Below are 243,793 nucleotides of genomic sequence, written 5' to 3'. Positions count from 1 at the left end.
CAGACATGTCTTCTGCTTCAATAGTTTGGGACAAGCGAGCTGGTGTTTCTCTTAGTAGGATAGAGGTTTCCTTGTTAATACCTACCACAGTACTGAGATGTATACAAAAATAAATGTTGTACTTGTATAATGCCTTAATACTCTCTTAGATCCCTTTTTAGTGGTATGTATTAAAGCCTTAATCTTACCTAGATATTAACTATAACTTGATGAGTTACAATAACTTGTTATTCTTAGATTGTACCGTCATAAGGGATGGTTACTTTTAAAAAATATTAGCTAATGAATATTGTGAATGTAGAGGGGTGTATGTATATGTATGCGTGTAGAGTTTGGATTGTGCTTACATTTCAGTATACCATGACTTTCGATACAGCAAATTTTTTCAGGGAAGATAAAAGGAGGTCAGAGTTTACTAAGTATGGTCTATAACATGTTTTTCGTCCCACATGCTTAACTTTCTCTGCCAAGCCGAAGATAAAAGTCGTGTGAGAGGTCACATATATACATCCCAGGCCTCAATAAATCTGCCTACAAGTACCAGCTGGAGAGTGTCAAGGCCAATATTTCTTAACCAGCAACAGTGCTGAAATTTGAATGCTTGACTCCTCTGACTTTCGTGACTTGTGTTTTGCAAGTTGGCACTCTAGCCCTAATCCTCACTGTATATAATTGGCTTCAGATACAACCTTTTAGGTGAGAATGTTAGTGAGTCATTTATATTATCTCTATTTGTATACTTTACTACTTTTTTTGTTGGTAATATTTACTGCTGACTGATTTAGCACTATTTGATAAATATTTAATATATCCTATCATCCAGACACTGTCAGGACACTGGGATACTGGCAGATGTTTAAAACATTATGACAACAAAAATTAAAAGTTTGCAAGTAAGATTGGTGAACATATGTTGATCCTCAGACACACTTGTTGCACCTGCCTTTGAAAAAGTGACCTTTTGCATCCAATGAAGTGGGCTGTAGCTCACGAAAGCTTATGCTCAAATAAATTTGTTAGTCTCTAAGGTGCCACAAGTATGCCTTTTCCTTTTGGTAGGGTGACCATCTTTCCCTAAACTGAAAACAGGATACAGGGTAAGAGATGGTCGGTGCTCAGGGGAGTTCACTTACAGTATGCAAAAAAGACATGGCAGTTTAATATATCTTATATTATGGTTTTATATGGTTTACTTACAATTCAGTTGTTACTGGCATTGTTCCTTGTGTTGCTGCTGTTCTTCAGAGTGTGAAGCTGCTTGATACCAGTTCTATTTCTCTGACAATGCTGTTTTTCTGAGGGTTTGTTTGTCTTTCAGCAGCTTGTCATAGAATGCAGTACAGTCCAGAGAACAATTAACTCAAAATGCACAAAACAGCCTGATAATCTGGCTTGTTATTGAGGAAGAGCAAAGTCATCCTGCACTGTACCAAGATACATGGATACTGTGCGTGCCAAACTGATCCCCATGGCTGGAATTTAGAGGGCATAGTAGAGAGCTTCTATACATATTCAAATGTGATTTTTTTAGGAGACCACACATAATTGAAAAGACACATTCAACAGGCTCTGTAGTACTAGGTAGACACAGCACAAATTCCACAGCCTTAGCTAGATCTGCATATTGGACTGCATTATGGTCCATCTCTCAAAATCATCTGCTGTCTTTTGGTGACAGGCATTCTCTGATGGGTCCAGTCTGAAAGACAACTGGAGACCATTGATTTTGCACTGGACTGTTTCTCAAAGAGATGATTCTCATCCAACATATTTAAGGTAGGTGTTCTGGTGCGGCATGCAGCGAGACTGTCGTGCATTTGATCCCACTGTGGCATATTTCTCAGCAGAGTCTGCTCAAACTTTTTGGTGCTCAAAGGCAGGTCACCAGTGCTCTAAGTAGGATAGGCATGTTGTGCAAAAATTGCTGACTCCATCATAAAACTCCTTTTCTTTCGTTTGCTCACATTCCACAAGAGTGTGCAGTAGCTTCTTCACTTCTGTTGTGATAAATCTTTCTCCAAGCCTCTCGAATAAGTTAACAGGCAGGGAACATATTTGCAGTGCAACTTCTGTCACTGACAAATTGTTTTTCTCTGTTGTCTCCATGGGCAATGGGTGAACTGCCCGTTCGGGGAAACCCTTCTGCTTGAGGCCCCTCCCTTTCCTCACCCCTTTTGCCCCTTCTGCCCACTCCAGCACCCTGGAGCACAGGGTTGCGTGGCCCCAGAGTGCCAGGCAGCGCGGCCCCAGCACCCCAAGCCCCAGAGGGGCCTGAGCACCAGCCCCAGCTGCCCAGAGTCCCGGGCCACAGGCTGGCCTGCCCTAGCCCCAGTCCAGTTCAGGGAAGAGAAGCAGCCTGGTCTTTTGGAACGTGGCAGTTTGCTGGCAAAGAGAAGCCACAGTTGAGTGGCAGGATCATCACAGAGCTTCTTTAGCAGCGTCAGGCATTTATCTTGAGAAAGAAAATATGCTTTAAGTCCATCAAAAATCAACAAAATCCTGTGTATTGCTTGTCCCAATGAGAGGAATCACATGCTGCCATGCTCTAATAATTTGATATACTTGATTATTGACAAATTGACAGAAGTCTTTCAGCTCTTCAACATTCACCATGTAGATATGAAAATATTTGTAAACCTTTACAGCGAAGCTCTCCTTGTCTAAAGGAAGACAATTGACTGAAGTTTGGAGGCAGTTATGCACAGTATGTGCACCATATCCAGTACCGAAGATCTCTTTTCCTAAGTTGGCCTGGAGCTTTTGCCACAAATTGTTTTTTCCACAATGTCTGGCACCACCAAAGTTAGTGTTGGTGTTGTCTGCACAAATTCCAAAAATCTTATTACTAAGAGAGCTTTTCTCAATCACTTGCTGGATGAATGCACACTGCAAATCAGATGTTTCTCTGGGTAGAGACAAACACTTGGTAATTTTTTTGCAAACTCCACTCAGTGGGAGAAAATTCTGTACAAGAACAGGACATAGTTTTTTCTTCTTTTTGGTTGACACTTCCAGCCTAAGCATAATAAAGGAACACTTGTCCAGCTCAAGCTTCACTTCTTCAGTGGATAAAGGGTCTAAGACGTTGCAAATGATTGCCTCAGATTTTGTGCAAACAGATGAAAACTTAGGTCGGTATAGTTTCTTAATTGTGATATACAGTCACTAGACCAGAAACTGTGTCTGTGCTGCGCTGAGTGGTAAGCAAACACTTCCTGACTGGCAAAAACTTTTTCAGTTTCTGTGTCTAGCCTCAGAAAAAATCCTGAAACACTTGGTGTTGAATACTTACTTTTATCAGCATTTCTGTGTTTCCTGTTTTGAAGGTGCAGGGTAATGTCATTTCTGTTGCCATAGGCAATGGAGAAATGTGCTCCATACGTCTTGCACAGGGGTCGGCACCACCATGTTGCATGACGGACACTTAACCACCCCCCCCCACTGAGTATGGTAATTTTGTTATGTCATTCAGTCATTCAACCAGTAAAATAGCACACAATTTTCCACACTGAAAAAAACCCAGTAACCTAGCTAGCCAATAATAATAATAATAAATAATAATAAAATCAACTCACTTTCATGTTTTTGAATGTACCTTGCTGCCGAAGCTACATCAAAGTCCTTTGTGCTCATTGTTGAAGTTGCTATACGTAGATCGGCATCAACCCAACAGTTCTCAAGGCAGTTCCTTGTGGATGTTTTTAATTGAGTTGATGTGGCTGAAGCCTCCTTTGCAGCAACATGTGTCAGGGCTCAGTGTCAGTAAAAGAAGTGAAAAGTCTTGCCAGATCATTGTATTCACTCACACTTGACTTAAACAAAAGATACCATCATCTGATAACGTTACTGCCACAGTGGTCTGAGTTGAAAAGTGTCTTGACCGCATCATCCTCGCAGTACAATGTATGCTGCATTTCAATCTTGCTGGAGTCAATGTGCTCTGTAAATTTTGCTCAAAGTTTTTGAATTTCTGAGAATGGTGGCTTTTGGTTGCAGAGGTCCAAGTAAAGCATGCATTTCACCAAGTCTTTTTCAGGAAATCTGGCCTTGAATGTCTGTTCAAGTTTCTTTGCATATTCAATTAATATTGCTTTTACCTGAGCAATCTCCATTTCTGGCAAGTAGTGCTTCTCCTTATACTCCCTGATCATTTCTGTGACCTTGGCACTAGGGATAGACAGGTTGCTTGGAGATATGAAAGATTCCAGAGTAGAATCCTCATTTGAAGGCTGCTTAAATGGCTTCAAAATGATCTTCATAGAATATCAGGGTTGGAAGGGACCTGAGGAGGTCAGCTAGTCCAGCTGCCTGCTCAAAGCAAGACCAATCCCCAACTAAATCATCCCAGCCAGGGCTTTGTCAAGCCAGGCCTTAAAAACCACTAAGGGTGGAGATTCCACCTCCCTAGGTAACCCATTTCAGTGCTTCACCACCCTCCTAGTGAAAAAGTTTTTCCTAATATCCAGCCTAAACCTCCCGCACTGCAACTTGAGACCACTACTCCTTGTTCTGTCATCTGTTACCAGTGAGAACAGTCTAGATCCATCCTCTTTGGAACCCCCTTTCAGGTAGTTGAAAGCAGCTATCAAATCCCCCCTCATTCTTCTCTTCCGCAGACTAAACAATCCCAGTTCCCTCAACCTCTCCTCATAAATCATGTGTTCCAGTCCCCTAATCATTTTTGTTGCCCTCCGCTGGACTCTTTCCAGTTTTCCCACATCCTTCTCGTAGTGTGGGGCCCACAACTAGACATGGTACTCCAGATGAGGTCTCACCAATGCCAAATAGAGGGGAATGATCATGTCCCTTAATCTGCTAACAGTGCTCCCAATTATACAGCCCAAAATGCCATTAGCTTTCTTGGTAACAAGGGCACACTGTTGACTCATATCCAGCTTTTCATCTACTGTAACCCCTAGGTCCTTTTCTGCAGAATTGTTGCCTAGCCACTCGGTCCCTAGTCTGTAGCAGTGCATGGGATTCTTCCGTCCTAAGTGCAGGACTCTGCACTTGTCCTTGTTGAACCTCATTAGATTTCTTTTGGACCAATCCTCTAATTTGTTTAGGTCCCTCTGTATCCTATCACTACCGTCCAGCATATCTACTACTCCTCCCAGTTTAGTGTCATCTGCAAATTTACTGAGCGTGCAATCCACGTCATCCTCCAGATCATTAATGAAGATATTGAACAAAACTGGCCCCAGAATCGACCCTTGGAGCACTCTGCTTGATACCAGCTGCCAACTAGACATGGAAACATTGATCACTACCCATTGAGCCCGATGATCTAGCCAGCTTTCTATCCACCTTATAGTCTATTCATTCAGCCCCTACTTCTTTAACTTGCTGGCAAGAATACTGTGGGAGACGGTATCAAAAGCTTTGCTAAAGTCAGGGAATAGCGTGTCCACTGCTTTCCCCTCATCCACAGAGCCACTTATCTCATCATAGAAGGCAGTTAGGTTAGTCAGGCATGACTTGCCCTTGGTGAATCCATGCTGACTGTTCCTGATCATTTCCTCTCATGTAAGTGCTTCAAAATGGATTCCTTGAGGACCTGCTCCATGATTTTTCCAGGGACTGAGGTGAGGCTGACCAGCCTGTAGTTCCCTGGATCTTCCTCCTTCCCTTTTTTAAAGATGGGCACTACATTAGCCCTTTTCCAGTCATCCGGTACCTCCCCCGATCACCATGAGTTTTCAAAGATAATGGCCAATGGCTCTGCAATCACATCTGCCAACACCTTTAGCACCCTCAGATGCAGTGCATCCGGCCCCATGGACTTGTGCTCGTCCAGCTTTTCTAAATAGTCCTGAACCACTTCTTTCTCCACAGAGGGCTGGTCATCTCCTCCCCATACTATGCTGCCCAGTGCAGTAGTCTGGGAGCTGACTTTGTTCATGAAGACAGAGGCAAAAAAAGCGTTGAGTACATTAGCTTTTTCCACATCCTCTGTCACTAGGTTGCTTCCCCCATTCAGTAAGGGGCCCACACTTTCCTTGACCACCTTCTTGTTGCTAACATACCTGTAGAAACCATGCTTGTTACTCTTAACATCCCTTGCTAGCTGCAACTCCAAGTGTGATTTGGCCTTCCTGATTTCACTCCTGCATGCCTGAGTAATATTTTTATACTCCTCCCTGGTCATTTATCCAAGGTTCTACTTCTTGTAAGCTTCTTTTTTTGTGTTTAAGATCAGCAAGAATTTCACTGTTAAGCCAAGCTGGTCGCCTGCCATATTTACTATTCTTTCTACATTTTGGGATGGTTTGTTCCTGTAACCTCAATAAGGATTTTTTAAAATTCAGCCAGCTCTCCTGGATGCTTTCCCCCGCTCATCTTATTCTCCCAGGGGATCCTGCCCATCAGTTCCCTGAGGGAGTCAAAGTCTGCTTTTCTGAAGTCCAGGGTCCATATTTTGCTGCTCTCCTTTCTTCCTTGTATCAGGATCCTGAACTCAGCCATCTCATGGTTACTGCCTCCCAGGTTCCCATCCACTTTTGCTTCCCCTACTAATTCTTCCCTGTTTCTGAACAGCAAGAAGAACTCTGCCCCCAGTTGGTTCCTCCAGCACTTGCACCAGGAAATTGTCCCCTACACTTTCCAAAAACTTCCTGGATTGTCTTTGAACTGCTGTATTGTTCTCCCAGCAGATATTGGTATTCCTCCAGAGAGTACTTCTCCAGAGAGCAGTATGTGTTGTAAAGATCAGTGTTCTATTTCTGCAGTGCCAAATTAATTACTGCAAGAAGTAGAAAAACCCAATTCAGGAAGCTGAGATACAGAATGAAATTAGGAGACTGTAGCATGTCATAGATATTCTGGCAACTTGTTCTATAATTTGGCGACCTATTCCCAAATGACTGTCTCTCAAAGTATTGCACTAGAGATTCCCGCAGTAGCTCGAACCTTTCACTGCAGGCAACCAAACTTGACCAATGAATTTTTTTGTAGCTAACCCAATTTGAATATTCCTCTTCAGTCAGCTCACAGATCTGTCTAAACTCCTTTTTTCTCGCAGCCCTACTGAAATGTCTAAGTGTTGCTTTGATCATATCTTCCACAAAGTCAGGTATGACTGATTCAGCAACTCTAGCCATGAAGGCTTGGTGATGGGTCATACAGTGCTGGATGAATAAATCACCATAACGATCTTTCTGTCATTTTGAAATGCTTTCACGTTTGGCTAGCATTACAGATGTCCCATCCGATGTAAATCCCACAATTTTCTCCACAGGGTACTTGTTTTGATCATTTTCCAAATAACCAACGATGGCTGCATTCAGATTTTCAGCATTACAGCATTCAGTTAAGCTCAAAAACTCAGAGCAAATTTCACTTGTGTCACCATTCACAAAGCGATGGAAAATGATAAGCTGACTCTTGTCACTGTGGTTGGTACTCTTGTCACACATTAAGTTAACAGACAGAACATTTACTGCTGCTTTAACAGTTTCACTCTGAAGGTAGCCACCTAAATCCTCTGTGTTTCTTGCCACAGTTCTGGCACTGCAGTGCAGTCTTTGAAAAGGAGCAGATTTGGGGTCAATTTTTTTGGCAATTTGTCTAGACCAGACACACACTGGACTCCCAGAATCTGAGAGGCAGCCACAAGCCAAGAGCGCTGCCTAGCATCTGTAGAGGGGGCAAATCAGAGTGGAGGGATGGGCAGAATATGTGTGTTTGGTGGCCTAAACTATGCCTGGAGATGGGTCAAACAGGTGGAAGCAGGGGAAGGAGAGGGGCAGATAAGCAAAATCAGGGACTTGGGGGGAGGGCTAGGAGTCAGGGTTAAGAACTGTGGCAATACAGTGCTAGACAGTGGCAGAAAGGAGAGAAAACTTTAGGATAGGAAGGGGCAGATGGTATAAAGTTTCCATAAATAGGAAAAAAGATGTTAATGATGTGCATAGTTGTGATGTTCAATTTTAATGTACATTTGAGTGAACAATAAAAAAGTTAATAATTGCATTTCTAGAAATATATTTAGATGCTTGTTTTTGAAGCAATGTTGAAATGTACCCAGAAATATTCCTTTTCTTACACCTTGTTACAATAACATTTTCTAAATTAGAAAAACTTGTTTTATTTATGTCCATTGTTTGTTTATGTCATCTCCATTGTTATCCCTGGACCAGGAGATGGAGAAGTGTAGGTGCAGCAAATTGTGATAGGTTAGCAAAAAACTACCTAGATGTCAGTAACTGATGCGGGTTTGAAATTGTGATGGGAAGCAGTTTGTAACCCTATGCCCTAACCCTGCCCCTTGCCTTGTCATCAAAATCTGCTTCTAGGTAATAAGTGGAGGAAGTGGGGACTTAGGGTGAAAATCAAAGGGGAGGTATGGGCAGAATTTGTGTAGGAGGCCAAAATGGCTCCACGAAGATAAAATAGGTAGAGGGAGGGGAAGGAAAGGGGTAGATATCTAATACGGGGCAGGGGATTCCAGAACAGCAGCAGAGGGAGAGAAAAAAAATCCCCAGACTTGATAGGAGCAGTGGGGCTAAAAATTATCAAACATACAGTGAGAAATCTGCAACAGCTGACACAATAGGGTGCGGGTGGCAGAGGGGCTTGTGTTCCTCATTGGATGACGTGTCTCAATGCCTTCTCTTAAGGGTTATGGAGCTGAAGCTCCTCTGTATCTGAAGTGATGTACTGAGCTGCCCATGAAGACTTGTGAGATCTTCAGGGTTTGCTATAAATTAGGGGATGAGACTCTTCAGGGATCTAACATGGACCCAAAGAATTGACTCTGAAACAGGTTTATTAGAATTTCCTTTCAGGTGTCAGGTTGGGAATAAACTTTAACACTTTTTACAAATCTTTGGCTCTTAGTCTTTATTTTTTGTTTGCATTTGTTCATTACTTTAATGTTTTCCATATTTGCTTGAGTCTGTGTTTGCCCAGATTAAATTTAGTTACTTTTAAAAAGGTTGGCCCACACTCTCCAACTTGAGAGTACAGTTGGGAATCATTTTTCTGTAGTTTACACTTAGGGTAAAACATTCATTATGTATTTGCTGTTATGTTTTCAGGCCTTTTAGAAATTAATAGTGATATATCCAAACCAAAGCCCTACATCCAAACACCCCTAATCTATGATGAAGTCTGCACCTAGGTCCAAATATCTCAGTTGAATCAGGACCATGGAACTGGTCTCCTGAACTTTTGCAAACTGTGGATCTGAACTCAGACTTTATCATGTGGCTCCATCTCTAAAAATAAATACTTGTAAGGTGTTTGTAGCAACATCTTCAGCCTTTCATTTAGTGGCCTTTCAGCTTTCTCCCATATGACGGTGTCATTATCTTATCACTCTGTTTTGAAAAATTGCTGATATTCCCTCTTGTAGTACTTCTGACACATATTATGTTCAATTTGTGCCATCCAAATAATGTATTAAAATTAGCTTTCAGAGCTGGATTCTACAAATGTGACATACTAGCATCTAGTTTTATATAATATGGTAATTTGGCTCTTCATAGGGTCTTTTTACTCACTGTTAGTAGTTGTATACATATATGGTCAGCTGTTGGTCACACTGTGTGAAATAGAATGTCTTCCTAGAAATAGTGCAGGAACAAGGAAATGCAATAGCAGTGTGTGTGCATATTTTATAGTTCTATCCACTAGTCTAGCATGTTGGTAGATTCTCTACAGCTACTGTTTTTCTGAAACTTGTGATGCTGTATGATTGTGCAATAGTAATGATAAAATGGTCATATTCAATTTCCATAAATCTTGTACAAAGTGTGTCATGTAAGGTGTCAATGGAAAAGTTATGATTTTCTAAGTATGATTATCATGTTTATATGCACGTATCATCTTTGTATCTGAAGATATGAATATTGACTATGTATTGGTATCTTATTCATGTGTGGTATTCCTGGGTAATGCTCCGCAGGTAGCTGTCTGGCCCTAAAGTAAATTCTATGTGTTGATATCCCTTTAAGAACACTCAGCTCACAATGAGCCACTGACAAAATTTATCCTGCCTAGTAAGCCTTTCCTTTGGATGCCTCAGAAAGAATATGGGCAATGGTTGCCTCTGTGAGTCATCAAAGCACATAAGGGCATGTGATATGCTCATGTGCCCATGGACTTCATCTTAGCCCAGTAATTTTCCAGGCACCTGAGCTGTGGACTTTGTTTGGGACAGTAAAATTCCATGCACATGGCAGAAGATATAAAAGGACCACTAGGATATCTCCATTTTGTCTTCATTTCCTGCTTCATTTCTCTGGACTGGATTTTTAAAAAGGAAGTTTTGAACAAGGACTGATGACCCTTAATACCATTTATAACTTTCTTCCTTTTTTTGTTATAAAACCTTTAGTTTGTACATACTAAAGGATTGGCATCAGCATGATTATTGGGTAAGATCTAAGTGGCTGATCTCTTGGGATTGGAAGGACCCTAGATCTGATTAATTTGGTTTTTAGTAACCACTCATCATAAAGTCTAGTGTCTGGGGGGGGGGGTGAGCCAAGGCCTAGAATGTCTAAAGGCACTGCATTTTTGACTTCTTCTTAATCAGTGTGGTGATATAGAAGTTCACTTTTGTTACTGGCTTGGTATAATAGAATAACCACCAGTTTGGGGTGTCTGCCCTGAATTTGGTATTCTTAGCTGTGACCCACTGAGGCACGGTGAAAGAACTACAGTCTCTTTTTATGTCTTTAGGTTATTTTGATCTGAACAGATTCTTTTTTTTTCCTAATAAAACTGAACTGAGGCCAATGGACAACAAACAGCCCACAGGTTTGGGGTTCAAAGGAGTTAATTAGAGAGGGCTTCCTGCAGCAAGAGTCCACTAAATTAAAGCATAAGAATTGCATAGCAGGTTTCTCCTCATCACAGGGTGGATCTATGTCTCAGAACTATGGTTCAAGGACCATAGATAGGTTGCTGGTACTCCCCTGGTACCAGCTGTCCTTGTTTCCAGCTGCTATATCACACTAAAGAGAGGTAAAAGCACATTACTTTTACTTTTCCACACAAGCAATTACAGTAGCTGCCACAGAGAGGTGAGGGAAAGTGATGAGGCAATATTTATTGAAATGTGATCAACATCATGAAAAAGTTTGAGAACCCAAGTCTAGCTTGTAACTCAGTCCAAGAACCCAGAGAAATGAACTGCAGTTCACTAATTTGTTGTGCCAACACTACAAACTGGGCCAGCTTTAAGAAATTATTTTCAAGAATCAATTTTGACAGTGGTTTCTGGTAAGATGGAGGTATCTGGTCAGTGTGGGCAGGACATTAAAATTGTGCTTGAAATTGAATTTAAGTCCTTAAAGTTTTCTGGGATACTATAATTCCTTCCAGCTGGTCTCAGCCACATTTTCCTCATGAATCCTCATGGGTTCCCTGGCCATCCCTGTAATGAAACAAAACTCTGGCAGCTTTTCTACTAAGGGGAAGAATGTTAACTTGTCGATCAGGGTAAGAGGTCTAGGATTCCTGTAAAAGTTTTGGCTTTTCTTTCAGTACTATAGGAACTAAATTGTCTACAATTTTTTTGGGGGGGATGATGATTCCATGTTCTTCCATACAATCTAGTTCAACCTTTACTTAAAAAATAAACAAAAAACACCCCAGTCTCTATTTTTAAGTGTAAGTATATTTGCCCTTCATGGGGGGATGAAGGGAGAGGAGGAAGACTGGAAGAGCAGATTCACACCTGAACACATGCCCTGAGAAACTATTCCAGATTCTGAGTCTGGGATGATAGAGGAGGTTCATTTTCCAACTGGGAGCCATGGAAAGACTCTCGGTATTTCCTTGTTACCAGTTTTATTCATCATACGTAAACAAGTCCTGTCCACCTTGGACAAGAGAGGTCAAGAACAATGGCAAATCTCCGCACAGGTAGTTCCACTAGCAGAACCCCAGATGAGATACCAGTGTGTTGACCTCCTTTTTATCAGGAGTCTTATGTCCCATTTTTCTTGTGCATTGTCCTTGTACTCTGGCCTGGAAGTTCCTCCACCCAATGACACCACCACCACATGGTCCCCTTGGTTCTAAGTAATGAACATGGTTAAGCCCTGTGTCCAGTTCCTTTCCAACACAAAGCAGCTCTTCAGTCAGGCCCAACCAATCCCTATCTCTAAGGCTATGTCTACACTACACAGCTTTTAGTGACACGGCTGTGCCGCTACAGTCGTGCTGCTAAAAGGTGCATAGTGTAGCTGCTGTTTGTCGGCAGGAGAGAGCTCTCCTGCCGACAAAAACGTTCCAACCCTAACGAGCAGCAGCTTAGTTGGCAGGCAAGCACTCCTGCCGACAAAGCACTGTTCACACTGGTGCTTTTTGTCAGTAAAACTTTTGTCGCTCGGGGTGTGTGTTTTAACACCCTTGAACGACACAAGTTTTGCCAATGAAGTTACAGTGTAGACAAAGCTTTAGAAATGGGATTCTCCAGCCAACTAAAAGAGAGTATCTTTTAAGGGTTGTGATTGGATGAACCTGCAGAAGCCAGCTCATATATGTTAAAATTTATTTTGCCTGGGTCCTCTGTTTTTATAGTGTTTCATGTAAAATACTCATTTCTGAGTTTAGCAACATGCATTTCGCTACCACCTTCACCACAGCAATAAAGTAAATTTGACACTTTTGGGTTGTGGCAGGGGGAAGAGGGAGGTGCACGTGTGGTGGAAAGGGATTTGATATAATGGTAAAATTTGAACAAACTTTGCAGAGAGTTCCAAAATTGACACTAGCAGCTAATGGGAAATAAGAGCTCACTCAACATTGTAGTATGCCAAAGACCAGTGGCCTTTGTAGTGGGATGGACACCCGCTTGGGCCCAGAGGCATTTAAGATAGCCCTGGGAGAGGGCTGGGGCAGGGGAAGAGCTGGGCTGATTGGCAGAGCAGTCGCAGCTGGGGGTCATGCCACAAACAGCCCCGGGGGGCTTATAAAAAGCCAGGGAAGCCAGGAGCAGAAGAGCACTCTCTCTCTCTCTCTCTCTCTCGCTCTGAGAAGGTGGGACCTGGCTGCAGGCTGAACAGAGGACCTAGTTTGGAGCAGGGCTGGGGAAAGGCTAAGAGAACCGGGGAGCTCTGAGCTAGGAAAGCCCCAGTCTGCAGGCCTGGGAAGACCTGTTAGGTACCGGGGTTGCAGGGGCAGCCATGGGTAGGCAGGGGCAGCAGGTCCAAACCCAACCTTACCTGTGATGAGTGGCTCATACTGCAGTTTGCCGCAGGGCATGGGGCTAGCTGGTGACTGGCAGGAGCGTAGTCTATGACAGAGATGACGTAGGGATAGTGGGTTGGGGTTCCCCTGGGAGGGGGAGACCCAGTACTGTGGGGTACTGCCAGGGGGCAGCACCCAGTGAAAGGGGCACTGAGGTCCTGGGAGGGACATGGGAGCCAGCAGCAAGGCGAGACACCGGCCTGAAGAGAGAGCTCTGGAGGCTGGAATGCTAATTCCCTGAGACGACCAGCAGGAGACGCTTCCAGTCAGTCATTGCCTGGTTACACCTTTCAATGAAAATGTGAATTCTCCAAAGGAACATAAAAACTTTTGGCTCCTAAGTGAAAAAAGACTCTCTGTGTGTAAATAAACTGGGGGAGATAGGAAGAGTTTATCAAGGAAGGCTCTTATCAAAATTTAGTGGATGAGCTCAAAGGTTCCTGGTCATTAATGAATATCCATATATTCATGGGTTTTACAGCTGTCGGGACTGCATGCTCACATTGCTGTTCTCCAGTGCATAATAGACTGATTACTTAATTGGCTCCAAACATTCTTTCAGAGTCTGAGACAGATCTGGTAAAAATTGGGTACTTTTTCCTATTATACCAGCCTCAGAATGGTACTGAATGGTTCTGGCATTCATCACTTTGACAGCTATTCCTTTGTTAGAGTAAGTAAGTATCAGTTGCACCTCCAGGCTCTTCACACAAAATAGTATTTGTATTCTGTGACATGCTTATTTCTTCCTCTGTTATTCAGTCTAAATAGATTTTCCATTTTTGAATCTCCTGGTAATTCAATTTTTTCTGCTCCTACCAGTTAGATTTACTGTGGAGTTACTTCAACGTGCATGCATTGCTTGACTTTTCTTATGGTTTCTACCTTTTTGTTAATGTGTCAGTATGTTTTTCTTTTGATACTTCTCTGTTCCCTCTGGCCCTGCTCCAAATTCTTAGTTTCAATTTTTGTAATTATTTTTTGTTGATTTTCATGAAGTAGCAGACAATGAAAAGTATAAAAAGGTAAAGGATTGTATATGTTTCCAAATACTGCATGCTTCACAGGATTTCCACTAGAACTATGTAAATATCCAATATTACAACTTTTCAAATCTGGAAGATCAGAAAATTTTAAAAAAAGCCCACCCTATATAAATGTAGAACATTACTTGTCTTGTCTGGCAGTATCCTAGAGAACAGTTCCACTGAGTGTCAAGATACCTGTATGGAACATCATTTCCATGTGAGTTAAACCGAAGCTGCATGATTTTTCTGGATAACTGATGCAAAATTTAGGATATCTGTGGCATAAACAGTTCATGAATGTGACCATTTCTTGTTCTCTAATTTTAAGTAAAATGAGCCATTGCTCCTACTTCACTTCATGAATAGCTCATTATTGTTTATTTTAAGTTTCAAAAATATCCTCAGTGCCCACAGTTTATTGCAAGCCCAAAATTGTTCCCTCTGGATGGAAGATTCACTAATAAATACCAATAACCTTCAATTAAAAAAAAAAAACCCTTGAAAGTGAAGGGGCAAAATACAGTAGAACCCCATTTATCCGATCTAATTGGGACCAGGACCAGATCGGATAATCAAAAATTTGGATAATCAGGAGAATGGGCAAAGAGCTTTCTATCCGTTATCTTAAGACATGGAGTTGCTTTTAAACTAACTGAACCTCCCTGCCCTCCCCAAAAGCTTTTAAACTAACTGACCCCTCCCTCCCTTTCTTATCTAATAACAGAATATACAAACCATTAGTTCTTGCAAACAATGTTTTGTTCATTATTAACAGAAAAACAGATGTGAATTTTTAACAAGTATTATCATTTTTACACTCTTTACTGTTTAACCCTGAACATTATAGGGACCATCTACCAAGTCTGTTTAATGTTATACAAGGCACCATCTCTATTCAGCTTGTTTACACATACCATCACAAACAGTACATTTTTGCATTTAAAAAAATGCAAAAATGATAATCCTTACAAAGCATTAAAACAGCTCCCTTCTTTATTTACAGCACATACAAACCATTACTAGTAAACAGTACTAGTTTTTAAAAATGCAGAAATGGTCATTTTAAGTTGCAACAACAGCAATACTAATGGTAACAACAATAACAATACATAATATGCATAAAGTATCAAATTAAAATCAGTCCTGTATACAGAACAGCGGTAGGTACAGCAACACTCACGTTTATCATGGCTGGAAAAAAATCTGACAGTTTGTGTTGTTTTTAGATGAGAAGTTCTCTTCTTCACTGCGCGATCATAGAATGGCTTGAACAACTGTTTAGTGAGGTCGTTATCAGCCTGTTGCTCCAAGTACTGAAGGAAGATGTTTCTTGCTGTTGCAGCATCACAGTAAGAAATTTTTTCCATCCCTTCTTCTTTGGCAGAATCTTCACCTTCTTCATTGCTGTCAGCATGTAGTACCATCTATGTGATTTCAGCATCCTCCAGTAACTGATGGCCAGGGACAGTTTTCACTTTGTAGTCACAGTCATTTTACAAGGCTGAAAAGACACAGTGGTTACAGTAGTGCTGCCGTGGAGGTGATGTCAATTTCCCATATTTCTATGTGTGCGCTGGTTGTTCGGTTAATACGGAGAGCCGGATAATGGAGGCTCAGATAAACGAGGTTCTGCTCTATGAGAAAATGTCTAATTTTGCTGTTTCTTTTCAGTTTGCCAAATTAAAATTGAAATGTGTAATTTCTGTGCTTAAAATGTGAACTGTTGATGATTCAAGTTGGGAGAGTGATTTAAAACCATATCTCTTGAGATCTTACTGCGATTTATTCTGTAGTCTTGTTTTATCTTTAGTTTTTGTTTGTGACCTTTGGGCCAAACTTGGTTGTGTCAGTTTTGAAAAGCAGTCATTCTTACCATGACTTGCTACACTCTCCTGGCTCTGCTATATTGATTTAGAAACTACACAACAATTTTTCCCCTGTACTAAAGCGTTCCTCCTTAGTCTTCAGTAATTTGTGTGAAACCATTTTTAAAAAGATCAGGGCAGTGTCCTTGTATTCAGATACTGAGCCACTTGGCTTTTATCTCCAGTATCTTTTATGCTCTTCCTGTTGGGTTCTTTGTCCTGTTGTTCAGAGATTCATCATTAAACTGCATATCCTAAAATCATAGAAGTAAGAAATGGAAAAGACCCAGTCATTCATGTAGGTCTTCTTTCATATCAGTGCAGGATTGTTCCCTAAACTATGTTCTTCAGTATTTTGTTCAGTCTATTTTTAAATGTCTGAACAGATGAGGGTCTCACCCATTTCCCTTTAGAAGATTATTCAACAGCTTTATAGATCCCACTGTTATGATTTCTTCCTGATACTCAACCTTTAATGTTCTTAATTTTATCTCATTAATGCTATTTATATGCAATACTTCCAAAAATGTCCTTCTTTTCTAGTGAGCTTAAGTGTTGCCTCTTCAAACCTTAGCCTATATTCAAGATTTTAGTTTTCCTTTTAGTATTCATTTTCTTTTAATCTTGTATGTTTTCTCATCTAATATTTGTCTGTCTTTCAGCCTGTCTGTTTAGGGCACTGTCTCTGTTAATTATGATTGATTTGAACAATCGTTTTACCTCAGCAAACTTAATTGTTGTCTCTAATGCCTTTATCTTCATTGTACCAAAGACAAATGCAGCCTACTTAGCAATCCAGCTGGTCTCTTATCTGTATTAGTATTTGTAGTTGAAACTACTGTCTGTTCCTTCTATGTCAGCTAGGAAAATATTTGGAAAAAAATATTTCCCCCTTCCTAATCAGTATCATTTAAGCATGTTGTAATTTTACATTCTCTCATAGGATGGACACACCATTCAAAAAAACCAAACCCCAGCACAATATGGTGGTGAGGAGGGGGGAATTGGAATAATTCTTTCCTAGATCTTTTTGCTGCAGCCTCTGAATCCCCCTGTGGTGGTATCGCTCACAAGCTATGCTGTGTTGGACAGGGTCAGTACTTGGACAAAGGAATGTAGGTTCAGAAGGATGTGGTGTTGATGATTCACTAGTAGGTGGAACTCTTACTTTTCAATCAGTAGTTGAGCCATTGCCCAGAGTGGTGCTGAGGATCAGTGTGCTACTGGAAGGGGTCCTCTTTCAAAATGGGTTGCTGAATTTTTATTGAGATGTGAAACCGAGTTCCTGGTTACTTGTCATCAGTGGAAATCCTGCCCAAATTCCAACATAGGTAATTATGTTATGCCCATATAACTTCCCCTTGCAGTTTCAGTTGTATTTGGTATTCTTCTTTACTTCCTTCTCCAAATTAGTGGTATTGTTTAGTGAGATTAAACAATTGCTGTATTCCACTATAGCGGAGGCTGGATTTCAGTGGCACAGAAAACAGATCCCCAAATATTCTTAACCTATGTTGCAGGAATGTGGATGGAGCTTCATTAGTAAATATTCATATCATGCTTTGAGATCCTTGGATGAAAGGGGCTATGAAAGTGTAAAGTAGGTGGATTGCCTACCCCTGTGTGGGGAGAATAACCCTCCTCCCCAACCTAACAACAACACAGGAGGGAGAAAACTCTTTGATGTTCCCCTCTGTATGGCATTTCCTCTACATTCTTCTGTTATAGGGTCAGGAGTTCAGTCCTCAGATTCCATGGATCCTGCAAGATCTAGCTTCCTGCTGACAGAGCTTCGTCTGCCAGCAGCTGACTCTGGATTCCCCAGTGTAACAGGATTTTACTGTGTAAAGGTGGCTCCACACCATAATTCATACATCTTTGGGCTTTGTGAACCCTTGAGGAGATTCCTCATGGGATTAGTTATAGCTTTCTCCACAAGCTGAGCCTTTCCACTCCTGAATAGAGCTTGTTGAAAAACATTTTAATTTTTTTTTCATAAAAGCAAAACCCCAAATTTCGGAGAAGAGAGGCCTCTGTCATAGATTATGAACTCTACAGAGAATCCTCTGTAGGATCTGGAGAAGGGGAAAAGGCAGTGTTCTGGGGGCTGCTGACCCTCCCCTTCCACAGAGACCAGAAATACATCCATGTGCAATGGGTCCCCTTCCAGGTGCTGATCTGGAGGAACACCTGGGCCTATATTTTAGTACGATCTTTGCTGAAATTTGTATTTCTCTATAAGTCTGTCAAACTTTGCGGAACTGGCTAAAGCCTCTAAATTTCACATGAACTAGAGCTTCAAAGAGAAGGCAATGAATTCTAGGTTCTGTATATCCTGGGAGAGCACAACATTTAATGAGACTTAGATAGAACAGCTTGCTAGAGCCCAGAATATATTGCAAGATGTGAGAACATGCCCTCATCATGAAGGCAAGTCATTAAGATAGAGTTGAGTGCCAGGGGGCATGTTGTTGAAGGTGAAGGAGAAAGCTGAGTGTAGTATAAATACCTAGAGATATATTGATTAGATTGAGCTGGGGAATCTGGTGAGCCTTTTTGGAAATAGAAATAGAAACTCATCAACAGTTTGGCTGAGGGGCAAGGAGGTATAAGTTATTCATTGGCAAATGGGTGAGTCCAAGGGAACATATCCTTTGTTGGTAGCACACATGTTGATGGGACAGGAAATAGGCGTAAGCCATACCAACTTAGACTCCCTCTATATCTTAGAATCACAGAATACCAGGGTTGGAAGGGACCTCAGGAGGTCATCTAGTCCAACCCCCTGGTCAAAGCAGGACCAATCCCCAATTTTTGCCCCAGATCCCAAATGGCCCCCTCAAGGATTGAACTCACAACCCTGGGTTTAGCAGGCCAGTGCACTGAGAGTAGCTTCAGATACTTTCTGAGTCAGAATTTGTGGGTCAGTCTGAAAAGAATGTGTGATCAGATCTGGTTGAGCCAGAATGATAGAAGGTAGAGACAAGTAGAAAGGGAGACCTTTCAGTGTTCGGATTGGCATTTGGATGTGTTCAAAGATTTTTTCATCATTCGTAGTTTCCCTGTTTTTTTTTTTTAAACATTTCCTGCATTTTAAACAACAGCAGGAGCTGCCTGATTTTTCTCTGTTTCATGTTGTGTACAGCTGGTACATTTTAGTTTGATCACTTGTTTGATCTCCCTGACTCACCACCTTTCTCTCTGCATATGTCTACGCTGCAATAAAAAACCCTTAGCATTGACTCTCAAAGCTCAGGTCAGCTGACTAAGGTTCATTACGCTCTGGTTGCGGTGCTATAAAACTGCCATGGAGCCCAGCCTCTGAGACCTTCCCACCTTGCGGGAACTCAGAGCCCAGGCTCCACTGGAGTCTGAATGTCTACACTGCTGTTTTATAGCCCTGCAGCCTGAGCCTCATGAGCCAGAGTCTGCTAAACCAGGCCAGCCTTGGCCATGCTGCGGGTCTTTTATTGCAGTGTAGACACAGGCTCAATGACAATCATCGGTATGGCTTTTCCCCCACCCCCTTCAAATAACAGAGAATAGAAGATGGCTTTCAGCCAACTCTAACTTCACACTCTTCACTCATCAGCTTTTCCACCTAGTGCATGCTCTCTGCATAGTCCTTGTACTCCTGTGAAGCTGTAATTTGAACACAGATTCTCTGGCTTTTCACTTCAGAAGCAATGATGTGCTGTTAACTAGCAGACAGTCTGTCACCTCTGAAGTGCTCATTTCACCCTGAGACCAGGAGCGGTGGAAGTTTCTTAAAAGTGGGGGGGATCACTGATGCCCAAACCGTGGTCCTGCCCTTGCACTGCCCCTTCTCCCTGAGGCCCCACTCCTGGCTGCCTCTTCCCCCCCCCGACCCTGCCCCCACTTGCTCCTCTCTGCCCCTTCTCCCCCTTCGCTTGCCCTTAAGGCCAGTAAAAAGAGGGAGGGCATAGCCCTCCCACTTTTAAAAGTGGTGGGGCCATGGCCTCCTGGCCCCTGCATGAGACTATGCCCTTTCTGGAAACTGATTTCCTGCAAGAGAAAATAAATCCAGCTTCCCCATCCCCATGCTTAATTTATTTGCCCCCCAGTACAGTGTTTGTTACTTTTGAAAGAAAAGTACATGAGATGCTCCTTTGTGATCTGGGATACCACTGCAATACTACAAAAGCAACCTGCTGAATCACCTGAGGGTTAGTGCCCTTGCGAATTTGTATTGCGAATAAAATACAGATTATTCCACTCTGGAACCAATGTTATGAGACTGTGTGCAGTAATATCGCAAGCATGAAGAGGAGTGCCATTGCCCTACCAGGACAGGGATGGGTTAAAGATGTGGCTTGCATGAAACAGGAACCAGTCTCCATTTTTTTTTTACCCCAACTTAAACTTTTTTTTTTTTTTTTTGTAGAATTGAGATATTTTGGTTACTTCTAAAGTACAGTTTTGCTCCAAGAAATGATGGTGGAAATGGCCCTGTAGGATTCTGCTTCCATGGTTTTTAGATTAAATGTAATCAAATGACGACTGATTTTTTCTAATGGCTCTGCCAGTGACCTGCCGTGTGATCTTGTGCCAGTCACTTCACATCTCTGTTCCCTGTTCCTCTCCTTTGTTTTGACTGTTTAGGACTTTAAGCATTTCAGGGTAGGGATTGTTTCTTACTGTAGGAACTGAGATTCAAGCTGAGGTTTTATTTCTCATTGGTTATCCCCAATAAGATATTCTATAGGCCCAAGTATACCCTTGATTTTTATATTTTGCCCTTACCAGAGCCTCTTACCCCTTACTGATGGGAACCTAGTTAACAATTTTAATGCCCAAAGAGGGGCTGCTCTCATAGTATTTCAGACCTAAATGGAAGGCGCAAGCAACTGAAATCTCACAACAGCCTGTTTTTGTGAGAGTTCAGGCCCAGTTTTACAGGTTTGAATAGGCATCCTTACTTCTGAGTGTTCATTCTAGCTGAACCTCCAAACTATTCAAGGGTCACTCATTCTTGTTCAGTAATTGCATCTTGCTTTGGCCCACTTCATCTTTAATGGGTTGTATGACATTTTTCCACTATAGAGGAGATGAAGAACTAACTTCATTTGCCCTTGACATAACGAACCCTCCAAATAAAATGAGATGCATGCATCTGATGAAGTGGGTATTCACTCACGAAAGCTTATGCTCCAATACGTCTGTTAGTCTATAAGGTGCCACAGGACTCATTGCTGCTTTTACAGATCCAGACTAACACGGCTACCCCTTTGATACTTGACAAGATGATCATGTAGAGATTGTGTGTAATATCTGTTTAAATGCTGAAATACTTAGGATTTTGTTTCAATATTGTGACTACCTTTTGTATTCTTTTTCATGAACACATTTTAGTGAAGTTTAAACACATTCAATATCAGTGCCTGCCATTCACATTTTCGGTATAGATTTGACCTGAGGTAAGTAAAATGAATGGGGTGTAGGCAGGGCCAGCTCCAGGCACCAGCGTTCCAAGCAGGGGCTTGGGGCGGCAGTTAGAAAGGGGCGGCAGTGTTTCCGTGGCGCCGGCAATTCGGCGGCAGCTCCTTTGTTCCGCTGCCCGCAGCGGCAAATTGGCGGCAGCTTCTCCCTTTTGCCGTCCGCGGCAGCAGTTTTTTTTCACTGCTTGGGGTGGCAAAAACTGTAGAGCTGGCCCTGGGTGTAGGCTCTAGTATCAGTGATGGAGGTCATCACAGTCTGAGTCTGACCAATTCTGGTATAGTTTTTAAAGTCCTATGCCATTGCTCTTGTGCAGGTTTAAAAAAATAAATAACCTGAGAGCAGCTGAACTCTGCAGAGTGGGTAGACAGCCTGATGATTCTGGTCAGTGTTTGATCAAAACCCACTGATGATTACACACTTTGGGGAGTGTCCCCTTCATTGATGTTGAGATCTGCAGAAGTCAAAGATTCTGTTTACTACCCAGCTATTTTGACTTCCTGCTGCTGCGTATCCAACTCCCTTAGGCTGCTGAAAAGGAGGCAGTTTCTCCTATGTCTGGTCTTCCCTACAGCACATGTCCTAACCTGAACAGCCTCATACTTTAGGGAGTTTTAAATACAGAGCTGAATTTTGCAGTTTGGAGCCAGTAAAACCCTGGATCCAAACATGAACTTCAGCGAAAGTTTGTATCTGTATCTTTGTAATTGAGTTCCATCTCTGCTGTATAGGGCATGTGACATTGTTTCTGGTCCAAGATCATGGCCCCCAACTCTGTGCACACAGTGGAGAGAGTGACATTGAACCAAGAAAAGGGAGGCCTAGGAAGCAGCTTGTGAGACTGTGTATGTGGAGGTGGGTGATAGACAATTCTGTGATATATTGTGGCTGAGTCACAGATTTTAGTAATCTGATTTTTTTTTTGCAAAATTTCCCATCACTAACTTCGCTGAATTAAAAAAGCAACATGAATCAAAATCATTGCACACCAAAAGGACTCACTTTCCAAATTTTTACAACCATTTCTAATAAAATTTATTAAGCATCATTAGCTCATTTAAAAAAAAAAAGTAAAATGTTTAGATGTTCAAGAGTGGGTTTGAAAGACAAATGAGAAGGATACCTGAAAGAAACTGGAACAAAGGACAGTAACTATAGGGGGTATAAGTGATTGCTGGACCCAGACTAGAAGGAGACTAGTCTCTAAAAGAAGCTTACTGAAACATCTCTGAGTGTGATATTTTATCTTATTCAGTTTCTTCCTGTATTAGGCATAGACTTGCATGTTTTATTTTATTGTTTGGTAATTTACTTTGTTCTGTCTGTTACTACTTGGAACCACTTAAATCCTACTTTCTGTATTTAATAAAATAACTTTTTACTTATTATTTAATCCAGAATATGTATTAATACTTTGGGGGGGGGGGAACAGCTGTGCATCTCTCTCTGTTACAGAGGGCGAGCAATTTGAGTTTACCCTGTATAAGCTTTATACAGGGTAAAATGGATTTATTTGGGGTTTGGACTTCGTTGGGAGTTGGGCATCTGAGTGTTAAAGACAGGAACACTTCTTAAACTGCTTTCAGTTAAGCCTGCAGTTTGTGGGATGTGGTTCAGACCTGGGTCTGGGTTTGCAGCAGGCTACGGTGTCTGGCTCAAACCAGGAAGGGCACTGAAGTCCCAAGCTGCCAGGGCAAGAAAGCAGGGGCAGAAGTAGTCTCAACACATCAGTTGGCAGTTCCCAAGGGGTTTTCTGTGATATAACCCGTGACAACCATATCACATTAACAATGGGGAGAAAAATCAACCATCCCCCTACAGTTGAAGGAGTGAGTCAGCTTCCCAAGTTGATTTTTTTGGGGGGGGAAGGGGGTGTCAAATATTTATACCGCCACTGGCATTTAGCTACATCTTAAAGGTTATACCATGACCTTTGCATATATGGTATTTAACTCAGATTTTCAAGTATTTTATGATTGAGCCAGATACTTTTCTGTCTGTATTAAAGATAATTTGCAAAGGAAAAATGAGCTTTGACTCCTTTTGTTACTTTATGATGCATAAAAAAGTCATAAAAATGTTGACTTTTTAAAAAGTGTGCATAATGTTTACCTTAAATACTTGTCTTGTCTACTCTGAAGATTTTATGGATGGTGACGAACTGGTAGGATTTCCTTTCTGGCTTTGAAGGAAGTTAAACATAATTGAGAGGACCACAGATTAGTGCTCAGAGCTCTTTAAAACTTTTTTGTTGACACTTATTTGACTAAAACACTTTGGAGAAAAGCTCTGTCTTTTTTTAAAGATTAAAAGCTCTCCTACCCCTGTAATCAGGACTGAGAAAGCTGCTAATCTGTATTACTGAGGCCTCTGTCCTCTTGAAACATCAGAGATGGCCAGACTTTGACAATAAATTAATCATGAAGTAGGAACATCTTTTCCCCCCTTCTATCCTCTAGGAAAAGAAAAAGCCCTTCTGAGTCATCTGTCCATCATAAAGAAACAAGAGGGACACAAAGCTATTTTTTTCCTCCTTATTTGAAAATCTGGTGCCATCCACTCGGCCACACTGTGCATTATGGACACCCCATTATGGACTCATCCCAAGAAGGGGAAGGCATTGGATGAGGTGGCAGTAGGTGGGTGGCAATGATTCTCCATCTGGCAGGTGGGGGGAACATTCTCACCTTTTCATGAGCTCCAGGGGATGATGGGTGGTAACCACACCTAAGTAGGGCAACAGTGCCTTTCCACTGGCTGCCATACTACAACCTCCTAAGCTCTGCCCCCACACCTGTATAAGCCCCTGTAGACACTGGTATAGCAGTGGGAGGTCCCTACCAGGTGAAAACATGGATCCATTTGGCTGTGTGAGCCACCCCACCAATATGGGCCATTAACTGACAGGTAGTTGTGCATCCTGTGCAAAGCGAGGTGAAATGCAGCAGTTGATGCTTCCCCTTCTGTGCCATTCCCCGTCCTGTCTGGGCATAGGTCCGTCTTGGTGTCACACTGCATCCCATATTCTTCAGAGTTGTATGATTATAACACTTATGCATCTGGTACCAGATGCATCTTGCGAGGTGTCATTGGAAAAGTTATGATTAGCTGAATATGATTATCCTATTTGTGTGCATGTATTTTTGTATCTAAATTTATGAATATTGATTATGTATCTGTATTTCAAATGTGGTGACACCCACTAGGCAAAATGCTGGTTGAGAAGGGCCTATTCAAGTTAATGGGCCATTAGGGGAAACAAAAAGCCTTAACAGAAGCTTATTCCCCCACCTGGTGAGCCTTCCTGAGAATGCTCCAGACAGCCTATGGATAATGGTTGCTGTGACTTGGCAAGGCATGCAAGGGCATGTGACCAGACCACATGACAATGAACTTCATTTTGGTACCCGTATTTTTCCACAAGCTGGTCTGGGAACTGAGTTTGGAACAAAGGGATCCCACCATATGGAAAAGCTATATGAGGCGGGGAGTGACTTCTGGGCTCACTCCCCACACAACAGAACTCCTGGAAACACCTGAGGAACAAAGACTGAACCGGGGGAAGTGCTGGTCCCAGGCTAAGGGGATTTCTAACCTGTGCATGGAAACTTGGTGGACTGCCTGTATCATCAGTCAGTGTGAGAAACTGCTAATTCAAACCCTATCAATCTAGTATGAAAGACTTAGTTTGCATTTTTGCTTATTTGCTAGGTAATCCACTTTGATCTGTTTGCTGTCACTTATAATCACTTAAAATCTATCTTTTTGTTTTATGTTTTATCTAAACCAGTGTGCTCTTAAGTGAAGTGTCTAGGGAAAATCTCAGCTTGGTTAACACAAGCTTGTTGTGCATATCTTTCCCACATCAATGAGAAAGTGAACTATATTAATGAGCCCACTTTGTACAGATCCCTGTGTAGGGTAAGATGGTATAATTCTGGGTTTATACTCCAGCAGGACAGCTGGGAAATTGGCTGTATGTCCTTGAGTGGCTTAGGTAAAGCACTCAGGTAACTCAGTTGGGCATGTAGCGCCACCTGCTGTCATATTGGATGATAACAGGGCCTGATGAGGCTGGCTGAATCTCCAACAAAGCAGTGTGAGAGCGGCCTGCCCAGGTAGGGGGTTAGAGCCCACAGTGGTTCCCACGGCTCCCTGACTGTACCCTGGGGTGACAACCCATCACACTTGCTCATGCTTCTGTGGAGGACATTACGTTGGTGGCCTTCCCTAGTGGACAACTTCCTCAGTGGATGCCACTACAAACACACAGCTATGGCAACACTGATCATCCCCACCACCACCCAAAAGCTGTCACCCTATGACTGCACAATACCTCTGATTTTGGGTGTTATGGGGATAGATGAGGCAATATGGCATGCTTGCTGAAGTCTCTAAGAGCCCTGGAATGCTAATGATGGTCTTGATGCCACACACTTCTTCACTGCTGGCAGCTGCAAAGTGGTCAAGGCCCACAGCTAGTCTGCAAGGCATCTCATGAAACTTTGTCCCTGACCAGATCCTGCCACTTGTGCTTACACCTTGGTAGCATGGCTATCCACCCCAAAGATGACACATTGTTGGCACTACTTCTTCAGACCATTTGCCTTCTGGTGATCTCTTGTCTTCTGCCCCTGGATAACCTTGATGTTTATGATGACCATGCCAACCAACATATCTGCCTTTGCAGTGGACCAATTTATTGGCAGCCTGCTGTGGGCATTGCCCTTGCTATGTGGCTGCCCCTCACTGTCTTTGTCACTCCCCTGGGGAATGTGGCTACTATGGCATCTTTTCACTTGATGTCTCTCATTTGCAGCTACTTGTCTAGCATAACCTACTGCACCGGGTACAGTGTTTCAACTGATGTATGGGTGTGGCTTGTCCCAGCCCTCATGCTGTGTTTGGAGAGGGATGCCTGTCTTGTTGGTGTGATTCCGCATGCCTGTCATGCTGTCTGCAAACCCTCTCAATTGTTACCAGGGATTGCTGTGATTTGCTGGCTGGCCATATGGGCTTTGGTATGTCCTAGCTGTAGTGCTTTTCCATTAATGCTTGTGGTCAGTGCAGACTTGGCCTCTGCCCTACCTGCCACCGCTGGGGCATTGCTTGTGGGTACCTGTGTAGTGGGGACTGGCAACTGAGTAAGCCAACCTCGGGGAATAGCTATGGGTTCCTGCTGTGGTTCTCTCTATGATCCATAACTCTGTCAGCATCAGTGCGTGCATTTGTGGTCATTTTGGGTGTGTGCAGGTCAGTGGGAATGACTCCAGGATCAAGACTGGTTTGCCTCTGTGGTACAAGATGCTACTGTATTTCTTCTGGAGCAAGCCATGGCCACTGTGGTGGCCTTTCCACCAGCCACAATCTGAATGTGATCCCTGACAGCTGTGAGTGTACTCACCAAGTTACCAAGTTACAGCTGTGAGTGTACTCACCAAGTTACAGAGGTTTGCTTTGTTGCTCAATCTATACTGTATGTTGCATGTGCAGGTCCTTGATTTGACTCTCTGTGACAGCGTGTACAGTAGCTGTCGTGAGCAGTCTGATTTTTCTCCATCTCAGTGTGTTGACCTTGTGGCTGTGCAGAAGGGTTGGGATCCAGGAACGTTGGGATTTTCATGGAGAAAGGTTATGTGTGCAGTTTGCTGAGAGGGTGGTGGGGAGCTGCACTGTGGGATTGCACAGGTGATGACATGGGTCTTAGTGATCACACATCTGGTACTGTGCATCCACAGCTCTATTGAGGTGTACACCGTGCTCTGGGGTTGCTTGACCAACACCTGTGGTGAGCTAAATCTCATAAAGGGACCGAGGGGGCAAATCTGGAGCTTGAGGGAGAGAGCCCAGGCATTGAGGGCTCATAGATTCGTAGAGTCCAAGGTCAGAAGGGACCATTGTGATCATCTAGTCTTACCTCCTATAGAACACAGGCCACAGAACTTTCCTAACATAATTCCTAGAGAATTTCTGTTTTAGAAAAACATCCAATCTTGATTTTAAAATTGTCAGTGATGGAGAATCCACCAAGACCCTTGGTAAATTGTTCCAATGGTTATTTACCATCACTGGTAAAAATTTACACCTTATTTCCGGTCTGAATTTGTCTAGCTTCAACTTCCAGCCATTCGATCGTTTTATACCTTTCTCTTCTGTTAGATTTAATAGACAATTGTAACATATGGACTGTAATCAAGTCACTCCTTAACCTTCTCTTTGTTAAGCTAAATAGATTGATTTCTTTCAATCTATCGGTATAAGGCATGTTTTCTAATCCTTTAATCATTCTTGTGGCTCTTCTCTGAATCCTCTCCAATTTATCAACATCTTTCTTGAATTATGGACACCAAAAATGGACACAATTCCAGCAGCAGTCGCACCAGTGCCAAATACAAAGGTAATATAACCTCTCTACTCCTATTTGAGAGTCCCCTGTTTATGCATCCAAGGATCATATTAGCCCTTTGGGGCCACAACATTGCTCTGGGAGCTCACATTCAGCTGATTATCCACCAGGATCCTCAAATCTTTTTCAGAGTCACTGCTTCCCAGGATAGTGTCACCCATCCTGTAAGTGTGGCCTACATTCTTTGCTTCCAGATATATACATTCACATTTAGCCATATTAGAATGCATATTTTTTGCTTGGACCCAGCTTACCAAGTGATCCAGATCACTCTGTCTTAGTGACTTGTCCTCTTCATTATTTACTAATCTCCAATTTTCATATTTCTGTCAACTTTATCAGACTTTGTTTTTTTCCACATCATTGATAAAAATGTTAAATAGTGTAAGGTTCAGAACCAATCCCTGTGGGACCCCACTAGAAACACAAGATGATGATTCCCCATTAATAATTACATTTTGATACCTATTAGTGAGTCAGTTTTTAATCCATTTAATGTGTGCCATGTTAATTTTATATCATTCCAGGTTTTTAGTCAAATGTCACGCTGTATTGAATCAAACACCTTACAGAACTCTATTACATCTACATTATTACCTTTAGCTATCAAACTTGTAATCTTATCAAAAAAGATACCAAGTTAGTTTGACAGGATCTGTTTTCCATAAAACCATGTTGACTGGCATGAATTATGTTGCCCTCCCTTAATTCTTTATGAATTGTATCCTGAGTCAGCTGCTCCATTATCTTTCCTGGGATTGATGTCAGACTGACAGGCCTACAATTACCTTGGTCATTCCATTGATCCTTTTTAAATATTGGCACCACCTAAGCTTTCTTTGAGTCTTCTGGAACTTCCACAGTGTTCCAAGAGCTATTGAAAATTAGCATAAATGGTCTTGGGGCTGTGGCATTTTTTTCTCTTTTGCAATGTATGTACCAGTTCTCTATTTGGGGGACGAGACACTCTCCCCTGTCACATGGATGAATCATTATGCCTGGTTTCACACTGTCTGCAGGGCACTAGGGTAGCCCTGAGCCGTACTCTGTAGTACCGGTTGATGTGAACAGTATGAAGAGGAAAGTAGTAGGAGACATTTGGGCATTTCCTTATGCTGTCACGTGGACTTTGGTCTCCAAGTCTGTCAGGTCAATGAACTTCTGCATTCAGTTCACTCGTAAATTGTTTTAAAAATGAAACACAAAAACTCTATCTTTAAACTCTTTGCACAGCAGAGGGAGCTGAAAGTTAAAGAATGTATTCATTCTGTGCTAGTCTGAAAAAGTTCAGGACGGGGGTGGAATAATGCATGAGGCTTTTTCATTCCCGCTCTGGGAGATGATGGACATTTATTCCAAACTGTGAAGTGAGTCAGAGGATGTAAAGCCTCAGGTGCTAATGCAGTGTAAGTTATAATATGTAAGACAGCAGTGTTGAGTCAATATAGCGCTTGATTGTATTACTTTCAACTAATATTAAAATACCTCTCATCCTTGTGTAATCATATTCACAAATATAACTTAAAAGGACAATTTAAATCAGAGGTTTTTGTATGTATTGAGTGACTTTTTCAATTAAATGTAAAAGTGTTTATAAAGCATCTTGTGAATGTTTCAAAACTCCTTTTTTTGTGTTTTTTCCTGTGTTGGCTTTTTAAATCTTGGTCTAATACAGTCAACTGTTTGTGCATGTTTTACACATGCAGTTTAGAAGTGTTTTTGAAAATGGGGTAATTCTTGTCTTTTTCGCTAATCAAACAGAGTCTGAAATTCCAGAAACATAAGCAGTAGTTTAATTTGTAATTGCAATTAGACTTTCCCTGGATGAAGAGGAAGATGACATGATCTCTGTAGAAATTCAGGTTGTACCTTGTACCCATTTAGAATTAATTGATTTAGTGTAGACCTGTAATCATCTGTCTGGCTTTCCATTTGGGCCTGATCTTGCAGGCTTCAAGATCGGGCCTAGTAGTTACACAATTAAGTTCTATGAAACATCTTCTCCCTACTAGTATGGTGATCAACTTTCCAATTGTGACTTCATATTTTTAATTCATTTAATTTATTGGGCTTTATTTCATTTCAGACCATCCAGTTACTCTACCTAGTAGGCTGTAGTTTGCTACATTTGTAGCTATTGGACTACAACCAATTAATCAGCCAATATCTCTGAAGGAGACAGAGTCATCAGTACAACACCTGCTTGGCCTGTCTTACTCTTGTCTGTATTATTCATATCCTTGCTCTGTTTTAGAAATCTCAAGAGAATATGATAAAGATAGCTCTGGTGAGTTGGAATTTTTTTACATCTGAAGTTAAAATAGCTGCTTATCTCATCTAATTGAGCTATTCAGAGTTTCTGCTCATTTGTAGGTTATTCACTTCCTTTCCATGTAGAGTTGGATAGTTTTAATGGCTGTAAATTTAACTTGTCATGATCACCCTAGTGACTATAACACATCAAAAAAGATACTACTATATTATCTACTATTGTGGTGTGGATTCACACCCCTGATCAACAGAGTTATATCCATGTTCATTTATTATAGTGTAGACCTGGCCTCAGGAGTATGAAAAATCCACACTCCTGAACACCGTAACAGAAGTATAATCTAGGTAGCATTCATCACTATGTCTTTTTTACAGGTTCCCATGTCCCATTTAGGGCTTATGTCCTGCCCTCCGTTCCCATAGGTGTCAAGGCTTGGTGCTGTCAGCCATTTTGAATTTTTTTTTTGAATTATTTTTATGTTTGACTAGGGGGAATGTTGCGTGCTTGTGTTTTGATACATTTGGTTGATTGTTTAGAGAAAAAGCTTGAAAGAAAAAAGTGAGAGAGCTTAAAGATAAAAAAAAAAAGAAAGCTTTGGTAAGGTTTAGAGGGGAAAAAAGGAAAGAGGTTAATAAAGAGAAGAAAGATTGTTTGGTTAGGTTTAGTAAGGAGAGATGATTTTAAAGGCTTAGTTTAGCATGTTATTAAAGAATAAAAAATTGAAATAAATTTAAAACACTTTTAAAATATCAAGTTAGGTTAAAAAAGAACACATGGCAAAAAAAAGGGAATTTTATAAAGTGGAGACTGTTTAGTAAGCAGATGGTAAAAAGTATAAAGGAGGTTAATAGAAAAGCATTTAAAATATTAAATATAAGGGTAGGTTAAAAGAGCATTTAAAAAGAGTTAAATAAAAGAGAAACATATAAAGATAGGTTAAAAGAGAACACGGCAAGAAAAGGGAAAAGAAAGCCCCTTTGCAAAGGGCAAAGATAGACAGCACGTGGTTGACTCAGAGAGAGAGAGATTACTTACCCTTGCGGCCCCTCCTGGGGAAAGAGGGTGCTTCCAAGGGTCAGAACCCCCTCAGACTAATTATCGCCGCCTTTGGATCGGACCAATCAGATGATGTTCTACAGCTGCGTCATAGAATACATTTCCCTGAACCAATCCTACAGTCCCTCTTCTTCCCCTCCCTACCCCCTCCTTTAATTGCCTTTTTCTTATCTAAAAGAACAGACCCCAAGCATCTTTCCCGCCAGGTAGCACTTTTACATAGGTGCTTTAATAAAGATTAAAGATTAAAACCATCGCTTTGTGACTACATGAAGCTCAGAGATAGATTATGTGAGAGCACCCCCACTCCTAGACTTTCCCCCCATACTTTAGCACTTTCTAAACATGCCATGTTTCATTATATACAGGGTTTTTTTACATTTAACATGAAAATACAACATTGAGATGTAACATAACATGACCTTTTTTGAGGATATTCTTTATGCAGTAAGGCCTATTTGAAGCATGATGTTTGTTTTTTTTTAAAGTTTTTTAACATGAAAAAGCAGTATTGACTGAGCTGTAACAAAACAAGGCCCCTCTTACGGATATTTTGTAGAAGTTTAGTGAACTAAAAAGGCTTAAAATACTAGCCTATCCTTTAAAAAATAGTGTTTTTAAAGTACCAAAACAGCAGCTAGGTAAGAATATGAAAACTGACAATTGAGGGGAGTTTACATATGTGTTTTAATGACCTCCACCCCAAAATTAACAAAAAAATAAACAAGATTGCTTTTTAAAGTTGGGTTTTATACCAAAAAAAAACCAAGAAAAAATTAGCTTAACTGTTTTTCTCCAGAGATAAGGAGTCTGCTCCCCGCCGAGACTTTTCAACCCCCCCCCCCGTCTAATTTTTTAAAAATCTAAACCAAGGACAAACAAATTTTTAAAAAAGCCACAGCCACAGGAATCAGGCCATGGGGGTAAGAAAGTTGTCCTGAGTTTTAGGGGGAATGTTGATAACTCTTTTTAGTGAAACAGTTTTGTAGGCAGCCATTCTGTGTTCGTTGTTATGCTTTAGCAAGGGCAAGCATTTGTCATTCGGAAGCACTTTCCCACTTTATGAGGTATTATCTCCCCCATCCTATGGCCTATCAGAAATATTAACAAAAACAAACTTAAGGGTACTTTGTGGCAGTGCCTGCAAAGCAACAATTACAATTTTGTTGATCATTATCTTGCCTAGAGAATATATTTTTGTTTTTATAAAACACTTTTTTATGCAAACTGTAACCCTAGATGCCGTACAGCATTCAACAAAATGAAACAGTAGAGGAGAGACCTGAGACATTGTTGAAATCAGAGGGTTATGATTAAGTCCTAATGCAGAGGGCCTAGGGTGGAAAATGAAAAGGTACAGCTGAAGTGGAAGATGGTATGATTTTAAGAGGGGTTCTGGGGCTGCTTTGCAGTGGTCCAGATGCCCCAACAGCCTATATCCCTCATGCACAAGCACCAGGACTGGATGGGGTGGGTGGGCCTTTGTTAGAGGAACAGGCCGCTCATATACCTCTTCTTGTTGTTGACAAACTGTAACCCAACTGCACGCATACCATGGGGGCAACCTACTTCTTTTTTGACGAACCCCACACCCCTTGAACTCCATAAAAACATGCTTCACACAGTTATTTTCAACTATTTTATTTTATAACACGCCCTGTTTTGTTCCCAAAACATGTTCTAACTGTTAGTGTTTTTTCTTAGCGAGGTTTTATAATTTGCTGAACGAAGAAGACGTTCAACATTTCGCATTAAACATTTATCTGTCGGTTTGATTTCATTTAAAATGCTATTTGGGTCCTCGGCCTCTGTCACTTTGTCCACCAATTCTGCCCCTAGAGCTAACTGTTCCTGGGTTAAACAGAGGCACTGCAGCGCATCCCAATGTGGTGATGATGATATTTAACACACTCTTCATACACAAACTACTGCTAATTTCTTTAATTTTACAGTTCACATCATCTAAAGACCAGTACATACAGTCATCATGCCTCTGACTGAGGGCATCTATAGCACACCCAGGAAAATCCTCATTTTGTTTCTCTCTCAGGCAGCTCTTGATGATTTCATGCACAGCCTCTCGTACAATTGGATGTATCACGGTTTTACGGTTATGAACTTGCACAGGCTTAATACTGAATTTCTCCCTCAACTTTAGATAGTACAGGCCTATAGAATAAGCATCCTCCTCTGTTACAGCATTCCATTGAGCATCTGGTTTTGGGTCTGGGCAAAAACAGATCGGGCCCAATCCACTCGGCGTCGGTGTCCAGAACCTCCAAGCCCTCTGAAGAACCATCGCTCAGCTGCTGAAAAAATGTACAGTAAGACATACGTGTAAGGCTTCTTTGTACTTTTTCATAACATGATTTTAAAACCTTTTACACCATGTATCAAGAGACCCCTTCCATATGCAGCTTTTAAAAACAACAAACACAATATGTCTCTGGGCAGGCTTGATCCAAAAGGCTCTAGCTAACTGAGCACCAGTGACCGGGTCCCTGCCAAGCCATCCCTTGAACGTTCTTACATAGAACATTCCTGTGCCTCGTCTCCATACAACCCTTTGTTTGAATTGTTTAGGTTCTCCCACCCTGGGTCCGGAGTCTCAAATAAATCTTGGCCCAGTGGTCTGGCCTCTTGTTTCTCCACTGTGTCGTTCTTGTGGGTACAGACATCATTAGCTATCCCTGTTTCCCCACTCCCATGACCCATCTCAAACACTGTTTGCCACAACTGTATGTTTGTTTCTTCAGGTCCCATAGCAGCAACCGTATAACGTCTCTTCATGAGAGGCTTGACTGCCGATGTTGGTCAGAGCCTTCTAGGTGCAGCCATCTTTAATCATCAGACCCATTTAAATAGAAGCTCCTCCTTACTTAGGGAGGGAAAGCAACAGCAGTCCTAAACTATTGGCTAAGAGTACCATAAGAGTACTCAAAATTTCAAAATGGCCGACGGTGCCAAACCTCGACACTAATGGAAATGGGAATGGAGGGCAGGATATAAGCCCTAAATGGGGCGTGGAAACCTGTCAAAAATACATGGTGATAAATGCTATCGAGGTTATGCTACTCACAGGTATGCTGACCAAACTCCCAGCGTGAATGTAACTAGGTCAATACAAGAATGTTAATGTTTCTGTTACTGTTACCATTGCTCGGGGAGGTATACTTACACCAACAGAAACTCCTCCTCCTAGCACACACAAGTTTTTCAAACAGGAAAAAGAAAAAAGGAATTTTATGTGTGATTTGTGTAGCAGTAATGCATGGTGTTGAGAACAGTCTCTTTAGATTATTGTCTGCAAATAAGCTGAAATATTTAGAACTTTGCATAATGTACTGTAAAGGGATTTTATTTTTGTTTAAATATGTCAGGGTAATCTTGTGGCAAATGCTGTGGGAATTGCGACTGTTTTCATCAGTTTGAGTAAAGAGGCATAAATTGTGCACAAATTGTTGTTGCTTTGGGGCGGTAAAGATTTAGTGATTAAAAAAGAGGATTATTTGTTACAACAGAGTCACAACTGTGTGAATATAATAGCTAGTTGAAATCACTTTAATGCAGACATGCATCTTTTTTTCTATTTCTTATTTTAAAAGGAGAAATTTTTTATATAGATCTGAAAACATTTAAATACACTATGTTGCAGTCCACATTGTGTACCCGAATCACTTTATTTGCACTGGTAATGCCCTTATATTTGCATAGTACTACTTCTTTCTGACCTTTTTTTATGGAAGGTTCTCATGAAAGTACTGAACCAGCTTTATCCTGCTTAGTTCACAGCCTAAGACTGTGTCTTTCATGTGTCTAAGAAGGCTAATTTGTCCATTTTCATACAAGTAAATACAGGAACTGATACAAGATCACAGCACAAGGTGGTTTAGTAAAATCTTAGAAGTAGAATGATTCAGAAGCAAGAATGGTTTTATATCAGGCTGGAAGTCAGAACTCCTGAGTTCACATTAAATTTGGGTAGCCTTTATTTTCTATTCTAGGCTGCTGTGTAGTGTTTGTTTCACCGCAGAGCCAGCTGCATTACAGAAGTCAATAAAATGATCCTTTTATATCCCTTACTGATAGTGCCAAGATGGTGTAATTGAATTGTTAGTAGCTTTTATCCAAAAGTCCTTATATGTAATTACAGAGTATTTTTATTGTTAAAACATTTCCCATCCCACCTCTCCCATTTTCCTCATTGACTTACTTCCTTTTATTCTAACAGACTTCAATGACTTGTGGAACAGTCTGCAAATTTCTCACTGGCATTCTGAAAGGCACTCCAGCAGCCTATCATAACAGCTTTCAATGCATTTTCTGTGTAAAAAGCCCAATGGCTACAGCACATGTGACAGTGAATAAACTCTTTACTATCTTAAACAATTATGAATGAATTTTAGCTTTATTTGGTTGAAGATGAAATATAATTCTGTGTATTTCATTAGGCTATCACTTTGAAAATTAAAACAAGATTTATTTTCTGTGCCTGAGCCAAGTTGTTTTTTTTTTTTAAGTTAAAGCTTCTGCCTGATGTAGAAAGAGAAGAATAGTCATGTACAACGGAAGGAAAGGATCACGGTGCTTATGACACAAACGAGAACAATTTTAGGATGTTTCTTGCTATAGGATGTTTCTTGCTGCAGGAGGAAAAGCAGTGGGAAAGAACTGCAAATCTTAACTGATATGGTCTAGATCTCAGGTGCGTTGTAAATATCCTCTTTATAGCACATAAATAACTCAGATCAGTTGAGTTAAGACTTGTAATAATTAGTATTTCCAGTACACTGTTCATCTGCAAAGCTCTTCACAGTGTTGGTTGGTGTTCCCATTATAGAGTTGAGAAAAGCAAGGCACGGGGAAGATAAGTGATTTGTCCAAAGCCATACAGTGGTTCAGTAGCAGAGCTGGGGATAGAATCCTGTCTGACTCCCAGTCCCATTCTCTTCTAGATTGTGCTGCCACGCTCAAGCACTCAGTTAACTAGATGAGTACGTCTGGGGGAAATCAGAAGACATTTTCCATGGACGGCCCTTGACTCTGGAATTCACTCCCCCACCCAGTAAAACAAAGATTGCATGTGTTGACTTTCAGGAATGTTGTTTGACTTCTCTGTTTGCCTGGACTCTTCCTCTGAGGTGATTTGAAGAGGAGTAGATGAGGAAGGGGTCAGAGTGGCTGTTTTTAGAGTCTTTACTATCACTGGTGGTTGACCTTTTGTGTGAAAGGATTAATGCATTTGTTTGGTTTGAAAGATTCTTTTTTTCATGTGCCTAGAATGGGATCATTTTTATACACTGGAAAAATTAATATATGACAACTCCTTCCCCTCTTGTTATAGCAACCAAGCTAAGACCTGACCAGTCTCCCAAGTTATTTATTTGTTACAGGAACCTCCAATTGAGATATCCCCTCTCTTGCCCACACATCTGTTCTGTTTTCCTTTGCTGTCAGAACTAAGAAGTTACAGTTGTGAATCCATTTTTACTATCCACAGTTGCTGGCTTTATGATGCTGAGTATCTAAATGTCTCTAACGTTGTTTGCCTCAATCAGTGCTTAATTTGTAATGAAAGAGGTGCTGGGGCTCAAGCAATTTTTTTACATTCATAACTGATGCAGCAAGCCCTGGAGTGAAGGGGCTATGAACTGCCAAGCCTAGAGGTGATGGGGCTCAGCCCTGGCAAAAATTAAGCACTGGTCTCAATACACTTCAAAATATCAAAAATAATAAAAATATTTGAGGGGTCGGGTGTGGGTTTTTGTTTTTTTTGTTTTTGTTTTTTTTCCAATTTAAGGCCAACATTTTCTGCCTACAGTTAGGCAGCCAGATCATATTTTATCACCTTTGGTAAACTGGCCTATTTTTTCAGAGGTGCCAAGAGTTCACAATCTAACACCACTGAAAATCAGGTCACTTTTATATTTAGATACTTACATTTTGGATTTAGGTGTCAACTTTAGGCATCAAGAATCCACTGAAGTGAGTGAGGCTTTGCACAGGTGCAGGGATCTTCTCATATGTTTCTTCTTTCAAGAAAGGAGTCCAAGTTGATTTGAGTGTTTGTGGGTGTTTTCCCAGTCTGTGTCTGTTTCCGTCTGGGAATCAAGATATTTACATACAAATCTATCTTCATTTTCTCTCTGCTCAGACCAGATCATAGAGGAGAAAAGAATTTAAGACCATAGAATTTGTTTTGCTTAAAATTCACATAATCTTTAAATGCATACAAAGTCTTTGAAGAATATTTCTCTTTGGTCATAGTAGTAGTCCATTTATCATTGTGTTTGATATTTTCTCTGGTGAAAAAGACTTGGATAAAACATTTGTATGAAATTATGCAAACAGAGTTCAGAGGAAAACACAGTTTTAATTACCTGTTTATGTCTCGTTTTTTTTTTAAACTTGTAGAACAAAAAAGGCATGCTTTCAGAAGCATGAAATGGGAACCGAAAGTTTAAAAAGTTCTGTGCAAATTGACCTATTTTAGCTAAAAATAGAGATGAGCTGAACTTAGGCCCAGTCGTCCAGCCCTCACTCCAATGAGTGGTCCAATTAAAATCTATCTTGAAAATGTTAATGTACCTTTGGATACAAAGAAAATGATTTATTGGCCCTAGGGTATAGGGAAGTAAAATTTACCCTTCAGTACCAGATGAGACCATCAGTCCATCTAGACTAGAATACTGCTCTGTCAGAGGCAAATAGCAACCCAGCAGCTTCCACAACATGCTAGATATAATCAGTTTCTCCCTGACATCCACAGTGGATCAGCTTAACCCTGGGCCCTGAAGCATGATATTTCATTACCTTAGCTGGCATAAAAACGAGGAGTCCGGTGGCACCTTAAAGACTAACAGATTTATTTGGGTATAAGCTTTTGTGGGCAAAAAACTCACTTCTTCAGATGCTTATGCCCAAATAAATGTGTTAGTCTTTAAGGTGCCACCGGACTCCTCATTGTTTTTGTGGATTCAGACTAACACAGCTACCCCTCTGATACTTGTCATGAAGTAAATAAATAAATCCCGCTATTTATTTGACTCGATCTTGTGTTATGTCACAATAGGTCCTTGGAAGTTTTGTATTGGAACTACTACCAAGCTGCTATTACCATTATTTTATTGAGAAGTAGGACTAAAAGTCAGACTTCCAGAAATGGGATTGGAGCATTTGAAAATGCTGGATGGCTCACACTATGGTGATGTTCTGTCAAGGCAGTACTTCAGGGAACTATAACAAATTGTAGTTTTGGGAGTACTGCTATCACATATTGTAGGTGGAGGGGTATGGAGTTATACATGGATAATTGGTATTTGCAAGATCTCTCATATCCTAGTGTAATAGCTTTTTACTGTCATGTTGTTGTTACTGAACCGTAACTGCACAATATAAACTTCAGTTTTCCTGAAGAGGTAAATTTCATAGAGCTGTTGATGGGCGTGAAACATTATTAGTGAGTGTCAAGGTTCCCTCCCCACTCTGAACTCTGGGGTACAGATGTGGGGACCCGCATGAAAGCCCCCCTAAGCTTATTTCTACCAGCTTAGGTTAAAAACTTCCCCAAGGCACAAATCCTTTGTCCTTGGAGGGTACGCTGCCATCACCAAGTGATTTAGACAAAGAATCAGGGAAAGGACCTGATTTGGAGTTCCTATTCCCCCAAAATATCCCCCCAAACCCTTACATCTGCTTTCCTGGGGAGGCTTGAGAATAATATCCTAACCAATTGGTTACAAAGTGAGCACAGATCAACCCCCCTGGGTTTTAGGACGCTGAAAAAATCAATCTGGTTCTTAAAAGAAGAATTTTATTTTAAAAAAAGGTAAAAGAATCACCTCTGTAAAATCAGGATGGAAGATAATTTTACAGGGTAACAAAAGATTAAAAAACACAGCAGAACTCCCTCTAGGCTTAGTTTCAAAGTTACAAAATACAGAAATAAACCTCCCTCTAGCAAGATAATCTAATGAGCCTTGCCTTACTTTCTTTCTCTTTTTGCAATATTGAGACTCATTTTAGGATGGTTTGTAGGAGGAGTTGTCTGACCTGATGCGTCTCTGCTTCCCAAGAGAACACACAAACAAAGCCTTTCCTCTTGCGCCCCCGCCCCCCAGATTTGAAAGTATCTTCTTTCCCATTGGTCCTTTTGGTCAGGTGCTAACCAGGTTATTTGAGTTTCTTAACCCCTTACAGGTAAGGAGGAATTCTAGGCTACAGAGCTGTATGGTTATGACAGTAAGTGTCAGGATGGTAACTGAAAGCCCATCTATAACTAGTTACATCACATCGAAGGTGCTAATCCTAAAGCCTTTTTGCTCACAAGGTGTTCACAAATACATCTGCTTCTAAGAATTATTCATTTTTGTTCAGTTTGCTGAAAATGTCAGTTTAAGCAGTTAGCCGATGAATTTAAAATAGCTTCACTATCTCCAAGTTAGTGCACCTTCCTCTAAATTTCAGCTATTATTCTGCCATAGGGTTTTATTTGCATTATGGTATTTCAGAAGTAAGCTTAAAATGGGTGGGACCGGGGGAAAGATCCGCTGAATTTTACAAGTTGAAAACAATTACTTTCATAGAAGATATTTGCTATGTGTTTTGTGCAGTGACTTTTCCACTCTGAAGCAGATAAAGGGAATGAACATGTGACCAGAAACACTGGCCACATTATATAAAAACAAAACTTGATTCTTTATTTGAAATGTTTCTTATGTGTTGGCCACATCTTTGTATCCTGTGTCAAAAACTTTGATAACCAGTATAGTAAGCAGAACATATCTTAAATGCTAGTGTAGATCATGTCCCCTCTAAGTCCCTGGACTGTTAAATATTTATGATTTATAAGGGAAAATTGACATCTGCCAAAATCCTAATTTTTTAAAAAAGAAACAATCAATAAACATCATAGGGTAGCAAGCCTGTGCCTATATAGAATTTCATGGTTATCATTAAGCATACAGTGGTCACTCAAAACTTCATGTGGATAGTGGGAATAGAACTCAGCTCCTCCTTTAGAAGCAGAAGTGCTAATCACTGCAGCTAAAGCATGATCTCCAATAGCTATTAGTTGTCTAGGGCCTTTGATATTTCACCAGATATGCTTCCATCCAGGAGAAAATAGTGGCATGCACACACTAGCAAGTTCAATACAATATCTTTACAGACTTAATTCCCATAGCTATATTATAGTACTGAAGACTTAAAACCTTTAATGTGATTTGTTTACATTTTCCATTTCTCTCAGCTTGGACAATAAAAATTGGCGAGTCAATTTCACTTTGCCTTACATCTGCAATAAATAGCACCATGCTGCAATGTTTGGACTCTCCAAACCCTGCTTTGGCCTCTCCAAATTGCTTTGAAAGGCTGTTTCCCTGGCAGAGTTTCCAATCAATTGAAACATTACACACACATAGTATTCATAAAAATAAACGTATACACAGGCACACACATAAAATGCAATATATTATAACATTCGGTTTTATAAAAGTTTATTTTTTAAAAATTCTAAATGGTGTGCTTAATCTGACTTTATCAGTGACAGCGACTTCATGTACTATTGAAATGTAATTCCCTAGGTGCAATCTTTCTGCTTATCTAGAAATACTTTCCTGCTGTGTATGAAACTGAACAGCATACATGGTTTTTAGTTGTCTTGCTAGGTCTCCAGGAAGGTTCTCCTTGTTGCTTTGCCTCCTGGCATTTTTAAATCAGGAAGCTAACTTCAAATGCTTATGGATCGAGGAAAATAGGGTTTAAATATTGATGAAAATGAGCAATGTATGGTTCCCCCCCTGGACACGGTCATGCAGAGGTGAAATGGCAGCATTAAAACACATCCAGCACTTGCTTAAGGCTACTGGCTGTTCTGTCCTGGACTACATATTTTGTAAAAGTGTAGCGGCTGCCGATCTATAGGTATTAAATTTTAAATAACACACTGGCATTTGAGATAACTCATGTTGTCCATGAGAAAAGGTATCGAGGAACATATCTCAGCCGAAGTTTAGCTCACGCCAACTATGCGCCGAACAAGATGGTACCTGCCCTATGGGAGAGTCAGCCTATGGGTGAGAGTTGCCAAAGAGAAGAGAGAAAATGCCAAAACTTCCCACTTTAAAGGAGAGGTTTGCGACTACAATTTTACTGATCAATGGGCAACCGGGGCCCGCCCCTTTTCTGTGTGGAAGGAGGGACCGACGAGAATACGATTACTGCAGGCAGACAGATGGACACACAAGCCGACGGAGAGAGACCCACAGACACAAAGGCACGCTGCAGATGGTCACCCAAGGAGCCACACAAAGAGAGCGAGGGGCTCAAGAGGCTCAGATAACAGGCAGAGAGACAAGCGCGCACCCACCCCCGCCCCAGCTCCCTGCTGGTCAGTTTCACTCTCGCCCCAGACAGCTGTGCAGGCAAACGCCTCCGTTGTGGGCCTCCCCCTTTCTCCTCCTTCTCAGAAACCTCCAGCTGCGCGAAACTTCCCATCGGCTGCCCTGGAGGATCCCAGAATAGCCACAACGACATCCTCCTCCTCCTTCCTCCCAGTCCAAAGGCGAGCCGGAGAAAGGGGGAGGACGAAACAAGGCGGGGGAGCGGGGGTGGGCAAAAATGAGAAATGGAAGTTGGAGTTGATTGGTGCTGCTGAGAGGCTGATGATCGCATCTCAGGGTAGGGAGAGGGAGGAGGAGCGGAGCTGGGGGAAAGCTTGCGGGCGCCCACCCACCCCCAGTTGCTGCTGCTGCTTATGCTTTGATGCAAAGGAATGAAGAGGGGTTTCCTGACAGGAAAGCGTGTGGTTGATCCGAGGTGTGTGTGTGCTGGTGGCTGCAGACCTGCCGCCCTCTTTCCTCCCCATGCGGGCGCTTTCCCCCCTAGGCTCTGAGTCCTGGTCGCTCCTACTGCGGGATGGAGACGCATGCTTTCTGGCTAGTGCAACTTTTCCTTTTTGCGCTGTGCGGTAAGTAGCTGGCTTGCAAGCTGATGCTCAGACCATCTCGGGCAAATGATCAGTAAAAGCACCTGGAGAAGTTATTAGCACTCCTAACTTACTAGCATTTATGAGTCTTTGCTGTTCTAGGAAGGAGTTTTGTCTTAAATAACTTAAAGCATTTATTATATTACCCTAGCAACAAAAGTGTTTAACGTACTGGTTTGTGGGTTTCCCTTACAAGATAAAAGGAATCGATTTTTGCCAGGCATCTTTAGCTGAATGTAAATGTGGAAATGTAAACCCTTTCTACTAGTCCTGATTCTGCTGGAGAAGCAGAGCCCTTCCAGACAGGTGATTTCAATAAGGGTGTTTTCTCTCTGGCATGTAATAAAATCATACACAACCTCTCCCTCCCTAACTCCCACCTCACTTAAATTATTCAGTAACAGTTTGAGTAAGGGAGCCTGAAAAGAAGCCCTTCCCTAAGGCATTAATGAGTTTGTGGCTGTCCTCAAGGAAGATGTGCAGGGTTGTATTTTGTAAGGTTAGTGGCTTTTTAGTGTCATAGGCATTTTTGTGAGACTATATTAGCTGAAGTCTATTTTTAATATACAGCCCCAGCAAATGAGGTGAAAATAAAAAACTAGGGAAAGGCGACTGGGTTATAAAAGAACAGATCCTCTGTTTGGGGAGAGGGTTTTTCTAAGAGCAGAAGGAATCTCTTCCTGTGATATCAAGCACTGGGAACAGACCTCTAATAGTATCCCGGTGAGAAAGGAGAAGCTCTCTCCAGTCCTTTCCTTGTTTCCCCACACACGCCTTATCAATTAGTTACAGCGTGAGAGATGTGTACATTTCGCCCAGGGTGTTGGTGATGCCGTGACAGGCACGGAACCACCTCCTTCTCAGCCATGCCGCAGATGGCTGCTGTAAGAACTAGAGAACAAGAGTGAATAAATGTAAAAATAAGATACCAAAATCCTGAAAAGTGTTGAGAACTGAATTGGGGTTAGCTTGATTGTGCACCCTGGAACTGTATGGCTTTCTCCCCCTTTCTTCTCGCACTGATATTAACTAAGGGAGCACATTTTTCTGTAAAATAATCATCTTTGCCATGGTAGCTGGCTTCTTGTAGATTTGGCCAATTCCCAAAGTCCTCACTCAGGCACAGGGCTCATTTTCCTTGAATGAGAGCTGCAAGATTGGTAACTTAGGTGTTGACCACCAGCCCAACATCCCGTAAGCCAATTTTGCCAGGAGATGAGTCAAGAAATACATTACTATATATGCTCACTTTCCAGGAAGAATGAATTAATTAACTTCTGAATTATATTCATCCTTTTGACACTAGCTTCAGTGTGGGCTCCCTCTCCTCTCTTTGGGAAGCAGGGAATTTTCATGGTCCGGAGGCTGGATGATTCTATTTAGGATTTGCTCAAACAGCTACTTGTAATTGTGCAGATACCTTTCAGATTTTTCTCATTCTTTAACTTCAGTTTACACTATGTTGTTAATCACTGAGATTTCATTTTTTCCCCTTGTAGCTGTCTTTACGAATTCAAGATTTAAAACCTTACAGTCAAATCCAAAGTTACTGACCGAGTCTTATTCTGATCTTATTTACACCAGTATGACTCAGGTGATCACAGTGGAGTTACTCTTGATTTACACAGATGTAAGTGAGAGGAGAATCAGGCCCAGAGTATTTAAAAGGGTATTCCAAGTACTTTATAGGGGATAAAACCTTGCAAGACCAGAAGTTAGAGATCTTTACATGAAAAGGCCTCTAAATAAGAGGAACATCTGGTTCTGACAATTTTCAGAAATGACAGCCCTCTCATAACATTTTTTGCTTTTAAAAAAAGTAAAGTGTTCATTTTGGTGGCTTTTTCTCTCAACACTGTTTGAAACCTACCTTATGCAGTCAAATGTTTTGTACATTTCCATTTAAAATGCATTTCAGAATACAAACTTTCCTGACACCTAATGGTTGATTTCTTCCCGGCTGAACACAGAAAAAGAATCAGTTATTTCTGAGTATGAGAAACTTTCAGCATTAGACTTTGCGATGACTCTCACAAGTGAAACATGTTTCTTAAGGATTTATTCCCAGACTGAGGACTACTCTTCCTGTACCTCCAACAATTACACACAGTTCTCACCAGAGACACTAATAGGTATAGTCCCAGACTAGAGTTTCTTGCCTAGGCCAGTTGCTCACCTAACTGAATGTCACTGAAGAACTGATTTTCATGGTGGTCTACAATGGATTGCTTTTGGTCAGAAGCGAAGGGATGGATTTTGCATGAACAATAAAGATCTAAATGGAACCAAACTAATTCCCTGATTTAAAACAAACTTTTTATGATTACTAAAAAATTCACAATGTGGAATCTGACTATTTAAAATATTACTCAATAATTGTCGTAAGTGTAAGCCAACTACAGTTTGCACTGATTCTTCTGACGGCAAGTAATACAAACATGGTTCCTAGAATCAGTGATTCCCTAGGGATATTGACTTTAATTGAACACTTTGAATGATGGTTGTTCCTCCTTGTTTTTATTTCTATATGATCCAGTTTAAACACTGAAAGAAAAGGAGTACTTGTGGCACCTTAGAGACTAACCAATTTATTTGAGCATAAGCTTTCGTTGTAGCTCACGAAAGCTTATGCTCAAATAAATTGGTTAGTCTCTAAGGTGCCACAAGTACTCCTTTTCTTTTTGCGAATACAGACTAACACGGCTGTTACTCTGAAACCTTTAAACACTGACTGACCCTTATGCCCTTTCTCTTTCAGTCAAATGTTGTTATGGTTGATCAGTCAATGCTCCTGTTGAATTACTCAAAGTGTATATTTTGAGAGCCTGTTCTGCACATCTATTTATCTTATTTAATTTACATGGCACCCATTACCTTAGTATATGAGTGCCTCACAGTCTTTTAATGTATTTTCATCACAACATCCCTGTGAGGCAGGGAAATGCTATTATCTCCATTTTTTTTTACAGATGGGGAACAGAGAAGCTAAGTGACTTGCCCAATGTCACACATGGAGTCAGTGGTGGAGCAGGGATTTGAGTGAACAGTGATTTAACAGTCCAGTAGCATATTTTACAAGAGTAATTGTTCTGGCATCCTTTTCCAAACATTTCCCCCTCCATCCTGTAAAGATGGTTGCTTATTAGTAGTGCTGTGTCTATAGGTAAGGATGAAAGGTGCTATATAAGTGTAAGAAGTTATCATTTAAAGTGAAACTTCATATTTTTTTAATTGTACAGGCATCTGTCTCAGCAAAACATGTTAAAGTAGAAACGTGATAACTATCATGATTTTTAGCACTTTAATGCCCAGATCTCTAAACATTCTACAAAGTTGTAAAGTATCATTACCACTATATTTTACAGCTGGGGAACTGTAGCACAGAGAAGCTAAGTATTTTGCCAGAGTTGCCCAGCAAATCAGTGTCAGATCTGAAAACTGAATATGGCTCCCTGCTCCCACTCTTGTATCTCATGCTCTGGACTACAAATCCACACTGCTGATTTTCACTAGAGATTTATAAGAAGGACCCAATCCTGCAAGGTACTTGCGTGCCTTTTGTAAATACAGAGTCCCCTCAAGTTCAACTCCATGTAAGATTGGATCCTAGTGAGAAAGAGAAACAGATGAATGATTTTTAAAAAAATTGATTAAATTGGAAAAAAAGTTCCATATCATCTTACTGATGAATCTGGTCTACTGTTTTGTGGCTGAAAGGGTTGGGATGAAGGAAGTGTAAATCAGCGTGGGAATGACATTGAATACAATAGATCAGGTGTCAGTTAGTTAGACATAAGTATGAGTCTGTGTGTACTCTTAAAATGAGAACATCTCATTTTGAAACAGACCAGACCAGCTTAGCAATACACTACTCTGCCAAAGCGCTGCTTTTGTTTGTTAGGCATCCTGCATGTTTTCAAACAGCAATCAACAGGAAATATAATTAACGGACGCTATTGCCATCACTTTTGAAGCAAAGCAGACAAATGCTGATGCAGCCTTTGCTTCCAAGTTGCTGTTAGATCCTGGCACAGCTCCACCATACTTCACTGTTTCCATCGTCCTTTCTCCCCCTCTTCCCCTCCCCCTGTAACCTGAAGATTTCTGAGGTCTACCCAGACCCCAGTGTACCAACTCAGACTCGGTACAGTTAAGGTTTCTGGAAAAAATGTACTGTGTTCATGAGAGAATGTACATGGATGTGCTGTGGGTGGCAGCAGAGAGCATCAAATATTGGAGCAAAACCATGCTGGTCCCAGAAGTCAAGAAGAATGACACCTACAAGATTAGAGATACATTCTAGATTAAAGATAGGAAATAGAGGGACACACACAAATACTTGGCTCTTACTCTTTTTTTTTTTTACATGGGAATGAAACGGTCTCATAGTGTGTGATTTAAAAAAAATATATATACGTTGTGTATACACACACACACACACACAATTGTGGATGAGTTCCTGGTGTAGGATGGCATGTCCTCAGTAAAAAGTGCACTATCTGTGGTGGTTCTGCTTTTTAAGCCATATTTCTTTCTTGTACCGTCAAATTGTTATTTGTTTGAGATGCTGTTTCTTTCCACCACCTCAGTGCTGATTACACAGTTTATTCACTGGTTGCCCTAATTGCAAGTAAATCAAATTCCACCTACTTTCACCAAAAATAAGAAAGGAAAAAAAAAAAAGAAATTGTGCAAAGGGGTCAGTGAAAAACTTTGCTTGCTAAATACCATTTGTGATCATTCTGCGGCTTTGTTTACTTCTCACATCTCTCTCTCTCGTAGCAGACTACCTTCCCCCATAGTGCTTGTCCATGTGCACATTTCCACTGTAATAATGACACAAGTCTTAATTCACACTTTTGGTGGAAGTCTGTGTGTGGACACTTTCTGATTTAAAAATAAGAGTCCTATTTCAATAAAAAACAAAATTGAAATAGGATACTTATTCCAAAATACAATTTAATTTTGAAATAAGAGTGTCCATACAGACTGGCACTGAAATAAAAAGGTTGTTATTTTGGCGCAAATTTATATGTAGGTCAGCCCTAAGAAAGCTATATAACTAGCCCCAGAAAAGAGATGGGAATGAAGGAGAGAGGGAATGAGGGAGAGATCTTGATTTTAGCATGACTTTTGACATACTCCTCACATTCTCATAAACAAACTAGGAAAATGTGGTCTAGATGAAATTAATAAAAGGTGATTGCAAATCTGGTTGAAAAGCCATATTCAAAGTGTAGTTATCAATGGATCACTGTCAGACTGAGGGATGAGTCTAGTGGGGTCCTGTAGGGGTCTGTCCGGGGTCTGGTGATCTTCAATATTTTCATTAATGACTTGGATAATGGAATGGAGTGTATGCTTATAAAATTTGCAGATGACACCAAGCTGGGAGGAGTTGCAAGCACTTTGGAGGACAGGATTAGAATTCAAAATGACCTTGACAAGTTGGAGAATTGATCTGAAATCAACAAGATGCAATTCAATAAAGACAAGTGCAAAGTACCACACTTTGGAAGGAAAAATCAAATGCACAGCTACAAAATGGGGGATAACTGGGTAGTTGGTAGTACTGTTGGAAAGGCTCTGGGGTTACAGTGAACCACACACTGAGTATGAGTCAACAGTGTGATGCAGTTGTGAAAGGCTTATATCATTCTGGGGTGTATTAACAGGAATGTTGTTTGTAAGACACAGGAGGTAATTGTCCCTCTCCACTCAGCACTGGTGAAGCCTCAGCTGGAGTACTGTGTCCAGTTCGAGCACCACAATTTAGGAAGGATGTGGACAAATTGGAGAGAGTCCAGAGGAGAGCAACAAAAATGATAAAAGTTTCAGAAAACCCGATCTATGAGGAAAGGTTGAAAAACCTGGGCATGCTTAGTCTTGAGAAAAGAAGACTGAAGGTTTGTCTACACTGCAATTAGACACCCATGGCTGGCCTATGCCAGCTGGCTCAGGTTGTGGGACTGTTTCACTGCAGTGTAGATTTCCAGGCTTGGCCTGCAGCCTGAGATCTGGGATCCTCCCACCTCACAGTGTCCTAGAGCCTGACTGTAGCCCAAGCCTACAAATCTACACTGCAGTTAAAATGCCCCTCAGCCTGAGCCTCCTGAGCCCAAGTCAGCTGGCATGGGTCAACTGCGGGCTTTTAATTGCAGATATACCCTCAGGGAAACCTGATAACAGTTTTCAAATATGTTAAGTGCTGTTACAAAGAGAATGGTGATCAGTTGTTCTCTACGTCCACTGAATGTAGGACAAGAAGTAATTGGCTTAATGTGCAGCAAGGGAGATTGAGGTTAGATATTAGGAAAAACTTTCTAACTACAAGGGTAGTTAAGCTCTGGAATAGGCTTCTAAGGGAAGCTGTGGAATCCCCATCACTGGAGGTTGTTAAGAGCAAGTTGGACAAACGCCTCTCACGGATGGTCTAAATATACTTGGTCCTGCCTCAGCAGAGGGGGCTGGACTAGATGACCTCTTGAGGTCCCTTCCAGCTCTACATTTCTATGAGTCAATAGGAAAAGTTAATGTGAGCCAACAAAAGGTTTCCTAAAACTTTACAGGACTGCTCTAAGATAATATCTTGACTTAATGTCTTCTCTGAAACTAATCCAGAAAGTACCAGGGAGAAGTTTGTTCTTCCCTGAAGTGAATTTCAAATGTGTGAGAGCTGTTACAAATGGTTCAACGGCCAGAGAGGAAGACAGCCTCTGTCTTGAGAACAACTTGACCTGATCTCATTGGTGTCCCTTAGTAATGGCCTTCATTTCTGATGGGAATTCAGAGCTATGTTTGCCAAATTTTCTGTGACATTTTTTTTGCATCCTCTTGTCTGTTGAAGGCTACATGTTTAAGGATCTATCCTTTTATTTTCTGTATTTTCTCTACTTTATCTTAAAGTAAAGGGTATCATGTTCTCAGTGTGTTGCCCACCTGTTTTTAGTTCTGGAGAAGCGGTGACTGGGAAAAGGGGATTAATTGCCAAGTTGCTGGTCTGAGCATATTGAGAACTGCTGGATTAGTTGACGAGCAGTGATGCTGGAACAGTTTTTATAGGGGGAGTGCTGAAGGAGGAAACCATGGATTGTTGTTACTACTTCAAGCCACAGGGTGTGGCAGCAGCCCTAGTTCCAGCATCCATGCAGACAAGCCCTCCAGAAATTCTCCTGGCATGGTCTAAGGGCAAGCAAGGCACCAAAAGGACCATGGACAAAGTCCCTGATCCTTCAGCCTTTAAAGTCTTTGGCTAAGTCTTTATGGGACTGGGCACAAGAGAGCAAGAACAGAGAAGTTGTTGACATGCATGCACATACACAGCCCCAATTCTGTCTTTTGCTGAGTGGCAGAGTTGTGCACTAGGGAATTTTCTGAAGGCTGGGAGGAAGAAATTCCCCTGAGCGGGCAGTGCAGCAGCAGGAGTTTGCTGCTTCACGGCCAGTCCTACATTGTGAGGGCTGAAGTAGTATTTGCAGCATCTGCCTGCCCTGCGCTGGGGCAGGGGGATGGCCTTTTGTTCTGGTCGTCTCTCAGCCCTATCACCAAATCTCTGCTGCTTGGCAGTGCACAGGGAGCTTCTGTGGAGCAGGGGTCTGGTTAGCACACAGGGAGAGCAACCCCAGCGTGGGCCCCTGCCCCACTCCCTGAGCAGTAGAACCACTCCACTTTTGCTGCTAACAGAGCTCTTCATGTCACAGGAGAGATGTGGCCAGATGTTCCCTATATTGTATTATTAGATTACTGGATTTAATAGCATAAATGTGCACATTCATATAACTGCATCCTTAATATTAATACAGTATTAGGCTTGCACAGTTATAAAAAACAAACTGGGAAATAGAAGTTAAAATTCTTACAGCAACATTAACTCTGTCACATGGCACATGCGTAACCTCACCTATTCCTGTTTTACTGTTAAATGAGCAGCCTAATATAGTGTTGTTAAATATATACCATAAAACAGGAATGCTCAAACTCCCATTTATGCCATAGACTTTGTGTGACCTTGGGCAAGTCACTTAGGTCCAGATCCACAAAGGTATTTAGGCTCCTAACTTTGACTGATTGCAATGGGAGTTAGGAGTCTGAACATTTTTCAGGATCTGGGTCTTAGTCTCTCTGTGTCTCAGTTTCCCATCTGTAAAATGGGAACAGTAGTACTTTATCTACCTCACAGGGTGGTGCGAGGATAAAGACATTAAAGACTGTGAAGAGCTTTGAGATCTACTGATGGAAAGTGTGGGATAAGAGTTAGGTATTATTATTGTTAAACTTAAGAAGTAGTGTACCACACTGAATATTCAAACCCACCTGGCATTCCAACTTCATTTTGATCAGCAGACCTAGAAGGGTTTTTTATTCTGATAAATCAACTTGCATCCCATCTGACTGGCGTGCATCTCACCAATGCTACATGTTCCCACAGTGTGAAAACTGCTGCCACAGAATACACACTAATGAGCAATGGGGCAGAGTGAATATTGCTGGAGGAACCTTGGGCCTGATTCTCCTTCATCCATGTCAGAGTAAATCAGAAATAGTTCTATCAAAGCCAATGCAGTTATACCCACATGTAAGTGATGTGAGAGGAGAATCAGGCCCCTTAAAACATTTGAATTTCCTGGCTTTTTTTATTTTAGTTCAGTGATTTGAATGTCATATGAATGTAGTTTTTTGTTGTTTGCATTTGATTTTAAGAGTGGAAGAACATTCCTGTGCTTAATCAATAACATTACCTTTTCAAGGCTGGGATTTCCAAAGTGGTCTAAGGGCATCAGGTGCCCAATTCCCGTTGTGCGGTGCCCTTATGGCTCTGACGCAGGACTGGGATGTTGTAAAAGAGTTTGGGTCTTCTGCTTAAGATCTTAGCTGTTGCCTACTGAGCAAGCTTAGATGTGGGATTGTTTTTCCACCCAACCGCTTTGTACTTTATCACCAAACCAATTTGTTTTAAAAACTTGTTTGTAGACATAGGCCCAGATTTGTAGGTGTGGCTCCACTCAGTCTTTCAGTGCATAACTGACTTAGGAAACTAGTGCCCAGAGTTTCAAAGCTATTTAGGTGTCTAGGTCCTATTGAAATAAATGGGAGTTAGGTGCCTAAATACCTTTAAAGTTGGGCCCTAGGTTTCACTTTCAAAAGTGACTTAAGTACTGAGGAGTCCTTAAGTCTCATTGAAAGTCAATTAGATTTATGCTCCTAAGTGTTTAAGATGCCTTTGAAAAAAAGACTTAGGCTCCAAGTCAATTAGGCAATGCAATGCAGAGCAGAGCAACACCTAAATACCTTTAAAACTCGGGGGCATGCTCCAGAATGGACACTTCCCCGGGGATGGCGTGGTTATTCCACCACTTGCAGTTTTTAAGTCAAGACTGGATGTTTTCCTAAAAGTTCTGCTCTAGCTCAGACAGCTGTAATGGCCTTGATGCAGGAATTACTGGGTGAAGTTCTATGGCAGAGGTGGGCAAACTACAGCCCGCGGGCCGCGTCTGTCCTGTCCAGCCCCTGAGCTCCTGGCCCGGGAGGTTTGCCCCCAGACTCTCCCCTGCTGTTCCCCCTCCCCCCCACAGCCTCAGCTCACTGGTCCGCCGGCTCAATGCTCTGGGTGGCGGAGCAGCAAGCTTCAGGGGCAGCGCAGCTGCAGAGCCGCGGCCTGATCCGGTGCTCTGTGCTGAGCAGCGCGGCTGCCTGTCCTGGTGCAAACGCGCCGCCAGCCACCGGTGCTCCAGGCAGTGCGGTAAGGAGGCAGGGAGCGGGTGTGTGTGTGGGGGGGGGTTGGATAGAGGGCAGGGGAGTTTGGGGGGTGGTCAGGGGCCGGGGGTGTGCATAGGGGTTGTGGTGGTCAGAGGGTGGGGAACAGGGGGGTTGAATGGGAGCAGAGGTCCCTGAAGGAGGCAGTCAGGAAGGGGAGAGGGGGTTGGATGGGGCGGAGGGTCTGGGGGTGGTCAGGGGACAGAGAGCGGGGGGGAATAGATGGGGCTGGGGTCCCTGGGGGGCCGTCAGGGAATGGGGGGGTTGGATGGGGCAGGAGTCCCAGGGTAGCCATCGGGGGATAAGAAGCGCGGTGGGCGGGTCAGATAGGGGGCGGGGACTGGACCATGCCTGGCTGTTTGGGGAGGCACAGCCTCCCCTAACCGTCCCTCCATACAATTTCAGAAACCTGATGCGGCCGTTAGGTCAAAAAGTTTGCCTGCACCTGTTCTATGGCCTGTGTTATCTAGGAGGTCAGACTAAACCATCATAATGTTCCTTTCTGGCCTTAAAATCTGAGACTCCATATGCTTTCAAAGTTCAGCCATTTTCAGTTCTGTATAGGAAAAATGGTTGATTCATTTTTGGGGAAGGATGGAGACGTTCCCCTGCTTCTTATTCTCCAGCTTCATATAACTCAACAATGGCTAAAAGGGCTTCCTTCAAACTTTCACCAAAAAAATTGCCTTTTGTCTGAGATCAAGCATAGAAAATGTCAGTCCAAGAAGAACACTTTGGGGCAAGTGAAAGCACAGAGATTACAGATACTGATCTGCAGCCTTAATTATAGCATTTGTACCAAACATATCTTGCATTGTGAAGAGAGATGATAAACACCTGGCTCAGAGTGTGTCAACACTTCCGTTTTAAATCGTATTTGCCAAGCTGAAACTTCTTTGCATTCAACCAAGTGATCAGAGAGCTTACGGATTAATCCTTTTTCAAAGCAGTCAAGGCTAGAGTAAAGTGCATGCTATTTGTGCTGTCGATAAAGAATTATGAAAAGTCTCCTGCAAAAATGCAGGGAGTTTGGCTACCTTAAACTAAGCAATCAGTTCCAACCCTGTTATCTGTGGCCCAGCTGTAAAATAGAAGTTCTAAGCCTAGGTGGGAATAACCTAGGTATACAATTAGTTCTGATGCTTTTTTGAAAAACAAAACATACTTTTGCTTTTGATTTCTGACTTCTATACAAACGTATATTGTTCTAGTACAACCAGACACAAAGCTTCTTTTAAAATCTAAGATTTCGTAGACATTTTAACTATTTAATCTACACTAGTGCCCTATGAGATTTGAGGAAAAATGTTTGAAGATGGTTTGGATATTGTCTAAAATGAAGTTGCTGTGCAGTAATTATGGTGCTTGATGATACTGCTTTGGATCAAGGGATCACTACCTTTGAGCTCAAAGGAGAAGCCATCTCAAAGCCTGTCCTTGAGAGCAGACTCACTTCTGTTTTCCAGCCTGATCTTTAGGAGCTGGAATATAAGGCACTGGGGACTCTTGTACGCTTTCACTGAGTTTGGATTACTTCCAGGGATCCAGGGGAAGAACTGTGTTTCTTGTTTTCCCATATAGTGTTTTCTTTTTTTGTTTCCCATGCATGTTTATTGGCTTCCCCCCTAACACAGCCCTTGTTTCCCACAGTTTACAGTGTGGCTGCAGATCATCTTCAAATAGAACGTCTTTTTGCGCTTGGGCTGGGTGGTGTTGTACATGTTACCTTCCTTCTGATTTTTTTCTTAATAACATGTTGAGATAAAATATAGCAGAAAGGTAAATTGACAAAAGCAAAGAAAGCCACAGTTTAAAGGTGAAACACAGACTAAGTCATCTTGTTCCTGTCGGTATAACTTAAGGGCTAGAAGATGTTTATGGAACACTTAACTGTGAACGGCCTTGGTTTTATTATTTTCAGTCATATCTGTAATAAATCTGCAGTGTAGTTCTTATGCATGAAGATAAGGAGGGGGGTAGAGAAAAAAAGTGACAAGATTAACCCTCCATCTAATGTCTCTTTGTCCTGTAGTGTTGTCTTCACCATTGAAATTTTTAAAATGAACTGGTGGTATTTTGTGAAACAGTAAGATCAAAGAAAATATAGAGCTTTGAACCTTTGCCTCCTCTAAAAAGAACCATCACAACTTTCCCTTCGTGGGGAAACTCAATTCCATTAGCCCCAGTTCTGCCCTCAGTTGGACACGTGTAAATTCCACTGAAGTTAATGAGTGACACCAGTGTAACGGAATTGGGCTCTGTCATTTGGGCTCAAGTCATTTCATATACTTGGGTTCTCTTTTGTGCAAATGAGAATTGTTGCAAAAACACCTGCCCCCAATGCCACTTTAGTATGTTGGAGAGACAAGGTGAGTGAGATAATAGCTTTTATTGCACTAGCTTCTGTTGGTGAGAGAGACAAGCTTTTGAGCTTACACAGAGCTCTTCCCTTGGGGCAGGGACCTATTACTTTATTTATTTATGGAGTGCAATGCATACCTACCGTATGATGCTATATAAATAACAATATGTGCCAAGGCCTGGGATCTGGTTGCTACTTTGTAACTGCCATGGTGAAAGTACTGTTCTGTCATAAAAAGTCTTATGTGCTCATATGTGACCTGACAGCCTGGAATTCAGGACAGAACGCTTGGGCAGTTTCAAGAACCTCAGGCACAATTATTCTCTTATGGTACATATGGACTTTACTGGGAAATTGACTTCGATGAAATCACATCAACATTAGGACATTTAACCGGTTACTGGTTAGCTGCATGAACAGGCTGCAAGAAGAGCACAAATAAACTGTGGGTGGGCAAGGTAATCAGGGTGGTAATCTTGTTGCAAGGGAAAAACAACATTTCCCTGATCTCCTGTGATATCAGGATCTTGATTTAAAGGTTCTGCTTCTCAAGGGAAAAAGAAGTTTTAAACATCTTTAAGTATCCCCTGCTATAAACACTTCCTCAGGAGGGAGTGTGCTGTGACCCTCATGTGTGAAACTTACGTGGGTCACTTCCCCTTCCCAAGGCTTAAAAAAATATAAGCTCATTTGGCTCTCCCATGCAGTTCCTGTGATTAAAGTCCTTATTTGCCTTGAGGGACTCATACTGTACTTGCCATTTACAGGTGAATAGATGTAGAATTAAGCCAGTATTGGGCTGACCTTTATATTTCCGTATTATAAGTACACTTTATGCCACATCACCTTTGCTTTAGTTTTTTCATGCTTCTTTGGCTAAAGACTACATAGCATCACACGTGCTAAAAATATTTGCTTCCTGTGGTGCATTGTAGATTGGTAGGCTAAGAGTCATATATTATCCTAGAGTCCCATGGTCATCTTCCATTGCAATCTGTGGACTGAAGGCATAAGCTCCATAGGAATAATTTAGATAGCTGACATTCTTTGTACTCCACCTCAGCTGTTACCTTTTTTTTTTTTTTGCATGCACCTTAACCATAATGTTGCACAGCCACACCTAACATACACCTTTTGGATAGAGATGTTCGTCGCTATAACACACTTCATTTGGACAGAAACTGTTTCTTTGAGACAGAGGGAGCTGTGATCTAGTGGTCCTGGCGCAGAACTGGGTGTTAGAAATGCTTTATCCCAAACCTGATACTGACTTCCCTCTGTGGTCTTGTGTAAATCACTGAACATACTCTGCTTTCGTTTCCCTGCTTGTAAAATGGGAACAACAAAAAAAATACTTCACAAGGATGTGATGATGTATAAGTTCAAATGCTTGGAAAATAAAATATCCAAAACATTATGGTGTCTTTTCAGACCCTTGGCTTTTGCCCCTTTATTGGTATGGGCCGAGTATAACAATCATGCCCACTTAACCCTTTTGCTGCTGGCATCTACCATAGCAGGACATGGCAACCTGTAATGCACGTGCTGTTAACAGCTCACTGAGGACTTTAGCACCTGGATATTACACAGATTGGTGTTCTATAAAGGCCCGTGAAAAGATTTACTATGTAGATATGGGAGCACATATGGCAAAATGCATCTCCATCTTAGGCAGTACTGAAATGGTTAAAGGAGTAGCACTTAAAATAATCAACTTTTAGTGCTCCAGTCACAAAAACAAAACAGAAAATTTAACTGGTAAAGGAAGGTTGTTAAGATTGCCAGAAAATGTAACTATCCAGTGACTTTTTGATGTTTTTGTCAAACTATATTTTATAAATTAGCAGAGCCATCCTAAAAATAAAGGTCTTTTAAAGAAATGAATCTCTTAAAGAACAGTTTTGGTGTAAAACTGGATGGACAGGAATGGTGTCCCTAGCCTCTGTTGCCAGAAGCTGGGAATGAGCGACAGGGTGCATATGCACTCAAGAATTAGTGTTTGTAGTTCAGCGGCACTTAAAGATCACTTGATGATTGGTGATTACCTGTTTTGTTCATTCCCTCTGGGGCACCTGGCATTGGCCACTGTCGAAAGTCAAGATACTAGGCTAGATGGATCTTTGGTCTGACCCAGCAAGCCGTTCTTATGTTATGTTCTAAAAAGTAAACATCCAGGCATACTCTTGAAAAATTGTGCAGAATATACTAGGGATGAAACCATCAGAGTTCTATAGAAGCTACACACCCATATAATGTAATAGAAAATAATCTCTTTCTAGAGTTTTTTAAACTGTCCTTTAAAATTCTGTAGCTGAAATAGAATTTTGCATGGGATGGTCCAAAAAGCCTATAGGAATGTCTTCATTTTAATTAAATTCTATAGAACTTTTCCATAAGGTGCATATGCACTCAAGAATTAGTGTTTGTAGTTCAGTGGCACTTAAAGATCCCAATCAGGACCAGGACTCTGTTGTTCAAGGCAACACATGAACATAGAGAGAAACACCTATATGGCCTTAAAGTTGAATTGAACAGCTTATGATGAGCCAAGTTTAAGATTTAAGGTTTCTCCCACAACACAACCACTTGCAGATTACAGCGCTCTGCAGACAGCTGCAGGGTATGCCAAGGTAACATCAGCGGGCATAGGATCAGGCCCATTATGTTGTAGGAGAAACATGGATCATTGGTCTGTGGTCTTGTGTGGTAAGCAAAGGAGGAAATAACCCCCCCCCCCATTTTATTTGAAATTATAATTATCTGTATTTTTAAAGTGCATACACATATTTTCTGCTAAGGAAAAATTCATCCCAGTGCAAAGAGCTTGTTTAAGGCTCTCCATACTATTTTGTACCCTTAATGGGTGATTCTTGTGTATCACACAAGGGGCCTGCATGCAGATGTGAATTCAACAATTAGCAATTTAGGAGTGAATCATAGAATATCAGGGTTGGAAGGGACCTCAGAAGGTCATCTAGTCCAACCCCCTGCTCAAAGCAGGATCAATCCCCAATTTTTGCCCCAGATCCCTGAATGGCCCCCTCAAGGATTGAAATCACAACCCAGGCTTTAGCAGGCCAGTGCTCAAACCACTGAGCTATCCCTCCTCTCTGTGTTTGTAAGGCTTTTCTGTTTGCCTTTTAACAGGTTTACACTGGATCATCTTTTGACTAGCTTAATTCTCTGCAGTTCTGCACTGCTAGACTTGGATTGATGCAGACCTCTTGGAGAGAGCACCATAGACTCCCTGCATGTGGTGCTGGGAGTCAGCCAAAAGCAGTTCCTGATTCTACAAGCTCAGTTATACTTTTGAAACAAAGGGATTTTTTTTCTTTATGGAACAGTGCTCCTCTGGGAAGGATCTGAGCTATGGTTCCCAGGAGGGTAAAAATCTACTTGAGAACTAATCTGTATAATTGTTTGTGTCATCCATTTAAGAATGTGAAGTGAGTTTACTTCATGCAAATGATACTGATATTAAATAATTAGTTTCTCTGCCAGCTACAGATTAGTTGTTGTGAAGACTGTCACTTTATATTTCTTTTAGATGAATTAATTCTTACAGAATTTGAATAAGACAGAAAAGTTATGATGGAATCATAATTTAACATCTCTGGTTAAGTTTTTGTTGCTGAGTAGGGGATTTAGATGCACAGCTCCCATGATAAAATAGTAATGTTGTGCCTATAACTTACTAGTCACCTTTGAAAGTCTCTGCTTGGAACAGTAACAGTGGGTAGAGCCCTGCATGGATACCAAATTTATATTCGCAGATGCGGATATCCGCGGCTATAAAGCGGATAGCCGAGGAGCTGCAGGGCTTTACCAGGAATGGCAACAGCGAAAGCAGCTGCACATCTGGTCACTGCTCGCAGAAGCCAGCACCCCACACAAGCAACTCCTCCAGCATTGCTGTACTGCCCCCAGCCCTGCCCAATGGGGTGGGCACCAGGCTCAGTGGCTTGCACGCTCCTGGACTAGCACGACCAGGGACAGCTGTTGCTGAGCCCAGGGTTGGATTAATCTTTTGTGGGCCCGGCGCCAAACTTATTTGTGGGCCCCCATGGAGGGAATGGAGCATGGCACATGGAGGTCAGTCCCCAGAGCGAGGGGCCAGTCAGGGGCAATGTGGCATGGTATGGCATGGCAGGGGCAGCCCTGCTCTGCCCAGCCCAGTGCAAGGGCACTATTTACAAACTGGCAGTTGCCAGACACATAGTGGCCCACCCGTCCCTGTGCTGCCAGCATGCCCCTTCCCCTCAGGGGGCAGGCCCATGCCGCGCCACACAGCCCCCCAACCCCATATCCTCCCGACTCCCTATGGCCAGAACCCCCCCCGCCCCACTATGCCCAGCGCCCCCCCAGCCCCCTCCCACAAATGCATAGCTCTGTGCACAATACCCACCCCTGCCTAGCACCCCCCTGCCCACAGCCACACCACAACTTCCCAGCACCCCCCACACAACCCCCACTCCCTAATGCCCCAACATACACATCTTCCCTGCCCCCTCACAGCCCAGCACCCCCACTGCAAGAAACCCACTCCCCCATGCCCTCCCTCCCAGCTGCACTCACTTGCCCTGCTGGGAGGTAACTGTGTTTGCCAGGCTGAGCGGCAGTGCAACCTGGTCCCAGGGCGGGGAATCGCTCTGGTCCCTCGGGAGTGGTGTGATCAGCCAGGCAAGGGCCTGCCCTGGCCGGGCTCCCTCAAGACGCACTTCCCTTGGAGGGACCCAGCCAAGCTCCCTGCACTGTCCCCTTCCCCCCGCCACACTCTGACTGAGACTGGCCAGGCTTCTGCACCAGTCCCAGGCAGCTCAGCTCCGGGGAGACAGGTGGGGCCCTACAGGTGGTGGGAAGCAGAGACTGCCTGGAGCCAGAAATGCGCTGGGGTTCGGTAGGGGGCAGAGAGGAGCGGGGGAGGTGGGGCCGAGGAGGCAGCTGGCGGACAGGCCAAGAGGAGCAAGTGGTGGGCGGGAGGACCCAGAGGGGTCTCGGGGCACAGTGCAAGCAGAGCAGGCCAGGGCCCCTTCTGAGCATGGGCCCGGCTCCATGGAGCCACTGGAGCCATTGTAAACCTGGGACTGGCTGCTCCTGGCGCCCACCCCATTGGGCGGGGTTGGAGGCAGTACAGCCACACCAGAGGACCTGCCTGCGTGTGTGGGGTGCTGGCTCCTGCGAGTGGCAGCTGGACATGTGGCAGCTTTCACTGCTGCCATTCCTGGTGAAGTCCTGCAGCTCCTTGGATATCTGCTTTATATCTGTGGGTATCCGCATCCAAGGATATAAATTTGGTATCCATGCAGTGGTCTAACAGTGGGGATGTCTACACTGTAGTAAAAAACCTGCGGCACTGAATATCAGAGTCTGGGGCTTGGGCTGCAGGGCTAAAAATTGCAGTGTTGACATTCAGGCTCAGACTGGAGCCTGGGCTTTGAAACCCACTTCCCTTGTGAGGTTTCAGAACCTGGGATCCAGCCTGAGCCTGAACATTTGTACTGTAATTTTTAGCCCTGCAGACAAAGCCCTGCGACCCCGAGTCAGCTGATCTGGGCTGCTGTGTCTGTGTCAAAGGTCTTTTATTGCAGGGTAGATGAAACTGTTTTACTTACTGGGTACAAGTTAAAAAGCAGAAAATCTATCTCAGAGACTTTTGGGAATACATAGGTTTCAGAGTAACAGCCGTGTTAGTCTGTATTCGCAAAAAGAAAAGGAGTACTAGAGCTTATGCTCTAATAAATTGGTTAGTCTCTAAGGTGCCACAAGTACTCCTTTTCTTTTTGGGAATACATAGTGGTTATTCAGAAATTGTCAAGTATTTATATATTGCCAGAAGCAAGTTAAGTGCTTTACAAATAAGTGGGAGGACAGTGTTTCTGGCACAGTTGAAGTAAGATTTCAGAATAATTGGCATGCTTCTTGGGAGTCTCAGAAAGGATTGGGAAGTTCTGAACTGACAGGGAGACTTGAGCAACTAGTAACAGTAGTAGTATTCCTTGTTGAGATGCACTGATGGATGAATAAGAGAAGTTTGAATTACTGCATCTTCTGCTTTACCGGCTATGTGGAAGGAGAATGCCAGTGCCCAGGGTTGTTAACTTGCCTAAATTCCCTTACCAATTCAAAAACGAGACAATGATATTTCAGACTCTGACATAATATAGCACTGCATCGCACTGTTAGTTCCAAATATTAAAATACATCACTTAGTAATTGTTTTTCATACCACCTCTACAGGAACAAAAATTGATTGGGGGAAGTAAATAAAAGAGCCAGGTAGTAGGGCAAGGGTCAAAGCAAAATGTTTTTTCATTTAAACCTGGATCTCCACTAAATTCTTCGTAGGTTTGTCTTTTTCTTTCTTTCTTTCTTTCTTCCTTCCCAGATTTTGGCTTAGCCAAAATAGTAAACTGGTAACACCATCTCTGGCTGCATTCTTTGCATGTGGCCTACAAACAATTAACACTACCTCACTTCCCCTCTCTGTGCCTCAGTTTCCCTGTCTGTAAAATGGGGATAAGTGATGCTGACCTTCTTTGTAAAACATTTTGAATTCTACCAATGAAAGAGCTACACAGAAGATAGGTATTATTATTATTTATTACTACTATTATTAAAAAAATACAAAGCAGATTGGGGTTATAGCTGAGTTCCCTCCAAACTCCCACTTTTAGTGAGCACAAACCACTCACTGTGGGAAATATGTGATCCTTCTTTAAAGTGCTGACCCTAAGGAGAGTCTGCTTACATACAGCTGAGAGGTAATGAGAAGTGAGTGCTCCTCTGAGTAGCCTCTGAACTTGTGCTGGGAGTAACCCCCCAGAACCGAAGCTGCTGTCTAGCTTGGATGTGGCCTTGTAGTAGGAGCAGTATACAGCAGGGGTGAGGGGACCTCCTCTAGAGCACAAGTTCACTACACCTGCCCTTATAGATTTATTTAACCTTTTCCCTTTTGTCCCTGTTCACTCTCTGATGTAGGATTTCCCCTCCCCGCCACGAAACTATTTTAAATTGTGCCTGTGATATTTCTTTCATGTGCTATATTTATTACAGCTTCTGTTTGTTTCCGACTTCCTTCCTTTGTGTTGTGTTCCTTCCATTGCCCAGATTTCTGAGCTTCATTTGCCTCATTTCCTTTGCTGCTTTCACAGTACATTATGATTGTTCTCTCTCTCTCTTTTCTATTTCTCAGTAGTCTGCTCCTCTGTATAAAGGACAAACATATAATGGACAATTAGTACCAATGAGAACAAAAGCTGACTTTCTGAACCATGCACAGGCACTTATAATTTGGGTTATTAAAATTATTGGAGGTGGGAGGCAACCTTTTTGTTCTCATAATGTCATTTTTCCTCCCAGTACTGTAACCTTCATACATGTCAAAAATAAGGACGTTTTATATTAATTTTCTCTTTGAGGGTAGGCTGCCTTATAACCGCCTCTCCTACTCCACACCCATGCACCAGATATATTTTGTTATCTTATTTAGCACACAGGGACTTAGTACAGGCTCCGTTTTTCAAAGCTGAGGTGAATGCAGTGGCACACATTCATTTGTACCCACCTATTTTTCGGTGCAAATACCCAATGTATGCACAAATGTAAGGCATATAGACAGGTCAACGGCCCACTGGCTACCTTTGCCTCCCTCCCCCTTACCTCTGTTGCTTTCATCTTAATTTAGACTCAAATCCTTCAATGATATCCACACAGTAGACCCCCCGAGACTTCCAATGTTGCACCATGCATGCAATGGTTTCTGCCTCTTCAGAACAACTTCCCGGACTGAGGCCTCAGAGTTCTTCAGGGTGGGGACTTCGCACTCTTGTAAATAATTTGCAGGCTAGTGATGTATTGGGCCCAAAGTTGAAGCTACCATCAGACCCTGTGACCTCATAACTTTTTGTAAAGTGCCATACTCCTCTATGGTGCTCCTTTTAGGTGCTGCTAATCATAACGATCAACTGAACCATGAGTGTCATTTTTAGTTGCTTCTGTGATGGAAAATTCAATCTTCAGTCAAATCTTTGACTCTTTGATTCCCAGCTCTAATTCTAAGACACCGTTCACTCTTCCACAGAGTTGTCCACTCTCCAAAGGCCTGTGAGGAAGTTGGTGCTGGTGTCAGACCAGGGTGACATTTCAAACAGAAACATTTGACTGTAACTTTTGTAAGAATCCTGTAACATGGCTTGTGTGACCCACTGCTGACCTGTTTGCCTAACGCCCAAAACCCATGCTAGAACCTGCTCTGCTCACCAGTGCTATGTGCGGCCAACCTTTTAGCAGAGAAAGAGTGATGGAAATACAGCCCTGGCATTCCAACCAGTCATGTACAAAATGGACACTTAACACCATACTTAACTCCCCCCCCCCATACTCATGCTGAATATTACTTCTGATTGTTACACTGACTGTATGCCTGTACCAACTACAGTCATCAATGATTGTATTGGAATATAATGTAAGAACACATCCAAGGGAAGTAAGCTCAGGCATTAGTGAAATTCTAGCCCTGCTACTAGGAATTACTGTAGTGCAAAGTTTTTGTAACAGAAACTGAAGCCAGGTGAAACTAGCTGGGCTTTGGGTTTTATTATGAACCTTCCAATTTGGGCCAGATTCCCAAGTTTTTCAGGAAAACTGGTTCACATTTCATGCAAAACAATATAAAGTTTAGGCAGAAGTAAGAGCACTTAGTTAGACATTGTGAGCAATGCTCTTTGATATTGTTACACTGTAAACATGAATTCCCAGACCAAACGGTTTTAGTACAAACACTGGGGTTTTCCAGTAAACGAAATTCTGAATTCTTATGAAGACTTGAGAAGGTGGTGGTTTCTATTTAAGCTCCAGCAAGCTACCTGCATGTGGGCTTTCCCATGTTGCCTGGACTTTTAGGTGAGAGTTCTGATTGCAGGAAGGTTGAGTTTAATTCATTTTTAGTGAACTATGATTGGTTTCTCATTGCTTCAGCCCCTTCAGGTTGCATGTTGACTCTTGTGAGGTCATCCATTTTCTCTCCCTACTAAGCTAGAGTCACAATCTCCCTGATCAACATTTTCCAGAGTGACTAGTGATTTTTGCGTGCCTGGGTTTTTGGGTGACCCACTTCAGACAGTTTGGGACTGATTTTCAGAGGGTGTATGCTCAGCTTTTTCTGAAAATAAGGGCCCTTTAAAGAATTCTTAATTTGGACACCCTTAATCATGAGTGACTTTTGAACATCATGGCTGTTGTACTGAGCTGTCTCATGCTGAGCTTGATCGGTGTTACAAAAAAGTTATTTTAAAAAGCACTTTATCCTCTAAGGTGAGCAAGAACTGGATTTTCAAATTAATCTACTTAAAGTAAAAAATTAAATGAATTCTATGACAATGACAGCTGTGAAAGCTGAAGTTCTCGGTGTGGGCGCAGAACAGGTACAACGTAGGTGGCAGCAGGACCAGCTTGGCAATGCTGCTCCACTCCTAACCTGGAGAGATCTACAGATGGGAATTTAGCCTTCATGGTCTGTTCTCTACTGATGGTGCAGATGATGCCCGTTGCTAATGTTTCTGTGATGTGATTGCGAACACATGTGTAGTAGGAACAGCACTCATCCCACATAGGCTATCAAACAGCTGAGCAGTGATTGAATAGTGGTTACTACTGACCTGACTAGAACCAGGCACCTGGACATGAGCAAACTGTTGAAATTCTCAGCTGTGAGTGAGTACATGAGGACACAGTTGTTCGTAGCCTGGGAAAGATTTTTTTCCTCTAGCTGTTCCAAGCAAATCTTCTAGTACAGCTGAGATGCAAGCAGATGCTTTGAAGACCAGTCTAGCTGTTGCTGTGTAATGACATGTTTCGAAAAACTAGATCACAATGCACAACTTTTGAACTCCTCTGGGAAGGGGAAGAAGGGCTTTACTCTAGGATCAGCTGAGACACTCTGCTCAACACTAAGCCACAGTTTCCTTAAAATAAATGGGAAGCATTTTAGAGAGTGCCTGAAGCTAGATTGTTTTACTGTCGATTCCCCCACCCCCTATACCTCCCACTGCTTATTCCTCTTCCTCAGATGTTCTTTAATCTGAGGGCCAATTACTTTTCACTGGCTCCTCAGTGACACCCATTTGTAATGACAGTGCTCATGAGTAGCCCTAAAGGGCTGTCACTTTAGTGAGCTGTGTCTAGGCTGTCTGGATGGGAGCTCATGTTGGAAACATCAGGCATCATCAGTTTTCACTTCCATGAGCCTGTTCCAGTTTTCTCTCTAACATCTTGCAGGTTTATGGTTGTAGGTCTAATCCATTTCTCAGGCTTTTGCTAAATTACGATTCAGTCTTATCAGGTGCATCATCTCCGTTTACAGCTTAACATCTTAATTTTGTTGGTAAATGAAAATTAGGCTCAGAAAAGCATTGTAAAATCACTGGCTATGTTCAGCTGCTGGTGTAACCCAGGCCACAGCCTGGGGTGGTGTGAAATAGGTCTGAAAGGGCATTTGCAGTGGTGCAAAGTGCCTGAAACCCAGGTGTACTGGAGGGAGGGCTGGCCTTAAGACATCCAGTGCAGCTCAGAAAGTGGGCTGTGGTGCCTGGGGAGAAGATGTTCCCGGGGCTCCCAGGAAATGCATTCATTCAGGCATCCACTGGGTAGCCACTGCCTGTGGGGTGTCTGTGGAGTCCAGTTGCGATATAAAGCTTTGTTTTCCTTGGCAGAACTCTCACTGAGGGCAAAGGTATAAACACTGCTGTCTCTCCTCCTGGGATGATTCTCTCTGGACACAGCCCCTAGCACAGAGGGCTGCAGGGTGAATTTTGTTCAATATCTGGGTGTTTGTATTTTCCCATCATATTTGATTCATTTATAAATTAAGCCAAGATGCACCAGGGCAAATCTTCAGCTGGTGAAAATTATCATAACTCAATTGAAGCCAATTGGACCATGACAATTTACATCAGCTGAGGATCTGCTGTATTCAAAAATCCCTTCTGAAAATTTTTGTATTGTTCTAATTTTTTAATCAAAATGTTGACCAGTACTCAATTCAAACATCTTACAGAAGTCTAAGAATATTACATCAGCACTATTATCTTTACCAACCAAACTTGTAATCCAACATAAAAAGCTATCAAGTTAGTTTGACAGGATCTATTTTCCATGAACCCATGTTGCTTGCCATTAATTATATTACCGCCCTTCAATTCTTTATTAATTTAGTCCTGTGTCAGCTGCACCATTATCTTTCTCAGGATCAATGTCAGACTAACAGACTTATAATTACCTGGATCATCCCATTTATCCCTTTTACCTATTGGCTCAAAATTAGCTTTCTTCCAGTCTCCTGGAACTTTACCAGTGTTCCAACACTTATTAAAAATCAACATCAATGTTCCAGTGGGTCCTCAGCCAGGTCCTTTAAAACTCTTGGGTGCAAGTTATTCAGACCTGTTGATTTAAAAAATTCTAAGTTTAGTACTCAGTGTTTAATATCTTCTGGAGATACTAGTGGAATAAAAAGAGTGTTATATTATATGACTACATCATCTATATTTTCTCCAATACAGAACAAAAATATTTATTGAACACTTCTGCCTTTTCTGCATTCTTATAGATAGTCACATATGTGGAAAAAGCTGTAGAGCATGAATTAGACTCTTCAGCCATCTTAAGTCTCATCAGTGACTTTCCCCCTGTCAGACATCATCCTTGTATTGAGGGATAGCTGATGATGATTGATAATTCTACCATTTCCAATTGGTAATGGAGCAATACCATTACTAGGATTCTTTATCTGCTTAATATACTTTAAAAACTTGGTCTTATTATCCTTAACTCTGCTGGCCTTTGAGTTCTCCTTGTGTCCCTTTGCTTCCCTTATCAATTTTCTACAGCCTCTGGTTTATATTTTCTACTATTAACTTCTCCTTTCTTCCATTTGTTATTTATTGTTTTTAATTTTTTTGTGGGCAAACACTTTTCACAAAACCGTCACTTCACATCTGACCTCTCAGTCCTTGTCCTCAAAGGAAACCTGCACAACACCTTCAAAAGACAAGCCTAGGAACTTAAATTTATAACTTTACTAGACACTAAAAATCATGGTCTTAATAAAGACAGTGGATTGATGGCTTATTACAATAATCTGTAACCCACTAACTCTTCTTTTCATGTCCTATGATTGGAAATGTGTTAATAGGCCACTTCACCTTGAATGGTCTCTGAGAATATGCATTGACTACTTATGCTAAACAATCTGTTCCACCTTGTATTTAGTTGTGACACTGTGAGTACCTTTCCCAGACCTGAAGAAGAGTGCTGTGTAGCTCAAAAGCTTGTCTATTTCATCAACAGAAGTTGGTCCAATACAAGATATTACCTCGACCACTCGTCTCTATAAAATTAATATGGCACACATTAAATGGATTAAAAGCTGGCTAACTGATGGGTCTCATCATGTAACTGTAAATGCAGAATCATATCTAATGCGTGTGTTTCTAGAACTTTATATTATTTAATATATTTATCAATGACCTGGAAGAAAAGAAAATCATCACTGATAAAGTTTGCAGACACAAAAATTAGCGGAGTGGTAAATAATGAAGAGGACAGGTCACTGGATTGCTTGGTAAGCTGGACCCAAGCAAACAATATGCTTTTAAATATGACTAAATGTAAATGTATACATCTGGGAACAAAGAATGTAGGCCATATTTACAGGTTGGGTGGTGCTCTCCTGGGAAGCAGTGGCTCTGAAAAAGATTTGGGGGTCCTGTTGGATAATCAGCTGAACATGAGCTCCTAGTGTGATGCTGTGACCCCAAAGGACTAATGTGATCCCTGGATGCATAAACAGGGGATTCTCAAGCTGAGTAGAGAGGTTATTTTACCTCTGTATTTGGCAGTGGTGTGACTGCTGCTGGAATACTGTGTCTAGCTCTGGGATCCACAATTCAAGAAGGATGTTGATAAATTGGAGAGGGTTCACAGAAAAGCCATTAGATTGATTAAAAGATTAGAAAGCATGCCTTATAGCAGGGGTGGGCAAACTTTTTGGCCCGAGGGCCACATCTGGGAATATAAATTGTATGGCGGGCCATGAATGCTCACAAAATTGGGGTTGCAGTGCGGGAGGGGGTGAGGACTCTGATTGGGGGGTGTGGGCTCTGGGGTGGGGCCAGAAATGAGGCATTCAGGGTGTGGGAGGGGGCTCCGGGCTGGGGTGGGGGGTGGAATGTGGGATGGGGGTGAGGGCTCTGGCTGGGGATACGGGCTCTGGGGTGGGGTTGGGGATGAGAGGTTTGGGGTGCAGGAGGGTGCTCTGGGCTGGGATTGAGGGGTTTGGAGGGCAGGAGGGGAGGCTCAGGGGTGTAGGCTCCGGGCAGCGCTTACCTCAAGCAGCTCGTAGAAGTAGCAGCATGTCCCTTCTTCAGCTCCTACACCGAGGCATGGCCAAGTGGTTCTGCACGCTGCCCCGTCTGCAGGCAATGCCCCTGCAGCTTTCACTGGCTGCAGTTCCCGGCCAATGCGAGCTGAGGGGGTGACCCCCGACCCTGCTCCCCGGATGGAGCACCGGAAGGGGCTCATGCCACTGCTTCCAGGAGCCGGGTGGAGCAGCTTCCGACCCTGCTCCCCAGCTGGAGAGAGGCAAGCCCCAGACCTGGTTCCCTAGTGGGAGCTCGAGGACCAGATTAAAATGGCTGTCGGGTTGGCCCGTGGGCCATAGTTTGCCCACCCCTGCCTTATAGTGATGGACTCAAGGAGTTCAATCTATTTAGCTTAACAGAGAGAAGGTTAAGGGATGACTTGATTACAGTCTATAAGTAGCTATATGGGGAACAAATATTTAATATGGGCTCTTCAGTCTAACAGAGAAAGGTATAAGCTGGTCCAATGGCTGGAAATTGAAGCTAGAAAAATTCATGAAATGAGGTGTAAATTTTTAAAGGTCAGAGTAATTAATTAGTGGAACAATTTACCAGGAGTTGTGCTGAATTCTCCATCACTGACCATTTTAAAATCCTGATTGGATGTTTCTCTAAAGGATACTGTTAAGGCATATTCCCCACCCTGGCACTTTGAGTGCAGAAGGTGGGGGCCTGCAAGGATTCTAAAAATTAATACTGGCCACTCCAGGCTTATATTAAACTCCCAAGGTTACAGCTTTCTCTGACCTTGGATGGGTAGATGTTGCCACCACCCAAGTACAAAACCCCTTTGAGAACTCAGGAAGGCGCACTTGGGAATTCCTTCCTGTGGGGTACCCTCAAGCCCTTTCACCTGCCCTCCAGGGAAGAGCTGAGAAAGAAAAACAAAGGAAATCAGCTGTTGCCACCAGCTAATTAAACAACATGTGCACAAACCTCTTAGGACACAAAATCCAATCCTGTTCTTAAAAAAGGTAAATTTTATTAAAAACAAAAAGAAAGAAAATAGATTTGGAAACTCAGGCTATTGCTAGATTTAAAAAAAAAAAACACTTACAAGTATTAAGTATCAAGAATAACCTTCTTGAGGTCCAGCTTAAAGGTTACAAGCACAACAAAAGCATTTGGGGTTAGCACAGGGGAGTCCACAAGCCATAAAAAAAATACACCTAATAGTGTCTTCCTAATCATAGAATCTCAGGGTTGGAACGGACCTCAGGAGATCAACTAGTCCAACCCCCTGCTCAAAGCAGGACCAATCCCCAATTTTTGCCCCAGATCCCTAAATGGCCCCCTCAAGGATTGAACTCACAACCCTGTATTTAGCAGGCCAATGCTCAAACCACTGAGCATTGGCCCTTTTGGTCAGGTGCCAACTCCCTTCCTTTTACCTATGCATCTCAGGGAGACTTTTTAACCCTTTACAGGTAAAGCAAGTAGAGAACAGCTACTAAGAGGGATTTTATAGCTAACTGGCTGTCCATAAGAGGGAGCTACCTCCCCTTTTCATTTATCACAGGTACGTTCTAAGAATCATTTTGGGGTAGAGTCCCGTGGTCTGTGTTATACAGGAGGTCAGACTAGATGATCACAACGGTCCCTGCTGGCCTTGAAATCTAAGAACTGAATCTATGTACTTTTAAGTAAGAGGATAGATAACTAAATTTTATATATTGAACACTAAATGCTCAAGAGATAAATTTAATGTTTAATGACAAAAATTTAAATATTCAGCATGCTGCATACCTACTTGTTTCTGTAAGGCCAGTCTTCTTAGCATTTAGCATTAAGATAATATGTGGGTAATGGTATATTACATATTTTGTAGAGGGGTACAGAATTTTGTAACACTGTATCATAGCTTATGTCTTACAAATCAAAAATAGCTCTTGGCCTGTAACCATGTCACTTGAAACTGTAATCCTGCTTGTTTTTACAAACTACATGGTTCCAGGCCAGTACTTGGATAGGACAGCACCAGGGAAGCTATGGGTTCTTTGGGAATGGCCGATGGTGATTTAGTAGGTGTCATTTTCACCTCTAATGCAACATTGATCCAGCACCCCAGCATGCTGTTAAGGGGAAATCATTGGGGGTAGATTGCTGTCTTTAAAAAGAAAAAGAAAACAAAGGTCTTCATTAAACATCCATAGTCACTTTTTGTAAGAGTAGAGATATTAATCTCCCTATCCCATCCAAATACCAATTTGGGTAATTATATTCTGTCTACCTGACGTCCATCTTTAGTTTCAACTGAGTAAAATATTCACCTCTAGTCTTATACTAGTTTAGTTGTGCAATATTACACTGCTAGGTTTCAGTCCAGCTGTAGCTGCATTTCAGTAGTGAATAAAGGGATCTCACTGGTTTCTAAAGTTCACTTGTGTGTAAAATATGTTTGTATGAGTGCTTGTCAAATGCTTTGGAATTTTTTGGGAATTAAAGTGGAATAAACATAAGAAGTTATGGCAATATATTAAAACTTCTGTGATAACAGAAGAATAGGGAAATAAAATTGCTTCTGTCCTTCAGTTAATGAGAAATGGGATTGAAGAGAATGATTTTTTGGAGTGGCAAAGACAAATTTTGAAGACTAATGTAGATACACCACAGGACACACTATACAGGGTATTACAATGCTTCCATTATTGAGGAAAGAACTGCATACACAATCCAGATAAAACAAGAGGCACGTCACACATCCTTTGGGAAATATGTAATTCTCTAAAATCATTGAGTCTTGACAGAAATTGCAGCTTCCTGAAGAAATATTTAGGCAAGAGGGAAATATCAGAATAACATTCTCTCTTATGAACTTTCAAAAGGTATGAAGGTCATTATTGAAAAGTGTTTTGGGGCACCTTTAGTAGAGATTGACATTAGAGTGTCCAAATGCTATTTAAATTTATATGGCAATTGAGGTACTATACAAATAATACTGTGGGGGGAAAAAAGCCAGTACATAATAAAACCATACTCCCATGAAGGAGTTCTAGTAATAGCATAAATTGTAAGAATGAACCATGAGCAATTTGTCAATGTCACCAGGACCCAGCAATTATAGCCTCACTTTCATGATTATAGGGCAAAAATTCTCCTCTTGTGCATCCACCCTGTTAATTTCTATATTGCCCTAGATCCCAGGGTAAAACTCATGTCGACATCAGTAGGAATTCTGTGTACAAGATCAGAATGCAGTGTGTGCAATAAAAGTCCATGGTGCAGCTCTGAGAATAGGATCTCATTCTGGGGGTATGCCTTCCCTGCCAGAAAGATGTGTTTTTACCATGGGATAACCAATGTGCATTAGCTGCCCTGCTGTAAAATCCTAGTAAAGATAAGGCATTCTAGTAGTTTTACTTTGAGGTAAATAGGCAAGGTCATCCATGGGATGGGGAGGTGGGATCTAGTGTTGACCTCACCTACATCATTGTAAAAACTTCAGTGCTTTGTCTCCACTAGGATTTTACAGTAGGATGCACATCACTCATCCCACAGTAAAAACACACCTTTTTTTTTGGCAGTGAAAACAAAGCCTTGATGCATATGATTTTTAAATGTGTGGTAATAAAAGAACACTTGTTTTCTTATTGCTTATTACTTTCTCCTGTCTCCCCTGTCGTTTTTCTTTTACAACACCTCAGCATCTCCAAACCTGCCTGTGATCAGATTTCTCGCATCATTTGCTAGAGCAGGGGAAAAAATCCTCAATTAGATGTGTGCTATGCAACTGTGGGGTGATTGATGGATTGCCTCCTGGCCAGAGGAGGTGGAACTAGGTGATAATCCATTAGATACCTGGGCTTTATAAGGAATCTAAGGGAGCTCAGTAGAGGGGGAGATTATAGAGGAGTCAGGATTCTTCTTCAGGGAGCAAGAGAAGCTCTTGTAAGGAAAGTCCTGAGGGAGGACTGTGAAAGAAGTGAGGGGATCTTAACATAGCCCTAGCGAGGGGCAGAAGGCCCTTTCTGTTGATGGCTGATTTGAGCTTGTGATGTTGGACTTTTGATATCTCAGGAGGGAATGAGACTAGAGAATCGTCTTGGCTAGAGGACTGGGACACAGAGCACAGACAAAGGATGAGCCTATGCAGCACAGAGGAAGTCGCTAAAGGGGGCACTGGAGCTGCAGATCAGTGCCAATACTGATTCCTGATGCAAAGAGATGCTATGACCATCAGTAGAGATGGTTATGCTGCCACTTCCCACTCCCTCTGTCCTGTTGCTTTAGCTCCATCTCCAATTCCAAACTAATTGACCCCTTAGCCTCCAACTTCTGTCCTGCTTACTGGTAACCACTGTAGCTTCTGTCTGCATATGTAGAAAATAAAACTTAGTGGCATCTGTGATTAAACCAGCAGCCAGTTGGTGTGTTCAATCTTAACCTCTTTTTTTCAACGATTGGTTCAATTAAGAATGTTTATGAATGTATCTTCATGATCATTTACTAGTGAAATACTACAGGATCTTTCAACACTTTAACTACACTTTTCTTTAGTTATATGTATTATCTAAATTAATTTAATAGTCAATTAATTAGTAGGATTTTTTAAGGTGGAATACTGGACTCAGCCCTTCCTAAAAGAATGGCATGATGTTGAATCACAAGAAAATCATCAATCGTGTCTCCTATTTTGGTCTCCTGGTTAAATCTTTGTCATGAGGGCATACATGATGTTTCTAAGTCAATCAAGAGTGAACCTCAAGAGGTTTGGGGTTTTACATGAACGTTTCTAGACTCTTTTTTGGTTGAGAATAGGCACAAAAACAATCTATCTTGTGAGACTTCCCATATTACTTTGTTTTGGTGAGGTCAAAAATGCTATTAAAGTTCCTTTTCATTTGACTGATGGTCTTGTGTTTAAAACATGAGACTGAGAGCCAGGAGCTATGTTCCATTGCTGGCTTTGCCACAGTCCTCCTGTATGACACCGGGAAAGTCACTTAACCTCTCTATGCTCGGGTTATCCCACGTGTAAAATGTGGATAAATTCTTACCTCCTTTACCTATTCTTTCTTATGGTTAGCTAAGTTCTGACTTACCTTGCAATGGTAATGTGAGGAATACCTCACTCATGGCTGCTAAATACTTGGCGATCTTTGATAGAAATTTATAAAGAAGTGTAATGTAAGACTTCCAGAGGAAATCAGGAATTGTAGGGGTGAACTTGTGGTTGTACATCAAAACTTTGGTTGCTTGGGAGTGGGTAGTTTTATCCACCCCAGAAAATGTTTACTTAATCTCATAACACAGTTGCCTGCAATTGATAAAGCACATTTTAAAATGTAGATTTAAAAAAGTTGGTGGGGAATCCACTATGTTTACCATTACATTGCCAGACTTGAAAAATATGTACTGCTTTTACAAAATAGATACAACTCTTAGGATGTATACTGGAAGCTCACATCCTTATGCTATCAAAGCATCCTGATACTTGCATTCCTGTTCTGCAGAATTCTAGTAAATTCTTGTCCAGTAGAAGTTTGTACTTGATCATAAGAAAAGTTTATTCCATAGTAGGGCTGAATTCTTCTTAGATATAGGTGCACAACAATTCTTATTGAATGGACTGGAGGTTGGGCATGTATTAACAAAGGTAGAATTTATATCTATGCAATTTGAGCTATATTCAGACCTCCCACACTGTGCAATCCATCTGACTTCTGTGGTGTTGCACAGGGAGGAAATGAGAGCAGAAAATAGCCACTTGCATGAAGTTACTCACTTAGTTTCCTAAAAAGCCCGTGTGATTTGTGTAGATTAAAAGACAGGTAAAAGGGGATTCTTTTTAAATAAATGTTGAGCAAATGTTAATCTTCCCCTCCCACTTCTAATAAAAATAAACCCTTATGACAGTATTTAGGGCATGTAGTGACTTGGAATGTTCTGTTGAATCATTAACTGTGGTCAAGATTACTTATGTATTATATCTAATACTACACAAATTTTCATCATGCTGGAATAAAACCAAGAAATTCTAATCAATCTCTTCTTTTTTCCCCTTCTAGTTAATGGTCTAATGACACTTGGATTAACAGGTGAGCTTTTTAAAGTTCTAAAACTCAGACATCTATTACTTTTTTGTTAATGAAAGCCCTTTAAAAAATGCACACACAAAACCACAACGTAAGTAGGTTCAGCTAATCAACTCTAGACACTTTTGTCCATTAGCAGTTTGCTTTTAATTTGGAATATATCTGCGGGTTTGTCAACATGTTCTAGTTTTTAACCAGTCTAGATAGTGATGGGAAAACTTTAAAATGCAATTTGGGTCTGATTTATCTAAGAAACTTACGTATCAAAAACCTGTGGTCAAGGAATCAGACTGAAATGACTGTGTGATCAGATTCTTTCATGAGTTGTGTCCCTTTAGTTTTAGAAGATATGAGCTCATCAGGATCTATTCAATTTTTCTTCAAATCACACATGTAAAAAAAAAAAATCTCTGAACAAACCCAAACCCAAACAAAAAATCCAAGTCTACAAAAAAGAAAAATTGAACTTGCTCACACAGCCCACTTAGGCATCTGAGTAAATAGATAGATTTTGTATTGTGTCCTGAAAATCAACAAATTTAGGTTTTATCAGATCAAAAAATGAATTGCCTTTCAAGTTAGACTCCCCCCCAACTTAGAATACCTTGCCTGTAGCGCTCTCCCACCCCACAGATTTAGTGAACACATCACTGCTGATCTCCAGTTGTCAGACACATATTGTCACATCAGTTTTTGAATTTGCTCAGGGCTAGTGTTCATCAACATTAGCAAAATTCTGATGCACAATTTACCACCAGTGCTGCTCCACAGATGGCTGGAAAAGTGGAAATACTAGTATAGACAGGGCTCAGGCATTTGTTACCACCATTTTGTCTAACCCTGATCAGAGCAGAATTATATGACAGAGTAAAAATCCTAAAATCAGCTTCACAGTTTCTACAATAACTACTACCAGTGATAAATTATGGGTTTGAATTTTTCTAATGCAGAAAAAGCCTTAGGTCTGGTCTACACTAGGAGTTGAGGTTGAATTTAGCAGCGTTAAATTGATTTAACCCTGCACCCGTCCACACGATGAAGCCCTTTTTTCTCACTTAAAGGGCTTTTAAAATCGATTTCTTTACTTCCCCCCGACAAGGGGATTAGTGCTGAAATCAGCCTTGCCGGGTCGAATTTGGGGTAGTGTGTCGCAATTACACAGTATTGGCCCCCGGGAGCTATCCCAGAGTGCTCCATTGTGACCGCTCTGGACAGCACTCTCAACTCAGATGCACTGGTCAGGTAGACAGGAAAAGGCCTGCGAACTTTTGAATCTCATTTCCTGTTTGGCCAGCGTGGCGAGCTGCAGGTGAGTGCAGAGGTCATCAGCAGAGGTGACCATGATGGAGTCCCAGAATCACAAAAGAGCTCCAGCATGGACCGAACGGGAGGTACGGGATCTGATCGCTGTATGGGGAAAGGAATCCGTGCTCTCAGAACTCCATTCCAGTTTTTGAAATGCCAAAACCTTTGTCAAAATTTCCCAGGGCATGAAGGACAGAGGACATAACAGGGACCCAAAGCAGTGCCACATGAAACTTAAGGAGCTGAGGCAAGCCTACCAGAAAACCAGAGAGGCAAACGGCCACTCTGGGTCAAAGCCCCAAACATGCCGCTTCTATGATGAGCTGCATGCCATTTTAGGGGGTTCAGCCACCACCACCTCAACCGCGTGTTTTGACTCCTTCAATGGAGATGGAGGCAACACGGAAGCAGGTTTTGGGGATGAGGAAAATGATGATGAGGAGGTTGAAAATAGTTCACAGGAAGCAAGCGGAGAAACTGGTTTTCCCGACAGCCAGGAGCTGTTTCTCACCCTGAACCTGGAGCCAGTACTCCCCGAACCCACCCAAGGCTGCCACCCAGACCCGCCAGGTGGAGAAGGGACCTCTGGTGAGTGTACCTTTTTAAATAGTATACATGGTTTAAAATCAAGCGTGTTTAATGATTAATTTGCCCTAGCATTCATGGCCAGTACAGCTACTGGAAAAGTCTGTTAACTTGTCTGGGGATGGAGCGGAAATCCTCCAGGGACATCTCCATAAAGCTCTCCTGGATGTATTCCCAAAGCCTTTGCAAAAGGTTTCTGGGGAGGGCAGCCTTATTCCGTCCACCATGGTAGGACACTTTACCACGCCAGGCCAGTAGCATGTAGTGGGGAATCATTGCAGAACATAGCATTGCAGCATATGTTTGCTGGTGTTCAAACAACATTCGTTCTTTATCTTTCTGTGTTTTCCTCAGGAGAGTGATATCATTCATGGTCACCTGGTTGAAATAGGGTGCTTTTCTTAAGAGGACATTCAGAGGTGCCTGTTCCTGCTGGGCTGTTTGCCTGTGGCTGAACAGAAATGTTCCCTGCTGTTAGCCACGCGGTGGGGGAGGGGGAGGGGTTAGCCACGCAGTGGGGAGAGGCAAAATGTGACCTTGTAATGAAAGCACATGTGCTATGTATGTAATGTTAACAGCAAGGTTTACCGTGAAAGAGTGTACTCATTGTTCTATAAAATGTGTCTTTTTAAAATACCACTGTCCCCCTTTTTTTCTCCACCAGCTGCATGTGTTTCAAGGATCACAGGATCTTCTCCTTCCCAGAGGCTAGCGAAGATTAGAAGGCAAAAAAAAAAAACAGTCGCAATGAAATGTTCTCTGACCTCATGCTGTCCTCCCACACTGACAGAGCACAGACGAATGTGTGGAGGTAGACAATGTCAGAGTGCAGGAAAGCACAACATGAATGCAAGGAGAGGTGGCAGGCTGAAGAGAGTAAGTGGTGGGCTGAAGAGAGGGCTGAAGATGATAGGTGGTGGCACCGTGATGACAGGAGGCAGGATTCAATGCTGAGGCTGCTGGAGGATCAAACTAATATGCTCCAGCATATGTTTGAGCTGCAGGAAAGGCATCTGGAGCACAGACCACTGCTACAGCCCCTGTGTAACCAACTGCCCTCCTCCCCAAGTTCTGTAGCCTCCTCACCCAAATACACACGAATGCAACCCAGTGGCATCTGACCACCCAGCTACTCCACCCCAGAGTATTGCCCAAGCAACAGAAGGCTGGCTTTCAATAAGTTTTAAATTTTTTAAGTTTTAAAGTGCAGTGTGGCCTTGTCCTTCCCTCCTCCCCCACCCCTCCCAGGCTACCTTGGCAGTTATCCCTCTATTTGTGTGATGAATTAATAAAGAATGCATGAATATGAAGCAACAATGACTTTATTGCCTCTGCAAGCGGTGATCGAAGGGAGGAGGGGAGGGTGGTTAGCTTACAGGGAAGTAGAGTGAACGAAGGGGTGGGGGGTTTCATCAAGGAGAAACAAACAGAACTTTCACACCGTAGCCTGGCCAGTCATGAAACTGGTTTTCAAAGCTTCTCTGATGCGTACCGCGCCCTCCTGTGCTCTTCTAACTGCCCTGGTGTCTGGCTGCGCGTAACCAGCAGCCAGGCGATTTGCCTCAACCTCCCACCCCACCATAAACATCTCCCCCTTACTCTCACAGATATTGTGGAGCGCACAGCAAGCAGTAATAACAGTAGGAATATTGGTTTCGCTGCGGTCTAAGCGAGTCAGTAAACTGCGCCAGCGCACCTTTAAACGTCCAAATGCACATTCTACTACCATTCTGCACTTGCTCAGCCTGTAGTTGAACAGCTCTTGACTACTGTCCAGGCTGCCTGTGTACGGTTTCATGAGCCATGGCATTAAGGGGTAGGCTGGGTCCCCAAGGATAACTATAGGCACTTCAACATCCCCAACGGTTATTTTCTGGTCTGGGAAGAAAGTCCTTTCCTGCAGCTTTTGAAACAGACCAGAGTTCCTGAAGATGCGAGCGTCATGTACCTTTCCCAGCCATCCCACGTTGATGTTGGTGAAATTTTCCTTGTGGTTCACCAGTGCTTGCAGCACTATTGAAAAGTACCCCTTGCAGTTTATGTACTCGCTGGCTTGGTGCTCCGGTGCCAAGAGAGGGATATGGGTTCCATCTATGACCCCACCACAGTTAGGGAATCCCATTGCAGCAAAGCCTTCCACTATGACCTGCACATTTCCCAGGGTCACTACCCTTGATATCAGCAGATCTTTGATTGCTTTGGCTACTTGCATCACAGCAAGCCCCACAGTAGATTTTCCCACTCCAAATTGCTTCCCGACTGACTGGTAGCTGTCTGGCATTGCAAGCTTCCACAGGGCTATTGCCACTCTCTTCTCTACTGTGAGGGCTGCTCTCATCTTGGTATTCATGAGCTTCAGGGCAGGGGAAAGCAAGTCACAAAGTTCCATGAAAGTGCCCTTACGCATGCGAAAGTTTCGCAGCCACTGGGAATCGTCCCAGACCTGCAACGCTATGTGGTCCCACCAGTCTGTGCTTGTTTCCCAGACCCAGAATTGGCGTTCCATGGCATCAACCTGCCCCATTAGCACCATGATGCCCACATTGCCAGGGCCCGTGCTTTGAGAGAAGTCTGTGTCCATGTCCTCATCACTCTCATCACTGTGCTGACGTCGTCTACTCGCTCAGTTTCGCTTTGCCAGGTTCTGGTGCTGCATATACTGAATGATAATGCGCGTGGTGTTTAATGTGCTCATAATTGCCAAAGTGATCTGAGTGGGCTCCATGCTTGCAGTGGTATGGCGTCTGCATGGAAAAAAGGCGCGGAACGATTGTCTGCCATTACTCTGACAGAGGGAGGGGCAACTGATGACATGGCTTACAGGGTTGGTTTACAGGGAATTAAAATCAACAAAGGGGATGGCTTTACATCAAGGAGAAACAAAAACAACTGTTACACAGAATGGCCCCCTCAAGGATTGAACTCAAAACCATGGGTTTAGGAGGCCAATGCTCAAGCCACTGAGCTATCCCTCTCCCCGCTATTCCAGGCAGGACTGAATCTCCATTAAACTTTTCAAAGTGCTCCTGACAGACCTCATGGAAACGATTTTCGGTTGTTGATTTCATGGAGGGAGAGAGGGATGGGGGAGCAAATGAATACAAAACAAATCTGGTCTATTTCTTGTTTTGATCCACTCCATCTATCTTTTACATCTTCGGCTGGCAGCAGACAGTGCAGTAGGATTGCTGGCCATCCTCATCTTCTGGCTGCTCGGCAGAAGATGGTGCAATAGGACTACTAGCCATCCTCATCTCCTGGCTGCTCACCAGAAGACGGTGCAATAGGACTGTTGGCAGGACTAAAGAGAATGACATGGTCGAATCACTCCTATTTATGTCCCTGTGCCCATGTCTGCTCAGGCGCTCCTGACCGACCTCACCGAGGCGGCCAAGAGCACCTAGGAAATGATGACAATGGTTATCAGGCCTATTGCACCATCTGCTGCCAGAAGGCAATGAGCTGCTACTGTGTAGCAATGCAGTACCACGTCTGCCAGCACCCAGGAGACGTATGGTGACGGTGAGCAGAGCGGGCTCCATGCTTGCCATGGTATGGCGTCTGCACAGGTTACCCAGGAAAAAAAGGCGCGAAATGATTTTCTGCCATTGCTTTCAGAGAGGGAGAGAGGGATGGGGGGCCTGATGGCATGTACCCAGAACCACCCGCAACAATGTTTTTTGCCCCACTAGGCAATGGGATCTCAACCCAGAATTCCAATGGGCGGCGGAGACTGCGGGAACTGTGGGATAGCTACCCACAGTGCAACGCTCCGCAAGTCAACGCTAGCCTCGGTACTGTGAAAGCACTCCGCCGAGTTAATGCACTTAGAGTATTTTGTGTGGGGACACACACAATCGACTATATAAAAACAATTTCTAAAAAGACTTCTATAAATTCGACCTAATTTCGTAGTGTAGACATACCCTTAGCCTCAGCAATCTTTCTTTGATAACTGAAGGTGGTGAAAGAAGTAGGATAGGAACTACAGTGCTTTTGCTGTTTTAAAGTGCTTAGAAAGCAATGCAGTGCTGTGAGAAAATGTAACGCTACCATCTTGGCTGAGACACTTGGGACTGAACAAGGAACCTCCAGAGGTAAAAAGATGAGCTGTTATAACCTGAGCTAAAGAACCATATCTCCAGCTGTCACTGTAAGAAACACCTATCATCTATGCCGTGGTATGGTGTAACACACACCAGTGGTCACACAAATGTACTTTTCATTCTCAGTGAAGATATTCCTTTTTGTAATTAAGTTCAGCCCCATCTTAGCTGAAGTCAGTCTGTTTACCTGACTCTAAGCTATATGCATTCTGTTACAGATGGATCCATGATCAAAGTCCCAACAACTGCAGACTCCAATACCCATGCCATTCTCATTTAGTAATGTTCCTATCTGACAGAGCATCTAAGACTATAATACAGGGTTGTTTTTTTTAATTGAAAAAGCACCTGGACTTGGTGGTAAAACATCCTTAGTAACAGGCCCAGATTGTTAACATTTGCTGCTGTTATAGCAAATGTTAACTGAAATAATTTGTAGGTGAAAGAGAGATGAAAAATCCAAACTAGTGGCAACCTTAAAGAAGCTCCTGGTTAAGTAGCAGTAAAGAGTTTTTCCACAGAGGAAAGCAGGACTGCAGGTTCTCTGAAATCATAGACAATGCATCTCTCTGGAGCACGGTGGCAAGTTCTTCCTAGCACTGACAGGAGCCCATTCCTGAAATGTAACTCAATAATAAAGAGAAAGCAAAGGTTTTCTCCCCTTCCTGTGATGTAAACTGTGTCCAAATAATAGTTCTCCTTTTTCTGGCTGCAGAAGGAAAAAGGCACAAGTGTGAAAGTCTTCCACTTCCTGATCTACAGATCAGATCCAAATAGAAATCCTCTTTTCTGCGGTGTAAGTAGGACAACACAGTCTCTTCTCAGGACTGTGACTTCTGACTTTCCTCCAACAACTGGCCAGCCCTTTCCTTGGGCTTCTTTCATACAAATAAACTGGGTCCTGTTACACAAGTCCTACCTGCGTCCACTTGCCAGTCGCATAGGGCTCTCTCTGTCTGATTCCATGCCCCTGCAGAACTGTTGGCCTTGGCTCTTACTGGGTAGCCCCAGCCAAACTGCCTTCTAGGCTTCCTGGGACCTTGACAGCTAGTAAACCCCTCTCTTCAGTCAGAGACTTGTCTAATGCTCTGAAGGCCTTGGCATTTCAAACTCCTGAGATTCTGCAGGGTGGAAGTGCTCTCATACATAATAGCCTATTTACAGATCACAGTCCTAAACAGTACCAGCCCAAAGGTGTTTTAGAACTAGCCAAAAGTGTAAGCCCAGGTTAACTATTTCCTTTTCTGCATGGCTATGTGCTTATAACACCAGTGCCAACTAATGCTAGCCAATCCCTCTAAGCCAGTCCCAGGAAGAGAAGAGTCTTCTACCCCACCCTAGATCTGCTTCTACCCAGTCTTTTATTGGTGACAATTTATTTTAAAGTCCTTTGTAGATGAGATGTGCAAACATTCCTGGTATTAAAAATATTATTTTATAGCTACAGCAAAACAGTTAGTTTAATGTGTTAAAGCTTGCCAAATGCTTTTCTAATCTATACTCTGACCCAAAACAAATCTGTGTGGTCAATCACTCCATTTTGTCTTCACTAATAAGGCTTAGAAATACTATACGATTATAAATGCAACAGGATAGTTCCCTCGATGCTGGGCTCCTAAAAATGATGCAATATATGGTAATGTGGCTCAGCTGGCTACCTCTAGCCCAGAAAGACATACATGAGTTCAGATCCCACACCAGGATTTAGGCTCACATTCAGTGATGTTACTGCACTTAGTTATTATTTATTACTTTTTGTATTTAATTATTCCAACGATTCTACACAAGTGGGTGGGGAAGGGAGTGCATTGCACTATTTAGAGTTGTTGTATTTCCAGATGTGGCTTTACTGTCCATCTCTAGCAGCAGCTGGAAACTGCAGCTCTCATGGTACTTTTCCAAGACACGAATCCAAGTGTCATGGACAAAATTCTTCCTCTCAGTAAAAAAAAGTTTCTAATTCTTTGGGTTTTGTGAATTAATATGAGCATAGTCACTGCTGTCTTTGTCTGCCAGTCACTGTAGTTCTAATCTATTCCTTAATAAAATAGTTTGACATATCTAGAGTTTTAAAGGCTTGACATATAAAAACATTTTCTATTTTAACTGTAATATGTATTGCATTATAAATAAACTAAGAAGGATTTTTTTTTGGATACAGCATAGGACTTTTAGCCAGAACACCTGGATTCTATTCCTGGTTCTAGCACAGACTTTTTATGTGACCTGAGGCAATTCATAATGCTCTAAATTCAGTTGTAGTGTAAGTGGTTCCCAATTCCCATTGACTTCAATGGGAACTACAACATGTTACACCAGATCTGAATTTGGTCCTAAATTTCTTTGTGCCCATTTTCCTCATTTACAAAATGGAATAAATAACAACCTGAAGTGGTTGTATGCGATGTTAAATTCATCAATGTCTGTAAAGTCCTCTGAGGTGCTTGAGTAGAAGGGGTGATACCTTGTAAGTGCAAAGAGTTGTGCAGAAAATAATTCCCCATTCATGTTCCTACTATCTTCAATGTCTTGGGATTTAAAGTACTATCTGACTTGTTCTAGGTGCACGTCAAAAAGTGATCGTCTGCAATGAATCGCTCATGTTAGAAAAGTTGCCCAGATGTGGAAAATCCTTTGAAGAGATGATGAAGAAAGTGGACTCTAAAAAATGGTGCAACCTAACGGAATTTATCACGTAAGTTTCATGCTTTTGTCTTTATTATTTATCACTTAAGGGTGTCAACCTTTCAAAAAGTCAATTTCATCAAGTGTCAGGAACATCTCTATAACTACCAAGGATGTGGTGATTCCCCACTAGAATCAATTTGGACACCAGTTTGTTTATCTTGTTGGATTCAAACTCACAAATCTGGGGCCAAATCCTGCAAAATTTGATGGGAGTATGGAGGCAAAACTTGTACTGAAGTCAAAAGAAAATATTAATGACACTTTGAAGTTAATTGGAGTTCTGCCTGAGTAAAAACTGCTGGATTTGGCTCTTTTTTATTGCAGCAACAAAGAAGTATGAAGAGTGGCCACATAAACTGGCAGCTCCATTACCATTCTCATCTGCTTCAATCCACCTCACACCACTCCTTCTGGTTATCTGAGATTTATATTCAGCACTTAATGGATACATTATCTAGTACCTGCTGAAAGTAGATGTACCACATCTTTAATATTTATAAATGACTTATGTTCCAGATAAAGTTTCTAACACTGAAACCCATGTACTTGATTCTTTATTGCATAGGGCTAAACTGTGGCTACCCTGCCCCAGGAGCAGCCTAGGAAACTGACTGACTGGACACAGATATACAATCTACCTTATAGTTTCTCCCTGTTCATGGGGTGTGTGTGTGTATGGAAACGTAGCCCTCACCAGCTATGTGGTGAGGGTTGTGAGTGTGCGAAGATGGCTTAAAGCAACACAAAGGTAAAATGAGGCACAGTCTCTCACTTGAAGAGCACCTACTCTAAAATATATTAATAGAGGTTAATCAATAGGCTGCTTGTTGTTGATATTCATTTAACATACGTCAACTGTCTCACTGTATCTATAGTGAATCCAGAGTTCAACACATTTAAGGCAAATGTTCTCTAAATCCATAGTTTTCTCATTAAGTTACTAATGCAAGGTGTATTTTCAAATACAGCTACTCCATTCTCTTTATTGACAGCAATATTTCATGCTGTCATTTGTTTGTGTAGCCTCTGCCCCAAGGTGGGGCTCAAGCCTTCTTCCTGGTGCCTGCTGCTGGGTGTGGCTTCTCCCCTGTTGGGTCCTGGGTTTGTTTTCCTATGCCTGGTGTCTCCACCCAGTGTGACCTGTCACTGTGCCTGAGACACAGGGGGTGATGTCCTTTGGAAGGAGGTGTGTTTGTGTAATGTTGAACATGGTCCAGTTTTGGGCCCCACACTACAAGAAGGATGTGGAAAAATTGGAAAGAGTCCAGCGGAGGGCAACAGAAATGATTAGGGGTCTGGAACACATGACTTATGAGGAGAGGCTGAGGGAACTGGGATTGTTTAGTCTGCGGAAGAGAAGAATGAGGGGGGATTTGATAGCTGCTTTCAACTACATGAAAGGGGGTTCCAAAGAGGATGGCTCTAGGCTGTTCTCAGTGGTAGCAGATGACAGAACAAGGAGTGATGATCTCAAGTTGCAGTTGGGGAGGTTTAGGCTGTATATTAGGAAAAACTTTTTCACTAGGAGGGTGGTGAAACACTGGAATGCATTACCTAGGGAGGTGGTTGAATCTCCTTCCTTAGAAGTTTTTAAGGTCAGTCTTGACAAAGCCCTGGCTGGGATGATTTAGTTGGGGATTGATCCTGCTTTGAGCAGGGGGTTGGACTAGATGACCTCCTGAGGTCCCTTCCAACCCTGATATTCTATGATTCTATGGTTTTCAGAAGGGCTGGCTATCCACAAAGCCAGTTGAAATGGATGGGAGCTGTCGGGGTTCAGCACCTCTGAAAATCAGATTCAGGTGAACTAGTTCCAGCAAAGTAAGAATTAAACAGGAATGAACATTTTCCCCCAGGTCTGAGACCAGTTTAAATTTCCCCATACTCTGGCTTTCTGGCCACTTATGGCAGCATATTCTTTTCTCAAATGGTCTCTGATTCACTCCCCCGCCCTATGACAAGTCATCTGTGGGGCTTGGAGAGACCAGCATGGTTCTTTCCCCTGACTCTCTGGTTACCAGTAGATAAGCTATCTGATGAAATGCAGCTTCTCTTCTGTGCCCTACTGCAGCAGCTTGCCAAGTGACACTTTGGGGCTTCCCGGGTATTTGTATCCTGACCCACACTGAAACCTCAAAGCGAGTTAAAATGTCACGTGATCTGGCAGCCAGGGGCGGCTCTACCAATTTTGCCACCCCAAGCACTTGCCGCTGAATCGCCGCCGCGGGACATGGATTGCCGCCCCATTCCCAGTGCCGCCCTAAGCACCTGCTTGGAAAGCTGGTGCCTGAAGCTGGCCCTGCTGGCAGCATATTAATCACCTAGATACCATCTTCTGTTAGTCCTTGCCTTTGCACGCACAGGGTCATTCTAAAGATCACTTTTTAAAATACATACATTCCTTCAACTCTTAGGGCATGGGTGAAATCACTGGGGGAGGGGGGCGGGAGGGGTAAGAGGGAACATGCCTCTCCCACTCAACTTCTTATGCTTTTGTTTATGTCCCAGAAGCGTGTAAAATTAATGCATTCCACTGCTGGCTCCAACCAGTTTTTTCTAATGTAGTTGCTCTCCTGTCCTAAGACCAAATCCATATAGTTGGACTGGGCACTGGGGACATGTGTGGGAAGTGGATGGAGCAGGAGGAGGAATCGACTTGCTCCAGCTGTGGAATGACTGCAAAAGGGCTCCATGGAGCCTACTCCCATCTAGTACCTGGAGTAGCCTGTACAGCCCTATGTGATCCCTTTTCAGCAGCAAGAGGAATCAACAAAGCAGCAGAGCTTCTGGCGCCCACTCCTCCCCTCTATGTATGTCCTACCCACACTTTCTCCTAGGGTGAAGTAGGGCATCACTCTAAACTGGGCTATATGGTATGCAAGGGGGATGCACACCCCCTGTACCATTCACTTAGTCCAGAACTGCCTCCTCCTTTCCCCTCAGTGCATCAGAATCTCTCACTGGTTTTGCTATTGTGGGACCTTGGTAGTGATGGAGGCGAGGGCTGGGTTTCTCATTTAATGAAGAAACTTGTTTCTCTAACCCCAGAGGCCCATACGTGTTGTATTTGGAGGGCTGCATTTGATACATGTTAGCAGTGTGACCAGCATTGCCAACTGGATGTCCAATTATCCCTAAACTATGTTGACACTTGAAAATGATGGATCTGTATAGCTTTCTTCTCTAGGACTAGGCAGTAGACATGCTTGCATGGAGGAGCTGAGAGCCTGGTGAGTTTTGATGACTTGTTGTTTGACTTCCCTACGCTCTCTCCACCCCCTTCCAACCCTCAGCTTTTTATACTATGAGTATAAAACTAAATGCTGTGTGCCCGGGCTAAAAATAAGCTTTCATTCTGTGACAACTGCACAGTTGGATGGCTGCGCTATATTTTCTGCTCATCTGAAAGATTTAAAAATAGGAAAAAGGAAAAGAAAAATAAAGGAATAAGCATTCCACTGAGTTGGCATTTATTCTGAAAAATGTTGAGGATGTGAAACTCTTTAAGTGCTCTTTTGCCTGAGGAAGCCAAACCTGTGGAAGCTGTGAAATAGCAAGTCTTTTCAGTGGAGAGGCAGAGGGCAATAAGTTGCTTGTAAGGCAATAGAAGAAACTGTGATTTTAATTTAGTTGTCCTTCCCCCATTAAATAGGCAGGAAGAAAAGTATCTTAAATACACAGAGGAATCCTTGTCTCCTTCCAAGGCAAGTTCGGGAGAATGTACCTTTATGGTGTAACCTTGGGTATGTCCTTGAGATTCAGATTCTGTCATATGGACAAGTGTTGAAAAGATATGATACTGGGCAGTCTGACACACTGGAGATCTTGGTCTTTTCTTGTTCCCATCACTATAATGGGAAGTTAGCTTAGTTTGCCGCTATCACAGTATGGGTATCATTGTTATGGATTAGTGTGTTTTGCAACTTTGAGCATAAAACTTCAAGTTCTGGAGGTTAAGCATTGCCATTAATATAGCTAATGCACTTTTGCAAGGAAGTATCTGTTTTGATTTATATCTTAATTGCACAATTTCTAATTAAGGTCTCTTCTGAACTGAGATATTGCAGAGATGTTTAGCACTTTGCAGTAATACCCATTTTATCATAAGGGTATACTGGCATACTACAAAAAGCAACAAATTAAGGGTGAATTCATGCACTTGACGGATCTATTTCCTTCTCTAACATTTTCCTCTCTGTACATGGGTAGCAATCTCATTGACACCCCCATGGGAGAAATGTACGTATGCAAAAAACATAGTGTTGGAATCAAGATTCTGACATATTTTTGTAAAAAGGAATTTAAAATAAGCTGTGGAACAATAATTTAACATTTTAACTCAGACAGGTCATTTTTTCATCTTTAAAGAGACACTGTCATTCTGCCCCTCCCCCCAAGGGTATGATCTGCATTATAACTATGTTATGATCCGCTGGGGAAAATAAACTACTTTGAATCAGATTCTGATAACCTCATGTTGACTAATATCTTAAATTAATGGGACTACTTGCAGAACTAAACACTATTCAACATGAGTAAAGGGATCAGAATCTGGCACTGTTTATGTAAGATCAACAGGCGTCCTTTGCTGACTTTGCTAGAGCTGTTAAAATATTTCTGAGAGAGATTTTAGAAGGCACCAGGGAGACTCAGGCTTCCAATTCTCATTAACTTTCAGTAGGCAGTGGGTGTTTAATTGCCATAGAAAACCTCTTCTCCTATCACATCATATATCTTTCCAATATCAGATCAATTATGTTTGTGTACAAAGATTAATTTTGTCTGACAAGCCACCCTTGCTGAACAGCTATATTCATTTTATGTGAATATACAACACAGTGGGAGAAAAGTATCAATCTTTTCCAATGTAAAATGATACAATATGCAGGGAGGAATTATACTGTAAAAAAACTTTCTAAGAAAGAATTTCAAATATGAGCAACAGAAAGACAAAGGGGAAAAACTCTTTAAAAACGTATTGGATGGATAAAATATTTATTGGCAATTTCTGGTGAAGACTGCATGCTCTCCTTAAAGCAAATTCAGTGTCAGCTTTAGCAATTTAACCTGTAGTCAGAGGAATTACACGATCCTTTGACCTCACTTCATAGGGTATGAAAAAAACACCATGAGCTATAAATTAAATGTTGTCCCCTCTCTAGCTCATCAGACAGAAAAGCCTTGGATAATGAGAAAGTTATGATAGTCAATTTTTTATTTGGAGTGAAGATACATAGGATAAACTTGTGAAGAAATGTCATTTTTGGTGATGGTCTCTTTTAGCTCAAATGTTTTGCTGCTAAGCCTGCAATATATAGTGAAGCCTGATTTCAGATCTCCTCTCTAATGGTAAAAATGAGTCATGGCACAGCAATCAATGGCATGAAACTAATGTAAATCGAATGTCAGAGGAGACTCTTTTTTTGTAGGCATGTTGAAAAGGGTAGAGCAATTGCTGTATTGCACATTCCATAACAACAAACCTTTGCTGGTAAGAATGGCCCTGAGCTTGCAAAATTTGGATCCCTATCAAAAGTTTGAGGGTGTTTGTATCTGGGGTTCTGATTGTGGCCCACCTTTGTTGGCTTGTGAAGTAATTTTGTGTCTTCATGGTACATAGTTATGCACAGTGTTGTGACAAGGTGACATAGCAATTATTACATTTACTGTTTGTCCAAAATGTCTCAAAGCAGATTAGAGTGGCTTTAATTTGCTTTATCTTAATTATGATCCTAAGTCTTCTGTTAACCTCTAATATTTGGCTGCTTCACTTACAGTAAGCTTTACTTTTAACCTCCAATCTGACTTTGTCTTAGAAAGAAAGAAAAATATTATTGTCAACTGGCTTTAAATATACAACTTGATTGACAGATGCTTCGAAGACTGAGACAGATTTGACCAAAAATAGCAGAATGGTTTTATCATAAAAAACACACCTTGACAAGTTTAATAATCAGTTTGTTTTCCTATGTATCCTTGTAGATATGGTAACTGTCACTTATATAACCTTTTAACTCCTAGCAGATAACCAGCTAGTCTGAACTCTTCTGTTGATCTCCTTTGAAACTGAGCAATAACAACTGTATAGCATTGCAATACATAGAGTAACAGTTTAACACAAAGCTGGGGTTTGTAGCACCATCTACTGATTGAAGTATTAGCCGTACTAATCATCACAACTTGCACTGCTAGAAAAAATCTCTTCACTGATGGATTGTGTTATGGTGACCACAAGTCCCTTAGAACACTCAATGCTCAATGCTCCTAACCTAAAATAGAACTAGATATTCAATTTGTGGAGGGCATTTGACATATTATGAATATGATATTTATATTGTATTTTTCCTATTTAGATTTTGTACTAATTTATATTTGATGTACAAAATCAATTGTAAATGTACATGTGATGAGTCTGTAAATATGTATATGCATATACATCTGTGTATGTACACATAAATTTTTCTGGTGGTAGGAATGTATTCTACATATTCTAGAATACCCATTGGTATTAACAGGGTAATATTTGACTTAAAATATATTTGTATTTAGAGACATTTAGACTACATTAGATAATATAGGTGGGGGGAGGGCAAGATGGAACTGAAGCCATCAGGGATCTGAGCATGTCCACCTGGGCTTGTTTTAAGTCTGTTAATTATTTTTGTTTTCTGTTATAAATATACTTTGGAAGACACATGATATTTAACTATAGATATTTTTATATAGCTGACACTCTTAGAGTCTCAATTGAAGGCATAAATTCATTAAAAACTAACCAGTACCTATATATATATATATAAATATAGACCATATTCTAGAGATGTGGTTTTACAGCATCAACAGGGAAATATGTATCTTTAGTATAAGGTTATATATCTTAATATAATTTTTAAAACTTTGCCATGAATTATCAAAGCCCTGGTCTACACTACGAGTTTAGGGTCGAATTTAGCGGCGTTAGGTCAATTTAACCCTGCACCCACACGATCAAGCCTGTTTTGTTGACTTAAAGGGCTCTTAAAATCGATTTCTGTACTCCTCCACAGCGAGGGGGTTAGTGCTAAATTCTACCTCGCTGGGTCGAATTTGGGGTAGTGTGGATGCAATTTGACGGGATTGGCCTCTGGGAGCTATCCCAGAGTGCTCCATTGTGACCGCTCTGGACAGCATTCTCAACTCAGATGCACTGGCCAGGTAGACAGGAAAAGCGCTGGGAACTTCTGAATTTCATTTCCTGTTTGGCCAGCGTGGCGAGCTGATCAGCATAGGTGAACATGGAGTCCCAGAATCGCAAAAGAGCTCCAGCATGGACTGAATGGGAGGTATTGGATCTGATTGCTGTATGGGGAGAAGAATCCATGCAGGCAGAACTCTGTTCCAAAAGACGAAATGCCAATATATTTGCCAAAATCTCCAAGGGCATGATGGACAGAGGCTACAACAGGGACACACAGCAGTGCCATGTGAAAGTTAAGGAGCTGAGGCAAACCTACCAAAATACAAAGGATGCAAACGGTCGCTCTGGGTCGGAGCCCCAGACATGCTGCTTCTTTGATGAGCTGAATGCAATTCTAGGGGGGGGCCCTACTACTACCCCATCCCTGTCCGTGGACACCTGCAAGCGGGGAGTCTCACGCAACAGGGATGAGGATTTTGTGGATGAGGAAGATGATGAGGAGGAGGAGGTTAAGGATAGTGCACAGCAGGCAAGTGGAGAATCCCTTCTTCCTGACAGCCAGGAACTTTCATCACTCTGGAGCCAATACCCTCCCAACCCTCCCAAGGCGGGCTCCCAGACCATGAAGCTGGAGAAGGCACCTTTGGTGAGTGTACCTTTGTAAATATAATACAGGGTTTAAAAGCAAGTGTGTTAAATGATTAATTTGCCCTGAAGACTTGGGAGGCATTTGCGGCCAGTATAGCTACTGGAAAAGACTGTTAACGTTTCTGGGGATGGAGTGGAAATCCTCCAGGGACATCTCCATGAAGCTCTCCTGGAGGTACTCTAAAAGTCTTTGCCACGCGGTGTGGGGAGGCCCGTTCATGCTGAGCTGTTCGCGTTTGGCTGAGGGGGATCTTCCCTGATACTAACCAGGCGGTGGTGGTGGGGGAAGCACATGTGCTATGTAATGTGAATCGCTTGATTCAGCACGAAATAGTCTTCCCTTTGTTCTCTAAAATGTATCTTTTAAAATACTACTCTCCCTTTTTTCCTCCCACAGCTGCAAACGTTTCTACGCTCCCCCATCATCTTCGTCCCAGAGGCTAGCGCAGATTAGAAGGCAAAAAAAGGGCACTCACAATGACATATTCTCAGAGCTCATGCAGTACTCCCGCACTGAAAGAGCTCAGCAGAATGCATGGAGGCAAACAATGGCAGAGTCCAGGAAAGCGTTAAATGAATGCAATGAGAGGAGGGAGGAGCACGCTGAGAGGAGGCAGGATGCAATGCTGAGCCGAATGGGGGAGCAAACTGACTTGCTCAGGTGTCTGGTGTAGCTGCAGAAAAGGCAGGAGGAGCACAGACTGCTGATGCAGCCCCTGTATAACTGCCTGCCCTCCTTCCCAAGTTCCATATCCTCCTCACCCAGACACCCAAGAATGCAGGATTGGGAGGCTACAGGCACCCAGCCACTCCACCCTAGAGGATTGCCCAAGCAACAGAAGGCTGGCATTCAATAAGTTTTGAAATGTAGTGTGGCCTTGTCCTTCCCTCCTCCCCTCATCCACCACCCCACCCAATGCTTCCCTCCACACCCACCCCTCCTGGGCTACCTTGCGATTTCCCCCCTATTTGTGTGATGAATTAATAAAGAATGAATGATTTTGAAACAATAATGACTTTATTGCCTCTGAAAGCGGTGATCGAAGGTGGGAGGTCAGTTGGCTTACAGGGAAGTAGAATCAACCAAGGGGGCAGGTTTTCATCAAGGAGAAACAAACAGAACTTTCACACCGTAGCCTGGCCAGTCATGAAACTGGTTTCAAAGCTTCTCTGATGCGGAGCACGCCCTTCTGTGCTCTTCTAACCACGCTGGGTAACCAGCAGCCAGGCGATTTGCCTCAACCTCCCTCCCCGCCATAAACATCTCCCCCTTACTCTCACAGATATTGTGGAGCACACAGCAAGCAGTAATAACAATGGGAATATTGGTTTCGCTGAGGTCTAACCGAGTCAGTAAACTGTGCCAGTGCACTTTAAAACGTCCAAATGCACATTCTACCACCATTCTGCACTTGCTCAGCCTATAGTTAAACTGCTCCTTACTACTGTCTAGGGTGCCTGTGTATGGCTTCAGGAACCAGGGCATTAAGGGATAGGCTGGGTCCCCAAGGGTAACTATAGATATTTCAACATCCCCAATGGTAATTTTCTGATCTGGGAAGTAAGTTCCCTCCTGCAGCTGTTCAAACAGACCAGATCTCCTGAAGATGCGAGCGTCATGCACCTTTCCTGGCCATCCCACGTTGTTGTTGGTGAAATATCCCTTGTGATCCACTAGTGCTTGCAGCACCATTGAAAAGTACCCCTTGTGGTTTATGTACTGGCTGCCAAGGTGGTCTGGTCCCAAGATAGGGACATGTGTTCCGTCTATCACCCCACCGCAGCTAGGGAACCCCATTGCAGCAAAGCCATCCACTATGACCTGCACATTTCCCAGAGTCGCTACCCTTGATAGCAGCAGCTCAGTGATTGTGTTGGCTACTTGGATCACAGCAGCCCCCACAGTAGATTTACCCACTCCAAATTGATTCCCGACTGACTGGCAGCTGTCTGGCATTGCAAGCTTTCAGAGAGCTATTGCCAGTTGCTCCTCAACTGTGAGGACTCTTCTCATCTTGGTATTCTTGCACTTCAGGGCAGGGGAAAGCAAGTCAAAGTTCTATGAAAGTGCTCTTACGCATGCAAAAGTTTCGCAGCCACTGGGAATTGTCCCAGACCTGCAACACTATGCGGTTCCACCAGTCTGTGCTTGTTTCCCGGACCCAGAATCGGCATTCCACAGCATGAACCTACCCCATTAGCACCATGATGTCCAAATTGCCAGGGCCCGTGCTTTGAGAGAAGTCTGTGTCCATGTCCTCATCACTATCATGATTGCGCTGTTGTCGCCTCCTCGCCTGCTTTTGCAGGTTCTGCACATACTACAGGATAATGCGTGAGGTGTTTACAATGCTCACAACAGCAGTGGTGAGCTGAGCGGGCTCCATGTTTGCCGTGGTATGGTGTCTGCAGGACAGCAGGAGAGGAGAGTTGCAGTGGAAATGGTGGATGACGACAGTTAGCTGTCAGCAGTTAGCTGACAGCAGTATGGCGTCTGCATGAAAAAAAGGCGCAAAACGATTGTCTGCTGTTGCTTTCACAGAGGGAGGGGCAACTGATGATATGTACCCAAAACCACCTCTGAGAATGTTTTTGTCCCATCAGGCATTGGGAGCTCAACCCAGAATTCCAATGGGCAGCGGGGACTGCGGGAACTGTGAGATAGGTACCCACAGTGCAACGCTCCTGATGTCGATGCTAGCCACGGTACTGTGGACTCACTCTGCCGACTTAATGTGCTTAGTGGGGACACACACAATCGACTGTATAAAGTCGCTTCCTAAAAATCGACTTCTATAAATTCGACCTAATGTCGTAGTGTAGACATACCCTAAGAGTATGCTCCTGGAATGTGAGGGGACTTAACCTTCCAAAAGAATTAAAATCCTGAGATACCTCAATTAAAAAAATTATCTAGTAGCTTTATTGCAGAAAACTGATCTAGGAGAAATAGATACCCACAGAATCTAGAAGAGGTGTGTAGGTGTTGAGTATCATTTATCATTAAATTCTAAGAGCAGAGGTATATCCGTCTCAATTCATAAAATCATAACTTTTCAATGTATACAGTTTTGGTCTGAAGCTGAAGGAAGCTATGTTCTTCTTGAAGATGGTTTCAACTTAAAAAAGTTAATTTGAGGAAGCATTAACAATCCAAGTGGAGGTAATACTAAATTTTTCAAAGACACTACAGACATTCTTTCTAACAAAAAAGACATTCCTGTAATAATGGGAGGCAACTGGAATACTACACTAGAAAGACATCTGGACTATCCAATTATATGAGACCCACCTCTCAAAGCAAAATAGGCCAATCATCACTATTAATGAATAAACTTGATTTAAAAAGTATCTGGAGACTGAGACACCCCAAGGAGCATGACTATACATATTTCTCTGCAGTACATTCATCTTAATCCAGAATTGACTTTTTTCTTGTGTCTGCAGAACTGATTCCAGCATGCCTAGAAGCAGCTATTGATAATATATTAATTTCAGATCATGCTCCAATTGTACTTATCATCAATGCTGGTTACATATCATTAAAATGTTCTTGGTGAAAGCTGTTACAAAATGATGCAAAGTTTTGTTCCATAGTTCATTCGGTCACCTCTAATTTCGTACAAGAAAATAAGCACTCAGTTACCTCAGATACCCTCCTTTGGGAAACTCTGAAAGCTAGTGTAAGGGGTGAATGCATAAAGTATACCTCCCAAAAGAAGAGACAGACTCAAGTTATTAGACTCTTAGGACAATGAAATAGATCAGTTGCAGAGAAAGCCTAAGACTGAACCAAATAATGAAAACCTACGTTCTGTAATCAACGCCAAATATAAATATAATGAATGCTTTTCCAGCCATGTCGAATTTGCACTCAATGGGGGTCAAACAAAGATATTATGCATGGGGAGATAACACAGGTAAACTACTTGCAGAAGACTTAAGATTGAATTAGCCAACAACAATATTTCTTCCTTAGTGAAAGAAGATGGGAGTACCATCCTTGAACCAACAAATATCAATTTAAATAATCAATTTAAGCATTTATATCAAACTTTATATAAATTAGACAATCAGTGTGACTCTGATAAATTTGATCATTTCATTGAAGGCCTACTTTTTAATACCTTCACTTCAGAACAAGTGTTGTTTAGGGACAAAGCTGTCACAACACAAGAGATCAAACAGGATATAAAAATATGAATTCCAGCTAGGCCCCTGAGATGGATGGCTTTCCAGCACATTTCTGCAACACATTTTGTAATCAGCTATCTTCTATTCTTTCAAAGGTCTTCACTGAAACGTTCTAAAAAGGAACAATGTCTTGTAAGATGAGAACTGATTTAATTACTTTAATATTAAAGGACAAAGATGGCTGCTACCATAGCAACTTCTGCCCCATATCTCTGTTGAACACGGGTTGCAAAATAAATGCAAAAATTTTAGCGAGACAACTGAACACCATGATTCCATCAATTATACACACAGATCAGTTTTGTTTCATTAAAGGAAAATTGGCTGCTAATAATATGAGAAAAATCACTCACTTGATCCGCAAGCTCAGATGTCAGATGTTCCTTCCACAGCCTTATCTCTAGATGCACAGAAAGCCTTTGATAGGGTTGAATGACCCTAATGGCTGCCCTAAAAAATTTGGCTTTGGACCAATATTCCTGAACTGGGTCAGTGTATTATACAACTCTCCCCTCGCTTCAGTATCAACTAATGGAATTATTTCTCCCACATTTCCCCTCCTGCCCCTCCTTTTTAAGGTTCCTCTTGAACCACTGGCAATGTACATATGTTGTCATGAAGCCATTGAAGGTGAGACTCTAAACAGGAAAGAATACAAAATCAGTTTAGTAGCTGATGCCATTTTTGTACGATTGAAGAATCAATCCCATCTCCTCCTTCTATCCTTACTGGGGAAACTAGAAATAGCCAGAATGAATACCTGCCCAATTGTGACTCATATCATTAGCCTGTTGCCTTTCAAGGTTTCTCTCTTGCTCTTTGGTCAAATAAATAGGCGTATCATGCCATTTATATGGGATAAAAAACAGCCTCTCTTGTCACACAATACCCTTAAAAATCATGGGATTGCCAGATTTGCATCTATATTATCTCGCATTCCAAATGCTTCCTATTGCAAGGTGGTTCCTCTCCAGTAGCTCTGTATACACACCAGCCTGGTTTGAGATTGAAAAAACTTAGTTATGCCAATTGGTTCCCTCTCTTCTTTTATATACCCACAACCTTAAGGAAAAATCCAATCTTTGCATCTACATGTGACATCCTGCAATGTGTTAAGATGATTACAGCAGCCAATCTTACTAATTCTCTTCTTGTACCACTAGGGGATAACCCCTACCTCAGGATCATGGCAAACTCCACACTTAAGACAGTTTGGATAGAAAAGGGATTAACAAAAAATAAAGATACAATACAAGACGACAGACTGGCCTCCTTCAATTTTATGTGCAACAAATATCAGCTACCGCAATCTCACAGTTCCTTCTTTCAGCAGCTATGCTCAAGGATTCATGCAAAAATAGTGGACAATTATTCTGTTTCTACTCTCTCACCTCCAGAAGAGCATGTTAAGAAACATGGAAACAAAAGTAATTTTGTAGGAATTACTTATAGGTGGCTTAATGCTTCACATTACCCTCCCAATCTCAGTCTGAAAGAAAAATGGGAAAGAGGACTTCGCCTTACTATCACAACAGAAACCTGGGGCGATATCCTGCTTAATATGAAATATACTTCAAATTCCTTATCCTTGCGATTCTTCCAGAACAAGGTAATAAATAGGTATTACTGGACTCCAGAATATTTGTTGAAGGCTAGGTTGGGAACACATAGTGAATGCTGGAAATGCAAACAGCCCCATGCCAACCATTCATGCATCCTCTATACCTGTCAAAAATGCATGTGTTCTGGAACACCATATTCTCTCAACAACGTTGTGTTGCTATTTTTTTTCTTCTCCAGCCTTATATATGTTATGGGTGCTGGATGAGTTGGTATTACCAGTTAAGAAATGGATTGCTGTAACTATTTTAGTGGCCAAAAGAGTTATTTTGAGAAAATGGAAACCTGCAATTCCTCCCTCATACACAGACTGGCTTAGTGAGCTCTCTACTACTGCGTTAGTGGAAACAATGACTCTGTGTAATAGAAATAGTTGGAAAAAATATGAAGACGTCTGGTCACACATGAAACTATTGCATGCTTTTGCAGTTTAGTAGATATTAGTCCCCAACACTCATAAGTTGTGTTCTCACTTATTTATCTATTTAGTCACTTCAACAATTGATGGACCTCTACAGGTTCAGAGTTTTGCTTGTTTGGTTGGTTTTTGCTTTTTGTTTTTTTCCAGGTTTTACAAATAGTGAACACTGAATTTTGTTATTTATATGGTATTTCCATCTTGTGCATGGATAACTATGTTTTGTTTCATTGTGTTTATATTTTATACAAAATAATACAAATAAAGTTTATAAAAGAAGAAAATGCTTTATGTATGCATGTCTTGTTGGCTGGCAGCTATGATAGGAGCAAAGATGCATTTGTGTACATGGCATGCCATTTGTAACAGTTTCAACAATAGCCATAAAAAAGGAATTTATAAAAGGCTTTGCTAAATTAGAAGTCTATATTTAGCAGCTGATATAATCAAATCTTGCTGTATTACTGTCAGCCTTAGCGACTGGTTCATCCTGGACTGCATACCTCTAAGCACAAAGATGTTTGGAAGTTTATGAATAAGCTGGTATTTTCCAAGCCTGTCTTACCTCAGCACAGGTGGCTGTGATATTCTCTACTGCTGTCATTCCCAGAAGTACTCATGCTAAGGTGGAATTTTTGAGACTGATGTAGACCCTATCAACATGGAAGATATTTTAGTGACATCTGTCATTAGTCGGATATCACCACTGCAGACTGTGAGAGCCTAAAATGGAAAAGCTTCCTATCGGGTATTTTTTATAGGTAATCTTAATATAGTTTATAGTACCTTCTTTCTCAGGGGTGCATCCAATAATGCCATGCAGTGACAACACTTCAGAAGAAAATCTTCTGAAATGAACATACATCACAGCATGAGCTAAGTAGCTTCTCTAGTGCTGCATTGATATAATTGCTGGAAGAATCACTTATCAAAGGTGTCTATAAGATCAAAACCATTGTGGTGCTCACTGCAGTTCATAGGGAAGCTATGGTGGGAAATACCTTTATTGTCCACTGACCACAAAAACACCTCTGGGTTTTTGTGGTCAGTGAACAATAAAGGTGTTTCCTACCATACTACTTATCTCATGTTGTGATGTATGTTCATTTCAGAAGATGTTTTTCTACTCTCCTCTGCCTATTAAGGATTTCCATACATACTGATCACAGATCATATGAATACTGTAAGATGTCCAGTCAGCAGCTTTTCTTTCTCTTTCTCTTAATATACTTGGGTAACATTTTTATATGTCTTATCATGCCGATAAAATTATATAACTGAATTCCCATATGTGCTTGGGGTTTGCCATTTGAAGAGTGCAGTCCAAGGCCAGGTTCTCATTGTATCAGATAGAATGGGAGCTTGCTTTCTAGTAGCAGTCACTAAATGCAGTAATTGGTAATAATAATTCAAGAGACAGAAAATAGTATTGAGGTGTAATTCCCAATGTTTCAGTCCAATAACCAGTTCTTCAGGGAAGATATCAGCTCTGCTAACTTTTTATTGCTATTGGACTGAAATATAGGAATGTAGGATTTGGTTGTGATCTTTTGTCTCTTGATTTAATCATGTATTATATATTTCAGTGCAAGGTATAATTCTCTATCAGTTATTTCTAGCCTGGGCTGCTATTGCAAAAGTCATCTTGCAAGCATAAGAGCACATACCAGTTACCCAAAGGAAATATCATTTTGGGTTATGTCAGCCAGGCAATTACAATAGATCTGAAGGCTGAGGGTAAAATTATATTTGTTGCAGACAGGGAAGCAGAAAGACACCATGCCAGAGTATGGTGAAATGCAGAGGCTGCAACTTTATTAAAATATTAGCCAATTATCCCCAAACTACCTGCCAGGGCCATTTCAGGGCAGAATTTAATTGGGTGCCACTGGCCCTGGGTGGTAGTTTAATGGGTATGAAACAATGTTCCCTCTACACCCCTAGACCTGCTTGGGGACCCTGCAAGAAGCTAGAGTCCCAACCCATTGTCCTCATGACACCAGAGAAATGAGATGAGCCCCACACTATGCAAGACATAGAGCCATACCCACCTCACCATGCAGGCCCTGTGCCCAAGCAGCGCATTGGGTTACTTGGACCTCACATCAAACCATTTCTTAGTCCACCAGCTGCACTGGAACCCATCAAAATTGTGATGAATGTACTGTAAATCCCTAGACCAGACCTCTGGTGATGGATGGAAGATGACAGTCATTTGTCAATTTGCCATATAGCAAAACCCATCCAGAACCCAGTTAAAATGTGGCAATCAGCCTAGCACTATGGCTTCTTAAGAGATCCAGTATGCCCAGTACAGGTGGGAGAGGGTGGAGCAGAAACTAAAGCCAAATTGCAGAGGGCAGAAACCACCTCTCCTTCCTCACTCTGCAGGTGTGAGCCAATCAGCTTGTCTGCCCTAATCCCAAAAATTTAATAGCAGCAGGAGCAGGTGGGGGAGGGGGAAGGAGAGAACTGGCTCAGAGTTTAAAAAGTTAGAGCCAAGCCACTTGCTCCTCCCTGCCCCTGAGGAGGAAGGAGGGACCAACAGGAGTTCCCCCAACCCATCACTCCTGGGTCCACCAATTATACACACCAATTAATGAGTGAGCCTTTGTGTGTATTACACCAGCAATCTGGTGAAGGAGTATGTATATTGAAAAGAAATGGTTTCTCTGTTTTAGAAAACATTTTTCTTTGGTGTGAAATCAAAATTCATCCTATGAAATCGGTTCCAAATAATGTCCTACAAATCTGGTGTCCGATCCAGAACAGCTGGCCACAGAAAGTTGTAAATTACATCTTACTAAACTCCCTATGCTCCAGAGTTTTTCTCCTTGACCAAGGGTAGGTTATGTTACCGCTACCCCATCCTCTGTAGTATCTGTCAGGTTGGGGCAGCTTTACTTCACACTTGGTTTGTATAAGAATTCTTCCATTTGGAGCCACTGAGGGAGACACTTAATTAGCACGTTCCTTGTCCACCCTTGTCATTCCTCCTTTTCTGCCAGATCCCACTTATGGTGTGGCCTCTGGCACTTTTTAAGACTGCAGTGTATTGGGCTACTGCAATCTCATGTCCCATGAAAATTTAAGATGGGGAGATAAGGAGTGAATGGTAACGGAGACTGTAGTATCATCAGTCCATGCGCTCACTTCTACATTATCATGCCTCTGGCTCTTCACTGGGACAGATGATGTAGAATCTTCATCTCTCTACAGAATTAAACTGCATTTAGGGCCCTTGCTACCTGCAAAATGGGCAGGATATTGCCTTTAGCCTGGTATTGTTATGAAGACAATATTCCTACAAGTGTATGTGTAAGACTGATTCACATCACAGTAATTGTAAAGCTAATGGGGTTATTTTTCACTATGATTTGGTCCAAGGTTTTGTGCTTACTCCAGTAAATCACCTTATTTTCTATGTAGTCTCAGTTTAAACTCCCCAGAGCACTTTACATCAAAATAAATTACACATGGAGAAACAAGTTAGGCTAAATAAAAGCAAAGATAAGTAAATTAAATTTGAAAACAGTGGAGGAAATCTGCCCTTATCCTGCACTGATCTAGAAAAATTCACAAAGCAGAGGATCCAGCAGGGGAAAGTAAAAGCTCCAAACAGTGTGGTCCAAAAAAATGCTGTTTTCAGAAGTCTGTGGGAAACAGAATAGAATACTCTCCCTGGGACACATGGGATCAGTGTTATTTAAACAGCCTGGGGAAGAGGGGAAAACTATGGGGTGAATCTTGAGCAGAGAGCAGCTATAGTGAAATACAAATACAGAGAGTTTCTCTGCGGGAAAAAAAAGGAGCAGAGAAGAAAAAGACTGAATTAAATATATACTCTGTATGGCATAACCCACTTTGTCTGCTTAGTTTCTGGTGGGATAGAGATGGTTCTTCTGTCACTGATTAGGGCTGTCAAGTGATTAATCACACTGTTAATAATATATTTTTGGATGTTTTCTACATTTTCAAATATATTGATTTCAATTACAATGCAGAATACAAAGTGTAGAGTGCTCACTTTATGTTTATTTTTTATTACAAATAATTTCACAGTAAAAAACAAAAGAAATAGTATTTTTCAATTCACCTAATACAAGCACTGTAGTGCAATCTCTTTATCATGAAAGTTGAACTTACAAATGTAAAATTATGTACAAAAAACCCCTGCATTCAGAAATAAAACAATGTAAAACTTTAGAGCCTACAAGTCCACTCAGTCCTACTTCAGCCAATTGCTCAGTCAAACAAATTTGTTTACATTTGCAGGAGATAATGCTGCCCACTTCTTGTTTACAATGTCACCTGAAAGTGAGAACAGGCGTTTGCATGGCACTCTTATAGCCGGCGTCGCAAGATATTTACATGCCACATGTGGTAAAGATTCATATGTCCCTTTATGCTTCAACCACCATTCCAGAGGACATGTGTCCATGCTGATGATGGGTTCTGCTTGATAACGATCCAAAGCAAAGCTGACCGATGCATGTTCATCATATGAGTCAAATGCCACCAGCAGAAGGTTGATTTTCTTTTTTGGGGTTCGGGGTCTGTAGTTTCCATATCTGAGTGTTGCTCTTTTAAGATTTCTGAAAGTATGCTCCACACCTTGTCCCTCTCAGATTTTTGAAGGCACTTCAGATTCTTAAACCTTGGGTTGAGTGCTGTGGCTATTTTTAGAAATTTCACGTTGGTATCTTGTTTGTGTTTTGTCAAATCTGCTGTGAAAGTGTTCTTAAAACGAACATATGCTGGGTCATCAACCGAGACTGCTATAACAAGAAATATATGGCAGATTGCAGGTAAAACAGAACAGGAGACATACATAGCATATTTGGCACATAAATACCTTGCAATGCCAACTACAAATGTGCCATGCAAATGCCTGTTCTCACTTTCAGGTGACATTGTAAATAAGAAGCAGGCTGCAGTATCTACTGTAAATGTAAACAAACTTGTTTGTCTTAGTGATTGGCTGAACAAGAAGTAAGACAGAATAGACCTGTAGGCTCTAAAGTTTTAGATTGTTTTGTTTTTTAGTACAGTTATGTAACAAAAAAAAATCTACATTTGTAAATTACACTTTCATGATAAAGAGATTGCACTCCAGTACTTGTATGAGGTGAATTTAAAAATACTATTTCTTTTGTTTATCATTTTTACAGTGCAAATATTTGTAATAAAAATAATAATATAAAGTGAGCACCGTGCACTTTGTATTCTGTGTTGTAATAGAAATCAATATATTTGAAAATGTAGAAAAACATCCAAAATGTTTAATACATTTCAATTGATATTCTATTGTTTAACAGTGCGCCTAATCACAATTAATTTTTTTAATCACAATTAATTTTTCTGAGTTAATCTTGTGAGTCAACTAGTGATTAATTGGCAGCCCTATCACTGATACATAGCAGAGATTCCCTTTCACTAGAAAAACGATGTGGTCCATTTTTATTGAATTCCCTTAACTGATTGACCTTACACAACAAGGGAGCCCTCAGTAAGTCTGGTTTCAGAGTAACAGCCGTGTTAGTCTGTATTCGCAAAAAGAAAAGGAGTACTTGTGGCACCTTAGAGACTAACCAATTTATTTGAGCATGAGCTTTCGTGAGCATTGTGATGCATCCGATGAAGTGAGCTGTAGCTCACGAAAGCTCATGCTCAAATAAATTGGTTAGTCTCTAAGGTGCCACAAGTACTCCTTTTCTCAGTAAGTCTGTAAATCTAAAATGTGTTTGAAAGGTTTGCATAACCCTGAACTCTACTGGATTGCCTCATTCTTAAAATAAACTATTCAAATGCTTACAGGCAATTATTGGAACTTCAGAGTTAATGGGTTGTCAAGTCAGAAGCCAGTGAAGATCAGATAGAAGTGGGAAAATGTAATTAAATTATTTAGTCAGTGTTATAATTGGAGCTGGAGAATTTAAATACATAAGATGATTTAAGCTGCTGAAAGTATCAGGTATGTTGTGGGACAAAATGCAACTCCAATGCTACCTAATATGCCTTTGAGAGGGGAAAAAAGATTAATAAGGCCACTAAATGTAAATGCCATGCATAGTTAAGCTTGCATTCAGCAGTTGAAAGGGATCAAGAGTTGGAAAAAACAGCAGCCACCAAAGAATCAGAATAGTTGAATTATTATTTGTATGACAGTAGTGTGAGAATAGTGTAGTCCAATTGTGGTCCTATAAGTGGTAGCTGCTGTTCAAACACATCTTAGAGAATATCTCTGCCCCTAACTTACTGTCTAAGTTAAAGGGCTAAATAAAACCAATTAATGACCCATATTTTCCAACCCTGACAAGTGAACACATGTCAAATATGGAAATAGTCATTAAAATGATAATAGGTACCATCATGAAGTGCCACATAAAAAAAGAGTTCTGAATCCAAAATACGAGTTTTATTAATTTTAGCTTAACTTTAACTTCAGCTATGCACATGAATAACTAAAATTGTTAACATGCATAGCTAAAGCCAGATTTGATCTAATCATTTGGACAAAACCTGAAGTTTTTGCTCAATTTTAAAGTCAAGTGGAGTTTTGCTGGTGTCAAAACTAAGTAAGAATTTAGCATCTGGCTTATAATTGGTTCAGTTTATTAACAAATGACTAATTTTCAGAGGAACATGGTTGACTATGAAGTAAAGGAAAAAGATAACATAAAATTAACGGAAAAACTAAGCATGCAGAACTACAATGTGACCCAAGATAAGCTCTTATTTTTGCTTTCAGAAAATTATATATCCATGGTCCTTTTAGTGAAGCTGTTGGCTAATTGGCCTTGTTGGCTGAGTGAGCATGGCAGAGAGCTCTTCAGCTCAAGACATTGGCTTTTGGCTATGCCTTTTTATCTCCTCCATTGACTACTTCAGGAAGTCTGACCTAGATGCTGGCCTGTGAGCGCATCCAGCTGTTGGTTTTACTACATCTGTGAAAGGGTGGCAAAGAGTACAAATTTCAGATATGACCACCAGCTTCATTCTTTGGCCAAGGTGTGACACAGTTTCATGTGTAGTGAGTTATTCCCCTTAATTACATATTTAAGAGCCAAAAAATGTTGGCTTTATTCTAACAACCTGCAAATTCAATTTTGGAATGTTACTACATAAGCTGCGGCTGGTTTTGTATCAGATTTGCTCCCATGGAAGACAATAACAAAACAACATCAGGCATGTTATAGGATCATGTGCTTAATGAAGGCTTCAAATTTTTTTTTGTAGGGCTCTTGGTACAATGTAAAACATTTGTTACTGAGTGACTTGCACACTGTGCTTTTGTACCTACAGTAGTATAGAGCAAAGGGACTCACACTCATCACCTACTGCGTATGTTTGAACAGTGCTGGTGCTAGCCTATTGGGGGCCCTAAGCAGGAATATTTTTTGGGTTCCCCCAACACATACTAATAATTAATAGGGCAATTGCTTAGTCTGCTTATGCCTAGAACCACTGCGAATATCTATAGGTATAGCAATACACATACATCTGTTATCGGTATGCTAAATCTTAGATAAAGTTCTGGTAAAAATGTTGCAAATCAGGAACCATGGCAATGTGACTGAAGCGCACTGCAGTAGTATTCTTAACCATGTTAGTGTCCATTAGGTGGATGTTCAGAAAGGTTGCATATTATTGTAGCTCCATATATGTCCAGTACATTTACAGTGAAATGTTTGATGCTCGGGTATTAACAATTTAGGGACTGCCGTGGTGCTGGCATCTCCCCTCATTTTAGTAGGCTGGTACTCTTCTGGTGGTCTGTGTCATGTTGAGCGCACACAAGCAGGATGCAAGGAGCAAGAAGGCAGAAGTGGTTGCACCAGAAATAAATGCTTCTTTAGTAACATCCTTGGGAGGACACAGATAGACAGCACTAGTTCCAGGGGTGTTGTGAGACCAACAGGGTTAACCTTGTAAGTGCCAAGACTGATGCTGAATTAGGGAATTACAGTTCTAACTCTGTGAATCCACCAACTGATCTTTGTGTCAGTATCAGGACTGATCACCTCCTCCCTCCTGACCACCCATGTAGCTTACACGCTGCTTTCTCAAGCTGAAGTTTAAATGTTGATCCCTCACCCTGTGTCCTCACTTCTTCCCTCCTTCTCTTTACAAGTGTCAATACTCATGGACATTTTATATTCAAAAATCCTCCTGAAAATCCTGGAGGCCATGACAGCAATTACAAAAGCAGAGTGGTACTAATTACCACCAAGTACCTATTACTTTCCTTTTGCAACACATGCATTTGTTTTCCAAAGTGAAGAAAAGCAGTTTATAAATCAGTTAGGCAACAATAATAATTGATTAATCATCATCATTATTTTATTATAAAAGTGAGCTTAGTATTGGAGCAGTCATGCTCACACCATGCTGGCTGCTGACAACACCCAATTCTTTATCACAAAAGGCATTCTGCAAGACCGTCTTTGCAATCTGTAATTTAAAAATTAAAAATAAAGGAGCCCTCACCAGATCTTAATTCTGTGCTTTGAAATGACCCAAAGTTCAATCTGTGAATACATAAGCCCCCGGCACTGTATGGAACAGGCCATTCTAACTAAGAAGTAAATGTGGAGTCATTCTTAAAGTGCAGCTGTACTCTGAAAAGGGACTATATGAAAATTACATTGTGGAGTTCCATTTTTATTTTTCTCAACTATTTCCACATAAAATGTGCTTAGCTTACAAGCAATGTTCCCTCTAATTTTTAACAGGCCGTGGGCGCAAAAAATTTCTTCTGTGCCGCCGCCGAAGCAAAAAAAAAAAAAGAGTAAAAGAGCCGCCACCAAAGCTGGAGTGTGCGTGGTGTTTCGCCGTGTGCACGGGGTTTAAGAGCTGTGTGTGCGTGCACACACGCACAGCTTAGAGGGAACAGTGTTTACAAGTAAGAATATTTTTTCGCCTCTAACTGCTGGCCCAACAATGTCAAACTAATTTCTTTATTTCTAAATGTCAAACTAACTTCTTTATTTCTCCCGTGTGAGGATTCCTTCTTGCCTATGTAGACAGGAAATAAAGCACGTTTTTGCTTTCATCCTGGTAGAGACCGAGGCTGAAATATGGTTCCTTAACATGGTTATGATTTATTTCTGTCTGCATAGGCAAAAGGAAAATGTGCTGTAATACAATTGAACCATGACTGCAATATTGGACAAATGGTTTCAATAGTCTAAGTGGATATAGGAATCTGGGTAGGCAGGAGAATTTTTCGTAAACTGGAATTGCAAACCGACCTGGTTTCCATGCAAGAATACTGATTTTGACAGGTCTGTTCCACAGCTTGCAAATGAATTATGCAGGTAGCTAGATTCCCGAGTTCCTTTTGGGGGTGTAGCAATGCCATGTATTCGTGATGCTTTATGTTGATATGATGTTTTCAAATTGTGATGCAACATCTGGAGGTGACCATGGGACTCTGGTTAGTTATCCTTTCTGTTACTCTGCATAATTCTCCACCCATTATAGGGTCCCATAGAATATTTGGTTTTATTTAAATTTTAGAAGGTGTCATGGTTCTTGGGGTACACAGGACTGTGAGTCATCTGGTTCCCCGCCCCCCTTCATTGAGAGGGAGTATTGCTTGTGGTCACTGAGCGTTAGCTCCCTACCACCACCTGCCTATCAGCTGCTCAAGGCCTCTCCTCCAGATGGGCCAGCCCTACCTTTGCCTTGCAGTTAACAAGAGACGTACCCCAATTCCTGAGATTCCTTGAGTATTTGTCTGTGATATCCAGCCCCTGACATTGGCAAATTCCAGAAATCCCAGATCCTGTACACCTAAGAAACAGTGCACCCCAGTTTTACCTTAAATCACTGCTTTCATATAATGCACAGCACTTGTAAGCACTTATAATAAACCATAAGAACATTTATTTAAGAGAGAATAGAGGTTCCACTAGAAACAAGAGAGAGTGATGGAAACAAATGGTTCCCATATAAAACAAAATCATAAATCATGAAGTAGGCTCTACACTTATAGTTAAGTTAATAGTTACCTTTCCAACCAATAAAGAGCTTCCTTGCCTTCTCTGCCTCCTCCCACCCGCCCAAATTTCAGTCTGTTGCAGAGCTAGCTGGCTTTTCAGGAACCAGGATCCAATCTTTCACGAAACACCCCCACTCAGTAAGGTGTTGCCTTAGTGAATAGATGCAGAATGTCTGTTTCTACCTTCTGATATAATGAATCAGTTTTTGTCTTTATTCACAGGCAGGGCAATCCCCTATCTGTTATAACGTTCCTTTTTAACCTCCAAGTGGTTTTGATTGTTTGCAGTTGACTTTGATGGTTTTCCATTGACTGTTCTGGATTGGGGCAAGGGTAGACAACTAAACCTTGCATTTACATCACCAGCTAACCAAGGAGGGGATGACAACTCCATTCCGCTTAAATGGGCCATCACCGAGACATATGATTCTCTGATGACTAACTTCTACTTGAAGACCATAAGGCCTAATTTTCAATTTAGTTACATTATTCCTTAAATAATACTCCTACATACATCTTGCAATGATTAGGAGTATCGATAAGTTATATGTTTTCAGTAGAGACATCACATGCTGCTCTTTATGGATAAAAACCATGAAAGTTTTGTATCAGGTGTAGTGAGTTTGTCAGGTCTGAGACAGGAGTTGCTTGTAAAGAACAGTGAACCATTTGTCAGTTGGCACCAGTGGCTGCCTCTCTGTCACAGAAGGCTAGATCTGAAAAAAGTTGGATACGTTGTAATCTTCTGTACGAGTATCTGTCATGAAAAGGGAATCCATATTTTATATTTCCATATGGTGAATCGTGTAAGCATGTAAAAGTCCTAAAACCTTTTACTAATATTGTCAAATCAGTAAATTTATATGTCAATGCATTCCTAAATCCAGTCCACTGCTGTAACTTGACAAGATGTAGAAGACAGCAACACACTTATTGAACCACTTATTTTATAATGGTACTGTCATTGTTCTGACATATTCATTTCAGAAGCTTCATGAAACCTGAAGAGCAGTTTGTATATAAACTCTGAGCCTGTTGCTCAGTTCAGCAGCATGTTGTAAACCTAGCCTCAGCATAAACTAGCTAAACCTTACTGTTTTTCATCTTTCTCTAATTTGCATGCTTCTCAGCTTCACACACAGAGAAACCTGGAGATTCCTCTTTACAAAACATCTTTGAGATCATTATATGGGCTACGTGAACAGTCGGAGCAGAAATACAAGTTCTTGTGGTCCAGCCATTCTAGTGTCGGACTTCCAGGAGCTCAGATTTGGCAGACATGCTGTAGCCTCAGCCCACGAGAGCCTGCACTCAGGGAAACCATCCCCAAGGAATAGGGAGAAGGAAATGTGATTGGAACACCCTCTTCCCCTTCGGGGTAAGTGTGGCTCTCATCAGAGCACAGGAGACTTCAGGTCTGGCATTGCAATGTGATGATGATTGCATTTTGCCAACAGTCATTTTCTTGATCCTGCTCAGCTTGGCTTCACCAAACTTTGTGGGGGTATCATCCCTCTCACAGAAGAATTAACAGGAGGGAGCAGGAAGAAAGTTCACTGAGGTTCTACCTGCCGAGATTTCTTCAAATCATTAGAACAGATTTACCCCTGTCCTCCTCACCCTCAGTATGAGCAGAAGGGTAGAGTTGGGTCCCCAGATACCTCCACTCTGCTGCTGACTACAAGAAAAATCTCCAGTCTGAACACTGAGCTCTCCATCACAGCTCACCAAAAGCTCATCTCTCTTTAATATGAATTTTCAACTGTTCAATTCTCTTTTCAGCTAATCTTGGAATTTGTTGCATTCCTTCATTATGAACAAGTGATTACAGAAAAGAAATTGAAATACAACACTTGAACCATATATCACTGAAAGATAGTCAGTGAAAAAAAAGAGATCATGTTGGGTATGAGACCTCCCTCCATGGTAGTGAAGTCAAGGCAGGACAAGGCCACTCTTTCTGTTTACCTGATTTTAGCCAAGACAGCTGTTGGAGGCAAGCAAGTAGGCATCAGAGGCTGGTATCTGTAAACTGGACTCCTGCCTGCTTGTGGCAGAATCAGTACACCAGTGGTATCTTCAGGCACTGCTCTTTTTTACAAAGCTTGGCCATCCCATTGGGGAACAGAAAGCATGTGATCTTTTTGCAGACAGTTCACAAGGAGAAGAACCCAATCCAATGAATAAAATAATTTGCAACAAATAATTTAACCAGCTCTAACCACTGATTCAGAGAAGCACTTTTTGAATAAATTATTGGAAAGGCATACCAGCTGACAGTCCAATGATTCATGAGACTTAAGTGGTTTATGCGAAAGGCAAGGCTGATTTTGTTATGGCGAGTCAATCAAAGAAAAGGATCATTAAGGAACAAAGTATTAAAGACTATGTTATAAGGGCAACGTGATTTTCTTGTTTGAAAATCTTTTAACTGGTAACATTTAACATTACAGTTTGTGTAGACTTGTAGCTGTTATGCAAACTAGCTCGCGTACCCGGCATATTTTAAAACCAGTAAAAATATTTAAGAAAATAAATTTTTGTTATGAAATGAATACTTGAGACAAACTTTTGATCTAGTTTTGTTCTGTCTGGAAGACGTAGTTCCTGCATTATTGTGCTGTAAATCCATCAGCAACAAATATATTATAACCCAAATTAGCTGTGCAAAGGCATAGAGAACTGAGTTTTATTTCAGGCTATATGAGGTGTTAACTGTTGGCAGCGCAACAAAGTAGGAGTTGTTAGTACTTATTTGTTCAACGTTCAGTGCCTTGTTTAAATTATAAAAGTTTACTGTATAATGATAATTTTAAAATGATTTTATGTGGTTAATTGACAAAACTCCTAGTTATCATTGCAACACAGTGTATAGTTCTGTGAGAAAGTGAATTCCTCACCATGAAATGCACTGTGATGCAGCCACTGCTCACAATTCTTAAGAGATTGCTTGATTTCTCTAATATATTGTGTAAAAATATATATTGTTGGCTGCATAGAAGAGGTTGTGGACAATTTATAAAATAAATTAAATAGTTACTTTTAGAAATAAACTGACATCCAAAAACTGAAACCAGTTTTGTAAAATTACAGACTGTTTTTAGGGTAAGAGTTGAAAGTGGAAGTGAAGAGGAGGACTCCAAACGCTAAATGAATAGCTTGTATGAAGTGTAGTTGTAATTGGTCCCAGGATACTAGAGAGTCAAGGAAGGCGGGGGTGAGGCAATATATTTTAGAAGTTGGTCCAATAAAAGATATGACCTCAGCCACCTTGTCTCTCTAAATGAATAGCTTGAGAATTAAAAACATACTTGTTTCCATGTTCAAGAATCTGTGGCTTGTTTTTCTAGATGTACACCTATCAATGTTTTTCTACTGCATACATTTCATTGGCTGTGGACAGACTGCAAAGAGGAGCACTCTATACTATTTAAAGAAAACATCATTTTATAACATTCAAAGGGTGGATTTTGAAAGGGGAAGGATGGTGTTGTGGGATTAAGAAGATCACAGAGCCGATGGGACATTGAGTTAGTCATTGATCCTGATTTTTGTCTGGGGAAATAAATTAATAGGCAGAGAGCTGGTGAGATGGTATATGACAAATGTATCACGCAGTCACAGAGTCAGTAGTTTATCACATTTATACTTTACCACATGGATGTTCCCATCACATTTGTGAGGCTTATGAGTATGCCTACACTATGGAGACTACACAGGCTTAGCTACATTGGCGAAGCTATACCCACATAACCCCATAGTGTAAACGCGATCTCGATGGTAGCTACAATGATGGAAGCATTCTTCCATTGACATAGCTGTGTCTATACGGATCAAGGATGTGTTTTTTCATACCCCCTCACCAAAGTTTTTATGTCAATTTAATGTTTAAGTGTAGCTCAAGCCTTAATGTATGTGCATGTGTGCATATATAATAATAATAATAATATATAATATGGCTTTGGGATTCTTCAGGCTGAGAGATATTGTATGTGTGTAAGATATATTTTGTTATAAAAGATGGTCCAAAAATAAGTGTCTGTGTCTTAGGCGAATACAGATGAGTGTGCTTCTGGTACTCTGAGTGAATGATCTACTTTCAGGAAGGTTTAGATGTACATATTCATGGTGGAATTGAGGTAACTTTGGTTTTTACATCATCTGAATAGGAATTAGATAAGGATCAAAAGCAAAAAAAAAAAAATTACTGGACTGATCAGTGATTAAAAATTACCAAAGACATTATTGGCCTCTTAAGTAACCTTCATGCCTATCACAAATGAGCATGCAGAATGGGTAGGAGACTACAACCAGTTTGGGCAGAAGTAGCCAAAGCAGGGACTGCTGCTTGGGAAAGAATGGGGCTCAACACCCCTCTCCATAGAATCCTCTTGGACCCAGAATGGGTCCTGTACTGATTGGCTGTTTGCTTCAACCCTCCCCCTCTTCCTCAATCTCTTCACCTCCATGTCTCTCCCCTTACCCTCATCTCTCCTTCCCTATTAACATCACCCCCCATTCTCTTCAATGTCCCCTCCTCTTTCCCTTTAGCTAATCCTCTGCTAACTAAACCCACTTATATATCATCTGTAGCTATAGCTAATGGGGCTAACATGCTGTTTGCTGCCATCACATTGTTCACTTTGCTTGTGAGTTCTGCCCATTCTCCCACCTGGTGTCTGTCTCGTCTATTCAGATTGTCAGCTCTTCTGGGCAGGGACTGTTTTGTTCTGTGTTTGTGCTGTACATATCACAATGGGGTCCAGGTTCATGACTTGAGTTCCTAGGCAGTATGGTAATACAAATAAGAATAAATAATAACTACTGGCTCCTCTGCCTGCTTCAGCTCCTCTGTACTGAGCTCCAGAGGTGTCAGATCAGAACAGAGCAGCCACTCAGCACAGCAGGGTATCAGTGCAGGAGATAAGGGCATGCATCTCTACTTCACTGAGTGGGGAAAATGGGTGATGCATATTCTTGGGTCTGGAATGAATTGGAAGGGGGAGAAGAGGTGATGAGGAAAGTGGGGAGATAGTTAATAATTCTTAATACTACCCCAATCAACTATTTACATATAGAGAGACTAAGTGGGTGAGGTCATATCTTTTGCTGGACCAACATCAGGTCAGACGTGAAGCAGAGCTCTGTGTATTTCAAAAGTGTGTCTGTTTCGCCAACAGAAGTTGCCAATAAACGATATTACCTCATCTGCCTTGTCTCTCTGATATCCTGAGACCAAAATGACTACAACAACTTTATTTACATACAGTAGAACCTCAGAGTTATGAACACCATGGTAATGGAGGTTGTTAGTAACTGAAATGTTTGTAAATCAGAACAAAACATTATAGAATCATAGAATCGTAGAATATCTGGGTTGGAAGGGACCGCAGGAGGTCATCTAGTCCAACCCCCTGCTCAAAGCAGGACCAATCCCCAACTAAATCATCCCAGCCAGAACTTTGTCAAGACTGACCTTAAAAACCTCAAAGGAAGGAGATTCCACTACCCTAGGTAACGCATTCCAGTGCTTCACCACCCTCCTAGTGAAAAAGTTTTTCCTAATATCCAACATAAATCTCCTCCACTGCAACTTGAGACCATTACTCCTTATTCTGTCATCTGCTACCACTGAAAACAGTCTAGATCCATCCTTTTTGGAACCCCCTTTCAGGTAGTTGAAAGCAGCTATCAAATCCCCCCTCATTCTTCTCTTCCGCAGACTAAACAATCCCAGTTCCCTCAGCTTCTCCTCATAAGTCATGTGTTCCAGTCCCCTAATCATTTTTGTTTTCCTCAGCTGGACGCTTTCCAATTTTTTCACATCCTTCTTGTAGTGTGGGGCCCAAAACTGGACACAGTACTCCAGATGAGGCCTCACCAATGTCGAATAGAGGGGAACGATCATGTCCCTTGATCTGCTGGCAATGTCCCTACTTATACATCCCAAAATGCCATTGGCCTTCTTGGCAACAAGGGCACACTGTTGACTCATATCCAGCTTCTCGTCCACTGTAACCCCTAGGTCCTTTTCTGCAGAACTGCTGCCTAGCCATTCGGTCCCTAGTCTGTAGCGGTGCATGGGATTCTTCCGTCCTAAGTGCAAGACTCTGCACTTGTCCTTGTTGAGCCTCATCAGATTTCTTTTGGCCCAATCCTCTAACTTGTCTAGGGCCCTCTGTATCCTATCCCTACCCTCCAGCGTATCTACCTCTCCTTTTAGTCATCTGCAAACTTGCTGAGGGTGCAATCCACGCCATCCTCCAGATCATTAATGAAGATATTGAACAAAACCGACCTCAGGACCAACACTTGGGGCACTCCACTTAATACCGGCTGCCAACTAGACATGGAGCCACTGATCACTACCCGTTGAGCCCGACGATCAAGCCAGCTTTCTATCCACCTTATAGTCCATTCATCCAGCCCATACTTCTTTAACTTGCTGGCAAGAATACTGTGGGAGACCGTGTCAAAAGCTTTGCTAAAGTCAAGCAATAACACATCCACTGCTTTCCCCTCATCCACAGAGCCAGTTACCTCATCATAGAAGGCAATTAGATTAGTCAGGCATGACTTGCCGTTGGTGAATTCATGCTGACTGTTCCTGATCACTTTCCTCTCCTCTAAGTGCTTCAGAATTGATTCCTTGAGGACCTGCTCCATAATTTTTTCAGGGACTGAGGTGAGACTGACTGGCCTGTCATTTCCCGGATCCTCCTTCTTCCCTTTTTAAAAGATGGGCACTACATTAGCCTTTTTCTAGTTGTCCAGGACCTCCCCCGATCACCATGAGTTTTCAAAGATAATGGCCAATGGCTCTGCAATCACATCTGCCAACTCCTTTAGCGCTCTCGGATACAGTGCATCCAGCCCCATGGACTTGTGCTCGTCCAGCTTTTCTAAATAGTCCTGAACCACTTCTTTCTCCACAGAGGGCTGGTCACCTCCTCCCCATGCTGTGCTGCCCAATGCAGTAGTCTGGGAGCTGACCTTGTTCGTGAAGACAGAGGCAAAAAAAGCATTGAGTACATTAGCTTTTTCCACATCCTCTGTCAATAGGTTGCCTCCCTCATTCAGTAAGGGGCCCACACTTTCCTTGACTTTCTTCTTGTTGCTGACATACCTGAAGAAACCCTTCTTGTTACTCTTGACATCTCTTGCTAGCTGCAACTCCAGGTGTGATTTGGCCTTCCTGATTTCACTCCTGCATGCCTGAGCAATATTTTTATACTCCTCCCTGGTCATTTGTCTTCTACTTCTTGTAAGCTTCTTTTTTGTGTTTAAGATCAGCAAGGATTCCACTGTTAAGCCAAGCTGGTTGCCTGCCATATTTACTATTCTTTCTACACATTGGGATGGTTTGTCCCTGTAACCTCAATAAGGATTCTTTAAAATACAGCCAGCTCTCCTGGACTCCTTTCCTCCTCATGTATGGTTGTTCTTTTAAAAGTTTACAGCTGAACATTGACTTAATACTGCTTTGAAACTTTACTATATAGAAGAAAAATGCTGCTTTTAACCATCTTAATTTAAATGAAACAAGCACAGACCCAGTTTCCTTATTTTGTCAAATCTTTTTTTAAACTTTCCCTTTATTTTTTTTAGTAGTTTACATTTAACACAGTACTGTACTGTACAGTATTTGCTTTTTTTTGGTCTCTGCTGCCTGTTTGCATACTTCCGGTTTCAAATGAGGTGTGTGGTTGACCTGTCGGTTCGTAACTCTGAGGTTCTACTGTATACATATACAGATCTCCTGTGTAGAGCACTCTCATAACAGTGGGCGGGAGGGTCGGGGGGAAGGGGAAGGAGGGGGGGATATCCATATTATGCAAAGTATATGGCCCACAGCTTCAAAACACCTTTGAAAATCTAACATACATTTGAAAAACTAAGCACTTTTTTCCATATTCAGCTGTTCCCCCATCTGATTTTCATAATATCCTTTAAACCTCTTTTCTGTAACAATCCTGTTCCTCTAATCCTGAATTTTTGCAAGCAGATATTGCACTTTTTCCTGTTTATGAATTGTCCCTGAGCAGGCTGCAATTTTTAGGAATTTGTTTGTTATTCAAAAATGTAAGGATTTGGTATGAACAAATTTCAGTTGTGATATAATATTCAAGTTGTATGTTTGGTCACCTGATTCTCAAATTGCATTATTTCTATTCCCTGATTGTATGACCAAATTCATATAAATAACAACCTCTGTCTCCCCAAAATTAATTAAATTTTGTGATTAAATGAATTCTGGCTACACACCTGAAATTCACTTGCTACGTACAATCAAACAAAACCTACCTCCTAGAATACTCACAAAAAGAAAATAAGAAAGACATTGTTGGCCAGTTTTATTTAGAAGCTCTGGAACTGTTTGTGGATGATTTTTTTCTCTCTGTTCACCAACTCCAGTGGAGATATTTCTCAAAGCATACACCTGGCTGACCCGTAATTTATGTTCCACAGATGGATATCTTCACTCAGTTTCTCCATTGTTTTCAGTGACAAAAATTTACAGCATCATTTCTTAAAGTGCATGTGATACTCTGGACTAAGTGAAGTCTAATAACAGCCATGTCCCCAGCAGATGACACTTTAATGTCTTTTTTTAAAAAATGGGGTCTGAAAATGTATATTTGTGGATGATAACTAAAATGAGTGCAGAGATGCATTTATTAATCACTGGCTCCCACCCCTTCTTTTCCTCCCTCTGTGTTGTTGCCTCTGGGTCAGATCAATGACTCAGTTCACAGGTGCCTTTAGGGTTGGAGTTCCAGCTATGCAGTACTGATCTGGATCTAAGCCAAACTCTCTCTGCTTGACTGTCAGTTCTGCCAATATTACCTAGATAGCAAGACAACGTGTAGAGTTGCAGAGGTGATATGGAAAACATCTGAGAAATGACAGACTCAGTCAGAGCAGTCATTAAGGGTGGAGTACAAATCCCCATCCTCCTTGCAGCTTTCCCACAGATGTTATAGGATTAGATTAAAGCCAGTTGAATTTAGATTTTTTTTTAGGGGGATTGTTGTTTTTTTAGTACTACAGCTGAAAATGAATCTTTTCAAGAAAGATAGCCAACAGTCTCAACAGAAATGGAAGATAACAACTGGCTTGCAAAAATGGCCCATTTTCACAAAAACAGGCGGTAATTTTGTTCCAGGATGTGTGAGTACGCTTACGTGTGAATCCTCAAACGTGAACGGGTGCAGAGACCGAAGAAAACACATGGCTGTATTTTAGAAGCACATTCATTTCTTTTCCATGAGAAACACATATTGGTGACCTGACTCAAATCTTTCTGACGATTGACTGGAGGGACAGAAGCTTTTCTTAGTCATGGGCCCACATTTTCAGAAATGTGAAGCCTGGTTTATTTGGGTCGAAAGAAGTATATAAATTCCACATTGCTGGGGAAGGGGCTAGAAAGGCTCTGAGGGAGGAGGTTACGCCACCTCTCCACCCCTGCAAATCATGCATGGTAAGAAGGAGGCTTTTAAAAAGGAGGAACATGCAGTCAACAAGCCGGGGGCGGGGGGGGGGGGGGGGGGGAAGGACAGCAAAAGCTGGAAGCTGTTGAAGTGGATCCTGAAGCAGCAGGGAGAACTCCCATGCTGGAGAGCTCCAGCAAACTCCCAGGGTAAGCCGACAGAGAGAGCCTGATTCAGCTACCCAGCCACATGGACTCCTGTAAAACTGCTACATAAGCTTCCCCAAAGTAAAAGTGGGTATTGCTGGCCTTTTTCTCTTGACTTGGCCCTGGGAAGAGTTTATTCTTAGCCACATTGGAACATTTGCTTCCCTTTTGATCCCCATGGTAAAGAAATATAAGAAGGCTCAGAAGGGGCGGAGCCCACAACAAGGGCTAAGAGATAGGGACCTGAGCTGGGTCCACCCAAGGTTGATAACTGGGCTTCTCCAGAGGCTTCAACCAGGTGGGGGAAGCTCCCAAGGGGACTTTTTTAGAGGCAGGTAATTAATTATTCATGCTGATTTTTGGTCACTTCATTTTGCTTGATGTTTATGCTCCTGTGGGCAAGGAGAGAGAATATAACATTGAAGGCCTGAAAGCTCTTTCAGCAAACTACCTGGCATATGATGGTTTGATAGCAGGGATATTTTTAATTGTGCAGCTGATGACGGGACTGACAGAAATCATTAAGAACTTTACCTATTATGTTTTAACCAGCTGTCTTCTGCTTGGCAAGTCAGTTGAGGTGTAGAGGAGTTTTATCCCTCTGATGAGACAATATACTTGGTGGTGGATAGCGGTACTAGTTGTTTTCCTTTAGCAAGGCTGGATGGGCATTATGTCTTAAAAAAATCCCATAAATATATTGCACTGTCCCTGATGGGTTCCCTGATCATAGTCTGGCTACTGTGTTTTATTTTGTCCTCCATGCATAAACATTGTCTGTACTGGCACATTAAATATTAAACGTTATATATAGTTTATTGGACAGTTTTAACTGTTTTTGTGGAGAAGGGACCAAATCCACGTACTTCCCTGTGGTGGTGGTGGTGGTGGATAAGGTTCACTTTAATATATATTTGTTAGCAATAAATACAACAGGTATCACTGAGCCCACACCCAAGCATGGAAGAGTTAAGGAGGGGTGTCAAACTCATTTCATATGGTGGGCCTAAATTGATATCCTGACCCTTGGCATGGGACACATTTAGCAAAAGTTATTAAAATAGAAATAGATAAAGATAAACCAGGCTGGTAATTACTTACATTTATTTTAGATTTTAGTGGCTGCTTCTGCTGCTCCCTGATACTTGGCATCTCTTAGCTAGAACCAATGCATCAACATTTGAGCAAGTGACTAGGCTGAGGCTATCCTGAGTATCGAGTCCAGGTGTGTGTCACTTAGTTGAGAACATAGTTTATATTTGTTGATATTAATGATGGAGAAAACTTGTTCACATGTGTAGGTGTTCCCAAACATGGAAGGAATTCTTGATGCAAAGGACTTCAGTTTGGGATAATATTATCCTAGGTATCGATAAAACTCGGGAACACCAATACTAAAAAATTTGCCCCAGAATGTCACACTGCAGTTCAATAAATTCCATTTGGAGCTTCTCTGGTACATCACGCAGACTGACAGAAAATGGTGTGCTGAAAATTGTAAACTCAGGTTCCTGAAGTCAGAGAATTGTTCTTAAAATTGCTTTCTCAGTTCATCAGTTTTTCCCATGTCCCTTTATATGATATCATCAAACTGAGTCCAACAGTGTTATACAGTGATTTCAAGATGGGAACATGTGCCAAGTTATGCTGGGAAAGTTGCTTCTCCCACAGCTGAAACTTAATTTCAGATGTTGTCATATATTCTGTTACAGCTTGGTTGCACACCTGCATCCTTGTGTTGAGCGAGTTCAACTGCTCTGTATTATCTTCCATAAAAGCAAATTCTTGAAGCCATTGTCTGGTACTGAAGTGACAGATTTCTCTTTCTGATCCATGAAATGTTGGATTTCACCACACAATTCAAAAAAGTGCTTCAACGCAACTCCCTGGCTTAGCCACCGAACTTCAGTGTGATACAGCAGTTCTTGATGAATGTCACTTTTTCCCGACAGCTGACTGAACTGGTGGTAGTAGAGACCCCTAGCTCAAATAAAATTCACAGTTTTAACATGAGTCATTTTTAAAGAGAAGCTTCTCAATGTAAAATGCAGTGAAAACCGCCAAACTGCTGGTTTATGGTTGGTAGTTTGCAATTTGGCCTTCAATTTTATCACAGTTCCAGCTTTTTTGCTCTCCATTGAGGGTGGCCAGGCTCACAGCTCTTTCCAATCTACATCCAATTTGTTCAGAGCTTCCACCAAGTTGTTGAAGAGGTCAGTTGCTGTTGTATTTGCTGTTGTGTCTTTCATCTGCACCAATTCTACTAGCACCTTTGCTATGCATATGTTCTCATCAACTCCATGAATGAATGCCGCTAGCTGAGACATGTCACTTACATCTGGGCTTTCATCAATAACAGCTGAAAAAAGCAGCAAGGGACTTTGCTTTTTCCTGGAGTTGACTGTTCAAATTCTCAGCTAAATCATTGATTCTTTCAGTAATTGTGTTTCTTGAGAAGCTGATGTTTGCAAAAACTTGCCACTTATCTTGATACACGATTTTTGAAGCTTTTAGCATACAGTTTCTCAAAAATTCTCCTTCAGATACTAGTTATGATGACACAGCTATTTCATGGACAGTCACACAGCTCACTTTAACCGCAACATCACTTATATGATGAGTATTAATAAGCACTGATTGATTTAAATGATTATGCTAAATTCAGTGCATTTATCTTTGTGTAATTTTCCTGTGTACTTATCGCATTTCTCACCACGGCTTGATTCATCTTGTCTTTGAATATGGCATTCTTTTACCACAGCTAGCTGTGGGCTTTCCATTCACGTCCACACAGAAATATGAAATTCTCCATTTCTCTTGAAACCCAGCACACTCTTGATCTAACTTTCTCTTCTTAGATAAAGACACGGTAGGCACTTGTCACAAGCTGAATGAAAAACTGAAGGAAGGGAAGGGTAGAAGCCAGGGTATCACTGCTTGCTTTCTTTCTGTCTGTCTGTCTGTCAGCCACAATAGACATTCATCCTTTGACTTATTTAAAGTTTCCTTTTCTCTGACTTTCTAGGTTGGTATCTGCTTTCCAGCTGCCAGGTGAGTGTTCTTCACTGCCATTTTCCCTCATGTGGATCCATTCAAGCGTCTGCCAGACTTATGTCTCTCTAGTGCACCTGAAACACAACTAAGTGATTCTACACCTGTATGCGAGGTTTTGCAGGATTGCTGCACTAGAATCTGGACTACGGGGGTGAGATCTGTAGAGCACACCAGTGTGCTGCACTCTAACTCTTGCATGTGGACCCTGCTGGCACGCACTAAATGTTCCTTAATGCACATTGACATGGTCTTGTTTGAAACAGGGCTGTATCCGTGCACACTAGCAGGGTCTACATGGGGAAGTTAGAGTGAACCACAGTAGGGCAACTCTGCAAATCACACACTCATAGGGTGGAGTCTGGATTCATGTAGACAAGCCAGAAGATCTGACAGCCCTGAGCTAGAGAGAATTAAATAATAGAGACAGAAAAGGCACTTGATGAGTGCCGGAAGTATAAGAAATGGATCTTCATGGAGTTGGATTGCAAGACCCAAGGTGCTCTTGTTAAAGGTCAGTATTAAGGAGGTTGAAGCATCCGCTCAATATTTCTTGGGGCCAGAAAAGAAACATGCAGAGTAGAAGATAACTAGCCATGTGACAATTGCACCTTTGGAATCAGGGTTAAGTGAACCTGTGAGGATCCAGATGTTAGCACTCAGAGCACTTGGACTTGAACTCTGCAGAGGCACACATCAGTCTGAATCTAGCAGTATCTTGAGGATCTCAGCTTTGCAAGGAGAAGGACTTGAAGAGGATTGAGCTCTTCAGAAACTGACAGCAGCCCTTTGTGAGCTGACTACCAGAGCCTCTCCTGGCACGGGTGGCTTTTCTGCAGAGCTTTATAAGGCATTTTTGGTCTTCTCTGGGATGTGATTTAATGCTGGTCTGCATGAAAAGCAACAAGGAGAGACAGTTGCCTCTCTCCCTTGTCGCCAAGAGGGATAGCTCATTTGTTGCTCCCACCCCACACCCCAAAGAAGGTATCAGGGAGCTGACAAACAGGAAACCCCTATGGCTGCTCTGATTGTAAAAAACTTTCCCCAAAGCCCTAGGAAATAGACTGAAAAAATTTATTAGCTCAGAAGTGCACCTTGATCAGACCTCTTGCATCCCCAACAGGCCTGTTTTGTCTTTTAAACTTCTTCAGCGATATTAATCATTGTTTGAAGCAAAGTGTTTTATCCCTGCCCACAGTAGAAAGGGTTCAAGGGCTAATAGATCTTGTAAGCAGAGTCGGTGCTTTCTAGCTGCTGTCTCTGCGGAGGCTAATTTAATTGGAAAACACTTTTACTATGGATGGTTGGCATTCACTTTTCTCTGGCAGGTGGGGAGAGGACTGGTGTTAGGTTTTGATCCAGGGCTTTTTATGTTAAACCTTGACAGATTTGGTGATGATGCACTATCTGTTCTACATGAAAGTGTATTCAGTGCTTGGCGACTTTTGAAGGTTAGGAGACAGAACAGGCTTCTGCAGTTACTAGGGCTACTTATAGGACCTCTTTCCGATAATTCTGTTCGAGCTGTTGACAGCTCTAATTCCAGGAGTCTGATCTTCTGTTTCCTTAAAGCAGATATAACAAAATTGTAGCACATGATAGATTTAAAAAGTGTTAATTGGATCATAGCAGATTCCCTTGCTGCCAGGCTGCAAATTCATTCTGTTCACTGTTTATCAAAGATTTTGTTAGTGATAAGATCTGCCCTTCCCAGAGACACCAAAGAGGAACTAGAGCATTGTTTCTTAGCGATAATTGTCCCTGAGAAATTTTTCTTTTTCTCACAAACAAGATCCTTTGTTGATCAGTTTACTTACAAAACAGTTTATTTCCAATAATCTTTATAAATTATCTTTGGCATTAAGCACCAGTTTAGCATAGTAGCAGAGACTATGCTCAGATGCGTCAAACCTGAGCTCTGGCAGTTATTCATTTCACTGACACGAGGGGAAAATATTGACATTACACTGTCCCTTTTCTAAGACACCCTGACACTGTGTACTTATACTGTCTATCCAACACCTTCAGGGACCCCTGCGATTGTCCTAGTCATCCATTCCTGGTTGTGGATGTGGATGTAAGTGACATGAGTTATGCTCCATGACAACATTCCTCTCTCCGAGAATCCTTACCTCATCTTCAGGTGGTATTTTCATTCTCCACTGACCAGCAAGCACCCCAAGTTCACTCCTTGGTGTCCTCCATGCTATCAGCTCAGTGATATGCTCTCTTGCTGTATCCTTTTTGCAAAATGTGCTGATAATCTTGATGTGACACAGCAAATCAAGGCAGAATTCAACCCTTATTTTTTTAACATATTCACCATAGAGCACATTCATTCCTTAATTTATACTTCAGTTTTTGCTGTTTGGTATTGAGTTCCGTAAAGTGTTTTGGGATAGCTCGCATCAAGTACTCCATGCAAGTTAAATGTAGATTGTTATTATTTATTTGTATTATCATAGTTATGAGGAGCCAAGACTCATGGACAGGTCATGTGGTAGGTACTGTACAAACACAGAACAAAAAAGATGGTCCCTGCTTCAAAGAGCTTACAATCAAAGTATAAAACACGAGACAACAGGTAGAGACAGATGGAAGAATATAAGGAAACAATGAGACAATATTGATTAGCATGATACACTCTTGTATGAAAACACTAGCCATCATCTAATGAACTTACAATGGAATTTAGGCCAGAATTCTTTGGATACCTAAGTGCATGCTTACCCTTAAGTACTGACTTCAATAACACTACTCACATGCATAAATTGTAGCCCATGAGTGCTCGCAGGGTCAGGGCCTTTGCCAGAGCCGGATTTAGGCGCAGGCAACTGCCTGGGGCACCGGGCTTGGGTACTAGGGCAGGTATTCAAAAGTTTAACAAATGGATGGGGCGGCACTGAATATGCTCCTCACCTGGGGCGCCATTTGGTCTAGGGATGGCCCTGGCTTTTGTAGTGAACAAACGCACATCTTAAGTTATAGTGTCCTTTGACAACAGATGGTAGCTGTTTTTAACACTTATTTTGTATTATCATGAGCAATTAAAATTTTGTTTTCTGAGAGGTAATACCACAAGATGTCTTTACATTGTCTGAGATGATCAGGTCCCTTGCTGACCTGATTCTGTCACTCCTTTACAGCCCCCAAAACTCTACTTCTTCATAATCCTTCAGTGACTGTGTCTAAATGGCTGCCTAACACTATTCTTAAATATAAAAAGCCACATTGGAAAAAAGGGCACTGGACTGCAAGTGTAAAATACATATGCACAGATAACAGGTAATTGGTATAATACCTGTAAAATATAGTTGGGTGCAATTTGCAAAACAGGCTTGTGTATATAAATACCTGCTTATGTATGTGTAACTGGAAATGTTACTTCTGCAACATAGCCATCTGTTTTTGCATTTAGCCCAGAAGGACAAAGCAAGGCAAACAGGGAAAAATATGACAAGTGTATGAGTTAGTTCATATTTGGGTAGGGTGTTTGAGAAGTCAAAGTCAGCAGCTGCACTGCAATCTTTATGTAGAATGTTTTCCTTTTAGAGATAGCATTCTGTGCAGTTAGCACATTCACAAATTAGCCAGGAAGGAAAACATATATATTGGAACAATAAGAACTCGACATTTAGCCTTCATGCACATTGTTCAGGTTCCCTCAGTTTTGTTGTATCTGACCCTGCTGATCAGGAGATGTCGTCAACAAATATGTCAGACCCCTTTTCCTCCTGTTGTTAATTTTCATTTACTTTCAGCTGTGCTGGTATGCAAGAAGCAATGAGACAACAGATGTCCTTGTAACAATGCAACTTATTAATACTGGGCAAATGCTGCTAAGGCATTCCTCAGGTTTTCAGTAGTGTTGCTTTGAATACATTTGGAAGAGGATGAGACTGACAAAGCACCGTATCAGCCGTCCTGGTAATACGGCAGTCCTGCTTACTCAGTCTTCAGAAGAATGAAAATGGAATGAATGAATGAAATAAATATTTTACCAATAAGTTGTGGTGACTTCTAGTGACCTCTAGGATCGTAGTAGTGCAGCCAAGTGGAAACTTTCCTCTAGCTCATGTAGTTGTGTTACTGATTCAAACTGCAGTAGGAGCAGACGTCTCAGTCTGAAAAAGGTATCTATCAAATTAAAGAGACTAAGTTTAAAACTGTTCAGTGGGCCATAAATGTGGACTCCTGATATATATTCATTACATATCTTTCACAAAGCTATCCAGCCTTGATCTGAGGACATCAAGAGATGGAGGATCCACCACCTCCCTTGGTAGTTTGTTCCAGCAGTTCACCACCCCCACTGTTAAAAATGTGTGCCTCATTCTCAATTTAAATTTCTCTGGTTTTAATTTCTAGCGATTGGTTCTTGTTATATCTTTCTCCACTAGATTAAAGAGCCCTTCAGTACTTAGTATTTATTCCCTGTGAAGGTATTTATACACTGTAATCAAATCACCCTGATAGTGTGATTTGCTTTATTAATACGTATACCAGTCCTGAAATGAGATGGTCAAACAGCATGCAGGGCTATCCCTTCTTCCAGGAATTTCAGCCCAACAGCAATGCCTAAAGAATAGACTCTAATCAGAACCCAAGGCAGAGAGCAACCTCTCTTGCTGCTCACATAACTCCCTTTCTCCACTGAAGCTGCATCCACACAAATCTTGCATAACCTAAAACTAACACAGCACAACATGTCTTCCCAACAGTCAAAACTTGCTTCTGCGCAAAGGAAAAGGAAGTGGAAGACTAGTGCAACGTAGTGATACCTATTTGAAACGTTATATATCGCATGCTCGAACACATCAGCAAAATGTGAATAGTTGGATAAATGTGGTTCCTTTCAAACATGGAAGAACGTATCATCTCACAAGCAAGTTATATATTTAACTAAAAGACCTACCCTCAATTTATTAAGGAGAGTCATTCCTTTTGGTACATCAGGCTTCATCCTTTCATATGTAAAGAAGGAGAGAATGTCTCATGACACCACTCCATGGTCACAGGAATGTGATGTGAGAAGCTAGACTTTCCACTCACCACGATAACAGTAACCCTAGAATAGATATCTTTCGTCAGTAATGGCTTTCAAGCCCCAGCTTCCTTTTGTGTGTGCCTGGGAGTGTGTTTCCTGAGCATAAATTGAAAGTTTCCTCCCATTTTTCTGAAGAGATGATGCACACTGACCGGCTTCCATCTAAATAAAAACATTAATGACCCCACATATACAGGAATCACGAACATTCCTCAGGTGTGTCTGAATTCAGAGGTCTGGTGTATTGTTCATTTGAATTATTTCTTTCCCAGCTCATTTCTTTATTGCAGACCATACATTTTTCCAGACCTCAAAATAAAAATTTTTTTACAAGACGCTGCGGGGGAGGGGAGAAAGAGACTAGATGTGAAAACTGAGTTCTAAATAGTTGTGGCAGGATCACTAATTGTTAAATTCGCTTTATCTGGTTGCCTTTACTGCCTTCTTTTTGATGGATCTAGAAATCATGATTTCAAATCATCAAAATGCCCAAGGATTATTGAATATACATTTATTTTTGTAGGCTTTTCCCATTTTTTTTTGACCATGGAAAAAAACAGGTACCATAGAAATTAGAGAGTCATTTCAGCAGAGAGTCTTGGATACTATTTTTCATATAATTATTTACAACTTTCACTGTATAGGATACGTACATGATGTTTAACCCATGATGCTGTGGGGAGTTTTGGGAGGTTACCAGTCTTCCAGCTGGAGTTGTGCAAAACTTACAATGAAACACAATTCACTCCAGTTTTTCAATCTATTCATTGAGTTAAGGCTGGGTTTTGTGTGAGCCTAGGTTGACTTCTGGTTTGGGGTGAAAAACACATCAAACTTGATAAATTTGCATGGGGTAGGACTAGGAACAAGGCAACCTTTGGTGGTTTCATCTGAGCTTTGTTTCAAGTTTCTGAGTTAGTTCAACTGAGTGTGTGAACCTTCTCAAACCTAAATGAATTTGAACAAACTCTCTTTGGACAGAATCCACCAATCCCCCTTTTCATCTTAACACAAGACAAATACAGAACAGCCTCCTCTATCTCAAACAGCAGGCAATACTGAAAAGTCATGATTTCAGCTTTTATGTAACACACAATTGATAAGGGCTTACAGATGCTTTCTCTTTTAAAATCTTAACCGCTCATGTTGAAAGATAATTTGTCTTACATAATGAGAGAGCTCAGCTGTTGCTGTAATTAAGAATGAATCTGAATAGGTGCAGATTCAAGGTTTAGCTACAATGTTTGGTGGAGTGTGAACCTAATACGATGGTGTTTATAAGCTCTTTAGGACTAGGGTCCTGTCTGCCTCTGTGTTTTGAATCATGCCAAGCACCCTGATGGGGTTAACGCATAAATAATAAATATGCTAGCTCAGTACAGCCTTCATTCTGGGGCTGGGTTCAGGTGGTAGCAGGAGAGAGCCCCAGCCTCAGAAGTGGGCAGCTTATTTTTCCTTCCTGTGTTCCAGGGATGGCTTCTCTTTGTGTCCTCTCTTGCCACTCATGCTCTTTGGATGGACATCCAGAGCCTGGCTTAGCTGGACTGGCATCATGAGGCAACGATACACGATATTCTGATTTAATTTAGCACATTACAAATGATGGTTCAAATGGGTTCATGTTTTCTTTTGCTCAAATGTGCAGATTCGAATCTCAGTTGACCATCTTGTTGCATCTGATCACATTGCCAGGGTTGACTCCCGCATACTTAATGGTGACTAATTCTGTTTTAATACATGGGGCATCACTTAGCTACCTAGTCCTGGGGAATGATTTGTCTTTTTTTTTGTGTTTAAGAACCTGGATAGATATATTTCAATCTGTTACTACTTCTTTTATGGCCTGGATTATTCACTGATGCCTCTGGATGAAAAGTTTAGATGAGGCTCTCTAATTTGCCATGGACTCACCATGGGCAACATTTCCCCCCTGGTATGTACGGCAGATGTGGCAGGAAGATGACAGGTGTGCAGGGAGTCTTTCACTTTGCCCTCCAGCTCATCCATGCAGAAACAGAACTAAACCTAGATATAGCAGTTCCATGGCCAGCTGACTCCCCTGGAAGATATAGGGCTTGGTTGTTCGGAACTCCCAGTTCCCTGAAAACATTCTGCTTTCTGGCAGCAGGTACTGGGGGAGTGCACAGTTCTCCTTTTTGAAGAGACTGTAAGGAGAGCTGCTGAGTGTACTGCTTCCAGGCCTCTTCTCCTTTCTGCCTGAGCTGTTTGACCCTGCATAGGCAGAATGGCTCAATAAGCCTCACATTGAAAACCACCACTCTGCTCCCACATCCCCATCCAGCTCCAGAGCAATGGTAGAATTTAACCCTAACTAAGGATACTTTTGAAAGTGCTCAGCTGTATCTGTCAGTGAGGTCTCTGTGCTCTGCTTTGGAGACCTTACTACAACGTGCATATCTGCTTCCACATGAAGAAGAATGTTCTGTTTCGTTCAGAGTTCTGAATGGGCCATAGAATTGGGATAAAGGTGAATTTTTTTCATTCTCATTTTATTGTCTTATTTAAGAGGTGACCCAATAGCAGAAGCAGCCTGACATATTTAACTAGGCTGGGATTTCTTGTGGGAGTTCGACACCTAATTCCCTTAGGCTCTTTTTTTAAAAGCCACCCCCTTACTTAGCCTTAGTGTTGCCTAGTGGATAAAGCACTAGACTGGGACTCAAGAAACATGGATTCTAGTCTGCTGGTTGACCTTGGGCAAATTGCTTCACCTCTCTCTGCCTCAGTTTTTCCATCTGTAAAAAGGGGTAATGATACTGACCTGTTGCTTTGAAATCTATGGATAGTAAGTGCTCTATAAGAGCTAGATATTATTAGTATTTTATTATTTATGTTTTATTTTACTAACATCCAAACATCAGTAATAATATTAACTATTGAAATGGTGCATATAAAGGTGATGATCTCAAATACCATTCGCGTGCCTTTACATAATATATGTCCCCAGTCTCTGTTTAGGAAGCAATGATTTTGTTTTAACTAAGACGACATTTGAAACTGGGAGTCTTCAAAAGCTATTGAGTCCCCACTGCTGTTTTTATTTATTTCTTCTTCCTTTGGTAATGTCTGGTCTGTCCCGCACTGCAAGGATGCTTAGATGTGTGGGTTGTTAAGTACAGATTTTTGGTGAAGCAATGCAGAAACTAATCTGAATTCATGCCTTTTATAGCAAAAGTTGTAGGAGATAGGGCTTTCTTTGTTTTCTGTACTTGACAGCCTTACATGTTTTCATGCTTAACCTGTTACCTGTAGCTTGTGCAGCACAGCAGGGGGAGTTGTGAGAAGAGAGATCCTTTGTTGTATGCTTACTTACAACATTGGTAAAGCAATCAGATCCCACAATGATAAATTGGAGCGGGTTCAGAGAACAGCCGCCACAAGAACAATTAAAGGATTAGAAAACGTGCCTTATACTGATTGAGCTCCTTAAATCTATCTATTTAGTTTAACAAAGAGAAGGTTAAGCGATGACTTGACTGCAGTCTCAAGGTACCTACACGGGTAACAAATATTTAGTATTGGGCTCTTCAGTCTAGCAGAGAAAGGAATAACAATCCAATGGCTGGAAGTTGATGCTAGACAAATTCAGACTGGAAGTCAGGCATACGCTCTCAAGAGTGAGTAATTAACCATTGGAACAATTTACAAGGGTCATGGTGGAGTCTCCATCAGTGGCAATTTTTAAATCAAGAGTGAATGTTTTACTAAAGAATATGCTTTATGAATTATTTTTGGGAAATTCTATGACCTGTGCTATAAAGGAGGTCAGATGAGAAAATCACAATGGTCCCTTCTGGCCTTGGAATCTATGAATGACGAGCATAGTATAAAAGAGTTTTTCCAGGTACAGTCAAGTAAAATTCAACTATTTGCCTTGGGTACTTATATGACCCCCAACACTGCAGTATTTGAGTACCACACAGCCTTTAATGGGTTTATGTTCACTATACCCCTTTGGTAGGGGTAGGGAAGTATTATCCCTATTTTACAGATGGGGAACTGTGGCACAAAGAGATTTGGGGCCAGATTTTCTAAGGTATTTAGGTGACTAAAGATGCAGATAGGCGCCTAATGGGATTTTCTGAAGCACGTAGGTGTCTCTCATAAATTTCAGTGGTAGTTAGGCACTTAGGTGCTTTTGCATCTGCTTATCTGCATATTCAGTCCCTAAAATACATTTAAGCATCTGACGTTAAGTGATTTGCCTATTAAGTCTGTGGGGGAACCCACATCACACAGGGAGTCTGTGGTGGAGTCTACATATCCCAATTTTGTCCAGGGAAATAAATTAATAGGCAGAGAGCTGGTGAGATGGTATATGATAAATGTATCACGCAGTCACAGAGTCAGTAGTTTATCACATTTGTACTTTACCACATGGATGTTCCCATCACATTTGTGAGGCTTATGAGTATGCCTACACTATGGAGACTACACAGGCTTAGCTACATTGGCGAAGCTATACCCACATAACCCCATAGTGTAAACGCAATCTCAATGGTAGCTACATTGATGGAAGCATTCTTCCATTGACATAGCTGTGTCTATACGGGTCAAGGATGTGTTTTTTCATACCCCCTCACCAAAGTTTTTATGTCAATTTAATGTTTAAGTGTAGCTCAAGCCTTAATGTATGTGCATGTGTGCATATATATAGTATGTACATAGGGCTTTGGGATTCTTCAGGCTGAGAGATATTGTATGTGTGTAAGATATATTTTGTTATAAAAGATGGTCCAAAAATAAGTGTCTGTGTCTTAGGCGAATACAGATGAGTGTGCTTCTGGTTCTCTGAGTGAATGATCTACATTCAGGAAGGTTTAGATTTTGGTGGGTAGGCAAGGGGGTGACTAGAACAGACAGAAATGGCCTGTACAAAAGTAGTTTGGTGTTTGCATTCAGTTCCCAATAGACAATCACAGAGGCCCTGCCACAATAGCAGCCTCAGCAGAGAGGATAAATTGAATAAGCCACGGAATTTGAACCATCCCTATCCCTAGAAGTGTTACATCAGGGTTAGAGTTGGGGAATAGAAGTGGGCAGTGTGGGGGGCAAGTTTGTAGGGCCACTGCCCATGCTGTTCTGTACATAAATGGGGGACTCCATTATTTAGGGTTGCCAATCATGCAGCTTATGCAAGCATTGTGTGGTACACAATTTAAACAAACAACCCCAACAAACAACCCCCAAGCAATCCATCTGCAGGGGGGCTCCAAGAAAAAGGAACAGAATCGCTGCCATTCTGATTGGCTAACGTATTTTTAATTTAATTTAGTTCTTATTAATCCTCGTCCTTCCCTCTGCCTCTCTCCTTCCCTTCTCAGCCGTCCTCACATTTTCTATGAAATTTTCTGGTCAAGGTTCAGGAATTTGAACTCTTTTTCTATTCTCAAACTTTAGTCTGTTTTAAATGACTCTGCTTTCTTTCAACATTCAGCTGAGTAACATCTCTCCTCTCAGTGCCATATTTTCTGTGCTCTGTCAAATGTTAGTATTACCGTAATAGTGGCCCGTAAAGGACCAGAACAGACTTTGTTAAATAGTACCAAATGCAGTCCTTAAACCTATTTTCAGTCTTACATGTTAAGTTCTTTCTAAATTCAAATAGCGGGGTGGCTGCTGTGTGCCAGAGTATATATGATTACAAATGATCTTGGTTAAAAACAAACAAACAGCGTTAGTATGCCTCAGAACTTTAAATAGGCTTGAAACAGAAATTTAATTGCAATCTCAACTAAGGGTTGACTAGTGGCTGCTCTGTCATCAAAAATGGTGTTTCAGCTGAACTTTCAAAAGGCTGTGGTTTGAAAGTGAACACAGGTGGTCTACAAGCAAATTACGATTTAATTCTGCTGTATTTAAAGCATTGATTCCCGAGAAGTCATGACTTAAAACTAACATCAGACAAACCCTGTCTTTTCCTTATGTTGGCATAGGGCATGTGGAAGCTGAAATGTCTTGTTGCAGGGAAATTTTTATTTACCCTGTTTTAGCAGTGAAAGACATCTATAGTGTTTATGTTTAATCAGCCACACGAGTAACCCATGTTGACACAGTGTGGCTCTTATTTCCCTCTCGTGGCAGGACCACGTATACAGATTTATGAATCTGCAGATGTCTCTAAACTCATGGTTCTGGGCCTTTAGCTCAAGCAGTTCAAGATGCTGATTTTAGATCAAGGTGTCATGGCTCTGGTCCCCACAGATAACTTGACCAGGAGCACTGTTACATAAAGTAACTATAAAGAAATATGTAAAAATATACTGATTCAAGGCACCCACTTGTCAATGAAAGTAGTTTTTCTCTATAAATTAAGATTCAATTGCCCTGGGAAGCCAGACGATTTTTTTCTGCTTATTTAAATTAAAAATACTTCCTGATCTTTGAAAATATTAATTTTAGGATACATAGAGGTGAACTGGACACAACTATTTGTTCTAGAACTTTCCAAGACAGGATATATATGTCTCCTTGTTTGTTGAAAGATACGCATTGCCACTATTTTAATTTTGAAATAGGTGTAGTTTAGAAGCCTGACATATCATGGGTAATATATAAAATAAATTAGGGAGATATTTGTCTTATCATGGACATTTCTAATACAAATAGTGTGTTCAGTGAACCTCTGTGTATCCTAAAATTAATGTTTTCAAATATCAGGAAGTATTTTTAATTTAAATAAACTAGAAAAAACCCCCATCATCTGGCTTCCCAAGGCCACAGATCTTAATTTATAGTTTTTAAAAAAAGTCTTCATTTTCCCCATCAGGTTATGGCATAATTAGGGAGAAGGGTATAAAGCTTTCCAAATTCTTTCATTGACTAGTGTGTGCCTTTAAACAGTATATTTTTATATATATCTTTCTTGATGCATTTTTTCTCCTAAAAACTAATCCCAGATTCTTTTTTATGAAGTAGCTCAACCCACTCCCTTGCTTTGGATTATTTGTGCCCCTGCAGAATTCATGAGAAAGCTTTGTATCTTGTGATAAAGAAATAGTTTGCATAATAATTTAGAAAATAATAGCTTCAAACTAGATCAAGATATTGCCTCTGAAGCTTTTGAGGGAGTGTCATGGAGTCATCGTGCGATGCTCTGGAAATACTGCCTACAAAGCCAGTCAGGTCTCTGGGGGAGTCTCCTCTCTTTGAGCATACTGTTTCCAAGGCAAGAAGCTTACACAGCTTCGACCTTCCTGGGTCTGACCTCAGAGCATTCAGCATCCCCTTCCACACTGTGTGCTTCCCGCAGCGAGTCCGCCTGGGCAGGGCTCCTGGGGAAGCCAGAGGACTCTGCCTCCCAACTCTGCAGTCAGATGTGACTCTCAGCCAGCTGGTAAAACAGAAGATTTATTAGTCTACAGGAACATAATGTAGGACAGAATTTGTTACCACAGAAATCAGTGTCTTTCAGCCAAGTCCATCTTTGGGGGAGGGGAGCCCCTGAACCTCAAGCCAGCTGAGCCTGACTTGCTTTCAGCTGCCTGGCCCCTGCCCTGCCTGTTGCTCCTCCTCTGGCCTTTGTCTCACTTCCCAGGCCAAGAGTCACCTGGTCGCATCCCCCTCATGGGTCTCAGGTTATGAAGGGGTGGCTATAGCATCCATGCAGACAGCTGGAGCAACCCCCACAAAGGTCACACATGCTTATTTCCACTACCTAGACATTGGTGCAATACACAGGGAAACGGAGGCACACACAGCATTCATGTCAAACGGTAAGACTCACATAGGCTCACATACAACATAACGAGGGAAAATCCCCACTTTGTCACAGCCAGTCTCGTCATAAAGAAAGGAAGAGGAGTGCACCTGTAGCACTGCAATGTTATAACCCCTGACTTGGCTCCAAGAAACAAAGCAAGCCCTTGATTTGGAAGGCAAGGGGATGGGACTGACTAGCTATGCTTAGCATTCCAGGCCATCACAAGTATTTTTGTACGTTCTTTTCTTTGTACATTTTGTTGGAAAGAAATAATGTTACGTCACCAAGGGCTACACTGTGCCATGAAAGTATGGGACTGAGTGGTGGGTGGTATGGAACTGCAGTGCCACAGAGAGGTGGCCTGGGCATAAGTTACTGGAAAGTCCTGGCCACTATTGCTCCTGTATCACTCCTTAGGTTGATGCAGCTTGCTTACTCCTCAGTAGCCATCCAGTTTATCCCTGCCCTAATTTGGAAGGCAAGTGCCAGTCAGGGTGCTAGCCAGGAACAGACCTGTATTCAGGGGAATTCAAGGGTGCAGACGGGGTTTACACACCCACAAAGGGTCCGGCCATAATCTGGCCCCAAAATGACAGATGGCCAAGAGTATATCTATAGTGTAGCACATGCAGAGGTAGCCTTGGTCTACACTTAATTCAATTGACCGAGCTGTGAAAAATTTCTTACCCCAGTGCCCTAGTTAGGTTGATGTAGCCCCCATTGTAGATGCAGCTAGGCCGGAAAAATTCTTCCATTGGCCTAGCCTCTCAGAGAGGTGACTAGCTCCAGCAATGGGAAAAAACCTTCTGTCAGTGCATGAAGTGTCTATGGTTCAGCGGCACAACTGCGGCACTGTCGTGGCTGTAATGAAAACATACCTGTAGTGTAAACTCCCAAGCTGCCTGAGCAGTGCGCCTCACCTACAGGAACCATATTTTGTGTGGAAAGGACAGGTCAGTCTTCCATTCCACCTCTGGTGTTCTCTACTACAACTACCAACCAGAGTGCTAATTAGTTACAATTGTGATGTAGACATGTGCCCATAGGTGCTGGAATGAGGACTGCTGGGGGTGCTGCCTAGCTTGAAGTGTCCCTAGCTTGAAGTGAATTCCATTATATACAGGGTTTACAGTTTCGTTGAATGGCTCTCAGCATCCATACTATAAAAATTGTTCCAGCACCCCTGTGTCTACTACTATAGGAACTTACCCGAGACAACCAACTCATTTCACACAGGTCAGTGAATAGCCATATATCTGATGGTAATGACTGGGGCTAGTGGTCTGTCAGCGTAAGTGATAGGAAAAAGAGAGGGAGAGTTCTTCAGGGGAGAAAAAGGCAATTGTAATGAATTTATATAAAAGAAGGTGAATTTATGAGCAGTCTCATTTAAATCAAAATAGCCTTTCTTTCGATAAACTGTTCAGTCACTTTAATAGCCTCTAAAAGTTTAAACCACTTAAAACTGGTACACTCTTTTAATAAACATTGTTATTTGCAAGGTATTATCAATCTCCGGGCATCACGGAATTCAATTTTGTACCCAAAATAACTCAGTCTTGCCAATTCTGCTGGGGATAGAGTGGTGGCGGCTCGTCCAATACATACCGCTTCTCTGCCTCAACTGCAAGGGCAGCAGCTCTGTAGACATGGCTCTTAAGCCAAATAATCTTCTGTGGGCCAGATTCTGATCTTCCTGGCAGGATTGGGGCCCTGCCACATGAAAACACTGAAGGAGGTGTGTAACTTTATTGACCTCAGGAATCCCACTGATGTCAGGGATGCCCAAAGACTGATCAAATGCTGTGATATAAGTATGTACAGCATGATCTATCAAAACAAGACATGCCATTGTGATGGGCTTTAAATGGTTTACAATGTTGAAAGGTTATTAAATGGTTTTTAAACATTTTTTATTAGGCAAAAAGGAACATTTTGATTCAAATAATACAACCTGTAATTTCCCCTTTTTCATGACCTACTCACTTCTTTTCATATCATTTACCAAGTCACACTGCTAGCCCCAATCATTCATTACCATCTGATGGTGGTGATAACTCTCATGGGACCGTTTGTGCATAACTATGCACATACTTAAGTGTTTGCAGGATTGGGGCCTGCATCTGTTTACACTGATGCAATACCTTTTACTTCTAGTTTATTTACTCCTGATTTTCACCACTGTGTAAGGAGGTGAGAATTAGATCCTGCAATGTGTTTTTTGGAGGGTTTTTTGGGTCAAAAACCTGATAAATCATGGAATCAGTGACCTCCCACAACCACATGACATACCACTGGCCCTAGTAAATATTCTGAATCTCCTCTGACCTAGTCCAAATCTAAACATGTGATCCCTATTTGACAGGTGGTGTTTAATAGTGATAATCACCAGGATACAGCTCAGGCAGGTTTGAATGCAAAATCCAGTGGCTAGTAAATGCTGATGTTTTAATGCAATCTCTCTACTGCTAAATTATCTTTTATATCATGATACTTAACTGGTATCAAACATTTTTCTTCCTGATTCTACCCTTTGCTGAATACAGGCGCTTCTGTTGTTCAATAGACATTGGGCACTTGGTATCAGAGATGTTGCATAAATGAAGAGCTGCTCTTTATATCTACATATTCCCCTATATCTTTAGGTATCTGACAACAGTTTGGTACTAAATTTTGTATATTAAAATTCTCAGTTAGGTTTAGTCAACCACTTTTCATTCTCTAGCAGTCTGTTCAGGTGTAAGTATCTCGAAAGGAGACCAAGTGTATTTTTGGTTTTCAGACCCGAGTGTGTAAATCTGTCATAATGTCATCCATAATTTAATATAGTAACAGTCAACTATACTGTATGATTGTCTCATTAACCTGGCTGTTTTTCACTTTCATGTTAATTTCCTTCCCTGTGCTTTGTGCAGTTTTATTTTCTTCTGGCTGAATTCTGTGTCCATGATACATAACGGAAGATATGATTCAATTAGGGAAGTACAGTCTAATAATAATACCTCACTTCTTATATAGCACTTTTTAATGTTAGTGCTCAAAGTGCTTTTAAAAGGAGGTCAGTATTATTATCCTTGTTTTACAGATGGGGAAACTGAGGCACAGGCAGGGAAGTGACTTGCCCAAGTTCCTGCAGCAGGTGATCTGGATTTGTGCATGAGGTTGCTCCTTTTGGCCAAAGGAAATCACTTTATCTTTGATGGTATTTAAGTGAAGGAGGGTGAGATGCAGTCAGAAGTTCACTTGGTTAAATGTTCATATGAAAGAAGTAGAGAAACGTTCCACATCTTTACAGTATCTGCTTTGTCCAATATAGCTGTGGAATTGTAAAACAGAAAATTAAACTTTCCTTGTGTCGTGATGGGGAAACCTAAGGAGATAATCAACTGAAAGGTTGGATCCTTAATTTAAAGTTTATCTAAACTATTCACACCCTTTAATTCTGCAACATTTGGCTAGGAATCACACAAGAAGAAGCTTTCTTGTGAGTTTTTTTGGTATTTCCTGCTTCCACTACAGTGGAAATAACATAAGACCAGCCTTTCTCATGGTACGATATTTATAATTATTATTATTTCAGCACTTCTGGTTCTAGTTCTGGCAGGGATGTGCAAAAATGAAAGAATAAAAATTAAGACTTTTATCTGAATATTGTTTTGAAGGGAAGCTGTTATTTTTTTCAGACTGGTTTAGCAATTCCTATTATTGGGTAAATGGCTTGAAACATGTGAACTTTTTTCTTCTGACAACCACAAGTTTTTTCTTGAAGGCAAGTTGAAAACATTGTGCTAGATATTTGTTATATAGTTGTGTTTCTAATTTGAATTCATTTCTAGTTTGAATTCACGTTAAATGAAAAGGCACACGGTTGGCCAAATTCATTCCTGATGTAATTCCACTGAAGCAGATAGAGTTGCAACAGGGATAAATCTGTACTATGTCACCTGATTACCGGATTTGAAACCCACTTTTAGTTATGTGACTATGTGAGGATGACATTTCTAGGTTGGAGCTGTGTTTTCTGGATGGAGACTCATGTATTTGATTAACATATACTGTTAGTTGAGAGGCATGAAGTGTTTGGATTAATTAAGAAAATTGGTACACAGATGTCAGTGCTGTAACTAGAATTTTAAGCAGCTGTTTTTAGAGGTGCAGGTAGCCATGGTTGGGGTGATTATAGCTCATCCTATTGCCCTCGGGATGTAATGCTTAGTGTGGCCCATGATCAGGACCAGCTCTAGGCACCAGCAAAGTAAGCACATGCTTGGGGTGGCACAATTCCAGGGATGGCATTCTGGTCACCCTTTTTTTTTGCTTGGGCAGTTGCGCTCTCGGAGCTTTGGGTGGCAAATTTTTTGCTTGGGGTGGCAAAAAACCTAGAGCTGGCCCTGCCCATGACTAGGACTCCAAAGTTCTACAAGACTAGTACTACTTATATATAAACTGAAGGTTAGCTGAATGAGGAAGCTTGTCCACTCTGAGGAATACAAAGAAGGGATTTCATTTCTCTGTTAATTTAAGAGTGCTACATGAGAGGCTTCAGCACAACAAAAGAAGAGACTGTCTCTAGAAAATCCATTCCAAGACTTAGAGTAAACCCAGAGAATGCTGGGACAGGACTTTGGGAGTTTATTCATTCTGTAATGTGTGAATACTCAGAGTGGAAATATGATCAATAAGCTCATGGTTTATGTACCTTGCTATCCAATTTCAGAGCCTCGATTTAAAGAACTCTCAGGGAGCTTAGGGCATAACATAATGATGAAGCTAATTGTATATAAGGTAGATTGTGACATTATGGTGAAAGTTTTCTTAAAATACGTTACTCAGGTAAGGCAGAGCACTTTCTTACGCTTCTTGCAAAGTGTCTGAGGTTCATAGGTGTATAGTCAAACATAGTCACAAATATGGGAAGACTCCACAGAGTTAGCTAACTGCATGCATGCTGCATGTGTGCTAGAATATTATTGGATTTCTCTGCTAGTTTGTTCAGTAGTTCCAACAAACAAATTTGTGGATTTGTCTGATGTGGCTTGACACATAGTACTGTACATGACACATCCTCATCTTCTATTCCTTCGCATGGAGGTTCCAGAGAACACTTATCAGGACAAATGAACATTTTTGCACCAGTGAATATAAATTAAACAGTAATCTGAGACTGCATGTATGAATATTCATTAAAATTTCACCACAGGCAAAAAAAATCACTGAAAATTCATGTTTTCACGTCTTTCAAAAAATTAACCATATTGCAGTTGTGATCTGTGTTATTCTTTGTTTTCCGAAAAGCCTCAAGTGCAGAAAAAGAAAAGCTATTTGTGCTCTGAAAACAATATAATTGTTTTGCGAATATGGCAACTGTTTGAGAACTTGCAATTTATTCCAAGGAGGAATTTGGCGATTTTTGTTGCTGTGAAAAGCTGTTTGCTAGCATATATTGGTAATAATTTCAAATGTGACAAAATATGCAGTTTCTCATGAAAGCATACACAAGTATTTAGGTTAATGGAGCATTACTCACAGACACAGTTCTCAGGTAGTTCAGATTTTTCGTTATCTTCAGTCTCACAACTATGTGTTGCAAAAGCAGTTATAATGTAGGTAAAACATTAGTATTTTAAGGCATGAGGTGTTAAGTAAATGTTCTGCAGAATTCTGCTTACGATAACATGTGTGGGTGTGGATTGGCTTTTAGGGATTCAGTCTTTTGAACACACTATACCAAACCTAATTATTTTTATCTTACTATTTGGGAGAACTTAGCAGCTGTTTAGTTCAATTTCTTTGGACTGTATTAGACTTCAAATACAAAAGCAGTGGGTCAATTTTTGCTGAAATCAGCCAACACTAGTGGAAAAAGTCCTACAGAACTTATAAAAGAATGATAACTTTTCTATAGAATTTGTAAGCCATCCTGTAGAATTTGATGGTAGGAATATAGTACTTAGATTTATAGAATTATTTATATTCACTATACATACCCATTCCTGCACACCTCCCTTATTATTAAGTACTATTGTCTATTAGGAAGCAGTGCATAGCCCAATGGATACGGCTTGGGGCCCCGGTCCTTCTAGGTATATAGCCACCTTTCTGCCTTATTAAGAACCTAAATCCTCCGTTAAGTTGCCATTGACATTTTTAAAACCATCTCTCAGCTGCTGCCTAATTCCATAGGTGCCTAAGTCCCCAAGGTGCCTAAATTTAAACTTGTTGGCATTTGTAAAGCCACCTAAGTGCTGTGATTGCCCTGCTGCTAACAAGCAATTCAGAGCCTTTTCTCAAGCCAAAGCCCTGGAAGCCCCAAAGTGGAATCTCAGACTAGGCGGGGGAACAATAGTCCTGCTAACGGGACCTGATCCCATAGGTGGGCTCTACAACTGCCTAAGCCTGATACCTGTCAGACTTCATGGCAGGAGGGAGGAATGCAGGTCATCAATATGTGGGGCTTGGGGAGCACAGCTCCTGCACAGAATACACATGGGAGCACAGGGAAACATAGGGCCAGAGTCAGAGAGCAAGAGACATGGTTTTGGCTGCTTGGACATAGAATAACTAAGCAGCTGACCTGGCTTAGGCACCCAGCTCCATGAGAGGGTTTGTGGCTGAAGATCCCAAGCAGAGAGAAGCACCTATCTCTGGTTCATCAGCCTGGCACACTAGGCTGGCCCCTTAGGGTATGTCTACGCTGCGTCCAGCCCAGAGTGACGGGCTTGGGTTAGCGGGGCTCACGCTAGTGCTCTAAAAACTGCTGGGTAGACAGCACTTTGGAGTTGCAGCTCAGGCTGGAGCTTGGGCTCTAGGGCCCCAGTCTGCAGAGCTTGATCTACACCACAATTCTTAGAGCTCCAAAATGCTGTGTGGACATACGCTTTGGCACCCAAGCCCCTCTCTTCACCCCATTCCTCTCCTTGCTCTTTCAGTCCCTGCTATCTGCGGTGGCTCACAGCTCAGCTTGCTGGCTTCAAAGGCTGCCTTCCTTATGTGCCTAACTCTCCCCATGCATTGTCTGAACAGCCTGGGCCTAACTCAGGGCTGATGATTCCACTAGGCAGTGGGGCACTGAGTGGAGCATCACCTTAGTACTTTTAAGGACCTGAGACCATGCTTCTATTCCTGGCTCTGTTACTGGCCTGCTGGGTGGCCTCAGGCAAGTCACTTAACCTCATGGTGCCTCAACTTCCTCATTTGTAAAATGGGGATAATGATCCTGTCCTCTTTTAAGTGCTTTTACATATAAGCACTATACAAAATTATTATTATGATCTCCAGGATTTTGGAGTAATTTCTCTAGAAGCATCCTTACTATCCGTGGATATCTATTTCATTTCTGTAGTATACTAAATTTCTATAGAATCCTATTGGTTTCATCCCTATTCAATTATCTACAATTTTTCATTAGGGATTCTATTGTTCAGAAGGTGCACTGAAGCGTAGTCGGACAGGGGAAGCAACTGAGTTGTTGTATTCTTCTAGTCCTTTGGGATTGTCTCTTCCATATACAGCTAGTCCTCTTTAGATTCTAATTTAGTCTAGGACATAAAGGATGGAAGCTATTGGAATGTTTGAAGAAGGTCACTATTAAAATAATTAGAGGATATTATTTGTCTTTTATTTTTAACTTCTTTACTGTTAGTGCCCTGCTGCTCTCAACCATCACAAAAGCTTCCTTTTTTCTTCTTAAAATGGTTGTATACTCTACTCAGCGGTTCTCAAACTTCATTGCACCATGACCCCCTTCCGACAACAAAAATTACTACATGATCCTGGTCGAGCCCTGCTGCTTTGTGTGTGTGTGTGTGTGTGTGGGGGGGGGGACAGAGCCCTGCTGCCCCAGACTCAAGCCCTCAGGCTTCGGCTAGCCCCGGGCCACAACGAGTCTAATTCTGGCCCTGTCAACCCCATTAAAATGGGGTTGTGACCCACTTTGGTGTCCCAACCCACAATTTGAGAACCACTGCCTACACTCTCATGCTAGTGGTGATGTGCCATGGCATCTGGGTGTGGTCTTACACTGGCCCTTAAATGACCTGGTGTTTGCATCGGAAGCTACAGGCAGTGATTTAGAAACTGTGCCAGCCCCAGTAGGAAGGGGAAGGGGTAGGGACTTTGCCTTGTGCCTTTTTACAAAGCTGCTGTTTGCTCCTATGCACGTGACGTTAAGAAGGTAGCCATAGACCTTATCCATGTAGTGTTCTGCCCCTACATGGCAATGTCAATCCTTATACAATGGAGTACAATCCTTGACCCCAATGCTGAGTGGTTCACCTCCACTACTGCACAACCCGGGACTGAGTCACCATCAGTTCCCAGGGGCGTTATTTTCCTATTGCAGGAAATGTGTCATTCAAAGGCAATTACTGTACTCATGTACTGGGTGGAGGCAGGGGCTCACCGACAATAGTGCAGCATGCTGTCCCTGAAGGCATCAGGTAGTCTCTCATTCCCTTTGAAATAGTTCTACTAAGTCACACATCATTGAAGGGAACATTGCAAAGTACAACAGACAATAATTCCTTCCTTCCCCTCTCTATATGCTGTCCAGACACAATTCAACTTCTTAATTTCCTCTTACCTCTGGCCACGCTACCCCTTTTCAAATCACGTTGGCTCACGATCCCATCACAACAATCTTTCCAAATATTCAATTTAGTGTTTCCTTGCTCTTAGCATAGCCTGGACTCATAAATACAAACTTTGGTTACTATTGAACATTATGTGCATCTTTTTGTATGCTTTACAGTGCTGAAATTAAGTGCTCTGTGCTACTGGGTGTAGCAGATCTCTCTTAAGGGTGTAGACAGGCATTAGAGTCTAACTCTGATGTGGGACAGGTTAAGATTAAAAAAAAAGAATGCTTTATTTAATTGTTATTTGCCCATTTTCTGATTATTGCATCCATGCACAGCAGGACTGAAATTATTATTCAGCGGTTCATGATCTCATGCTGGGACTGCACTTGGCCTCAGCCTCCTGCCCAACAACAGACGATGCACGAATTATTTATTATTCACTCACAGTTTGTTGCAGTTGCCACATTAGATTTTTATGGGTATTGTTGATGCCTCTGCCAAGGGAACTGCATTCTAATTTTACATGAGTTAGAATGAGAGGATGAACTACAGGCCACATTAAAATCACTGGGAGCTTTGCCATTGGCTCCAGTGGAGCCAGGATTTTATTCAGCCTGTTTTAGAAGCCTGACCAGAGGACTAGGAGTTAGGAATAGAGTATTCTCAATTCTGCCTCTGACTCATTGTGGCAAGGTGCATGTGGTCTCTCTGATATCCTGGGAACAACGTGGCTACAACTACACTGCATCTGACTCACTGTGTCATCTCTGGCAAGTCTCACACTGCTTGCTTTTCCAAGGTGCTGAACACCCAGAGATTCAATTTATTTCCTTCAGCAGAAATATCTACACTGTAGGTACAACCATATACATTAGACGTGATAACCGTTGTCAATTCTACTAAAACCCATATAAATCAAATGAAAAACACCATGAGGTTGAACAGATTGGCAGACAAAGATCCTATACAAAGGCAATGTCAAAAACACTTTATTGCAAATGCCAATATGTTGTCCAAAATTACTATTTGATAAACCATGTTTTAGAACAAAAAAACCTGGAATTCCAAAAGGTTTTTTAATCTGGTGAGAAAACCAGGGAGAAGATCTATTTACAGCCCATCTGAAATATCTAAAAAAACCCCCAAATTACAGCAGACTAATTTTTTTTGAAGAGAAACAAAATAATTTTTTATTCAGACTTATTTCGATTTTCTTCTCTCTCTAGGTATTACGACAACTTCAGCCTCTGCACAGAACGGGAAGCCAGTGCCGCGAGATGCTTTTGGCCAAACCGACTCGCACAGGGCTTCATCATTGGAATTCATAAACAGTTCTTTTCAAACTGTACATCAGAAAAAGTCCCCTGGGAAGATCCACCGGATGAAATTCTCATAACTCTGATCTTAATCCCAGTATTGCTGATGGTTGCCATGACATCTCTAGTGGTGTGGTGCAGTAAGAGAAGTGACATTCTAGTGTAAGACATGCCTCCTGGCTTTTCTCATCCCATGCCTCTCTCTCTCTCTCTCTCTCTCTCTTTTGCATAAAGAAAAGAAGAATCAGAAATATCAGATCTGCAGTGTTCTAACCTGTCAGGTACTACGGGAGGAAACTGTCCTGTATTCAGAAAAGTGTTCTGCCTCTACCGAAAGTCAGTGCTTCTGTACTGCAGGTTTTCAATGTTGCTTATGCAAAGACACTTTCCAACCCCTCAAAACTGATAATCACAGCTAATGTGTAATGGAATTCACATTTAATTCTGGATAATGGGAGACTTATGATGGCAAGTGAATCTGCTAACTTCAGCAGAGGTAAAGTTTCTTACCCAAAGTTAAAGCTTGTGAATAAGCTTAGTTTTCCAGTATGTGTGTGTGTATATACACAACTAGTGATTAATTTGTAATATTGACAATGGGGATCTTTTGAAATTTTTTTTGCTGGACACTTTAGGTTTTCATTTGTGAACCTTGTGACTCGAATGGAAGTTCGTCACCAAAGGAACTTAACATGGATGTTGCTGAGGGACACTCTTGGTGGTGAATAAAAACCACACACTATCCAGGACTGGAAGTATTGTCTTGGTAAGAAAGAATTCATATGGCCAGTGGATTATCCTTGTGGAGAAGAGACTGTGCTAGGTTAAGTAGTTTTTAAAATGTCCTTAAAGATGACTTCTTAGAGCTTGCTGACTTGAGAACACACTCCAGGAAGGATGCAGGCTTTTCCCCAGAGGTGGAAAATGAGAGGAAATGGGTTGACCATGAATTTACCAAGGGCTGGTGAAGGAACTGTCATATGCCAGACCCATCATTTTATTTTTTTAATTATTATTCTTACGTTGATGAGTGTATTCACTATGTGCTCCTCATTTTCACTTCACCCTGAATCTTTTGTGCAAGTGATGTCTTGTAAATAAAAATAGATAAGAAGCTATGTTAATTGAGGTGCCTTTCAGTGTTTGAATACTTCATTTTTCATCACTTACAGAATGTGGAAGCTTATGTTGTTAACAGCAAGGCAGTTTGAATGATGCTTGGAATTGACAGAGGGCAGAGAAATGGAAACGGATTCCATTCAACAAGTCTATATTCATCATATTCCTCTGTAATGAAATATTTAGATACAGAAGGCTCCAAATAAAATAACTTTAGATCCTATGGTAAACTTTTCTTGTCTGTCACATGAAGCGTCCTCCCAGCCAAATATTTCATTTTTACAAGTGTTCAAGATCTTTTGCTCATGAATATACATTTTCATACCTCACACACTTAAATAAAGTACAGCTAGCTGTGTCTTCCACATGTATTAGTTAGATAGTCTTCTTTAAGATTTTGATCTAATGGTTGGGATGCGGGTCCATGTGAACAAAGTGTTGCTGGGTCTCAACACAGAAGTGCTCCCTATATGAAAATTGCATATATGTGGAAAGTTACAGTATCTATAGCTATATATCTTGGTTTTCACATTCTTTCCCAATATTTTAACATAATGCAGATATGTTTGCATTCCTATTGGATTACTTATATTGGTAGGAATGACTGGTTAGGTCAGATATTTCCTATGTATATTGTAATAGATGCTGATTCATTCTCTTCTTTGATGCTAAGAAGTTAATATTTGTAAAATGTTTGAAGAAGAAAAGTGATATGCATTAAACATTTATTATATTTAACATAAAGATAAGAAACAGCTATTAAGGAGCCTGGTATGTTATTGTCATTGTGCATAACCTAGACTGGCCTTGGAAACTACATGATGGTGAAAGTATGTTGTGTTTGGATTACGCCTCCCCAGAGGAGAACTATTATGCTTTTAAACCAAAAATTATCTTTAAATGAACTTCAAATGATTCCATTTGATTATCTTCATTTGTTTTGTTTCACATTTTCCCCATAGTTTAGGGCTAAAACTTTCAAAAAAGTGACCAAGTCCCTTAGGCATTTTTGAAAATTATGCCCTAGATTATATCATTTGAAATGAAACAGAATTGGTACCATCCTATCAGAGAGGTAGGAAAAGAGTATAAAAAAAAAAAAGACGGATTTTTGCTTCACAGCTAATAATGCTCAAAAAAGACAATTTTGCAGACACAGAAATATCAGTTTGCCCTGGATGTGAAACCTGATATAATCCTGCTCAAGATCTCTTGCAAACAGATTAGGACCTTCCACTATTGTTGACAAGAAGTGAGAGCATCTAAAGAAACAAGTGGGAAATGCCATTGGCAGTCAGTCCATCCAAGGCAAGACTGCCAAGAGCCTGCTGAAGCACTTCTAGCCCCCAGAGAAGCAGAGAGCAAGCTGTCCAGCCTCTAGCAACTCCATTATATTAATAAGAAGCAACTGAGATACGTAAATCTTTTGACTTCTCTTACATTAAGCTGGGGAGGGAGAATGTGGGCCATGGTTAGTGAAGGAAACAGTCAGGATGCCTGAGTTCTCACCCTGACTCTACAAGTGATTTGGGGCAAGTCATAAAAAAAAAAAAAAATCTCTCTTCCACTTCTGTTTAGAGCTTCCTGGGTCCTGTGCCAAGCAACCCTTTTCTGGGTCCAAGGCTATTTTTGATAGTTGCAAATTAATTTTATATTACAACAGAATCTCAGAGGAAAATGGACAGACTAAAAAACCCAAACAAACTCACAGTCCAAAAATCCTGTTTAGAATTGGAGTAGAGTTCACACAGGGGAACACACCGAGAAGAAAAATCAGAAGACAGCGCTAATACCAGAGGAGGAATAGCGTCCTTGCTAAGCAGTTTTGAAAAGACAAGTAGTACCTCTTCGACCCTGGTATGAAGAGGCAGACACAGATGCTTAGGGAACTGCAAACATGTAGGTGCTGAGTAAGCTTAGGCACCTGCAGGGTTCTGTGGCTGTTGAATGGGGGGTTTTGTGAATCCCGGCAGGGTCTGATTCTGGGATGTAGGCCTCTAAAAGTGGCAATTAGGCCCCTAAATCCTTTTGTGCATCTAGCCCTTAGTGGGATTTTCAAAAGCAGCTTGGTACCAACCCTCATGATTTTAATAGATGGTAGGTATCCTAGTTCTCTGCAAAATGGCCATAATAGCATTTCCCTACCTCACAGGGGTAAAGTGAGGATAAATAATTAAAGACTGTCAGGTGCTCACATACTGCAGCAATCAGGGTCATGGGTACAATAGGTGCCAGATTGACATAAATTTAAAAAAAAAAATCAACGGCAGCTGAATGCAGGGAGAGCTTTTAGAATTGAGTCCATTTGGTGGCATCTTTTCTATTGCATCAGTTGTTTAACAAGAATAGCTGAGCACAACACAGAGTAGTGTAATTAATTGGCAGTAACCTTTTATATTTGCAGCAGTACAGTTTTATCACGCTCTACTGCAGGGGCTGGCAACCTTTCAGAAGTGGTGTGCCGCGTCTTCATTTATTCACTTTAATTTAAGGTTTTGCGTGCCAGTAATCCATTTTAACGTTTTTTAGAAGGTCTCTCTCTATAAGTCTCTATATTATATAACTAAACTATTGTCGTATTGTAAAATAAACGAGGTTTTCAAAATGTTTCAGAAGCTTCATTTAAAATTAAATTAAAATGCTGATCTTACGCCGCCGGCCCGCTCAGCGCGCTGCTGGTCTGGGGTTCCGTTCACCTAGGCCGACAGCGGGCTGAGCGGGGCCTGTGGCCGGGATCCCAGCTGGCAATGGGCCGGCACCCAGAGCCCCAGACCGGCAGCGGGCTGTGCAGGGCCAGCGGCCGAGACCCCAGACCGGCAGTGGGCTCAGCGGCTCAGCCCGCTGCTGCTCAGGGGTTCCATCTGCCGGCTCCTGTCAGCCAGGGTCCCGGCTGCCAGTCCCACTCAGCCTGCTGCCGGTCTGGGATCCCAGCCCTGCCCACACAGAGTGGGTACCTACCTTCTCCTTGGTTCTGGCCCATTCGCTTCCTCTCTCTCTGCACTGAGCTGAGGGTGGGAGTGCACTGAGCACAGGGCTGGGGGTGAAGGAGCAGGCTGGCGGTTGGGGTGCAGGGTCTGGCCAGAATGAGGGAGGGGGCTCAGGGTTGGGGCAAAAGGTTTGGGTTTGGAGTGCATACCTGGGCGGCTCCCATTTGGTGCAAGGGGTGCAGGTGGGAACGTGGGGGTGTGTGTGCAGGAGCTCCTGTTGGGAGATGGGGTCGCACTCAAAATCTGGCCAGAAGGCAGGAGCCCACTTTATAACTTTTAGCCCAGTAGTTAAACCACGAACCTGGCATGTGGGAGACCCACGTTCAATTCCCGCATCTCTGCCAGGGATGGGGGGAGAGGATTTGAGCAAGGATTTCCCACACCTTTCATTTGAGAGCTCCAATCACTGACATATAGTACAGTTAGGTGAGTGGGTAGGGTCTCTCCTGTTGAAGCTGATCCACTGTGGATAAATGAGAGAGATTAGAGCAGGGGGCAGGACCTAGGGTCTCCCGCCTCCCATGTGGGTGCCCTAATCACCAGGCTACAGAATCAGTCACTCTCTCCCTCTTTGGCCCAATAACTGCTCCGCTTTGGATAAATACTTAGTAGCCCCCCCCCATCAGCATGTCCTATAGCTCACTGTTTAGAGCATGCTTGAGGGAGATGCTTGTTCAAATCCCCTCTCCACTCTGGCAGACAGGAGGTGATTGAACCTGGGTCTCCTGCATCCCAGATGAATGTTCTAACCACTGGGCTAAAAATCACAAAGGTGGACACCTCCTCTGATTGTTGTGTGTGGAAAGAGATAAATGGGGGGAACACCCCCTGCTCCTCCAGCCATCTTGTGTGGAATAGGGCAGATGCCAAAATCATTCCTGCACGAACCACTTTAGGCACCTAAACTAGCTGACTTCAGGAGATGGGTTCCTGGTTGTGGATCACTTTGAAAAAGAGGCCCTTACGTCTGCAGGGAGGCACCTATCTCAGTGAGGGGGCAGGGATTAGCACAAACCTCTCTCATCAGCATCTCCTATTGGCTAGCTTAGGTGGTTCCCCACATAGCATGCTGGCTGGATCAAATAGTGGTATTCTCCAGGGGTGTGTACTGGGACCGTTCCTATTCAACATATTCATAAATGATCTGGAAAAAGGGATAAATGGTGAGGTGGCAAAATTTGCAGATGATACAAAATTACTAAAGATAGTTAAGTCCCAGGCAGACTGTGAGGAGCTACCAAAGGATCTTGCAAAACTGGGTAACTGGGCAACAGAATGGTAGATGAAATTCAATGTTGATAAATGCAAAGTAATGCACATTGGAAAACATAATCCCAACTATACATTGTGACAAAGTTCCTGCTCTACATTGGTGGATCTTGCGCTTATTGGCGGATTTGCTCTCCTTATTGCTTCACGGCAGCCCTCAGCTTGGCCATTTTTCAGTCTAGGTTGACTCCTCCTGTGTCTGACCAGGAGTTGGGAGGATTTAGGGGGAACCCGGGCCCGCCCTCTGCTCCGGGTTCCAGCCGAGGGCCCTGTGGAATACAGCTGTCTAGAGTCCCTCCTGGAACAGCTGTGTGACAGCTACAACTCCCTGGGCTACTTCCCCATGGCCTCCTCCCAACACCTTCTTTATCCTCACCATAGGACCTTCCTCCTGGTGTCTGATAATGCTTGTACACCTCAGTCCTCCAACAGTCCACGTTCTCACTCTCAGCTCCTCACACGCACCACAAACTGACGTGAGCTCCTCTTTAAACCCAGGTGCCCTAATTAGCCTGCCTTAATTGATTTTAGCAGCTTCTTGATTAGAACACCTGCAGCCAATCTGTCTTAATTGTCTCCAGAAGGTTCCTGATTGTTCTGGAACCTTCCCTGTTAGGAAACGGAACGTCTTTTGCTTGCTCCTCAGCTATCTGCTTTCTATTCTTTCCTAAAGCCCCCTGGCCCGGATTTTTCTTACTTTTTGCACCTGCCTTAGTCCCCCCCCCGACCGGGCCAGACGCTTTTTTGATTTTTCTTTCCATTTTTTGTGTTTTTTCCCATCTACGTCCTTTGCCAGCCATCCCCCCCACGCCTGCTTTCGGGCGCAGCTATTTGCCTCAGCTGAGCCCCCGGAGGAGGGGGGGGGAAGATTGCCGATTTTGCTGTCCGGAGGGGGGAGTGGAAACCCCCAGACCCAGCCGTTTTGCCAGCGGCTCGGACCTTCTAACATTCTTAACATACCGGAGGACTTGGAACACAGCCAACACGGCCGGAGACGGAGATTTTATCGGACAGAAGAAATAATATAAATCATCGTGACGGAGGCCGTAAGATTGAGTAACTTTCTGAATTATACTCTCGTGGGGGGGAGTTTGACTGTGATTACTTGCGTTTGTGGCGGCACAGGGGGTGTGGCGTGGAGACCCCCACCCCCGATCCATCGGTGCCCCTACCCCCCCCATTGTTATTACAACTGTCACGGCCCCCCCGCAGTCTGTCCCTGCTGGCAATCTGCCATCTCCCTTCGGATCCAGCTGTTTGCTTTGAACTTTGCCTTCCGGACCGGACCTAACAACCGACCAACCGAGACTCTTTGGACAAACGTGTGTGGGTCTGCACCCCCCCACCCCCGGATTGCTTATCCCACAACTTGCCCCTTTTACTGGACCCCGATTTTGTTCCCCCCCTCCTCCCAGCCCCCCTCCCTCGGCATTTTTTCCCTTCCCGTCCGCAGCCAGCGGAGGGAGGGGCTATTCTGCCTCCCCCCACTCCTTCCGGTGTCTCCCTGTCTCTCCCTGCTCACAATGGCGGGGAACGAGAGGGGTGAGACTGCTTCAATAAAATTAGTTGTCCCTTCCCCACCACCACCCCAGCCCAACCCCCAAGGTCCCCCCCCACTACTATTGTTAAGGTACTTGCCACCCCCCCTGCTGGGGCACCGGTAGCAGGAGGCACCAGGGTGATTGCTGCTGCTGCTGCTGCACCCACCCCACCCCCAGATTCTAGGAAACCCCCCCCGGTTCGCAAGAAGGGCCAGGGCGCGTGGAAGGGAAAGGGCCCCGCTAAAACCACTGAGCCCTCCATGGCGGGAGCTGCCCCCACCGCTGCGGCCTCGTCATCAACCGTGGCGCCCCTCCCAGCGTTTCCCTCCACCAGCTCTGCGATTGTCCCTCCCCCGGCCCCCAGGACGTATGCTCGGGCGGCAGCGGGCTCCCCCCTGCCTGATGCCTCGTCATCTCGCCCCCCCCCCTGCCTCTGCCACCATCACCAGCGGCCGAGGCCCTTTCCCCGCCTTGACCAGGAAGCACGGCGTCCGTTGCCTCCTCGTGCCCGCCTCGCCCCACGTGGAGACATACGTGCAGGCGTTGGCGAAGGTGGTGGGACCCACGGCTATTGTGGCGGCCTCCAAGATGTATGGGAAGATCGTTTTCTTCTTAGCCTCGGAGGATGCCGCCCAGGAGGCGGTGGAGAGGGGCCTGACGGTAGGGGGGGTGTTTGTCCCCCTAGAACCGTTAGAAGACCTGGGCGTTCGCCTTGTCCTTACCTCCGTTCCTCCCTTCTTACCCAATGCTGCCCTGTTACCCGCTCTTTCCACCCTGGGGAAACTTGTTTCTGTCATCAGCCCTCTCCCGTTGGGCTGCAAGGACCCCACCCTCCGTCACATTTTTTCGTTCCGCCGGCAAGTGCAGCTTCTACCACCGGCAGGGGCGCGTGACGGAGAGGCGCTTGAGGGGTCCTTTCTAGTCCCCTATGAGGGAGCCCGCTATCGGGTCTTTTATTCTACCGGAGAGGCCCGGTGCTACCTCTGCCGCTCAGCGGGGCACGTCCGCAGAGACTGCCCTTTGGCTCGGGGGGGAGGGGCACCCGAAACCCCCGAGACCCGGCAGGACATCGGCCCCGTCGCTGCCGACGCCCCTGGCTGCCCAGTACCTGAAACCAACCCTCCTCCTACTCGACCCATCGCTGCTCCCGTCCGGGCCCAAGAGATACCTTCCCTACAATGCCCGGGCGAGCAAGGGGTTTCCACCCTTGCTAGTACCACCCCAATAGAGCCCATGGAGGAGGGTGTGGCAAGGATGTTATTGGGTATAAGAGAGGGCCCTCCCCAAGGAGAAGCCCCCGCCCCTCATGTTGCCCCACCGCTACCTCCCCGAACCCCTAAACCATCGCCTCCGCCCCCCGACACGACCCCTGCTAACCAACCCCCAGATGATGCTATGGAGGGCTGGACCCTAGTCCAGGGGAAGCGAGGCAAGCAGAAGGCTCGAGCTCCGCTGCATCCACCCGACGCGGAAGCCCCCCGGAAGACCAGGAAAGGAGGCACTGCTATCGAGCCTCCCGCCACGGCCGCGAGCGAGATCCATCCGCCGGTGTCGGGAGGGGAAGACGGACTGGCATTGGAGGGCAGAATCCCCCCTCCACGGGAAACCCTCCCCTCCGAGACTTCTGAGGACACCCCTTCTGCCTGGACGCTACCCGAACCCCCCGCAGACCCCGAGGCCGCCGTTGAGGCGGGCCCTAGAGGAGAGACCCCCGGGGTGGCAGGAGTTGGCCTCTCCTCCGTGTATGCGGAGATTGAGGCCCTAGATTTGACCCCGGTCACCCAGGGAGGGGATGATTTGCTGCCGGCTGGCCTCGAGCTGGGCAGCCTTACCCCAGCCTCCCTTTCCCCATGCTCCCTCCCCCTTTTTGCCTTTCCGGGTGAGCACCCTGCAGAAGGCGGTCCACCACCTGATGCCGTGACCGCTAAAACCACCATGGAGTCAGCACCTAGTATTCTTGGGAGCCCCTCCCCTTCCCCCTTAACCCTTGACTCTGCTCAGGAGGCACTTTCCTTTAGCTGCTCGCCTCCTGCACCCCAGAGCCTTACCCCTGCCCCTGCCCCCACCCCTGCCCCTGCCCAAGGTCCCTCCTCCTGCAATGTTAATGCCGCCCCTGGGGTTATTTCCTTTCCGCCTTTTGCAGACTCCCCCCAGGGAGCAGTCTTTGCACTTTCTAGTCGCAACCCGTTAGGAGTGGCAATTTTTCCCCTGCCATCCCCCTCCACCCCAAGGCGTGAAGTGAATTTAATAACCCCAGCCTGTCAGACGCCCCGTCGGTGGTCCGCACCCTGTCTACCTGCCTTAGCGGACCACGAGGCTGTATTAAGAGGCCCATCAGGGAATACCTTGGGAATTGTAACCCCACCCCCCCATGAGCTGCGGCATGCGCTACGGAAGTTCCTAGAGCACTCCCGTGGTGCCCGCGATAGGGCACAGCTGGCTCTTCGGCTATGGGGGGACTTTGATCAACTCCTCCAGGCCACAAAGGCCCTTATAAAGGAGGGCAGGGGGCAAGGAAAGCGCGGTGCTGCGGCCTACGAGCGAGCCCGCAGCTTCCGCAGCGATCTACTCACCTACGGGATGGGTCATGGGTTGCTGTGCAACCCGCCGGGGGCCCTGAACCCCCCCGCCAATACGAGACCCCCACCCCCCCAGCCCCCCGTATGACGCCTCTTATTATTGCGACCCTGAATACCAGGGGCTGTAGGATGGCTCTCCGCAGGTCCCAGGTGCTCTCTTACCTTCGGGAGGGGAGGTACTCTGTAGTTTTCCTGCAGGAGACCCATACAGACCCGGCCGCCGAGGACAGGTGGCGGCTGGAGTGGGGGGACGGGGTATACTTTAGCCACTTTGCGACCTGGCAGGCTGGAGTGGCAACCCTATTCTCCCCCAACCTACGGCCTGAGGTGCTAGGGGTCAATGAGGCCGTGCCGGGCCACGTGCTGCACCTTCGAGTCCGTATGGAGGGGCTCGTGGTTAATTTTGTTAACATCTATGCCCCGCAAATGAGCTCCAGGCGGCCACAATTTTATCAGCAGGTGTCCGACTTTCTCGGCACCCTGGATTCGCACGAGTGCCTGGTCCTGGGAGGGGACTTTAACACCACCCTAGAGGAACGGGACCGCTCAGGGGCCGAACCGAGTCCGGCCGCTGCGAATATTCTCCAAGGGATAGTTGACCATCATTCCCTAGTGGACGTCTGGCGTGACCATCACCCAGATGACACCTCCACGTTTACCTTTGTTCGGGTGGAGGCCCATCGGTCACACCACTCTCGGTTGGACCGTATTTATTTATCCCGTTTCCATCTTTCACAGGCCCACTCCTCCACCATTCGGCCAGCCCCATTCTCCGATCATCATTTAGTCGCTGTAACGGTTTCCCTCCGTGCAGAGAGACCGGGGCCGGCCTATTGGCACTTTAATAACAGCCTGTTGGAGGACGAGAGCTTTGTGATGTCCTTCCGGGAGTTTTGGTTGGCCTGGCGAGAGCAGTGGCGTGCCTTTCCCTCGGTGCGGCGATGGTGGGATCTCGGGAAGGTGCGCGCCAAGCTCTTCTGCCGTGACTACACTCGGGGCACCAGCCGACGGCGAAATGCGGCGATAGAGCAGCTGGAACGGGAGGTCTTAGAGATGGAGAGGCGCCTGGCCGCCGATCCCGAGGACCCGTCCCTCTGCGGAGCGTGCCGGGAGAAGCGGGAGGAGCTCCGGGCCCTTGAGGACCACCGGGCCCGAGGTGCCTTCGTTCGATCCCGCATCCGCCTCCTTCGGGAGATGGACCGCGGCTCCCGCTTCTTCTATGCCCTGGAGAAAACGAGGGGGGCCAAGAAACACGTCACCTGCCTTCTTGCGGAAGACGGCACCCCCCTCACGGGTCCGGAGGAGATGTGTGGGAGGGCCCGTGACTTCTACACAAGCCTTTTCTCCCCGGACCCGACCGATCCTGACGCTTGCGGGGTGCTCTGGGAGGAACTCCCCACGGTCAGCGTGGGCGACCGAGACCGACTAGAGCTGCCTCTCACCCTGGCCGAGTTCTCGGAAGCCCTCCGTCGCATGCCCACCAATAAATCTCCGGGCATGGACGGGCTGACCGTGGAGTTTTACCGCGCGTTCTGGGACATTCTCGGCCCAGACCTAGTCACCGTCTGGGCTGAGTCCTTGCAGAGCGGGGTCCTCCCTCTGTCATGCAGGCGAGCGGTGCTCGCTTTGCTGCCGAAGAAGGGGGACCTCCGCGATTTTACGAAACTGGCGTCCCGTCTCACTCCTTAGCACGGATTACAAAATCGTAGCGAAAGCAATCTCGCTGCGGCTAGGGTCCGTGATGGCGGACGTGGTCCACCCAGACCAGACCTATACTGTCCCGGGTCGCAGCATTTTTGACAACCTCTTTCTCGTCCGAGACCTTTTGGAACTCGGGCGGAGAGATGGTCTATCGTTCGCCCTCCTGTCTCTTGATCAGGAGAAGGCGTTTGATAGAGTAGACCATGGGTACCTCCTGAGCACTCTGCAGGCGTTTGGATTTGGACCTCAGTTTGTGAGTTTTCTCCGGGTGCTGTATGCCTCCGCGGAGTGTTTGGTTAGGCTCAACCGGACCCTGACTGAACCGGTCAGCTTCGGGCGAGGAGTGCGGCAGGGGTGCCCCCTCTCGGGCCAGTTGTATGCTCTGGCGATCGAGCCTTTCCTCTGTCTCCTCCGCAGGAGGATGACGGGGTTGGTGCTGCGGGAGCCGGAGCTGCGGCTGGTCCTGTCGGCGTACGCCGATGACGTACTCCTCGTGGTCCAGGACCCGGGTGACTTGGCGCGAGTGGAGGCATGCCAAGCCATTTATTCGGCAGCCTCCTCCGCCCGAGTCAACTGGGTCAAGAGCTCTGGCTTGGCGGTGGGGGACTGGCGACAGGTGAGCTCCCTCCCACCCGCACTTCAGACCATCCGGTGGAGTGCGGGTCCACTGCTCTATCTCGGCGTTTACCTTTCCGCCACGCATCCTTCCCCGCCGGAGAACTGGCAAAATTTAGAGGGCGGGGTGATAGAGCGGATCCGGAGATGGACGAGGCTTCTTCGATGTCTCTCCCTCCGAGGGAGAGCACTGGTGCTTAACCAACTAGTCCTGTCCACGCTCTGGTACCGGCTCAACACCCTGGCCCCGGCCCCGGGTTTCCTGACCCATCTCCGGAGATTGATTCTAGAGTTCTTTTGGTCAGGAACGCACTGGGCCCCTGTTGGAGTTCTTCATCTACCCCTGAAGGAAGGAGGGCAGGGCCTAAAGTGTCTGTACACTCAGGTCCGCGTCTTCCGCCTCCAGGCCCTGCAGAGGCTCTTTTATAGTGCAAGTAGTTCGGCGTGGAGCATACTGGCGCACGCCTTCCTGCGCCGTTTCCAAGGGTTTCGATATGACCGGCAGCTCTTTTATCTTTCTCCGAGGGGTTTTCCGCGAGACCTCTCCGGGCTGCCGGTCTTCTACCAGGACCTCCTCCGGACCTGGAAATTGTTTCTAACAACCAGGTCCGTGGCGGCCACCGTGGGGGCAGATCTCCTCACGGAGCCCCTGCTACACAACCCCCAGCTCCGTGTGCAGGTGGCGGAGTCCCGCTCGGTGCGCCAGAGGTTGGTCCTGGCGGAGGTCACGAGGGTCGGAGACCTCCTGGACTACGACCGGAGAGACTGGCTGGATCCCCTGATGCTCGCTCGGCGCATGGGGCTCTCCAGCCTTCGTACCCCCCGGCGCGTACTTCAGGAGGTGAAGGCCGCCTTGACCCCCGCTGCTCGGGCTTATGTTAGCCGAGCCTTGTGCGAGGGCGCACCCCGCCCATCCCTTACCCCGGGCCCGCCGGACCTTTCCATCGGGCCCCCACCCCGTAGATCCCAACAAACCCCTCACCCTTTCACTGCAAGCCGGCTGCACGAACTGCAGCTGGTTAGCTTTCAAATTGCTCCACGGAAATACTTATATACACTTACGCTTCACACCCTTCACGCCCACACCCTGGTGTCCCGCCCCGATACAAAGTGGCGGGATCTCCTGCCACCTTTGGAGGGTGAGCAACCTCGGTGGGCCAGCCTGTATTCCACCCTGGTCCCAAGGCCCGTCGGGGACATCAGTTGGCGGCTCCTTCACGGAGCTGTGAGCACGGGCGTGTTTTTGACACGGTTTACCCCCATTCCGGACACTTGTCCTTTTTGTAATGTGAGGGAAACCCTGGCGCACGTGTATTTAGAGTGTGCCAGATTGCAGCCCCTTTTCCGGCTCCTCACAAATATTTTATTACGCTTCTGGCTTCATTTTTCCCCCCACCTCTTTATCTATACACTTCCCATCCACGGCCCCACAAAGTCGCGGGATCTTCTGGTCAACCTCCTCCTAGCTTTGGCTAAAACAGCCATTTATAAAACCAGAGAGAGGAGGTTGGCCCATGAAACGTCCTGCGATTGTGGGGCCGTTTTCCGATCCTCAGTACACTCACGTATCCGAGCGGAGTTCCTCTGGGCGGCGTCCACCGACTCCCTTGAAGCCTTCGAGGAGCGGTGGGCGCTGTCTGGGGTTCTCTGCTCGGTGACCCCGTCCGGTTCCCTCCGTCTGACCCTTTGATTGAGGGGAAGAGCGAGAGACGCCAGCCCCAGCCATTGCCGCTGTGGATACCATCATTCCTGTCATCTAGGAGGGGTCCTATAATACATGGGTGTCTACCCCCCCTCCCTAAACCGCCCACCCCGCAGCCGTGCCCATCTTACCGGGCACTCTCAGGAGAGGGAGGATCGGTGACACTGGGCACGGCACTGGGTAACTCGAGGGGGTGGAAGACCACGAGTGTCGAGGAAGCCCCCCCGCTCTAGGCCACCAGGTAACTCAGGAGGGTGGAAGACCACGAGTGTCGAGGAAGCCCCCCCGCTCTGGGCCCAGGCTAGCCTGAACACTTCTCCCTCCTGAAAGCTGCTGTGTTATACCTTCTGATTGCGTTGTTTTGTTGCATAGTTGTTTTGTTTCCTTTGGTAATTTTGTAAGCGTTACCAATAAATTTTCCTTTTGTTTCAAAAAAAAAAAAAACCTTCCCTGTTACCTTACCCAGGGAAAAGGGACCTACGTAGCCTGCTCTCCTGCTGCTGCCCTTTGGGCTTTCCTTGCTTTTTGCCCCTGCTTTTGGCTTCCCCCCCTACCGGGCTAGACGCTCTCCCCCCTTTCTTTTCTTTTTGTTGTTTTTTTTTTCTTTCTCTGCTGTTGCTAGAGTGCTGGCCGGCTACCAGCTGGCTGTTAGCCCCCCCACCCTTGCCCGCCTTCGGATGCTGCTGCCGCTCCAGCTGAAACCCCCCACAGAGAGAGGGGGGGCCTGCCGGCCCGCTTCCCCAGAGGGTGGGAGTGGGAGGACCCAGCCCCCAGACCCAGCTGCTTGCTGTTTGTCTGCGGACCCATCTCCGGTCAAGAGGACTCATCACTTGCTCCAGCATTTCTGGAATGCAAAAAAGAAAGCCTGGAACAGACAGAGAAAAAGCTGTCCACCAGAGGAACACCACCTGGGGAAATCTACAAATCGCCGTGGAGGGGGCCTAAGACTGAGTAACTTTCGAACTGTGCTCTCGTGTGGGGGGAGGCCTTGACTGTGTCTTAACTGTGTTTGTAGGGACACAGGGGGTGTGGCACGGAGCTGCCCCCCGATCCATCTGTGTCCTCCCAACCCCCACACTACGATCTTTACCTCCCCCCCACTCCACCATCTTTGCCGGCTGTCTAACATCTGCCTCTGGACTCAGCTGCTCGCCCTGATTCCACTGCGTGGGCCAGAAGCACCAGCCAACCAAACAGGACTCTCTGGACAAGTGTATGGTGGTTCATGGACCCGCCCCGGAATTGTCCACCCCACAGCTTGTCCCTTTCTACCTGACCCCAACTCCTGTTAATCACCTGCCACCGCCCCCGCTGGGGCATCGGCAATGGAGGGCACCGGGGTGACCTCCGCCGCTGCCATGCCCATCACCTTCCCAGACTCTAGGGAAGCCCCCGCAGCTGGCGGGAAAGGCCAGAGCAAGAAGAAAAAGGGCCCCGCTAAAACCACCAGGCTCTCCATGGCAGGGGCCACCCTCAGTGCTGCTGCCCCGCCATTGACCACGGCATCCTCCCCTGCTGCCCCCTCCATCAGCTCTGCGGAGTCTCTCCCTCAGCCCCCAGGATGTATCCCTGGGTGGAGGCAGCCCCCCCCACCTGCCGCCTTGTCATCTCTCCTGCCCACCGCCTCTGCCACCATCAATAGCGGCTGGGGCCCCTTTCCCACCATGACAAGGAAGCATGGTGTCCGATGCCTCCTGGTGCCCACCTCGCCCCACGTGAAGACCTACGTGCGGGCGTTGGCGAGGGTGGTGGGGCCCTCGGCCACTGTGGCGGCCTCCAAAGTGTATGGGAAGGTCGTTTTCTTCTTAGCATCGGAGGCTGCCGCCCAGGAAGCAGTGGAGAGGGGCCTGTCTGTGGGGGGGGGGTGTTTGTCCCCCTAGAGCCGCTAGAGGACCTGGGTGTCTGCCTGGTCCTGACCTCTGTCCCTCCTTTTCTCCCCAGTGCTGCCCTGCTACCCGCCCTTTCCACCCTGGGGAAACCTGTTTCTGTTATCAGCCCTCTCCCGTTGGGCTGCAAGGACTCCACCCTCCGTCACATTTTTTTCTTCTGCCGGCAAGTGCAACTTTTACTGCCGTCGGCGGCACGTGATGGAGTGGTGCTTGAAGGGTCCTTCCTAGTCCCCCACCAGGGGACCCATTACCGGGTGTACTTTTCCACGGGGGAAGCCTGGTGCTACCTCTGCCGGGCGTTGGGGCATGTCTGGAGGGACTGCCCCTTAGCCAGGCAAGGAGGGGCACCTGGAATCCCCAAGACCTGGCAGGACATCGGCCCCATCATTGCTGACGCCCCTGACCGCCCGGTACCTAAACCTGCCCCCCCTCCTCTTCGGACCACCGCTACTCCCACTCAGGCCCAAGGGGCACCTCCTCTACAATGCCCAGATGAGCGGGAGAGCCCCGCCCTTGCTGCTGACAATCTAGCGGGGCCTATGGAGGAGGGTGTGGCAGAGATACCACTATGCATGGGAGAGAGCCTGCCCCAGGGAGAATCCTCCCTCCCTTATGCTGCCCCACTGTTCCCCCCACCAAGTCCCTGAGCCATCGCCTTTACCCCCTGACACGACCCCTGCTAACCAGCCCCCAGATGATGCCATGGAGGGCTGGGCCCTAGTCCAGGGGAAGCGAGGCAAGTGGAAGGCTCGAGCTCAACCTCATCTACCCGAGGCTGAGGCCTCCCGGAAGACCAGGAAGGAGGGCACCAATGCTGAACCTTCCGCTTTGCCCACAAGTGTGTCCCATCCACCGGTGTCAGCCGGGAAAGATGTGGCAGCACCGGAGGCTAGTGTCTCCCCTCCATGGGAGACCCTCCCCTCGAGACCCTCGAGGAAGCTCCTTCTGTCCTGACGCTACCCGAAGGCCCCGGGAACTCCGAGGCAACCGTCGTGGCGGGTGCCAGTGGGGAGAACCCCAGGGCGGCGGAAAGTGTCCTCTCCTCCATGTTCGAGGAGATTGAGGCCTTAGATCTGACCCCGGTCGCCCGGGGGGGGATGACCTTTTGCCAGCAAATCTCGAGCTGGGCAACCTCACTCCACCCCTCTTTTCCCCATGCTCCCTCCCCTTAACTGCTGCTTCCGCTCCCACCTCCGAGGAGTCCCTGGACTCCTCCACCGACTTGGCTGCTGATGGCACCCCGCTGACGACCACCGAGCCTGCTCAGGTGACAGCCGGCACCACGCAGCTGAGACACGAGTCGCCGGGTACCCCCCGTTGGTGCAGAGCAATCGACTTCCTTCCCGGGCGGGGGCCCTACAGAAGATAATCCACCTCCTGATGCTGTGGCCACTAAATCCACCAAGAGCGTGCGCCCAGTGTCACTGAGAGCTTCCTCCCCACCCCCTTAACCCTTGAGCCTGATAGGGATGTGCCACCATCCAGCTGCTTGCCTCCCGAAACCCAGAACCTCACCTCTGCCCCTGCCCCTACCCCTATCCAATATACCTCCTGCAATGTCATTGCCACCCCCGGGGCTGTCTCCTTTCCTTTCCCGACTGATGACCTCCAGGGAGTGGCCTTTGTGTTCTCCTGCCCCGACCCACTAGGAGCTGCTATTTTCCCTCCACCGCCTCCTATCGCCCTAGAGCTTGAGGCAGGCCTAGAAGCTCCAACCCATCAGGCACCCCGTCGGGGTCCGCACCCTGCTTGTCCATTTTAGTGGACCACAGGGCTGCACTAAGGGCCCCGCCGGGGAACAACCGGGAAACCGTAACCCCACCCCACCATGAGCTGCGAGGAGAGCTGCGGAAATTTTTAGAGGATGTCCTTGGCTCCCGCAACAAGGTACAGCTTGCTCTCCAGCGATGGGGGGACTTTTCTCAAATCCTCCGGGCCACAAGGGCCCTCATGGGGGAAGGTAAAGGGACGGGGAAGCAGGATACCGAGGCCTACTGGCGGGTCCGCGTCTTCCATGACCAATTACTCACCTATGGGATGGGTCACGGACTGCTGTGCGGCCCGCTGGGAGGTGCGAGCGTCCCTGCCAGTGAGGACCCCCCCGACCCTCCCCATGACACCTCTCACCATCGCAATGTTGAACACCCGGGGTTGTAGGATGGCTCTCTGCAGGTCCCGGGTGCTCTCCTTCCTTCGGGAGGGAGGGTACTCTGTGGTTTTCCTGCAGGAAACCCATACGGACCCGACCGCCAAAGACAGTTGATGGCTGGAGTGGGGAGACAGGGTCTACTTTAGCCATGCCACGGTTCGACAGGCTGGAGTGGCGACCCTGTTCTCCCCCGACCTACGGCCCGAGGTGCTAGGGGTCGCCGAGGCCGTTCCGGGTCACCTGCTGCATCTCCGGGTCCGTATGGAAGGGCTCGTGGTTAACCTCGTTAACATCTATGCCCCAACATCGGGCCTGGAGAGGCTACAATTCTACCAGCGGGTGTCCACCTTCCTCGGCACCTTAGATTTTCACGAGTGCCTGGTCCTGGGAGGGGACTTTAATCCCACCCTCGAGGAACAGGACTGCTCGGGGACCGAGCAGAGCCCAGCTGCCGTGGACACTCTCCGGGAGATAGTCGAACATCATTCACTAGTGGACATCTGGCACTACCACCACCCGGATGAACACTTCCACGTTCACCTTTGTCCGGGTGGAAGCCCATTGGTCGAACCACTCCGGTTGGACCGCATTTATTTATCACGCTTCCATCTCTCATGAGCCCACTCCTCCAGCATTCAGTTGGCCCCATTTTCTTACCATCATCTAGCCACCGTGACAGCCTCCCTCTGTGCGGAGAGGCCGGGGCCGGGGCTGGGGGCCGGAGCCGGCCTACTGGCATTTTAACAACAGCCTGTTGGAGGATGAGGGCTTTGTGACGTCCTTCCGGGAATTCTGGCTGGCCTGGCGAGGGCAGCGGTGTGCCTTTCCCTTGGCGTGGCAATGGTGGGACCTGGGGAAGGTGCGTGCCAGGCTTTTCTGCCGCGACTGCACCTGGGGCACCAGCCGACGGAGAAATGCGGCGATAGAGCAGTTGGAACGGGAGGTCTTAGAGCTGGAGAGGCGTCTGGCCGCCAGCCCAGAGGACCCGCTCCTCTGCGGAGTGTGCCGGGAGAAGCAGGAGGAGCTCCGAGCCCTTGAGGACCATCGGGCTTGGGGCACCTTTGTTCGATCCTGCATCCACCTCCTTCGGGAGATGGATCATGTCTCCTGCTTCTTCTATGCCTGGGAGAAAACAAGGGGGGCCAAGAAACACGTCATCTGCCTCCTGGCAGAAGACGGCGCCCCCCCTCACGGAACTGGTGGAGATGTGCGGGAGGGCACGAGCCTTCTACACAAGTCTTTTCTCCCCGGATCCGACCGACCCTGGCACTTGCAGAGTGCTCTGGGAGGAGCTCCCTATGGTCAGCGCGAGCGACCGAGACCGGCTAGAGTTGCCTCTCACTCTGGCCGAGTTCTCGGAAGCCCTCCGTCGTATGCCCACTAATAAGTCTCCAGGCATGGATGGGCTGACTGAGGAGTTCTACCGCGTGTATTGGGACGTCCTCAGCCCAGACCTAGTCACCGTCTGGGTTGAGTCTCTGCAGAGTGGGGTTCTCCCTCTTTCGTGTGAGCACTGCCGAAGAAGGGGGACCTCCACGATTTACAAAATTGGCCTCCCGTCTTGCTCCTCAGCACGGACTACAAAATTGTAGCGAAAGCAATCTTGCTGCGGCTAGGGTCTGTGCTGGTGGACGTGATCCACCCAGACCAGACCTACACCGTCCCGGACCGCAGTATCTTTGATAACCTATTTTTGGTTCGGGACCTTTTGGAACTCAGGCGTAGAGATGGTCTGTCGTTCGCCCTCCTGTCCCTAGATCAGGAGAAGGCTTTCGATAGGGTGGACCACGGGTACCTCTTGAGCACTCTGTGGGCGTTTGGCTTCGGACCCCAGTTTTTGGGTTTTCTCCGGGTGCTGTACACTTCCGCAGAGTGTCTGGTTAAGCTCAACTGGACCCTGACTGAACCGGTCAACTTCGGGCAAGGAGTACGGCAGGGGTGCCCCCTCTCGGGCCAGCTGTACGCTCTGGAGATCGAGCCCTTCCTCTGTCTCCTCTGCAGGAGGTTGACAGGGTTGGTGCTGCGGGAGCCGGAGCTGCGGCTGGTCCTGTCAGCATACGCCGATGATGTGCTCCTCGTGGTCCAGGACCCGGGCGACTTGGCGCAGGTGGAGGCTTGCCAGGCCATCTATTTGGCAGCCTCCTCCACCCGGGTCAACTGGGTCAAGAGCTCTGGCTTGGTGGTAGGAAACTGGCAGCAGGCGAGCTCCCTCCCACCTGCACTTCAGACCGTCTGGCAGAGCGTGGGTCCGCTGCTCTACCTTGGCGTTTACCTTTCTGCCATGCATCCCTCTCCGCCGGAGAACTGGGAAAACTTAGAGGGCGGGGTGATAGAGCGGCTCCAGAAATGGACGGGACTACTCCGATGTCTCTCCCTCCGAGGGAGAGCGCTGGTGCTTAATCAACTAGTCCTGTCCATGCTCTGGTACCAGCTCAACACCCTGGTCCCAGCCCTGGGTTTCCTGACTAACCTCCGGACATCGATTCTGGAGTTCTTTTGGTCAGGAATGCACTGGGCCCTGTAGGGGTTCTTCATCTACCCCTGAGGGAAGAAGGACAGGGCCTGAAGTGTCTACATACTCAGGTCCGCGTCTTCCGCCTCCAGGCCCTACAGAGGCTCCTTTATTGTGCAGGCAGTTCGGCGTGGAGCATACTAGCGCATGCCATCCTGTGCTGCATCCGAGGGCTCCGATATGACCGGCAGCTCTTTTATCTCTGTCCAGGAGGTCTTCCGCAAGACCTCTCGGGGCTGCCGGTCTTCTACCAGGACCTCCTCCAGACTTGGAAACTGTTTTTAATGACCAGGTCCATGGTGGCCACCAAGGGGACAGATCTCCTCGCGGAGCCCCTGCTACACAACCCCCAGCTCTGTGTGCAGGTGGCGGAGTCCCGCTCGGTGTGCCAGAGCTTGATCCTGGCAGAAGTCACGAGAGTCGGAGACCTCCTGGACTATGACCGGGGAGACTGGCTGGATCCCCTGATGCTCGCTCGGTCTCCAGACCTCGTACTCTCCGGTGTGTACTTCAGGACGTGAAGACCGCTTTGCCGCCCGCTGCTAGAGCTTACCTCGACCGGGTCCTGCTCGAGGGCATGCCCCACCCACCCTCTATCCCAGGCCCGCCGAACCTTTTAATTGGACTCCTGCCCCGTAGACCCAATCGACCTCCTCACCCCTTTACGGCGAGCCGGCTGCATGAACTGCAGCCAGTATGCTTCCAAACCACGCCAAGGAAACATCTATACATGCTCGTGCTCCACACCCTTCATGCCCTCACCCTAGTGTCCCGCCCTGACACAAAGTGGCGAGATCTTCTGCCACCTTTGGAGGGTGAGCAGCCCCGGTGGGCCAGCCTATATTCCACCTTGGTTCCGAGGCCCGTCGGGGACATCAGTTGGTGGCTTCTTCACGGAGCTGTGAGCACGGGCACGTACTTGGCGCAGTTCAACCCCATCCCAGATACTTGTCTATTTTGCTGTGTGAGGGAAACCCTGGTGCACATATATTTGGAGTGTGCCAGGCTGCAGCCCCTGTTCCAGCTCCTCACAAATTTTTTATTATGTTTTTGGTCGCATTTTTCCCCTCACCTTTTTATTTATGCACTCCCTATCCGTGGCCTCCTAGTTAACCTCCTCATGGCCCTGGCTAAAACGGCCATCTATAAAACCAGAGAGAGGAGGTTGGCCGATGGAGTTTCCTGTGACCGTGGGGCCGTTTTCCGATCCTTGGTCCGTTCACGTATCTGGGCGGAGTTCTTCTGGATGGCGTCCACCGACTCCCTTGATGCTTTTGAGGAGCAGTGGGTGCTGTCTGAGGCTCTCTGCTCAGTGTCCCCGTCCGGCTCGCTTTGTTTTGCCCCTTTGATTGGGGGAGAGAGTAAGGGGCCCCAGCCATTGCTGCTGTGGACACCACCACCTTAGAGGGGTCCTTTCACACGTGGGTGCACGTGCCCCACCCCCCCCAGGTTGTCCATCCCACAGCCTGCCCCTTTTGTTGGGTAGTTTCAGAGGAGGGAATTGTTGGTGACACTTGGGCATGGCGCCAGGTAACTCGAGGGGGTGGCAGACCTTGAGAGTTGATGAAGCCCCCTCACTCTGGGCCACCAGGTAACTCGGAAGGGTGGAAGACCATGAGAGTCGAGGAAGCCCCCCACTCTGGGCCCAGGCAAGCTTGAACACTTCCCTCCCCTGAAGCTAATGAGAAAACAATTGTGATTGGTTGCTGTGTTACACATTGCATATGCTGTTGTTTTGTTTTGTAAGTGTGTTCTGCAAAAAAAAAAATACCTTTTTGCTTCAAAAAAATAAATTACTCTCCTATAGCCATCTGGCCTGACCCTGTCACAACATATAAAATGATGGGGTCTAAAGTAGCTGTTACCACTCAAGAAAGAGATCTTGGAGTCATTGTGGCTAGTTCTCTGAAAATATCCATTCAGTGTGCAGTAGCAGTCAAAAAAGCGAACGGAATTTTGGGAATCATTAAGAAAGGGATAGATAATGAGACAGAAAATATCATATTGCCACTATGTAAATCTCTAGTATGTCCACATCTTGAATACTGCATGCAGATGTGGTTGGCCCATCTCAAAAAAGATATATTGGACTTGGAAAAAGTTCAGAAAAGGGCAACAAAAAGGGGTATGGAATGGCTGCCATATGAGGAGAGATTAATAAAACTGGGACTTTTCAGCTTGGAAAAGAGACGAATAAGGGGGGGAATATAATAGAGGTCTATAAAATCATGACTGGTGTGGAGAATGTAAGTAAGGAAGTGTTATTTACTCCTTCTCATAAAACAAGAATTAGAGACCACCAAATGAAATTAATAAGCATCAGGTTTAAAACAAACAAAAGGAAGAATTTTTTCACACAATGTACAGTCAACTTGTGGAACTCCGTGCCAGAGGATGTTGTGAAGGCCAAGACTATAACAGGGTTCAAAAAGAACTAAATAAATTCATGGAGGATAGGTCCATCAATTGCTATTAGCCAGGTTGGGCAGGGATGGTGTCCCTAGCCACTGCTTGCCAGAAGCTGGGAATGGGTGATAGGGGATGGATCACTTAATGATTACCTATTCTGTTAATTCCCTCTGGGGTGCCTGGCATTGGCCACTATCAGAAGACAGGATACTGGGCTAGATGGACCTTTGATCTGACCCAGTATGGCTGTTCTTATGTTCTTATTGTAAGATGCCTGTCTCTCCCCATTCATCATACTGAGAGCCTACATGCCTAACTCAGGCTTTGTGGATCGCAGTATTGTTGTTATGATTTTTCTAGGTACCTTCATGTGGAGTGTTGCAATGCTTAAGTGACTAGATGATTTAACTCAAGTGAGCACAGATTTTTTTACTACACTAAGCATTCATTCTTGGGTGAGGTCAATCCCCAGAGCAGAAGGGCAAGTGGGACTGAAGTGATGTATAGATTTTATGCTGGCCCTCTGCACAGAGATGCATTTCAACAATAAAGAGGGGAACTAAAGAGAGGTGTAGCAGAAGGGCAAAGAAGAAGAGAGCTAAAAACAGCAAAAAGCTCTTTGAACTGTTGAAACATGGATGGTGGTTTTTGGCTTCTGCTTATTCTCTCTGAATTATACCAGATGAAGTAGAGCACATGCACTTTTGCCAGTGAACCAGCGTATGGATCTATTGATTCAACCAGCTGGGCAGCCCACGGCAGGATTTGGTTCATTGTTTTCTAGTTGATGCTTGAGACGTCATTGTTGCTGGCTACCGGCTGATCATTTTTCAAGCAGAGCTTGGAGATGGAAGATACTGTTTCAGAACCACAACCTCTGAGCTGTATGAACTGAGAGAGCAGCTGGGGCCACTTATATAGGTTTTGTTGGGCCTGATTGGGGCAGTGTAATAGGAAGGCTTAAAATCACCTGTGGGCTGTTTGATCTCATCTTACAAATATAAAGGCCTCACTTGAGCTGTGCACCTACTGCAATTTGGTAGGTGGGCTGGTACAAGCAGCCTTGTGTGTGAAGGCCCCTCTCCTAACCTAAGTGGAGGAGCTACTGGACCTGGGATTCAAATAATTACAGGGGACAACTAATAAATAACAGGGTCAGGAGTGAGGGTTACAGATACAAAATCAGGGTACTTAGTGCAGGGTTAGCAGTACCTTTAATTAAGAGACCTGAAACTGCTTTCCCCAAGAGATACTGTATTTGTCAGCAGTTTTGTGGAAAGAAGCATCCACCAGAATCATTTTCCTTTGTTAGGGGTTTTTTTCCTGGAGGAATTCCCCAAAGATTTTTTTTTTTCCTCCTGGAAGAGACACTAACTTTTGGGAGAATATTTCTGATGAATTTTCATGAAAGTCTCACATCAGCCCAGGATGGATCCTAATCTTTTGTCTGCCTAGTTTACTCTACATCTAGTTTTTGTTTGTTTTTAAAGAAAAAGGTCAACCAGCAAAGTTTGGCCAATAGAGGACTTAATCAGAGCATTGCAGCTATTTTAAACAGCTTTGCATAAAACACCAGTATTTGAGACTCATGATTGATGAGACACCTGAAGCCAACTCAGTGATCATTTCTACCAGCCAATTTGAATCTTGGTAGGGAAGTCATTGATTAAAGGTATGCTTTCCCTGGAAGGTTAGTAGGGGCTGCATCCTGGATTAAAATACCATTTTTCAGTGATAGCTGATTTTGTGATCCACAGAACAAAATACCATGAGAGATCTGCTAGGCAAACATTCTATCTCCTGACACAACTTCTAATGATAGAAGGTATAAAGACAAAAAACATAACTGATCTGATTATCTTTTCTAACTGCCATTGTAATAAGGCAATGGATATACCTGGCTTTGCTCCAGCTGGATGGGGTACACTTGTCTGAAATAAGGCTGGCTATTTTTGCTTTAAATACACATGTGGCTCTAGAGAGTGGAAGGTGGTGTGGATAAGTAAAGCAAAGGCAGCAGATAAGCTTCTTAGTAAAAGAGATGCTATCCAAATTGTGTGTCAGAGACAGTGATACCTGCTTATGGTGTAAACAAGCTGGTTAGAGGTGAAGGAACGCACACCTAGAGGTATGAGGTAGGAAAGATTTCTCCTATGAGTTACTCATCCCCATAGGAAGACTTTGTGCTAACCTTTGTTGATAAAAGTCAATGGAGCGACACTGATTTACCCCAGCTGACTATCTTCTCAACAATGTTTGGCTAATGTGGAGAAAGCTACAGTAATATAATCATGTAACCATTTAGAGGCACATCTAAACTACATGGAACCATCAAATCTTTTTATATTTGTTCCTCACTTCTGCCTGTCATGCTTGCCTTCATTGAAACAGAAAAAGGCACTAAGCACTAAAAGTACAGACGAATATGTACTCTATTACAGTTCTATCCTACTGAATGTCTATTTGCTGGCAACTGACACCTGGAAATCTGTATGCAGTGTTGTTATAGCTGCGTTGGTCTCTCTCATATCCTGGGACAAGGTGGATGAGGTAATAACTTTTATTGGACCAATTTCTGTTGGCCAGAGTGACAAGCTTTTGCGCTTACACAGACCTGAAGAAGAGCTCTGTGTAAGCTCGAAAGCTTGTCTCTCTCACCAGCGGAAGGTGATCCAATAAAAGATATTACCTCACCCATCTTGTTTACCTGGAAATGAGGATGTTTTAAGGATCTGGGGGTAGTCTGGACTATCTGACAGCTGATTCTTTGGGTTAGTAACTAACAGCATCACATGAGACCAGTTAATTGGAAGTTTACAGCCATGGACACCAGAACTAGTTGTAAAATATTCCCCAATTACATTGTTGATCATTCTACCAAACTGCCAGATTTATGTATGAATTGAAAAGGAATTTGAGATTCATCAAACCCTGCTTTTAATTAAATGAGTAACTCACTGGTATGGGCTTCTCTGTTTAATTTCCTCTCTACCCCCAACGATAACTATACGTTCCAGTATTTAGCTTCCCCCCAAGGAATCGTATAACTAGCCCATGGTTTTCCTACAATCCCTGTGGATGGGGTAGCATGTTGCTGCCCTGACTGAAGAGCAGTGCCGGGAAACAATTTCTTCCATGTTGCACCTTATAGGAGAGAAGTTGTAATGACTAGCCTTTAGGGTCTCCCACAATACAAATAAATAAGGAGGACTTGACAGCATTATTATGTACCTGTGCAACCATGTAGACCAAGACACAGTCCAACCCATAATCAGAGGAAGCCAAAGTTTACTGGTGACTTAAGCTTTTTAAAGTAGTATCTCAGCTCAGACTAGACCAATTTATCCAGAGAGGAAAAAAATATGTAAAAATATTTGGTTAATCCCACAGTTACAAAGCCATTAGGGATTGTTATTAAATGTCATATCTATTGTTACTCAGCACCACAAGAAGAGCATTATTGAAATAAACTGACTCCACCACAGTAAGATTCTGTATCTAAAACTTCTGTGTCTAAATATACCTAAAGATTTAGGTGTCTAAATATTAGCCCCCCAGGTTTGAAAATTTTAGCCTCAATGTGACAGTGGGGTAAACACATAAGTCTAAATTTTGCTCTAACTCCAGTGTAAATATGTAAAAACTCCATATTTACACCAGTGTAACAGACTAGAATTTGTCCCCCATTTCCCAGAGTAGTTAAAGAAACAGCTTGCCGGATGTTGATACACAACCATTTTCTGGAGCTCTGGTGCTATGAGCAGCTGTGTTGTGCTTTGGCTACCCAGGCTAATATCCCTGTTGAGATTCATAACTGGAACAATCTGTATAAATTGTAATTAAACGTAGCCTAGGATAAATGTGTCCTGTGTATTGCCCACTCATCTCTCCTAGCAAGGAAATAAAATAACCCACTTCTAGATCCTAAACCTCCCTGGCCTCTCAGAAGCCAGAAATGATAAATATGTGCATTGAGCTCTATAGTAAAGTGTATATTTAAGCCAGGTGTTCACTGAAGAAAGCTTCATTACCTCAGTAGAAATCTCATTAACACTGGGAACTGTCCCAGTTCATGGCAACTACACCTGTATTTCCCCCTTTTTAGTTGAGCAGAGCACCCACTCTGGGCTACAGGTTCCTTAGCAGTCACCTCTCTTGGTTCGAGATGCACAACTCTCTCTCCTGCCTGACTGAGGTTTTTCCAGGCTCCACGGTTCACTGCCTATACTGATTTCTCCAGCAAGTCAGACTGGCTAAGCAGGCCTGCTTTGCCTTTTCCGAAGAGGCTGTGAACAGTATAACTGCCTATTGCTATAAATTACCACACATTTTCTAAACAAGCACATTTATTCTTAATGTGAAAGCATTAGAGAGAAAACATTAAAATAGAAGAACCTACATGCATGCTAATAAGCATGCCAGCGATCACCTCAACTCCAACAAGGGCTCTGGCAGGTGTTGCAAACCCCACCAAGGGGTTCTTCTGTGGTTTCAAGTTCTTAACTGCCTGTGCTCAGAACAACCATGTCCATGCATCTGAGTCACTCCTTTATGCTGTTTGGACCTCTGATGCTGTCCTCATGTAACAGATGATTAGCACCCAAAAGGCAAAGCTTCAACAGGCTGAGTTCTTTCATAACCGGAGAGGGTACACTTCCTAGGGTTTACATTAGTTTTGTCTCCCCCCAGTGACATTACATATGATCCCATAATATATAAACATTTTCATTTTTTAAAAAATGGACTTTTAATACTGTAAGTAATTCCTTATGGAATTAAATGAATCCAATAATGTTTGTCCAGCGTATTGCAGGAAATTACCATGTGTGTCAGTCACCGTTACAAACTCAATTTACCAACCATTGCAGAACGATGGTATCTGAGATAGTTATTTTGTATTCTAGCTCAAATGCTGTGCTATAGAATCTCATGTTGAAGAATGTAGACTTTTGATGGTCTAGGGCAGTGTTTCCCAAACGTGGGACGCCGCTTGTTCAGGGAAAGCCACTGGTGGGCTGGGCCGGTTTGTTTACCTGCTGCATCCGTAGGTTCGGCCGATCGCGGCTCCCACTGGCTGCGGTTTGCCGCTCCAGGCCAATGGGAGCTGCGGGAAATGGCGGCTGGTACGTCCTCTGGCCCGCACTGCTTCCCGCAGCCCCCATTGGCCTGCAGCAGCAAACCGCGGCCAGTGGGAGCCGCGATCGGCTGAACCTACGGATGTGGCAGGTAAACAAACCGGCCCGGCCCGCCAGGGGCTTTTCCTGCACAAGTGGCGTCCCAAGTTTGGGAAACACTGGTCTAGAGTAATGGAATAGGGTATTATCCTTTTAAATGGTTGGAGTCCTTTAGTGGCCCTCCACCTCCTATGTTTGAGAACCCACCATCACCTCGCCAGAGCGGCAATGTATATGTAGCTAGGGCTTGCATGTCCTATGTAGTTGACAACCATGCCTGTTTAGTACCCACTGTGCCCATGTGGTTCCTTTGTGTGAAGTATGTTGTGTAAAGAAGCAAAGAGCAACCCCTGCAGTAAATATAACCTGTGTTCCCTCCCCACCCTTTCAGCTCAAATACCTGTGAATCCAGTGGGTGTTATAGGGTGCTATGTTCCCTTGAGAGGGGAAAGCAGGACTCTAGATGCTGGATTTCAGCACAAGACTTTCTTAACCTTCCTCATCCGGTGTGGCTATTACCCTCACTCTGCTGATCTGACTAAATGTCACTCCCCAATATTATGGAAGCACTGCTCTCCCGCACTTCATCTGCCTGCTCTCTAAACAGCTCTCTGTCCCATAATCTTTGGCCTCCAAAATATAGGTTCCCCCAAACTCCATTTGTCTCTTTAGAACTCCACTAGTGCTTTTTGCATAGCAGTGGAGAGGGAAAGAATATCATTCATAGTGATACCTTCTTTCCCTTTTCTCCGCTCTTCTCCCCTTTCTTTCACCTAATCCTTCTCTCATATGCTGGCTATAATTGAGGAGTGAAAAGGAATATGGTTAGTTTTAAACTAGAGCCCAACATGCCTAGATTTCCAGATAGATGGGTTCATGTATATATTCCAGGAATCAGAGGTGAAAACTTTCAGACTTGGGTGCCTAAAACTAGGCACCTAAATCCATATTTAAGCACCAGAAAATCAGGCTATTTTTATTAAGAAGTGCAAGCCACCTCCCTCTCCATTGATTTCAGTGGAGCTTTCGGTGGTTCAGCACTTCTAAAACATAAGGCCATCTTTATTTAGGTGACTAACGCTAAATTTAGGAGCCTATTTTTACACAGCGAGGCTTGAAATTTGTACCAAAATAAAGAAACCTCCTAGGCAGGAGGTTACATATAAGACTAAGAATCCTGGCTGGCTTCGTTTCAGTATGATGGAAATGTATGGCCTTAAGTAGCATAATTCTTTGAGATTTCTAAAATCAGCTGGGGAATAGTCACACAGTTCCCATCAACAGTAATGCCAGTCAGTAGCCATTAGTTCAAAATAATGTGATGGCAGTAAACAAAGACTGGAACGCAAATTTTAAAAATAAATTCTCTGTCCTGGCTCTCCCTTGATTGATGAGTGTAACATGGAAGGTTCTGCTTTGCCTAGCAACAGCTTTTAATTAGACCTGGTTGGAAATTTTTCTTTGAAAGATTTTGCCTTTGGAAAATGCAATGTCAACAACACCTAAATTTTTGCAGGAAGTCCTATTTCAATGAAATTTCATCTTTTGAAAACAAAACAAAACAAAGAACTGGATAGTTTTCAAATGTTGAAACATTCCCTTTCAACACTTTCAGGATGAAAAGTTTTTTGATTTTTGGTTTGAGGTGAAACATTTTGATTGACCCATTATTTTATTTTTAAGAATTGTTTTTTGAAAAATTTGAGACTTTACAAAAAATCTCAATTTTCATGTGATGGAAGTGTTTTCTGACCAGCTCAATTTCTAATAATAAATCTTTGATGTTAATTTGGCAATCCCAGATGACAATTTGATTTATTTCTTGTTTTGATCCCACAAAAATGTTGTTGATAGTCACGTTTCATAATTCTGTGGCATTTTTTCCATGTAAACTAGTCATCTAATTAGATTTCAAGAGCATATTTAGGATAGGCTAAATTGTTGTCTACTAAATAAGTATCTCATCTTATAACCTTATCCCTTTTCTTTCCATACCCCCATCTCCCTCTAACGATTCATCACTCGTGTTGTGTCACATCTCAGTTTAGTTTAACTCTTTGGGGTAGTGACCATGTATTTGTTATATAAAGCACTTAGCACAAATTGGGTGCTGTCAAAAATGTTTTTACAGGAGATGCTCAGAGTCACATATGAAAGGACAATAACGGGTGTGAGTGGAAGAATTAGATGGTAACGAGATATGAAGCTGTTCACTCTTGGCTACTGGTTCAATTCCAATTATGTCAATAATGAAAGTCCTAACTATCTGATGGTCATTCAGTGGCTCATGTGAACTGACTTGGTGGTCTTGCCCCATTTCCTTGTGCATGACTGCACACCACAAAATAACTGGCATCCTTGTTGGCAGTTTCAGTAGGCAGGTCAAGGACGGAGGAGGCATTTAAGACAAATTACCCTCCTAAGCTTAGAGGTGATCCTTTCAGGTCAGGATTGAAGATTGATGGGACATGGCAAAGAAGTCAGTGGCCCAGCTTTACCTGTTATGTAAAGACAGAGAATCTTTAGTCTCTAGGGTTGTCAATCTAGCACACTTCATAAAATTCCCTTGTAAAAGAGGAAGATGTGGAATAATACTGTGGGAGGGGTGGCCTGTCTCTTTCCCCCATCCCCATCCCAGGAGGATCTGGTGAAAGCATTTTTCTTTAATAAGAGTCCAAACCTTTTAATGAAAGTTCATCTCAACACCCAGCCGATTCAGACGGGTAGTGTCCCATACAAATGTAAAAATACCCACCCAGTCATTTATAGCTTCCCAAAAATCTGTTCCAAGGCGCAGCTCTTACCTCAAACCCTGGGTGACCAAAAGGTTCAGTCACAGAGTCTTTCTATCGGTTCCTAGGAGTTGACCCACTCTGGGGTTCAGTTTACAGCTGTCCTGCCCAGAGATGGCTCCCTTGTAGATTTCCCAGAGTCAGCCTCTTCTCTCAGAATTGCTCCGTGTTCTTTATATCAAGCATCAGCTGCTTACGGTACGTACCGCTTCCCTGTGCCAGGTGTCCTGGTTGGCTCACCTAGGAAGCCTACTCCAGGCTTCAAGACTGCTGAAGGGCAGCTCCCTCATTCCCTCACACTCTTTGCTTTCTCACAAATATATATTCTACCATATGTATGTGACCCTGGGAGCCCTCAGTGCCAACTGGCAGAGGGCCCAACATACCACATCAGGCCTGACACACTCTTTGCCCCAACACGCTGTAATAATTTGTATCTAACAGGTGTTGGGAGCAGTATCATGTACAAACTGGCCCTAAAAATCAACTCTCTCCCTCTTGCTTACTTTAACTACAACCCATCTTGTATTATGGTGGAGAGCATAATCACAGCTGAGATAACAAGCTGTTGTGTGTAGTGGCTGGCTCTTTGGAGACAGTGAACTTGGTGTTACCTCTGTGAGGGTCTAGTAAGAGGACTGGACGCTGCAGGGGAGATGGTTTTGGGGAGACTCGGGACTTGAAAGGATTGCCTGGGTCATCCTGTACAGAGTAATTGGGCTGATGACAGCTTTGCTGGACTTTTTTTTGCTGTGGACATGCTTCTGGTGTCAGGGAACTGAACAGCCCAAAGGTACCCAAGATTACAGGGCAGTCAGTGACAGAACCCCTTACTGGTCTGGGCGAACTTCCAAAGTGTCACAGTGTATTAAAGGTTATAATAACCTACAATGGGTGATCAACTTATTCTCCTTTGTGTGAACAAAGGATTTTATGTATAGGAAAAGAGATCTGAGAACACTGTAGATTCAAATACCTATTGTGAGGCTGGCAATGGCACTTGTAAATTCTAGCACATGAAGGCATCTATTCTGGCAGTTTCCTTCAGGACTGAAACAAACAAGTTTTCATATGATACAACAAACAGTATTTTGTATTTTGCAGGGCCTGATTTTGCAGAGCCAGTGTGCTGTTGAAGAAGAAAAGGTGCAGTATTTCAATTATAGGAAATGTTTGGGAAGTCACCAGCCACATCGTTTTCTCCAATTAAGTGTCCCCATGAGCTTGAAGAGCAAACATTTAACAAAGGGATTCTACTACTTCTGTCTTTGCCTTTGAGATGGGTGGCTGGCTCCAGCTGCATGGTGGGCCTGCGAGCTCCTGCTGCTCTGAGCAGCATCGTAAGGGGGCAGGGTGGGGTGTTGGATAAGGGACAGGGGATCCTGGGAGGCAGTCAGGGGACAGGGAGCAAGGGGCATTGGATAGGGGTGGGAGTCCTGTGGGGGGGGCTGTCTGGTGGCGGGGGTGTGGATAGGGGTCGGGGCAGTCAGGGGACAGGGAGCAGGGGGGGTTGGATATGGGGTTGGGTCCCGGGGGGCAGTTGGGGCAGGGGTCCCAGGAGGGGGCGGTTGGGGACAAGGCGGGGGGATGCATGGGTCAGGGATTCTGAGGGGGCCAGTCGGGGTGGAAAGTGGGAGGGGGCTGATAGGGGGCAGGGACTAGGCTGTTTGGGGAGGCACAGCCTTCCCTACCTCCATACAGTTTCGCAACGCAGATGTGGCCCTCGGGACAAAAAGTTTGCCCGCCCCGGGTTAGATCACAGGTAAAAATTAGTTTGATGGGCTCATCTGACTCCCTATTTGTATAATAAAATCACTGCACAATATTTGCTTTACTGCATCTGGGGGGATTTGGAACCAAGGAAAAATATCACATAAAACTCATGTTCATGGCATGCAAACACGGAAATTAGATAAAAAAACATAAAATGCCCTTTCAGGAAGGTGGCAACATAACACTTTTTATTCTTAGAATATGGAACAATAACACACAGTGACCAAACAGAGAGAGGCAAAGCAGGCTGCTCCATAAGGCAGAGAGACACAGCTGAGTCCACTTTGTTCTAGGCCGGCTTTTGCTAAATCACTGCTGCTCCCAGATCACATGCTTCTCTACAGAGCCTCCTAGCCTTCAAATAGGATAAAGAATATTCCCCACATGTAAAGTGCTGGCTTGCAAATCCAGCACAGTCCTCAATATACCATAAAACCAAAATAGCTACATTCCAACAAGAAAGCATCTACAATATTTCTAACACTGATCACATACCTCACTACATCTGATGGTGCTCACTTTCACCCACTGTGTTGCTATGGTTGCCTGTAGACTTTCTAAAAATTTACAGTAACATTTATTATAGTAATCTCATTTTTTCTAAGAAAAAGCATGACACCCTCTCCTTAACTCTCCAAATATTCCATATTCAGCAATACTCATATATGCAGTCTGCCTGGAGGTCAATATGACAACTGCATTCTCTGGGAGGCAGAAGTCTAGCAGTAATCATCCCTACTTTGGCCCAATCCTAAAGTGACACTATCTAGAATGTCTACAGAAAACTTGACAATGGTTAGGCAGCTGATGCACTGAGATCAGTGCCTATCATGCTAAATATTACTGCCTCATTGTCTCCTGGTGCTCTCATCTATCTATTTGAACCCACCAGTTGTCACTTGTCTTAGACTGTAATTGCTTTGGGGTATGGACCATCTTTGGGTTACATGTTTGCACAGCACTTACCACAACAGGGCCCTGGTCTGTGACTAGGGATCCCAGGCACTATGATAAACAAATAACAAATATGAATACTAATAACAATAAGTCAGAAAGCATTTTGTAGCAGAAATTATTCTAGTGTCTTTAATTGTGTTAGAATATAGGACTGCATCACACAAAGAGTAAGTATAAAAGGTAAGAAAGCAACATTAAACTGATCTGTGACCTTATCAGTGTTATACTTCAAAAATGATAACAAAATTTCTTAGGGTATGTCTACACTAAGGAATAAGGTCGAATTTATAGAAGTCGGTTTTTTAGAAATCGGTTTTATATATTCGAGTGTGTGTGGCCCCACAGAAAATGCTCTAAGTGCATTAACTCGGCGGAGTGCTTTCACAGTACCGAGGCTAGAGTTGACTTCCGGAGCGTTGCACTGTGGGTAGCTATCCCACAGTTTCCATGGCCCATTGGAATTCTGGGTTGAGATCCCAATGCCTAATGGGGCTAAAACATTGTCGCGGGTGGTTCTGGGTACATATCGTCAGGCCCCCGTTCCCTCCCTCCCTCCGTCAGAGCAACGGCAGACAATCGTTCCGCGCCTTTTTTCTGTACGGACGCCATACAAAGGCAAGCATGGAGGCCGCTCAGCTCACTTTGGCAATTAGGAGCACATTAAACACCACACGCATTATCCAGCAGTATATGCAGCACCAGAACCTGGCAAAGCGATACCGAGCAAGGAGGCGACTTCAGTGCGGTCACGTGAGTGATCAGGACATGGACACAGATTTCTCTGAAAGCATGAGCCCTGCCAATGCATGCATCATGGTGCTAATGGGGGCAGGTTCATGCTGTGGAACGCCGATTCTGGGCTCGGGAAACAAGCACAGACTGGTGGGACTGCATAGTGTTGCGGGTCTGGGACGATTCCCAGTGGCTGCGAAACTTTCGCATGCGTAAGGGCACTTTCATGGAACTTTGTGACTTGCTTTCCCCTGCCCTGAAGCACATGAATACCAAGATGAGAGCAGCCCTCACAGTTGAGAAGCAAGTGGCGATAGCCCTTTGGAAGCTTGCAACGCCAGACAGCTACCGGTCAGTTGGGAATCAATTTGGAGTGGGCAAATCTACTGTTGGGGCTGCTGTGATGCAAGTAGCCCACGCAATCAAAGATCTGCTGATATCAAGGGTAGTGACCCTGGGAAATGTGCAGGTCATAGTCGATGGCTTTGCTGCAATGGGATTCCCTAACTGTGGTGGGGCCATAGACGGAACCCATATCCCTATCTTGGCACCGGAGCACCAAGCCGCCGAGTACATAAACTGCAAGGGGTACTTTTCAATAGTGCTGCAAGCTCTGGTGGATCACAAGGGACGTTTCACCAACATCAACGTGGGATGGCCGGGAAAGGTACATGACGCTCGCATCTTCAGGAACTCTGGTCTGTTTCAAAAGCTGCAGGAAAGGACTTTCTTCCCAGACCAGAAAATAACCATTGGGGATGTTGAAGTGCCTATAGTTATCCTTGGGGACCCAGCCTACCCCTTAATGCCATGGCTCATGAAGCCGTACACAGGCAGCCTGGACAGTAGTCAAGAGCTGTTCAACTACAGGCTGAGCAAGTGCAGAATGGTGGTAGAATGTGCATTTGGATGTTTAAAGGCGCGCTGGCGCAGTTTACTGACTCGCTTAGACCTCAGCGAAACCAATATTCCCACTGTTATTACTGCATGCTGTGTGCTCCACAATATCTGTGAGAGTAAGGGGGAGATGTTTATGGCGGGGTGGGAGGTTGAGGCAAATCGCCTGGCTGCTGGTTACTCGCAGCCAGACACTAGGGCAGTTAGAAGAGCACAGGAGGCCGTGGTACGCATCAGAGAAGCTTTGAAAACCAGTTTCATGACTGGCCAGGCTACGGTGTGAAAGTTCTGTTTGTTTCTCCTTGATGAAACCCCCCACCCCTTGGTTCACTCTACTTCCCTGTAAGCTAACCACCCTCCCCTCCTCCCTTCGATCACCACTTGCAGAGGCAATAAAGTCATTGTTGCTTCACATTCATGCATTCTTTATTCATTCATCACACAAATAGGGGGATGACTACCAAGCTAGCCCAGGAGGGGTGGTGGAGGAGGGAAGGAAAATGCCACACAGCACTTTAAAAGTTTACAACTTTAAAATTTATTGACTGCCAGCCTTCTTTTTTTTGGGCAATCCTCTGTGGCGGAGTGGCTGGTTGGCCAGTGGGCCCCCCCCCACACCGCGTTCTTGGGCATCTGGGTGTGGAGGCTATGGAACTTGGGGAGGAGGGCAGTTGGTTACAGAGGGGCAGCAGTGGCAGTCTGTGCTCCAGCTGCCTTTGCTGCAGCTCAACCATACACTGGAGCATACTGGTTTGGTCCTCCAGCAGCCTCAGCATTGAATCCTGCCTCCTCTCATCACGCTGCCACCACATTTGAGCTTCAGCCCTGTCTTCAGCCCGCCACTTACTCTCTTCAGCCCGCCACCTCTCCTCCCGGTCATTTTGTGCTTTCCTGCACTCTGACATTATTTGCCTCCACGCATTCGTCTGTGTTCTGTCAGTGTGGGAGGACAGCATGAGCTCAGAGAACATTTCATCTTGAGTGCGTTTTTTTTTCTTTCTAATCTTCACTAGTCTCTGGGAAGGAGAAGATCCTGTGATCATTGAAACACATGCAGCTGGTGGAGAAAAAAAAAGGGACAGCGATATTTAAAAAGACACATTTTATAAAACAGCGGCTACACTCTTTCAGGGTAAACCTTGCTGTTAACATTACATACATAGCACATGTGCTTTCATTAGAAGGTCGCATTTTGCTTCCCCCCACCGCGTGGCTACCCCCTCAACCCTCCCCCCTCCCCGTGGCTAACAGCGGGGAACATTTCTGTTTAGCTACAGGGAAACAGCCCAGCAGGAACGGGCTCCTCTGAGTGTCCCCTGAAGAAAAGCACTCTATTTCAACCAGGTGACCATGAATTATATCTCACTCTCCTGAGGATAACACAGAGAGATAAAGAATGGATGTTGTTTGACTGCCAGCAAACATACACTGCAATGCTTTGTTGCACAATGATTCCCGAGTACGTGTTACTGGCCTGGAGTGGTAAAGTGTCCTACCATGAAGGATGCAATAAGGCTGCCCTCCCCAGAAACCTTTTGCAAAGGCTTTGGGAGTACATCCAGGAGAGCCGCGAATGCCAGGGCAAAGTAATCCTTTCACATGCTTGCTTTTAAACCATGTATAGTATTTTAAAAGGTACACTCACCGGAGGTCCCTTCTCCACCTGCCGGGTCCAGGAAGCAGCCTTGGGTAGGTTCAGGGGGTACTGGCTCCAGGTCCAGGGTGAGAAACAGTTCCTGGCTGTCAGGAAAACCGGTTTCTCCGCTTGCTTGCTGTGAGCTATCTACAACCTCCTCCTCATCATCATCATCTTCTTCGTCCCCAAAACCTGCTTCCGTGTTGCCTCCATCTCCATTGAAGGAGTCAAACAACACGGCTGGGGTAGTGTTGGCTGAACCCCCTAAAATGGCATGCAGCTCATCATAGAAGCGGCATGTTTGGGGCTCTGACCCAGAGCGGCCATTCGCCTCTCTGGTTTTCTGGTAGGCTTGCCTCAGCTCCTTAAGTTTCACGCGGCACTGCTTCAGATCCCTGTTATGGCATCTGTCCTTCATGCCCTGGGAGATTTTGACAAAGGTTTTGGCATTTCGAAAACTGGAACGGAGTTCTGATAGCACGGATTCCTCTCCCCAAACAGCGATCAGATCCCGTACCTCCCGTTCGGTCCATGCTGGAGCTCTTTTGTGATTGTGGGACTCCATCATGGTCACCTCTGCTGATGAGCTCTGCATGGTCACCTGCAGCTTGCCACGCTGTCCAAACAGGAAATGAGATTCAAAAGTTCACGGTTCTTTTCCCGTCTACCTGGCCAGTGCATCTGAGTTGAGAGTGCTGTCCAGAGCGGTCACAATGGAGCACTCTGGGATAGCTCCCGGAGGCCAATACCATCGAATTGTGTCCACAGTACCCCAAATTCGAGCCAGCAAGGCCGATTTAAGCGCTAATCCACTTGTCAGGGGTGGAGTAAGGAAATCGATTTTAAGAGCCCTTTAAGTCGAAATAAAGGGCTTCATCATGTGGACGGGTGCAGGTTTACATTGATTTAACGCTGCTAAATTTGACCTAAAGTCCTAGTGTAGAGAAGGGCTTAGAAACCCCAAATTTTGGTTACTTTTTCTTGTCTGTAGCTATACCAAGTAAGGGCCTGTTCCTTCACCATTGAAGTCAATGAGAGCTTTGCCATTGACTTCAATGGGTGTGGAATCAGAGTGTAACCCTGGAAGAGAGTGTAACCTTAAGACATATGCAGAAACAGGTTAATCAAATCAAGAGATTTATGCCCCAGAATTGTCTCTTAAAAATTTTTTTTTTAAGAAATCTTCTATGAATACAATTTCCCCACCCAAAAAAATTAAAGAACCTTACATTACCTACAAGAAAACACACATGCATCTGGAGAAAGAGAGACACTAGAAGGTAGTTGGCAAAAGAGATATACAAACTAGAAGATGCAGCATGAAAAGAACAGAGATTCTGGCTGGGTTTTTAATTATGAAATATTACTATCACATAATATCTTGCAAAAAAAAATAGACACTGATTTCTGCAAATAACCCAAGTTTATTTACTGAACCCTGACTTTCCAAATCTTCCTATTTACTGGTCTGCCTAGTTTTCAACAATATATTAGTTTGGTGGATGAGGAGTCTTCAGGCATCTGTCCTCTGGAACTCATAAATTCAATAGAACACATGTTAAAGCTTCAGACTTTCAGAGCGCCTAGAAGTAGTTCTTAGGAGCTCTGAGGGAGTTTAGGAGCTTTTGTCCGTGGTGCACATAAACTAAGCCCCACCTGAATAATGACCAACAGAGATGACACGTAAAACTAATTAAAATCATAAATAGACTCCTGTGACGTTCAGGAAGTCAAAGTAGATGATCATAGTGGTCCCTTCTGGCCTTAAAGTTGGAAACTTCACTAGTATACCAAATAATTCTCAGAACCACAGACCACTATTGATGGTGCAAGAATGTAAGGAAGAATACAACATATGCTAACTGTCCTTATACAGTAGAACTGGCAAGAAAAATTGCCATCAATTGAAGTCATTCTAAGCAAGAACACTTTGACTTAAATTGTGTGCCCTTTCAGTGACTACTCGGAGTGACTTTACATAACCTTTATGAAAGATGGTAATGACTGCGGCTAAATGTGTCATTCTCTGATGTAGAGAGGAAATGATGGAAGTCCTCTACTCGCGCTTAATGGCTGAAGTCCATAACAGAATTTGCATTGGCAGAGAAATGATGTTCTAGCGACACTATAAATTCAGATGTGTGTTGTGAGGAGAAAAGCTCATGAATCTTTAAGTGACATTCTTCCTGCCCTCCTCCCTGACTCCCCCACATGTTCATTAGACAGTGGAGATAAATAAATGTTAACAAAAACAAAGGGCTTGAGTAGTCTCACCATAAATACTTCCTCATCTCACTGTTTGACTTTCAGTACCTTGAATCTTGTGATATCTTAATTTTATAAGTTTTCTCCAACTGCTACAGAGTCTGAGGGTAGCCAATAAGTGAATTGCTAATATAAAAAACAAAAACAGAGAAACAAAACAATCTTTTTTGGACAAAAATCTTCCATGACTTTTTTATACCGATTCTATTGGAGCAAAAAGGGCATAAGCCCACTTTTTTCTTTGCAAGTCTTTAGTGAAGACTAAAATGAGTGGAAAAGACTCAAAATATGTTTAAAATATGTATCTGCAGGGTTGAAAACCCATATATGACTGCACCACTAATGCACAATAAGCAAAAAGTGAAACTGATTCTAAAGAAAACTGATCCTAACTACTGTAGCCTCAGGATCCAAATAAAATGAAAATATTACACAAAGTGAATATATGGTAAAAGCAAATTAGACAGTTAAAATTCTCTATGTTTTTTAAGTGCCATTAGTAAGAGAAGTAAGATGTCAACATAAGAATTCATATGTTTAAAGTTCCCATCTAAGCTCAGCAGAAAAATAACTAAAACAAAACTTAAACTGAAGTGGCAGTGGCAAGGGATATTAAGTTATTTTTTTCAAAATGCTACACACGTTTCCCTTGGACATGCTCTCCCCCAGCAGTTTAGCAATCATTCATAATAATTTATACTTATTTGTTTTACTGAGCCAGAAAACATGCGAAGTGCTTTATGTCCTATATAGAGGACAGTGCAAGATCTGCACGGCAAGGACAATCTATGGGCTCCAGCCCAGAAAATACTTATGCCCATTCATGACAATGTTTAGGTGAGCAATCCTATTGATTTCATGTTTCCTTCTGAACATTTTATATGGGACTAAAGTTATGCATAAGTTTTTTGCAGGATATGGCCCTATGGATGAAATTTACCCTGGTGCAAATGGCTAACACAAGCCAAGTGCTACACTTTAATCCTCCAGGCTCAAGAACTATATAGGTGGTACTGGCCCTCTCCATAGGGCTGCATTTTACTCTAAATGCATTATTACTTGTTAAGCAAGAGTGTCCTCTGCTCATCATACTGCAGGAGTACTAATATACCATATACCACTACAACTGGGAGGTAAAGGAGGGGAGAGGATATTTACAACTATCTGGTCCTGGTTGGTGGGAAAAAAAAATGACAGTACTGTGCCAATAGCTGATGAGAAACTGTTAGAAGCATCAAAGAGAGTTTATACCTCAGACAAAGTGAGAGGCTGAGGAGCAGCTTTTTCCTTTTCCAAAAGTTACACAAGATCTTGGATGATTACAAAGCAAAAAATAAAGGTGGTTATAAACTAATTATACACTGTGTCCGCTGGGAGAAGCAGAGAACTGAAAATGGAAGAAGAGAATCATTTTGAGCCAGAGAACCAGAACAAATGTTTATATAGCAGTTGGATGGACTTCTTAGTTTTCTGTGTTTCTGTTGGTGGTCGTGTTGATTTGAGTAGTGAATGTGATACTCATTAAAAAGGCTGTACTGACAACCGTGTAGATCCAAATCCTCTACTTTCTGAAGGATGGGTACATCATGGCTATTGTGGCTGAAACTTCTCCACTGTCTGGCCAATGCAACCCTTACCTGGAATACCATAAGAGTGAGAGATAATGGATGACCATTCAAAGTCTATTCAGCCCTTGGACTCTCTTCTGAGACTGCCAATAAAAGGTGTCCATAAGTGCGAATAGTGATAGTGGTGAGCTTAGTGATGTGGTTGCCTTCCTACCCAGACATACTAAATTGAGAACCCCAATTTATTTCAAGTGGGGCACTGGACACTCATCAGAAAATAACTTTCACGCACTATTGAACTGGTCTGAATTTGAATTGGCAACATAGAACGGAACTCATTAGAGCAGTGTGAACCTTTCAGGATCAGATTCTGTGGTACATTCTGGCCCCTTTGCATTGTTCTAGTGGGACAAAGGCACTGGAAAGCAGCCTGATGTGGCCATCTGAGAATTCCACAGTGGGAGAATTCGCAACTGGACTACAGCCAGCATACATGCCTCCTGTGCCAAACCCCTATACATCCCAGACATATGAGATGCGGATGGAGCATGCTGTGCTAAATCTATCATCAGCTGGTGCATAGTGCCTTGGGAACCTCTTTTAAAGAAGGAAATAAATGAGATTAGAAGGAGAAAGATGTGGGAGCACCAGCTAACAGCTAATACAACTAGTCAAAAACAAAATAAACTCATTTATAAACTCAATTATTTTCCTTACATTGCTGCGGTTATGCTGGATCTGTTACCTTCAAAGGTAGTAACAGCAAATAAAACTTAAAATCCCGAGTACAGCAGACATATGTAAAACATCTCCTTCATTTTGAGACAGAATACAAGGTCCAGCCAGATTCCCCATTGTAAGTACAGTGTATCTGTAACTGGCACAAACTTTCAAAATAGAAGAAAGCTTCTAGAAGTAACCCACATATAAGAATAATGAGAACTGTAAAACACTACAAATGAAATGCTCTCTGAGCCTTAGGATCTAGGCTAAAGTGAATGATGGTGACTAATGTTACCAACGTACATTGTTCATTAAAATCCGGGCAGGGACAGTTCAGATCCAAATTTTTTTTTATTCCCACAGTCATGTGATCCCTCTCCACAGACTCCCTGGGGCTAAGGAAGTGCCTGAGAAAAGAAGAAAATGAAAATATTTAGAGAATTATTTGATGTATTTCTGCTCTGTTTCAGCTGTGCTTAGAGGGATTTCTGGCTGCGTCTGTGACTTGGATTAACATTTTGACTGAACAGTACCATCAGTGGTTTTTTAGAGTTCGCTCTGAGAGTAGGGATGAGTGATCTGAGCAGTTGTCCAGGGCACCAAAAATTAGGTAGTACCTACTAGTGTTGCACATTACTATATTTCTTGGGGCAAAGGAGATTTCAAATTCTGGCCCCCATTGGAAGATTTCTAGCCCATTCTTTTGGAGCAGGGGTATTTATTTATTTCCTTACTGGCACTTACCAACCAGCACTGGTAGGCACCTCACATAAATAATGTTGGACCCGGTCCTGCATGCTGGTCTAGGAAGCTAGACCTTGGAACTCATATGGAGCCCCACTGACTACAGAAGTGCTCCATATGGGTGCAGGCTTTCACTCATGTGGAAAGGATGAAAGGGGGAGGGGTGTCTCAGACTGAGATGCTGTACTTATTCACAAGTTGCTGTTGGGATACTAAAAATCAATTTGTCTCCTACCTAACCTAGATTTTTTTTCTGTATATCACATTATCACCATGGAATCTGAGTGCCTTCCAAAGACTATTAGTTAAGTAAACAAGCAGATCCTGGCCACCTAATCTTACCTATGGCTTGCTTTAACACAAACGATGTAAACTTATATTATGGTTTCTGTTACTAGTCCTTATTTCTATTATGGTAGAAGCTAGAGATCTCAGTGAGGAATAAGGGCTCCATTGTCCTAGGGGTTGTCGACACTTGAAAGTGAACGCAAGTTAAGGTAGAGAGTGCATTTAAAACTCAACAGCTGTTCAAGAATAACTCCATGCATGGACTTTTTTATTCTGGAATAAGAGTGCCTTGTATCTGTTCATTTTAGCCCATTTTTAAAGTTAATCATCTTTAAATTAATCTCACTCCTCTGCACTGAGCAATACTCAGAAAGGGACAAATCTTGGCTTCTTTTCACATCCGTTGCTTGCACATTTGAAGTCAACGGAACTACTGCATAAGTGAAGTAGGATTTGGCCCAGCTCAGGAAAAGCCGAAGAGGATCAGCAGACACCAGGACAGATGAATATACTGACTAGAACTGGCCTAAGGATTTCTGGTTTGCATGAAATTTGGTTTCATTCTGAATTGCAATGAAACATATTTTGGGCGGGGGGAATTTCCTGTGAATTGCGATTTCCAAAATGAAATAAGCTCTTCAGCACTGGCGGCTGCTGACCCAAACTGACAAGACTGAACAGCCTCAGTCAGCAGCTGGTAGGTGGGCAGCCATGGGCAGCTAGCTGGTGTGGAAATCTGGACGCCCTGGGGTCACTGGCCTGGGGTAGCCTGTGGCAAATCTGTCTCAGAGCTGTGGACAGCTACAGTTCCAGGGCCAGGCAAGCAGCGCAGTTGACCCTGTGTCCCTGCTTCTGGGGGTGCGGGATCTCTGCTGCTTGGCTGGGTTTTTTTCCCCTCCACTCTGGCCCACAATTTTTGCTTTCCCGATTGGCTTTGTCTGTTTTGTTTTTGTTTTTGGCTTGGTCTCTGCAGGGTGGGGGTGGGGCCACTCCTGCCATAGACTTTGGAAGCTCTCCCCAGGGTTTCCAAGCTCCCGGCTTCGTGTCATAGAGCCTGGAAGTCTGGGGAGAGCTTCCAGAGTCTGGCAGCTTGGGGTCTGCAGCAGCTTGCCAAGTAAGTGGGCAGGAAGCCAGAATGGCTTCTGATGGACCCTGCCTGTGATTGGATGAAAATTCATCAAACCGGAAGCATTTTCACAAAACATTTCTAGTTTGTCAGAAAACTTCTGACCAGCTCTGTCACTGACTTGGGCTATGAACAATTTATTGAGCCTCCAGGCCTTTGTCATCTCATCCATTACAGACACTAGGCGGCCGGGGGGGAGAGGGGGGAAGGGGATTTGAAAACCTCTTATTCAGCATATTCCTTTTCGTATATCTTGTAAGTCAAAACGTAATGTTGTAATTAGTATTAAAAACTAAAGCCTTTGATTTGTGAGGACTACGCAGCTGGCATCTCAGATTTTATGAGCCAGCTGCAAAAAGGATTCTTATTCAGTTTGAAGCTAGTCATATGTGACTGTGCTGTAGCTTGTCAAACACTGTACTAGGAGGGGTTTGTTTGTTTTTAAGTGTTGGTGCCAGTTGTCATCTCTATCCTTCTCTCTCCCCTTCTTCTTTCAGGGTCATGTCATGGTCCTTAATCTTCTGGCCTGTTCTGCCAGGGCCATGTCGTACCTCACGCACATCTGCCTTTGTCATAGATGGGAGTTATGCCCTCAGATTCTGGTTCTGTGACCCTCAGAGAGGAGGGAAGAGAACTTCCGGCATAAAATAATGCTGCTCTGCACTTGAGCCACATCTTTCCTGTCTCTGAACTGCTATCCGTCATTCTATCTTTACAGGTTTCAGAGTAACAGCCATGTTAGTCTGTATCCGCAAAAAGAAGAGGAGGACTTGTGGCAACTTAGAGACTAACCAATTTAAGAAAACCATTTGGGGTTTGCTTGATAGCTGCTGTAACAAGGTTTTGGGTGCCACAAGGCTCAGCACTAGATTGTATAGGAAACCAAGATTTTCAAAAGTAGCTACTGATTTGGGGTGTCTCTCTCTTTCTCTTTTTTTTTGAATGCCCAACTGGAAACACCTGAAAGGATCCTGATTTTAAAAAGGGCTGAGCAACCACCCTTTGAAAATCGGGAATGCACAAACCATTTTCCATGGTGTGTAAAGCTCCAATGTTCAAACATGGGATGTGAATGGGACTGCCCATGTGCTTGATATCAAGCATATGTGTTTGTACATGCAGGGTTGGTGCCTCATTTTGGAAATCTATTGGTTGTTTCGCTAACTCTGCTCTCTTCCTGGAGTTCTGCTATATCTATGCAGGAATCTTTGCCTCTGGAAGGTCCAGCTCTTTTCCTATAGCAATGAAATGTGCCTGCATTCAAGATTGTGCATTTGTTTATTTATACATTTCATTAGCCTCTGCTTCTGATGCCCCTTTCCTATGAGACACCTTCATATAATCTCCTCAGTGATCTTGAAAGAAGCAAGAACATTAACCTTACTATTACAAAGCAAGTAGGTCACTGAGATTTCCAGTCTAATATGCTTCTTTTAATTGCTGCCAAGTTTATATCTTAAATACTTGGGAGAAGTATATTCTCCCCATAGCTATTCTTTAAAAATCAAACACTACATGCTATATGTGTCTTTATATTCAGAAAGAAAAAACAAAAACAAAATCCCAAAGGCATGTTGGAGTTTTACATCTGGGTAAGTCCATTAAATCAATGGAATTATAACAGGATAAAACTGGAGTAACTAGTGGTGAATCAAGTTCCAAGCCTCTAGATATTTCAGGCTATTTGTGAATTCTGAAATGACTGCCACTCAGAAAGATGCTGTATCAGTCAATTCTTTGAACCTGATTCTTCTTATTTACACTGGCATAAATCAGGAGTAACTCCATTAAAATGAATGAAGTTACACTGGTGTGAAATAGATGTAAATTAATGGAGATTGGTAGAACCCCGCAAATCTGCAGATATTCCCTTTATACCATGTTTGTGAATCACGGCCGGATGTGGATCCAAAAATTATATCTAGAGCCCTGCAAATCTGCAGATATCCACTTTATATCCGCATCCACAGATGCAGATCATGTGGATCATGAGCTATTATCAGCAGGAGAAAAAAAATTTTTGTAGTGATAATCCCATTTAGACAGCTCATCTTAATTAATTAGCCTCTTACAGTTTGTATGGCAAATTCCACCTTCTCTGTATGTATATATCTATCTATCTTCTTACTATACATGCCATTCTATGCATCTGATGAAGTGGGCTGAAGCCCACGAAAGCTTATGCTCAAATAAATGTGTTAGTCTCTAAGGTGCCACAAGTACTCCTGTTCTTTTTTGTGGATACAGACTAACACGGCTGCTACTCTGAAACCAGCCCCTAGTATTTTATTCTTCAGTTAATCCCACTGTTGTCAAGGGAGACAGAATCTAGTCCATTCCCTAAAAAAACTGACCCTCAACTAATGTGCATGTGTCTGTATAAAATATACAGCTCCCTGAGATCCCTATGGTATCTTCTTGCAACCCTGTGAACAAATTAAATATCTTTTCTCAAAGCAGAGCCGGTGTTAGGTGTAAGCAGACTAAGCAAATGCTTAGAGCCCCGAGCAGCTCAAGGCCCCCCCATTTGCTTTTTATTCTGTTGTGTGTGAGGGACCCCCCACAATATTCCTGCTTAGGGCCCCAATGGGCTAGCACTGCCTCTGCTCCAAAGACAAAATTAGTACCTGACTCCTTCCCTTTCCTAAAGCCACTGCAAACAATGAAGCCAAACATTTTCACAAGTGATTTTCCCCGACCTCCACTGTGCAGCTAGCAACAGCTGTGAGGCTATTGAAGCCATATGCACCTACATATATGCCAATATATGTACACACATAGGTTTATTGTGTAAAATGATTTCTGACTTGGTGGTCTTCCATTTCTCTCCTCTTGTCGGAGACATATTTGGGAAGCTTTGCCAGATTATGCAGCACAGCACTTAGTGACTATCCTTTCTTGCAAGATTGTGTTGGCTTGGAAGGAAAACTAGCCCTGGCAATAGCCTCAGGATGAAAAAGTATGCATGGTTATAGACTTAGATGAGCAAATTCAGATGCTTGAGCAGATGATGTAGGTGCACAGCTCCATAGCTTGCAGATGCCAGGTAGTATTAAAGAAACTCCATTGCCAGCTCCAACCCTATCCCCAATTATCAAGCCATTGAGTCTCTTTGCTCTTTGGCAATAAACTCTTCTTGCCTTAGCTCTCATCTTCATTTGCAACGTTTGAAGCTTTCAGTACCTACCCACCTCAATATGGTACAGACTAGCCCAAGTCTAAGTATTTACCTGTAAGTGTATGATAAATTAAAATTATTTTCCTAAAGTGTGTCATGATGATTTATCGTTAGAGCAAGTGTGGTCAGAGTTCTTTATCTTTTATTATACTATACTGAGTTGAGTACTTTAGAATAGTACTGAGGATAAAAATAAAATTCTAACACCCAAGAACTGTCTCAAGTTCTCATATGGAACTCCACTTTCCACAGTAGATATTTTCTACAGTAGATACTAACTAAATATGAGCATTTTTATTGTAAAGTCATGGAATTCTCATGACATCTAATAGCATAGCACTGCAGCCTTCATCTTCCTGAAGATGAAGTGACCAATCAAACACATTTCACTGAGAGTATGTCTACACTGCAGCTGGAAGCAAGGTTCCCAGCTATTTTTAGCATGCTAGCTCATGTCTGTCTACACGTGCTGGGTTGCAGCTAGGATTATGCTTCCTTTAAGAGCAAAATGATAATGACTTTTGCAGACTGATTTCAGCATTCTAATATCTCCCCCAGTGGTACCTTCAAAATTTTCATGGAGTTGCTACAGCTGTTACTCTCTGGAGGTTTTCACCTGCCTTTGCTCATCCCTTTGTCTCAGCAATGGATTTGTATATCTTTCCCCACTTAAAGTATTTTTATTTTTTGTCTTGCTTTCCAACAGCCATTGCTTCTCTTTCATAAGAAATTTACATTTGCTCCAATTAAAAATGTTGGTGCCTCTAAAAGTCTGTACCTTGCTCTGAAGCACTTGGCGAGGACCCTGTTGGAGAGAGGATACTGGACTGGATGGCTCACAGGTCTGATCTGATATGGCACTTCTGGTGTCTTTTCTTGTACATGACCTAAAGTATATAGCAGCATATGGAATCAGTGATTCTTTGGATTGACTAAAGGTACATTTTGCTCTACCACTAACTATAGACTGGAGGTATCTTTTGTATAACTAATTTTGGGATTTAGAGTAAGATTTTTTTTTGGTGAGAAATGGCGGGGGGAAAGCAAAAAAAAAAAAAAGGTTTTTTCCTCTGCACAATCCCCTCCCTCCCCCCCAAAAAAACCCCTCTAGCTTCACCAGTCTAATCCCTTCTCACCAAAATATTTTCTCCTCATCTGCTGCTATAATTTCCTATGAGATTTAGAATAGTAAAGCTGGATCTGAATAATTTGACTGTTTCACTTTTCTCAGAGAGGTTATAGTATCACTGCTTTGGAAACAACTCTTTTTTGGAAATTCTATAAAACAGCTGTATTCGTTCTTAATTCATAGCTGAGTGGAAATAGTTTTATAACTAGACTTTAAATCCTGCACAGGACTGCTGCAGGGTGACTGTAATACTGCTATGACTGACTACAGTATTAAGCATCCACTATACTTCTGTCCTACTGTTGCAAAGGAGAACTTCTATCTCTATATATTATGATCCTGGCACTCTTTGCTTAATCCCTTCAGTGGCTAATGAGTGTACAATGTATATCCAGTCTGGAAATATATGGCCGCATATAAATAAGCACAATGAATGTGCTTGGGCTCTGTTAATGTTAAGGTGGAGTTGAGGAACCTTAATAGGTCATGGTTCTTAGTGGTGATATGTGAGCAGGAAACACAACAGCTTGACTTGCAGATCTCATGGTGCGTTTCTAGGACTCACCTTTAAAAAAAGAACAAAACAACTGTTCCTGTCCCCAAATAAACACTTATAAATTAAGCAAATTTTATTTGGACATCACACACAAAGGATGAATGTAAAATCTTGCAATGCTGTCATGTTAGAACAGGACCACACTTTAGGACCATTCCTATGAGATTACCTCCACTCTGTCTGACTCTCCATGTGCAGTAGCAATGTTTATCACCTGTGAGGAGGTCCTCAACATTCCGCAGGGTGAGGCCCAGGCTAAGTTCCAAAAATATATATTGATGTTAAGCAATTGTAGTAATCAAAGTAAAAGAGTTACTGATCAGTAATTAAAAATTTCCAAGTCGTTCTTCTTCATAAACCACGTTTTGTTTATAATATACTATGCCAACAGGCTGTAGCACGGAGTAAAATAGTTGGCATAGTGAGGGAAGTTTTCATACATTAGTATTAGGAAACTAATAAGAGATTACTGAATTTATGCTGGCACCTGTTTTTAAACCTTAGCTCTTTAACTATTAAGTTACTTTTGAAGCCTAAATCTTTAACCCCCTATCTCTGTATGTAGTCACCTAACTGAATAGCCTGATTTTTCAGAGGTGCTTAGCTCCCCAGCTCCTTGGGAAGGGGAGAAGGGTAGCTATTAAGTCAGGCTAAACAAGGTGTCATTTGAACTTCATGCCTTTAATATAAATTCCTCCATTTACCCTTTGAAATAAAGTCAGCTAGTAAAATAACACAAAGGGAGGCATAGCAGGTATCAAGTCTGTATAGTAGATGACATAATTTTTGCTAAATCCTCTTAGATTCTAAGAATGATGGAAAGACATCAAGTTAAGAACATCAAAAGAAATTCAGACAAAATCCATGACATGGTAATGGATATAAAGTACATGGGCCATGGCCTCTCCTCACAAGGCATCAGGCCAGTGAGATAAAACAAGAGCTAGCATGAAGCTGTCATAATATCAAAAGGCACAAAGGAGCACTTGAGGGCTATTTCAATTTCTAGTGCGGTATGATCAAGGTGAAAGCAACTTTCTCCCAAGAGAAGATAAAGTTCCATGAGATTATATACAATGGTAGTGGGCACCAGAACAAGACAAAACAATGCAGCAACAACACACAACACTTTGCACGTTGCATGTTTTAATTCCATTATCCTAACAACCAGCTGCAGCTAGAGATAGTTCAAGAGCTTGCTTGGTGTAAGATAAAGGACCTTTATTTTACATGCTCACTGGTAAAAGGCTCTAGATACATGGAAACACAGTCGAAGATCTCAGGTCCACCAAAGTCTTAGTACACTCATGTTTACTTCGGTTAATGAAGCGTACTGGTTTAAATACACTCATGTGTCCTTAGCGACCCTTGCAGAGTCCCTGAACTGTGATAGCTGTAGCTCACGCCCATGAAGAATACAACAATCTGTCATAAAAATTCATTCTAACTTATACATTCCTGATGGTTTTGAACAGAAGCACAAAAGACTCTTGGCTGTAATGACGCTATATTGGGAATGCTATAGTTACATTCCCAGTGGCTTTCATTAAAATGGAGAGAGCCTTTGTGACTGCACGAAATTGTGGTCCACAGGAAAAGAAAATCAATAGAGGCTAATAATCCAGTAACTCTTTTTTGTTTTGTTTTGTTGTTTCAGGTGCTAAATAAAAAAAAAAAAAGTAAATGAGGTTGCTATTCCACTATGAAAATTCTAATTCTAAAGAGACTAAATCTTCGGTGAAACAATCATTTCTGTTTTCTGCAGTGTGTTGGTAATGGTTTTCCATTCGATTCAGAAACGTGCATCGCTATTGATAAAGCCCCTTCTTTTTATCAATTACCTCTTAATTCTCTGATGGCAGGGTCTTTTGAAAAAGCCAGGTTAGCAGTTGGCATTGAGCTACCCACAGCTGCTGATGCTGCTTTGTCACTAGGGAGAAGTTTACTTCCCAATGTAGTTAGCAGGGAAGTAAGGAAACAAAGAACCATTATTTCAATATATTATCTCCCCCACCAGCCTCATACAACCACTTTCCTTTCCTATTGCTCCCTGCAGTATAACTGAGATTGAGAAATGCTTCATTACCCGAAAGACCATTGTTCACTTAAATAAATACCACTAAAATAAGCATTTACTATGCCATTGTTCATTTTCAAAGGGAACATGAGCAAGATCAAAGTCATTTGCACTGAAACCACTTTTAATACCTTGACTGATGCAATAGTTCCTACCGCGGCATAGTCTGATTTAGAAAAACGAAATTAATAACTTTCAATATTTACCTCTGATGTTGAACTGAAATGCTTTTCCTGTGCATGTGTTGAAACAAAACAATGCCAAGAAGCTGCATATTCTAGAGGAGATTCCCCCCCTATATGTTTCTCTGCTTAGGAAATTAGGCTGCAGCCCCTTTACCAAAACAGCATAAAATTGTGGGGAGACTAGGTGAATTAAACAATGGGTGGAGGAAAGAGGACTTTCAGGCTGCAAAGCATGATGGATTGACTTTGGGGGGAAATAATCAGAAAACAAAACATAAAAGGCCAAACTCTGCAGATTTGGTCCAGTGTGCTAGATCCTCAGCTGGTGTGAATCCATGGTATGGCCCCAGTGAAGTTATTGACTTCAATGGAGCCATGCTGTTTCACATCAACTGAGTGTCAGGCCTCTCTCTGATTCGCGCTATAAGAAAGAAAACACTTGCGGAATCCTGAAGCCAGTTTCCTACCAAGTAGACCAACTTTAGACAATAAAGCACATGCATCCACACCCAGAGAGGCTTCCTTTATCCACAGCTGCCTCTTCTTTAACTAGCACAATTTGATAGAATCATGTTGAAATTAAGTTTACTCTAGCTTCATACTGATATATGTAAGAATAGAATCTACCCAGAAGTTTGTATGTCCCAGGAAATGTTTAACGTCACTATTGTAATTCCAATGAGATTTGGCTTGGAGCTTGAATGTACATACAAACCCTGACTAGATTACTCCTGGAATGAGTTGGTGTCTGCCAGCTATGTCCATGTCATGTGATTCACAGTAGATAGACAGTTCAGAACAGAAGCCTCCCCATGCACCAAGTGGAATATTAAGGGGGTATGCAGATGTATACCTGCATGTCATCTGCTTATCCCTGGTGGCCACTATTACTCAAGATAGCACAAAAAGGGAATTAACACAAGGACAATCCTCTTGTTTTTTAAATAAAGTTTTCCTTTTGATCCCAAAGTTAGGTTCTGTCTAGCTTGCCCTTTCTCTAACATCTAAGGAATTTCGTCAGACATTTTGGATTTGCGCTTTAGGATCCAAACTTGTACTTTGTCTTTAAAACTGGAAACATTCTCTCCCCTCTTATCCATAGAGAATTCACAGCTGTAATGAACAATTGCTGTAATTGATGCTTATATTTTCAGTGATGGTTGGGGAGTTGTTCACAGGTAAAAAATTACCCTCTGCTGTCATCGCAATGACTCAAATAAACATAGCATAAAACACAACACAACCTTGCTTTTTTTTTGGCACAGAAAATACAGAGGGCCAAATTAATCCTTGGTGTGACTCTGAAGACAAGAGATACACCAGTGATTAATGTTGGACCATATCCTCAAAGGTAGTTAGGTGTCTAACTCCTCATGACATCAGTGGAAGATAAGTATCTTTGAGTATCATCATATCCTAACCATGTCTAACAACAGAATTAATCTAAAATCTGAGGCCCAGATCTTCAAAGGTATTTAGGCATCTAATGCCCAATGGGAGAGAGATCTGTGCCCAGATTTCTCAATTGTCAGCAAATCTATTTGTATGGAAGTGAGCCAGACTATGAACAGCACTTCAAATTCTCCTCTGCCTGCAATATAAAACTTGCCTCCTAGGAGGTGGCAGAACAAGGCCTCATGTGCATCAGAAGCACAGTTTAATATGGAGTCACAATTTAAAACAGGAGGAGGATTTGGACACTAATATTAAGCCTCCTGTCACAGACATCTAAACATATGGTCTGGTTTTCAAAATTCCTGATCATCCTGTGAATTCAGTGGGATACTGGGACTGGGATATTTAGACACTTGTTCTCAAAAATGTTGGCCTAAATAAAATATATAGGTTCCTAATTTTAGGTGCTTTTATTTGAAAGTTTGGTCCAACAAACAATATATTACAAATCAGACCTACAAAAAGTGATTCCTAATCTAAATATGAAAGAGATGATTTTAAAAAATAAAGTAAAGTTATATTATGCTATCAAAGAAATGGGCACTAATTTTACAACTGGACGCAAAGTACTGGTCACAGATGTCATGCAGATGTGTAATTCCTTGACCCACTTCAAAACTCTCCCAGCATGGCTGTGTGATTCAGAGTTGTTCTAACAACAACAGCAAAAAAAGATTAGTTTTTATTTTCTCTGAATTAATCCAGTGGCTCCAACAGGAGGCGTTCACTGTTAATTCTTAATTATTGGACATCTATGTGCATTGCTCAAGGCAAAATGTCATAAAGTAGTTGTGATAATTTTCTAAGAGCAGGGATGACCAAACTAGTTCAGAAAGTATTTTCACCTGACTGAACCCGTTCCCAGGTCTCAAACCAAACCACACCAAACTCAGTCCGGTCAGAATGACAAAGCGGAATCATTAACAGGGATCACGTGCTTTTAAAATATATATCCTAGAATAAGAACAGAGTTTGCACCTGTATTTTGTGTCTGGAACATAAATTTCATCCCCCTTCTGATGATCTTGATCCATTAAAAGGTTTTCCACTTCAGAAAATTTGAAGGGATTTCATATGTGCTCTATGGTTTGCATTTCCCTTGACAGTATCTGACATCCGGATTTGTTTGCTTATTTAAGCTTCTCTTTAGTGTACAAAATGGAAGCAACACCTGGGAGTCTATAACACTGAGTACACTTTTGTAATAAATCATTACAATCACAGATGTGGAGGTGCTAGAGCAAGGGTGGGAGGGTACTGATGAATTTCCGGAATGCTCCTGGACTTTGAACTGTTCCTAGCATAGGCCAGAGCATAATGGCACAATACGGCCCTTACCTTGGATTTATCTGCAGTGAGAGTACTGCCTGCGTCTCTCTGCTCAGGCTCTGCTGCTAGACGCTAATGACCGTCTATGTGGCAATCTCCAACCTTCTCTTGTCATGCCAATAAAATAAAACCCAGCAGGATCTCATTAAAGGGGAAAAGGCAAAATACCACATTTATTGTGAATACAGAAAGAATCATAGTAAGCCGTTAGTTAGAGCTATAACATTCCATTCAATCTCATATTTAGTCACACATTCATTCATACGCACACACACACACACAGGTTCTGCAAGGTTGTTATCATAGTTACCAGCCTTAGAGTTGCTCATGCCAAGCCACTGGCCCGGTGGCCAGGACATGAGGAGGGAGCAGGGCCTTGTCAGATGCTCATCTGATGCTCCTGGAAGTTGGTTTGCAGAATCAGACCCCAAAGTTCTCACTTTCCAGAGTCCATTTTTATAGGAGTTTCTTCCTATGCCAGTCTATGGGAATTGCTTCATCATGCTGTTGCTGAATCAATCGGCAGATGCCACATTCCTGACGGCTCCGTGCTGCCAGATGTTATCTTGTTCTTTGGTTCTCCCATTCTTGAGGCTGTTGGGTGGATTCCAGTCTGCCCTCCGGGGGTCCTCTGGTTATTTCCACTTGATGCCTTCTTCAGCCGATGGACACTGGATTCTTAGGCTGGCACCTCCCTGATCATTCAGTTATTATCCACACCAAGCATCCATCCACATACATCCTCTATCTCCATTTTAATCACAATTGTTAATACAACAAAAGGGCGGGGAGTCTCTGGGTGCTGTTTCTGTTGTTACAGAGTATTGCTTTGAGTCTCTCTCTTTGTGAGTAGTTGTCATTACAAAGAATTAACAGACTCTGTCTTAGAATGTACTAACGCAATTAGCAGCTTGTAAGTTTCACACATAGAGGGAGAGAAACAGTACCAAAAACCAAGAGACCTCTTAATTAGTAATACCCTGGAATTTAAAGTATGGGAAATCAAACTCACTTGTGATTTTAATACAGAACTTCTTTAATATGATCCAACACCCTTCCCGTCTGAAGTGTATTTCCAAGAGTTGGCCTGGAGCTCCTGCACATCTAACAATAACGATAAACTAACCCATGACAAGTGAATTGACATTCATGAACAGCATGCACCATGCTGTACCAGATCCAATCTACAGCTAAAGAGACACAAAAGATGCTGCTAGTGGTCTAGATTCTAAAGTGCAGTATGACCCCTTTATGCTGCACTGCTGCCAGAACTGGCCATGGGAAGATCACCATGATAGACAGATCCTTGAGTCGGTATAGCTGCTTGGTGCCATCCTCCTCTCTTTTACCAGCACAGGGAGCATGTTTGGGGCAAAGGAGATGTGGCTAGGGTTCCCTATACCCTGCTGACCTCCACATGCCATTTCAGCCACTTTAAGCAGATAGTATCGAGCATAATTTAGAGCAGCCTGTAATAACCTACGCTGGCAGACTGGCTTGGCACACAGACAGCCCAAAGTCAGGAAATGCAAAGATGAGCTTTGTTACCCGTGCACCTCTTTCCCTACGCTGTGTGATTTTCCATTCTAGCTGAGGAGCTGGTTTCAAATTAGCTTCAAATTCTTCTGAAGCGTGTTCCAGCTCCTAGCAAGTGACAATTCTTAAAATTACCTGATAATCACAGTTGTAACTGGGGAACAAACTCTTCTATAAAATCATAGAGGATGCCCTGAGGAAAAAATGGTAAGGGCATTGTGAATATAATTTGGGGCTCTATCAAGTAATATCGTCTATAGATCAAACCATTTTGCTGTACTTGTGTTTCAGAGCTCTTACATTCAATTTAAAGTTGGCCAATTGAACAGAGTATAAAGTAACTCCAGAGATGACAATGATGAGATCAAATAGGTGCCCTGGAAACACACTGAATTGTGAATAATGTGACAAGTCTAATCTCTTTTGTGTGTCCTTGGAGGCCAGTTTGTGATTTACATTACCTGTAAAATCAGCCATGAATGTATTTGAAACAGCAATTGCTTGAACAAGTATTATTGTTGTCATTATTCATTGCATTGGGTCCAACTCAGATCAGGGTCCCACTGTGCAAGGCATTGAACATACAAATAGTAAAAGGTGGTGCCTGCGTTGGAGAACTCAGTCTCTTTAGACAAAGTCAGACAAAGAGAGAGAAAAAAGAAATAAAACAAAAGGCACTAAAATGAAAGCTCAGATTTGGCTTTAATAATACTAAGCTCTTGGCAATTCTATTGCATTTCTCATCCATACATCTCTAAGAGCTTTACAAATATTAATTAATTAAACCTACCACCACCACCTCTGTGACGTAGGTAGATATTAGTATCCCCATTTTACAGGTAGGGAACTCAGGCACAGGGAGTTCACAAGTAAGTGACATGCCAAAGGTAACATAGTGAGCCAGTATGCAATGTTGTTGTAGCTGTGCCAGTGAGAGATCATCGATGAGAGATAAAACTGGTACTAAAAGAGACCCTTGCAAAGACATCTATGATAATAACATTTGTTTGGGCAATGTAATGTAACTATCCTAAATAGCACACTGGTTAGAGTGAAATAAATGACTCTGGGACCAATCCAATCCAATGAATCAGAGTTAACAAATCTTTTCTTCTATTTAATACTTTCAAATAGTTTTCTACATCTAATGCTCCAAATAGAGTCAGGAAGGACTGTTGCAAAAATATTCCTTTATCAAAAAATATTTATAACATCATGTTAGTTACTTTTATTATAATAGAAATGGTCCTATACCAAACTCAGAGGCCTCATGTAGTCACAAGGAAAATAACACTGCTGTCTAAATGAAGAGTAGGTTGATCACGGAGTAATCTGTCTTTGATTTTGGAATAGGTGGATAAAATAGAAAATGGTCTTTCGCAATTTAGTTCAGAGGTAGTTCTACTTTTTTAAAAAATGGCATGACGAAAGCTGATTTTCATTCTGAGGCTATTTCAGCTAGACAAGGTAGATAAGAAACTATGAAAGTGGGGAAGAAAGAATTAGAAGAAAGGGTCACTTTTATCAGAAGCAAATGTTTTTCCTGAAATCTAATCTGAATAGTTTATAAAAAGATTTTAGTTTCAAAACCTGGCTTTAAAGCACATTCAGGATGTAGAATCATGTCAGTTGAGAAATTACACGTCTCTCCAGCCAAAGCTAAATTTGGATGATTAGGTTCAAACAGAATCGAAATCAGCTGTGCCATTGCTAGCAGACTCATAAATAGAAGGAGACAAAGACATGTTTGGACCGCATGTTACTTCTACATACAGTACAATTGCTTGTCTTTCTGAAACGTTCCTAAAGTGCCAGCTTTTAAAAGATAGACATCCATGCACATAAACTTACAAACAGTTCCTTATCTACAGTTGCACACATAGTTACTGCAATTACATTAGGAGACATGTTTAAGCATGCAAGTTGCCATTTTGTGTCTGATCCAAAGCCATTTGAAGTCAATGGACCAATTGCTACTGACTTCAATGGGCTTTAGATCAGGTCTTTTGCCAACTAATCAGCTACTTGCATATGATCTCCTGATTTGCATGTGCAATGGGGCAGAGAGGTGTAAATGTGCATAGGCAATTGCATGTTTCTTTTTCTGTGTACTAATGGGCCTCCAGTTGTAGAAGTTCGGCCCTTAAAAGTTGCTTATCTGTAATTCTAATGCAAGTGAAGGCTTTCTCCCAGGCAGAATACAGAGTTAGTGTAAACTTGTTCCTCACCAAAGTGACCACTCTGATCAATAGTAATTATTAGGGACAGTAACTGAGATTTACAAAGTGGCTTAGGAAATGGAGACACATATTTTTCATTAAAATTGATGGAAGATGTGTCTAACTCCCCATGACTGTTTTTGAAAATCTCAACCTGTATATTTTAGGTAAAACCTGTCACATGTAAATCATTCATGGAGGTTTCACATTTGGTCTTTGTTTAAAGAAAACAAAAATCTGAATTAAATCATCCAGATTGATAGGGGTGTTGACAATGATGCTTAACCCTTATCAGCCATTCCTATTTAGCCATTTTACGACTTCTTCTCCCTCGAGCAAGCAGGATAGATTGATATTTTTCCCATCTGTGTAACGTCTAGGCTTCTGAAAGGGACAGTGTGATGGAAGGAACATTTGTCGATGTATCTGATGATACGTCATCTTGTTCCAGCCATCTGAGTAACTGCAAAAATCAAATCTACTTTTCACTGATTCATGCCCTTCCCTTAGCCCAAAGACTTTAATCAGAGCCAAATCACTCCAACAGTAAACACACATGGCTGAGAGGAAAGTCACACTAACCCAGGATAAAATGGGCTCACACATTCCCATGGAACCTGATGAGCTTTAGTGGAAACATTTCCCTTTGAAAACTAAAGGAAACACCTCAACACAAACTCTGTGGGCTTGGAGCTCTGTGGGCTTGGAGCTCAGATAATTTTTTTTTAACAGCTGAGTGCAGCAGAATGGAAGAAAAGATGGGTGTGAGCTTCTCTTAGTGATATTTTTGTCTTCCAAAGCCATGGAGACTATCCCTTGACTATCCTTAATCCAGAGCCTTTAATTGTTAGATAATGTTTAGCCCTTAATGAGCCCTTGTTACACTTCATCTCTTGCTCCTCAGAGGACCTGGCCATTTTGTTGTTCTGCTTGCTGCAGCATTGTGGTATCCTGCACTGGCAGGGCCAAAGCAGGAAACCTCTGCAACTAGCTCGTGTGAGTGGAACTGGTCATTGCCTCCCTCTCATTTTGTTCTGTCATTGGCACATGCAAAATCCCTGGGAGCCCTCCTCAATCTTTGCATGTCAGCAGGGGCCTTTTCTGTGCACACACAGGTTTCCAGAGACGGGATTACCCGGTGGAGGCTTCTCCCTAGCTCCTCTGGATATGGACTTCATGGATCTATCTAGACAGGAAAAAAACAAACAAACAAAAAACGGGGGTGGGGTGGGGGTGGGGAGGAATTCTGTTCACATAGAGGCAGAACCTAAAAAAATATTGTAAATCCCATATTTGTGTGGGTTTCTATATCCCCATCATCAACAACATAAAGCCTAGAAGCTTCAGTCACGAACCAGGACCCCATTTTGTTGATGCTGTACAAATACAGAACGAAAAGACAGTCACTGGCCGAAAGAGCTGGATCTACGCTGACTTTGAAGTTCTTTCCTTTTTAGGAACCTTTTGTGCAAGTTTGATACCTCCAGCCAACTCTGTGATTTTTTAATCTGAGAACTCTGAGACCATTTGGCCTTACAATTGGCAGGTTATACCCTGACCTCAATTTAGATTGTTAGCTGCCTGTTCTGAAATAATTGATCTACTGCCATATGAAATAAAAACATATGAAAGTAATACATTGAACCACCCCTGGGCTGTAGAGGTTTCTTGGTGTGTGTTTTGAGGGGTACTGAATGTTACTCTCTATATTGGAAGCAATCAGCTTATTTTTTCTTTCATCAGTGTAATGATTTACTGACTATGAGGAGCAATCTATCATTGTTTAGAACTCAAGGATTCTATTGTCTGGCACCAGGCCTTGGGCTCATTCAGATTTGGTTTCTCTCTCTTGTTTCCATTTATAGGCTGTGAGGTTACGAACACAAAAGGAAATGAATTATTCAGTCTGCTCACCTGATTGGGGAGCAATGTTAATCACAGGTGTCCACAAAAACCCACTTACAGACAGAAAAGAAGGAAAATTAACTAAAAATGAAAACATGGCTCTGTTGGCCCAGTCCTGCAAGGGTCTGAGCATCCTCAACACCCCATTAATTTAAACTGTGACAGACCCAGGCAAAGGGTCCAATCCCTCAATTTGTCCTTAGTCTGCAGCTGTTGCATACTGTACCACTGCTGCTCTTCATTGCTCATTCAAAACTTGTCAGGGTTATAACAAACAACAGTCGTGATTGATCAGGTTTTCTTATGCCAGTTTGTCAAATGGAGTAGACAACACTGATCGCAGTAGCTGATTGTTGAAATGGAAGACGATAGATGGATATATCCTTTGTGACCTTTATATAACACAGTGGTTTTCAACCTTTTTTTTTTTCATTTGTGGGCCCCTAAAAAATTTGGAATGGAGGTGCAGACCCCTTTGAAAATTCAGCAGACCCCTACCATAGAACTCTTAGACTGAAAACTGAACAGAATTCAGCTATAAATATTGCACATTTGGCATACCATTCGACGCAGCGTGAGAAAGGGTGCTAAACTGTGGGCTTCTCTGGTAATGACAGGTTTCAGAGTAACAGCCGTGTTAGTCTGTATTCGCAAAAAGAAAAGGAGTACTTGTGGCACCTTAGAGACTAACCAATTTATTTGAGCATGAGCTTTCATGAGCTACAGCTCACTTCATCGGATGCATACCGTGGAAACTGCAGCAGACTTTATATATACACAGAGAATATGAAACAATACCTCCTCCCACCCCACTGTCCTGCTGGTAATAGCTTATCTAAAGTGATCATCAGGTGGGCCATTTCCAGCACAAATACAGTTTTTCTCACCCTCCACCCCCCCACACAAATTCACTCTCCTGCTGGTGATAGCCCATCCAAGTCTGCTGCAGTTTCCACGGCACGCATCTGATGAAGTGAGCTGTAGCTCACGAAAGCTCATGCTCAAATAAATTGGTTAGTCTCTAAGGTGCCACAAGTACTCCTTTTCTTTTTGCGAATACAGACTAACACGGCTGTTACTCTGAAACCTATCTTTACACAGTGTGCATGATAATCAAGTTGGGCTATTTCCTGCACAAATCCAGGTTTTCTCACATCCCCCCACCCCCATACACACACAAACTCACTCTCCTGCTGGTAATAGCTCATCCAAACTGACCACTCTCCAAGTTTAAATCCAAGTTAAACCAGAACATCTGGGGGGGGGGGTAGGAAAAAACAAGAGGAAACAGGCTACCTTGCATAATGACTTAGCCACTCCCAGTCTCTATTTAAGCCTAAATTAATAGTATCCAATTTGCAAATGAATTCCAATTCAGCAGTTTCTCGCTGGAAATCCAGACTCCAGCGAGAAACTGCTGAATTGGAATTCATTTGCAAATTGGATACTATTAATTTAGGCTTAAATAGAGACTGGGAGTGGCTAAGTCATTATGCAAGGTAGCCTGTTTCCTCTTGTTTTTTCCTACCCCCCCCCCCCCCCAGATGTTCTGGTTTAACTTGGATTTAAACTTGGAGAGTGGTCAGTTTGGATGAGCTATTACCAGCAGGAGAGTGAGTTTGTGTGTGTATGGGGTGGGGGGGATGTGAGAAAACCTGGATTTGTGCAGGAAATAGCCCAACTTGATTATCATGCACATTGTGTAAAGAGTTGTCACTTTGGATGGGCTATCACCAGCAGGAGAGTGAATTTGTGTGGGGGGGTGGAGGGTGAGAAAAACTGTATTTGTGCTGGAAATGGCCCACCTGATGATCACTTTAGATAAGCTATTACCAGCAGGACAGTGGGGTGGGAGGAGGTATTGTTTCATATTCTCTGTGTATATATAAAGTCTGCTGCAGTTTCCACGGTATGCATCCGATGAAGTGAGCTGTAGCTCACGAAAGCTCATGCTCAAATAAATTGGTTAGTCTCTAAGGTGCCACAAGTACTCCTTTTCTTTCTGGTAATGACAACACTTTTGGGTTTTGACCTGTAGACAGGGGTATTTACATACTCTGATCAGAAAAATGGACTATCTTTTCTGGGATTTAAACTTTATTTTCATAATGACCTTTCGCAGATCCCTTAGATATAGTCTGCGGACTCCCAGGGGTCTGCATGCCACAGGTTGAAAACCATTGACATATTTAGACAAAAACAAATTTAATCTGTATTGAAACCTTATTCACTCAGCTGATACAGAGATACTTTATTGCATCCTGCATGCTTTTATTAATATAAGGCCGGATTTTGCCATCCTCCAGGAAAACCTGCCGAGGAGTAACAGGAATACAGTAATATCTGTAGAATTCTCCTTGCAGAATTCTTCCAGTGGGCTCAAAGTTTCCCACCCAATGGACAAAGTTCCCATGTCGTCCCGATGGGTTTTGGATGAGCCCCACAGACAACAATTACAAATATAAATAATAATCCAAACTCTCCAAGGCACTGTTCCAATATTCCTTTATCAGAAGCAGTAAATTCATATTTTAGTCTATTCAAATATTTTTCCTGTTGTCCTTCTGGCCTCTTTGTGTGTGTAAAGAAGATTACAGGGTTGGAGCTTTATCCTTTGTCCAAAGTTCAACCAAATATGCATAACATCTGCCAATAACTGCCTTTTGCTCTTCCATTGTAGCTCCTTGTACCACTCCTTTGCTGTGCTCAGGTTGTTCCTATGTATTTACATGTACAGCCATTTAGCAATTTTCCTAAATTGGGCTCATTGCAGGGGTAAGTGGGTGAAATTTAATAATCTGCTATACAGATCAGACTTTAAGATTTAATGGTCCTTTTGGCCTTAAACTCTATGAATCTATGAAAATAAACTCAGTTTCTGGCTCTTTGCTATCTAATACCCCCTTTCCACTAGCGTTACCTTTTTATTTTGAATGGAAGGGGACAAGCTAGATCTCAAATTGGCAAGAAGTGTCATGTGAATGAATTTCTTTATAAATTTAATTATTTGACCTTATGTATAAGCAAACAAAGTCTTCTGTAATCAGGAGCACACTGATCTGGGTTATTTGGTAAATATGAATAAGTACTATTTGCCAATAAAACAACATTGGGGGAGGGGTAGCTGAATTTAAAATTGAATAGACTCCTTCTTTCCCCATTACATGTCAGACAGTCAATGAAAGTGACTAAAACCACCATAAAATTATACCAGGCTGAATTTGCACCAATCATACAGGTGGTTGATGACTTCAGAAGAATTTTATATGTTTTATTGGAAGGTGATGGTAGCTGATGACCCTACTTCTGCTATATCCCTGTATGCCAAAAAGTATTGTGACTACATCAAAAAGAAAAGGAGTACTTGTGGCACCTTAGAGACTAACCAATATATTTGAGCATGAGCTTTCGTGAGCTACAGCTCACTGCATCCGATGAAGTGAGCTGTAGCTCACGAAAGCTTATGCTCAAATAAATTGGTTAGTCTCTAAGGTGCCACAAGTCCTCCTTTTCTTTTTGCGAATACAGATTAACACGGCTGTTACTCTGAAACCTGACTACATCAGTTATTCTCTTACAGAACTTCCCTTTGGTGTAAAATCCATGGGCCAGATCCTCAGTTGGTGTGAATGGGCATAGCTCCACTTTCTTCCTTATATTCTGCCCAATATTTTCATCCATCATACTGAACCCTAATGAATACTTTGCAGTCCCCCCTACTAATTTACCTAAGGACGCTTACAAATATTTCCCACTCTTCTCCATCCTTTTTGGCCTTGCTTATGAATATCTGAACATTGAATCTTTCTGGATTAAAGTGAAAATATCAACAATTTGAAGCTGAAGTGATGCCAATATATTGATCACTTAAATAGACTGGCAATCCTGGAGTTTGTATGATTGGGACCATTAAAAACTGATCCATTCACTACAGGTACATGCAGTAATCTCTGTCTTTTTCTATAGTAGACTAATGTATGGATGTACTGCATTCACTGTAGAGTGATAAATGAGGAGTTTTTAATGCCATTCACTACCTTGATTTTGTTCTGATTTCTGGCACAAAAAACTAACTGGGGAAAACTGAAGTTATTATTAATGTCCCTGAAAAAATTCTTGTTTGAACTAGAGCATGACTTTTAGAAAAACTTCTAGTCTTGATTTTAAAAATTGCTAGTGATGAAGAATGCACGACAACCCTTGGTAAATTGTTCCAATGGTTAATTACTCTTACTGCTGAAAATTTCCAGTCTGAATTTAAATATTTATGCAATTCACTTAGTCCATCAAACCTAATAAAAATGTTATGAGCATAGTGATTATGTCGAGCAAGAAATTCCATAAAATACATAAGCTCTTGCTTTTAAGGTTTAATAAGAATGACAGAGTGCTAGAAACATCAGGATGCAGGAATATAATCTGGTATAAATATCTTCATTTTTGAACTGCCTAAATATAGAGGCCCTATTACAGTGGGTCCTTCCCCTGGGCCTTTCCATGCCTCGATTTTGGCTTCATCCATTTCTCTCAATGGATTCACCACGACATTGGAGGATCAGATGTCCTAGTTTTTGTGTGGCAGCCATTGTGGGGCTTAGTGCTGAGTCTGGCTATAATCAAAGTCTGTTTTACAACACCTGGCACTGGCTGTAAATTAACTGTAGAATGCACTGCAGTCAGTGAGCCAACAAAGGCTACAGTCCTGCAGCCCATTGTCTCAGGAATATTCCCACTGAAGTCAATGGGACTGTTTGCCCTGGTGAGAAGTGTTTATTTGAGTAAGGGTTGCGGGATCAGGCCGCACAGAGTTAGGGGCCATATCCTCAGCTGGTATAAATCAGACTACCTCCCTGGGTATCAATGGACCAAATAGTGATTTACACCAACTTAGTATTTGGCCCTCTACCTTTTTCATTTGTTTGTTTTTGCATCAAAATGCCTGCTTACTTTGTGGATCTGTATATCAGACAGGGTCTGATTCTGCAAATTTTTAAGGGTGAAACCCTTGCCCCATTGAAGTGAATGGCAAAACTCCCACTGACTTCAGTAAGCCTAGGATTTTCTGTCTGGAGCATCTACTGATATGTGTTTCATGGCCTTCAACTCCCATTGACTTCAGTGGTTTCAGGGTGCTCACTCACTACGTCGCATGATTGGGCACAATGTTTGTAGCACTAGCAACCACTTCATCATCCCTCCCCACTGATTCTCCTTCTTCCTGATCATTATTTTATTGGGCTTTTTACTACACTTTAATAGATACTAACCAGCTGTAGTGCATAATATTTAATGGAATGAATGTTCATGCAACTATATGCATGTATATTTTTGGTTGCTGCTTTAATCTAAGAAGAAATATGAATATATGAATAACACGATTCTATAATTATTTCTATTATTGCTTTTTTACATGGGATCTCACAAAACAATGGAAAAGAGAAAGTTTAATTAAGAAATTCAGGCATCCATTATTTATGGGATGGGACCAGCAGTCATTTGAGCAACTGAGAACAGAGTTAAGTTTGCAAAAGTCAGATACTTTTTGGGTGAGTCATTAGTTACAAGCCCCTTGGCATGCCCTTTTAACACCTGTAGGAAGTATCTTTTATTATAAGAGAAAAATCCAAAGGGATTTATAACCATTAGGGGTATTTTGTTCTTTGTTAAACCCATAGAAACATGATAAGAGATGCATGAAATTTAGTGCTTTGGTACTCATAGGGTCTTTGGCTTTCTTCATGCCCCCTAAAATATATCACTAAGGGTGATGCCTTCACCACTATTACATTTCTCTTTTGAAGGTGCAAAACTCCCATTGACCTCAGTGGGTTTGAGTTGGGCATAGGCCGTGGTGAGTTCTCTGCACAGGGGTGAATTTCATCCCCATAGTAGTAAGTCTATGGAAGGACCCACATACAGCTTAAACTCCTAATACAGGGCTTAAGCAGTGCATTGCATGCATAAGGAAAAAAAGGTTCATTCCATCAACAGTCTCAGCAGTTTAACTAGAGTCTGTGATCTTTTACTTCCATTGGTTTTATACTGGTGAAACTTCACTGACTTCAGTGGACTTACTCTTGGAACTCAGGCCTGTGTGTGTGTGTGTGTGTGCTTATGGAGAGCAGTGATATTGCTATATTGCTATGGGGAAGTAAGCCAACACGTTATAGTGGTTAGTGACTCAGTTCAAGAATCAGCCACTCTTAAACCCAACAAACATAGTACAATAGTCTTGTAATGCAATGACCAATTACTTTAATATCTCAGAAGATTGGTGTGGCAATAAACCCTAAGGATGACCTGGATAACCTTTGGATTTTGTGCTTTATTTCAACATGTTAGCTTTAAAGGTCTTCTGGGACTTTAATGCCAGGGCTACAAAGTCTACCATAGCTGTAGATTAGATAGAATTATTCCTGATTTCTGCTTCCCTCTGACCTGGAGAGTCTTTAGAAATAAAATCCATTCATTTTATCAGTTCAGCTTCTTAATAATAAAGCAGTCATTGCCTTCTTGACTTATGTTGAAAATCCTAACTTTTTAAAAAATAAAATCTCTCCGAAGTTTTATAATCAATGCAGGGTATAAATAATATGATCCTTTGATTATATTTTTAAGAGCAACACTGCGCATGATCCCTTCAAACTAAATTCAGGTAATACTGATGGGAGAATACTGCCTGGGCCATTAGGGGGGTTATGAACCAGGGATCTAAAAAGTTAAAAGTATGACCCTTTATTGTTTGAACTACAAGACTACCTCCTTTATCTGGCAGCTGTAGAAGACTGTTCTCTTACATGGACCAGCCATCAGATGGGGACAAACACCCACAATCACTGTTGAGTACACTTACTATTTCAATTTCAACAGCAAAAAATTGACATTTTTTTCTGCTGCTTTTCAGGGTCTGGTATGAAGAGAGGGAAGGAGAGAAGTGCATTATGTTGTGATGATCATCAGACATGACCATATTCAACAATAGGGGGAACAAGGCTTCACTGCTATTACTCAGTTACAAAAAGGACAGATCTTTAAAAAGTAAAATAGGTCCCTTCTGATGGCTGCCATGATGTTGGCAAATCTCTGAAACTATACATAAAGTCAGCAAATAAGGTATGCAATGGCAAGAGCTAACCTGGGCTCCTCCCATCCACTTCCACAGGACTTATAACCAGATAAGAGCACCAAGAAAACAACAGTGGCAACTCTGCTCTTTTGTTCTGTTTTGGGAACTGGAAACTGAGCGGTTCCCATGAAATTAAGGAAACAAAACCCTTTTCTCTTTAATAGGTTTATTATTAGTTGTTTTGTTCAGTCACGGTTCAGCTGGAACATGGAACAAATGAAACACTGGGACAAATTGACCTGAAGAAGAAATTCAAACTGGCCTAGGGCAACAGAGAAGCTTTTATTGATTTATTTGTATTCTCCTCCAGCCCCACACTGCTGCCTCTCTAGTACCTATTGTGAATAATGTGACAAAATAATCCTCAATCAACTGCTGTGCCTAAGTGCTTAAGATACTCGAAATTTCAGAGATGTTGGTTGATTCACCTGTCCTAGCACCTGTGCCTCTTCTTTTTCCCCGCTCCTTCTTTTGCAAACTTAGTAGCACCTTTCTGTGCAGGTTGGTGAGGGCGCCCCAGGGGGAGAGGCCTCACAGGAGAAATAAGAAAGCTTGAAAACACAAAAATGAAAATATTTTTTGGTTGCCAGTATCTGGTTTTTGGGTTTCCAGTTTTTTTAATAAAAACCTGCAAACCGCTGAAGACAAATTTCAGTGAATACAAAAACGTCTTAGTTTTCGTTGAATTTTTTTGCAGCTCAAAATACATTTTCTAATTAGCTTTATTTATAAGCACTATCAATACCCTTTTAATTCCAGGCATGAGCCAACTACCTTCTGGGATTTGGTTGACACTTCACCCAGGGACATAGTAGTTCATAGATGTAGGTTACAGGCTATTTATTATAAAGCAGCATTTCCCAGATATTTGAAAGCTGAGTTTTCCCTTTTGGAAATTAAACCAACTGCATGCCCCTCTGAAACTTTGCCATGTATTGCTAAAGGACTACCTCTGTTAATGTCTACCTCTTCTTCTATACTCTGTCCCAAGCAGGTCCCTCATGTCTTCCCCCTCCCCCATGCACTCAGTACTGCTACATAAGTGCTACTGTAGGTCTTTATAATATGATACTTCTCATCCTTTCTGATGTGGTTTGATGTCTAGTGAAATAGTTCACAAAATGTTGATATTTAACGTATCATCATTAGCACCTGAGTTAGCTCCCATTGGGAAGTTCACACCTCTCAGCATTATTGTTTCAGGGTCTCTGCAAACTCATGTATGTATATATCTGCATGGGTTATACTCAATTCACCTTTTGAAGGTTTCCTTCAAAAAGGAAAGTCACATATCTTTTCAGCCTCAGCAATGCACTGAGGAGCCAAAAGCTCTGTGTTGTGTTGTTTTTCATTGTAGATGTTATTATTGACTTTTTTATTTTCTTGCACTGTAATTTCAACTGCCTGTTGGGAATAGTCTTTAAATAGCTAGCTGCTACTGTGATATTTGGTAAAGAACAATGGAAAACAAACTCCTTCTGTTACCTTTTGTAAGGTTTTTTATTTTTCTTGGTGATTCATCTCACTAGTTTTTTGTCCCTGTTTCAAGAGCCAAAAAACAGCCATTGGTTACCTCTCCAATGTCTGATGAAAGAAACAAGATTCTTTTTGCACCACAAATTGGCCACTGGTATACAGAGAACTGGGGTTTCCACATGACCCAGTGCAAGTGTCAACAAGCAGACTTGAATTAATGGAGCCACTTTCACACACATTTGAGTGGAAGGAGGATTTGGAAATCAAAAGATTGCCAATTGATCAAGAGCTAAGGAAAGAACAAACTTGCAAGTATCAGTATAGGGATTGTGGGGGAGAAAAATCAACAAATGAAGGAATGATGGAGATGTGACTCACTGATAGGAACTGTGGAGTTCATATCTTTTAAGGATCGGTAAGAGAAGACCAGTGAAGGATGTCCAAGATTTAAGGACAGCAAGGTCACATTTGATTAGAAACAATGGCTACTGCCCCAAAAGGGGTCTTGATGGCAGAGTCATCCTTTTCCATCTACACCACTAAATACCTCTCAGAATCACAGTCTGATTCCTAGTCTTTACCAGGCCCTTGACTGTTTCCCAAAGGCATGATTGTACTCATTGCTAAAAGATGTCACAAATGCGTATAAATTATTATATTTCAAAAATGTATTATATTGTATTATCAATAGGGAAACAGTAGATACATATGTAATGAGGGCAGGGTTAGGTATTGTGTCCTACCTTAACTTTGCCAATTCATGATTTTTTTATTACATTTTCTTGACTTTGGAGTATTTCACTTTGTACACAGTTCTTCTTTTAACATATATATTTTAACTGAATGTGGTGTACACACACAGACAGACAGACAGACAGACAGATCTGGTTAAAAAAATCCCCGTGGAAAGTTTATCCACTGGAAAATGCCAGTTTATCAAAATTGAATTTTTTCACAAGAATATATTGGTTTCCACAATATTTAGGAGGAAAACATTGAAATGAAGCATTGTGACCAAACCAGAAAAGAAAGTTTAGCTCTTTATTTTGAAATGACGTTGTTTCAAGATTTATTTTTTATTATATTGTACATTACAATATAATATAAACTGAATTGACAAATGTTCTTCTGATGGCTGTATGCAGTATATATTGCTGACAGCATTGGGCTACAATATATCAGGCAAACAACCTATGTTAATACAATGTTGTGGGTGAGACATTAAACACGGTAAAAAAACAAACAAGCAGACACAGACACACACACAATTTGATATCCAGACACACATGATTCAATCAATTTGTAAGCACCTAGAAGATAATAAGGTTATAAGGAATGGCCAGCATGAATTTGTCAAAAACAAATCCTGCCCAACCAACTACATTTCCTTCTTTGACATGGTAACTGGCCTAGTGTAGGGGAGGAAGCAGTAGGCATGATATATCTTGTTTTCAGTAAGGCTTTTGGCACAATCCCACATCATATTCTCATAAGCAAACTAGGGATCAAACTAGTCTAGATCAGGGGTTCTCAAACTTCATTGCATTGTGAGCGTGAGCCCTTCTGTCAACAAAAATTACTACATGACCCCAGGAGGGGGAACTGAAGCCCTGCCACCTTGGGCAGGGAGGGGGCCAAAGCCAAATCTCAAGGGCTTCATCCCTGAAGGGGGGGCCTGTAACCTGAGCCCTGCTGCCCAGGGCTGAAGCCGAAGCCTGTGCCCCAGACAGTGGGGCTTGGGCTTCAGCTTTGACCCCAGCCAGTCTAACGCCAGACCTGGCGACCCCATTAAAATGGGGTCCTGACCCACAGTTTGAGAACTGCTGGTCGAGATGAAATTACTATAAGGTGGGTGGATAACTGATTGAAAGGCAGTACTCAAAGAGTAGTTATCAATGGTTCACTGTTAAACTGGGAGGCCAAATCTAATGGGAACCCACGGAGTAAGTCCTCGGTCCTGTATTCAATATTTTCATTATTGACATGGATAATGGAGTGGAGCGTATGCTTATAAAATTTGCAGATAAACCAAACTGGGAGGGGTTGCAAGACTTTGAAGGACAGGATTAGAAGTCAAAATGACTTTGATGAATTGGAGAATTGGTCTGAAATCAACAAGATGAGATTCAGTAAAGACAAGTGCAAAGTATTTCACCTAGGAAGGAAAAATCAAATGTACAGCCACCGAATGGGGAATAACTGGCTAGTTGGTAGTACTGTTGAAAAGGATTTGGGGGTTATACTGGATCACAAGCTGAATACGAGTCAACAATGTAATGCAATTGTGAAAAAGGCTAATATCATTCTGGATAACAGGAATGTTGTATGTAGTACATGGGAAGTAAGTACCCCATTCTATCAGCACTGGTGAGGCCTCTCCTGGAGTACTGTGTCCAGTTCTGGGCTGCACACTTTAAGAAAGATGTGGACAAATTGGAGAGTCAGAGGAGAGCAATGAAAATTATAAAACATGGCCTATGAGGAAAGTTTAACAAAACTGGCATGTTTAGTCTTGAAAAAAGAGGCTGGGAGGGGCTGATAACAGTTTTCAAATATGTTAAGGGCTATTATAAAGGCTGTGATCAATTGTTCTCCGTGTCCACTCAAGATAGGACAAAGAGTAATGAGCTTAATCTGAGGCAAGGGAGATTTAGGTTAGATACCAGGAAAAACTTTCTAACTGTAAGGTTAGGTAAGCTCTGGAACAGGCTTCCAAGGAAGGTTGTGAAATCCCCATCATTGCAAGTTTTAAAGAACAGTCTGGACAAACACCTGTCAGGGATGGTTTAGTTTACTTGGTCTTGCCTCAGCAGAGGGGGCTGGACATGATGAGTTCTCAAGGTCCCTTCTAGCCCTACATTTCTAGTATTCTATAGATATATAGGCTCCTATATTTATCCATATTTACACTCCTAATGAAAGTATATTTTTAATAATAATATATTTTCAAACATGTTGAGCCCTTGAAGCACCCATTGACTTCGCTGGGAATTGTGGGGGCTCAGAATTTCTGAAAATTAAGCACTTCTGCGCCTAATTACAGTTTTAGAAGCCTACCTTCAGGTACCCAAATCTGAAAAGTGTGGCCACATATATGTGTATCTATCTATAACAATAGTTAGATAATGATATATATGATGTACTGGTTGGAATCCATTATAATTTTTCTACTAAATCATGTACAATATATATGGATTTTTTTTTCTGCCTTGCTTGCTGTAGCTATACCAGGACAAACAGCTCTCATTAAAGGACCAGATACCTTGAACAGTTATTTTGACATTGTGTTTATGTTCACTAATTTGCTTCCTTTCCCCCCACCTCCCTAGAGAGCCCTGCCAAAAGCTGCCTTTGGCTGCTAATAAAAGGCAGTGAATAGAAAAATCTGATTAATGTTTTCATGAAGATAATTAGAGACATTTTTATTAGCTTCAGATAGATCATTTCTGCAGATATTTTATAAGATTAGCCTGCAGAGTTTACTGCAGATTTTACACCCAGCCTCCTGCCTCCCTGAAATGGCTGTACTTGCTGTTACTGTGCCCCTCATAAGGCTTTATGGAAATATGCTTATGAACATATATATATGACATGACTGGAATATGTTTTATGCTACATATGCCATGTAACATATCTCTGTAAAAGTTATGAATTACTAAATCTATTCATCCTATTTGTATGCATGTGTCATTATCGTATTCGAAGTTATGAATATTGGCTTGTATACTTTTTTAATTTTAAATAACCTTAGTAAGGCATTTGGTCAGCTTCTTTAGAAAGGAATTTGCAAGTTAAGTGCCCAGTCAAGAAGCATTTAATGCACAATGGATCTTTGAAGGCTCCAATCCACATAGGAAGTCTACCTGAGGACGTTCAAGGTAGCATGTAAGCAGTGGCTGCTGCCTGTAAGTTCTGAGTCATGCATGGACATGTGACTTGCCCATGTGACTCCAAAACTCCATCTTGGAGCTGGACTTTGCATAGGAGAGAGGAGGGGGTCTCCACCCACAAGAGAAAGTCTATTTAAGTCCATGAGAGATCCCTCCATTTGTCTTCAGCTGGCTCAAGAGAGAGCCTCTCCATCCCCAAGGATACCTGAAAGAAACTGGAACAAAGGACAGTAAATACAGGGGGTGTGAGTGATTGCTGGACCCAGACTAGAAGGAGACTAGTCTGTAAAAGGAAGCTTACTGGAATTCCTCTGAGGGTGAGGTTTTATCTGTATTCAGTTTTCTTAGACATAGACTTGTGTGTTCTATTTTATTTTGCTTGGTAACTCACTTTGTTCTGTCTGTTACTGCTTGGAACCACTTAAATCCTATACTCACTTTTTACTTATTAATTAACCCAGAGTATGTATTAATACCTGGGGGGCGGGAGTGGGCAAACAGCTGTTCATATATCTCTATCAGTGCTATAGAGGGCGAACTATTTATGAGTTTACCCTGTATAAGCTTTATACAGGGTAAAACGGATTTATTTGGGATTTGGACCCCATTGGGAGTTGAGCAACTGAGTGTTAAAGACAGGAACACTTCTTAAGCTGCTTTCAGTTTAAGCCTACAGCTGTTAGGGGACGTGGTTCAGACCTGGGTCTGGGTTTGCAACAGGCTAGCGGGTCTGGCTCAAACCAGGCAGGGCACTGAAGTCCCAAGCTGGGAAGGCAGGGAAAACAGGGGCAGAAGTAGTCTTGGCACATCAGTTGGCAGCCCCAATGCGGTTTCTGTGATCCAACCCGTCACACTTGCCAGTCCTGCATTACCATCCAAGAGTGTCCTGAGCTGTATTCACATTTGTTTTCCTCTTGGGTGTTTAGAGGACCCAACACAACATATAGGTTTCTACTTCCTTTTAAGAAAAACAAACAGGAATGTGGCCTAAGCAACATATGTTCATGTTTATGTTTGAGAAGACTGCACTTTATATTAAGTGGGCCTGATTCTCCTCACACTGTTTTGGACTAGTATGAGTCCATTGACTTTCATAGCATTACTTTATATTTTTGTCGGTTTAAGTAGGAGGGGAGGCCTGCTTGCTTCCAGAGACCTCTAAGCTCCCTTTTATCTTGTCTTTCTCTCTTGACTCCAGCAGCTGGCACCTTTCCCCCCTTGCCTCCTTCCAGGGTGCTAGAACAATTTTTATAGTGGGGGTTCTGAAAGCCATTGAAGCAAACTGTAAACCCTGTATATAATGGAAACCACTTCAAGCACCTGCACCCTAGTTCATGCCTCCTTCACCTTGCTTCCCTATGTCTCACTTCTCTACTGTCTGCTGAAGAAGGAACAAAAACCTGCTTCACTCTACTCTTCCTTCCCTACTGTTTCAAGGGTCAGGGAGAGAAGATTCCTGGGAACTGGGCTCCAGGAAGATAAGCCCCATAAAATCCTACTGCCCATAAGCGGCACCAGCAGGTAGGCACAGGGCGTAAGGTGGGGAAGAGAGTCAGTCAAACATGATCACCTCATATTAAAGATTTATTTGTGCATAGGGGTTTTATTTACATGTTGTTTAAAATGTATGTCCTGGAATTTTGCCATAAAAAATGTGCTTGTATTTTTTGTGATCAGATGCATATTTTCTTTTTGAATATGTTGATGTTGAATTTTTTGCCAGCCCACAAAAACATGTTAGAATCTTGATAAAACAGCAAGAACAGATTGCTTACTGGAAAAAGGATGAAGGCTAAAAATCAGAAAAATGCCCCAGCCTTTGTTTTACCTATCATGGGCCAAATTAATTCCTGGTGTAGCTTCATTGATCTGAATAGAGTTAGGCCAAAGAAGAATTGGGCTCATCTATTTAGTTCAGCAGGTGATACTGTAAATCTGCACAGGTTCACTGTGACATAGAAAATAACAGTGGAGCTTATTTTTTCTCATAATCAACCCACTATTATTTGATTATAGCTATATTTAGTTTTGCTACACTAAATCTATAGCAGCATTTAGCATCTGTGTTCATTTCCCCCAGAGGATGGATAGGGTAGCAATTTTTGCAAACATAATTGTCATTTTTTAAAAATTGGCTTATTAAATGTATTTCTTCTCCCTTTCAAAAAGAAATGACACAATCAAGACATGAGACAAAGATGCTTAGTTTAATTGCATTTCTTTGGCATACACAATGTGTTTGCTTTCTCTCCCTGCAGTAATAAGAAAGCCGGTGAAAAACATTAAAAAAAAAAAACCCCAAACCAAATCTTTGGTATCTTAAGATAAAGTTCTTATATGGCCCCCATTACTGTAGTATCTGAGAATCTAATCTTTAGCGTATTTATGCTCACAACATTCCTATGAGGTAAAGAAGTGCTATTATCCCAGATGGGGAACTGAGCCACAGAAAGATTAAAGTAAAGGAGTACTTGTGGCACCTTAGAGACTAACAAATTTATTTGAGCATAAGCTTTCGTGAGCTACAGCTGACTTCATCGGATGCAGCATGCGATGAAGTGAGCTGTAGCTCATGAAAGCTTATGCTCAAATAAATTTGTTAGTCTCTAAGGTGCCACAAGTACTCCTTTTCTTTTTGCAGATACAGACTAACACGGCTGCTACTCTGAAACCTGACAGAAAGATTAAGTCACTTACCCAAAATCAATCAAGTAGTCTGTGGTGGAGCATAGAGTTTAGCTCTGGTCTCCCACATACCAGGCTAGTGCCCTAATCACTAAATCAGGGGTAATTAACAGGGGAACTGCAGGCCAAATCCAGGCTGCCAGATGCTTTTGAATGGACCCCCAAAATCTTTTTATTTACTTATTATTATCTTTATATATTTTTATTATTTTCTCTGCAGTCTGAACCTTCACTATACTTGACCAAGAAATTTGGACCTTGACTAAAAATAATTGACTACTCTTGTTCTAGGCCCATCCATCCTCTCTAAATGCCTAACTTCAGCCAGGCTTATGCAGGCCACTTCTGTCTGAAACCCAGGTGCAGGGCCCTAATAGTAGAAACTCCTCCAAAGAATAGAAGCAGCAGGAAAAAGTGGTTGCAGCCTCATTCCACCAGATAGGGGGCCTGTGACACGGCTTAATGCCCATCCCCTGCAGGGCAAGGGAAAGAACAGCAGCCATTCATGCTCTGCACCTGGAAGGTAATTAACTAATTTCCTCCAGGCCAGAAGAGGTGGATCTATGCCTTATAAGTAGATTCAGGGAAGTCAGTTGGGTACAGACGAGACAAGTTTTGGTGGCAAGAGAAGCCCTTGGATAGCGATTAACTAGACAGGTAACAATGGAGGAAGAACATACAGGACCAGGTTAGGCTCCTGTAGAGGAAGTCCTGAGGTAGAACCAATCAGAAAATGACACTGAAGCTTGAGAGGGGTGGAAGGGCTACTAGTTTGAAGATTTGCTGAACTATTATTTGGACTTGTTTGCCCTACCCTGGAAGGGTTTAGGCTTTTACATGACCTGGTCAGAGGGCTAAATCACAGAACACTCAGAGAGGGAGTCAAGAGAAGATGCAGATTTGAGGGAGAGCCCAATGGAAGGCACCAGAAATGAAGACCCCCTGCAATGTTGCATCCAAGCATGAGGTATCACCCTAGAAGTGTGGCCATGTGCTTATAGGGCTGTACGCAGCCAAAGTGTGAGATACAGCAGCTAGGTAGAGAATGTGCTAATTCAACAAAGCTACTTCCATGAACCTCAGCCATAAACTAAAGCTTCTGCTGGAAGAGCACTCTGAGGGAAGGCAGGGCTGGTAACACTGTTTTCCTTACTGCAGGATTACTCAGCCTTGGGATGCAGAGGCTCATGCAAGCACAGGAAGTTATATCCCATTCCCTGCCTCATCTTCAGTGACTGACCCAAAGAATTCCACAGCATGGAAAGAAATAAAGATCTCTGATAAAAAATGGCCCTAGACACAGAGTGTACATTTCCCCAAGGTGTGGGTGGAGGCATTTGCATGACCTGAAATTTGGATCAAGTCTATTGCATTGGCAATAAGAGATATGGCAGTGTGGCAGAGTTGTAAGAAAGATCTTTACTGTTGTCATAAATATAAAGGGAAGGGTAAACACCTTTAAATCCCTCCTAGCCAGAGGAAAAACCCTTTCACCTGTAAAGGGTTAAGAAGCTAAGACAATCTCACTGGCACCTGACCAAAATGACCAATGAGGAGACAAGATACTTTCAAAGCTGGAGGGAGGGGGGAAACAAAGGGTTCTCTCTGTCTGTGTGTCTTTTGCCAGGACCAGAGCAGGAATGCTGATCGGAACTCCTGTAAAGGGTTAATCATAGAATCATAGAACATCAGGGTTGGAAGGGACCTCAGGAGGTCATCTAGTCCAACCCCTGGCTCAAAGCAGGACCAATCCCCAACTAAATCATCCCAGCCAGGGCTTTGTCAAGCCTGACCTTAAAAATATCTAAGGAAGGAGATTCCACCACCTCCCTAGGTAACGCATTCCAGTGTTTCACCACCCTCCTAGTGAAAAAGTTTTTCCTAATATCCAACCTAAACCTCCCCCACTGCAACTTGAGACCATTACTCCTTGTTCTGTCATCAGCTACCACTGAGAACAGTCTAGATCCATCCTCTTTGGAACCTCCTTTCAGGTAGTTGAAAGCAGCTATCAAATCCCCCCTCATTCTTCTCTTCCGCAGACTAAACAATCCCAGTTCCCTCAGCCTCTCCTCATAACTTATGTGTTCCAGTCCCCTAATCATTTTTGTTGCCCTCCGCTGGACTCTTTCCAATTTTCCCACATCCTTCTTGTAGTGTGGGGCCCAAAACTGGACACAGTACTCCAGATGAGGCCTCACCCCAATGTTGAATAGAGGGGAACGATCACTTTTCTCGATCTGCTGGCAATGCCCCTACCTATACATCCCAAAATGCCATTGGCCTTCTTGGCAACAAGGGCACACTGTTGACTCATATCCAGCTTCTCGTCCACTGTAACCCCTAGGTCCTTTTTTGCAGAACTGCTGCCAAGCCATTCGGTCCCTAGTCTGTAGCGGTGCATGGGATTCTTCCGTCCTAAGTGCAGGACTCTGCACTTGTCCTTGTTGAACCTCATCAGATTTCTTTTGGCCCAATCCTCTAATTTGTCTATGTCCCTCTGTATCCTATCCCTACCCTCCAGCGTATCTACCACTCCTCCCAGTTTAGTGTCATCTGCAAACTTGCTGAGGGTGCAATCCACACCATCCTCCAGATCATTTATGAAGATATTGAACAAAACCGGCCCCAGGACTGACCCTTGGGGCACTCCACTTGATACTGGCTGCCAACTAGACATGGAGCCATTGATCACTACCGGTTGAGCCCGACAATCTAGCCAACTTTCTATCCACCTTATAGTCCATTCATCCAGCCCATACTTCTTTAACTTGCTGGCAAGAATACTGTGGGAGACCATGTCAAAAGCTTTGCTAAAGTCAAGAAACAACATGTCCACCGCTTTCCCCTCATCCACAGAGCCAGTTATTTTGTCATAGAAGGCAATTAGGTTAGTCAGGCATGACTTGCCCTTGGTGAATCCATGCTGACTGTTCCTGATCACTTTCCTCTCCTCTAAGTGCTTCAGAATTGATTCCTTGAGGACCTGCTCCATGATTTTTCCAGGGACTGAGGTGAGGCTGACTGGCCTGTAGTTCCCAGGATCCTCCTTCTTCCCTTTTTTAAAGATGGGCACTACATTAGCCTTTTTCCAGTCGTCCGGGACTTCCCTGGATCGCCATGAGTTTTCAAAGATAACAGCCAATGGCTCTGCAATCACATCTGCCAACTCCTTTAGCACTCTCGGATGCAGCGCATCTGGCCCCATGGACTTGTGCTCGTCCAGCTTTTCTAAATAGTCCTGAACCACTTCTTTCTCTACAGAGGGCTGGTCACCTCCTCCCCATGCTGTGCTGCCCAGTGCAGTAGTCTGGGAGCTGACCTTGTTCGCGAAGACAGAGGCAAAAAAAGCATTGAGTACATTAGCTTTTTCCACATCCTCTGTCACTAGGTTGCCTCCCTCATTCAGTAAGGGGCCCACACTTTCCTTGACTTTCTTCTTGTTGCTAACATACCTGAAGAAACCCTTCTTGTTACTCTTAACATCTCTTGCTAGCTGCAACTCCAGGTGTGATTTGGCCTTCCTGATTTTACTCCTGCATGCCCGAGCAATATTTTTATACTCTTCCCTGGTCATTTGTCCAATCTTCCACTTCCTGTAAGCTTCTTTTTTGTGTTCAAGATCAGCAAGGATTTCACTGTTAAGCCAAGCTGGTCGCCTGCCATATTTACTATTCTTTCTACACATCGGGATGGTTTGTCCCTGTAACCTCGATAAGGATTCTTTAAAATACAGCCAGCTAATAAGCAATCTAGTTAGATATGTGTTAGATTCTCTTTTGTTTAAATGGCTGATAAAATATGCTGAATGGAATGTATATTCCTGTTTGTGTTTTTTTGTAACTTAAGGTTTTGCCTAGAGGGATTCTCTATTTTTTGAATCCGAAGATCCTGTAAGGTATTTACCATCATGATTTTACAGAGGTGATTCTTTTACTTTTTCTTTTCTTTTAAGAACCTGATCGCTTTTTCCTTGTTCTTAAGATCCAAGGGTTTGGATCTGTGTTCACCTATGCAAATTGGTGAGGATTTTTTACCAAGCCTTCCCCAGGAAAGAGGGTGTAGGGTTTGGGGGGATTTTGGGGGCAAAGACATTTCCAAGTGGGCTCTTTCACTGTTATATTTGTTAGACGCTTGGTGGTGGCAGCAATAAATTCCAGGGACAAAAGATAAAATAGTTTGTACCTTGGGGAAGTTTTAACCTAAGCTGGTAAAAATAAGCTTAGGGGGTTTTTCATGCAGGTCCCCACATCTGTACCCTAGAGTTCAGAGGGGGAAGGAACTTTGACAACTGTCATACTGAGAGACCAGTGTTACATGCTAAAGCTTTGAAGTTTGTTGGTTAGTGGCCTTGCTCCAGCTTGAACGTCAGAGCCCTGGTGACACATCATGCTATATCCCCTCTGAACCCTGACCCTTACTCTCTGGTTCCACTCATTACACTGCAAGACCTACCTTTACTCTGAACTAAACCCATAAAATTTGTGGTCTTATGAAGACAAAAGGCATACAGACCAATGTATGTGCAGGCACACACAAAGTCACAGACAACGGGAAAAAAATCATCAGACAGATCTTTTAAAGGATTACTGTCAATTTGTAAAAAAAAAAAAAAAATCACAGTTGGTTGTTAAAATGTTCTACCTCCTTTAATTACAAAGAACATCTAAGATTACTGTAGCTGAGAGGAAACAATTATTTACCCATGTTTATTTTATCAGTTTGTTTACTTAATGCGTTTCAGATCTTTGTGTACAGCCAGTTTCTGCTGTTTCCCTGGTACAGTGTGCTTCCCTTCTGGTTTTTAATGGGTCTTTTACACAAGAACAAGAAGACAAAAACATTTGAAATAATAGGAAAATGCAGTGTTGCCAATTCTTGTGATTTTATCATGGGTCTCACAATAATTAGTGTTTCTCTTAAACCTCCACTCCTGGAATTAAGTGAATATGAGAATCTAAGCCTTCATTAAAAATAAAAATTAAGTTTCTAGCACTCATTGGTGTGGAGAAAATCTGAATAATATGACCACAATGTACCCCAAAGTCTCAAAAACAAAACAACCCCAAATTCATTGTTTTTTTTTTAAAAAGCTCATGATTTTGTGGAGGTTCTGACTCATGTTATTTGAATGAGTGGGGTTGGCAATGCTGAAAATACGATTGTAGAACCACAAAATAAATGGCAGCTGAAGTATATGTGCTTGTCTCCACGAACGCTTAGTTCATTGCAAGCTGGGGTGTAAATCTACCCCGTACAAGCATGCTGTGCACTAAGTGTCTGTGTGGACTCTGCTGCTGTGTGCTAAAGGTTCCTTAGTTGCTTTAATTTACTCCTGTTTCAAAGTGGGGTAGATCAAAGTGCACTAAGAAACTTTTTGTGCACACAGCCACTTAGTGTGTGGCAGGCTACTATGGAGTAGATTCACACCACAGCTTGCTGCAAGCTAAGTGTTCTTTGAGACAAGCCCTTTGAAATAGGTTTTACCTGATATTTTTTAAAACTGGCTTTACCGTTGATGTACCTTTAACAGACTGCTCTTTCATGAGAAACTAATGAAGCGCTCTTAACACAGGAATAATAAGGTCAGTTATATTGGATTGGATAAGCAATCAGGCAGCCTGATTTCGAATAAACTGCATATGTTTTTAAGAGGCAGCAGAAAGATCAGTGAAGAGGGAGGCACAGTAATCCTGGCAAGTGGACATGAATGCATGTAGCTTCAGCAGCTGTTATGCAAGAGATCCCAGACCAAGAGCTTCAAGATGTTTCTAAGATGATAATATAAGATTTTAACAACCTGGCTTATATTCAGTTCAATAGAAAGAACTGGGCCAAATATAAATCTGGGATTAACAGCCTTTCTATGCAAGATGAATACAATTGCTGCCAGAGACAGAAAATGGCAAAGGTGGAAATGCAGCCTGTCATTGAGGAGGGACCAATACAAGCTCACTTATATTTGCTGACAATCAGCTCCAGGGAATGCAAAGATATCCAGCTCTGGGATGTCTCTCATCCACACTGTCATGCAGTGCTATAAGAACTGTTGAGGAGTCTATGGGGACTAAGGAATTAATTTGTGAGGCTCAAATGGCATGGGGTTGGGTGGCTGAACAACAGAAAACAGGATCAGAGGGAATAGGTACAAGGGAGCGACAGCATACCAAACAGCTGTCTGCATCTCTCCTGCCTCGTGACCATCTATACAGTATTTTGAACACTATATAACTGTTTTCCCCTCTGTATACTGAAAAGGACAGAAGAGCATATAAAAGCATATTTGTTTTCCTTTGAGAAGGCAAAAGACCACATATTAACACAATTGTTAAACCCATCCTGAAAAGAAGGAAGGATAAAATTCCCTGATTTAAGATGTCTCAGATGGGCATGCCATTTTTGTTACACAGCATGGTGTGCATACTCTGTTCACTGTTTCAGCAGGCTCATGACTGAACAGTTGTGTTAATTTGTCATCTTTTTGCACTAAAATTTTATTCCTCCTTGATGGAAAAGGATATGTTGTTAATTAATATTACCCTCAAATTGTGGAAGGAAGGGGCCCAGCATCCAACTCCATGGATTTTAAGATGTGGATACAGTTCATAATATGCCATGTCCTCATGAATTACTGTTAGTGAACTATTTTGAGGTCCTTGGATAAAAGGTGCTATAAAAATGCCTATTACTTTAGTTTATTAATGTGATTCTCTGAATCCTTCCCTTCTGTGGGGAAATTCGTAACATCTCTGGGATGTGCGTGTGACATACCACGTTTCTTTAATAAAACTTTTTTTAAAAAGGAGGTTGGCAACATCTTTTGGGGTAAACAGACTACAATGAAATTGTTTCCTTTTTAATCCAAAATGTAGAATAAAAAGAGTGTTACTCATATGCACCAGAAAAGTAACAATCAGGAAAAAATTAAATTGAAAGCACATTGTTTTTACATATTATGCTTGGGCTGCTGAATACAAAGAGAACACTAATTAGCAAACAAAAAGACCTGTTTTGCATGTCCTTTTCTATTTGACTGGCTCCCACAAAACTGCTGGGAATAAAGCATTGTAATTATGATTCCCTTCTTTAAATCAAAATGAGGACACACCAAAGAAAGGGTGAACTCCATTGGTTTTGAGCTGATAACACTTCCTGAACAGAACAGGCTGTTCATTTAGTTGTGCATTTCCACTGGGACAAAGTGAACCCCACCATATGGCAATAAACCCTTGAACACACAAAACACTGATTCACATAACAGATTCCTAGAAAGGGTGTGGTGTATTTTTCTAACTTCTTGCATATTTCTGCACAGCGACTTGCTTATTTAGATGGGCTAGAAGTGAAATACTAATTAGCTATCATATTGCCTCTATATAAATCCATGGTACACTTACCCACATCTTGAATACTGCATGCAGATGTGGTCGTCCCATCTCCAAAAAGATATATTGGTACAGGAAAAGGTTCAGAAAAGGGCAACAAATTATTAGGGGTATGGAATAGCTTCCGTATGAGAAGTGAATAATAGGATTGGGACTTTTCAGCTTGGAAAAGAGACGACTAAGGGGGGGATATGACAGCAGGCTATAAAATCATGTCTAGTGTGGAGAAAGTAAACAAGGAAGTGTCATTTACTCCTTCTCATAACACAACGAGGGGTCACCAAATGAAATTAATGGGCAGCAGGTTTAAAACAAACAAAAGGAAGTATTGTTTCACACAATGCACCTGTGGAACTCCTTGCCAGAGGATGTCGTGAAGGCCAAGACTATAACAGGATTCAAAAAAGAACTAGATAAGTTCATGGAGGATAGGTGCATCAGTGGTTATTAGCCAGGATGGGCAGGGATGGTGTCCCTAGCCTCTATTTGCCAGAGGCTGGGAACGGGCTACAGGGGATGGATCACTTGATGATTACCTGCTCTGTTCATTCCCTCTGGGGCACCTGTTATTGACCATTGTCAGAAGACAGGATACTGGGCTAGATGGACCTTTGGTCTGACCCAATATAGCCATTCTTATGTTCTATGTGGATCACCTATATGTGATGCCTGTTGCATACCAGTAAGCAAATAATTAGACTTGCTGTGTACCCAAGAAAGAGTTACATGGCTGCACAGTACATAAACACATAATAATAATTAAGCACCTGAGACTGGATCAGGTCTCGTCATAATTTTATAGCACTGCTTTAGAAAGTGCAAAGCAAAGTGAGAAAACAGAATCAGAGATCAGATGGAGAGCAATGAGAATTGAAAATAGGATCTGTAGCTCTTCCAAACTGCCCTAACATCTGACACATAGTAAGAACGGCTGATGGATTTATAGATAGTGTACACATAATGAAGCTGTAGAAACAGATGTTGGAGCTTGTAGTTTGTTAAGAAAACCATTCAGCTTCCAGATACTTATTAGAGGAGTCATACAGTGGATTCAGGGAGAGAAACCAACCACTACTATCAATAAACAACCAACTTGGTGCTTGAGGCACAGCAGTTCCTCTTTTACTCAGTAACTGTCCCCCCACCTTTTGAATCTGAGTGACTGGCCTTTGTATAGTAGCCGAGGAGGAATACTGTGGCTGAAGTTAGCTTGGTTGAGGGTCCCAACTGTGCTTTATGTGGCGGCTCCTTTTACTGTGTTTGTTATATGAAAAATGTCGTCTTGGATGCTGGACAAAGAGTCTGAGAATGTATGAAGCTTTGACTAAATCCCAGGAGCTGCTAACCTGGACATCTAGTCTATGTACTCCATCAGCGGGAGAACACCAACAAAACCTAGTGCACCTGCCTCCCTGTTGTGCAATGCTGCACTATCCCGGAGCGGGGACGACGGACGGACGGACATTCCCTTGTGACTCCAGATGGTCATCAGTTTGTGCTCCAAAACTGAAGACTTATCAGTCATTGTAAGGTGTAACCGACCAAATGTAGCAACACTGTAGATATACAGCCCACAAAATGTAGAATACAAGACATACACCAGCATTTGCCAGTTTTCCCTAGAACTTTTTACTTTTGAAGAAAAACATTTTAGAAGAGGGAGATAGAGTTAAAGCAAGAATTTATGCTTTGAAAATGGCATCTAGCAAGAGTCAGAGTTTAAGGTCAAAGAGATCACCAGATCATCTAGTCTAACCTCCTATATAACACAGGCCACTAAATACCTCCCAGCAACCTCCAACCAAACCCAATAACCAGAAGTAGGCCAAAAAATTACAGGTCTCTGGAGACTAAACTATTTTGTGCTGCAGGCAGAGATCAGGAAGGACTGAAGGGCACTGCTGTCTGAGGCCCCTCGAGTGGCAGCAGATTATGTGATATATACCCAAGGTCTGGTCTCACCAAGCAGATACAAAACCAAAGAGGGCAACCTCTAAAATTGCTCTGATTAATATGCTACTTTGTTTAAAATATTTTTTAGATAGCATTATATGTAGGTTTTGATCAGTAGCGGCAAAGACAATGATTATCCTGTTGTTTTTTATAAACAGTGCCAAGTACTCTATATCTGCCCACATGCAGGCAGTCCAATCTCATTTCCTTTAGGTTGGCAATATAAACAGACCTTCCCTTTAAATGTTGTCCTGTCTTGTCAGAAGAGACATCATTTATACTGGTACCCATTGTTATTCAATGAAATCCCCTGCAGGACAAGACGAATTTTATAGGGCCAGGCAGAACATGAAAAAATACTGCTATTAAAGAAAGCTTCATCCATATCGTTCAGCTCAATCCCCTTTCCCCATAACTGTCAAGTCTCTTGTGTTTTTCATTTGAGATAACTTATCACCCTGCTGTCAAAAAGTGATGACATTTGTGACACTGGCTATATGGAGGCCCCCCAAGAGCAGATCTCATTTTTTGCATACCATACTTAAAACAAAATCCTGCCATTAGATTCACAGGCTGGATCTGGAATACACAGCAGAAGAATTTGGGCTGAGCTACAGGATCTCTTCGTTGGTATACGATCTGAAGCCCTTTGCCATCAAGTTACAGGTTCAATTCCAGGCCAGGTCATCAATAACTAAACTCATTATCCTCTTAAGGCAGTAGGTGGTCTCAATGTGACTCTCACTGGACAAATATCCCCGCTACAGAAACCATCATCACACCTGGTACTACATAGGACCTATGCTGGTGGTCTCAGCTGAGAAGCCAACGGTTCTCCAGGGCACGGTAAGTAAATTATCATGCCATGTTTTTTGCAAATGTGCCATGAAAAGGAATGAGATAGTTTTGATTCAGGGCTGCGCCATTTGTAAGCGTCTTGTCAAAGTGAGTAAAGTTCTGCAGTACAAAACCACAAAGGCATGCGACATCCTTTCTACACCAGGCTGTATCTAAATATTTGTACTGTAGTCTGCTGGTATTACCTAAGTAGGTGAAAGAAAATGGAAAAATATGATTAACAGAAACAGAAGCCATTAGCACTTCTACATTGTTATTAGTTCTGAAAGAGATTATCTGATTGCTTTTGAGTTAAATAAGTCTTCTTTAAATAAACTGTCAGTTTTTAATAGAGAAGGATAATAAAGGAGGAGACCAGGCAACCAAAAAAAAAATCCTCATAAAAGTTAATTAAAATTGGAAGCTCTTCAAAAGTGAAATGTAGGCTGTCTTCAAAAAGGAGATGGAAAGATACGTCAGAAAGAAGAGTGGCACAGAAATTTTTCAGTGTTTATTAAAGTAGAGAGAACGAACCCAAAGTTTTAAAACAGTAACAAGGCAATCGGAGAGCCACAATTTTCACCTAGCAACAATCTCATTAAATACAAGCAGTATATTATTTGCGGTTCTGCTAAGTTGTGTATCTATGTCCGCTGAAAGATGCTTAATGTTAAATGACAACAGAATCTAATTGCAAAAGAACATTTCATCAACAAAATCCATGAGCAGAGATCTGCAAAAATGTTCTTAATGAAGCATGAAGTGAAAGTTGCCAGGGTCAAGGTTTCATTACAGGCTGAAATCTAATCCCAGGTTTGCTGAAAGAGTCACTAAGATTTGTAAACCTTTTGAATTAATTTGGTCTCAGTTTTGAGTGGGTCTGGCTAAAATATTGAGGAAGCATGTTTTTGACATGAAATCAGCTAACAGTTGGTAGTGTCTGTTGAATTTTGCACTCAGTGTTTGAGGTAATTTAATACTGAAACTTAGTTACGGTGCAAAGACATATGACATGAAAGAGCCCAAGATGCTTGCATAAATCCCTTTGAATTAGGGCTATAAATTAATCGCAGTTAACTCACGCGATTAACTTAAATTAATCGTGATTTTAAAAATTGCGATTAATCGCACGGTTAAGCAATAGAATACCAATTGAAATATTTTTGGATGTTTTTCTACATTTTCAAATATATCAATTTCAATTACAACACAGAATACCAAGTGTATGGTGCTCACTTTATTTTTATTACAAATATTTGCACAAAACAAAAGAAATAATATTTTTCAGTTCACCTCATACAAGTACTGTAGTGCAAACTCTTTACCATGAAAGTGCAACTTACAAATGTAGATTTATGTGTTACATAACTGCACTCAAAACCAAAATAAAGTCCACTCAGTCCTACTTCTTGTTCAGCCAATCGCGAAGAGAAACAAGTGTGTTTACATTTACGGGAGATAATGCTGCCCACTTCTTAATTACAACGTCACCTGAAAGTGAGAACAGGTGTTCACATGGCACTATCGTAGCTGGTGTCACAAGAGATTTACATGCCAGATGTACTAAAGATTCATGTGCCTCTTCATACTTTGGCCATTGTTCCAGAGGACATACTTCCATGCTGATGACACTAATTAAAAAAATAATGTGTTAATTAAATTACTGACTGAACTCCTTGGGGGAGAATTGTATGTCCCCTGTTGTTTTACCTGCATTCTGCCAAATATTTCATGTTATAGCAGTCTTGGATGATGACCCAGCACATATTATTTGTTTTAAGAATACTTTCATTGCAAAGTTGACAAAAAAGAAGGTACCAATGTGAAATTTTGTAAGATAGCTACAGCACTCTACCCAAGATTTAAGAATCTGAAGTGCCTTCCAAAATCTGAGGGACAAGGTTTGGAGCATGCTTTCAGAAATCTTAAAAGAGCAAGACTCTGATGTGGAAACTACAGAACCCAAACCACCAAAAAAGAAAATCAACCTTCTGCTGGTGGCATCTGACTCAGATGATGAAAATGAACATGTGTTGGTCCTCACTGCTTTGGATCGTTACCAAGCAGAACCCGTCATCAGCATGAACTCATGTCCTCTGGAATGGTGGTCGAAGCATCAACGGAAATATGAATCTTTAGCGCATCTGGCATGTAAATATCCTGTGCACTGGCTATTCAGTGCACAGGATATTCCAGAGGACAGGATATTCAGTGCACAGTGCACTATTCAGTGCACAGGATATTCCAGAGGACTGGCTAGTCCTCTGGAATGGTGGTCGAAGCATCAAGGGAAATATGAATCTTTAGCGCATCTGGCATGTAAATATCCTGTGCACTGGTGCCATTCAGATGCCTGTTCTCCGTTTCAGGTCACACTGTGAACAAGAAGCGGGCAGCATTATCTCCTGCAAATGTAAAACTTGCTTATCTGAGTGACTGGCTGAACAAGAAGTAGGACTGAGTGAACTTGTAGGCTCTAAAGTTTTACATTGTTTTATTTTTGAATGCAGGGTTTTTTTGAACATAATTGGAAAGCCTTTCAATGTTCTAACTTAGATTGTAAGCCCCTTCAGGCAAGGACTGTGTTTGGACAGTGTCTAGCACAATAGTGTCCTGGTCCATAGGACTAGAGCTCCTAGGCACTATGGTAATATAAAAATCAATCTTCTGGCTTTTTCCCAAATACAGAACAGAAATATCTACACTTCTTCCTTTTTTACATTAGTATTGAGAATTCTACTATGTCCCTCTAGTAATAGACCAATAGCATTATTAGGATTCCTTTTTTTCTGAATGCTTAAAAAAAATCCTTCTTTTTGTCCTTAAGTCTGATGGCCATAGAGGTCTCCTTGTGTCCTTTTGCTTCCCTTCTCAATCTTCTACAGCTGCTAACTTCATTACCATCATCTTCTCTTTTATCTATTTACCTTCACTTCCCCTCTAAGCCAAGTTATTTTTTAACCAGTATGGCTTGCTTTCTTGATTGTGGCTTTTCGGGAATCTAGTAAAATGCTCTTAAGCAGTTTCCAATGGTCATTCATATTTTTATGTTTAAGTTCTTTCTCCCAAATAATTTGTTTCTTAGTTATTTTTGGCTTTGTGAAACTGATCTTTTTAAAGCACCAAGTATATATATTTTACTGATTTGGACTTTATTCGGTTTGCACATAACAAACGTAACAAATCATAAATTGATGGGAATATAGCTTTTGCTGAACCAGACTAGACAATTACATCAAGTTCAGGACTCAGGTCCATCAGGTGCTTCTGACAGTGGACAACACCTAACGCTTTAAAGTAAAGCTGACCGTCTCCCTTATAATGCACATAGATTCTGATTCAGTAAGTTGCATAAGCTGTTTTGTAACTTTCAGTATGTGAAGCCAATGGGACTTCTCTTATTTGCTGTGACCCTGGCATCATTCAAAACCAGGGGTCCTAGCTAAAAAGGACCTAAGTTCTTTACAATATGTGGACTTATGGGACTTTCATGTTACAGCGTTTATATGAAGTCATGTGGTCTTCCATTGTCTCTGCAGTCTTCAGATTTCTGCTTGAAGCACCCTAAGCTCCTCATCATTACAGTACACATGGGGCAAATGAGTAACTAAGCATCTCTTACAGTAAATCTTCAGATAGCTCTTTACATAGCTTGGTAGCCTTATCTAAATGTAGTGCAGCTGTAAACGACATAGCCCCGACTCAACAATGGCAGACACATTTTTCTAGATTGAAAGCTTCCCCTGGCTGCTGAATGGTAATCGGCATCCAATGGAGAAGCATCTGGAAGAATGCAAGAGACATTGCAGCACTGAACTTCATAAAAGAATGAACGTTCACGGGGGAGGGGGAAGTGAATGGCCAAAGAAGGGAGTGAATTTGTGAGTCTGTTCCTGAGTTTTAAGACTATTGAATCACTGTTCCCCCCATGGGAGCTGTTGCTAGTGGAGTTCTGAGAGTTGCAATGATTAGTGAGGCTTATTTTTGCTACTGGTCTAACAGGAAGTTATATTGGTATCCTTCTGAGAAAAAGTTTGAGAACGTCTGTGCTAATTGGTAGTATCATGACAAAGTCTTATTTAAATGAATGCTGTGTTGATTTTTCTAGCTTCCCAGTGTTATCTGTTCAGATTTTGCAATCCATTCAATCCATCTATTCCAGCAAGTTGAATTTACAGCATCATGATTTTCTTATTTTGGTGCTGTTACCCCCAGTAGAGCATCACTTTGCTTTTAGGACCCACATAAAGTCTTGCTGACAGAGGAGATTCCATTTAAGGTTTTATTGTTAACTTTTAGGGTTCTTATACTTTAGTAAGAGATTGGAGGGATTGCCTTATGAAGAATCACTGAAAGGGCTGAATATCTACAGTTGACAAAGCAACGATTAAGGAAGGACATGCAAAGTCTACATGTATTTGAAGGATGTAACCACCAAGGATGGAGAGAAACGATTTAGGCTGATCAGAGAGGCTACCATTAGGAATAACAGGATGACAATCATCAGGGAAGATTTAGGATGTACATCAAGAAACAGTTCCTAATGGTGAGATATATTTGAATGTGGAATAGTCTCCAAAGACTCAGTCTGTCATGCATTCTGCATTATGGGCCTGATTGAAAGCCCACTGAAGTCAACGGGAGTGACCTTATGGCTTTTAACCACATGGTTTTCATTTGGTGTAATTCTTTCTATTGTCTGTCTTGTGAACCCAGTTACCACCTTTTAAGGCAGGCTTCAAATTCAACTTCTTGTTCATTGTTGCTAAAATGTTTCTTATAAAAATTTCTTACTATTGCATATTAAGTTGTATTTGTAGCTTTCTACAGTACATACTTGCTTATTGACGTGGCTATTGCTTAAAGCACTTTGAAACCCAGGGCCAGGGCTACCTAAATTGCTGATTCTGACAAGCTCTCTCATATTGAATAGGCCTACTGGAGTCAATAGGGGTATTAACAGAATAAGGTACTCCTCGAGTAAGTGTGTCAGAATGTGACCGTAAGTAATAACAATATTCAGACCCAAAGTAGTAATAATAGTAGATAGAACACTATGCTAAAGGAAAAGAAATTCAGAAAAAGCACATATGCCAAACAAATATTGTCTTGTAAGGGAAGGACAAAAAGGAAATGATAAATGTACAGTGTGCCACTTGCAGGTGTATCAGCCATGCAGAGCTTAACAAGGTTAAGGAATCTAGTCATGAGACAAGTTCATAAGCACAAGGGTCAGACACTATGTCTGTGTGAAATGTTAAAATTGCTGAAATCACCAGTTTCAGATATACAGTCTTCAGTGGTGCTGAAAGCATCAGAAAATTCTGTGAGATGCAGCACAAAAAAAGAGAAATTGTTTTGCAAAACAAAACTCTCGTCTCTAAGTTGCGACTCCAAGTGAGAAGTGAAAGAAAGTTTTGATTAAAATGAGAAAGCAACCCTGAAAAATTACAAACAGAACAAGAGAACAAAAGAAAAACAAACCCTGGAGTCCAGGGTTCTCACAGAAACATCTGATGTGGTTACTCAGACTATTTTGTCAAATATATGGTGTGTGTATATATAACACGTATCAGCTAAGAACAGAAATTGGATCATTCAGCAGATCCCAGGGGTCCCAGGGCATGGCCACTAGTTAAGTCGAGGGGATGGAAGACCATGAGTGTCGAAGAAGTCTCTTTGCTCTACCGACTGAGGTGCCCTTCTCAACCCCTCTTCACAGAATTCAGTCCTGGCTGGCCTGAGAAAGCCCTTGCACTCCCAAAATAATGCTGCAGCTGCAGATAGAGATGTTTTGTGTTGGTTTTGCTGGGGCCATGTTAGGATAAAGGCAGGAATCAGCTACAAGGCCATAACCACTTATTTGCCTCATTAATCGCAAGGCTAAGCAGGCTGTGCTGTTGTTTTGAATTGCTAAAATGCTTGTTAAAGGTTGCCGGAAAAAGTATTGTTGTAACCCATATAAGGCAAAGCAGTTTTACTTGGCTGATGTGTAATGCAGTAGAGATAAGGAGTATGAAGGTATGTGACTCTGCCTGCTCAGCGTGCAGGATTTGAGATTCTTTTCTCCCTGTACCTTCTTTGGAGCTCCAAATAAACTTTTCTGCTTCTCCACCCCTTTGTGTTTATTGGGTGATGCACACCGGGCAACGAACACCTGCTGTTGCTTGCCTCTGGCACTGGGTGCCGGCAACATGATTACTCAGACTATTTTGTCAAATATATGCTGTGTGTATATATAACACGTATCAGCTAAGAACAGAAATTGGATCATTCAGTGGAGGGGATTTTGTGGTGAAAAAACAGTGTTAAAATTGTAGGCTTCCATTTTAAATGTCAGGGTTTTCTCCTGGTCCTACTTGCAGACTTGGGCTCTGCAGGGAAGCATGCAATCTGGGCCTAGCCGCAATCAGTCAGCAGACAGCCTAGAGAAAGGTGTGTTGAATTGTGCCTTTGTTTTAGGGGGCTGTGTGTTTTCTCTCTTTGTGTTTTTAGGTTCTTGTGTGTTATTATTCAGAATTCTAAGAAATAAAGTAGTGTTATGTTATGAGCTTCCTGCAAGAGTATTTTATGTTTTTAGCTATTATCTCTGTGTGCATGCCATGAACATAACAGATTTAGTCAAAGCCCACTGAAATTAATGGAAATACTCCCATTGACTTCACTGGGCTTTGGATCTGGCCCTTATTTACAAATTATTTCAAATTTTACCACTAGAAATATGTACAGGTAGCTGGACAAAACCATTTTGAACAGGAGCCTCCTTTATGATGACTGAACAATTGACGACCTTTATAAATGACCGTCTCATGCATTACTGATATTTGAATGATGCTTGTAACAGACATCACAGAACCAACAATTGGAACACTGTAATTTTGATCACAGTAACCGTTTCTAGTAGATCTGTGGGCTATTGTCTGAGGATCAGTTTAAAGGGGAAAAGAACTATGGATATAGAGATTTCAGATTCTCAGCAGAGCAGTGACTAACTCCTAATTGGTAGAGCAGAAAGCCAGGTAACTGGTGGAACCGTAGGCCATTTCAAAGCAGACTCCCTACAAGACCTAATCAGGAAGAAAAAAAAAAAAGCACTCATCACAGAAAGATACCTCCAAACCAGATATATGAGGGAAAAAATAGGTTCTGACTGATGCAAACGATTTCTGCAAAATACACTGGAAAAACATTGTCTGCTCACTGGCAACCTGTTCTCAGGAGCTGTGATGTTCTGCAGAAAACCTATCTCTGAGCATGAGCCTGAGAAAAATGTTATAAGTGACAATTTCCAGCAAGTGTATTTCTATGGTTTGCTCTTCATGCTGCTATTTTAAGAATGAACTACTTTCTCATTACTAAGAAAAATTGAGGCCTATTGTATTCTTAATAGGCTTATGTAAAGCTTTCATATAACCAAGCTGTCTTATTAAAAATATTACCTTCAGCCTACTTGCTGACTTCAACTGGAAATAATACATTTTCAAGCCTTGATTCTCCCTTTACACTGATTTTTCCATGACTGAAATGCCACTGATTTCAGTGGAATTACTCCTAATAAATGAGTGGAGAATCAGGTCCAGAAGTGTGTTCCATGCTTTGAGAACATCATCAGGGAGTCCATTTTTCTTTGCTACTGGCTGTCCAGATCTTGATAACAATTGGCAGTTCTAAATGCTCCATTACAACGAAAGATCAGTTTTATACATCTGCTGAGTGCACTCTACAGCACTGAGCTTTTAATGTGATTTCTGAAACCTTATTATCCACCTGACCTCTAAACTACATACCTATACCCAGGAATAATTGACCGGACCAATACCATTTGTATATTAGGATTATTCCACAAAGTGCTGTTATCTTTAAACTTCAGACTCTTAGCACATTAGCAGAAGGTGAACACTAAGAAGCCTGTATCCTTCGGTTATTTTTAGTGTAGGTAGTTAATTCTGGGGATGAGAAAAGGCAACGTATTCCTATTCTATGCTGAAATATGCCTTTGTTTCATTGTGATCCTAGAGTACACAGATTTCATTATTTGGTCTCCTTACATTTACCATCTCTGCCAGAGGCTGTTTGCCAATGGCCAACTAGTGTAGCAAACTCTTTTTAGATCATAAAGCTGTTGTGCTGAGAGTGTCACTCAGTGATGTATTGTGATGAATCTCAGGGCTCATTAATGAGCCGTGTTACAACCCAATCGATAATCCACCCGCTAGAGGGATCCGTACTCTCCAAAAGAAAGATAAAGGAAGTAATATCCTGAATTCATTGGGGAACAGGCTCAGAAGAGGGCAGAAACAACAAGCTGGAGGCAGCAGCCTGAGAGCTGGCGGTGGAAAGAACGCCACCTAGTCTGCGAGCTGGGCCTGAGAGGGGGCCAGAAACAAACCCTGTTGCTGGCAAGGGGGCCCGCAGGAGCCATTGCAGGACACAGGGCTGTGGTCTGCAGGCAGGAAGACAGTGTGGAGAGGTTGCATTGTAGCCTTGTTACATGCTTGGTCTGTCCCAAATGGGCTGGGTTCGGAACCACTGTAACTTAATGTGACCCCTCCCCCCCGACATCTGAAATAGAGTCCTGCACCGAAACAGAACCAGATGTGACCCAACTACAAGGGTCAAGTTTTGGTTGGATTGGGTCACAAGACAACCCACTCTGTCTGAGCTTGGGTCAAGTTGGCTCCCTTCCTCTTGCCTGTGGTGTCGGCATGGCAGCAGCTGAGAGCCCCTCCTCTGTTGGCCATTTCCACCTCATTTGCTGTGTGCTGTGTGTGCTGCAGAATGAGTGCGCTGATGAGTCGCAGCACACACAGTGCAGTGAGGCAGCATATGGCGTGGATGGGGCATTCAGCTGCCTCTCACTGCGCAGCACTCGTGACTGTCCCAGCACCCTTTCCGGTGGTGGCGGGCCACAGTTCAGGAAACGCTGGCCTAGGGCACTTGCACCTTTTATTTCTGGCAGTGCTAATAAAGGAATCATCTCCTACTCAAAGTGTGTGAATGTTTATGGGAACCCACCAAGAACTAGAGTCTGTGGAACCTCATGCTTGGAGGGCCTGTAGTAGTTAGTGCTTGCCTTCAAGATAATGGTACACCCAGCCCGCTGACAGATATCTAGGCGCCGGAGTACTACAGTGCTCGCAGTGACGCCCTCCTGTGGGGTGGGTTATAGTAGATGTAGGGGGAGTTCTCATAGCAATGCATGGTTCTGAGGCCTGCAGCAACGCAAAGAGGCTTAAAACATAAACATTCAGTGTGAGCCAAGCAGAAAAGGCGATTGTGGAGTCTCAGATAAGTAATACTGTATTTACAGCTTGATTGTTTTGCTGATTCTTTCACCTTAATATATTTATTGCCTTCATTCCTTGGGTCTTTTATTATTTCTTTCCCAGTTCTTGTCAAATGTCAAAAAACACTCAAGTGCAGACGTTGAGCTTCTGCTGTGAAATAAATGCCAGTAGTCAGGCCCTGACAGTCCCCACTGGCTTTGAGCCCTAGTGAACTGTTCATTGCCTTATTATGTTTATTGAATGTTCAGTTTGGGTTCATGGAAGTAGAAGAATGTGTCACACAGAAAATTTCTATCTCATACGTTTTAAGGATACACAGGCATTGTGTTATATGCACAGTTTGCCCAGGCATTTAAAAAGTATTTGATATAGCCATAGATAAGACAAAGATACCAATGTATTAGTCTGACTTTTTCTAGGATACACAAAAGCTACATTTTTCAAAGAGGTGCTTGAGGTTAGGTTCCAGTTTCCCCATCAGTACACATTGGAGGTACAAAGTATTTGCCATTACAGTTGTCAGTGTTATCCGATGCTTGGAAAAGTGAATCACAGTGATAGCTGTATAGTTTCTGTTGGCAAATGTTGACTTTTGAATACAGACTACTGTACAAGTGGTTCCTCCAGGAAATCTACCCATAGGTTTCCATGTTATTCAGCTTTACCTAATTTTTGATGCTAGTGAATTAATAGTTAATACCTCACATTATTGGTATAAGTGATATAGGTTATAAGCTTTGTGAGGCAGAGACTATATCTTTACAATTGGTTGTATAACACCTAACACATTGGGGCCCTCATCCTGATTGGGTTCTTTGGCAACTATTATAATATAAATATTAAATACAGTTTATATTTTATATAGAGAGAGTAGAGATGGATCAAATAAGCTGAGATCTAAACTTACAATTTCAGAGAAGTTTGGATTTGAATCCCCATGTCCAAACTTGCCCCTATTATTTTGATTTCCAGTCAAATTTAAAACAAGAGAGGGCATAAATTAAATTCAGTTTAGAAACAGCCAAAATCTCACAATTTCTCATGAGCTGCTCACCATTCTGGCCAAAATCGCACAAGAACAGCTTGTGGAATTTTGGCACTATCCAATTGAAACTCAATCCTTAGCTATGATTCTGCCTCAAGTTTGTTCTAAATCTAATCCAGATCTACACAAAACTTCCTCATCTCTAGTATGAAACAAAGTTGTGGAACAATATAAACCTGAGTTCTCTCTTGCATTAGCACAATGTATGTTTATTAATATTAATATTATTTTGAAAAGACAATATGGGCCTGATTCAATTCCCAGAGAAGTCAGTGGGAGTGTTTTAGTGGGTGTGGATCTGGCCATATATCATGTGCAGTGCTTCATGCCCTATATCATGGTTGAATTAGATTCTCTACTTTACCTAATTAGAAAAGAATAAATTCCAGAAACTGAGTAATGAATCTTAAAGTGATAGTGTGCGTTTTCAATGGACTAATCTCAGACTAGGAGGTTGATTTTCAAGTGCTTATGTTACAGAGGCTAGTCTCTCAATTCATTCTTTCACAAACCCTTTCATGTTTCTTATTGCTTCTCATTTTGGCAAATATTGCTACCGTGTTGCTAGCAACTTAAAAGCTACAGCTGAGTAGGCCAAACATTCCAGGTGGAAGGGTTTTCCTCACAAAAGCATGTGATTGGGACTAACCACGGATTGTTTAAATCCTGATTCTTACAGAAGGAAATATAATGAAAAAAAAAAAAAAACAACCCCAGAGAGTAAGTCATAAAAATGTGCTGGGGGGAGGAGAGGGAGAAGAGGGATGGGGAGACCAATCTTGACTTCCATAAAAGCTAGTTTGTCTTACCTTTTTAAGACAAATTTCCAAAAGGGGCTTTGGCTGTTTTTCCTTTGTTTACCAGCAACCTGAATTTACAGCACAGAAAGTGTGTAGGATTCAATGATTTGACTGAAAATTAGCAATGGGTAAACTGGTGTGTGTAAAATAAAGACCAGCCTGAGTCTTTACCATGGACTGTATGAAACCTGAATCTTTTTCCAGGTTCACACTGGTTTAGATAAGTCCTTCCAAAACCAGGCCTCTCCCTTCCTGATATCCCACTGTGACTAACCCTCACTTATCCTTGAAGCTTCAGAGCTGGAGTCCTGTATACTTATCAACCTTTGGGCCTACAGAAGGGTGACGGACCCCTTAAGGGCTAGAAGTTAGAAATATTAGGTGCCTTCTCCCCTCCTCCCAGGCAGATCTTTAGATTCTGTGTGAGCATAGGTGCTGACTCCATGGGTTCTCCAGGGCTCAGGTACCCACCGGAAAAAAATAGGGGGTGTGCTGCATCCACGGGGCTGAATTAATCTTTTATAGGCAATGGCACCCAGACCATGGCTCACCCCCTGCTCTGCCTGTGCTCTGCCCCAAACCCCTTCCCTCATTCAGCCTCTTCCCCCTGAGGTCCCGCCCATGCTCTGGCCTGAGGCCCTGGCCCCACCTGCCCTCTTCCCCCCGAGGTTCTGCCCACTGCTCACACAGCGGGAAGGGGGCAGGGAAGAGGACCCGCCGGCAAAAACAAAAGTTAGCATCTGTGAGTGTGGGTACACCATGTGCCCACCAAACTCATCATGAGTGGCTCAAGGAAGCTCATCCAGATTAGGGGTGCTAAGCATAAGAATCTCTGTAGAATAGAATAGACACCCCAATGTAAGGATGATCTGCTGTGGGGATTCAGCCAATGTAGGGGCTCATACTCCACACCCTTCCTTGCTGCTGGCTTAGCAGATGAAGGTGGGGTTACAGTTACTGTAAAGGGGAGCATGGCCATGATGCTACATCAATCATTGGTTAGGTGGCTGGTCCCTAGAGACCATAACAGGCTGGCATGAGTTAGAACAGCCCCTCAGACTGTTCTAATACAGCATGTGGTGGAATAAGTCCAGGGAGATTTGGAGACTGATTCTAGACCTGTTGCAAAAGGAGGGAAGGAGAGAGGAAGGTACATGGTAAGTGCCCTTTTCTCTGCTCCTCCTGGGGTGGTACCACGTTTAGTAAATATATTGGGTATTCAGAACACATGACTGAGTAATCAATTCAATACGTGATAGAATCCTGATTTTCACTGCACAGATTCGTTATTTTGTATTCATACTATATTACACAGTGTAGTAAATTATTTAGCATTGTAAAAAATGCTGTATTTAACTAAATATTGTATTTATTTCATTTCTGACTATTGCAAATATTTCTCAGTTCTTGGCTAGCTCATGTTTTCTTCTGGAAAATGAATATATTCCCTCCCTTAACAGCTATCTTTCATGGCTTTCTAGTGTATGAGTGCTTTTTTGGGGGGCAGGGAAAACAACATAACCCATTACCAAGTACATATTACAGAACTTCTCCTGTCAGTCTTTCTTCTGTGGCAGAAAAATGTGAAGGATGGCAGGTACTACCTAACTTTCCACTATATTATCTCCTCACTAGAACCTGAGCTCTAGCTGGTGGCTACAGGAGCAACTCAGGAATAGACTGCCAGGACGATTGCCACCATTCAGCTTTCAGGCTGAATACTAAACAGAAGGTACTGCTACGCAGCTGCTTGGGAAACTTGTAGAGAAGTTTTATACAAAAGTTGTGTGAGATTTTCCAGCAGCCCTCCACAGGCTGTCCCAATATTGGGACGTGAGCTGAGGAAGTCAATATTTATTCTTTCCCCTCAGAGGCTTTTTTCAGATGGATAGGGCAGCCTTGGGAGGAGAGAGGGAAGGAGGGAATGTGAAGAGAACTAACAGACACTCCAAATACTGTCAGAATTAGTTGCTCTTGTGGGGGGGAATAGACTTGGCTATGGTGATAATTGAACACATGTTAAGTTGTACTAGCTAGTGGGAGTGAGACCCTAGGAACCCCCACTTGCCCTTGGAATTGCTGCTGGTGGCTGTGTGATTTTCACACAGGACAAGCTGCAATTCTTTTACTCCAAGCAATCAGTGAAACTACAGCCTCATGGCTTTACATTAGAGAAGGTTCTGCATATTGGAGGAGACAGCTCTGATTCTTAACAGCGCATTTGCAAATCAGTTATTATTTGTGTTCTAACAAAACTGAAATAGCTGAAAAACCTGTCAATTAAAAACCCTGCCCCCTTCACACCGTGTTGTGGGTGAGATACTGAATGGAAACTACACAAGAGCGAGGCCAGTTGCTTTCAGAAGGACTAAACCTTTGGACCACAGCCAAGTTTGAAAGCATCACTGAACGTTAAGGGCTAGATTGTACCATTTAGGAACATCCCTGTGTTACTTCAGTGTAGCGCTTCACTGCCTCAGAGGGAGCACCACTGGCATTCTGCTCAGGCTCCCAGAGGTTCCCCGGGCATGAGGGAGGACGCACACAGCTGCCACACCCTGTAAGTGGTGAGGCATATTTCTTCAGTGTGGTCAGCTAGCACCATACTTTGGCACGAAGTATAAGGCCCCAGCACAAGTCTAGAAGCCAGGCCTGCAGATCTATCAAGTATCTGGCATATCCAGGCTGCTACCCAGCAGCAACAGAAACCAGTTTGTGCTCCACTTCCCACAACCATGGGAGGGTCTGCCACAAGGGTTTGACAGACCACAGCCTCATGGCTCTTGATTGGCTCCCTGCCCTATCAGAACTCAAGGGGTGTGCCAGGAAGCATCTACACAACAGTGTAGATCTCCTGGAGCTGCAATGACTGCTCCTGCTCCTGAATTCCTGGCTTCACCTCAGCTTGCTTTGGACTTTGCCTCCTGGCTCGGACTCTGAAACCTGACTTGGACTCCGATCCTTGTTATTGACTCTGGCCTGGAATTGGACTATGAACTCCTCGGCTACTCCCTGCCTCAGGTTTTCCCCTGCTCTGACCCTTGGCCCTCACTGCTCTGTTCGGGATCCTGACACATGGTGGTGTAGAGTGTTGGCTCTACCTACCTCCAGTCCCTTTATGCCCTCTTTGGGGGCTCTGTGCTCTCTAGGGTGCAGCCCTTGCACTTCCATGAATACAGGGGCTGAAACTCTGCACAACAGGCCTCATATATAACTCCCACCCCATCACTTCATGCCTTCATCTGTGCTGGCTGGAATCTCTTCCAGAGGAATGAGTTTCCTTCTACACCACCTTCCTCTTACACTAGACAAAAATATCTCTTATCAATTTGACTGAAACAAGCAATTTGTCATGGTTTAGCCATATGACTGTGGGGGTGCATGATAGAGCTTTCACAGAACTTTATAGTGCCAGAGATATATACGTAAAACTTGTGCTATTCAAGCACTGCTATTTTCACAGGGGTCTTTTTTGGACTCGTTGGTATGTTCCTGTGGACCAGCTAGAATTGTCATACTGGATCAGACCAATGACCATTTAGTCCACTATCCTGGCTTGAAAAGGAGTTAGACACCTAGGCACCTAAAATAGGACTTATGTCCCAGTTTTGGGACCACTTGATGCACAAAACTCCTTTGTGGGTGCATAAACTCACTTGGTGTCTAAGTTTTTGCAGTGAAAGTTCTGGTGGCTCCTGTTTATGAGGATGTGCACTGCTGCCTTCATCTAGGTGCCTGGCTGCTTATCGTCTGCGTAAGCCTTGGAGTGATTCAGAAATAGGGGGAAGTTAGGCATTTGAGTGCCTAAAAGTTGCATGCAGAGCCTGATCCAGTAGGCAGATCAGAGAGTGCCTACTGGATTGGACCCCTTGGCTGAATTCGCGCAAAACAGCTCTGGGAGGGGGAAGAGGAGGCCCTCCCTCATCATTTTTTAGCCCCAGAGTCAAGGTGGTCACCTGGGATGTAAGAGACCCCCAGTTCAAGTCCCTGCCTGACCTGAGGGGAAGGAAGAACTTGAACAGGGATCTGCCACCTTGCAGCAAAGTGCCCTAACCATGGAGCTATGGGATACTCTGATGTGGGGCTCCCTCAGTCTCTCCTGTTGAAGCTGTTTGGCTCAGGATAAATAAAGAATCATTAGACTGAAGTGAGGGATGGAAGTAGGATTATATGTTCACAAACAACTTGGTGCCCAAAGGTCTGATCAAATTAATTGGAGGATCAAATTAATCGCATAGTGAAATGAGTGGATGGCAATCTACTTGATATAGTGTTTGAGGACAGAGAAGCTTTTATTATGTTTTCTGTATTTATTTTTGTGTTTTCAATTTTGAGCCTTTGTGGTTGTTTGCATGACATGCTCGTCTCTAGGGGATAGTTTTTGAAATTTGTGATTACAAAATAAAGTACAAACACAGCATTATTATACCTGGAAAGGAATGAAACACTTTGCTTGTATAGGAAAGCAATGTGTGGGACAGCTGTGCTGAAATGCATTCTGACTCTGAATGAATAACACCTCCTCCTTTCTAAACAGCTCTCATAGAGCCTGTCAGTGGGGCTTTTAGCACACACACAAGAGGTGCAGAAATCATTTTTTTTCCCCTTCTAGCTAATTTATTGGTACTAGGAAACTGACTTCACTGTCCAGATGTTTTCTTCAAGGGAGCATTTCAAACACCAATGGCTTCAGCTGTTTGCTTAGAGCTTCAAATGTTTCCTGTGTCCCTTTGATCTCCCTAATGTGCTAGGCCAGGACATGCACTAGTTGCATGGCTCTGTCCGCTTCCTCACTGAGGGCCATCAGTAGATAGATCCCTCAGAGACTTGCATCTACAAACTCATCTAGGCCAGCCACTGAATCCCTGTAGGTCTGGCTGCATCCGATGGCCAATGCTGCCATGTCCTGCAGGGGGTAGCACACACTTGTAATCATCTGATCTATTTGAGCAACTATATCTTGGCTCATTTTCTCCAAGTTCTTGATTGCTGCAGGGGCTATGGCAGGGATGTCTGAAGCTTTGTAACTTTGCTGCCTAACAGGATGATCAGAATCCAGGCTGGTGGAGCCCATCAGGGTTTTCTTGTGTAGGTTGCCCTGGTGGCTGATAGTGCCTCCTACTTCCTGATGCTTTTGAGATCCTTTCAGTCCCTGGCTGCAGCTCAGCCTGCTGATTCTGCATCAACAAATCTGATCCTTTGCAGCTTGGATGCAGATATCACCATCTGTTACATCGTAGCGAATGGCTGACCTCCATAAGCAGGGTTGGTAGGAGGGAGTGGAAGAGGAGGCAGCTCAAGGAGAGGGAAGGAGAAGTTGGAAGGGGCTGACAACTTAGAGATGGAGGAGGGTGAATGGAGACAGTACAGGTATGGGGAGAAGGGAGATGGGGAAATAAGGGAGCATGTGGCCCAGGGATGGAAGGAAGGGAATGGGAGAAGGTAGAAGAAACAGCACAGGGAGGATGGCCAGGGGAGAGATTTGGGTTAATAGATGGGAGGGAAGAGCCAGGCTGGGGTGGTGTGGGGTGGGGAAAGATGACTAAGGGAGGGTGGGAGGCCAAATGCAGGGCCATGTGAAATATTTTTTAAATCCAGCTTAAAGGCATAAGCTTCATTTTCAAATGCATCAAGTTTGCTTTGAAGTTTTTTTTTCCATCATTGTGTCCAACTTCACACCTCTCCTCCCTAGACACAATCACTTTAGGCCCTTAATGCTTTTCACCCTTACAAGGAAAAATAAGATCTAATCTTGGTTAAATAACTGTATAGATTATGCAGAGGCTGTAGGAACCAGACGTCTAACTTGATTCTGATGGAGTTAGAGCAACTGATTTACTCCAGAAGAAACGGTAGGGTGTCTGGCTCTGTCATTATCACATTATTGCATTGCCTTCTAAAGTGGTCTGACTTTGCACATTGCATAGTCCTGAAAACAACAAGTCAGGGAAATTGAAAAACATTAATTTTGTTTAGCAGTTACCCAGAGTTTTTCAAAAAAATCTGTTTTAATTATGTACTACATATGAAATATAGCTCCCTCCACACATACATCTCTATAGCTATGAATATCAAACACATACAGTACCAAAAAAATACAGGGCCAAATTCTGCTACTCTTACATGGAGTAGCAGCTTACTCTGCCACTAGCTTGGAGCTACTCATGAAATAATTTACTACGTACTGTGAGTAGATAAGTGGCAGAATCTGGCACATGATTATTTGCTGGAAGTTATTTGCTCAAGGGATAGATTCTAATTTGCTTACTCTCTGACTAGTACCTTACTTCATTAAATCAGTGGAGATTGCCTGTGGAGTAAAGTACTGATTAACATGAGTAAGGGTAATAGAATCTGGCCTTTAGTCAAATTGGCCCTACTTTTTTGAGTAACAATCATATTTGAAAGAGCCCAGATGACAAAAAAATTGCTTAATCTTAATATCTATAGGTGCTTCTATATTATTATTATTGCTCAAGAATAGCATTTTTTTTTTAAAAAAATTGTCTTCCTTCATGCCTGCCTTGGATACCATTTCATCTGGATTCACCGTTATTTCTGAGGAACTGTAACACTTGAAATTAAGTGGCAAAGGCTTCGTAGCAATGCAGTTAGTAATAGGACTGTACTGGCTCCTTTATGGTAGAA

The 243,793-nt window shown here is 42.9% G+C and overlaps 2 protein-coding genes across 5 annotated transcripts; both read left to right on the top strand.

The window, feature by feature from the left end:
* Positions 1–1,756: 1,756 nt before the first annotated feature.
* RAMP3 (receptor activity modifying protein 3) lies at positions 1,757–145,669 on the top strand. Of its 4 annotated transcripts, none has more exons than XM_084618755.1 (4): positions 1,757–1,776; positions 73,816–73,845; positions 82,401–82,533; positions 141,856–145,669. In XM_084618755.1, the coding sequence occupies exons 2-4, from the start codon at positions 73,827–73,829 to the stop codon at positions 142,109–142,111; spliced, it is 408 nt and encodes a 135-aa protein (XP_084474881.1). In that variant the 5' UTR covers positions 1,757–1,776; positions 73,816–73,826; the 3' UTR covers positions 142,112–145,669. The 4 variants fall into 4 exon arrangements, with proteins under 4 accessions (XP_084474881.1, XP_084474879.1, XP_084474880.1 ...); XM_084618754.1 differs by lacking the exon at positions 1,757–1,776 and adding an exon at positions 41,928–42,105; XM_084618752.1 differs by lacking the exon at positions 1,757–1,776 and adding an exon at positions 41,929–42,256.
* Positions 83,138–91,364, top strand: LOC311515567 (myb/SANT-like DNA-binding domain-containing protein 7). Its single transcript, XM_084618751.1, has 3 exons — positions 83,138–83,274; positions 89,773–90,349; positions 90,749–91,364. The coding sequence occupies exons 2-3, from the start codon at positions 89,801–89,803 to the stop codon at positions 90,803–90,805; spliced, it is 606 nt and encodes a 201-aa protein (XP_084474877.1). The 5' UTR covers positions 83,138–83,274; positions 89,773–89,800; the 3' UTR covers positions 90,806–91,364.
* Positions 145,670–243,793: the final 98,124 nt, after the last annotated feature.

This window comes from Lepidochelys olivacea, assembly GCF_965140295.1.
Source record: "Lepidochelys olivacea isolate rLepOli2 genome assembly, chromosome: 2".
NCBI lineage: Eukaryota > Metazoa > Chordata > Testudines > Cheloniidae > Lepidochelys > Lepidochelys olivacea.
The sequence above is the reverse complement of the archived record's forward strand: the minus strand, read 5'-3'. Positions and strand labels throughout refer to the sequence as shown.

What these genes read in the sequence shown, in the direction of transcription:
- RAMP3 (XM_084618752.1), top strand. Translation starts at nt 42,205, where the DNA reads ATGGAGACGCATGCTTTCTGGCTAGTGCAACTTTTCCTTTTTGCGCTG. An exon ending in AATGACACTTGGATTAACAG is followed by an intron (nt 73,846 to 82,400) that starts GTGAGCTTTTTA and finishes GACTTGTTCTAG; the next exon opens with GTGCACGTCAAAAAGTGATC. An exon ending in AACCTAACGGAATTTATCAC is followed by an intron (nt 82,534 to 141,855) that starts GTAAGTTTCATG and finishes TTCTCTCTCTAG; the next exon opens with GTATTACGACAACTTCAGCC.
- LOC311515567 (XM_084618751.1), top strand. Translation starts at nt 89,801, where the DNA reads ATGGAGTCCCAGAATCGCAAAAGAGCTCCAGCATGGACTGAATGGGAG. An exon ending in AGCTGGAGAAGGCACCTTTG is followed by an intron (nt 90,350 to 90,748) that starts GTGAGTGTACCT and finishes TTCCTCCCACAG; the next exon opens with CTGCAAACGTTTCTACGCTC.